At 36.4% G+C, this 288,358-nt stretch overlaps 24 protein-coding genes across 71 annotated transcripts in view; 14 read left to right on the forward strand and 10 right to left on the reverse strand.

Moving 5' to 3' along the window:
• Positions 1 to 4,920: 4,920 nt before the first annotated feature.
• Positions 4,921 to 12,008, forward strand: LOC115449317 (ATP synthase subunit beta, mitochondrial). Of its 2 annotated transcripts, none has more exons than XM_037443345.1 (15): positions 4,921 to 5,154; positions 5,610 to 5,733; positions 5,832 to 6,027; positions 6,109 to 6,301; positions 6,820 to 6,897; positions 7,199 to 7,363; positions 7,732 to 7,869; positions 7,981 to 8,078; positions 8,448 to 8,546; positions 8,900 to 9,058; positions 9,373 to 9,495; positions 10,020 to 10,232; positions 10,678 to 10,797; positions 11,446 to 11,517; positions 11,875 to 12,008. In XM_037443345.1, the coding sequence occupies exons 1-15, from the start codon at positions 5,103 to 5,105 to the stop codon at positions 11,977 to 11,979; spliced, it is 1,935 nt and encodes a 644-aa protein (XP_037299242.1). In that variant the 5' UTR covers positions 4,921 to 5,102; the 3' UTR covers positions 11,980 to 12,008. The 2 variants fall into 2 exon arrangements, with proteins under 2 accessions (XP_037299242.1, XP_037299241.1); XM_037443344.1 differs by having other exon boundaries at positions 4,922 to 5,154; positions 7,181 to 7,363.
• Positions 12,009 to 12,162: 154 nt separating this feature from the next.
• Positions 12,163 to 30,591, reverse strand: LOC115449307 (exportin-7-B). The gene is made up of 24 exons (XM_030177081.2): positions 30,501 to 30,591; positions 27,740 to 27,835; positions 26,922 to 27,025; positions 26,218 to 26,317; positions 25,737 to 25,844; positions 25,482 to 25,606; positions 25,046 to 25,241; positions 24,731 to 24,946; positions 24,442 to 24,588; positions 23,196 to 23,368; positions 22,401 to 22,579; positions 22,028 to 22,176; positions 21,532 to 21,698; positions 20,780 to 20,924; positions 20,251 to 20,401; positions 18,724 to 18,883; positions 18,144 to 18,334; positions 17,743 to 17,872; positions 17,479 to 17,560; positions 16,914 to 17,052; positions 16,656 to 16,733; positions 16,460 to 16,566; positions 15,981 to 16,195; positions 12,163 to 15,699 (listed from the first exon to the last, which is right to left on the reverse strand). The coding sequence occupies exons 1-24, from the start codon at positions 30,513 to 30,515 to the stop codon at positions 15,597 to 15,599; spliced, it is 3,276 nt and encodes a 1,091-aa protein (XP_030032941.1). The 5' UTR covers positions 30,516 to 30,591; the 3' UTR covers positions 12,163 to 15,596.
• A 406-nt stretch (positions 30,592 to 30,997) lies between these two features.
• LOC115449306 lies at positions 30,998 to 34,028 on the forward strand. Its single transcript, XM_030177080.2, has 2 exons — positions 30,998 to 31,113; positions 31,349 to 34,028. Exons 1-2 carry the CDS (start codon positions 31,008 to 31,010, stop codon positions 33,976 to 33,978), a joined length of 2,736 nt encoding a protein of 911 aa, XP_030032940.2. The 5' UTR covers positions 30,998 to 31,007; the 3' UTR covers positions 33,979 to 34,028.
• Positions 34,029 to 42,883: 8,855 nt separating this feature from the next.
• LOC115449303 (hemolin-like) lies at positions 42,884 to 46,060 on the forward strand. Its single transcript, XM_030177074.2, has 6 exons — positions 42,884 to 42,967; positions 43,634 to 43,685; positions 43,777 to 43,897; positions 44,056 to 44,658; positions 45,404 to 45,606; positions 45,721 to 46,060. Exons 2-6 carry the CDS (start codon positions 43,640 to 43,642, stop codon positions 45,987 to 45,989), a joined length of 1,242 nt encoding a protein of 413 aa, XP_030032934.1. The 5' UTR covers positions 42,884 to 42,967; positions 43,634 to 43,639; the 3' UTR covers positions 45,990 to 46,060.
• Positions 46,061 to 47,052: 992 nt separating this feature from the next.
• LOC115449301 (protein TEX261) lies at positions 47,053 to 51,251 on the forward strand. The gene is made up of 5 exons (XM_030177072.2): positions 47,053 to 47,212; positions 47,383 to 47,462; positions 47,955 to 48,176; positions 48,848 to 48,959; positions 49,849 to 51,251. Exons 1-5 carry the CDS (start codon positions 47,143 to 47,145, stop codon positions 49,965 to 49,967), a joined length of 603 nt encoding a protein of 200 aa, XP_030032932.1. The 5' UTR covers positions 47,053 to 47,142; the 3' UTR covers positions 49,968 to 51,251.
• LOC115449300 (oocyte zinc finger protein XlCOF6-like) lies at positions 51,224 to 55,630 on the reverse strand. Its single transcript, XM_030177071.2, has 5 exons — positions 54,759 to 55,630; positions 54,329 to 54,485; positions 53,726 to 53,845; positions 53,091 to 53,240; positions 51,224 to 52,957 (listed from the first exon to the last, which is right to left on the reverse strand). The coding sequence occupies exons 1-5, from the start codon at positions 54,906 to 54,908 to the stop codon at positions 51,828 to 51,830; spliced, it is 1,707 nt and encodes a 568-aa protein (XP_030032931.1). The 5' UTR covers positions 54,909 to 55,630; the 3' UTR covers positions 51,224 to 51,827.
• Positions 55,631 to 55,886: 256 nt separating this feature from the next.
• LOC115449299 (zinc finger protein 429) lies at positions 55,887 to 60,169 on the reverse strand. Its single transcript, XM_030177070.2, has 5 exons — positions 59,748 to 60,169; positions 59,009 to 59,165; positions 58,645 to 58,782; positions 58,066 to 58,203; positions 55,887 to 57,370 (listed from the first exon to the last, which is right to left on the reverse strand). Exons 1-5 carry the CDS (start codon positions 59,910 to 59,912, stop codon positions 56,235 to 56,237), a joined length of 1,734 nt encoding a protein of 577 aa, XP_030032930.1. The 5' UTR covers positions 59,913 to 60,169; the 3' UTR covers positions 55,887 to 56,234.
• A 617-nt stretch (positions 60,170 to 60,786) lies between these two features.
• On the reverse strand, positions 60,787 to 65,476 carry LOC115449326 (zinc finger protein Xfin). Its single transcript, XM_030177101.2, has 5 exons — positions 65,021 to 65,476; positions 64,643 to 64,799; positions 64,454 to 64,570; positions 62,087 to 62,239; positions 60,787 to 61,950 (listed from the first exon to the last, which is right to left on the reverse strand). The coding sequence occupies exons 1-5, from the start codon at positions 65,165 to 65,167 to the stop codon at positions 60,815 to 60,817; spliced, it is 1,710 nt and encodes a 569-aa protein (XP_030032961.2). The 5' UTR covers positions 65,168 to 65,476; the 3' UTR covers positions 60,787 to 60,814.
• A 329-nt stretch (positions 65,477 to 65,805) lies between these two features.
• LOC119190739 (zinc finger protein 287-like) lies at positions 65,806 to 70,026 on the reverse strand. Its single transcript, XM_037443274.1, has 5 exons — positions 69,473 to 70,026; positions 69,228 to 69,384; positions 67,829 to 67,972; positions 67,072 to 67,245; positions 65,806 to 66,964 (listed from the first exon to the last, which is right to left on the reverse strand). Exons 1-5 carry the CDS (start codon positions 69,605 to 69,607, stop codon positions 65,823 to 65,825), a joined length of 1,752 nt encoding a protein of 583 aa, XP_037299171.1. The 5' UTR covers positions 69,608 to 70,026; the 3' UTR covers positions 65,806 to 65,822.
• Positions 70,027 to 77,233: 7,207 nt separating this feature from the next.
• LOC115449327 lies at positions 77,234 to 79,210 on the forward strand. Its single transcript, XM_030177102.2, has 2 exons — positions 77,234 to 77,740; positions 78,522 to 79,210. Exons 1-2 carry the CDS (start codon positions 77,421 to 77,423, stop codon positions 78,727 to 78,729), a joined length of 528 nt encoding a protein of 175 aa, XP_030032962.1. The 5' UTR covers positions 77,234 to 77,420; the 3' UTR covers positions 78,730 to 79,210.
• Positions 79,211 to 80,384: 1,174 nt separating this feature from the next.
• LOC115449311 (gastrula zinc finger protein XlCGF26.1) lies at positions 80,385 to 84,014 on the reverse strand. Its single transcript, XM_030177084.2, has 5 exons — positions 83,570 to 84,014; positions 82,713 to 82,869; positions 82,141 to 82,275; positions 81,806 to 81,961; positions 80,385 to 81,650 (listed from the first exon to the last, which is right to left on the reverse strand). Exons 1-5 carry the CDS (start codon positions 83,714 to 83,716, stop codon positions 80,512 to 80,514), a joined length of 1,734 nt encoding a protein of 577 aa, XP_030032944.2. The 5' UTR covers positions 83,717 to 84,014; the 3' UTR covers positions 80,385 to 80,511.
• A 198-nt stretch (positions 84,015 to 84,212) lies between these two features.
• On the forward strand, positions 84,213 to 92,619 carry LOC115449325 (gastrula zinc finger protein XlCGF57.1). 4 transcript variants are annotated; one of them, XM_030177097.2, is made up of 5 exons: positions 84,213 to 84,681; positions 84,902 to 85,037; positions 86,753 to 86,854; positions 86,976 to 87,215; positions 90,534 to 92,619. In XM_030177097.2, exons 1-5 carry the CDS (start codon positions 84,490 to 84,492, stop codon positions 91,643 to 91,645), a joined length of 1,782 nt encoding a protein of 593 aa, XP_030032957.1. In that variant the 5' UTR covers positions 84,213 to 84,489; the 3' UTR covers positions 91,646 to 92,619. The 4 variants fall into 4 exon arrangements, with proteins under 4 accessions (XP_030032957.1, XP_030032958.1, XP_030032959.1 ...); XM_030177098.2 differs by having other exon boundaries at positions 84,221 to 84,648; XM_030177099.2 differs by lacking the exon at positions 90,534 to 92,619 and adding an exon at positions 88,319 to 89,625 and having other exon boundaries at positions 84,289 to 84,681.
• Positions 92,620 to 97,953: 5,334 nt separating this feature from the next.
• On the forward strand, positions 97,954 to 101,944 carry LOC115450035 (zinc finger protein 135). 5 transcript variants are annotated; one of them, XM_030177947.2, is made up of 6 exons: positions 97,954 to 98,033; positions 98,423 to 98,579; positions 98,835 to 98,958; positions 99,594 to 99,755; positions 99,920 to 100,012; positions 100,655 to 101,944. In XM_030177947.2, exons 2-6 carry the CDS (start codon positions 98,430 to 98,432, stop codon positions 101,797 to 101,799), a joined length of 1,674 nt encoding a protein of 557 aa, XP_030033807.1. In that variant the 5' UTR covers positions 97,954 to 98,033; positions 98,423 to 98,429; the 3' UTR covers positions 101,800 to 101,944. The 5 variants fall into 5 exon arrangements, with proteins under 5 accessions (XP_030033807.1, XP_030033805.1, XP_030033808.1 ...); XM_030177945.2 differs by having other exon boundaries at positions 97,969 to 98,177; XM_030177948.2 differs by having other exon boundaries at positions 98,010 to 98,276; positions 98,423 to 98,640.
• Positions 101,945 to 102,816: 872 nt separating this feature from the next.
• On the reverse strand, positions 102,817 to 106,689 carry LOC115450037 (protein suppressor of hairy wing). 2 transcript variants are annotated; one of them, XM_030177950.2, is made up of 5 exons: positions 106,520 to 106,689; positions 105,691 to 105,844; positions 104,814 to 104,952; positions 104,306 to 104,491; positions 102,817 to 104,079 (listed from the first exon to the last, which is right to left on the reverse strand). In XM_030177950.2, exons 1-5 carry the CDS (start codon positions 106,549 to 106,551, stop codon positions 103,103 to 103,105), a joined length of 1,488 nt encoding a protein of 495 aa, XP_030033810.1. In that variant the 5' UTR covers positions 106,552 to 106,689; the 3' UTR covers positions 102,817 to 103,102. The 2 variants fall into 2 exon arrangements, with proteins under 2 accessions (XP_030033810.1, XP_030033811.1); XM_030177951.2 differs by having other exon boundaries at positions 106,345 to 106,528.
• Positions 106,690 to 106,962: 273 nt separating this feature from the next.
• LOC115450038 (zinc finger protein OZF-like) lies at positions 106,963 to 126,278 on the forward strand. 6 transcript variants are annotated; one of them, XM_037443130.1, is made up of 8 exons: positions 106,966 to 107,317; positions 108,109 to 108,259; positions 108,517 to 108,576; positions 108,995 to 109,081; positions 109,525 to 109,692; positions 110,022 to 110,072; positions 119,234 to 119,816; positions 125,500 to 125,542. In XM_037443130.1, the coding sequence occupies exons 1-7, from the start codon at positions 107,171 to 107,173 to the stop codon at positions 119,806 to 119,808; spliced, it is 1,239 nt and encodes a 412-aa protein (XP_037299027.1). In that variant the 5' UTR covers positions 106,966 to 107,170; the 3' UTR covers positions 119,809 to 119,816; positions 125,500 to 125,542. The 6 variants fall into 6 exon arrangements, with proteins under 6 accessions (XP_037299024.1, XP_037299028.1, XP_030033813.2 ...); XM_037443127.1 differs by lacking the exons at positions 119,234 to 119,816; positions 125,500 to 125,542 and adding an exon at positions 124,315 to 125,090 and having other exon boundaries at positions 106,963 to 107,317; XM_037443131.1 differs by lacking the exons at positions 119,234 to 119,816; positions 125,500 to 125,542 and adding an exon at positions 122,437 to 123,854 and having other exon boundaries at positions 106,964 to 107,317.
• A 678-nt stretch (positions 126,279 to 126,956) lies between these two features.
• Positions 126,957 to 178,993, reverse strand: LOC115450041 (zinc finger protein 675). Of its 10 annotated transcripts, none has more exons than XM_037443125.1 (5): positions 178,580 to 178,993; positions 176,403 to 176,538; positions 176,018 to 176,107; positions 175,230 to 175,358; positions 126,957 to 128,009 (listed from the first exon to the last, which is right to left on the reverse strand). In XM_037443125.1, exons 1-5 carry the CDS (start codon positions 178,715 to 178,717, stop codon positions 127,105 to 127,107), a joined length of 1,398 nt encoding a protein of 465 aa, XP_037299022.1. In that variant the 5' UTR covers positions 178,718 to 178,993; the 3' UTR covers positions 126,957 to 127,104. The 10 variants fall into 10 exon arrangements, with proteins under 10 accessions (XP_037299022.1, XP_037299020.1, XP_037299021.1 ...); XM_037443123.1 differs by lacking the exon at positions 126,957 to 128,009 and adding an exon at positions 129,687 to 132,584; XM_037443124.1 differs by lacking the exon at positions 126,957 to 128,009 and adding an exon at positions 133,762 to 134,977.
• Positions 178,994 to 180,491: 1,498 nt separating this feature from the next.
• Positions 180,492 to 191,270, forward strand: LOC115450050 (zinc finger protein 43). The gene is made up of 5 exons (XM_030178002.2): positions 180,492 to 180,739; positions 186,885 to 187,023; positions 187,667 to 187,735; positions 188,060 to 188,230; positions 189,260 to 191,270. Exons 1-5 carry the CDS (start codon positions 180,608 to 180,610, stop codon positions 190,471 to 190,473), a joined length of 1,725 nt encoding a protein of 574 aa, XP_030033862.1. The 5' UTR covers positions 180,492 to 180,607; the 3' UTR covers positions 190,474 to 191,270.
• Positions 186,607 to 197,251, reverse strand: LOC115450049 (GDNF-inducible zinc finger protein 1). 3 transcript variants are annotated; one of them, XM_030178001.2, is made up of 7 exons: positions 196,960 to 197,230; positions 196,383 to 196,518; positions 195,465 to 195,539; positions 195,192 to 195,272; positions 194,525 to 194,695; positions 193,200 to 194,382; positions 186,607 to 186,983 (listed from the first exon to the last, which is right to left on the reverse strand). In XM_030178001.2, the coding sequence occupies exons 1-6, from the start codon at positions 197,086 to 197,088 to the stop codon at positions 193,208 to 193,210; spliced, it is 1,767 nt and encodes a 588-aa protein (XP_030033861.2). In that variant the 5' UTR covers positions 197,089 to 197,230; the 3' UTR covers positions 186,607 to 186,983; positions 193,200 to 193,207. The 3 variants fall into 3 exon arrangements, with proteins under 3 accessions (XP_030033861.2, XP_037299240.1, XP_030033860.2); XM_037443343.1 differs by lacking the exon at positions 186,607 to 186,983 and having other exon boundaries at positions 192,482 to 194,382; positions 194,525 to 194,692; positions 196,960 to 197,251; XM_030178000.2 differs by lacking the exon at positions 186,607 to 186,983 and having other exon boundaries at positions 192,482 to 194,382; positions 196,960 to 197,227.
• A 420-nt stretch (positions 197,252 to 197,671) lies between these two features.
• LOC115450045 (zinc finger protein 62) lies at positions 197,672 to 212,792 on the forward strand. 3 transcript variants are annotated; one of them, XM_030177969.2, is made up of 5 exons: positions 197,672 to 197,996; positions 199,509 to 199,665; positions 199,791 to 199,889; positions 200,004 to 200,174; positions 205,307 to 207,643. In XM_030177969.2, exons 1-5 carry the CDS (start codon positions 197,844 to 197,846, stop codon positions 207,163 to 207,165), a joined length of 2,439 nt encoding a protein of 812 aa, XP_030033829.2. In that variant the 5' UTR covers positions 197,672 to 197,843; the 3' UTR covers positions 207,166 to 207,643. The 3 variants fall into 3 exon arrangements, with proteins under 3 accessions (XP_030033829.2, XP_030033833.2, XP_030033831.2); XM_030177973.2 differs by lacking the exon at positions 205,307 to 207,643 and adding an exon at positions 207,658 to 209,519 and having other exon boundaries at positions 197,673 to 197,996; XM_030177971.2 differs by lacking the exon at positions 205,307 to 207,643 and adding an exon at positions 209,526 to 212,792 and having other exon boundaries at positions 197,674 to 197,996.
• A 4,246-nt stretch (positions 212,793 to 217,038) lies between these two features.
• On the forward strand, positions 217,039 to 220,794 carry LOC119190785 (zinc finger protein 1 homolog). Its single transcript, XM_037443609.1, has 2 exons — positions 217,039 to 218,213; positions 218,620 to 220,794. Exon 2 carries the CDS (start codon positions 218,640 to 218,642, stop codon positions 219,708 to 219,710), a length of 1,071 nt encoding a protein of 356 aa, XP_037299506.1. The 5' UTR covers positions 217,039 to 218,213; positions 218,620 to 218,639; the 3' UTR covers positions 219,711 to 220,794.
• On the forward strand, positions 220,794 to 222,789 carry LOC115454794 (zinc finger protein 729-like; the record flags this gene model as incomplete). Its single annotated transcript, XM_037443610.1, has 1 exon — positions 220,794 to 222,789. A coding segment is annotated over one exon (1,140 nt), but the record flags the coding sequence as incomplete, so codon positions are not given.
• An 8,277-nt stretch (positions 222,790 to 231,066) lies between these two features.
• Positions 231,067 to 232,143, forward strand: LOC119190691 (zinc finger protein OZF-like). The gene has a single exon (XM_037443079.1). The coding sequence runs from the start codon at positions 231,067 to 231,069 to the stop codon at positions 232,141 to 232,143; it is 1,077 nt and encodes a 358-aa protein (XP_037298976.1).
• A 2,425-nt stretch (positions 232,144 to 234,568) lies between these two features.
• LOC115450052 lies at positions 234,569 to 241,846 on the forward strand. Of its 2 annotated transcripts, none has more exons than XM_030178004.2 (10): positions 234,569 to 234,670; positions 234,817 to 234,882; positions 235,564 to 235,629; positions 236,387 to 236,524; positions 237,794 to 237,856; positions 238,060 to 238,191; positions 238,315 to 238,430; positions 238,681 to 238,862; positions 239,172 to 239,355; positions 241,525 to 241,846. In XM_030178004.2, the coding sequence occupies exons 1-10, from the start codon at positions 234,650 to 234,652 to the stop codon at positions 241,658 to 241,660; spliced, it is 1,104 nt and encodes a 367-aa protein (XP_030033864.2). In that variant the 5' UTR covers positions 234,569 to 234,649; the 3' UTR covers positions 241,661 to 241,846. The 2 variants fall into 2 exon arrangements, with proteins under 2 accessions (XP_030033864.2, XP_030033865.2); XM_030178005.2 differs by having other exon boundaries at positions 237,797 to 237,856.
• A 25-nt stretch (positions 241,847 to 241,871) lies between these two features.
• LOC115450047 (gastrula zinc finger protein XlCGF57.1) overlaps positions 241,872 to 288,358 on the reverse strand; it is a 67,546-nt gene continuing 21,059 nt past the window's right edge. The window contains exons 5-6 of one of the 20 annotated variants that reach the window (XM_030177983.2): positions 268,403 to 269,912; positions 268,071 to 268,303 (exon numbers count right to left, since the gene is read on the reverse strand). In XM_030177983.2, coding sequence (XP_030033843.2) covers positions 268,411 to 269,912 — 1,502 coding nt within the window. In that variant the 3' untranslated portion in view covers positions 268,071 to 268,303; positions 268,403 to 268,410. The other 19 variants (XM_037443608.1, XR_003939243.2, XM_037443605.1 and 16 more) reach the window with 19 other exon arrangements.

The raw sequence follows: 288,358 nt of genomic DNA on the forward strand, positions 1-288,358 counted from the left end.
CTGGCCTAGTGCGGATTGGTAGACTTCACATACCTTCGAAATTCCCATAGAGAACTTCTCAGATGTGCAGGTTTCCTCACGATGTTTTCCTTCACCGTTAAAGCGAACGATAAATTAACAAAGGATACACACATGATTTTAAAAAAATTCAGAGGTGTGTGCCATTGGGATTTGAACCTGCGAGCATTCGCCTTGGCAGTCCGTTCCACACCCAACTAGGCTATCGCCGCTTATATATATACTAATTTACTTTAATACTTCATACGTACTGCATACTTGTACATGTATTTTACCCAAGTAACGAATCAAGTTGTATTTGTTCATAAAAGTAGCTAAATAATATGTCATTACCTATAGTTTACGCCTAGAACAGTACTTCTCTGATGCGAACAGTGATGTGATTAGATGTCTTGTAATTCTAGAGTGGACATACAGGCGGAAAAGGTTCAGAAATTGTAGACATCTTAATATTTTTCTAAAGATTTTGTAAGCAATCTTGGCATCGTTAATCAAGCGTCGTTTAGATAAAGAAGTCATTTTAAATGATGGCTGATAATTGTGATGTAAACTAAAGAAACAACATTCAAACAGCTTCTCCATGTATTTCGTGGTCACTGAAAGCTTTTCTAGTTCAAATTGCCACCTAATAACTACGTGCCCTTCGATACTTCTATATAACGCTACTAGTTATTTCAGCTCACTATTACAGACATTCAATATCGTATACCTCGCAGTAGAAATTAGTGATGTAACGAATATTCGCATTCGCATTCGCGAATATTCGCATATTTTTGGATATTCGCATTCGCATTCGCATTCGCAAAATTTCTGCGAATGTTTTGCGAATGTCAATACCAGAAAAAAAAATTTGAAGATAATAGTAGACTGCCTCGGTGGCATAGTTCTACTGCATGTGCGGTACGGCAGCGCTCTAAGGTCCTGGGTTCGAATCCCGGATCGGGCAAAGTGATTTTTGGGTTTTTCTGCTCAGTATCAGCCCGGAGTGTGAAATTTGTGCCCGACATGGCGATAGGCTCGCCCCTGTCACACTATTAGACGGAACATACTTGGCGAAAAGTGGGTGCCCTGGTTGCGCCTCTGCATACCCCTTCCGAGATAATATTCGTAATACTGTGTGTGTGTAATAGTAGGTTAATAAAATCAAAATCTAAACTAAAACAATATTCTTCTACAATCTATATATATAAAAATGAATTGCTGTTCGTTAGTCTCGCTAAAACTCGAGAACGGCTGAACGGATTTATCTTATCTTGGTCTTGAATTATTCGTGGAGGTCTAGGGAAGGTTTAAAAGGTGAGAAAAATTCGAATAATTGCCGGGAAAATCCTCAAAACAGCATTTTTCTATTTCCCATACAAACGTTTTCTAACTAATACGTAGAGTCAATTTGAGCTTTATTGCTATTGTATAAAGTTCACTGTTGTCTAAGCAATGTAGGTGTGTTCCTAACATCAAAGCAGTGTGCGTTGGAGCACAGAATATAATAATGTAATGTCGCGTTCTGAAACTCAACAAAAGTGATATCGCGGACCCGACTAAATTGAACAGTCACAAAATTTAATATATCATTAGTTATTTGGTTGGCTTCACAATATTATTTCTTTTGTTTTACTTTAAAATGCATGTTTTCGTTATGGACAATTTTGAGCTACTTTTGCATATCTATACTTATAATAAATCTGTAGAGAGGTCAATTCTGTACATGAAATATATTTCCAAAATAACTGGGGGTGATTAGGGATCGATACTGATGCCAAAAATGCAATTAGTAAAATTTTTGTCTGTCTGTCTGTATAACCGTTATAGAAACAAAAACTACTCGACGGATTTTTAACTTAACTTGGTACAATTATTTTTCATACTCCTGAGCTGGTTATAGTATACTTTTCATCACGCTACAATTAATAGGAGCATAGCAGTGATGGAAAATGTTGGGAAAACGGGAGAAGTTACTCCATTTTTTAAGCTTCCGTCATTTCGTGTGCAACCTTAATGGTTAAAAGTTCCTTCGATTTCACCAGGATCCCATCATCAGACCCTGACCGGATAATCGGACCACCTGCATACCACCATAAATTAAAAAAAAAACATCCCGACAAATTGGGCACCTTCTCCATTTTTGAAACCCGAAATCCACGCGGGCGAAGCTGCGGGCGGAAGCTAGTAAACTATAAATATAGTCTAAACAAACAAACAAAAAATTATAGACTCTCAAAGAAAAATACCTCTCTTTCTTAAAACATACCAATTAATTAACTATTTTTACCATGTTTTTAAGTTAGTAATTAAACTTGAGTAGAGGAATATTAAACTTTAAAAATAAACAAAATTATTTCGTTTACTTTAATAAAGCTTAAAAATGTAATTCTCATTAGAACTTGTAACACATTAGCAACTAAGAAATTAAAAGCAATTGAAAGAAACAAAAACAAATTCTTCTATAATTTTTTTATCAGTCTTTGCATAACTTTCTAATGTTTAGATAATTATCATCTTAGATAATAATAAAATTTAGATAATCATCATAGAAAATTGGCGCCAAATTTGAACAAAAACTAAACATTCGCATTCGCATTCGCGAATGTCGGTAGCAGATATTCGCATTCGCATTCGCATTCGCGAATGTTCAAAAAATGACATTCGTTACATCACTAGTAGAAATTGTCTTTTGTCAAACCTCTTATCCTTCCTAAAATCCCACAAGCAGCCGGCGCGATATGCTAGATTACCTAAGGTGGATGGACCAAAAGGGCAACCATACAAATAAACAGTTATAATTCTCTTATTTGCGTGAAAAATGAAACAAAAGGAATATAAACAAACACCTTTGCAATGTTTAAAACATGTTTATCGGTAAGATTAATGATTATCTATAAAATTTATATTTTATAAAACTTTTCTAAACAGCCTTACATGGAACAAGACTTCGTGCCGGGTAGATTTAAGTAATAAATCAATTCTTTGATTCAAAAGTAACATTTTCACAATCTAAATTTCTGGCTCCAAAATTGGTAACCAATATAATATGTATAGATAATGTTAAATTATTATTTGGTTTTAAGTGGAATTGTTTGAGTTTTAAAACAAAACTACTAAACCGATTTTGAAAAAAAATCCTATGGTATTCTAGGTTCAATTTGCAAGCATTTTCTTTCAAATAAAGGAGGAATTTTGGAAATCGGCTAAAATTACTGAGTTCTGAGGTAACAAACATAAAAAACAAGTCCAATTGAGATTTTGTCTCCTCTTTCTTTCTGTCGTTAATTTTGGGCTAGGGTTTCAAGTAAATTAAAATTTGAATAAAATTTCTATGAATTTGATTAGTGGGATAAAATCAGTGTGTACCTTCATTACATTATGGTACCTATCAAAGAAAATGTAATCACTACGTTTTAATAGCTATGATAGATATTATTATTTATTATAATTCTCTTTGTATTAGGTAACTGCGAAAATAATAAAACACCGACTCTACTGACAGAGCCAAGAACAATTTTCCTTTTTTAAAGTCTACGAACACAGAGGCCATTACAAACATGAAAACCTCTATTATACAATTTATTTCTAACAATATAAAACGAGGGATCACATTTTGTTTGTCTCACCGTCTGAGTAAATGGAATTAATTATCACATGGTAATAATTTAACTTTAATTTAACTTTATTGCAACAAAAAGAACACAGAAATAATAACATTACGAAGTACATAAACAGTAATTGGCATATCTGAGTTTAAGCATTTCAATTATTGTCAGGGGTCCCCAAACTAGGCTATGCCTGTATCTTGGGATACCTATAATGAGAGTCAAAAACTCATGAGTAGCCGATAATGCAAATTACAGACAAATAAAAACAGTTATTCTAAAAAAATTATAATAATAATAAACAAACTAAAATCTACAAACTCTTTTATATAACAAAGAAGAAAGAATAAAAAAATATAATAAGTATTTCTATACAAACTTGGCAAACATAGGTACTTGGGGAAATTATACAAATTCGAAATTTAAATGAAAAGAATGCATGAAGTTTCAAATAAGAAAGATAAAAAAAAAAAAAATAATAATAATAACATAATAATAATAACTTTCATTGGTATTTAAATGCCATGCCAGCCATGGTTGCCAAAGAAAAGAAATAACCAAAGGGAAACAAAATTTTTTTAGATAAAATGAGATCAATTTATATAAATTAAGTAAGTAAGTGAGTGGTGCCCCGCATCGGGTGCAGCAGCGGTAAAACAACAAGCGCATAAAAAAAAAAAAAAAAAAAAAAAATAATTACTAAGACATTTCAATTATGTTAATTATAAGAATATATAATATTATTTCAACAATATATTCGACTTATAAGGAGTGTAGCAGTGGCGAAAGGTCTCCATATAAGCCAATACCTGCCAGCTTCCCTTTGTGTAAAATTGATGTAGAATATAATTATCAGTAGAACGGTTTGCAGCGGTTTACATCCTTGTAACGTATTATTCCAAGTAGGTATCCAAATAAGAAACAATAAAATGGTTTGATCACCATCAATGTAGAAATTCTAGGCTCTGTATGAACATACAAGCGTCATAATGTGGAGAAGTCGAGTAATACAGTGGTGGAAATGAGTCGACCGTGGGAAATCGCACCTGCCTTCACAATTAACCCCTTCGACCTTACTTTACATAAACCACGATACACCATCACCTCGCGATAATGTTCCGTTAACACATTCAATATTTTTACAATCTATGCAACTATTGAAATATTATTTGCTTATATAGATAGGTATTATGCATGATTTTATGAAATAATAATTATTAAATCTAATAAGGCACTACCAGTTTATTAGCTAACGTCCAGCGGTAGATATTTTAATATTACTATTTAAAAAAAAAAGGAATCGCAGCGTTTGTAACATCCAAAGAGAGTACAACCACTGCATATTTTTATCTTTGCACTACGTTAATCAGAGCTGTCCGTAATGGTATTTTTGACAAAAGTACATAATTAAAAGTCAATAATTTTAGACATATTTTCAAAGAGCATTACAATATTACGGAAACTTATTTTGTTCGTTACTTCGAAGAGAAAACAAATATGAAAATGTTTATGAAAATAAATAAAGCTTTTAATCGAAGCATTCAAATAGGTTGGTATTTATTTCGTTTACTTTCAATTTAATTCACAATTAGGTAGATACCTATCTGTATAATTAGAGGCAGTCGCGGCAGAGGTCGCGCCACTTCTTAGGATTGGGCTCAGTCTACAAGTTCAAGGATTGTATATCCAGGTCCGAAGTAAAGTAAGATATCTCCAGGTAGACTCGATACCGCGCTGCCTGGAAAATTAATTATATACTTACTTAGGTTGTGAGATTCTAGCTGTCTTTTTTGAACATAATTTGTGTACGTTACGGAATAAATCTGGATTACTTTTTAGGACAATATAGCCTGGGACTTAGTCCAAATCACGTTAGATAAACTTAAGTGCTGCTCGCATTGGGAGTCGAATCAAGGTCTTTCAGTATGCTTTCGTTGAAACGGTGTACTTCTTTTCGAGGCAAAAAACACATAATTTTCTGCTCACTATTTGCACTTTTTTCAGTTAATCCTTTGTATTATACAAAGCAGGGGGTTTCACACGGACAGTCAAACATATTGTTGCAAAGTGACAGATGTAATAAGTCATCGAAAACACCTCCAAAGGCAAAAATTTCACCACTCAAAAGGTAACCTTAGATGTTACTATTATTAAATTATACTGTTGTATTTGTACCTACTTAATATAACCATAAGAAATGTTTAACTCTATCATTTTTTTTTGCAGGGATCAAGAGTCTTCGTCCAGTCTAGTAAAGAAATATAAAGAACAGCATCCAAAGCCGAAGAGCTACGCCAAGATAGTCCCGCTGAAGAGGCCCCCGGCGCAGAAATGCTCGCACCGCGTAGTGCCAGCTCTGGAGAAGAAACCATGGCCAATGGCGACAGCCACATGCGACAATATCACTATACAGAAGTCTACCGTGAGGACTAAGGATTATTACTTATTGTCGTTTGTATTTCCGTGACAATATGGATATAAAAATAATTAACTTAAATTGCAGTTTTGTACATCATCAACGCAAAGCAATAAGAAAGACACATCTTGCCCGATGAAGAAAGGTGGCAAGGAGCCGGCTAAAGAAGGCGGTACAGACGCTAAGAAAGGAGCTGCAAAGGAAAGCGCCGGCGCTGGGAAAGGTCCCCCGGGCAAGGTTGCTAAGCCCACGGCCGGAGTAAAAGGCAGAATTATTGCAGGTTTAATATTTTACAACTACCGGTCTGAAGTCAATCGTGTTCGTATCTCGGATCGTGTAAAGTAACATTGGGCATTACCGCTCAGAATCTGGAATTCATGCCAGGATTGGCAACAGGCTCGCCTACTATCACGCACGTGTGTGTATAATTAGGTAGGTACAATATTTCGAAATTAATACCTATATAATAAAAATTGTTTACATAAAAATCTTCATGAAAAACAGTACATGTGAAGAACCAAATTAATCACGGTATAAGAAAGCCGCTCGCTTGATGTTTTAACCGACGTGAATATTTCTAAACACTGTCAAAACTTTGAATTATATTATTATTACTGTGCTAGTGAGTCGTTATCCTTAGACATTCGGTGATAAGTCTGTGGATGCGCAGCAGCAGCAATCGATAAAGCGATGGTACCTATTCAGATGGACTATCTTGCGGTAGACCGCCCATCATGGATATATTATTGAAAATTATATAATAGTCCTCAAATACTAGGTGTAAAATGTTGTTGACAGTGATCGGAGCTGTGGTGGATGTGCAATTCGACGCACACTTGCCCTCTATACTGAACGCTCTCGTGGTGCCTGGACGCGGTGAGATCCTAATTAAAGCCGTTCTCCTTATTACGTAAGTAGGTACCTTATTTACTCAGTGGCATCGGCTCAATCTGTTTCAATACATGCCGCACTACTTTTACAGGCACATTTTTGAAGGGCCACCATGACTTCCTTTAGTGAAATTTCCTACAAAAATGCATTCAAATAAATTACTTTTAAAAATATTTCACACGTTTCTAGCCTGGCGTTTTCACTATCTGAATCAACTAGGAACCGAATTGGCACGCCGTGTCAAATTTTTAAACGTAAACTCCTTTAGAGCCGAAGTTGATCCTAGAAGTGGCGCAGCACCTGGGCGAGAACACGTGCCGCACCATCGCCATGGACGGCACCGAGGGGCTGGTGCGCGGCCAGCCCGTCGTGGACACGTGCGCGCCCATCACCATCCCCGTGGGCCAGGCCACGCTCGGCCGCATCATCAACGTCATCGGGGAACCCATCGGTGAGCACTCGCGCCAGGTGGAGCGATGGATAGTACGAAGGGACTGGCATATTACTTTTACCAGTAGATTGTGAACAGTTTTAGAAGGCTAACCGCTCGGCTACAATAGGCGGTGCGGGCAGCAGCGCTGGTAGCGGCATGGGTGATGAGAAAACCAATAATATAAAAATTTATAGAAGATGTCATGCTATTGCATACATGTGCTGCGGCGTAAGTAATTGTAATATACGCGAAATTGCATTTTTTTATAACTATCCACCTACTTTAGAAATGACAAGTAGGTACGATGCCACGTCATGAGCCGAGTGTGAATATTGACTCGTGTGCGAAGAGCCCTAATATACTGATCTCCCTGTATCTCATTTAAGATGAACGCGGCCCCATCAAAACAGACACATACGCGGCGATCCACGCGGAAGCGCCCACCTTCGTCGAGATGTCGGTGGACCAGGAGATCCTCGCCACGGGCATTAAAGTCGTCGACCTGCTCGCCCCATACGTCAAAGGTATTCTGGACATACGCGGCACGACGTGGAGGATATTGTATTTTGGAAGTACTTAACCATAGCTAATAAATTTTCTATAAGATGCAGGGTGTGGTATTATATTGATCGCAGGCAGCAAGATCGGCTTGTTCGGCGGCGCTGGGGTGGGCAAGACTGTGCTCATCATGGAGCTCATCAACAACGTCGCGAAGGCGCACGGAGGCTTCTCCGTATGTTATAAATTTCTTGAAAAAATAATTTCCTTTAATTTGCTTTTTGAGCAGTCCATATTTTTATGGCAAAATAAAAGCTCCTTTCGTCTGTAGGTTTGCCATATTATGACAGGATGTTTTAAGGTTTACGGGCGTGGGGCCGACATTAGTCTGAGATAAGTATTTTTCAAACAAATGTCCCCTGAAATACGTCAGTCGTTTTTTTCTTGAATGAAAAAAAAATTGTCATCATAAAGTATTGTTTATTGTCTTTTACCTATCACCTACAGCTTCTTACGTTAGACAAATATTGACCTTGAAAAAACAGGTTTTTCTAGCAGCCTAGACAGGCATTCCCTCATTTATCAATGGTAACCTTATTGCCAGGTGTTCGCCGGCGTCGGCGAGCGCACGCGTGAAGGCAACGACTTGTATTATGAAATGAAAGTGGGCGGCGTCATCACTGACGACCCTAAAACTTCTAAGGTTAGATCTCATCGTATGGACGTATCCATTACATACTTAAGTATTTTGTATGTACTAATTACGTTGAAATATACCTGTATTAAATTTGCCTATACGCTTTTGGAATTCCCCTTCTTCACAATATGTTTAATTTTGTATAACTCTAAAACCAAACCAGTTTCGTCTTCACAATACATATATGCACGCGCGCACGCACTCACACGCACGCACACGCATGCTAATATACTTTGCTAAAACTGAACAGGAAAATCCAATATAATTCTTCCCCCACCGAGATCAAACTCCAGACCTCGGTATAGTAGGTAGTCGCACCACAATACAATAGCATCACAAGGCAGTAAACACCCCGACAGGTGTCGCTGGTGTACGGGCAGATGAACGAGCCGCCCGGCGCGCGCGCCCGCGTAGCGCTCACCGGCCTCACCGTGGCCGAGCACTTCCGCGACCAGGAGGGGCAGGACGTGCTGCTCTTCATCGACAACATCTTCCGCTTCACGCAGGCCGGCTCGGAGGTCACACGCTCACTCGCTTACACTATGGATAAACAACTCTCTTAGAGCAAATTTAGATAATGTAGATGCCGTTACGTGGTTTCATGCAAATGAAATGTAATTATAGCTTTTTATTGTCTTGGTTTTGTTTAGTAGTATTACCCTTTTCCAATTAAACACAACTGTAGTCTTATGAGTGCAGTTTTTTAGACAACTTTTGGCACAAAACCCTACAATCTAATCATAGTAGCTAGTTCTCTTCTCCAACTACGCAGACAAAAGTAAATTGTATGTATTTCCGGATTCCCGCGCTTTATCGGCCGCGTGTCACGCAGGTGTCTGCCCTACTTGGACGCATTCCGTCGGCGGTGGGCTACCAGCCAACGCTGGCTACAGACATGGGCACCATGCAAGAGAGGATCACCACTACCAAAGCCGGCTCCATCACCAGCGTGCAAGTGCGGTGCTTAGATTTACTTTGGCCATAACTTAATCAATGATCATGTATCGATATACAGGGTAGATTTTAGAAATGGGGGCGAAAAGCTCCCCTATAGCTCTAAGAAAACTATTTCACTTTTTTTTGTTGACGGAAATTGCATAAATCTTTTTACATACATCTTTTAGGCAATAATACTTGTAATTTGCTTTTAAACAGGATAAAATTTTTAATTTAGCATTAATTAATTAATCATTTGATACCACAATCTAAGGGAGTTACGGTGAGGCGAATCGGGCAACCGCCTGGGGCCTCGCTCTTATAGGGGCCTAGCGCGTACAGGGACCTCGCGCATACAGGGGCCGCGCGCGGTATCTTGGAGACCTGTGTTTACGATCTTGCCGACGAAACTGTTAAATCCGGGGAAACTTTTTTGCTCCACCCGGGGCCTCGTGTCGTTTTTTTTTGCTTTGCCCTGGAGCCTCAAGTCGTTTAAGGCCGCAAGTGAATAAATCCCGTGTGCCAGCCGACCTATTTTGGCAGGCGGTGTACGTGCCGGCGGACGACCTGACGGACCCGGCGCCGGCGACCACATTCGCTCACCTGGACGCCACCACGGTGCTGTCGCGCGCCATCGCCGAGCTGGGCATCTACCCCGCCGTCGACCCGCTCGACTCCACCTCGCGCGTCATGGACCCCTACATCATCGGCCCCGAGCATTACGACGTGGCACGAGGAGTGCAGAAGATACTACAGGTTGGGTTTTTAATGGAAATCATATGCCTCAAGGCGAAATATAGCTCAACAAGAGAACATTTTGTTTAATTCCCAAGACTCATTTTTTTTTATATGAAATAAAAATAAAATAAAATAAAAATGCTTTATTCATCACGTAGGCGAACATAGTTGCACTTATGATAAGTCAAGGTACATGAGAATATTCAATTATTACTTAATTAGATTAGCTTATATAAACAAAGACAATAAAATAAATGAAAAACATACTTAGTAAACAAAGAAGCCAGCTCGGGCTGGCAGGGAAGAAGAAATAAAATTATGTATGTATGTATTTTTATTTTGTATTTTTATATATGATAGTGTGATACGAGTAATAACCTTCTAGCAATACCTATATTAAATTAATTACATATTCCTTTACTTGATTTGACCATTTGATAAGAATAGTAACTATATTTGCCAGGATTACAAGTCGCTGCAGGACATAATCGCGATCCTGGGCATGGACGAGCTGTCGGAGGACGACAAGCTGACCGTGTCGCGGGCGCGCAAGATACAGCGCTTCCTCTCGCAGCCGTTTCAAGTATGTGGTCATTTTTATCCGGTTCATATATTACCCTATTTTAGTGAGTACATACTGATAAATAATGTTACTTTTTTGACGAGATTAATTACAATTAATTGTCTAATTATCTCTTAAATCTTCAATCTAAATATGACAACGCTTTCCATCAGAGGAACCCCGCAATCGTCCGTAATGCGCCAACCATGGCCACCGCTGAGATTTAGTTGGTATTGGCGTGCATTATGTGTATAGTATAGTGTTAGGGACTCGGTCCGGCAGTCGCCTGACAGCTTCCATCACAACGTCAGGTCTTAACATCGGCGATCCTTAAATAATAATCGCCCATCCCTGTAAGGTCTGGGCTGTAGTGATATATCACTACCTACCCTGAGAAACAAAAAAGGTACACAATGTGATGGTCTACATACCTAATATGGCTTTAAAAGCTTAAACATGAACTCTCCCGTGCTGCTGGAGTTAATAAGCAGGGAGCTGCTCATTCAACTCAACTCATTGATAATTTTTTTTTTTTATTAATCGCGTAGGCGAACATTGTTGCACTTATGATAAGTCATTAGCAGGAGCCCTTGATGATACTGGAGCGGTTCCAGTAAAGGTAAAAACTTCCGGTGCGTGATTGAACTTTTTTACGTGGTGTAATCGCAGGTGGCCGAGGTGTTCACGGGACACGCCGGCAAGCTGGTCAAGTTGGAAGATACTGTTAAGGGATTTAAAAAAGTAAGGGGCATTGTTTTATTCAGTAATCTAAGACTAGTAAAATTACTGATGGTAGGCATCTCATACGAGAGATTTCCCCTGGGTAGGTACCTACTACCGCAATGTTTCTTTCTGCCCCCAAGCAGCAGTGTGTGGTCACTATTGTGTTCCGGTTTGGAGGACATTGTAGCCAATGTAACTACTGGACATAATAAGACACATCTCATGTATCAGGATGGCGAGCGCAGTGGAATACCAAACAATACTTTATAATTCAAGGTGTTGGATGGTGTTTCTACTGTTTATGGGCGGTCGTATTCAGGCGAACGGCAAACTTGTCTCTTCATTCAAAGCTATTAAAAAAAAAACTTCGTACAGATTCTAGCCGGCGAGATGGACAACTACCCGGAGTCTGCGTTCTACATGGTGGGCACCATCGAGGACGTGGTCGCCAAGGCGCAAGACCTCGCGAAGAGCATATAACATATTTATTAAACGTGGATTTATTTTAATCATCTTTGTTTTCCTCCTAGAAATAGTGCCCAATAAAAATACAATATGCCGTATTGATTATGTTTTAAAGTGTGGCCTTGCTGTAATTCATATGGAAACTATACACCAGAAGGGAATATGGCCAAAGACAGGTCGAGAAATGAAACAACCGAAAACGTTTGTACAAATGGCATTATATTTACACTAGGAGCTGTGTGTTCCTGTTCGCGGAGTGGTGTGGGGGGGCGAGCGGCGTCCGTCCGTCACTGCGGCTCTCGTACTGTGCTAGCCAGCCGCAGCCATTGGTGACGCAACTATAAGGGCTCGTGTATACAACACTGTCGCCGCGCCGACGCACGTTGTGTACACAGGGCACAGCGACGCGGCGACGGCATCGTCGTACTAATCCCGAAACGGGACAGTACCCTTCCCTTCCCGTCCCTTAGAATGTGGCATAAAAAACTTAAGAAGGTCCATGTCGTATAATATGATGAATAATTGGCCGAGACTAACGCGAGGGTCACGTGTTGGTCGCGACTACGTTCTAAGGGAGTAAAGCCGTTTAATTCACACTGACTATCAGGGCGGGAGATCTTTACAATTTATTTAAATCTTCATGATTAAACATTCTCATTGGTATATACCTTATTTAAAGCCTAAGATTCCGTTTAAAGGGTGCAGTGATGGCTTGATTAAAAACTGTATTTATTTAGAGCAGGACCTTAACACTAGCTTTATCTGTATGGTATGTTACTGAACAAGTCCAGAGCGTTGTAATGAACCCCACGTTGCTGTAACGACACCGATGGCTGCAACTGGGACGCCTGCAAATGCACTTAATACGCATTACAATAAGGTTGGTTTTACGCGGGCGGGTCCGGTCAGATGAGATCGCGGAGTGGTGAATTGGGGCGAGAGAGGGGTCTCTCGCCGTACGATATCACATTAGAGCCGCGCCGGTCGCCGGTGGCCGACACTCCACATACTTACACAACACATATATTCTATAACAATATGCATACCATAGTTATTTATATACATAAATCAACAAACAGTACATTTTACACATTAAATTTAACAAAAATTATTATCATTAAACAAAATTATTATCTATTACATAAAATGTAAAATCGTTCACATCCGCTGCCATGAATGTAAAATCACAATGTCTTATAATTCAAATACATTACTATTAAAATACTGTCGAATGAGGTGACTCGTGTCACGTGGTCTGTCGGATCAAGTCTCGCTTGAACCCCTAAAGATATTACCGAAATATTAATGTAGTGTTATATTTCATTGTCGACAGCAAGAAACCAACTGCTTCATTAATATAATGGCGGCCTCTTATCCAGATTGTGTTTTTCAAACTATCTAAATCTGAAGAAAAATCAATGGCAATACCTAAAAGTTACAGTCGGCAATAAAAGTCGCTGAACATATTTAAAACTTCAAATCATCTATACGAATATGATATAAATATATATTTTTCTACAGTACAGTAGTTGAATTAGGAAGAAATTATTTCAGGGCATAAAATTATAAAAGCTACCTAAAATTTACAATTTGTTCAATTTTTATGGCCGACTGTACTTCTTGGGTAATTTTTTTTATACACAGTAATTTTATTTATAATCGAAATAAATAAACGATCTTTACCGATATCTCCAGATCGATCGCGGAAATGGTCCAATCGTCGGTTAATGCGCAACGCAGCGATATTATTTAGATTGATTTTCCATATGATATAACTATCTGATTTGTTTATTAATTTGGGACTATAGACAGCCTCACAGGATTATGTCATAGAAGTCAGTGCGGAATGAATCAGTCTCAGAACAATAACAAGCATGGAAGTAATACTATTATATTTGAGTGTAAACCGTTTTTGACAGCAAGAAATTTAATTGTGTTGCGATTCCTTCTAACACAAGTATAACGTAACTAAATTGTGTTTGCGCGTTGACAAGTTGTAACATTTGACATTAATTTGCTTTTTAATTCGGCATCATAATCAATCGTCTCGTTCTTTTGGCCGTTTTTGGCCTATTTGAAAAAATAGTATAATATAATTTAGGCTCCTATGCTTGCTATTGTTCTGAGGGATCAGTCCACGACTAGTGTGACGTCTAAACAGTTGGCCCAAAATATAATATAGTTGCTAACTCCTAGCGCCTGCAACGTTGACACAGCTTCATATAGACTAGTTGTGAACCCACACGTTAATTAAACAATTCACTGTATCTGTTTGATAAGTATAAATATATTTATAAATTCATTGTAATGTACGCGTAATTACGCACATCATGGGCAGGCCGGTTGAACCATAGAGGCAAACAGACAATTTCATTAATATTCACTGCTCTAATAATAATCTTTGAATAAAATGTAACACTAGGAATCTATTCGCGAATTCCTCGGACAAAACCACCAACAAACAAAACTATATGTCACTAACTATGCCATTTGTTTTTAGTTTGAGCGTTCATTCATTAATATTTAATTAATTACACTTAGTGTAATGTACTATATTATACACCCGATCATTTTACCCATATATTTCCGCTTCACAAGGTTTTGTCCGTCGTGGGAAATATCTGTAGGCAGCCCGATCATTGCAAATGAGCCATACCGCTGATCCGCCCACAACCAGCTCCCCGTAGTGTATTGTGTATTGCTTTATTCTCCGTCCCTCTCACACACACAGCTCTCTGTATGTCCGTCCTTTTCTCTCTCCAATGCCTCGCTGAAGTACCGAAGTAACACCGCGATGAAGGGCAGCGCAGTAACCCGACAACGCCAGTGGGAATGATAGTGGTCTAGCCAGAGCTGTATGTATTTATCGTAATTTTGGAATGGTGTCAAGAACAAATTGAGACTGAAATTACTACTGTCAGCTGCAAATTGTTTTCTTGGTATAGCGGTAACACAAATCAGCCTCGTTTTACTTGTCGACACCCAAATTGAAGGAGGGTTCACTACAATATTATGTTGTTGCTACGTGTGCGTTATTATATAACGTTGTCGAGCTACGGCGCCGCGTCGCGTCAGAAACAGTTGTACACACAAAATAGTAGGAATACACCCGAAACTAAAACGCGTTTCGGGATAGACAGAGCCGCGTGGACAGATTAATATTATTTAACTTACATACACTAAAATCATCTACGATCACGTAACATAAAAATGTTCTTCCACACTTTGATCCAACACTGGAACAAATGTTTGTCAGAGATACGGTCCCACTGTCGCGGGCCTAACGTTTGACAGTATTTACATCGCCACGTCCGTCCCGCACGGACCCCTTGCGCACCGGTTCGGGTCGCAGTCCATTACGCTGGATGGCGTACTGACGGCCACCAGTCTACTTCAAAATGTAAAACCGACGCCGTCATGCGTCCAAATACCTTATACTTATGCCAGCGGTTATTACTGGGAATAAATAGGTATACTCGCTTTCCCAATTTTATTTAACCCATACTTGACTGTAAATATCTACCACATTTAAAAGTACATAAATTTGGCAACCATCGCCAGGCAGCTACAAGCCAGCGTAATGGACTGTGGCTGTGCAAGGGGAGTTCCTTTGTAGCTCGCAGAGGCGCACATTACGACGTCATCATGTCGTTGACGGAGGCGCCCGTGTTCACCGCCGCGCCCTTCAGCAGGTCGTTGATGTCCCGCCGGAATATTGACAGGTTCTGCGTGAACCTGTGAGACACATAATGTTTCGGATTATACATTCTTATTAAATATAACCATTAAAACAGATTCGTACGTTTACACAGGACTGTTTCCGACGTTCGACATTCTATAGGAGATAATATTGTTCCAGTCAAGCGTACACGCTCAATTTATACAATAATGTTACCACTCAAATTTGTATCTAAATTGAAACAATCCTAACTAACGCCCACAGCCCAAAATTATACTCCCGGTCTAAAGCGGTAACGGTCTTGTGGTGGGGTATGGTGAGGTGTGGCGGCGCGAACCTGTCGCGGTTCTTGGTGAGCAGGTTGGGCTCGATGCCGGCCATGAGTCCCTGGAACCAGTGCGCGAGCTGCGCCTGCTTGTCGGCGGGCTGGCGCGCGAGCAGCGCCGCGCGGATGCGCGAGAACTGCTCCTCGTTCAGCAGGATCAGCCCCAGCAGCGGCCGCGACATCGACCACTGGTTGCAGCACTCCTCGAACATTATCACGTTCAGAACCTGCAATCACAAGTGTTTACTTCGGTAAAGGCACTTCATGAATACACGCCATGCAGTAGAGGGATATATTAAGGTCTCCATGCCACTTTTAAAAATGTACCTGACATTTTGTTTCAGCATACTGTGTGTGGTTCGACCGACAAGTGGGATCGCTATATTATTACTTGAAATTCATTCAACTGTTAGAGCAAAAACTGAGTGCTGATGTGTTGACCTGCATTCGAAGGCGCAACACAACAGCAGAAGAGCGTAACTCGTACTGACCGTGGCGAGTAACTGCTGCATGATCTCGGGCCGCCGCTGCAGCACCTCGATGAACATGTTGCTCGTCTCGGGCGGCGGCTGGCGCGGGTTCGACACTTTATTACTCGCTGCAACAACAATACACCATAAAATTTACAAATACGAAGGTAGTTATTAACATTTGATTTTGAACCCAAAAAACTAAGGAGTTACTCACTTTTCTGTACTAATTGTTTAAATAAATATGTGACTATGTGGTCGAGTGTCGCGCAGCATCCCGTACACACGCTTGTGTCTGAAAAAAACATTATACAAACAGCTCATGTCTGAGTACTGAGATGTCAAGCTCTATTCCTCAAAAACGCTTACATTCATATTAAAACATATAAGTCATCAAACTTAATCTGATCACATCGATCAAGCAGTTTAGTCGTATGAAGTATCTAGTTCCATATTTCCATGCGCATGCGCTTACCCAATGCCGTGAGTCCCTCTGAAATGGATCCGAGTATGTAGAGCGTGGCGTCGGGCTGCAGCGAGGCGAGGAAGGGCATGTGGTCCTGCGCGAGCCGCTCCAGCAACACGTAGTACGTCTGCGACAGCTTCGGGTAGTCCTGCCGAGAGACCACATCGCCACGCTCAATATGATACTTTCCAGTGTTTCAATTTACATTTCACATAATAGAAAATAGGTAGACTTTATATTTAGTACCTTTAAAAAAAAGCCTTAACACAAAAAAAAACAAGTATTTTCATCTCCCCAATCCAGGGTTCGATCCCCCGAGTCGAGGACGCCTGGGTTTAAATATTACTAGGTACTTATAAAAAATGCATCAGAATCAGTCCATTTGTTTGGAAGCTACGATAACACAGCAGATATATAGATACACAGACACACGGATACCTGAAACTTATAACACCAGATTTTTTCCGTCAAGGGTTAAAAGACGACACTCACAATGAGCCAGTATTATATATCAATTTATAGTGTTATATAGTAGTAATGTGAGCAAGAATTAGTGCTTATGTGAAGTACGCACCAATAAATCACTCTGTGGTATGCTGAGCAGTAACTTCACGAACATATTGAGTGCGTTGTCGAGCGCCTTGTCGCCGTACAGCCTGGGATCAAAATATATTTTCAAGACATATTAATATACTTTCAATTTCTAAGTCATGCTTTGGAAAGTCAAATGGATTGACACATAGAAAATAAATTGATTTTTACGATAATCTTGACCAAATTTTATACTACAATGCAGTAAATAACTTAATGATTACGTATCTCAACGATTGTATTATACCTGAACACGCCAAAATTTGCGTAGTTCCCGCAAAGTGCCGCCTTCAGTATTGAGAAGCAGATGGATATGCCCTTCAACTTCATCGGGTACAGCTGCTTTTTGTCCACATCTATTGACAGTATTCGACTACCTGCAACCAAATATCAACCGAGTATCAATAAAGAGTCCACTACAAATATTCCATTGAAAGGTTCTTAGTATTTACATTATATAAGTAAGGAAATGATTATCGATATCGATCTAAAATTTATCAATGTTCCAGAACGTTCGATAAATGTTCCAAAAATACATAAGGAAGACTATTACGTTAATGTTAAGTATGTGATTGTATATGACGCCCCTCCCTGCGCCACCTGAGTCTTCACTGTACAATAAATCGATATTAAACAGTATGCAGTTACCGTATGCGCAGATGATGTTGGAGAGCTCGCGGAAGAGCAGGATGCCGTTGGGCGAGCTGACGTCGAACTGCAGACGCTGGTTGCGGTTCTGCGCGAGCTCGGCCGTGAGCTTCAGCACCGGCGTCGACAGCGCCGGCTCCGCGAACCACACCTCCACGCCGCGCAGCAACACCTTCAGGTACACCGGGTAACTGCAACACGTACACGCAAACTGTGTTATATGCACTACACCGGGTGGATTCAACAAAACTAGAGCTCGTCCAGTGGCCCAAATACAACTGTCGAATTTAATATATTTGTAAGACATATTATATTTTTTTTTATTATTCTACACTTCTCTATATGAACTTTAATCGTGCCAAATTTCACATTCCTCCGTAAGGACAATGTGCTCAGAAAGGGATACAATGTTTTCTCCACTTTCTTTCTACTTTCTCTCCTTCTTCGTATTTATATATAGATATCTACACCTTCAGGCCAAAGTAATATCGACATACTTAGCGAAAAATAGGTGCCCTGATTGTTGCACCTCTACATACCCCTTAGGGGATAAATGCGTGATGTTGTGTAGGTTACTCACATCCAGTCGAAAAGCATGATGTATGTTGTTTTGGTGTTGAACGCGAACGCCAACCCCCGCAGATCCCTCGCCAGCCCTATGAGTGTCTTCTTGGCGTCCTCCGACGCGAACATCGGACTCTCCGGCGGGCCCAACAACCCGACTATGCTCTCGAATGCCGCTGTCATAAGAAAACAACTTTAGTCGTTCTCGCAATCTCATTTTTTTCCTTCAGGTTTATTTCTATTTATCGAGTTAGTTAAAATCATTATTCTACACGACAGACAAAGCTACAGGTGCTGCACACGATATCGTTGGCATTGTAGGCATGCATAAGACGTAGTAACAATTAATTATCAGGGTCCTACGACCGCACAGTGATAACTTATCGTCGCGCTTTTAATTTCCTTCCTAAACAGCTGATCTGATTTTATAAATTCTTTACCTAATAGAAAACTACATAATCAGTAAGTGCTGTTTTATCCTGGAAACTTATAAAATGATATCTATACTATTATATAAAGCTGAAGAGTTTGTTTGTTTGTTTGTTTGAACGCGCTAATCTCAGGAACTACCGGTCCAAACTGAAAAATTCTTTTTGCGTTGGATAGCCCTTTGTTCGTGGAGTGCTATAGGCTATATATCATCACGCTATACCCAATAGGAGCGGAGCAGTAATGACTAATCTCAGGAACTACCGGTCCGAACTGAAAAATTCTTTTTGCGTTGGATAGCCTTTTGTTCGTGGAGTACTATAGGCTATATATCATCACGCTATACCCAATAGGAGCAGAGCAGTAATGGCTAATCTCAGGAACTACCGGTTCGAACTAAAAAATTCATTTTGTATTGGATAGCCCTTTGTTCGTGAAGTTCTATAGGCTATATATCATCACGCTATGACCAATAGGAGCAGAGCAGTAATGGCTAATCTCAGAAACTAGGAGTTTGAACTGAATAATTATTTTTGTTTTGGATAGGCCTTTGTTCCTGGAATGCTATAGGCTATATATATCATCACGCTATGCCCAATAGGAGCGGAGCAGTAATCGCTAATCTCAGGAACTACCGGTTCGAACTGTAAAAATATTTTTGTGTTGGATAGCCCTTTGTTCCTGGAGTGCTATAGGTTATATATCGTCACGCTATGACCAATAGGAGCGGAGCAGTAATGAAACATGATGCAAAAACGGGGACAATTTATTAGTTTTGAGAGCTTCTGTTGCGTGCGCTGCGTAAACGGTTAAAAGTTATGCAACAATAATGTATGACGGGATTGTTCCTCTTAAAAAGTTCTACAAAAATATATCATAAAAACAAAGTCCCCCGCTGCATCGGTCTGCCCGAACGTGTTAAACTCAAAAACTACCCAACGTATTAGGATAAAATTTGGTATGGAGACAGTTTGAGACCCTGGGAAGAACATAGGCTCCCGGGAAAATATATAGCGTGACCTTTATAACGGAAAACTTTAGCCCGAAAAACTTTATAACGCGGGCGGAGCCGCGGGCAAAAGCTAGTGTATGATAAACAAGTGTCGTGCGGTACCGGTGAGCGGCATCATGAATGCGTGGAAGCGCTCCTCGTCCTCGCCGAGGTCGACCATGAGCAGGCGGCCGAGCGCCGTGTACAGCATGCTGCGGCAGCGCATCTCGGCCGCGCCCACGCCCGAGATGCCCAGGAACGGGAAGTGCTCCGCCTGAAAACACGCGCATCACTCGCACTCGGATCTCATCACGTGTACACACTATACTAACCACTGTCCCAATTTCTTTTGCAATTTAAATTTGAATTAAGCACAGACACCAAAAACGGATAAGTAAGAAGATTACATTATTTGTGGTTTCATCATTTCTTTTTAAACCATATACATATAGTCTTACTAATAAACTTGTTTTAGCGTTTAGAAGTGATTAACAATTGCTTAAATAGCTGTCGAAAACATCATCGGTTTCCCAGTTAAACCTTATTACGAGGCAAGATAGCAAGTTCTGAAGACGGTTTTTGCTTCTATTCTTTGCAGTGGAGTCACGTTACCACCCCCACATAAAAAAGAAGAAAAATCCTGGTGACCTACCGTGTGGTGTGTGAGCATGAACTGCACCTCCTCGAGCTTGACCAGTTTCCGGACGCACGAGTAGCCGCCGCTCAGGTCGCTCAGCAGCCCGAGCGTCTTCACTATGATCTGCTCCGAACCGCCCCAGTATTTCAGATTTGTTATGCTGTAGCATATAAATGCTGTATGTATTTCAGGTAAGCTTCACTTTCCTCAGTATACGAAACGTAAATGTTGTAAAAATTATTTTATACCATCTCTCTTAATTTTTGAACAGGAAAGTTATTGTTAGTTTGCTGAACCTCGCTATCTCTTTCCTCTCCTCTTTTGGTTTTCAATAACCTCTTTACTAACAATACCTGCCGACATCTAAGCCCAGCCTTAATAGGAAAGGAAACATTCATGTCATTGAGGAATCTCTAGAGATCATATGTGTTGTGCACTGACAAAGGATTAAAAAAATCGAAAAGGGAACCCGTCACAACAAATAATTATGTAATGCATTAATGCGGTCTGCAAATCGTTCTAATGATGATTAGATTTTACATAAATTGCGAAGGGTAAGCCGGCAGGGATCGGGTTATATAGACTCATTGCTAGTAGTGTTGTGTGTCTGTGTGTTTAGCTGCGTGTTTGCGTGTGTGTGTGTGTGTGTGTGTGTGTGTGTGTGTGTGTGTGTGTGTGTGTGTGTGTGTGTGTGTGTGTGTGTGTGTGTGTGTGTGTGTGTGTGTGTGTGTGTGTGTGTGTGTGTGTGCGTGTGTGTGTGTACTCACATCTTCCTCATGAGTACGCTGAGCAGCTGGCTCTCGTCGTTGAGGCCGAGCACCTCGCTCAGGCGCCGGTACACCTTGCTGTTCTTCTGCACCTGTTCGCCGAGGTAGATCTTGCGGAACTGCTCGAAGAACGAGATCATCGCCAGCTCCAGCTTTTCACAACCGCCCTGCATGAACGACAAATGTTTGCTTACATGATTAAATCAGTAATTACTTGTTTGAACTACGTGTATAGGTACATTACATAACAACAGCTCCAAAGATTGAAAGTCCAACATTCTGAATATATTTTGATATTAGTCAAGTCATAAAGCGAAGCATAATATTTCTCATATAAAATCATTTTAGTTAATCGAATGCTTCGCGATCTTTAATCCCTTAGATACAGGATCTTCGTCTAACTTCATTAGCGACATCCGCCGCCTACTCGCACGCATGTTCGAGCTCATACGCGCACACAGTACAATGAGGTCTGGTAACAGCCGTGCCCACTGACCCTGGAGAGCCTGGAGTCGGTGAGGTCCATGAGCTGCAGCACGCGGCACACAAGCTCGCCGTCCATCGCGTCATTCTCGTCGCACGTGTTGACGGACGCGCGGCCGCCGATCGCCGCGCCTATTATGTACACCAACCACGTCAGCTGACCTGCAAATGGAAAAATAAAAAAAGTAAAAAAAATACTACCACATGCTTTTTAGTTTTTTAGTAAGGATTTTAAGAACAAAATAATTTATTAGATCGATCAACATGCAATAATCCACAAGTTATTTCTCTGATATTAAATGTAAACTATTTATTGAACAAGTCTCCCATTAGCACAGCTGTGTTGTTACTGCATTACTAGTTGGTTTAGGTCGGCGTGTTGTTACCCTGCAGCACGCGTATCTGCTGCGGCTGCGCCTCGACGCTGTAGGCGGCGGCGGCGCGGTCGAAGTGCGCGACGAGCAGCTGGCACGTCTTGCCGTACTCGCAGCGCCCGATCACCGACAGCTGCTCCAGCTGCTGCTGCACCGTGCCCACGTCGTCCAGAGGATCCTCCAGGCCCTCCCTGCAGAGCAAACGAACTGTTGGCTATACAACTCGGTTCGACCTTAACACCTACCATATACGACGCATATTTGTATAACGAAAAGAATAACTCCGTTATGAACATCTCTGTATTACCTTTTTTAATCTATACAAATATAATAGGGGATCGGCCTATGTTTGACTTTGTTTATTATTCTATATGTAATGGTTAAGAATACGAAAAAGAACTCCTACGAAAACTGCATAAAAATTGGGCTAGTAATTCATATTTCAAATATTGTAACGTGCAGAAGTGGGCACGTTGTGGGAATATCGCTTCATCGCTTTCTTTCGCACGCGTCGCAATTCCCGATGACGTCACATGTGAGTATTTCATCTCTTTTCTGTTTCTTGTTAATTACCCTTTCCACCGACATTCTAAGACTTATAACTTGTTGATTTTTTACCGGATTTTAATAATTCCTTTTCTCTTATAATTTATGTAACGTAAATATTTGATAATAGTAAAGAACAAAAATGAGTCCGGTACCCTATTAATGAACTGACTATCTGTCTTCGTGCACACATCTTGCAGACTATGTATTATTTATGAGGCACAAGTCGGATGTGAGTTGGTGCACATGCTGAAGCCTGACCTGACGACACAGGAGACGGAGTCGAGCCTGGAGCCGATGTAGGCGGCGGCGACACCGGGCGCGTAAGTCTCCAGCAGGTGCGGCTCCGTGGCCTTCACGTACGGCACCGACGCCACCATGCGCTGCCACAGCGACAGCAGGTAGTGCACCGAGTTCGGGGAGAACTGCCAGATCTGGAATACATACATATTAGACCTGAGGCGCCACTGAGACAAGGTAGGGGCGTAAATAAAAACATAATGGACTACATTTTAGTATATCAATCTCACAAGTACTTGTTATCATACGCTATCAAACCGAATAACCCTTTTACGGTGTACATTTACAGTTCACTCCATACGACTTATCAATTTCGAACCTCTTTGTAGCTGTCACCATAAACTATAGAGGTAAATTTTAACTATTCTATTGACTGACCCATTCATGTAGATTAACAAATCACTAAAATAATAATTTAAATATAAAGTTATTATTATTTATATTGAACCTGTGTATAAAGGATGCTTCATAACTCTACACTTCGACTTATAATCTATACTATTATATAAAGCTGAAGAGTTTGTTTGTTTGTTTGTTTGTTTGAACGCGCTAATCTCAGGAACTACCGGTCCAAACCGAAAAATTCTTTTTGTGTTGGATAGCCCTTTGTTCGTGGAGTGCTATAGGCTATATATCATCACGCTATACCCAATAGGAGCGGAGCAGTAATGGCTAATCTCAGGAACTACCGATTCGAACTGAAAAAATATTTTTGTGTTGAATAGTCCTTTGTTTGTGGAATGCTCAAAGTTATATATCATCACGCTATGACCAATAGGAGCGGAGCAGTAATGAAACATGTTGCAAAAACGGGGAAAATTATGAGTTTTGAGGGCTTCCGTTGCCTGCGCTGCGCAAACGGTTAAAGTTATGCAACAATGATGTATGACGGGATTGTTTCACTTAAAAAGTTCTAAAAAATATATTATAAAACAAAGTCCGCTGCATCTGTCTGCCTGAACGTGTTAAACTCAAAAACTAACCAACATATTAAGATGAAATTTAGTATGGAGACAGTTGGAGACCCTGGGAAGAACATAGGCTCCCGGGAAACTACTACTTTTATAACGGAAAACTTTAGTCTGAAAAACTTTATAACGCGGGCGGAGCCGCGGGCAAAAGCTAGTATTAATATAAATTCATACAGAATTCCGCACTAAATCACTCATCCTGGACATGGCTCATTCAACTTGATCTGTCACAGTACCTGCAAGCTCTGCACGGTGAACTTGGCGATGAGTTCGATGAGGCGCGGGTAGTTGTCCACCATCACCAGCTCTCCCAGCTGGTAGTTGGACTTGAGCCGCGCCAGTAGCCGGCAGAACTCGTGGTAGTTCGCCGGGTCCGACAGGCCCTAGGGATTAGATCACATAGTTTAATTTGCTGTAATTGAACGCGTTGCAATATACCTTACAGATTGAAATGACGCGTGCATACATGCTAAACTGTCCCTTCTTTTGTATTGAGATATAACATGGGCATGTCCTGAGATGTACCTGCATGCTCTCTAGTATGCGCAGCACGCCGGCGGCGAGGCGGTTGAGGAACTTGGCGCGCTCGTTGTTGCTGAAGAGGGAGCGGCGCACCGACGCCAGCTGCACGAAGCACGCCAGCGCCAGGCTCGCCAGCGACCCGCCCAGCAGGTGGTACAGCTCGAAGAACAGCTCCAGCGTCGCCGGCTCCAGGAACGTCGGCCGCCACGACGTCGGGATCTGAACACGGTTACAAAACAAAAACACACATTCAGCATAGAACACCTCAATCGGTACGTCCCGAGACCAATAATAATAAAGAAGTAGTGTGACTCAAACCTGCACGGTGCAGAGGTCGTCGGAGGACTCGTCGCTGGTGGTGCCGATGAAGTCGAAGGTGAGGCAGTTGTGCGCCAGCTTGAGCAGCGCCGCCACCAGCGCGTGCTGGCGCTCGTCCGCCAGCTCCAGCGGCTTCCCGCGCATCGCGCCCAGCAGCGAGCACGACAGCCGGAACATCTCGAACAGCTGCGTGTCTCTGCACACACACAGGTGCCAAATAACTAGATTACATGATGGCCAGTAATCACCACTGACTCGAGAATATCAGCAGATTCCTATGTTTTTAACTTATCTAAGAAAAGGAGTGAAGATATTTTAAAATTTACCAAATAACAGCAATCACGTGCGGTAAAACAAGGCATCAATATTTATTTTTTTACCAATTAATTTCAATGTAAGAGAGACATCTATGATAAGCATCCGTTATGACCCGTACCTGAAAGAGGATGCGATCTTCCTGTGTTTGGCGAGCGAGCGGTTAGCGTCCGCCTCCGACACCTGGTTCATCTCCACCACCAGCTGCGACAACAGCTGCACGCCCACCGTGCACAGGTCCTGACCCTATCACACACAAATAATAAATCATTACACTGCATCTACTCAATGTATCAAAATCATTAGACTTTTTTATACACCAATAACAAAAAATATATTATATTTTTAAACAATAAGATTGTAAAAGTAAAATTACCCTGAGGAAACTGGAGATGTCGTTAATAACATTTTGAAATTCAAACTCATCCTTGACGGTGTCGAACCAGCTGAGTTTGGTGATCCTTGCGAACAGAGTGACCAGCGCCTGAAAAACAATTACATTGTGGATATTATTAACACATTATCACCGATGAAAGCGAGCGGTGCTACTGACTGCCGGTTATAGTATTTTAGATGGTCTTTTCGTATGAAACTCTGCTTAGAACATTAAATTATAAAACAGCATGCACTAAAGTATATTTTGAGATCATGAAAAATGAGTAGGCACCGGTAAATGCGGACGTAAGGAGCGACGTAGTGGTTAAACAAGCTCCTTAAATAAAGAATTTAAAAAAAAACACTGTATTTACAAAACTGACCAAAACTGCCGTTCGCTTAAACGCTGTAAAGTCGTTTTACACAATAATAATAATATTAATAAATTGTAGTAAGTAGTCACAATGTATCCGCCGACTTACCTGAACGACAAAATTAGCCAGCTTGGGTCTAGTGGCGAGGTAGTTGAGCACATAGTTCCGTATGTCCAATCGCTGCTGTGTCGACAAACTTGCTGTGGATCTGCAAAACATACCCTTACTAGTGGTATCAAACAAGCATGACGTTGACTGATAATACCCACGATTATAGTTAAAACGTTGTATTCTCAGACATTATTACAGGCAAACTAAAATTAGTGGACAATAGGGACAACATACTTCATTAATACATAAATATTTTTTTAACCCAGTAATTTGCTTCTGTAGGAAAAAAAATAATTTTAATTGAATAAATAGATGCGCAGGCGTCGTACTGATGGTGCAATGTATAGGTACAGTGATTAGGGATTTTCTCAGTGTAAACGGCTTCAGTTGCGAGCTAAGCCGAGAGCAACACAATATTAGTTATACAAATTAAAAACTTAACAAACCCACGACTTTGGTGAAATTTAATTACGTTTACAGAACAATCTGAAATCGCGTGTGTTGTGTGCCAGAGAGACTCACATTCCTTTACTTAATTTGTAGGAAATTTCAAACTGATTTCCTTGATTTCACAATAATTTTGTATAAAAATATTAAGTTATCTACACTAGAGCTTAGTCAACACCCATTTTATTTACTTTAAGTCGTAGCATATGCAACTGGATTTGGTTTCTTCACGCTAGTAAAACATAAGTCATTACTTGCTAATCAGCTTGGCGAGTGTAGTGGCGGCGAGGAGCTGTGAGTAGCTCGAGTCGGCGCGCTCCAGGAGAGCTTGGCATTTGCTCAGCGTGTCCGGTGACTCCTGCAAACAACAACTTGTAATTAACTACTGTAAGGTTCTATGAATGATTTATTCGGGTATGATTATTAGCAATGTCTAACATCTTAATAACATCTACGTGTGATGATTAAACTGCGTTCGTTAAATATGAAAGTCGAAAGGGAAACCTATGCTTGTAATTAATTATTTCGATTCAAGCACGAAAGACGCGACTGGAATTTTGGCCTGGATTTTCTGTACTTATATTCGAAGGAGTTAAAACCATGAAGCCGCGCCAATTATGCGCATGCGTGCTAGTTGCTCAAAGCGAGCATTATCATGAACAGAAACATCAGTTATAGATGTACCCCATCTGACACGGTCAGCTGCCTCTACCCCCTGCCTCCTTCGTTCTCTCTTAAAAGACATCATGTTTCGCTTTACACTGTCTTTAAATGAGTAATTTATAGTCCCCCCCGTGACCATGAAGGCTGCAAAGTCTTCGAAACGTCGGGAGAAAATAAAATACTAACACCGCGATAGAATCCGAAAATTAGTTTAATTTCAATGAGTAATTTATATTTATATTTTCACTTAATTTAAAACCTTCATACTCCAGTTAGCGCATTTTGCAGACGAGATTTTGTTTTTGGGGACCGTTGATTTAGTCATTATAACTTACTATTAATAATCACGATACTTCAAATACTACCGGGCTAGCGTGACAGTATCTGATTACTAAAAATATAAGCTGACCTGAAAAGCGACCACCGCCTTCTCCACCTGGTCCCTGAGCACCGGATCCTGGGACTCATACAGCTGTTTGCACAGCAGCTCTATCTGAATCACCTCCTGTGGGAATAAACACAATATTATCATTTATTTATATATACATCACAAAGATCAAAATGCACCTCACTGTACAAGTGTATGTCAATTAATGCAAAATGTCTATCGCCCATTGCCATAAATATACCAACCTGTTCCAAACTCCAACAGGTGCACAGCACAAGGGTTGGTCTTGGAAAACAACACACTTATGTGTCTTCTTAAAAGAGGTCCGTATGATTGCTTTCTCTTTACAAAGTCTTTGAAACATCGGGAAAAATTAAATACAAAAAAACATGATAAAATCTGTGTACTATTTTTTTTTATGGGTTATTCTTTATGTACAGCTGTCACTATCTAGGATATAAATATCCTCCCAGCAACCAACCAAAATAAAATTAATATATTTTTATCAAACAGCATCTGATTTATAATATTAGTTGACAATCTATGATAAACGTCTAGAAAGAACAATTTTCTATTACAATTATTTATTGTCGATAGTAAATAGTATATGGCACATAGTCAGTAAGCAACTATTTTCATGACTATGTGTTCAAAATAATCTATTATATTGAAAAAGCACAATGTTAGATGCTACTTTCCAATTCTATAAAAAAATAATTGCAGAATAAGAGGCATTAATTTCTATATAAGGACACTTCATAATAATGCTCTTTAGCACTAACTTGGGCCTCAGAATCGCAATATTTTCTTTAAAAATTCACATGTTCACTACATGTCTACTCAACTGTCTGATATTTTACAACATAAAAAGGTTGCACTCATAATAATTCGATAAGTATTACACTTAATTAAATTAGGAAAAGATTTAATTGTATTACATGTTCATGCATGATATTTAACTTGTCATATTAATCAGATGATTACTCATAGTTAATTGCATAATCAGAGATATTCCAGGACAATGACATGCCTAATTGTCAAGTGTATATAATTATAATATACATATTGTTATCTATATGTAGGTTACATATTATTACCATACAGCAAAATGAATAAATTAAATTTTATATTATTAAGGCTGTTGCTAACAAAAAGTGATCTAATAAATCTAATCAATGCTATCTCCCTTTGACTCTTAAGTTTCACATTATTTGATGAAAGAAGAAATGGTAATTTATTAAAACACTCATTAAAGGGTTAACCTTCATTTTCATTTAAATATGGTCAGTAATGAAGAGTTTTTATATTGTTGCATTCAGATACAACCCACTCCTACTTTCACTTTTGTGGACGTACTCAAACATTATATCTGCCTGTGCATATAATTCTACATTTATTGCTTTGTATATTTTTAGGAAACTTTTTAGAAATCACTAGACTGACCGTGACTTAGTTGTCTAACTGATTGTGATGACATTTGTTTCCTCATAGCCTATGTAAGGAACAATTCATAAATGGAGGCGGTTATTTAAATAAATTGCAGTATATAAAATGTAAATGATTGTTATTAGATTTTAATAATTTACACTAAGTTATTGTTCTTATATATGATAGCTTTAGCTCATAGCTTTGTCGCCATAAAAGAGATTTCCAGGATAAAAAGTTGCATAAGTCCTCCACGTGGTGTCTAACTATTTCCATACCATCAAATCCATTGGGCTACTTATTGATTTTATCAGGTTGAAACAGGTAGACAGTCTAGGGACTTTATTTTATAATATATTTTAAGAACTATCTAAGAGAAACAATATTGTCATACATGATATGTATTCAAACAAAATCTTCAGGTTTATATAATAGTATAAAGACTATTAAAAATTTCTACTAATAAGCAAATTTACCTATCATAACTCTTCTTTTTCAAATGCTGTAAGATTTCCAATGAATACCATTTTAGGTCAACTAATAACTAACTGGGTGTCTTAAAATTCATAATGTAACAATATTATAGCCTTGCCACATGGGGCAAGTATATTGTTGGGTAATTACCCAACGACTAAGTAATTAGCCACTATGTTGTTTCCTGAAATTACCAAATTGAGTGTAAGTGGTCAAAACTAAACGGAATTTTATATTTTTTTAAAAAAAAAATACTTATGATTCTGTCATGCTATTTACTGTTTTAGTCACGGTCTATTTATTTATTAGCTTACTTTAACTATATGGAAAATATCGCGAACATTTAATTAAAAATAAACGAACTTTTCGCTTTGTTAATTTTCAGAACATGAAAATACAATCTTCTGATAGGTGTCCTGATCGTTTTATCAATAATAACCACGTATTAATGACGTATCTATCTTAACTGTGTGACACAACGTGCATATCATAAAAATAAGTTCAATAAGACATGAGTACAACAAAACAATTGTAAGAAGAATTCTTATAAAGGCTCAAGGGTAGATTTTGACATCTCCTTCACAACATAATATAACCAAGAAACCGGCTTAACTATTTACAAAGGAGTCATATCATATACCGGAGGTATCATATTCACCATTTCATATAAAATAGCGCGTAAATACTGGAGAAATAACAGAGAAAACTACCACTACGCGACAGCAACACAGAAATCATGAACTCCATATCACAATAATTAGGCCGCGAATGGCAAAAAACTTTAAACACTATGTATCGTTATTGTATTAAAATCACAATTGTTCCACTATACATGATGAATTCATTTAAAATCACACAAAAATCGTAATATTTTGGTGCTCACCTGTTCTTCAGCCATCTTTGTTATTTTCTCACATTTGAAATGACGTTTAGTAACAATATAGGTAACATCTATTGCTTTATTCAAATAGAGACTATAAATTTACTTGACAATAAAAAAAATAATAATTTGTTTCCTCAGTTTTATTAAAATAATTTTTAATATTCTAAATAAAAATATTAATTAATGATAATCTTCTCTTTGTGGTAGATAATAACATAAGTAATTTACTTGGACCTTTACAATGCAAAATAAGCAATAATACGTTTATCCTGTAATAGTAAACAGTTGCGTTCAACTTAATATTTTAGTAAGAAGTTTTGAAGATTTATGATACTTATAAAACACTGGCAGCAAATCAAAGAAGAATCCGTTCGCAATGTAAACCAGTTTTGTAGGTAGCGGGAATGTCAAATTTTTTCGTAGCATTGATAGAATTTTAAGAAAATGCAATTTTATTTTCGCTGATTATCATTTCTAAAGAAAAATTATATATGTAGTTTCACCAAGATGATAAGGGCTACATTCATAAAGATAAAAAGGGCATGTGTTATTGCTTTAGTTCCTAAAATCGTCCGGGGCGATGGCCGGTACACAACTCGAAAATTTGGAAAAGGTATTAAAGCCCATAGCTATTAGCCTTATCAGTAGCCCAATAGATAAAGAATATCTATTTATTTATTACAAAACATTTGGTATACTTACTTATATAATATGTTCCAGACTATATTTTATTATAGTGTACTTTATTTAAATCCTTTCCTTCATTATCCATAGTAACTAAGCAAGTCTAACAGGCTCTAGCCAATAGTTATTATAAGAAATAATACTTTAATTGTTTTATTTTCCAGCCTCAATTAATGTCCTTAGGAAAGCTGGTAAAAGTACTGACTCTGGCTCAAAAGACGGGGAAAGTGAATGTGATAAATGCCGACGTTTTATTGAATTCGTTTTTGGACCTAGCAAACCCAAAACAAGTACACATATTTTTAAAGGAGAAAATAAATCCACTATAGCTAATATCCAAGAAATTCATAAAGAAAACATTGTTACAACCCAAACAAAATCCGACATTGACAAACAAAATAGTCTTTTAAGAGAATTTTTCGGCGCCGACGAAGATGTACTCCGAAAAGATAATTTCAACAAAAACGTAAATCTCCAAGCCACAGCAATAGAGAAACAGCAATTATCACAAAACAGGGACAATTTAAATGATGATACATTAAATACCCCACAAAGTATAAACTTGTCACAGGCAGATAGAGATTACGACCATTCTGAATCTAAATGGAGTTCCGAGACCGGAAAAAACTTCGAAAAAGATTCGACTACAGAGGATTATGGACGCAAAAGATCAAATCCTCGTGAGACGGAAATCCCTGAGTATATTCCAGCTATGAACTATAAATTACAAGCAACAACTACAAAAGAAAATGATGATAAATTATCGCAAAAAATCGAAAATATTGAAGAAACAACCCATAGTGAAGCATCGTCGTCTAAGGTAGAAGGGTTCAACATTGCACAAAACGTTTTAACTGATCGTTATGTTAATTTCTCAAATACCACGAATACGAAATCTACATCAGATATTAATGAATCTATGGATGAAATAGCAAAAAAATGTATGGATAGACCTGCTAACCAAATCGACCACAAATTGATCAAGGAAATAGAAAAATTTGGAATTGCCCACTCAGATGAGCACAAGTCTAAACTAAATGAAGAAGTTGTACAAATGGGCAGTGTAAGAAACCCTGACAAACCGCTTCATGAAGTTGAAATAGATTTTGAGAAAAGGAAAGATAAAAAAGAACCTATACACTGCGCTGAAGAAGATAAATTAGAACACTCCTTCGAAATGGCTCCGCAGTTAGACCAAAATGTGGTCAGCACAGAAGACCAAGCAGATTCGACCTCTTATAACAAAATTCAAATGAGCCAAGAATCTGAAATATTTGAAGAAAACGTACAAGAAAACACTTCAATGATTTTTGATTCAGCAAATTTAAACGAAAAGATTAATCTTTTCGATCCAAAGCTACAGTATGACCTAAACCAACCAATAATAGATCCGTACGACAAAAAGACTTTAGCTTTTGATAATGATGAGGTTGATGAAGCAGTTATGGAATCTAAATTATTAGATGATCAACGAATAGGTAAACCATCGGAAAATGAAGAAGATGAAGCTCTTGCGGAGGCATATGTAGCTAGAAGTAGTGAAGCGATCCCAAAAGAACAGGAATACAGAGAGCCTGTTATGGTCGAAGATAGATCACATATAGATTACGTCCAGTCGGTATATGATTGTGAACCAAAAGAAATAAATTGGAGGCCCTACCCGTCGTTTGAAGCACGAGAGGAAGTTATGGATTTCTACACACAAGAGGACGTGGGATTCGATTCTTTCAAATTGACTCACACTCAAACTATCACTCACAAGCCTTCTGAATCCGAACCAGCTGTTGAAAAATCACATGAACCCCAACCCGAGCACATATATACATCTACTTCAGTATCCTCAGAACCAAGAGAACAGATCTCACACAGTTTCGTGCAACCAGAAGAAATGATCAATCCTCTAATGGAAAAAACCATTGATGAACCTAAAGAAATCGTAGAGCAACCACAGAACATTGAAAAGAGCTTAGCAGATACATTTGAGACTCTACCCAGCCTAAATCCTGACGGTAATGTATCGCTCTCAGAACTTTTAAGGAGGGTTAGAATGCGTAATAGAATGGAGTACTGCAGAGAGTTCGCTGTTCACACTATCAATGCACACGTACCTGAAGCTCTCCCAGCAGAGGGCAAATGTGGAAAAAAAACTCCGCCGTGCCCCCCTCCACCCCCTAAATGTCCCCCTCCCAACCCTTGTCCGCCTCCGCCACCTGCATGTCCACCACCACCACCCCCGTGCCCGAAACCCTGCAAACCAGCAAGTAAGAGACCTTGTCCTCCGCCGAAGAAGAATCCTTGCAAAAGATTCAATGGAAGCTCCGTTAGAGAGGTTTTAACACTTCTTACACAAAACAACCCTCAAGTGAAAATCCCTCAGAAATATTTATTACCTATATTAGCATACAACGCGATCCGCACCCCAGCGCGTACGGAGAGCGAAGAAGATATACTACTACATGAAAATCTTGTATTCAGGCTAAGCGTTTTAGGCAAGATCTTATTGTTCCACTGCACTGAAGCTATTGACGCCAATCTACCGAGGAACAGATCTGAACTTAGTTTTGCAAGAAGTTTTGAACCATGGACACCGATTCCATCCTGGCCCATCACCAAAAAGGAGGAGAAGAAACGCTTCGTGTGTCCGAAAGAAGGTTGCAAAATGCTCCCACCTCCGAAATTGAACGCCCCTTGCAAGGAAAACCCGTGTTTGAACTTTCCAAAACGAAGCAATTTCTCATTGACGGATTTGTTTTCATTTTCTTTAGTAGAAAGCCTCGTGTGCCATACAGTGTAGCTCACACTGAACAGAGTGATAAACAGCGAAAATATATATTTACATAATCATATTTTTCTTTCATTATATCAATAACTAGCTTTTGCCCGCGGCTCCGCCCGCGTTATAAAGTTTTTCAGGCTAAAGTTTTCCGTTATAAAAGTAGTAGTTTCCCGGGAGCCTATGTTCTTTCCAGGGTCTCAAACTGTCTCCATACCAAATTTCATCTTAATACGTTGGGTAGTTTTTTAGTTTAACACGTTCAGGCAGACAGATGCAGCGGGAGACTTTGTTTTATAATATATTTTTTAAAACTTTTTAAGTGGAACAATCCCGTCATACATCATTGTTGCATAACTTTAACCGTTTACGCAGCGCAGGCAACGGAAGCTCTCAAAATTAATAATTTTCCCCGTTTTTGCAACATGTTTCATTACTGCTCCGCTCCTATTGGTCATAGCGTGATGATATATAGCCTATAGCACTCCTGGAACAAAGGGCTATACAACACAAAAAGATTTTTTCAGTTCAAACCGGTAGTTCCTGAGATTAGCCATTACTGCTCCGCTCCTATTGGTCATAGCGTGATGATATATAGCCTATAGCGGTCCACAAATAAAGGGCTATCCAACACAAAACGAATTTTTCAGTTGAAACCGGTAGTTCCTGAGATTAGCCATTACTGCTCCGCTCCTATTGGTCATAGCGTGATGATATACAACTTTGAGCACTCCACAAACAAAGGACTATTCAACACAAAAATATTTTTTCAGTTTGAATCGGTAGTTCCTGAGATTAGCCATTACTGCTCCGCTCCTATTGGGTATAGCGTGACGATATATAGCCTATAGCACTCCACGAACAAAGTGCTATCCAACGCAAAAATATTTTTTCAGTTTGGACCGGTAGTTCCTGAGATTAGCGCGTTCAAACAAACAAACTCTTCAGCTTTATATAATAGTATAGAAGTATAGATAAGGTAAATACAAAAGACAAAACTATAATAATGGTTACGTTCGGTGGTCTCGAAGTCGAGTCCAATATAGCACCCGTCCGTCCTTCCTGTCATCGGTTTTGCCAGCGTGGAAAGGCCATAAACAGGTCCGCGCGAGGCAACCGAGAGGCAGTTCGAAAATATTTTTATTTTAAGTAAATACAGAAAATTACTCCCTTTGTGCTCAAAACCTTGAATGGGCGTAAGTAACTACTCATTTTTATAACTATTAATACCTGCCAGTGGTCTTTCAGTGGTAAAAATGTATATTTTTTTCCCAGGATAGAGTGCCACGTCTGCACGGTGAAACCTAAAGCCGCCAAGACCTTTTTTTTTTTATTTTCGCGGAGAAAGTCCCTTATTACTACCGCCCAGCCTTCGTGGGGGGGCGCCACTGAGCGGTATTCATTTACCCGTAATATTAAGTCGTTATACTAAGTCCGGGATATCTCAGGTCTTGGCGGCTTTCTGCGGTCGTAGACTTAGACACCTCAACGTCCGCAGCCGTCTCTAATGCGCCGAAGAGGGCCATAGCGGAGTTTTAGCTGGTAGGCCGTGCATAGGTTAGCTGTACGTAGATAGGGTAGGGATTCGGCCCGGCGGTCGCCCGAAGGTCACCATCAAACCTGGGCGGCTCAACGGCGGACTGTGTAAGGCACGGTTACCCCAGCATTACCGCTCAATCGCCCCCCATGGGCGGTAGTAATAAGGCCTTTCTCCGCGAAACCAAAAAAAAAAAAAATAAGCGTACCCCCGGTGATAACCACGGCAGTACCAAAAAAAAAAATAAAACAGGATTTTGGTGAAAATATTCGTTAATAATTTTGGCACAATGTCAGCAAAGGTGAAGACGAGTTAATGTATGTGGTTTCATTTAGTAACACAATGTCAAAATGACCGTATAAATCACTCAGGTATATCATATATTATATCACCTCTATACATACCTACTTATGATATATATAAACTTGTATTGATTTTTATTTGTGTGTTTTATTAATTTATATTTGTGATACTAATTAATGGAAATTGGGTTACATACAGTGAATCACGTCGTTTTGGACCTCAGTGGATAGTAAGCTTCCAAGTATTTTTTTACAGGTTGCAATGCAACTTAAAGGCACAAGTTGGACTTGATACCGAAGAAGAAATACGCAATGCCCAAAAGATGATAATCGACGCGATGGTCAAACAATAAGATCGATCCCCGGACAGAGACCCAAGACTATGCACGGCTATACAAACTAATTACAATAAAAAATTTAAACAAAGTTTCATAATTATAACACTACTACTACCTATATAGAGAGAGAATTATATTATTCTTTGCGTATACTGGATTTTATGAGCGGCGATAGCCTAGTTGGGTGTGGATCGGACTGCCAAGATGTATGTCCGCAGGTTCAAATCCCAAAGGCACACACCTCTGACTTTTCTAAAAAATCATGTGTGTATTCTTTGTGAATTTATCGTTCGCTTTAACGGTGAAGGAAAACATCGTGAGGAAACCTGCACATTTGAGAAATTCTCTATAGGAATTTCGAAGGTGTGTGAAGTCTACCAATCCGCACTAGGCCAGCGTGGTGAACTAAGGCCTAATCCCTCTCAGTAGTAGAGGAGGCCCGTGCTCAGCAGTGGGCAAGTATATATAATACAGGGCTGATATTATTACACTGGATAAACGAAGTTTAATTACATTCTAAATATTAATAATTTAAAAAGATCCATTTAATCGACAGTAGCCCAGTCCCTAATTCATTGTGAATCACAAATTCAAAATGTTTGATTTTGAATTTGTAAACAAATCCTGCGCATCAATAAAATATTTAATATAAAAACAACTCAGTTTTAAATTAGTCATATGCATATGATGTTCTAAAGTTTATGAATGACTTGTCACATAAAAAAACTGTAATATGCGTTACGTATTCTCTCACGCTACAACAATTAGGTATGGAAATTTACATTATAAGTAAATGGGTAAGTACTACGTTTTTTCTAAACACAATTTTCCTTACAGGAAAATTTTCCTCGTAAATACCAAAAACATCTCATACTTAATAGGTAGGTATGATATATTTTATTATGTTCCTAAACCTAGTTCAGGATTATACTGTAATCTTTCGAGCCTAAGGTGTTATGATCATCAAATATTGAAGATAAATTGGAATCTCATGCGTAGGTACTTACTTAAGCATTCTAGATACACCTTGTTTAAAATCAATTTTGTCTGAGAAATCAAAACAGTCGCTTTATTAAATACCGCGCCGGTCCATCTCACTAAAGTAACTACTACTAAGACTTCGTAGAAAAGACCGAGCAAACGAAACTAAGTAAATAATTCCAGCTCAAATTTCCTATAAGAACCAATAGAGAAAAATTGCAATCCAATCTTCTATTGTTTTGTAAACATGTTTTATGATAACACATTTGATTCACTTACTATTTCTCAGAAGTAATGTTTACGCACTTACCTCAACAAATACTACTGAGTAATCTAGGTGAAAATACTTCATTATGTGACTGCTTGTTATTCCCCGCTCCGCGCGACCTTGCCAATTACCTTATATTGTCTTGAATAGTCGCATGAGGAATATCGCACGCTTCAATAAACTTTTCCGGTATTCGATCGATTAGTACGGCTATGATCTCGTATTCCCTTTTCAATTAGTAACAATCGATGGTACCTATCTGATCATTGCCTACTTAGTATGAATAATGAGATCGACTTCAACGAAATGAAGCCAAAGAACTGGTTGAAAACGCACTGAAAGTTTTTTAAAATTAATAAATTATAAGCAATATTATGCTTTTTAAATGATTAGGTTAGCGAAAAGGCGTTTTTACCCGCGAAAAGTTAGATATACCCTATACAATAATTTATAATGTCAGCCCTATTATTATATTGTTATAATATTTAAATTATTGTAATTGTCTGCTGGAAAACCTTATAAATAAATACTGTTCCCACCGCTGGGCCCAGGCCTAGGCCTTCTTTTCTACTAAAAGAGTCTAGGTCTTATTTCACCACGTTGCCCTAGTGCGGGTTGGCAGACTTCACATGCCTTCAAAATTCTCAAGTATACAGGTTTCCGCACAATATTTACTAAGCGATAATTCACAAAGAATATACGCGTAATTTTTAGAAAAGTCACAGATTCATGCTCTAGATTTTGACCCTTCGGACTTCCACTCCCAACATGGCAATCCCCGCTTCCTATAATTGTCAGTGAATTACTTAATCGTAGGCAGGCGTTTCTAATGGCAACTCTAGAATTAAGATGGCTTTAAATCAAATTCCATTCATTCATCAATTAGAATTATCAAAGAGCCTGTAGATACCAAAGGTATAAGTAAATGCGGCCCCTGATATGTAGATTGTAGACTAAGTACTGCCTGTTCAGGTAAGTAAATGTAATAAAGCATATTTACAAGCCTTACATATTATAAAACTAAGTCCCCTGCCGCTTGTATCTGAACTCTAAATGCGATAAACTCAAAAATGTTGTTTTTGTGTTTAAACGGATTTCAATGAAATGTGGTATGGAGATACTTTGAAATGCTTTTTGTTATACGTGCACGGTAAAGTGACCCCAATGTAACTGATGGTAAATGGAGCGGGGTCCAATAGAGTGTGGACTGACGAGAGATGAATACCTCTCGACAGTCGACACTATTATGCCGGCCTGTTGGAACTAAATACACTTAGGCTGATTCCGGAACGCGACACGCTTACATGAGCCACTTTGACGGGTTTTAACACCTTATGTACGGTGGCCGTTATCCAGGTGAATATAAGATATACCCTAATACCAGCAGCATCCTAGGGAGGACATAGGCTACTTTTTATCCTGGAATAAAATAGCAAAACTTTTATCCCCGAAATATTCTGTCACGCGGATGAAGCCGAAAGCCAAAGCTAATTTTACATATTAACTAAAAATTGAATTAAGTAATAAAACAAATCACTTTCAAGTTTCCTCATCACAATATTGTTATCTTGACAGTAGATACCTACATGATACTTCAGATAACTATTTCTGCTTAACGTCTGATAAGTGTATAATAATATAAACAAATCAACATACCTATAATATTATCCATACTTTTGTCAATCCCCGTTCCATTCCTAGGTTTCTTCTAGTAGGTAAATACCTAAGTACTTACTGACATTAATCCATAAACCTTTCGAATTTCAGGAACCTTTCTGTGAGTAACTAGGGACTTAAATCGTTTATTTGTGGGTTGGTACTTCCATGAAATTATAGATATTTTTCGCTCCTGCTAAAGAGAGGTGGCAAATGTACAATATAAATACTCGTATCAGCCGTCCCAGGTAGGTAGAACGCGAGAGTTTTCATTGATTTGTCGGTGTAGTAAATTCATTTAGGGTCCTGAATCATAGGCCCTACTAGATGCGGAATAGCGTTGGTTCATCTTATCTGAGGCTAGGAACCTTCCAAATAAGTGCTTGACAAATATGTGACTTCACGTATCGAAAGACATCATTGGTGATTGGTTTGAGGAGTCCAAACCTAATCATGTCATCTTCTCGACTGTTTTGCTGAATGATATAGTTAATTTCGTAAATCACTACTTATTGTCTTCTCTCGTTCGTACACTCCTGTCGGAGTGGTCGTGGCTATGGATAGTCTGAAAAGTTGCTTGCGGCTTTTGCGAGACTTTTCCGTCTCTTTTTCTCTATCTCACTCTGGTTATTATAGTTTTACCATTTTGCAAAAAATATAAGAATTATATCATTAAGTACTTAGGTAGGTACACCTGCCTCCGTTTATCTCTCCACCATCCAAATGTTTGCATTACATTATGCTCTTCTTTTATGGTACCTACATTCGATTGTAATAAGTAAATAAATAAAGCCACAAATCCTAAATAAACCCAAATTTATTTTTATTATCTTTGCTTATCGTAAAAGTAAATCACCAGTACAGAGACGACGTTACCGATATTGGACACCAGGACGCGAAAATATCCGCGCCCCTTGTCTAAAATAAACTAAAAATATTTTTTTTTCTTTAAAGGTTGGCCAATTATTTAAACGCAAAAAATTCCGACGACTTATTTTGGCGGGCGATCGGCTTATACCCCTTGGGCTCTGAGTCCAGGTGCCACGCACCCCTCGTATTTCCGGGGAAAGATGACTACAGCAGCGTATAAAATATAAGTACCAACCTAAGTAATATTCTAATTTCATGAAGGCCCAAGGTAACATTGAAATATAAATTAAGTAAGTATATGCCATAATTATCATTAATGTCCTAAGTAAGTACACAATGTACACGAGAAAAAAATCAATAGTCAACATGTTAAGTAAGTAATAATCGATAGTCAACATATTATTTTAATCAGGTCATCAAAATTACTAGCGTTGTGCTATTAGCCTATTGTTTGAGTCATTCCTTTCATATCACAAGGTGACAATATTACGTAAAATACGACTAGTGTAATCTTTTTACACATTAATAATTATTAGAATTACTTAATATATTATAGACACTTAACATACATACCTTTGTGTTATGATAATCAGAAATTGCCTCAAGCTTTGTATATTTACATACCAGCTTTGTTTGTAAATAAATAATATCGTAAGGTAGAAAACTAAGTACTCCTAAGTTGTATTTGAAATGCCCACAATTGAAGTAAAAGGAAAAATTGTTTTTTAAACAAGAGTTTCCTTGTACGACGCGTGTTTAGCGGCCGTGATTCCCTACTGGAGATGTTTATGTTTGCTGTTTATGAGACCGGACAGGGCCGTACCGCACGGGAGACTCCCAACTACGTTATTACACCCACATAATATAACAATAGTTACACTCATTACCGAATGGCAATGAAAATGCTACAAATCATACACTGGTTATTACCGAGGACGTTTTTACTCTTCGTATTATACCCCTTGGGCTCTGAGTCCTAGATCGTTTTCAATTTCTCGTTTAGGCCAAGATTCAAATAATTTATTATCAGTGAATAAGTTTACAAGCGTGATATAAATGAATGACATTGTAAGTACAAAAACAATTGTCTGCGTGCGCCCCTTTTGGTGTGCAAATTATGTGGGTACGTGTTACTGCACTGAGAATGCAGGGCGGCGCGTTTCAGAGATTGTTTCAGAGCTAGCAACCACCGAGTGAATATTATACCATTCATAATTATACACATCATCGTAAGTTTTGGGAATTGAGCCACGATTAGCGAGTTTTGTTTACATGACAGATGCGACTCATACAGAATGGTTGGTATCTCTTCGTTTTAGAATATAAATTGGAGTGGTGACAGTTCATGCGTTTAGTTCCCTGATATCAATTAAGTACAGTAAGAAAAACTCAATCCTTATTCCTGTTATTTTGAGCCCTTAACCCGGCGAGCATGTGGTGAAAAAATGTAACAAGAAGTATGAGGCAGGGTATGACATACCCCTTAAAAAATTGGCTATAAAACTTGTTTCTGAAGAAGTATTATACTATTTATTTTTTGGTATAATAAGACAATACCATCATAACGCATTGGAAATAAAACAATCGCGCCATTTTAACAATTTTATTTTTTTACCTCGATGGAAATAAGTCACTTTGAATTTCAAACAAACACTTTCAGTCTCTTAAAAACTAAAAGGAACTAAAGTAAAACCAGTTTTATGATAAAAAAAAACTTAATCGTATGATAGAATATGAAATAATTTTCTTTATAAACTAAAAAAAATCACAAAAAAATTTAGGAACATCTTAGGAACTGGACATAAAATCTGTGCAGTTTTTGCAAAAAAACATTGCATGCTCCACACTAATAGCCTTTCCTCAGCTTGTTCATGAGTATTTTGTCTTATGATTATTTTTGTTGGGGTAATCTCTACATCTAATAAAATGACCAGGAACATTTTGAGTCGATGAAAGTGATTCGTTGATCTGGGAAGAAATTCTCTGACGTATATAAATCGAAATATATATTTTTGTCGTTTCACATCTTCAGGTGTTCGTAAACTAAAGCCAAGCCTAAGTTACGGATGAAATCGGTCCATTTAGTGTCTTTGCCCTGATTTTCACGAAACATAGGACCCCTGGGGGCCCGTGGGCCCCTCTCAGGGGATCCGCAAGTAAAATAAAAGTTAAAAGAAAAACTATAAAGTGCACGCTTTTGCACTCTTGTATATCTAAAAAATAAATACAGAAGTAAACTGCTAGTAAAAACAAATTTAAGAATCCAACTGAACAACATCAACCCAAACATTACGACTTTGGTCGCAAAAAGGTCGCATAAGGTGGCATTAGTGGTCCGCACTAAATAAAAGTTTGCGAAACCCTGTTCTAGTAAGTACATCTTCTATCATAGACCGAAGTTGTTTTTTCTATTTTCAACATCAATTTTCTATTAAAATCTACAATTAAACAAAGAAAATAAGTTAAAATAGCAGAAAAAGCAATTTTAGTTTTTGTCACACCAGCTATGAGGCGGGGTATCACGTACCCGAACTCAGTTTGCAAGCGTGTAACTCGAATGCAGGTTGCCGCGACACTGTGATCACCCCACTATTACCTTCCACAACCCTGTAACTCCAGCTACTCAAAGAGACTATAAGTTTGAAAGTCAGGCCCAAAAAATATACGCCAGTAATTAACATGGGGGGTATGACATACCCCGCCACACGCTCGCCGGGTTAAAAGTCTATAATATGGTTCTTTCGCTGTTGTAGTTTCTTGTCGTTTAATTGAACTCAGTAGCCCAATCAGGCAATTATCTAATACAAAATGCTATTTTCGTATTAGATTAAAGTGACTACAATAACCTTGTACGCAGCATTGTGAAGCGTAAGACATTGCTAGCTACGGGACTCGGTTCATTACCTGAAGCCTGTTGACGCGTACAGCGTGGAAGCGCGACGCGGCGCAGCGCATCGCGAGTCGCGACTCACTGTGTTGTCGCAGCGCGTATAAAAAGCCGCGCCTCGGGGACCTACCATGCACTCATCCCATAGTGTGCAATACAGCAACAACACAGGTATGTCACATTACAATATTTTATATTACATTATTAAAAATAATATTGATAATATTTATAAATGTTACATTAATTATAAAAAAAAATACAAAAAAGAAATATATAAGTAAGTACTTAATAATATGGTCTAGTTTATTATAAGTCTTAGAGACTAACGATAAATAATAAATTTCTCATGAACCACCTATTTATTTATTTGAAAAGCATTTTAAATATATTATAGATTTAAACGTAACGAAGTCTTTAAACTCGCGGGTAAAAACGCATACTTACTTGACTCTACATCGGCGACACACGAAAAACTTATTCGTACTGTTTTTTCATTGAATATGTTATGAAAAAGAAAACTATATGTAATCGCAGTCACATATATAAAACTTTATAAAAAAGTTAACAGAGATAAATAACTTGTTTGGTGTTCGTCATAGCAATAGAGTAGCCGGCGGCCGCCCTAAGGCTACGAAATAAGCTCATTGAACTGTAATGGAGTGTGCCTAGTTGTTTCTCTTCTTACCAAAACTCAAGAGGGATTTGGAGCTTCATCTACGATTATTATACCTACCTACGTATAGACTATAATGGATAGTAAAAATAGAAAGTAATTTCTTTTATATCAACTTTTGTATTCATATGTAAGTACTTACTTATAATTATTTATTTTTTTAGGTGAAAATGGTTTCCAAAAGTATCGTCGCTTTGGCTGCGTGCGTCGCAATGTGTAAGTAATTCCATACAAAAACTATGTTTTGAGATATGTTTAAGATATATAACAAAATAGGTAACCATAATATTATTTTATAACGTTATAGGCGTAGCCCAGCCAGTGGAGAAGATGCCTGTGCTGAAGGACCAACCCGCTGAAGTCCTCTTCCGGGAGTCTCAGGCCACCGTTCTCGAATGTGTTACCGAGAATGGCGATAAAGATGTCAAGTATGAATATTTAATAATTATAATTATTTATTTTTTTCATCAACGTCTCTGTTATTTGTTCACAATGATTTGTTTTTTTTTTATTATTTTATATCATCTAACATAAGTGCTAAATAGTTGATTCACATTCATAACAGTGTGATATTATTGTTAATCAGATATTCTTGGCAAAAAGACGGCAAAGAATTCAAATGGCAGGAACACAATATCGCCCAGCGCAAAGACGAAGGCAGCCTGGTCTTCCTCAAGCCCGAGGCTAAAGATGAAGGCCAATACAGATGTTTCGCTGAGTCGGCCGCCGGAGTCGCCACCTCCCACATCATCTCCTTTAGAAGGACCTACATGGTCGTACCTACTACTTTTAAGACTGTAGAAAAGAAACCGGTAGAAGGGTCATGGCTCAAACTTGAGTGCAGCATCCCCGAAGGTTATCCTAAACCTACTATTGTATGGAGAAAGCAGCTTGGTGAAGACGAGAGTATAGCAGATTCTATACTGGCACGTCGTATTACACAATCTCCAGAGGGAGACCTGTACTTCACGAGCGTCGAGAAAGAAGACGTAAGCGAAAGCTATAAATACGTTTGCGCTGCTAAGTCACCGGCTATTGATGGGGATGTCCCTCTTGTTGGATACACTATTAAAAGCTTAGAAAAGAATACAAATCAGAAAAACGGTGAGCTGGTCCCGATGTACGTCAGTAATGATATGATAGCTAAGGCCGGAGACGTTACTATGATCTACTGCATGTATGGTGGAGTGTGAGTATTCTTTAATGATTTTTTTATTATGCTATTATCACTGCAACGAGGCCAACTTGTTTACTTGATTAGGCGATTCTTTTGGGGTCTATTGAGAACTATATAAGATCCAGACTGGATGTTACAAGTCTATAATTTCTTCGTATATTTCCAATACCGACGATATAAAAATCTATTTATATATTAATAGATATGTACCATTGCACCAAACGTATATGCGATGCAATTTACGGTCAATGCTCATTGCTCATTGCTCAGGTAATGGACGTAAACAAGTTTATTGTCATTATGAATTATCACTTACATGTAGACGTTGTGAAACGATAACGAGAAATATTTCTCATTTCAGTGTTTATTGCTTTGGCTGTAAATGGTTATTAACCTTGTTAGCTATTTTTATTGACAAGTAACAAGTATACTGTGATTTGATGTGTTTTTTTTACAACAAAGCAATCATTTCTTAAACGTTTACCATAAATGTGTTACTACGGATAGGCAGTTTAACCCTCAGAAGTTTATTCAACACATACTAAAATATTTATGGTACCTCCTGCAGCGGGCTACCTTAGTTATATATAATCGTATATTAAACACGCACTAATTTAAATAAATAATTAAAATATTATCTGTATAAAATAATGCCCTTTGGCCCCTTAAGCATTAAACTAATGATTTAACGAAACAAGATGGGTCGTCAAACACGAAGAATAGTTATCTAATATTTATTTTTTTGTATTTCTTGCAGCCCAATGGCTTACCCCAACTGGTTCAAAGACGGTAAGGACGTGAACGGCAAACCGAGCGACCGCATCACCCGCCACAACAGAACCTCCGGCAAAAGACTGCTCATCAAGGAGACGCTGCTCGAAGATCAGGGCACTTTTACTTGCGACGTGAACAACGAAGTCGGCAAGCCACAGAAACATTCCGTCAAACTTACCGTAGTCAGTAAGTATCCAAATACAATACATAACCATCAGCTATAACTTCCAGCATTCTCCAATGACTACGTTCATTGCTCATTTTTGTAGAAAAATAAATTAATTAATGTCCTATTTGCAGGTGGACCCAGATTTACGAAGAAACCAGAAAAGCAAGTCATCGCTAAGCAGGGCCAGGACTTTGTAATCCCCTGTGAAGTATCCGCCTTACCGGCCGCCCCTGTCTCCTGGACGTTCAACGCCAAGCCCATCAGCGGCAGCCGCGTGGTAGCCAGCCCGAGCGGACTGACCATCAAGGGCATCCAGAAGTCTGACAAGGGTTATTATGGCTGCCAGGCTCACAACGAGCACGGAGATGCCTATGCTGAGACGCTCGTGATTGTTGCTTAAGTTAACAATAAACAATACTGTTAACCGTACGTAGTGTTAAATAATACAAATATATGTATTTTACAATAAGATTTCCTGTTTTTAAATTATCCTCACGTAACGTATTGGGTATCTAAGCGGTTGAGCGATGAGATAAGTCTACCCCAAAGTAGACCGTTCATCAAACGACATAACCATCTCGTCATTTAGTTAAAACAAAAAAAGAATAATGATAAAAGATATGAAATTCTGTATAAGAACCAATACCTAGCACCTTTCTCACATTGCCAAACATACATTAAAAAACAGTATTATGCTTTTTTCGCTCTTTTATTCTATATTTTATTTTAAAAAATACCTATAGTAAATACTGTTTTCATCGTCGCCGGTATTCATACACGTAGTATACGTACCTAACTCTGAAACTACTGGTTTGAATTGAAAAAATATTTTAGTGTTGGATATCCCATTTATTGAAGCTATAGGCTATATATTATCATCATGCCATGATTAAAAGGAGCAGGGTATCAAAGAAAAATGTTGTAAAGCCGGGGATCAATTATTAATTGTGAGAGCTTCAGTTGCGTGCGCTGCCTAAACGGTTAAAGTTACGCAACAACAATGTAAACCGGAAATGTTCCTCTTAAAAAGTTCTTAAAATATTACTTATGTAAGCTTATATAAAACAAAGTCACCCGCCGCATCTGTCTGCCTGTCGGAACGCGAAGAACTCAAAAACTACCCAACGCATTTCGATGAATTTAGTGTGGAGATAGTTTGAGAACCTGGGTACGACATATGTTACATTCTATACAGGAAAATATGTAGCTGGACTTTTATCCCAAAAAACTATTTCACACGGACGAAGCGGCGAGCAAAAGCTTGTATGGTTCATACTGTAAGAGGAGACCTCTCGCTGTCAGCTGATGATCTACAATCAAGAATTGCGAAAACAAGAACAAAAGGAATACTTGTCCTTCGGACCATCGTAAAATGAGAAAAATAACTGAACAGATTTTTTTATACAAGATACTAAGCTGAATAGCTAAATCCTTTGCTTTTCAAAAGGGCACGTAATAAAAAAACTCATCTTAATTTGACAGATGACTTACAACGCATAATATGATAGATAACCTAAAATTTAAACAATCAAAACAAGTAAATTTAAAGAAAAATGTATTTCCTATATTTATTAAGTATTCTAGCCTTTTTAATACAAAGCGCATTTGCAGTAGCTGCTGTAGGTATGTTACAGGCATGAATATAAAATTCATATAAATGTCACTGAAAAGGTTTTTATGTTCAAGTGGTCAGTTATTTCAAATAGAAATAATAAATTAGTTTTAAATTTCGGAAGATATAATGCTGGCGTTTTTAAGTTACGTTATATTTATAAATTTTTTACACCTTCCAGCGGCTGGGATGTATTACTTAGCAGAATTAGTTGAAGAGTATACAGTGACGGCTAAATATGTTATTTCTTGGATGATATTTGTAAGTATGAATTATCAACAATACGCGTAAGAATAATTTGATAAAAATGTTGTTCAATTGAATATTAGGTTTAATATGGTGTTTGACTACCTGAGTGGTTTACTACTTAATTGCCTAAGCGGTATTACTACCGTGCCTAAGTCTCGGCTTCGATCAAGGGCTTAGGAAGTGTTATTAGGTTTTCCATTTAGTATCACTTCAAAGTCTAGAACTTTGCCTGGTAAATAGCAATATATAGGCTCATTCTCTAATATATAACACCTTCTCCCTGGTGACCCTCCCAAAGACAATATTGTGCGCTCTGCTTTCATACTGAATGCACACCCATGTGGGGACACTTGTCGCAGGTTGAGGCAAATAGAGCCTCACCTCAGAGCGATATCATACTATGCATGCAATAAAACTATGCCACCAATAGAATCCATTATTAGATATTGTGTGTATGTATTGAAATTTGTGTATAATAAGTACTATATTATTATTTCCTTTTAGGGCACTATACTGATCCACATTGGGTTGATATTCCTAGAAGACCTTCCCATACACCTGAACTTGCTAGGGCTGTTCCAGCAAGGGTTACACATACTTCTTATGAGAAACTTCCCAGCAGTGTGTGTCACCAGCGTGCCTTTTATACTTGGAGTGATCACATTCTTGGCACATCACTATGTGGCATTCAAAGTTTTTGAGGTGCTTTACTTTAATTTTTCAGAGGTAAGACCATAATTTACCTTATTCTGTAGATTATAAAAAAATATAATGAGTCTAAGTACATTCAGATTTATAAGTTTAACTTGGGTTAATAAAGAAACAAACTGAGAATGGTGGCTTGTACTTATATTGATGGTTAATAATATTTACAAACAAAAAGGACTGTCTTCTTAAAATTAAAAAAGAATTTTGAGTGTTTGTCTACAAAAATACACTGAATTAAGCTATATAATAATCAATATTTCAAAACTAATCAAATTATTTTGAAGAATCTTAGACCTACCATCTTTGATATTTGATGCCGACTACAAAATATTGAATTTAAAATAAATAAAACAGAATCTCTTTTTATAAACTTCATGTTTCGTTGTATTAAAGTTGTTGGCATAGCATAGTCGTTTATAAATTGTATTTATCCCCATATTTGTTTAAAAAAATCCTTGAGGGTCTTATTTATTTTATCAAAATACATATAGAACTGTATACAATAAATATTTGATACTATAATTCCACAAAACCATAAATATAACGAGGATGTTAAATTTGTAAGCTTTACTTATATACCTACAAACAATTTACTAAAGTAAGTACAACAGTACACAATTGAACTCCACCTACAAGTCATTGTAACTTTATTTAGCAGTTAAGCATTGCATACATACTTTAAATTTCAGATGTTGACATACTTCACATTGTGTACATGGTTGGTGCCCTTCGCCCTATTTGTGTCTCTGTCTGCAAATGACTATGTTCTCCCCACTACTGGAGAGAGGCAGCCCTTGTTAGGTAAGTAACTGATCTATATAAGCTTTTATCTTTATCATCAAATCTACACTATTTATACAGTTTTGTCGAATAGCAGACGAGGCTGGACGGCGACGCTTGGCTGGCGTTCGATATTGTGGTAGTCGGGCGCCGAGTTTGACACATATGACGTCTTCTATACAGTGCTGAATTTATATATTTTATGAGTGTAGGCCACTTTATTTTCGCCGCCCCATGTAGGTAGGTTTATGTATGTATGTAGGTTTCTAAAATACTTAATAAATTTCTATTTGTTTGTATTATGGAAGGCTTAAGTTAAATAAATGGAATGAGCGTCCTCTGAGAACTGCCGCCCATAGGCCGCGGCCTATACGACCTATTAACAAATCCAGGTCTGCTTCTATACTAACTTGTACATTACAACTGTCTAGCGTCCCATCTCTGTCCCCCCTCTTCCCCTGTTTGTCAAAAATATTACTGCACAATGGGGAAATGAGTGAAATGGTCCCGTTGCTTTTACTATGCTAATGGCTTAAACTTAACATCCAGAAGTAGGTACCTCTAACATTGATCGGATGCGCAACATACCACCTAGTGTAGTGTACCAAACGAAACACCGCGGTGACTTTCTTCAAGACCCTGGGATATCCTGTTGCTTTAAGATAGCAGGTATGCGGAACCGTACTTATCTGCTGTAGCTTTTCCACCCGCATCTACTGAAAGTAAGGGTCTACAACAATGCTCTCTTTACAAGATAACACCAACCTTCCGGAATGTCGCCTATCTCTGGTGAGGTCTCTAATAATAATAATAATATCAGCCCTGTATTAAATACTTGCCCACTGCTGAGCACGTGCCTCTACGAGCTATGTATTTTAATAATTTATTAAATGGTGACTTTGGTCCACAGGCGACAACAACGTCCTCACGGATTATTTATCGAGAAAGTCCACGAAATACAGTCTTCTGTCGTTCTTCAGCTTCGCCAAGGACAGCATATTGCCACAACGTAACAAAAAAGCATTTTGAACCTTTATATTATGTTAGATAAAACTCGTGTAAAAAATGCAATATTAATTATAACGGTGCAAGGGCAAGATCGGTTTATTTACTAAACTTGGGTTAATGAGACTGCAATTTGTTAGCTATTTTATATTAAATTAAATTATTGATTTGTGATGTAGTTTTCAAATGACCCTTTCTGCAGAGCTTAAGAGCCATTTTAACAAAGTTTTCCAAATGTGTTGTAACACTCATGCTCAGAGTATCAGACTGCTCTTGCGCCCAAGGCTTCGATTGTAGTACCTACCTGTGTAAAATATTGTGACGTAATTTATAATCCTAGGGAAATTTACGATAGATTGCCATTAATGTAATTTTATGTATGTGTGTTCTGAAATGATTACACGTTAAGACAAAATTGTTCTAAAAAATAGAACATCATTGCGACACTAGTAGTTCCTTATAGTGCTAGATTTCGTGTATACAAGATTTGTCTAAATAGAATAATAGCAAAATATAAATTTCTGTCGTCCTAGCAACAAGGTGAAGTATTGCTCTGATCCAGTGAGGAGGTTTGTCTAACCGCCATTTTCCATTAACAATCGCAATCCCTTTTTTCAATTTATCTCAAACATCGACCAATCAGAACAAAGATTTTTTAATATGCTTCTAAATGAGTTATTTTGATTGGTTCGCTCTCGGAATCGGATTGAAGATTGAGATTTTTTTGAACACGGCTGTAATTGATATAGCTACTGTTTATGGGTACTTGTAACGGGTAATGTTAACAAAAGAACCGTAGGAAAGAAAGAGAAGAAATGTTAATACCCTCAAACCTATAATTTATAAAGCATAGGTAATCAATTCTAATCTCGTACATATCTTGGAAAATATTACGAGCACACACCTACGTAGTATAATTGAAAATATAAATACTTTATAATATTGCCCTTATCTTATAGATGAAATTGGAATAGGGGAAAAACTATAGTATTGTCAATTGCGAACATCAAACCCGCAGAATCTGAAATCTATCGATTTGCTCTGGGATCATTAAATCAATATAATAGGATCTTGTGTTATTGTTATTATTAGTAGCTTTGTCTGACTAAAAACGTACTATATAGCCGAGTTTCGGGTCCAGTCTGCGTTTGATTACCTCCCAACAGAGCGGCACGGCTGCACGAGACTAATCCTTTGCTCCCTTAGTATCTAAACGAAGTGTATGAGTTGCGAATGTACTTTGTATGATATATTTGTGATCTAGTCAATAAAAGACAATCGAGTGTAAATATATTTATTACATTTTTATTTCTGTGATTTTATTTCAATGCTTAATAATCGATCATATTAATCAGCTTTACAAAGCCACAAATACCATTCTTCTTGTCATTTCCAAGTGAGCTGATGAGGTTAATTTAGCCTCTAACAAATACCGCATGAGATTCACGGACTGCTTAATTTTATTACGTTTATAATACTTTAAAAAAAAATTCAATAAGCTGGGTAGGTTCGATAGCCTACAAACCCAAGTTTACTGCAATTTGTCAAAACTCAACGTACCTCCATACTGAGAAAAAAATGTTATGGGAAAACATTAAGACACCCACTATATAGTACTATATACTTGATACTATAATTATCGAGTGGTTTAACGAATTGTCTGAAACCTGTTCTCCACATCATGTGTTACAAATGGTAGCGAAACTCTCAAGCCGAACAAGTGGAGCCCTCACCCTTGAACCATACAACTGCGCCAGTGCCGTTTCTTACATTTGCAGGATAATTAATCGGAATACGAATCATATTCATAAAACTTGCAGGCATCATATTGAATCCGCCCATCAGTATCTTCCAGAATAATTTCAACCAATGGATGTGATTATATTACTTGGAGTGATGCGTCTTTATATGCCCCTTCAAGCTGCATCTCTGCACAAAGGCCTGACCACAATCGGCGCAGGCGAACCTCCTGTCATTATTGTGTATCCGCATGTGCTCCTTCAGAGTCTTCTGTCGCGCGTAGGACTTCTTGCAGACTGCACATTGGTGGCACCTCTCCGCGCCGTGCTTCAACATGTGCGCGCGCAGCTCCGACTTGGTGTAGCACATGTACGCGCACTGTGGACACTGAATGTCCTTCTCTTCTAAATGACATCTCTTCATGTGTCCGGAGAGTGTGAACCGTCTACTGAATGCTCTGTCGCACACCTTGCACTTGTAGAGGATGGGCGTCACGCCGTGCTTTTCCACCAGGTGCCGCTGCCTCGTGAAATAGTCCACGAAACTCTCTGGACATTTGGGACATTTGTTTTTCTTCACCAATTTATGCACCACATCATAGTGTATTTTGTATTTGTTATAACTTGAATAGATTTTCTTGCAAATTTTGCATGGATAAGAACCTTCTTTATGCACTGTGGTGTAATGAATTTTGAGCCTGTGCATCGTGACAAAACCTGCACCGCATTGATCGCAGATATTATTCCTGTAATGAATGTTCATATGCTTCTCTATCGAGCCAAAAGTCTCGAAGTTAAACCCGCATATTTGACACTCAAAATCAGTATGGCCAGTCAATTTGAAAGGTATGACCCTGTCTTCAAAATCAGTGTACATTTTCTTGTTGTGCACACTTATTAAGTGACTCTTTAGATCATTTATACTAGAAATTTCTTTGCAACAGATGCTGCACGCCAGATTGGTGATGTCTGCATATACAACTAGAGTATCCGCCGTATATTTGCTGAGTAGTTTAAACAATAATGATTTTGGATGTTTCTTTTGATGTTCCCGTAATATTTCCATATTATCAAATATGTCTCTGCAGTAGAAACACGGGAAACCCGCCTTCGTCTTGGTTTTGAAAGCTGTGGCTGTGGAACACTCAAATATGGTGCAAGCATTGATAGTGTGCGCCATTTTCTCTCTAATATGCGAAATGTTTTTATGTGGTTTTGATCGTTTTTCCGAGCCTAATATAAGTTTTTCTATTGATTTCGCCGTGATGCTCTTTCCTGTGTAAAAAATATTTCTAAAGGATTATTTTCATTTTTCTCATACCTAAATTCAAAACATCATAAATTATCACAATGGGTATTGTGAATATGGTTTAATAAAATAGACAATTGGATAATGTGTCTAACTTACCTCGTAGTGCGTCTAGATGTTTGACGAACATGGGGCAGTGTCCGCGCAGAGTGGCGCGCGTCGGCAGCGGCCGCAGCGCGCCCGCGAACCTGCGCCGCAGATCTCCCTCGCCCTCCACCTCTCCGTCGCCCTCTTCTGTATTCTCCTCATCTGCAAACATCCCAGTAATTACAACGTGCGTAATTTCCGCCACAACGCAAGCTGCGATCGCTTTACTATTCGGTTTATAGCCTCACCATGCTCTGCGCACATAGCCAATAACTAACTAGTAAGAAATGATGAAAACATAAGTAATGAATCTGTATTGCCATTTATCTTATTATGTTTATCTGCATAATTAGTAGCTTTATGAAGATGCAATGCCTTTTGTTTATGCTCTAAGTTTGCAGCAAAAAATCTCGACCCTTTATCATTTAAAAATACCTAACATTCCCATCCATGACTATCTACAATTCTGCATCGGCAACAACCCTGTTCAGAATCATATTTGTCTTATACTATGCATCACCATTTCCTGATGAGGAAAGTCACATTATACCATTGTATAGAGAAATAATAATAAATAAATTACAACAATTGTCATGGATAAATCAAATCTCGAAAATGCATATTACAATAAATTTAAAACTACAAACCTGTTTCTATTTGGTAGCTGAAATTGTAATTCAACTCAACATTGTCATCTTCCGTCTTCACTTCAACTTGTTGTTCCTCCTTGATGTCATTGTTAACTACTACAGGCTCTACTGTTGGCACTAGAACGGACAAGTACAATACATTCAGAGAAAACTCTTGTAATGAAACTTATGGGACAAAGAATTTTATCATGTAAGGTTTTAATTATATAAGTAATGCAAGAAGATGGGTGCAATACTGCAAGAACAACATTTCCAAAGTTATGTAACCAAAAGCACAGTGTGCTTCAAATTTTTTATAACACACACTAGAAAGTTTACACTGTAATTATTTAAATGTTTGGTTTGCTTTTGTTAACTTGTAAAATAGTTATTTATTTCTAATAAGTTATGCCAATGGTACTACATATTACATCATTGAATGCCGTAAAGGAATAGGGTACAGCATGCGATAGGTGTGCTAACAATGGGTAAACACAGCATTCACCACTAACAACATATTTAATTTAAATCTAAAACATAATAATGAGGAGGCAGAAAATAAAATTATGAAGTACTACAATTATGAAATTAATGAACAACGAGTTAGTTAGTTATAGTTACCATTAATAAATACAGTGTAGTTGTGATCATGGGACGTGAGCGCATCCATCAACTGTCTCTCGGTTCTCAACACCATCATCCTGAAACTGCTCGCATCACGAAGACGCGACACACATGAAGAGCATATCAACATGGTCAGATTCTCATTAGTGGATAACTGAAACAATGCAGACCTTTACACACTCATCACTGAGTGCTAGCTCATTGGCAAGCATCTAGAAATAGGCGCCGATTTTAGTAACATGCAACAATAAGGCATATAATGTCGATGTTTTTATTACAAAAAGTAATGTAACATTTATTTTTAACACATATAATATTAATATACATATTTATATTATTATCTGGTAGCGTAGATGAATAAAATGAAACATTTAACTACAAATTAAAATTCTTATGAACCAAACATATTTTACTCAAGTATACTCACATATAAATTAAAACATTCCATAAATATATCGATAAAAACTTCTCGTATCCCATTGTAATAATATTCTTTGGTTAAATCCCGATGGTTTCCCTTCGTGAGACAACACCGACATTCGCCGTAGTTTGTTATAATTGTTCTTTGATACTCCATTTTTCTTATGATTTTAAATAAAAAATAATTCTCAGTAGTACTTTCCTTTTAATAAGTCATCCGTTCCGTAATATATTTTCTGTTCTTTTTACCTCCATGTGATCAATTTCAAATTATACAATTTCTGCGATGTATATTTCAATTCAATTTGTATTTTTATTTTTGTTTGACAAATGCCAACTGTGACTGACAATTCAAGAGTATGACAGCTCAGCTGACAGTGACAGCAAAAGATAATGGTTACCAAGACTAAAAATACGAAGTCTCGAATGAACTTCCCAAATTCTGATAAAAATTAATTCTTTGTCCAGATTTCTCTAGCGTCATTTTAGGAGCGTTGTTGCAACGCTGTTCTGCATTTTACTGTATGACTGAATTGTGGGGGTACCTATCAAAGATTTATTAAATCTGCCGACAAACAGCATTGTGCTTGCAGTGTTGTGTTCCAGTTCAACGGATATTGTAGTCAGTGTAACTACTTGGAATCAAGAGATCATCTTATGTATCAAGATGTCGTGCACAGTAGGTTGTAATTCAGTTCTGGATCGTGTAGCTACTCCTAATGGGCGGTTTTATCGCTTACCACCCCAGGCGAAGGCCATGCTCGTCTCACAATTAAATGCAATTTAAAAAATGCGCGAGCAGTTCAATCGTCTTCTACGAGAATGTCACGTCAGATCGACTATAAGACTCTAATGTCCCCGTAGACAAAATTGGGCCCCCAGAATATATATTATATTTCCATGTAGAACGCCGCAGCAACGCTGCTCCGCCGCTGCGCCATTCCGCTAAAACGCCGCATTATGTGTACCATTTGTTAACTATAGGTACTTGCATTGCTATACTCCCTAACCTAACACGAAAACTACGGCGGTAAGTGTTTATTGCCATTTATTATTTCCCTTTAGCTTTTAATAATCAGGTTATAGTTTCAAGAATATGTAAGTACTTAATTAATAAAAATAATTGACTACAAAATTTGTAATACATTTTATTACACACTGTAAAAACATTGAAGACATTTAAGGCCTTCCCCCGGGCAATCGGCCTTGAGCATTCGTTCTGTACATTTATGACGTACAACTAATGAGTCACGGCCGGTAATAATTTAAGGGATTAATTCCAACTGTTCAACGTTTTTGCGTTTAGTTTTCATGTCCATTTTGTGATTAACATGATAAAGTATTTCAATTGCTTTTATTCGATGGATTTTGGTATAAAATAAAAAAAAAAACATTGTGGTTGCAACCAAACCTCGAGTATGCAAAAAACTATTTCCGGTTCAACTCTTACCGAGAGGCTCTAATCCCCAGTCAATGAGGATGCCTAATTGACTTTATGCTCTATATTACTGTGATGCGTTTTCATATGACCTTTCAGGCTGCAATTTTGTACAAACGCCTGTCCGCACACCGCACACACGAACCTCCTATCATTGTTGTGGATCTTCATGTGTTCTGTCAATGATTTCTTCCGAGACAAAGCTTTGTTACAAATAGTGCACTCAAACTTTTTCTCACCAGTATGTTTGATCATATGCAATCTCAACTCGCTAACTGTAAAGCACTTGTATGGACAATGTGTGCAATGATGGTCCTTCTCTTCCAAATGATTCCGTTTCAAGTGTCGCGAAAGAGCATAACGTCTGTGGAACAGCTTGCCGCACTCGCTGCACTTGAATTTTACGGAGTCGATGCCGTGCGCTACCGCCATGTGCTTCTGTCTGGGGAAGTATTCCGTGAACCGTTCGTCACACTTGGGGCATTTGAAACGTTTCAGCATGTTATGTCTAATAGCTATGTGCATTTTGAGTTTGTGTTTGGTTTGTAGCACTTTGTTACACTGTTCGCACTGGTACGTTCCTTCTGCGTGGGTGGAATACGCGTGCACTTTAAGTCTGTTCTCTGTGACAAAACCCATTCCGCATTCACTGCATAAATAATTTTTGTAATGCACATTCATATGCCTTTCTACAGTACAAAATGTCTCGAAATTATCTCCGCACACTTGACATTCGTAATAGTTATTCACCGATTTAAAGGGTACGACTCTGTCGGTGAACTCCTTGTGGTATTCCTTCTCGTGCACCTCAATTAAGTGAATTTTCAAAGTTTCCATATTTGTCATAGGCTGGTCACAAAGAGAGCATTTTAAATCCGTGACGTCCACGTTGACGATAAGACGGAATGGTGGGTATGTGCTTAATAGTTTTTTTAATTCAGATTTATCATGCTTAATGCTGTGGTCTCTCAATAAGCTTAAACTGTCAAGCACCGCGGGGCAGTAGAAGCAAGTAAAGCCAACCCACGAGCGACTCTTGAACGGTATTGCGTTGGAAAATTGTAATACTGTGTTTGTGTTGATTATTTGACCCAGTTTCTCTGGTACTGATAATATCTGGTTTGTGCTGTTTTCGCAGTTTATAAGCAATTTCTCTATTGCAGACGGTTTCACGACCATGCCTGCAAGCCGACAAGGCACTCGATAAGTGAGAATATAATATTAACGAGCAAGTCGGATTAAATAACGGACGGAAGCTGCACCATTAATATAAGAAATAGGGTAGCCGGAAAGAAATTAAATAATATCATATTATTCTGGGATATCACCAAGGGTTACTTCGAAATTCAAAAGATCTCAATTAATTCCTAGAAACTGAATAGGAAATATAAATCATTTCATCCACGAAGACGCTACTATCCCTAATCGATTACAGTGTGCGTAAGCAGCATGAGTGCATACGCACACTACGATGCATGGCATCGAAGCAGAAGTTTGGGTCAGTCCCCTTATCCTGCAGCACCCCGCAACACCTTCCCTCTAAAGGTGGTGAGGTCCATCTGCGTGGATGAAGTATATAACGATTAATGAATTTGCCACGCATCATTGAGAGATGCATACCGTTTATTCAAATGGACAATGGGCAATAAAGTAGAAAATTTTAAAATCAGTTTTAGGATATAAAATATAATACACTCACAAGGTAAACAAAGAACAGTATTTAAACGACGACATCTTACGAATAGAAACAGATCATGCGACTTTTAGTCCATAATTTAAACAACTGACTGTATCAAAAGCTTATCTTATTGTCTATCATTTTAGCAAGTACTTGGTGAACTTAAATATCACTAGAGTGTAAGGAAAAACACAATACCTTTTAGATATTTCAATTGTTTGACGTAATTAGGGCAAATGGTATGCAACTGTCGCCTGGTGGGCAATGGTTTGAGATTTTTTTTTTCATATCTGGACAACAATGCTTTCTCTCCTTCTATTACAGCTGTCTCTGCATCTGGAAACAACAGGATAGAACTTTATTTAATAAAACTTCCAAATCAATAAACCAGCTCTACACATCATACATGACGCGTCTTAAAGTTTAATGTAAAGTAAGCTTATCAATAGCATAGCGTACCGCTCACGCGAACATATACATAGCATGAATATTGCTTGAAAGTTGTGTAGCAAACGCATTAGCGCCCAGTTGAAAACAAACTTTTGTGGCTATTTTGAACAGAGGCTGATGTGGTACTAAGGAATTTAATGGAGTATGGTTAAAAACATTTTTTTTTATATCCACTCACAGCCACATGTCAGTTTAGGGCCTCATTAGGCCTCTATAAAAATCTGTATTATGTACCCATTCTGTGTGATGAAATACTAGTTGCACCTAAAAGCATTATTTCGTGTTATAATAATTCCAAAGCATTAATTTAAAACAATTTTGACTTACCATAGCTTACAACAGGGTAGTTGCACTCATAATTCTGTAACTCATAAGTAATAACTTTGTCAGTCTCTGGGGGTTCTTCTTTCACACTTTCTATCTTTATATCACTTTTAAACTCCAATGGTATGCTTGTAGATGCCACTGAAAAAATATAATCATTTGTTTCTCTTATCAAAATAAATTTATTTCATGTTCCAATTTCATGACATTCAAATTTCCATATTTGCATTACAGTGTTTTCTTACCATCAGAAGCAATTTAAAAACCAAGAAAACACCAAAATCCAGACTTCTAATGTAAATAAGTGTTGCTTTTCAAGGTGTTATATATCAGTGAAACATATCAACTTATGCTTTATTCAGTATACCATTAATAAATATTGTGTGTTTATTGTCCGAGTGTGCGAGGGCATCTAGAAGCTGTTTCTCATTCCTCACAACCATCATCCTGAAGTGGCTTGCATCCCGCAACCGCAGCACGCACGACTGGCATATCAACACGCTCAGGTCAGAGTTGGTGGATAACTGGAAATTAATTGCACATTTCCTTGTTAATTTATGTTATCAAGTTACTGATTACATTATAATTACCCAACTGATATGTACTGGGTATTTTAATATTGCGAAGAGCTTTATTAAAGCAAATCAGCGGGATCTTTTAACATCAAATGTTTTAAGACTTCTTTTGATAAATTTGTATACCTATCTACAGTATTTAGATATGGTCTTTTAAACGCTCTAGTCGTGTGGTAGCTGCACACGCGTTACGCCCCATAATAGCACAACTGTTGAGTAAGCCACAGCTGTTGTTTAAACCATGATGCACATTAGTAGCACAGAAAACTAATAAAACGTTGGACATTGTGCGTAGGCGACAGGACTACGGCCGAAAGTTGATGCACCTGTTGGGTCTCTGCCTACCCCTTCGGTAATAAAAGGTTCATGTTTGTACAGAACGTGATTGTTGATTATAGATCTTATTGCAGTTTAACCTACAATAAATCCGCTAGGGTGAACAATTATTATGTTTTTTGTGTAACAGCAACAGTTAAAAGCATAATTAAACGGTGGCGTTAGGTAATATGTATTAAAATGAAATATACATACACATAAATTGAAACATTCTGTAAAAATGTCCACAAATACTTCTCGTATGCCGTTGTAATAATACTCTTCGGTCATATCCTGATGGTTGCCTTTTGCAAGACAACATCGACACTCGCCGTATTTAGTTTTTGTAGAAATTTGTGTTTCTGTATTACACAGATTCATTTTTTAGAAGAAACTGTATACAAATGTAAAATAATTTGCCTTTTTGATTTCTGTCTACGGTCACTTAGAAGGCAATCAATCCAATTTATTGTATAATCCTGTTATTGCACAATTTATTTATTATTGTCCAATTCCAATTTGTTGTAATTTCCGAATCAAGAGACAAATAACCATATATATTATAATTCTCTTTGGACAAATAAACTAGAATTGTTGTCTTCGTGCTTGTCAAATGACAGCTGTCACGCACAATATATATTTTTTTATATATTCATAGCCATGGATACATATCATTCAGGCGTCACGCATGACTAGCGACTCCAGTGTTGCCAATTGGGCACTTTTAAATACACCAAAACTAATTAGGAGACATCGAAATTAGCTTGTTCGTATTATGTTCGCGCATATAAATCACTTTTTGCTCGCATATCACGAAAACAAAGAGCCACTATTATAACTTTCTTCGTCGAGTTTTGGTTAACATTTAAATACAAATGACATCGCGGACGTAGGTCCGTATGTGGATGCCACATATAAAAGAATCATTGTCCCTGTATTATTTTTCTATCGAGAAATTAAAATTGCTATGGAAGTAACAGCTTGAAAAACTCACGAAATATGTTGTGAATAAAAGCTGCAATTTTACTTTATCACTAACTTCCTCGTGAAAACTTTTTGGTATGGGTAAGTCGAAGTAAATACCGGATCATGGGGACAAGACCATTGTTTATTTTTATGTGTAACTATATTGAATATAAAAGGGATGAAAAATAATTAGGGGCTGTGGTTTAGCAATAAGTTTATTAATTTACGAGTTAGCATCCTAGTTCTATCTTACCCGAACTCACCCTTAGGATATTTAAATAATACATACTTAGTACAAAATTAACATTTATTATTTTTTATTGCACATTATATTTCATGTGATGTGTCCGCATGTGGCCCTTCAGGCTACATTTTTGTACGAACGCTTGTCCGCACATTGTGCAGCAGAACCGCCGGTCGTTATTGTGGATCTTCATATGTTCTCTGAGTGTTTTTTTTCTAGCGTAACATTTTTTACAAATGGTACATTCAAACTTTTTCTCCCCACTGTGTTTGACCATATGCAAAGTCAGTTCATTGCTTGTGAAGCATTTATAGGAGCAAAGAGAGCAATGGTGGTCTCTTTCTTCTAAATGGTCTCTTTTCATGTGCCTAGAGAGCGCATAACGCCTTTCAAAAGACTTGTCACACACATTGCATTTATATTGTATAATAGCTATACCATGGACATCAGCCATATGCTTCTGCCGGTGAAAGTACTCTGTGAAACGCTCAGAACATTTTATACACTTGAACCGTTTCAACATCTTATGTATCACATTCACATGAGTTTTATACTTTTGTTTGGTGACAAATACTTTCTTGCACTGATCACATGGAAACTTCCCTTGTACATGAGTGTTATACATGTGAACTTTCAACCGATTTTGAGTCACAAATCCCATACCACATTGACTGCAGACGTAATTCCTATAATGAACATTCATATGTCGCTCTACTGCACCAAATGTCTCGAACTTACAAGCACAAACTTGGCATTCATACATATTATTTGTCAATTTAAATGGTATGACTCTATCGGTGTACTCTTGGTACAATGTTTTGTTATGTACTCCTACCAGGTGCACTTTCAATGTGTTTAAGTTTGATACTGGCTCATCACATATAGAGCATTTTAAATCTGTGACGTCCACATTTACAACAAGGCGGTCAGGGATATATGTCTTCAATATCTTTGTAATTTCAGTCTTATTATGTTCCAAGCTATGTTTCCGTAGCATGCTTAGATTTTCGAACATAGAAGGACAGTAAAAACAAGAAAACCCGGCACACGCTCGACTTTTAAATGGTATAACATTGGAAAATTCCAATATTGTATTTGTGTTGATAACTAATCCCAATTTTTGTGTTATGTATGTTTTTTCTCCATTTAGGCATATTCTTGAGTTTTTTGAAAGTAAATTTTTTATAGCTGATGGTGTGACAACCATACCTGTTTTAAATAAAAATATAATATTATAATCCTTGCATGATAGAATATATTATGAAACCAAATGTAACACATTAAATTACTCAACACACTTCCAGGGTGTTGTCCAGGTGCTACTAATAATAATTTAAAACAATACCTTGTAACAATGACAGCTGTTTCACATAATTTGGGCAGATCTTGTGCAGCTCCTTCCTTGTAGGTAGTGGTTTGAGCTTACCATGAGAGAACCTTGATAAGAATTCTTTTTCCCTTTCAACTACACACACACTTCTATATTTACTCGATGGATCTGGAATTTAACAAGGAAAATATCACAAGCCGACAAAAAAAAAATTTTTTTTTTGGGTTTCTGTTCTAATGCTTGAATTCTGATTCCAAACATCGAAAAACACTCGGATATCCATTTTTAACCCTTAAAGTTTGCTTTTGTCTGATTTATGTTGATAAGTACGTTTTGAAGATTTTAAATGATTCTTATGAGGAATAGGCGGTAGCATTTTGATCATTTTAATTGCAAATTGTGAATTATGTCTGAACGGCAGTAGTGAGTGTTTACTAGTCTATTACTATTTAAAAAAAAGTATATTTGAATTATAATAACCGACTTTTATGTGGTACTTGGTTAGAAAATGGCACCAAGAAAGTGTAAACAGAATGTTGATTAATTCTGTTTTATTTGCGGTGAATTTATTAAAGTAAGAAGTAAGAAATTTGCTTCGGCAACGATTTTGAAGCATTGCGAAGCCTATGACGCTTATTATAATCTTAAAATACGGAATCAAGATAAGAAATGGGTGCCTCACGGTGCTTGTGTTAATTTCAAATTGGAAAATATAATGTGAAAGTGAAACCAATAGTAGAGCCTAAATAAATATTGATGCTACCGTTACATATCAAGTTAGGGCTAATGAAGCAATTTCTGTAAGCTCTAGATCATAATTCTGAAGCTATTGAATATTTAAAGAGATTATTTCCCAAATTATCTGAAGCTAAAGTTAAAACTGGTATTTTCGTTGGACCACGAATAAAATAAATAGTGAGCAGCGATGATTTCACAAAATTCCTTATTGCTCACGAAAAATAATCCTGGAAGCGTCTGAAAGCAGTAGTCAATTGTTTTTTTGGAAATCACAGAGTCGACAATTATGAAAAGTTCATTGAAACTATGCTTGAAAGTTTTAAATTGATGGGATGCAGAATGTCCCATAAACTCCATATGCTACATGCTCACCTGGACAAATTTAAAGATAATATGGGTGCCTATTCAGAGGAGCAGGGAGAACGTTTTTACCAAGATGTAATGGACTTTGAACGATATTACCAAGAGCAGTACAACGAGAGTATGATGGGAGATTACATTTGGGGATTAATACAGCACACGAACATAAAAGATCCATTAAAAAAAAACATTTTTGAACATGATTTTTTGTTATTTTCTATTTGTTTGCTATTATTAGTCATAATTCTTGTATAAAAAAGACTTTGATGTTCTATAAAAACTTTTTTTATCATAATTTTAAATAAAATTACAGAGGAAGTATAAAAATTTGTATGTATTTTTTGAAACTTAGTAAAATTGCTCTAGTTTCTACAAAAGCAAACTTTAATCGGAACAGTTATTTTTTTATTTATTTGTAACATAGGAGAAACCAAAATTTCACATTCAGGAGCCAGACTCAAAAATCGTGTTGACCAGTGTATTTTGTCATAAAACTTTAACAATGTTTTTAAGTACTTAATGGTTTTGTATGTTTTGTTATAAAATTACATTTGTTAAAACACCAGTAGTTAGAATAAAATATCCAGTAAATTGTTATTTATTTACAATAGTTATAGAAATATTTCCATTACATCAGTATCTAACTCCTTAAGGTGTACTCAGGTAATGCAAAAATACTACAAACCTATGCATAGGCATATAAAAAGAATAGTCTATAGTTGAAGCTACACAGGCAGCAACGCCGTTTCTTTATGCCCACCCTATATACCACAGCTCATGCTACGACAAAGAACAAGTGAGCTATGTGCAGTCAAACAAAGAGGTGGATTTTGCTCTTCTTAAACACTTTTCAGGACTTTACTTAATTTCATGGACCTTATCTTACTAGCTTTAGAAGCGTTAATAGAATGTAGTCTGGACTTAACCTGTGAATGTCCATTCCTTTCTAAGAGATTGAATTTTTATACAGATATTATCACTTATTTTTAGGGTTACACAGAGATAATTGAAAGGTGATATAATGATCACTTAGAATAGCTTTTATTACAATCAGTGTGATGTATTAAATAGCAGTATTCTTAAATATTGTATGAGAATAAAATAATTTCAAGAATCTTCTCAATTCATTGAAAAACCACCTTAAAATAGCCAAATGCACCTTAAAGAGGGTTAGTAATTTAATTATCAAAATATTACATACGGATTTATGATATTCATTTTTGATTTTTTGTGTTTTGTGTGAAAGGGTGAAAGCATGAAAATGGTTAAAAAAAAGGATCTCACCACATACAATAGCATCAGACTCATAACTGATTTCATATTCAGAATCCGATGTCTCTGCCTTTACTGTCTCAACCTTCACCAAAGGTTCAAGCTCCACCAACTCTGTTGTATTTTTGGCTGTAAAATTACTAATTTACATTTCTCTTTAGCTTATCAAAGCTATTAATTTCAAATATTAAAATTATGTACCATTGACAATAACAGTATGCTTGTCTTCATTCTTTGAAATTGTTTCCATCAGCTGCTTCTCAGTACTCACCACCATCATCTTGAAGTTGCTTGCATCGCGGAGCCGCGACACACATGTTGAGCAGATCAATGTGCTTAGATGAGAGTTAGTAACCATCTAGAAATTATCAACAATCAACTTATACAATATATCCTTCCTTTAAATTGCTTTAACATGTTTTTACTTAGTCCCAATGATAAGCAAGAAATATTCTAAATTTTAATACATTGCTGATTAGTATATGAAATAGAAGAAAAAGCTATAAATTATATTTTGACCAATAGGTAAGAGTTGTGTTGTATCAGAATACAATATTCTGCAATCAGTATGGTACTCACATGTAAATTGAAACATTCTTCAAATAAATCTTGGAAGACTTCACGAATGCCATTATAATAATATTCTTTTGCGATATCGCGATGGTTGCCTTTTGTCATACAACAACGACACTCGCCGTAGTTTGTTTCAATAGTTTGGCATTCCATGTTTCGTTTTATTTTGAAACAGACATCAGTTTTCCGTTTTAAATAGCTTCAAATATTTTTATTGTATAATAATATTTTTTCAGTAAGAAACCCACGGTGAGACTGGCATCAATTATAAATAGTCCTAAATCAAATTATTATGCCTTAGTATTTGTAGTAAGTTGATTATTGCTGTATGTTTGCACATGTTAAACTAGGATCACGTAAATTGTAGATATCAATCCGAAGCCAATTTATAAACAGAAATACGAACAACTGACTTATATTGATTTATATGATAACAATAATACAAGATATCTGTCAAAGCCAGTGTTGTCAGATGGTTGATGAATGACGTTCCAATTCGCCCAAAATTTGTGACGAAGTAGAGTCACCACAGACAAAACGAACTTACAAAATATCTACTTCTCTAAACCAACCATGTAGTAACAGATGCTAGGTCACCTATGTAGTATATTGCTTTCCGTAAAATCAAAGACAAAAATATTGAAAAGAATTACATAGGTAACCGATATATTTATAAGCGAGTTTCTGAAAACGCTATCCCATCACGATATATACTTTCCTTCGATTTTATACATGCACTGCGTAAGACTCGTCCAGTATGTCATTTTAGTAGGTAACTTAAAATGCCGATATAGTTTTAGAACATTTATTATGACAAACTGTACTCAATGTGATGCGTCTTCATATGTCCTTTCAGGCTACACTTTTGGACGAACGCCTGTCCGCACACGGCGCACGAGAATCTCCTGTCGTTATTGTGGATCTTCATGTGTTCACTCAGGGTTTTTTTCCTCGCGTACGACTTCTTACACACCGAGCATTCAAATATTCTATCCCCATTATGTTTGACCATGTGCATGCTAAGCTGTTTGCTCGAAAAACATGTATATGTACATAAATCACATTGAAAATCTCTCTCTTCTAGATGGTCTCTCTTCATATGTGTAGATAGGTTGTATCGCCTGCTGAATGATTTTTCGCATACATTGCATTTATACGATATGCGAGGAACGCCGTGCACTTCTACCAAATGCCTCTGCCTGTACACGTATTCTGTAAATCGCTCCGGGCATTTGTTGCATTTGAAACGCTTCACCATCTTGTGCACCGAGTCCACATGATTCTTGTGTTTGAGCTGAGTGCCGAACGTTTTGCCGCACATCTCGCACGGGAACGCGCCGCCCACGTGCGAATTATAATAGTGAACTTTAAGCCTTGCTTTCGTCACAAAACCTGTGCCGCAATCTTTACATATATAGTTTCTGAAGTGTACATTCATATGCCTTTCAATACCTCCAAATGTTACGAAGCTACATGCACAAATCTGACATTCGAACTGGTTATTATCTGATAATTTAAACGGAATTGTTCGGTCTGTGAATTCGGTATAGATTTCCTTTTTATGGTGCTTAATCAGATGAGTCCTAAGCTCGCCGAGACTGGGCAGCGCTTCATCGCAGATGGTGCACTTTAAGTTGGTAATATCCGCATTAACTATCAAACTTTCCGTAACATATGTTTTTAAGATTTTCCTGGTTTCAGTTTTGTCGTGTTCTAGTGTGTGTTCTCGAAGTTTACTCCCTTTATCGAATACATTCGGACAGTAAAAGCAAAGAAAACCATTCCGTCCTCTGCTTTTAAAAGGCGTCATGTTGGAGAGCTCTATAAGCGTCGCTGCATTAATAACTTGCGCCACTTTTTCAGTGATGTATACATTCCCAGATAATTCAAGTTTTTTCTTTTCATTTTCCTTTAACAATTTTTTTATCATATTGGGCATCACCATTGTACCTAGAAAGCAGATTTTATAGAAATTAACTACTGTTTTAAATAGGCACAAAGAGCATTTTCTTGGTAAAATATTATTATGTGATAATGGTAACCTCTGAAATACGCACCTTTCAACAGATTCAAGTGTTTGACATAATCCGGGCAAGTGTTTGCCAGCGTGAGCCGTGTCGGCAGCGGCCTCAGTGATTTCGGGTCGAATCTCGCGAGTATTTCTGCTTCACCATCCACCAGAGAGTCTCTGCCATTCCTTTTGTCTCTAGCATGGTCTTTTATATGGTAATCTACAAGAATAAAAAGACTACGCTGAATTTTTTCTTATAAAATTGTTTAAGAACGAAACGAAATTACGAAATATTCGAGAAATTTCCGTTGGCGTAACGCAAACATAATATTATATTATACACTATACTTGACATAATATTCATATTAAATAAATGAACCACATTTCACAATTGAACTAGATTGCCTAATTGTATAATGTATGTATTGCATGTGCCATTCAACTATCACACTGAGGTCTCTCGGTCACTCTGCTTTAATGATAGAGGTACATTAATATATTTTGGTAGTGTTAATGCAATACCATGTAAATAACAAAAAAAAAGTTTTGTGTACTAAAGATCAATCTCCATTCACTGTTTTTTTTTTCGCTTATATTGTATTGCATCATTTCTGGCAATATATATTTCTTTTTCAATTCTTACATTTGTATATTATTTTGTTTACTAAGATGGTTAGAAACTTATTTAATTGTAGATGTAATCATTTACATTTATCCTTGTTTGTTTTGTTTTTTCTTAACAATTCTCCATCTATAGAATATGAAGTGATGTATAATTATGAAGCTAGTAAGTAGTAACTGACCGATACTGTCTGCATCATCAAGCTCCACATCAATATCATAGTATTCATTATCTTGTAACTCTTCCTTTACCTCTTCTACTGGTTCCATTTTTATGTCAACTTCCTCATGAAGATTGTAATCATCTGATGCCAAACCTGCTGCCACTAAAAATAAACAGGGCATAGATTTAAGGAATACAATTTAATCTTAATGTAATTTAGCGCTTAAGTATTCTTTATAATGATTGTGTTCTGTGTTACGCATTTTGTTAAATAATAAAAAAAACAACTGTATTAATTAACCAACTTTAAAGGAGAGATGTCATCTATTTTTTATATTTTCTTTATGTTTATTCAGTAATATTTTTTTATCTTGTGGTCTGATTTAATTGATTCTATTTGGTTGGATTTCATGCAGGTCCAGATATAGGACTTTGGACTTCCAAGATGCAGAGGAAAACTCCTCTAAACCAAATAGCATGAGATTGATTATTTTTATATTGATTTCCTATTAGATGTATTTTATAAAATAACAAATGAACAAACAAAATTGAACTATATATGATTTACTAAAAGGTATCAAAATTCAAGCAATGTAATCTTATTTTTTAATGTAATCTTATTTTTTAATGTAATCTTATATGTAATCTTATTATATAATTTTTCCTATTAAGGTGGTAGCTCAAGGTCCATTTTCATACATTTTGTTTCGGCTTTAATCTGGGTAACTAAACAAGTATTGGCAAGTAAAGAATTTAAATTCACGTTTAGTTAGTGATTAGTTCTCGCAGTTGAAAGAAAAACGTAAAAATAATTAATAATCATGGATATTTCGGCCTTTAAAATTTAATATGACGAAATTTTAAAGGCAGAAATATCCAGGATTATTAATAATTTTTACATTTTTCTTACAACCGCGAGAACTAATCACTAACTAGACGTGAATTTAAATTCTTTACTTGCCAATACTTGTTTAGTTACCCAGATTAAAATGAAAATGGACCCTAACATTCCTAAAATTCAATGATATTTGGTTTGTTGGTGGACTAAGAGTCATTTTTTATTTGTTGTTTTTCATAGAACAATGATGATTATGTTATGTGATTTATAAAACAATGTGAAAATTAAATAACTGATTGACTATGATACTTGGTTTAAATTTAAATATTTTGCTGTTTCAACTTACATTAGAGCTATAAAATCTACAAATTAAATAAAGTGACAATTATTAATATATCTAATCTGATATATTTTTTTCTAATTCTAACTTATTGCAGCTTCACTTGAAATAAAAGCAATTACTAATTATTTCTGTTTAGCAAAATATTGATTCTAATGGGGTTAATACTTATGTTAACTTCCCTGTAAACATTATGTGACAAGTAACTAAAAGTTGAGAGTAATTTTAATAGATATTCACCATTGACAAACACAGTTTGTTTTTGTTCACTATCAGTGAGAGCATCCAGGAGTTTCCGTTCGGTATTCACAACCAGGTTCCTGAAGCTGCATGCATCTCGAAGTCGTAACACGCATGAAGAGCATATCAAAGTGCTCAACTGCACATTTGTTGATAACTAAAACATGTACATTCAGCTTTGGTTTCATATGAATGGTTAACAAAGTAATCTGCACTGTAGATGCTAGTTAATTATCAATACTTACAAATAAATTAAAACACTCCATGAAATTATCTATAATGACTTCACGTATTCCATTAACATAATACTCTTTCGTAATGTCCCGATGTTTTCCTTTAGCCAAACAGCAGCGACACTCGCCATAGGATCTTGTCTCCATGTCGACTGTTCTGGACTATTTTTCCATAAAAGTGATTTTATTTGGTCTCTTCCTAATCTTAAGGTTCGGTTTTTCCTATCAATTACTTTATCTAAGGAGCCCACAATGTATTACCTAGGTAAGTATTTGAAATATTCCTTGTGTTTTGAAATATAAGTAGATGATACTTTATAAACCACAATTAATTCGGATTTAATATTAGTTTTCTATAGAAACTCTTTAAGCCACTTTTTCTTGTCTTGTAATATAGTATTTTACCTGGTATTTTACTCTATGTTATAGTTTTAGTTGAAATACAAACATTACAAACAAATATTTTTTTAATTCACAATTCACCACGGTTATAATCAAAGAGAATACAAATACTACGTGAGTAATAATGGCACAAGGGGTCAGTGTTGCCAGAAGGTTACATTTCTTAAATTTTTCGTTACTTTTGACCCCCTCGCGTAACATGTAAGTAATTTTTACATTTAAGGCAATTTTCGTAACTTTTGACAAGATTTGTAATACTCATTTTTTATTGTAAACAGTTTACGAACGCATTTCAATTCAACGCATCTAAAACTGGCGGGTCTAAAAAGTAATTCACTCCATATCACACTCAGAGATTGTTCGCCATGACAAAATGTAACGTATCTTGGATATATTAAAACTTGATTTTGCTTGAGTGTGTGCGCACACCTTTCCTACTTCCCAGGTTCCCGCGGTTCGCGGTTTCGTAACTACAGAAATGCTTGCCCAAAAACACGTAAATTAAAAGAAAAACAATAACGTAACTTTTGCAGCAAAAATTTAACATTTCAGGAAACGAAACGTAACTTACGACTCAAGGGCCCTGGCAACACTGCAAGGAGTGTCAACTGTCAACCGGTGTTAAGAAAACCCAATGATAAAAGAAGTATATTTAGGTGTTCGAGCCTATGCTTGAACCACATTGAGATTAACGTTCCAATATTCATTGTCAACATCTTCAACATCTTCTATCTCACTCACTCATTAGGTGCATTCGTGAAGTTGTAACCTGCCATAACTATACCTGTCCTTGTCACATACTTGGTGAGCAGCGCGCGGCGGGCTCTTCCTTCAGTACGCTTTCAATATTCGTTGAATCAACACGTGTAAGTATCTTCTTCTTCCGTTCGGCGCTTTTAAGCCCAACGACGATATCTTACCGCTCGGCGCCTCAAGGCCCAGCGATGAATGAGCTATGTAATACTTCATAGAAATACCTTATAGAAAGTATGTTCGTATCGAGACAATGAACAAAACGACAGTTTGAGGCGCCAATCGTTCGGATTGAGACGACCGCCACCTCGAGTGAGTCGACCGTCGTCTCAATTGGGACGACCGTTTCACCCTCAGTTATGACGACGGTCGTTCGATTGAGATGGCGGTCGCCCCGATTTGGACGACCGCCGCCCCGGCCCAGACGCCAGTCGCACTGAGTGTAGTCTCAAGTAAGACAGTATGTCGTCTCATCTGAGTCGTCACACGGGTCGCATCAAATTGAATGTCGCCTCTTTCTAAGCGACAATTGTCGTACCAATTGAGGTGTCCTTTCTTTCTTTCTTTCTAGTACCTATGCATGAAATAGCGCTTTCACTTCCAGAACCATGGCAGAGCTAACGTCAAAGGGTGCTCTTGCCGCCGAACCCTGGGAAAATAATGAAAAGGGTTTATTGGCAGTTATTGCCTCGCTGGATGAAAACTTTCCGGTTAATTGGAGAGATTGGAAGGTTTTTAATTACACTTTTGAGGAACTGTTCGGAGGAAGTCAAGTCCCACCGGCAATAGAAGCAAAACTCAGATTTGCCATCCCCACAGTGGATCTGGCACGGGCTTTCAATCCTTCCGCTACATCACTATCTGAACGATCATACAGAGCGATAAGGGCTTCTTTCTTGAAATGGCCGTTAGGAAGGGCTCTACTCTATGCGCCACACAGTATTATGGAGAAGATTCATTCGCCAGCCTATGAAGTCTTTATGAGCACCGTCAAAGAACTAAAACCAAAACTCGCCAGAAGACGGGAGGCGTCACAGGAATTGGAGCGCCTCAGCCCACTAACTAGTCTGGGGCGTTCTACGGGTACGAAACGCTCAATTGAATCGCCTACAGAAGTGTATCATAGCCAAGCAAAACGTTCCTCTTATACAAATGTCTCAAGTTCACCTATTCCATCAGAATCTCGAGTGCCAGCACAAGGTAGCAGCGACCATCTGCTTGCTACTGTTCTGAACCAACAAATGCTATTATTTAACAAATTGCTCAGCATGCAATCAGAACAAAATGAGAACATTAAAACTATCATTCTCAATCAACAAGTGAGCACCGCGTCGAGCGCACACCAACCCTGTGAAGGCAGCCTTAATAAGTCCTACGACTCTCTTCCAGACAGTACACAATCTGATGAAGAAATGGATGAGCCAGCCCAATATGGTGGAGACAATCCTCATACACCAGATATTCAGGGTTCCAAAGAAGCTGAACTACGGAAAAAGATTGCCGATGCACAGAGAGAACTTGCAGTATTAGCAGAAGATAAAAATTCTAATACAACTGCTTTTGATTTTACGCCAGCCACCACAGAACAAGAACCTAAGGTCGCACGAGCAGACCCAATAGCAGTAAAGCATGGTTTGAATTGCCAGAGGTTAGGCGACAGTAGCTGGTGTAATGTACGATACTCGGAGATTCAAAAGCATTTTCAGGCAACTCCTGTATTTACTTCCTTAAAAACAAACAATCTTTTAGCTGAATTTACTCCGAATTGGAAATCAGTAGAGATTTTAGAGAAATTCGATCTAACTTTAGGGGCTATAACAAACGGACTTATTCAGCAGAGGATTATATTCCAAAACGTTTTGGAGAGCTTACCAACAGAGGTTAAGAATATTGTGGGCCGAGATTTTGTAGCAGCAAATTCTGGATTTAGAAAGAATTCAGATGCTCTTCTGCAGTATGTGTGCGGGCGGCGTGCAGAAGTAATAAAACAAAGAAGGGAGGTCTACAAACCTTCTAGTAAATCTTTCCGAGAAATTCTTCATGACATTCCTCCTTCGGGGACCCACTTATTCGAAGACAAATCTCTTACGGATGTTATAAAAGAATTAGGAGGTGTGCAAAAATTGTTTCCTAGCAAGAAAAAGACATACCCTAACAAAAAACCGATACCTCAAGGGTCTAAACCTAAAAGCTCTCAAAATGTGCCCTTTCGTTTTCGCGACACGCGAAATACCACGAAAAGAAATATACCCTATACCAGAGATACAGAAGGGAAAGGACGTCAACAAAGAACTTTTCCCTCTAAAACACACCAAAGCAAAAAGGATAGAGGCGGTCGAAAGTGACTACTTTTCTGCGGGGCGCCTAGCCAAATTTGTACATCGATGGAAAGGCGCAACCGAAAACCTTTTAAAAATATTAAATGGCTACAGAATCCCATTCAAGAGTGTTCCTCCGATAACAAAATTTTCTCGAGTAAACGCCCAAATATATCGTACCAGAACATCAGCGGCAATGTCGGTAGAGATAAAGAAAATGCTACAATCCGGTGCCCTGCAAATCAGTACACACCAATCGGGATTCCTATCCACTATGTTTCTAAGAAAGAAGACCGATGGAGGGAATCGCCCTATATTCAATCTGAAAAGGCTCAACGATTATGTCCTTACGCCAAAATTTCGCTTACTAAATCACCATCAGATCCCAGAACATTTGAGAGAAAAGGATTACCTGATGAAGATCGACCTTTCACAGGCATATTTTCACGTGCCCATCGACCAGAACCACCGTCGGTATCTGTCACTCTCGCACCAAGGGAAGATATACGAGATGACGTGTCTACCTTTCGGCCTAGCAAGCGCCCCTTCAGCATTTGCAAAAATTACGAACTGGGTAGCACAACAACTTCGTCAGAAAGGCTTTCGAGTGATAGTGTATCTGGACGATTTTCTGCTAATGCACGAAAACCCCGTAATTCTAGAACAGCAAACGACCGTCGCTACGGAATATCTGAAGAACCTGGGCTGGCAGATCAATCAAGCGAAATCATCGACCATCCCTTCAACCACCATAGAATATCTAGGCATCACTTGGAACACAAGTCAGAACACGAAGGGGTTATCAATTCCAAAAATCCAACAGTTGCAGAAATGTATTCAAGACCTACGGAGGAAAGCTCAATGGAGCTGGTACGACGCCAAAGTGATTTTAGGAAGATTGAACTTCGCATCATTCACGGTTCCCTTAGGGCGACTTCATTGCCGACAATTACAGAAGTCTGCTCGTCTCCTGTCACAAACTCGACCCCATCGGAAACATTATATCCCAGATGCGGCCCTAGAGCAGCTCAAATGGTGGATAGAGAATCTGCACAAGAGGTCACCGATCCATTATCCTGGCCCGTCAATCTTTGTCACGACGGATGCAGCAGAAAAAGGTTGGGGTGCCATAGCAAATGGCCGTCATCTACGGGGAAAGTGGACACATTGTCAAAGAAAATGGCACAGCAACCTAAAAGAATTGTGGGCCGTACACGAAGTCCTTCAAAGTTTGGGTTCCGAAATTCGCCACAGGACAATAATGGTACAATCGGACAATCGAACGACTGTGGCTTACATAAACAAACAAGGGGGCACCAGATCAGCAAGATTATTAAAAGCCACGACACAAATCTTAGAATTATGCGATTTGATGGATTGTCATTTAATAGCTCGATACATTCCGGGGATATACAACGGAATAGCGGACAGGCTGTCGAGAGAAAAGGCCTTGCCAGAATGGCACCTCAAGGAAACAATAGTAACCTGGATATTTCAGAAATACGGAATTCCAGATATAGATCTCTTCGCCACGAAGAAGTCAGCAGTCGTTTCGAGTTATGTCAGCGAAGACTCGACAGACACAGGGAGCCAATTCTGCGATGCATTCAGCAGAATTTGGAAATACAATCTGGGGTGGATATTCCCACCGCCAGCCTTAATTCCGCAAATACTTCGCCACCTACAAAAGTCGGAGGGACGATATATTCTAGTAGCGCCCAACTGGAGCAGAGTCTTCTGGAAACCAGAACTGGAGCAAATGAAAGAGAAACCTCCGCTGTTGATTCCGAATCTTCGCGAAAACCTTATAGATCTCCGCACGAATTGTGCTCCTCAAGGTGTAGAACGCTTGGAATTGGCGGTATGGTTGGTACGGGCTGGGCGAAGCAGATTGCAAACTGGTCTGAAAGTGAAATAAAGCTATTGGAATCATCTTGGAGGTCGTCATCCTTAAAAACGTATAGACCAATCTGGTCAAGATGGTGCAGCTGGGCCCAATCAAACAGAATACCTGCAGATGATCCCAGCCCTCAAGATTTAGCTAGATACCTATGCTACCTCTACAGAGTCGTAAAATTAGCGCCTAAGACCATAGCCGTTCACAAGTCAGTTATAGCAAACTTCGGAAATCCCTTAAGATCTGACGAGCTCCGCGCCCATCCTCTAGTAAAGCACGTATTAAAGGGCGTCTTCGCTGAAACCCCTCCGGTTAAAAAGTCAATTTCGTGGACTATAGAAGATCTCCTAGCGTTTTTAAGTACCTACCAATTTGATCACGACAATCTCTTTGCAGTCTCAAGGCACACTTGCGTGCTTCTCCTGCTCGCTACCGGCAGAAGAGTCCATGACCTAACACTTTTATCGATAGGAAATGATCACTTCGAAGATAGGGGAAATGAAATCATACTCTGGCCTAAATTCGGGTCTAAAACTGATTCGGTTTCATATAAACAATCAGGCTGGTTGCTGAAGAAAGGAGAAAATAATTCTGATGGGCCACTTGATATTATCTTCTGGATTAAGAAAACCATTTTAATAACGAATATGCGCCGTAACATGGCGTGTAATGATTCTCTGTTCATTACCACAAGAGGAAAAGTGAAGAATGCTTCCCGAACCGTGATCGCGGGATGGATAAAAACGTTATTTAAAGAAGCAGGAATATCTGCATCTGCAGGTAGCTTTAGAGCAGTTGTTGCAACCAACAACTGGGTCGGTAATTATTGCAATATTGATGAAATTCTACAAAGGGGCAATTGGCGGTCTAAAAATACATTCTTTCGGCATTACTTCAGAGAAATAATACCGCAACCTAATAGGAACCCAAATCCTTTAAGTAATTCCTTTACACCAGTGATGTAGGCTTATTATTAAATATAAGATTTAATTGATTTTACGAAAAGCTTATTTTGAGGTCTTAATTACATATTGATAATATATCATTCTGGTAATTATGTAAGGTATCTTTTTAATTGTTCAAGCAAATTGAGGATATTATCCTTGAATAAATATCTTTCACAATCTCTGTCTTTCTCTTCACACGAAAATAATAATAGTCACAGTACGCTTAGCTCTAGTCCCATATTGAAATCTTACATATTATGGACTAGTCGGACAGCGCGCCGGCAGATAATAAACACGTCTCAATGTGGTTCAAGCATAGGCTCGAACACCTAAATAGAACCGTTTTTCCCCCGAAGGGTAAAAAAACGGATATTTAGGTTTCAGCCGTAGCTTGAACCACACCTAAGGCCTTGCCGGCTCAAGGCACTGAAGGAAGAGCCCGCCGCGCGCTGCTCACCAAGTATGTGACAAGGACAGGTATAGTTATGGCAGGTTACAACTTCACGAATGCACCTAATGAGTGAGTGAGATAGAAGATGTTGAAGATGTTGACAATGAATATTGGAACGTTAATCTCAATGTGGTTCAAGCTACGGCTGAAACCTAAATATCCGTTTTTTTTACCCTTCGGGGGAAAAACGGTTCTATTTAGTCATTGAGAAAACCCGGTAAAGAGACGGTTTTTGACGAAATCGAAAAATAATGGTTTTTGTTAAAAAAAAAGACTTATTTGGCACTTCTGTATTATATACGTTGTTTATTATTTTAATACGAAGACGAATATCTACTATAAATTTTACTTGTTTTGTTACTTTAAAGCAGACACAATAGTACTGGACCATGACTTTACATGACGAACCAAAGAAAGGCCATCGGAAAATCTTTAGTAGATTGACGACGTATCATAAATATGTACATACTTTTGGTGATTAGTATCTAGTTTATTGTTGTCTGATTAGTATGTAGTATGTAACGTGGTTTGAATATTGACAGTATTTTTTTGGATTCAACAACAATGAACAAAGTTACCGTAGAGATTATATTCTTTCTATTTGGAATAAAGTTGTAACCAGTGTTGCCAGGGCCCTTGAGTCGTAGTTACGTTTCATTTCCTGAAATGTTACATTTTTGCTGCAAAAGTTACATTATTGTTTTTTTTTATTTACGCTTTTTGGGCAAGTATTTCTATAGCTACGAAAACGCGGGGACTCGCGAAGTAGGAAATGTGCGCGCGCACACTCAAGCAAAATCAAGTTTTAATATATGCAAGATACGTTTCATGGCGAGCCATCTCAAAGTGAGATATGGAGTGAAATACTTTTTAGACCCGTCAGTTTCAGATGCGTTCAATATGCATGCGTTGAATAGAAATGCGTTCGTAAACTTTTTACAATAAAAATTTTGTGTTACAAATATCGTTGTTCTCAAAAGTTACGAAAATTGCCTTAAATATAAAAATTACTTACATGTTACGCGAGGGGGTCAAAAGTAACGAAAAATGTAAGAAATGTAACCTTCTGGCAACACTGGTTGTAACACTGGTCAGCACGCTTTTCGCGGGTCATTTACAATTTGTTGTATCGTTCCATCGGTTGTTGATAATTGCAAGCTGCATTTTGAAATAGTATATTTTTAACTGAACAATGCGTAACGTAGAAATCAAAGCTGTGATAAAAGATTATTCCAACATTTGCTTGAAAGCGGAAGAACTTAGCGGCAGCCCTGCTACTATAATTAAACAAGATGACACGTTTTATCGGGTAAACGAGGGCCGTCTCAAGATGAGATTCTATGCAGACCACTCAGCTACTTTGATTCGGTATGAGAGAGACGACAAGAACGGTCCGAAGTTGAGTAACTATGAGCTGTTACACTTCTCTGTTGACGAGAGTGAAAAAGCAAAACTTCTTGATGAAATGCTTAAAAACTGCATGGGAGAGACAGGACGTGTGCAGAAGACACGGTAAGGATTACGAAATGTTACTTTAGTAGCTCTAGAGTCTATATGTATAGATGGTATAATATTAGTACTCGGTTTGCATAGCTTTACTACAAAACTACACAATTATTAATTAAAATCAATATGAACCAAAATAGAATATATTTTGTTTATTGCTATTTATTATTATGCTACTGCTCTAGCAGACTCCAGTGTATTATATGCTTTTTACCTTAGGGACATTGTTTTCCTTTATCAATATAAAAGTGGGTACATCAGTGAGCAAGAATGGAACACAGAAATTATGATCCTGTTATAGGATTCTTATTAGTGCGATTTTGTTATTGTGGGTCTCTTTGAGAACTTTATCTTAGTCACAGGTTTTATTTGATGTACATCACAGCAAAGGCACAAAAACAATTATTGAAACTTACTAATGGTTTCAGGGTCTTCAAATTTCACTTTTGAATTTAATGTATTTGTAATATATTTAAGAAATTTCTCACACTCCCCTGTGTTTGCAATGCGCTTTTAAAGTGGTTTCTTTTTATATATACTTAAAACTTTCTTAAACTATTTTTAAATGATTTATAATATATTTTTTTAAACAATATACATAGATGGAAAATGTCCTAAATATTCAGCAAAAGAATAAAACTTGTTGGAATAGATCCCCCATAAAACCCTTTCTGGTTTACTTGTTAATGCATGGGAGCCGTGGATATGCATATAGATATTAATACTGCAACTGAGCTAGTCTGTTTCGCTCTAAATTACTGCAATATAATATTTTTTTTTGTTTTAGAAAGCTGTACATGGTGGATCAGACTCGCATCCACATAGACACAGTGGAGGGTCTTGGCAACTATATGGAATTAGAAACAGTGCTACGTCCAGAACAGACTGTGGAGGAAGGTCAAGCTATAGCAAGAGATTTGCAAAACAAGCTTGGAGTTAAAGATGAACATCTTATTCATTGTGCTTATATTGATTTACTGATTGAAAAGTCATAATTTTAAGTTTAAATTTAAATTCATCAATACTGGTATAAAAGCTTCATTAAATGGGGCTTAAAAATGTTTATATAATGTAATATATTTTTTATTGAAATTAATGTTACTGTCCTAAAAAGGTCCTCAAAGTCCACAAAATGCTCAACATTCAATTTTCAGAAAGTCAGCCTTTTGATTATTTGTGCCACAACCTAGGCTACAGCATAGTGACATTGCCCAGAATAAAAACAGCAGATTGTCTTCAATATAATCTGCCATGGCGATTCATGATCCTCTATTTGTATTTATTTTCTTTTATTGATAATGTAGGTTTTAACAACTTAAGTTTAAAGTCTCTTTGTCTTACGTAAGTACTCAAAATTGGCCTATGTTCCAGTAGATTTTGTCACCTAAGCTACTGTTTGGACCTAATGATGTTTGGACACTTTAATTGTGATTTTTGTAACAGGTATTTGAAGGTAATAAAAGCAGGAATATGACATTCTTGTAAATTTCTATTTTATAGAATACATATTTCCTATATAAGCAAGTATTAAGCTTACTTAATACTTGCTTATATACGATTTATATTGCATATTGGATACGGGCTAAGATCGTATAACGAAAAATTACCACGAATCTGTGGTAATTTTTTAGTTTAAGCTACATAGGCGGATACGCTGTTTCTTTTTGCCCCGCCCTATATACCATAGTTGATGCTATGACCAAGAACAGGTGCGCTGTGTGCAGTTAAACAAAAAAAGGTGGATTTCGTTCTTAACATTATCGAGACTTCTATTTGATTTTGTGGATCTTATCATACTAGATTTAGAAGCGTTATTAGAACAAAGTCCGAACTTACCCCAGAAACGTCCGATCTTTTCTAAGAGTTTTAAATTTCTATACAGATATTATCACCTATTTTTAAGTTTACACAGAGAGAATTGGAAGATGATTAAATTATCACATAAAGTAGCATTAATAATAACCAGTTTCATTCATAAAATAGTGGTACCGCTTAAATATTTTATGAGATAATAAATATTCTAGAGACTCTTCGCAACACGTCGGAAAAACATCCGAAATTAGCCGAATGCACCTTATATTATAAATTTAGACTCACACCTACACGAATGAATCGTGCTCATTGCGGCCAAAACATCGTAATATAATGCGCGGGCACACTACATGCCAGACATACAAACCCGAACGTCATATTGTGGGCGAACATACTACTCGTATCTGACGACTTCAACTTCTCCCAGTGAACATCCTTAATGTTAATGTTAAATGAAAAGTTATTGTGTAAAGTAAAGAAGCCGCTCGCCTGCCTTAGCACGGGCGCAGGTTGTTCGAGAGCCAATGTCGCGAGCGACGCATGTCTCTGAATGTGTCGTGTCTGGCGCCCCCTGACACACTGCGCCCGTGTGCAGTGTGTTAGCGGGCTCACCCTGCACAATAGATAAAGCCGCCTCTGCTTAAGGCCCTCCTTACCCTCAGGTGGGTGACATCCGCGTACTATTATAATAATTAAATATTTTGCTCTCTCAAATTAGATTTTTCAAAATTTTGCATGTGGTAGAATCTTTATATAAAAAAAATCACTTTGGAAATTTCACTTCAAAAGACGTTCTTTAGAAGTGAAGTTCGTTAAGTCTCTTAGCATACAATAAACATATTTAGGTATTTTGTTGTTATATTTTTGTTACAAAATTCTTTAAATGCATACGTAATCGAGAAGATACATTATTGATGTTATTTATTCTGGTAACAATCCAAAATAAATCAACTAAATATATTAGCTCACGGTAAACTGAATTCCAAGTGGTGTGTCTTCAGATGCCCCTTTAGACTACATTTCTGTACAAATGCCTGTCCGCACACAGCGCATGCGAACCTTCTGTCGTTGTTGTGAATCCTCATGTGTTCTTTTAAAGTTTTCTTTCTTGCATAGGATTTCTTACAAACTGAGCACTCGAATATCCTCTCTCCATTGTGTTTGACCATGTGAACTCGTAACTCATTCTTAGTGAAACACTTGTAGGAACACAGCTCACACTGGAAGTCCCTCTCTTCAAGATGGTCTCTTTTCATGTGCCTAGATAATGTATACCGTCTTTCGAAGGTCCTTTCACACACATTGCATTTGTATTGCAGCGGAGCAACACCATGCACCTCAACCATATGTTTTTGCCTTCTAAAGTACTCTGTAAACCTATCTGGGCATTTTGTACACTTGAATCTTTTAACTAATTTGTGAACTGTATCAACATGATTCTTGTGCTTTTGCTGAGATGCAAAAATCTTGCCGCAAATTTCACAGGGAAATGTTCCGCCCATATGACCCTTGGCGTGAACTTTTAGCCTATATTTCGTGACGAATCCAGTTCCACATTCTTTGCAAACGTAGTTTCTAAAGTGCACATTCATATGTCGTTCTATTGCCCCAAAGGTTTCATAGTTACACCCGCATATCTGGCATTCAAATACGTTAGTTTGAGATAGTTTGAAAGGGATCACTCTGTCTGTGAATTCTAGGTGCATCTTCTTCTTGTGAATATTTGTGAGATGAGTTTTCAGCTCATTTATATTAACTAAAGACTGACTGCAAATGTTACATGTTAAATCTGTAATATCAGCATTCACTACAAAACTTTCCGGGCCATATGTCTTGAGAACTCTGTTAATATCGCTCTTCTTGTGCCCGGAGGTATGCTCTCTTAACTTTTCCAAATTCTCGAATATGTTTCTGCAGTAGAAACAAGGGAAGCCGTTGCGAGCCCTGCTTCTAAACGGCGTCATGTTGGAGAATTCTAAGAGTGTGGATGCGTTCACAATATGTGCTATTTTTTCTGTGACATATATGTTTCTAGAATTTGACAGTCTTCTATAAGTATTCTCTTGTAAAAGCTTCTTTATCATTTTTGGCATGATTTCTATTCCTAAAAATTACAGAATGGAAATTATCTTTTTGATTTAAAAATTTGGACACCAGAGAATTTTGCATTTATATTAACATCATAGAAGTAATTGCACTATAAATAATACCATTATTCGTATAGCTTGAACATGAAATCTATACATCAAAAGTTTGTACCTTTTAATAATTCCAAGTGTTTCACATAGTTTGGGCATACAGTTCGCAGTGTATGCCTGGACGGGAGCGGTTTTAAAGTATCCTTACCAAACCGTGCCAGTAACTCGTTCTCTCCTGAGACAACAGAGTCGTCGACTATATCTTTAGCTTCTATTTCTGAAATGATTTAATATTTTATAGTACACAGTTTTAGTACAAAACCGCGGTTTCAATTAATATTAATAAAAAATTATTGTCATACGTGGCAATTGATTGACGGAGCGTCACGTTTTTTTTTGTTAAGCATATAACCGGAGCATCACTTAAAAGCTAGTTATTAGGAATGTGATTCTCACCACAATCGTCATTGTCCAAGAAGTCTGATTCATACGACATATCATAGTGCTGAACTTCAGGTGGTTCCTGCTTCACTTCAGTAGTTCCTTCCGGTTTTATATCTACATCTTCTAGCTTGTTCTCTTCTACTGGGACTACAACAAAATTTGCACTTCCATAACAATATTCACATCATCCACGTTACGTAAATAAAATATACCCTTATGCAAGCTAAGATTAGTATTTATATAGCTAAAGACATAACTTAGGAATAGTTAGATAGATAGGTAGGGGCAGGGGGGAAATTGATTGCGTATATATTATTAGTAGCCTAGAGCAACACTTACAAAATTCAAAATCCAATTTAGCCCTGTAAATAGCATCACCCATGGAACGGTTAATACCAGATTCAGTAAACACATTTTTTTACAGATATCTGGCCATTTTTCTACCCATATATATTTATGATATTTGGAGCGATTGATAGAGCTGAATTTTATTTGTTAGTACTTATTAGTATTATTTTATCGGTCTCTGGATATAATAGACTTAACACATACTGCAAATAATAGATATTAAAGTTGCTTCTCACCACTCACAAACACAGTATGCTTGTCGTCATGGTGTATGAGTGCATCCAACAGCTGCCTCTCAGTGCTCACCACCATCATCTTGAAGCTGATCGCATCTCGTAGACGGGACACACATGATGTACAGATCAAAGTGCTCAACTGCTCACTTGTGGAAAGCTAGAATTTTATTATTCCTTTATTGAGATGTCAGTGGAGCATTAGTTTTAATGGAAAAAACTGTTTTAGGACAACCTAAAATATTATTGTTACTTTTTTTTTAAGAGGTAGTATTTTATCTTTTTTATTTGTAAAGTGGTATACAGCACTTTGCTATTAAAACTTTGGGGGAACTTTGTCTTCAAGCATGAGGTGAAGTATTTGTTTTCATTGGAATTTAATTATATATTAATAAAACAAACAAGTTATGACTCTGAAAAGAATTTGGGGTTATAACAGCCAAACCTAACAAACATCTTACCAGTAATCTAACGAAACATGTTATTTTAGATAGATAATAAAAAAATATTCTCAGTGTGTATAAAAGTAGCTAAACAATTTTAAATTGCCTTAAAACTTTTGTGAATTTTTAAAAAAATGTCTTCTTTATTCATTAAAATAAATTTCAACAGGTTTCATTTTTGGGGTAAATGGGGTAGTCTGAATCCAGTAAAGTTTAACTTGATGAATGAACTTCCTCCAACAGCATGGCCAAAGCGCTGGCTTGTTTCTTCATACAAGATTTAAAGAGATTTTTACAGTAGGTAGTGACTTAGCTGTGCCCATAGCATTGCTTACTTCTGTTATCAGTTGGGTCATCAGCTTGCCTTTGAGGATAATAAAAAAAAACTTTTATGGCTAACTGTACTGAAAAACTCACAAACAAATTGAAACATTCCATGAATGTATCGAAGTACACCTCTCGAATTCCGTTATTGTAATATTCTTTCATTAGATCCTTGTGGTGTCCCATCGCTAGGCAGCACCTACATTTCCCATAGCTAGCTTTTCCCTTTTTGTTCTCCATTGTTATCCTCAGCGTTATTCAATACCTAATCAACTGAGATTTGTGTATAACATTTCATCCGGTTAAATAGGTACGTAACATTACATACAGAACAGCTCTCAATAAAAGCCGACTTCATAGATCAAATTTATATTTGTTCAAAGCTCTTCAAACCTTACAGTCATAATAGTTACTTGTGAATAATCTGAAATTTTACACTAGATAGCCTAATGTACATTTAAACGCAGTAACAATTCAAAACAAATATTAAAACAAGTACCACAATAGGTACTTTCCAAACCCCATTTAACTTTTGACAACAAAGGATTTTTTTTTGACATTTGACAACTTGAAATAGGGATGAACTCGTAAATGAGTTTTTAAACTGGAGTTTTTACAAGCAATCAATGGGACCCACAAGAGTTCTACAAATACGGTCGGTGGTTAGGTTGTATCTTTATAAATTTAATATAGACTTGAAGATAGATAAGAATATCTTATTCGTAAAGTTTAGCTATTAAATTAATTCACATATTGTGATGGTGAACTGAAAATGTTTCACCGATTTCTGACAGAATTGAAAAATTATTGTTGGCAGCACTCTAGATATGGCCGCTGTCACTGTCAACTCAGCTGTAAATAAATGGATTGTTTTGCTAATTGTTGTTTATTTATGCCTGCTGCAAATAAATTGTACTGCAAATATGAAATCACAATGTATAAAATTACAGTAACACTAGACCTACATGAGTTTTATTAAATCTGACATGATGTTTATTTCCAAGTAGTAAAAAATGGATAATGTTAATATGAAGAACTGGGTATCTCATCCAGAAGTATGCAGATGTTGTCTGTCTGCAACTGGAACATGGGATGTGACTGCTTCCTACATATCTGAAAGCGGGATGAAAGAAGTTTATTTTGAAATGTTGCAAGAATGTTATGGGCTTACCGTGAGTTTATTTTCAAAGAAAAAAATGCCAAAGTTAAGTGATATAAAGAAATATTTTACAAAAATGAAAATGTAACAAAATTTTTACGATAAAATCATAGGCTTTCTGGAGATTAACTCAGCAGGCACCTTATCTTTAAGCATTAAATCAGTTTTGATATTAAAAAAAACATTATTGTTTTTATATTTTATTGTACAGTGTGCCACTAGGAATTTACTGCGCTAATATTGACTATATAAAGGTAACATTGTAGCTGTCCCGAGTAATGGAGTGGGGCCCCAGCAGGCTTGTGTGCGGGCAGTGTGTGAGACACTTGAGAGATGCCTGCTCGTTTAAAAAGCAAGTGCTACTAGCGGAATCTCTCTTTACTGACTACTGTGCCAATAAGGGTATGCATTAACAGAGTATTCATATATTTGTGTTAAAATGGCTTTTCTATAAATTATTTATTTAACTTTATATAATTTGTAATTTACTTGTATAGCTGGAAAAATAAAACATATGTATCTCAAGGGGTAATAGCCATAATGGTTTTAGAGGACAATAAAATCAAAAACATAATTATTAATAATCAATAAAGAACAACATAAAATTATCAAATAATAAGAAAATATATATTATTATAGCAGAAAAAGGCTTTGTAATTAAACTTTTTTTAAATCACTACTGGCCGTCTCTCATAGATGTGACAATAAATGCTATTTTAAATTAATTTCATTATGATGCCAAATTTTGTGTTCTTACAATTATGCAAATGCATAATTGTTTAGCATGCTAAGCTGCTAGCTGTTAGCATTACATATGAATTGATATTATGTGTACTTATATCAGTTTGCAAATTAATAATGAACCATTTGTTTGCATAAGATTAACAGGCGATGTCAAGCCTTAAATACTTTTTTTTTAACCCATTACTTCTATACATTTTATTGTAATTCTCGGCATCTGCGTACCGTGAGCGTATGCCTCAACTATTAGTCTTTTATTATGTAAAAAATAATATTCATACTGTGTGCAATGCTATACATTCTAATATTCAGTAATTTTCCAACAATCTAAGTAAACCAATGATCCGTTTCGAGCGGTGCTTCTATCACTCTTTTCTTTCTCCCCTTTACTCCCAAACCAGTCCGTATTAGCATAAATACGGTATTCCTTTAGTATTCCTGTACTTAATCAAATTTCACAACTATATTTCATTTTCAAAGCGTAAATAAGATTTCCAAAGTAATAAATTTAATTTCAATTTGGCAACCATGAAGTATACACACATAACGGTGTGTCTAAGGCCGCGACAAATGTCCCCCTATGCATGGGTGTGCATTCGTTGTTGAGACTGCGCGGACAAGTATAGCCTTGGGAGGGCTGTAGGTATTATATACCTCCACAGGCGAGCACGAGTCTCTTCTACTACTGAGGGGTTTTAGGTCTTAGTCATCACGCTGGCCTAGTGAAAGTTGGAAGTCCGTTGGGAACCGATATACCTCGAAATTATTTTTGGAGAATTGTCTGGTATATCGGTTCCCACACAATGTTTTCCTCCATTCGACCGCGTCAAATGGAGACGGCCTCGTTCAGTTCTAACAGACCCAGAGGACGATATAACTCTGGCTATTCATCGTAGATACATAAACCTACCTACATGGGGCGGCGCAAATAAAGTGGTTTACCTTATAAAAAATATAAATCCGGCACTGCCCCCGACCCTTCTAATAGTTCCGGACCACGTGCCGACGAAAACGATAACAGTCAAGATTGTTAGGTCGCACTACGACTACGCGAATCCATAATCGTTGATGTCTCATCCTCTCCCAGTGACCCTCCTGAGCCGAGGTTTATGACGTGTTAGTGTGTCGCCCTAGCATTGTCATTTAATTTTCAAGGGTTTCGAGTGCTTAAAGCCCTCACCGAAAAGTCCTGTGTGTTTGTATAAGCCGGCCCTGTCAGGCTAACAAATGTAGTAAGGTTCAAAAAATCCTTTTACCAAAGAGAACAATAATTGATAAACAATACACACTGAAAATATATTTAAATAGTTATTATTATAATTGATAGGATTTACAGAAATATATCTTTATCTCTTTTTATGTAACTAACATTTCAGACAATTTACATACACAAAGTGTAAAGATAGAGAAGGAAACAATAGAACTATACAACACTGAACCTGTCAGCTTTACCTGTAATGCAGATGTTATCAATGATGGTAAGTCCTGCTGTATAAAATCAACAAATATGTATTAATAATTAGGGTAGACAAATGTAACTTATGTCATTCATGTATTATTTATTTAGATATGAATACAAGGAAATTATTTTTTTTACAGGTGAAAATAAAGTAAAAGGGAAACCAAATGTTAATTTAGGAAAGACTGGAAAAGATGAAATTATATGCACAAAGAGACAAAGATCACTAATAAAAGAGAAGAGAAAGAGAAAAATCATTGATTCTGATAATGATATCGACTCTGACACACCCATTGCTGCACTGACAAGGAAGAACAATATTGAATCGAATGAAATTGTGGCTAAAGATCTTGGACATAGAACCGAAAATAAAACTGAAGGTAAGTTAATAGGAGTTTTATTCCATTTCTATATAATAACGCTTTATCATAGATTCGTAAACATACAATTCATACAATACTGTTGGATATAAGAAGACGGACCAAAAATTTATGGAGCAATCTGTAGGTAGAGAAAATAGAAGTGTGTAGACGGTGGCCAATACCCAGCTCTGCTATGCCTGCACTCTGTAGTATAGATAGGTTCTATGTTATTACCCACGTGAGCGTTCTACAATCTACTTCATCGGTCTATAGTTAGGTAAGCTTAGTCCATCTTAGATTTAGATATATGTTTAGGGCTTAGTCACGAAACCGAGCTTAGCGCGACACGGCGGCGAGTTTCCGACGCCACGCACGCTCTGTAGCAATGTAAACTGCTGCATCTCGGGGGCCTTCCTATTGCCCATTTTATTTGTCTCACTCAATCGTCGCTGCAACTCGCCGCTTGGCATAAAACCGCTCACGTTACCGCTCGAGCGGCGACTCTTGGCATGATCCATACTGTCCCTACATTCCTTTTTGCCGCTCTCGGCGCCGCCTAACTGCCATGTTCAATAAACAATTATTCCAATAGCCTGGGAAACTTAATTATGTAATTGTCTATACGTTAATATTTATATATAAGACAAAAGATAAAGTATTTTAGACACCTTATACGAATATGTCACAGGACCTAATGCGAATATGTTGTAGGTCCGAACCGAATTGAACTTAGAGGCGATTTATGTAGCTATTAATATTTGCTTTGACATTCTTAACTTCGTTTCGCTCTTGTAAAATATTATGATTAATGTCTAGATTGACGACCTGAATTTGAAACATTACAGTTCAGACGTGACTAGGACCTTGAGTCGTGTTGAAAGTATTCCGGGAACCAGACTATTTTTTATATGTTTATGTCCAATTTGCAGTGTGATACATTATGTGAATTTTAAAATATGTATATAATATGTAGAAATTCTAAAAGTTATTTAATTATATAGATTTTTTTTAGAAAGTGTTGAATGACCATGAAAAATTTAATTACAACGCCGATATGGAAGACGTGAAGAGAAAGTTTCTAGTTTCTGTATAGTTTGACAGACACATTTTATTTATTTTAGGCATACTGCACACGCCGCAAAACGGCGTAAAACAAGTTTCAGAGCGCAGGCGCCTGATGGTGACCTGCGAAGCCGTGTTGCGCGGCTCCACCGCCTGCCCTTTTCGACACCATCGCAGCTGGTTCCAGTGCTTCTACTGCACGCAGGACTTCATGGATATCACCCAGCTGCGCCAACACACCGCGGCCACTCACGCCGACCTCGACGACGAACTCAAAAAGATTAAAAGATTCCCGAGGTCTTTGCAGATTGAGATTACGAATCTTCAGTGTCGCCATTGTGGAATCAATCTCACTGATGTTGAGTCAATGCGCCGCCATTTTGTCGAAGCGCACGAGAAAATCATATATAACGAGTGTATCGCGGATTACAAGGTCGACGTGAGCCCTTACTCTTGCCACCTGTGCGGGCGACAATTTCACGTGTTCAGAACGCTCACGACGCATTTGAACGAACACTACGCGAATTGCATCTGCGACGTGTGCGGCAAATCGTTCCTCAATTCGAAAAGACTGAAGGTGCACAAGAGGACACACGAGCACGGTAACTACCCGTGCGCAGAGTGCGGGAAGGTTCTTAAAACGAAAATCTCGAAAGCGAACCACATGGAGAGCGCGCACTCGAGGCGAGTGATGAAGTGCCAGATCTGTTCGAAGCCGATGAAGCACTACAACGAGCGCGTGAAGCACATGTCGGAGGCGCACGACATCACGCACCGGTTCAAGTGTCCGATGTGCCCGCGCGAGTACAACATCAAGCACTACCTCGCCACGCACATGCGCCAGACGCACGGCCACCGGAACAAGAAGTGCGAGGAGTGCGGCATGGCCTTCATCACCAACCACGGCCTCAAGAAGCACATGCTGCGCCACTCCGGTGCTAAGCCGCACGCCTGCGCCCTCTGCCGCAAGTCGTACGCGCGCAGCCACACGCTGCGAGAACACATGCGCGCGCACCACTCCCACCCCGCCGACCCCACCAACGCACTCTATGATACCCGAGTCACCTAAGCCGTATCGCCACATGTTATGAGAACCGGTCATGGTACTGAAAAATTTGCTCAGTACGAAAGATATATTCACGTAGTACGCGAAGTACGATTCCTATATATATTCCTACATATTATTATTGTATTTGTTGAATGTAAATCATAAGGATAACAATGAATAAATACTTCTATTAGTTACTTGAGATCTTGTTACTGACATCAAATAATTCAATTCATAACATTGCAACCAATACTTAGGTGTTAAAAAGTATTATGCTAAGACTATTAAGCATTACAATAAAATATAAATAATATGTCATCAGTCTCTTATTAAAATATACTGTTCCTTACCCGACAGAAGCTTCCTGTGGCATGATTGTGATAAGTCTTCGTCCACAATAGTTATAATACTTAATTTATTCATAACTAGTTGATCCGACAGATGTCCCGTCTTAACTATGAATTGGCAGCGCGCATTCTGTCGATCGCTGAAATTAACTTTTCTTAAATTTTCTAACGTTCCACTCAACTTTCTTATTTTTTTCCTTCATAAGATCTTTCTCCTGACAATAACAAACATAACAAAAAAAAAAATGTGAAATCGGTCCAGCTGTTCACTCGTGATGGCGTGACCCCGGGAAATAGGGATTCATTTTTATATATATTGATATCAATACACCTACCGAGTATCTACCGTTCCACCTGTCGCTAGTCTATTGATACTATATTTTTAGTATATGACCTAAGCTTCGGCTTCGGCTACCTACCTTCGGCTAATATGGTCCGAAGGTCCGACAAGAGGAAACACCGAAAATGAATGAATTAAATAAATGTTATAATTATAACATTATTCCGAATTTTTGACTAATTGCAAGATAATATTGGTCGTCTCCAGATCAACTGCAGTAGTATAAACGTTAAATTTCAAACTTCTAAAATAATTTAGATGATTAATTGTAGCATATAAGTAGTCAAACTGGAACTAAACTTCTTCTTTTAAGACTTTAGCTTCGGCCGAAGGTTGTGGCTATAGCCGATTAATCGGCTAGAAATCAACCTTCGGTTGGACAATATTTATTTTATTAAGTACATTTATAGGATACAAAAGATAACATTTCTACTTTTTGTCCATTTTATACCACAAACAGTCTGGTTCCCTGGGAAAACCTGAATCTGAAAATGAATTTCAATCAAATAAGTCTTAATGAATATATTACCTACTTGCAGAAATTGCGATACAATTTAAAAGAAAAGCGAAGACAACCGCCGAAAATTACGTCGATAATAGACGTCTGCGATCAAATATAACTCTTCTACTAAAGAACTCTACAATCGTGCCATTTAAACACATAAACAACACTAAGTATATTTGTCTATACTGCGATGCAAATTTCTTATTCTTCAAAGAATTAAGAGATCATGTTGCAAAACAACATTCAGATATAAAAGAGAGTGATTTTAAGCAATGTTTGAAAACACCAAAAGATTTGGTCAAAGCGGATATAAGTGTAATAGCATGTAAATTATGCGGGGACTCATTGAAATGTATTGATAAATTGGTCGAACATCTCATAGAAGCTCATAGAAAAGTATACCACCACACGCCGAGATTCAAGCCGTCGCACGGCCTTTTAGGTTTTGATATGAGATCCGACAATTTGAAATGTCACCAATGCAGTAAAGAATTTAGGTTCTTCAAAAATTTATCTGTGCATATGAACGAACACAGTGATTACTTTATGTGTCACGTGTGTGGCAAAAGATTCGTGTCAGAGCACAGGCTGCAAACCCACGTGGCCACCCATCGCGCCGTCAACGCAAGGTGCAAATACTGCGAGAAAGATTTTAAAAGTTTATCCGCACGTAGCTACCACATACGCAAAATGCACATCAACGCCAAGTTCAAATGCACTGAATGTTCTGAAACGTTTACTCAGTATCAACATAGACTGCGGCATTTAGTGGACACTCATAATTTCAAGAAACCAGCGTTTAAATGCGATGTGTGCGCTAAACATTTTGCGAGCTCTGGGGGGCTGCGCGCGCATGTCCGTTATTCACATTTGAAAAACAAAGAATATTCATGTCAAACCTGCGGCAAAGTATTCGTTTACAAGTGGATATGGAAGCGTCATCTAGACATACACACTGGAGCCAAAAATTTCGAATGTAAACTCTGTAATAAAAGATTCGCGAAACCGTATACACTACGGGTACACATGAAAATACATCTAAATGACAAGAAATTCGTTTGTCCGGTGTGTAAAGTAGCTTTCGTACAGAAAACCAGCCTTGGAAATCATCTAAGGGTACATCATCCAGATTTAAGTATGGTATGAATTAGGTAGGTACGACCAATGACTTTTTATATATAGACGCGTCATAGACTAACAAATTTTCACATAAAAACAACGCACTATTTGCTATAGTCACCTACATAGCCCTAGCAGCTTCAGCCCCGTCGGCGCCACGACAGTCGAATAAAATGCATTTATTTAGTAGTTAAAAATAAGTTAAATAGTGTATACTTACTTATTACTAACATATGAAATGGAACGTGATTTTCATTCACAGTTGGAGTAATTTGTACATCGTCTAAAACACAGGAAGGCATTTTATTTATAAAACTACAAAAAGTTAGTAAGCCGACTTGCGACGACAATGATTGGAGGTGAACTAAGTGAATGTCGGGCAATTACCTTGCTTTACTCTTTCCAGTATTGGCTTGGGAGCTTGGGCAACGTATCTTTGTAATAAAAACATCTTAGGGTACGACAATCAAAGATGCGGAAATGACAATGTTTTATTTAAGGTGGTAGCAAGTCGGTATCCCTCGTCAAACGTAACAATTTTTCATTTTTGTACGGTGTTACATTGCACCATTGACTATCTAGTACTTTTCCCCTTACTTTCGTACCTTCAATTCTGAACATTTTTCTGTGCCCGAATACGATAAGTAGGTAATATGTATAGTATGGTAATATGTATGTATAGGTGGTATGTTAAATTGTTAAGTATTATTATTAATCGAGGTCACTGGGCATTGCTTTAAAAGCCACACAGCCATAACAGATTCATGGAAAATAAAATATGAACATAAATAGGTTCCTGTGAACATGTTACACGAGAAGACTGGAAGAATGGCATAGTAAATGCCAAAAAAAAAAAATGAATATTGTGAGCGTCCACTTTGATAATATATGAAGCGAATTTTCTCAGGGATGTATTACAGATGTGCAGAACATTTCAAACCACTCAGAATTTGATTACAGCGATTGGATCTTTACCCAAATAAATCATCACCACAACCGACCCTTGTTGTTTACTTTCATTAAAATAGTTCAATTAAGTAAGTACCTACCCAAACATATTGTTAATTTTCATTGTTAAATATCGTAATTAGGTATATACAATTTTAAGCATGTTCTCGTATATGTTACTTTGACAACTCATGATAATAATTCAAGCCCTGAACTGTATGCTTAAATACCTATAGTCCACTGCTGCTCTACTAGTAGACTAGTACTAATAAGGACTAGGCATTGGTCCACCACACTGTACTAGTGCGGGTTAGGAAACTTCATATACATTCGAAAATTCTTTTTGGGAAATTTTCAGGTATGTAGCTTTCCACACGATATTTTCCTTCACCGAATGACTAATCTATACTATTATATAAAGCTGAAGAGTTTGTTTGTTTGTTTGTTTGTTTGTTTGAACGCGCTAATCTCAGGAACTACCGGTCTAAACTGAAAAATTCTTTTTGCGTTGGATAGCCCTTTGTTCGTGGAGTGCTATAGGCTATATATCATCACGCTATACCCAATAGGAGCGGGGCAGTAATAGCTAATCTCAGGAACTACCGGTCCAAACTGAAAAATTATTTTTGCGTTGGATAGCCCTTTATTCGTGGAGTGCTATAGGCTATATATCATCACGCTATACCCAATAGGAGCGGGGCAGTAATGGTTAATCTCAGGAACTACCGGTTCAAACTGAAAAATTCTTTTGCGTTGGATAGCTCTTTGTTCGTGGAGAGCTATAGGCTATATATCATCACGCTATATTCAATAGGAGCGGAGCAGTAATGGCTAATCTCAGGAACTACCGATTCGAACTGAAAAAATATTTTTGTGTTGAATAGTCCTTTGTGAAGTGCTCAAAGTTATATATCATCACGCTATGACCAATAGGAGCGGAGCAGTAATGGCTAATCTCAGGAACTACCGGTTTGAACTGAAAAAAATCTTTTTGTGTTGGATAGCCCTTTGTTCCTGGAGTGCTATAGGCATATATCATCATGCTATAACCAATAGGAGCGGAGCAGTAATGAAACATGTTGCAAAAACGGGGAAAATTATGAGTTTTGAGAGCTTGCGTTGCCTGTACTGCGTAAACGGTTAAAGTTATGCAACAATGATGTATGACGGGATTGTTTCACTTAAAAAGTTCTAAATAATATAACAAAGTCCCCCGCTGCATCTGTCTGCCTTAACGTGTTAAACTCAAAAACTACCTAACGTATTAAGATGAAATTTGGTATGGAGACAGTTTGAGACCCTGGGAAGAACATAGGCTCCCGGGAAACTACTATTTTTATAACGGAAAACTTTAGCCTGAAAAACTTTATAACGCGGGCGGAGCCGCGAGCAAAAGCTAGTAATTGATAAACACTGTCTACATTGCATCGTAGACAAAGTAAAGTATATACTCCTGTATAGCTCTTATCCGGTCCTACGGAAAGAGATGGTACTATAAAGGTATGAAAGAAGCTACTAAAATTTTTGTAAAACGCTCTTTTTACAGTAAACATTATATTAGCAAAATAATTACAGAATACAATTTTAAACATTCTTTTGACAACGTCCAGCCAGAGAGAATAATAATAGAATAGTCGCCGCGTGACATATCTTCTCTTCTGCCAGCCTGCCCGCGCAGCCGAATACTTCCGGAAACGCCCGATGTCATCGGCTAGTATAGCGGCGCGTAACATTTTACTATTGGAGATATCACAGTGCGTATGATTAATAAACCGGATATCAGATGGTCGGGTGAAAATAAAAATAACGCACACAAATGTAATAAAAATGCTAAAAAGAAACATTAAATTGGAATAATTTAATAAAAATAAAATAACAATGGTATCAATATTCAGCAATCCTATATAGTCAATCCAGGGGGTGGACACTTAGAACATTTTATGTAATGATGAATGATTATATATCTTAATGCCGTTACATAGAGTTTAGTTTTGGTTGACAAAAGGACGTCTCATCGTAACATCTTGTACCAACATAATAATCCAAAAAAAATTTAAAAGTATGTTGGCTACCATGATAGTTGATAATTTGCCGCCATTATTGACGGTAGATTTGTCATTGTTGAAGTTTATTTGCAAAAAAATTGTATAATTGCGATTATGTTCAATAATAAGTTAAGTTTTATGTCGAATATGTTGAGTTGAGCCAGCTTTTCCGTTTCGTGTATATTTCTTCTTGAAGGAATTTGTGTAGTGTGTGTTACGAGATAGTGATTCTTATTATTCCGAGATATTGACTCTAATTCTGTTTACATTTGTGAAGTTTATTTATTTTGTGTGCGAGAATGGGGAAAAGAATTAATGTGTATAAAAATGTGAGGTTTGTGGCATACAAAAGTACCCAAAGTCAAACATATTTATGGCTAAGTATCCACTTGATCCACACCGGTAACAGAAAATTTATATTATGATTTAAAACATTACATAAAAGTGATGTATGTTTAATTCAAATTTACAAACTCAGGTAGTCGTTGAAGAGAATACTCTAGATTATCGAGTTTCAATTCTATGCTTAGTAACCTAATCAAAAAGGCACGTGCGAAATCTATGAATTTGCCCTTGCAATAATTGTATCATAGTAATTGTTGATTGGACGGAAAAAGATCATATCTGTAAGGTATTGAATTTGACAATTTCCATATAAAATTGGAAATAAATAACGGAAAACTGGAGTGTTATGAATTTCTAAGTAGGAGACCTAAACATTATACAATTTATACATAAGAAATTCACGTGATAATATTGTGTATTTTCTAATTAAATAAAGGGAATTATTAAAAAATGTGGACGTTTTATTTTTAATATTCTAAATTCAATCATAATTTATACCAGTGTAAGATTTATGGTCAGCAATTTTTATCGATATAAAGCTGTTGATACAAAATTATCGATAATATCGATTAAATAAGGAACGTCCCTAGGAACGAGCAGATTTATAGTAAGTTGGCAGCCTTGCGTGTCATTTTTTCTGCGTAATATTGGTACAAAATATAACTCTACTGGGCTCACGTATGTATGCGTGAGCTCAAATTCAATGTACTAAGTGCCGCCTCTTCTTACGTAGTATATTACTTACTCTATGAGTCAATCCCGTTTCCCGAGTCAAGTGTCAATTGTTAGTCTAAATTTTAAACGATAGGAACCATTTGAAGTGTAACTTAAGGTGGTAGCTCAAGGTCCATTTTCATACATTTTGTTTCGGCTTTAATCTGGGTAACTAAACAAGTATTGGCAAGTAAAGAATTTAAATTCACGTCTAGTTAGTGATTAGTTCTCGCAGTTGAAAGAAAAACGTAAAAATAATTAATAATCATGGATATTTCGGCCTTTAAAATTTAATATGACGAAATTTTAAAGGCAGAAATATCCATGATTATTAATTATTTTTACATTTTTCTTTCAACTGCGAGAACTAATCACTAACTAGACGTGAATTTAAATTCTTTACTTGCCAATACTTGTTTAGTTACCCAAATTAAAGCCGAAACAAAATGTATGAAAATGGACCTTGAGCTACCACCTTAATTAATAATATTTCATAGGAATTAACCGCCAGTAATATGTTTTATGTTTTTATATGTTAAAAGGTATTTTATGGCTGTACACATTACATAATTATTTATATTTTATTTTGTTTTTTCTATTTTCGGAACTTGTAATCGATAGTAAGGAGCGTTACTATCCCTGCCGTTGTATCAATAAAGTATAATGTTTTTTTTTTTTTCTCTCTCTCTCTGGCAAGGCGCGGTTTGCGCATCTGCCAAAAGTATAATGTTATTTTGGCGTACGGTTAATAGGTATGTACGATCGGCAACAAAAGTCGATGAACAAATACTAATTTACAAAACACCTGAACATTGAAACGGACCACAAATCACTTACCAAAGACGAGTACAGATTAAGGTTATCATTTCAATGTTACAAAATTCGCTAAACATTTTGTAACTTGACAATGCATTAGTTGATGAATCTCATTATTGAATCTATACTTCTATACTATTATATAAAGCTGAAAAGTTTGTTTGTTTGTTTGACCGCGCTAATCTCAGGAACTACCGGTTCAGACTGAAAAAATATTTTTGTGTTGGATAACCCTTTGTTAGTGGAGTGCTATAGGCTATATATCATTACGCTGTGACCAATAGGTGCGGAGCAGTAATGAAACATGTTGCAAAAACGGGCAAAATTTATTAGTTTTGAGAGCTTCTGTTGCGTGCGCTGCTTAAACGGTTAAAGTTATGCAACAATGATGTATGACGGGATTGTTCCTCTTAAAAAGTTCTAAAAAATATATAATAAAACAAAGTCCCCCACTGCATCTGTCTGCCTGAACGTGTCAAACTCAAAAACTACCCAACGTATTAAGATGAAATTTGGTATGGGGACAGTTTGAGACCCTGGGAAGAACATAGGCTCCCGGGAAAATATATAGCGTGACTTTTATAAGGGAAAACTTTAGCCCGAAAAACTTTATATCGCGGGTGGAGCCGCGGGCAAAAGCTCGTACACCCTTAAAAAATATGAAAAATAAACTGACGTTTACGTTGAAACCTACGAGGAGAATCTCCTGTCAGAATAATTTTGAATTTACACATTTGTTTTTAAGCCGGCCAGTGCTCTATAAAATAGGATGTTTAAAATGTAATTAACCTATTCCTATTAATGTTGTAATATTACTTTCTAATATATTATGATGTTTTGTTCATACTTAAAAATTTATAATTCTGGTTATTAACTTTAATATATACTATTATATAAACCTAAAGGGTTTGTTTCTTTGAATGCGCTAAACTCAGGAACTACTTAACTGATTTTGAAAATATTTCACTAATAGGAAGCTACATTACTCTTAAGCCCTACACGCTACTTTCAATCCAGAGTAAACATAAAGCACGACTTTTATCTTTGAAAAACTTTTTCACGCGGGCAGAGTAGCGAGCCAAAGCTAATATGTTATAAAATAACAATTTAATTAACATCCTGGACTGTTGTATTTATTCGACAATGTTTTGATAGTAAAAAACGCGGTGCGCTGCGCTTCGCGATATTGGTGTCTTGAAGCTTGATGGGTTCAATTTAACGAATAGAAAAAAAATAGCTTGCATATAAAACAAAGAATTTGCTAATTTCAGCCACATTTGTATTTATTACAGATCATAAAAATTGTCGCTAGTAATGTTTAGCAGTTAATGGTTTGACAGCGTTCAGCTACTTTTGTAGTTCAATTATGACAAGTTGTTTTGTTTTTAAATTAATCAGCAACTTATGGTAAATGATAATGATTAGGAAATATTGGAAACAAATTATGTTCAACGACTTCTGTTGCTGACTGTATATTCCAAAAATATTAAACTTTGTAGGCGTGATTTCACTGACAGCTGTCACGGGCTCGTCCTATGTTTTACAAAGTAGATACATACCTTAACCTGTTCCAACTTATTGTTTATTTTGTTTACTTGATTTGTTTATCAGTTTTGTTACCTATTGCTAAGTAATTTTAAATATAAAAAAGATATGGGTAGTATCGAAGTTTCTTGTGCATTTACGGAAAAGTAAAGATCACAATAATTATTCTCACTAATACTAATTGTATAATAATGCATCATAATTATATAAAATAAAAATATATTTACTAATGTTTATATAATCAGGTGCGTTAACTATAATTTAACTAGGGATCATCATTTTACACATAAACATAGGGTCATCAAATAAAGTATTCATAAAAGCAACAGTTCATATTTTAATTTGGCTACATTTTTAAAATATAAAATTTTTGTTTTGTATTATTACCCAGCAATAGCATGTCAACGCAGCTGCCTGATCACAAAGCTCTTAGCGTGTGTTGTTGCTGTTTGGAACTTGCTTGGAAACAGTGTCTGTGGAAGCCACACACATGGATGGACCGGCAAGAAATCTATGGGGAGATGTTGCAAGAATGCTTCGCAATTCTGGTGATTGTCATTCACATACACCAAATTTTTAAGACAAATGGTTTAATATGTGGGATAAATTGTTAGTATGCATAGAATTCTCTTTAATTTCTTTATGTAAAGGAAACTACATTGTTAAGATTTTTATAAAATTGTGTCTTGCATAATGACTGAAGCCATCCTCAGATAAATCCATATCTAAACAATTTTTTACCTTGTACTATAACATTCATGCCAGCAAATTTTTCTTTATAACAAAATTCTACTTTATTGCAGTATCCAAATGTGGAACATAAAAGAGTTCTTATATGTGAGTTGTGCATTACACAGCTGCGCAGTGCCCTAAATTTCAAACGCCAGGTGCTGACTTGCCAGGAGTTATTGTTGAACAATGATGTAGGTCTGTAACCACATTCTAATATTGTATGTATGGATTTTCCATGTTTAACTGAAGTCAGTATTATGACAGCATAATAATAATAATAATAATATCAGCCCTGTATTGTATACTTGCCCACTGCTGAGCACGGGCCTCCTCTACTACTGAGAGGGATTAGGCCTTAGTCCACCACGCTGGCCTAGTGCGGATTGGTAGACTTCACACACCTTCGAAATTCCTACAGAGAACTTCTCAGTTGTGCAGGTTTCCTCACGATGTTTTCCGTCACCGTTAAAGCGAACGATAAATTCACAAAGAATTCACACATGACTAGAAAAGTCAGAGGTGTGTGCCCTTGGGATTTGAACCTGCGGACATTCGTCTCGGCAGTCCGTTCCACACCCAACTAGGCTATCGCCGCTACACTATAACAGCATACTTAGTGTTAAAAATATGTCGAGACCTCATTTGCTTCCCAGGATAAGCTACTTCTATTTTGAAGAGAAAAAGCAATGCATTTCAGGGATCTGGCTCTAAGCCTGGTGTGAACCTCAGCTCCATTGTATGAGATTAAAATGAGTATACAACTGCAGTCAGATAGGGCATTAATATGTGCTCCTTCAGAGATACAAGCAGGAGCTTATGTTATTTTTCAGAACTCCAAAAAATGCCCAATTTAAATAAGAGTTCTATGCCAAAGGGCATGGAAGTGGATGCCGATGATAGCTGTGAATACTATGCTAATGATGATCAATTGAGCAATTTCAGCCATGAAATTGCTTCTCCAGCTGAACCAGGACCACCACATATTGCCAATGGTATGTATTGGCAATCTCATATTAACAATAAAAACTATTAAACAATAAAGTAAACAACCTAGGCAATTTATCTATATTCAAACATCATTTTAACCATTTAATATCTATTAAACTTCTTATGAACAGTTGCTGATATTGAAGATTTTTTTAAATGACATTTTCAGACTTTGCTAAAGAACTAGAATTAATAGGGAACAAAGAACAAATTACAAAACCATATTCATCCAATAAGGAAAATGAGGAAAATAAAAAGAATGGTTAGTATATTTATTGATGTTTCCTGATTGATATTTGGTACTGTTGCTACTATCCACGTGCAGTCATGCAAGAGGGTAAGGAAGGGGGGGGGGGGGGCTGCCACCCACACCGCATAAATTCTAAAACTTGAATGAATTCACCAATTCCATATTCAATATTATGCTCAATTATGCTCTGCTCTATGTTGAATGAATGTATGTTGAAGTGGAAGAAGGGGAGTGGGTGGGAACATGTGTTCTCGACTTCACCTATGTGGCGATACAATTAGTATACATACACCTATAATGCGTAATTTTCTCATTGTCCATATCAACTTGTCCCCCCCCCCCTGGGCCATTGGCCGGGGACGCTCATGCAGTCATGGCAGTCACCAGTGAGCCATAAGCTAGTATTTTAGGATCTATTTAGAAATGAAAGTAAATTAAAAAATAACTGATAATACAATTACCACTGGTCAGTAATCACCGAAAACCATGACCGTAATGATGTATTTTGAATTATATTTCATTCTAGTGATAAATATATTTTAGCTAAAGATTGGGTTCTATAATGGCAATATTTTATTTACATGTTGATATTACAAAGAATTTAAGCCCTGAAATACTAAATATTTTGCCAACAAAATTCTCATTTTTTTTTAGTAAAAAAGAAACCTAAAGAAAAACTCGGCAAACAAGGCGAAAAACGTTATACCAATTATCTGAAACCACGATTGAATGTTGGCTTGCTACTGGAAAATTCTACACTGTTGCCTTTCAAAGCGGACAAGGGGTGTTTCCTTTGTTTCTACTGTGTGAAACAGTTTGCATTATTTGAGGAGTTGAAGCAACACACTATAATGAGTCATTCAGATGTCTCCTCCAAAGACATTATAAAGCGACTCTACAAACCCGAGAGAGTCAGGGCGGAGGCAAGCAATATCAGTTGTAAGATATGCCATCAAAAACTGGATACAGTCAGTTCCCTTGTGGAGCATTTGATTCGAAGACACGACATTAAGTTCAGTGACCACGAGAGGAAGCCCGTTGATTGCATTATTGCGTACGATTTGAGCGACGGTAAAAACAGGTGCATCATCTGCAAGAAAGAATTCTTTTTTTTTAAATCTTTGTCTAAGCACATGAATGAGCATACCACAAACTATGTATGTCCCATATGTGGCAAGTGCTTTTTATTACCAAAAAGATTGCAGACCCACAAAAATGCACATAAAGCAGGACCTTCCGTGGAATGTGGGCAATGCGGAAAGAAGATGAAGAACGAATACTTGCTCAAGGCCCACATTAGAAATGTTCACAACAAGCCAAAGTATGGGTGCACGGTATGCAACTTAAAGTTTTGCACGTTCAGGGACAGACTGGCGCATTTGGATAAAAGCCACGGTATGAAAACAACCAATTTGAAATGTTCGCAATGCGACAAGTCGTTTAAGTTGCCGCAGACACTGAGCGCTCACATGAGACACACACATATGAAGATACGGAACGATGGTCACTACCCATGCAACATGTGCTCCAGAGTGTTTAACAAAAAGAGCGGTCTGAAAACACATTCACTGGTGCACACGAAAGAGAGGAATTTCGAGTGTCGCGTGTGCAATAAGAAGTTCGGGCGAAACTCAACATTGTTGGAGCACCTGCGTATCCACGCGGACGAGAGGCGCTGGGCGTGCGGCGCGTGCGGCGCCGCCTTCGTGCAGAAGTGCAGGCTGCGCGCGCACATCAACGGGCGTCACGCAGGCGCCGACATCAGTGACCTTGTGATTTGTAGAAAACGGCAAGGATAACTATTTTTGGGATATTTGTAAATTTTAGTTGACTATCAACAACTTTGATGGTCCGACACACTTTGAGAAATATAATGGAAATTCGATTTTTTATGAGGCTTAGATGACCTATATTATAACATTAAATAGCATTGTTCAAGTGTTGTTTGAAGGTTTTAACGTGTCTACCACAAACCATTCCTTCTATTTATCAAACAAAATTAAAATGTACCTATTTAAATCGATTCTAGAGGGTAATTACAGTTAGATGATGAATAAAAATCATTTTTTCTGATAAAAATCATCCGAAAAATAGTTTTATATCGATGTCACGTGCAAGTATTGGGACTACTGTTACTCGTGACATATCGGGGTGTGATCGATAACCAAGCCATAAGCTCGAGGTAAAGATTGCGGCAATTCACAGCTCGCCGTAGGTGATACCCGGCTGAGTGAAACAGGTTTTTATTCGTTTTTTATCAGTTTTTAGTGCGTTGAAGCAAAATATCTGAATAATTTTTGATTTGGTATTAAAAATGAAATGAAGAGATCAGGAGAGGAAGTTACAAGTTTTGATTACTTCAATAATTATTAATTACTAGCTTTTTTCGCGGCTACGCCCGCGTGATTAGATTTTTGGGAATAATGTTCCGCTTTATATTTTTCCGGGATAGATAGTAGCCAATAGTAATCTATTTTTTTTTATCGGTTTAGTAGTCCTTAAGATTAGCTTTCAAACAACTGTGAAGAGTCGCAACTCAGGCTCATCATGTCACTAATCCGCGGGGAAGCTCGCTCGTCGGTCACACCCTTTATTCCTATTATCAAATATCAACGGCTTATAACTTATACATTTTTAGCAGATATCAATGATTCCTTCTTTATTAGAATTTATATGACCAGAGAAGAATCAAAAATTAGTCCAATGCCATATTGTATGTAAAGAAAACTAATTTTTACTAAGTACATCCCATCACATCTACTTTCTTATCAGTGTTGTTAGTTTGTAATAGGGTAATTTAAAATCAAACAATGTGGTAAAACTGTTTCATATTTTTTGTTTTTAATTTTAACATTAACACGTAAGTCCTTTCGAAACTCCTTTAGTTTATTGTCCGACGCAACAAGTGTTTTTGCTGGCCGAAACACTTGTAGCACTTTCTTATTGCAAAGCATTCAAAAAACCCAGTAACAAGTATAAATTCTTATAACAATAATGACTGCATCATTGTTATTTTGTGCTTGATCCCGTCTTGCAAGTTATCATGTATTTTGCATATTCAAACCTACGTACGACATTGCCGCGGAAGTTCTGAAGGGTGTATCAATAGTTCATTGTCTGATAACCACTTTTCTCGTCGCCCTTTTTCTTCCTTTTCCTCACATACGGGATATTGTAATGTTCGGTTCTCATGTGGCAGCCAAGATGACTGGTTGTCTTGAACTTCTTCGTACAAATCTTACACGTTAAGTTAAGAGGAGACCGGTTGTGAACATCTTCTAAATGCTGCATCCTCTCTCTAAATGTTGGAAATGATTGATTACAAATTCCACATACATGGGACCTTTTCTTGTGATGGTGCCTTTTGTGGCTGCGCAGTCTGCCAGAAGTGGCGCAACTCTTACCACACATGTCACAGTTTACTGACGCGTTCGAAGCGTGGACCTGCGTGTGCGCCTTCAGACGTTCCGACAACAGGAAGCATTTCCCACACACGTCACAAACATAATTCGTGCTATGTTCATTCATATGCTTTGTCAGTGTCTTAAAGAAGTGGAATTCGGCTTTACAAACTACGCAGCTAAATTTTCCATCGCTTAAATTGTATGTCAACAGACAATCAGTCGGTTTCAACAGTTTATCGTCATAATTAAACCTGATGTCATGTCCCTCCAAATGCTTTATTGCTTCTTCAAGATTGTCACACCTTTTTTGGCATATCTTGCAGCTTAGGTTACTGATGTCAGCTTTGATCCTGTCGTGTGGTCGCACGATGTTTTTGATGATGGCCATGAAGGTGACGTCGTGGTGGCCGGTCGTGACGTGTGCGCGCAGCTCGTCGAACACCACGAACTGCTTGTTGCAGTAGAAGCAGTTAAAGTAGCCCTTGTTGGACTTGAATGGAAGAATGGTGGTGTGCTGCAGGAGGCGGCCGATGTTCTCGCGCGGCTTGATGTGGCCCGCGCGGGGACACGTGCGCCGGTCTTTTATAAAACTAGAACGGCGTGCTAGTTTAAAATCTTTTTTAGCTATTTTCGCAGCAGGCTTGGCGGCTTTAGTTTTTGTTAAATTGGTGTCATCTGAAGGAAAAAGCAATTTGTCACATTTTAATATTCCCATTTATTAGAAGGGTTCAAGAGAACTTCGATATGTTTGACATAACACTAAAGAAATCTTTTCTTTTATGTTGACTAATGGAGACTTGTAACTTACAAATGACTTAATGACATTATCACACACAGATCGTTTTTATAAATAGTTTGTGAAGTCTGACAAAATGAAAAAAATGAACTGATTGAATCTTACCACTATTATTGCCATCAACATCATCATCAGCATCGTTGTCGTGTCCACGCGTGTCCTCATTCAGATCTGTATCCATATTATTTATTGTTTCTGCATTAGTTTTCTCTGATATTTCAATGATGTATTCCTCTCCCAACTTATCCGGTTCCTCCTCATTGAACTCAATTTTGATGGGCTTCAATAAATCTGTGTACATATTATTTCAATAATACATAATGAATCTACAAAGTAAATCCAATCAATTTAAAATAATTTAAAAGCACAGCTTATTACATGACATACATAGTAAACCAAATACAACAAATTGTTTTTTTTTTATATTGTAACAAATAACCAAGCTAACAAATTCATATTTATTAACTTTTTTCTCTTATTGAACAGAAGTTAAAAAAAATATTGGCCAGAATTTTTCAGCCAAGAGAATATTAATTTTGATGGAATCTTAGCACAAATTGCATTGATGTTTTGTTAGAATACTTTATAAGCACACTACATAATATCCACAGACCTGTCGTTAGCATTGTGTTGATTTGCTCGAGGAGCTGCGCGTGGCACAGCGCCACCTGTCGGCGGAAACGCAACGAGTTCCGCAGCCGGGTGATACACACTTCACATATCTGCTCTTTTGACTTGAATTCTTCTGGAAACTGCAGTGATAACATTTATTAAAATTACTTTTTCGGATTTAATAGCGGTTTTTTATATTTTAGTTTTCTCCCGACGTTTCGAAGGCTTTGCAGCCTTCATGGTCACGGGGAGTCCCCCCGTCATTTAAAAACGTAAACATAAGAAATCACGATAACATTTAAGTATATTAGATACTTGATGTTGTTCATAACTTCACCAATTTGATAAGCCTTTCCTAACTCCCTAAATCAATCTAGAGATCTATTGTGCCATCTATGTATATATAAAAAAAAAATGCTTCAGAGACTATTACCAGGATTAGAAATAGCCTATGTTATGTAAATCAAGGGCATGGACTGTTTATATACTAAATTGTATCCAAATCAGTTCAGCAGATTTTGGTTTTAAATCTTACAAACATCCAAATATTTGCATTAAGGGGAATAATTTTTCCCATTTTTGCAACATTTTTCATTGATTCTCCGCTCTCATTAGTCATAGTGTGATTTAGGCTATAGCTTTCTTTGATAAATAAGCTATTCAATTTGAACTAGTAAATCCTGACATAAGTGTGTTCAAACAAACCTCTTCAGGTTTAGTTAATAGTATTGCTTTAAAAGTAGAGTATAGATTCTGTGCTTAAGCTAATTAAACAATAATTTGCACCAACAATAATTTTTAAATGAAATTAAAAAGTCTGATTTTAGGTAAACATAACTAAACGGAATTTGTACAAGTGAAAACATAAAGCAACTTACAGTAATTCCAAAGCACTCTTTTATCATATCTCCATATATCTCAACTTGTCCCATCCAGCTGTGTTCGCTCCACATGTTTTTGGGGCATGGCAGTTCAAGGCAGCAGCAGCACAGGCCAAATGTAGCCGGGAGTGTTATTGGCAAATTGGCTGAACTGGTGGCAAAATGATACTTTATTCATTAGTCAATAGGGGCTTAATTATCTTTGTTACTTTTATTCAGAATCAAATAAATGGATGTGAAGAACTTTTTTTTTCACAGCATATTAATATGGTTGGGTTAACACAATTTAAGATATGAGTTATGATGATTATGTAGTACAATAATATGTGGGTATCACTATTCATTTTGACTACGAAATTTAGTATTGCTAGAGACTGTATTATAGGTAGATTTTGAAATTAAACTAATTTTCGGATTCTATCGCGGTATTGGTTTTATTTTCTCCCGACGTTTCGAAGACTGCAGCCTTCATGGTCACGGGGGGACTGTCCCCCCGTGACCATGAAGTAAGTAGAATCCGAAAATTAGTTTAATTTCAATGTCTAACATTCGCGTAAACATAAGAAATCATTATATAGGTAGATTTGATTTTAAATTTGAAATATGAAAGCAGATTATAGATATAGGATATTCTAAATATTAATTACTTACTCTTCAATACCATAACCATTAGGTATTCATTTAAAAGTCAACTATAAGTTTTTCCTATCGTTAAATTTAATTTATACCGTAGACAACAAAATAAAAATTAGGGGTCTTCATCAATAACAAAAATGATTCTTAAACTAAACCTTTCAGTTGGATTCAGGAATTCTTATTAAATTACCTGTCATTACTGCGTATTTTTCTTGTCTTCATTTTGTAAAAGAATTATAAGTTTTAAATTCTGGATTGAGTAAACATATTGATATGGAACAAAAAGCGTAAATTGACAGCGGCCCACACAAACAAACTAGAACTGGGAACAGAGATGAGCGTTCTGACTTCTGTATCATAGATACGTTATCGGAAGCCGCTATTGTTGCAATAATGAAATAACGGTTTTGAAAACTGACTACTATTGATAAATAGCTATTCTCGAACAACACGAGACCACAGGTCCGATATTTTAATACAATGGAGATAGTATGTAGCACGTAGCGTGATACGAATTTTAGCATTCAATGAGAAGGGATATAGCGCGAGGTATTTGTTCAGTGAACTTTACGCTTTGCTATATTGCTATGCGCTACATTAACCAAAGAGAATATAATCACTACGTTTTAACATTAACTACCAGTCAGTAGTCACCACTTAAAAGAATAGTATATAGTCACCACTATTTAAATGTCAAAAATTGTGAACCATGATGGCGGTATGAATATACTACAGGCTGTAATAATCGTCAAACGTTTATACTTACTCAATTAGTTGTTTATTGTTTTAATCTACTCATATTTTATGGTTTAGCGTAGTGTAATGTTATCAATTTGTAACAATGTCGAGGGATTATTGGAAGCTAGAAGAGGATTTGTGTCGTTGTTGTCATTCAGAAGGAACATTTCAAAATTTAGCCGGGGCTTACAATTTCGATGACGAGGAAGAAATATATTTCAATATGCTACGAGAAACTTTTGATTTAAACGTAAGTTGCGAACGTTAACTGATTTTTTTTTATTTGTATAAAAACGATGTATTTATAAGAGTTTGTTTACGTTGCATTCTTGTCATTTAATTTTTCGTATGATTTTATGTTGCCCAAACACGCAATGTTTATGATATTTAGGTAACTAAGAGGCAGCTATAAAAACAAATATTTAAATTTAATCTAATGTTGATGTGTTAAATGTTGTAACAAGTACAAACAATGTAAGTTCTTATATTTAGTTGTTTATTCTTTAGGGTATTACTTATTATAACTATTTATGACTGTTTATGCATTATGAACTGATTACGCTGTCTTACACTTCCATTAATCCTGACTTACATATACTAGTGTGATAGTGTGATCAATATGATGAAAGCATACTTATTTTTTTGTATAATTTTTATGGCTGAGTATTATGCTCACACATAGAGCATGCTTAATGAAGCCATCACTCTTAATTAGGGCTGCCATCACACGAATTGTCGATGCCGGATAAACACGGCAAAAAACCCTGGACATTTGGGAAAAATATGGGCTTCCTTTGAAAAAGTATTTTTTGCAACAAAAATGAAACATTATTATAATTTTTATTCTTTTATATATATGGGAATTTTTATCGAAGATTTATTTCAATTTAAAAAATTATACCTGTACACTTTTTGAAAACCCTGCCAGATGGCCCCCTGATGCCTTTCAAAAAAGACAAATCAGAAATTCCAGTTAGTTGGCAGGCCTGCTCTTAACCCGTGCGAGCAAAGGAAGCTTATTGTAAATGCATGTGTTATCAGATAACACCAGTGTCGGGCTCATTGTGTGCTGCCACATACACAATATGCGACGCGTGCATCACGCGGCTCCGCGACGCAAGCAGCTTCAAGAGGCAGGTTATACGCTGCGAGCAGAAGTTCCATCAGATGTATGGAGGAGACTTTATCAGAAGTTAGTTATGTTTATGTTATTGTAGAGATAATAATGTAATCAATTTAAATAACTAAGGTTTATCAAGTAAAGGTATATGTGTATGTACTACTTACCTGGTTCTCCAGATACTCAGCATGGATTGCAAATGTTTAGTCTAGTCAGTTTCTGATTACTCTAAGTATTTTAACTTCATTGGATTAGGTTAAAAATATAAAATGTAGCAATATGTGAAATTTTGTCAATAAATTAGTATTAAGTGTAATATAATATTTCAGTTGCAGAGTCAGATTGTAAAGTGGAAGTAAAGGTAGAGGGACCGGAAAGGGATACCGAAAGTAAGTTCCTATATACTGACGCAATTACACAGTGAATTTATATTTTATATTTTCCCGTTTCATATTTTCTCAGGATAAAAACCCTGTGGCACTCAAGAGTAATGTAGCTTCCTATTAGTGAAAGAATTTTCAAAATAGGTCAGTAGTTGTAGAGACAAAAAATGTAGTTCCCTACAAACCTATAAACAAACTAAGAAACTCACAAACTTTTCCTGTTTATATTAGTATAGATTAATTTATTGAATAATAACAACAATTATAGTACAGATAAAAAAATAAACAATGTAATATAATTGCTATTGAAAGTTATGCATGTATTCACCAGTATTGGTAGATCTATGTTTACCTTTGAAAAGGTTGTACAATAGATTTTATTCAAAATTGGCCACTTGTTTAACGCCTTTGGTGGAATGCACAGATGCGGAGGAATTTACGCAAGTGGTGGATGAGTTTGCGGACTCGTTGGACAGCGCGCACGGCGACTACCACGACGACGATGACGGAGGTAAGTTCTTCTACTGCGCTTGGATTGGCTGGGGCTCGGATAGGAACTCTTTAATAAAGTAGGCAGTCCGATTTTGCGTTATTATCATTAATTTGGACGTAGATACGCAATAAAGATCTAACCCACAGTATGGTCGAAAATGAGCTGAGTATGCCAAATTAGTTTTAGCAAAAGGTTATATTTTCAATAAGTAAAAGCATCTTAGTCAAAATATTTGAATGTTTTATTAACAAAATATAAAATGGAATATTAATGAGCAAAAATACGATTTAAACTTCATTCGTCATTATATCAAAAGTGTAATTTTTTGGGTTGGATATTTTTTGCGTATCTTCGTCCATTTTTGGTATGCCGTGAGTGTTGTACAAACGCTCCCATGATAAGATAGGCATTTTAGATCACAACAAAATTATGTTTGATAAACAAAGAATTTTATTTAACAGAAAGCAATACGAAAACTTTAAAACAAGACGGGAAGAAGAAGGTAAAGAAAACACCGCAAAAGGCGAAAACGAAAGCGAAACCAAAAAAACCGCCCAAGAAATGCGGCCGACCGCGCAAGGTGCAGGAGGTCCAGCACGAGGGAGCCGCCGCCGATGACAAGGCTGACGGTATGCTTGTCTATGCACACAGCACTACTGCTGCCACTGTAATGTAAGCTAGGATATTTGGAGTATCCGTGACGCCAAAATATGAAAATCTGGCAAAAAAAAAATATTGCCAGTTTTTTAATACTTTTTTTCAAATAAGTTTATGACAGTTTGAGTCAAAATAATAATTGTTAACACAAATAAATCTAGTCGGATTTATGAAGTTATCTGAAATTTTGTTGTTTATTCTGTACCATTTTAGATACAATTATCGCTTTTGAAACAATGAGCCCATAGTGTGTAAGCTTCGCAAGTATCAGTATTCAAAATATTTCCATATTTACCAACAGATTCCAGCGAGAAGCCGGTCACTTCGAAGCTGGAGCAACTTCTGACGCAAGGTAAGACGTCATTTATTCATATACTCAACACTTTTGACGTCGTAAGTCCATTATAGTTTTTTTTTATTAGAATAATCCGCACATTGCATTGTGTTGAAATGTATGCATAGTATTAAAATGCAAATAAAATTGAACTTAAATACAAACGAATAATGTTCCACCTTTTAGGTATTTTTTATTTATCAAATTTACCAAAATTACAATTTTCCTTATGAACTAAAACAAATAACTCTTAGGTTGTAACATACTAATAATAAAATTTTGATCATAGAACAAAAACTATACCTCGGCCCCTACACTAGGCACAGCCTGTATCGTAGGCGACCCACATCGACACAGATTTGTGTCTCGTATTTTCGGAACAAATGAAAACAATGGATAAATGAATACTTTATCCTGTATATAATAACACTATAGAGTTTCGTGCACGCCGAATGGTTTTTGACCGAAGAATTGGATTCGGCAGGTTCAAATTCAATGAAATTAAAATTAATACTGGACTTACGACGTTAATAGTTAAAAGACGTTTCATAAGTGTAAAGCCTCTACAAACATCATAATAGCGACGCAAATGTCGAATAATCACGACATATTGTTATAACTTCCATATTACAAAAGAGGTTCTTCCCGGATATCCATGCCGTGAAACGCGTGGAGGCTTTACGCTCAACAATCAAACAGTTTTTATTAAATTTTATTATTTATGCGGTAAAATAGATACATGTTTATTGAACTGATACAGTTTTAGTATTTGAGAATTATGTTTTATTTTGTACGTGCACGCATAGTGACCCCAATGCACCTGATGGTAAGTGGATTTGTGTCCAATAGAATGTCCACTGACTAGAGATACTCTACACTATCTACTAACTAAACCCTCAGCAGTCGATATAATTATATCGGCCTGTTAGCCCTCGGCAGTCGATACAATAATGCCGGCCTGTTGGAACCGGATACAGGCTGATCTCGGAACGGCACAAATTTGCGTGGGCCACTATGGCGGGTTTTAACATCTTGTGTACGGTGGTTACTATCCTGGTGGATATGAAATATATCCAACACCAGACCATTTATCTGTAACTACAAGGAAATATGTACCTGTGAAACCTATTTCGTGAATTATTTTACACAAATCTATATCTCGATGCATTTAATTCAGTTGCGTTACACAATAACTTTTAAGTGTCATCTGCGCTAATTATAGTGGAGCGCCTGGGGGTTTTCACCTCGGATTAGAGTTATAGTGAATGAATTAATACGATCGATGTGGGATATTGTTTTTTAAACTATAAATTGCAATGTATACCCAAATTTTTTTGTGCACTCCATTTTTTCATTGATTAAACAAATTATTATAAAAAATTAATGTTTGACCGTATATTTTCACTTTAAACAGTATTTTTTTTTATTTATATGTTAAATCTTACCTGAGTAGACATATAGGAACATTTTTCAAAGATACCTGTGTATAAAAATAGCAGTAGGGATCTCGAACAGGAGCGGAGCGACAGCTGCTATGTACAATGGAATTTCTCGGCCAGTTTAATTATAAATGAAACGTACTCTATTGTGTACATTTAAAAAAATAAGGTAATTAATTACGACTAATGAAAAGAAAAAAAATATTTGTACAAAGTCTGTTTATTTAAATATATTACATTGTTGTCTACACCAAATATTTTCTTCTACTTCATCTATCGGTATAATAGGTGAAGTATTGGAACAAATATTTCCGCTACACTGTAAACATGCTACACTGCAGTATAAACCACTTTTTCTGCATCCACACGCAGCTCCACATCCCTTTTTGCAATTACAAAATAACATTTGCAATAAATTATCCGGAGCAGGTAATTGATTCATTGTTATTGGGATGTACATGTTATTGGAATACTTCTATCCCCAATTTTCAATAACTACGTCATTTCCTAGCCATATCTGAATTTGTAGGTACACTCTTTTAAGGTGTTCAAACGCTGCATCAGTTGTTGGAGGCAGTGATGACAAAAGAACACTCGTATTTTTGGCTGTTGCTTTTATGAAAGAATTGAACCTTAATGTATTTAAATCATGAGTTTTAGACGGAGTGCCATATAAACTCAAAATACATGCTACACCTGCTTGCAATATATTATTGGGGTCTTCATTGATATTTTTAAATACTTTTACTGAGTCGTATAAATCAATCCGTTTCTCAAAATTATTGGCAAACTTAATTTTTCCTTTATTGAAAAACGCAGAAGTAGTATGTTTACGCAGAAGTAGTATTGTTCTTTACAATTTGGTAATGATATTTCTAAACATTTCGATGAAAATATCTTCTGTTGAACTTTGCCTCGGGATGGTTTTAGAAAATATATTTCACAATCTTTATCTACCAATGCCGTTAATATCACTAAGACATCGATATCTTCTGACTTTACGCGACTCAGTAAAAGTATTTAAAAATATCAATGAAGACCCCATCAATATATTGCAAGCAGGTGTAGCATGTATTTTGAGTTTATATGGCGCTCCGTCTAAAACTCATGATTTAAATACATTAAGGTTCAATTCTTTCATAAAATCAACAGCCAAAAACACGAGTGTTCTTTTGTCATCACTGCCTCCAACAACTGATGCAACGTTTGAACACCTTAAAAGAGTGTACCTACAAATTCAGATATGGCTAGGAAATGACGTAGTTATTGAAAATTGGGGATGGAAGTATTCCAATAACATGTACATCCCAATAACAATGAATCAATTACCTGCTCCGGATAATTTATTGCAAATGTTATTTTGTAATTGCAAAAACGGATGTGGAGCATTGGTGGATGCAGAAAAAGTGGTTTATACTGCAGTGTAGCATGTTTACAGTGTAGCGGAAATAGTTGTTCCAATACTTCACCTATTATACCGATAGATGAAGTAGAAGAAAGTATTTGATGTAGACAACAATGTAATATATTTAAATAAACAAATTTTGTACAAATATTTTTTTTCTTTTCATTAGTCGTAATTAATTACCTTATTTTTTTAAATGTACACAATAGAGTACGTTTTATTTATAATTAAACTGGACGAGCAATTCCATTGTACATAGCAGCTGTCGCTCCGCTCCTGTTCGAGATCCCTACTGCTATTTTGATACAGGTATCTTTGAAAAATGTTCCTATATGTCTACTCAGGTAAGATTTAACATATAAATAAAAAAAAATACTGTTTAAAGTGAAAATATATGGTCAAACATTATTTTTTTATAATAATTTGTTTAAACAATGAAAAAATGGAGTGCACAAAAAATTTTTGGGTAAACATTGCAATTTATAGTTTAAAAAACAATATCCCACATCGATCGTATTAATTCGTTCACTATAACTCTAATCCGAGATTTTACGGTTTTGAATGCTCCAGGCACTCCACTATTACTATTTATCGCAAATTACGGTGAAAATATGGGAGACAGTGTCAGTTTTGAAATAAGACTTTTACTACCGCGGTGCATTGATACAGCGATTGTAGTACACGAATGTGGTTCTCCAGTCAATTCTGTTTATGACTGAATAACAAAAGATCTTTATACAGGGTGACTCGCATTGCGTTTATAAATGAAACCACATATACTTCTTTACTTCTACTAACATTGTGCCCAAAATTAACCAAGAATTATTAATATTTTTACCAAAATTCCCAGATTTGATTTTTTTTCTTTTATCTATAATATTATATAAAGCTGAAGAGTTTGTTTGTTTGTTTGTTTGAACGCGCTAATCTCAGGAACTACCGGTCCAAACTGAACTTTTTGCGTTGGATAGCCCTTTGTTCGTGGAGTGCTATAGGCTATACATCATCACGCTATACCCAATAGGAGCAGAGCAGTAATGGCTAATCTCAGGAATTACCGGTCCAAATTGAAAAAATCTTTTTGCGTTGGATAGCCCTTTGTTTGTGGAGTGTTATAGGCTATATATCATCACGCTATACCCAATAGGAGTGGAGCAGTAATGGCTAATCTCAGGAACTACCGATTCGAACTGAAAAATTCGCTTTGTGTTGGATAGCCCTTTATTCCTGGAGTGCTATAGACTATATATCATCACGCTATGATCAATAGGAGCGCAGCAGTAATGGCTAATCTGAGGAACTATCGGCTTGAAATGAAAAAATCTTTTTGTGTTGGATAGCGCTTTATTCCTGGAGTGCTATAGGCTATATATCATCACGCCATGACCAATAGGAGCGGAGCAGTAATGAAACATGTTGCAAAAACGGGGAAAATTTATTAGTTTTGAGAGCTTCCGTTATGTGCGCTGCGTAAGCGGTTAAAGTTATGCAACAATGATGTATGACGGGATTGTTACTCTTAAAAAGTTCTAAAAAATATATTATAAAACAAAGTCCCCCGCTACATCTGTATGCCTGAACGTGTTAAACTCAAAAACTACCTAACGTATTAAGATGAAATTTGGTATGCAGACAGTTTTAGACCCTGGGAAGAACATCAGGCTCCCGGGAAACTACTACTTTTATAACGGAAAACTTTAGCCTGAAAAACTTTAAAACGCGGGCGGAGCCGCGGGCAAAAGCTAGTCATTTTATAATTCAGTACATATGGCGTTTGCGTGAGTTTATTTCTGAGTGACAGGCGCTGTCGCTGCGACGAATTTTCTTAGAGTAATAGAAGCAGCGGCAATAGTGCGTGTAGAATTAAATATATTTTTTATTGATTTTGTTAGAAATATCTATTTTTTATTTTACATCCACAGTTCGGGTAACATTGTAAAGTTTTATTTTCAAGAAGTTAAGCATGTGGTTTCATTAAGTAATGCAATGCCAAAGTGACCTTGTATAGTAAAATGATTATATTTTTAACCTTATATTCAGTAAGAATATCGATAATCTTTAGTCGGCATTATATTATGTGGAAGAGCTGCATGCCCTTTACAACCGCGCAGCTTCCTCATGTGTTTAATTGCCAGCGAGAGTCTCGACTAATAGAATAGTAAACAACCTGGCTCATTTTTAATGGAACATGTATATTGATTTTAGTTTACGTCATATTAAGAAATACCCACAATAGCAGGACAGGCGACCACTAAAATGTATCGTTAAGATTTAATTAGATGATTTTTTACACATGAAACCACAATTATTTGATCCTATTACGTTAAATAGACTCATAAGTCATAATACTGATTAGTTTTTACGATTTTCCATTTAAGTAGTAACCAGAAAGTAGTGCAGCGCGCGGAAGAATTGTTAAAGATATTGCGCGTATACCGCGTGCTCGAGTGCTTTCTGTATCGGGTCGGTAATCCGTAGAATTTAGATTTTTTAGGTCCTGTTTTATCTTTACTAGCCATATAATTAGAGTGAATGTCAATGCGTCGTGTATTTTTGGAAAACAAAAAGAACATAAGAAGAAATTATGCCGCAGTGTTTACTCCCGGCATTTAAACTCCGCGTCCGATATGCGAGTGCAATCGTGAAATATTCGCTCATAATATTAAATGTGCACTGTGTTCGCTACGTCGCGTTTACACCCGAGTGTGTGGAAATGAATTTGTGAATGAAGAAACAGTTTTGTTGAAGCACAACGCGCGCACCGTACGAGAACAGCCCATCAAAATCTATATTGTTTTCTGTCTTCTAGGCGGCAAGGTGCGAAAATTCCGCCTCCGAGAAGACGACTATACCAAAGATGGCGACTCGTACCGGTGCGCGCGCTGTGACAAGCACTACGACAAGCTGTTCTCGCTGAAGTTCCACGTGAAGACGAAGCACTACAAAATCCCGCGGTTCGTGTGTCCGTACTGCCCCGAGGAGTTCATGACGCCGGCCCCGCTCACCGTGCACAAGCTGCAGCAACACTCCGTCGACGACCGGTTCAAGTGCAACGCCTGCAAGGGCACCTTCAACACCAAGGTGCAGCTCCGCAAACACATCAACAACTTCCACATGCTCGGCGAGAAGTACAAGTGTGAGTTCTGCGAGTACGAGTCCTTCTCCTTCGAGGGTATGTACAAACACAAGTTCAAGCACAAGACCGTGAAGGATTACCACTGCCGCTTCTGTCGCAAGTCCTTCCTGAGGAAGACGACGCTGGACCTCCACGAGCGGATCCACACCGGCGACCGCCGCAAGGTGTGCGCCGTCTGCGGGCAGGCCTTCGTGCAGAAAGCCAGTCTCAACTACCACATGAACAAATACCATCCAGAGGTCAACTTCTAACCGTGCCGTCCATCTGGGGCGAGATGGCGCTCATGCTGCCGGGGAATGCTTCTCAAATCTTGGGATCACAAATGTATATAGCTATTTTGTGGGCCGGAGTAGCGATAGCGAGCCACAACAGTTTCGAAAAAAAAAATAACCATGGAGTTTCGTCATACTTGAAATATTATACTCACTAGAAGTTATAACAATAAATAAAAATTCTTATGGACTGAGGAGCAATCGTGTTGACACAAAAATTAAGTACTGTACGCATTGAATTTGAATGTTTTGGTGAAGGCAGTGTGGATGAAAATGGATGACAATTACAGTGTTATGATAATGAGCTACGACAGAAGATTGTTAGTTGTGTTTAAAAAACAACAATTTCAGTTAATGACAACAAATGTTTATTTCATTGTAATTTTGTATACGGGGAGTAGGTTTTATATTTTTTCAAGTGAATAATGTCAAATTTGGAAGATCATGTGAGTGTTGAAAAAAGGAGATTATCAGGTGACACAGATAGTAAATCGCCGGAAATCATGACGTTGACTTATCATGGTGTCCGTTGATGTTTGTCGGTTACTATTATTCCAAATTCCATGCATTTTATTGCTCACTTTGTTACAATATACTCATCTGGGGTGCTGCGTCTTAAAGCGATATGTTACGGTCGTTATAGCAATATATAAATATATTAATTTAAAAATATATGAAGAGAGAAGATTAGATATTTTGTATGTTTGTTTGTAATGGATAATCTCGAAAACTGTTCAACTGATTTGGCTAATTCTTTCACTAATCGAAACTTATTTTACCACTGAGTGCTATATGTTACTTTTCATGCCATAATGGGCGGTAACGCGAGCCGTAAACGAAAACTAATAATTAATAAAATCAAAGTGCATTTTACTTTTTGATGTATTAAATAAATAACACCGATAACAATGATATTAATGCTATCCATTTGTGAGTGATAAGCAAGTTTGTCAATTTGATGAGGAATAAGGATTGGGTTGGATTGTCCCTGTTTCCAACGAGGAGAGTATTTTGGGTGATGTATATATAAACGGCGAATGTGTAATAATATTATTATCATTTTATTTTTCTGTTAGGTGTTATGACATGTAATTTGTAAATTATATTTACCGCTGTACATTTGTAAATGATTATATTTCTATGTGAAAAAAAAACATAATAAATACTACGCTCTGGCCTGTATCACTTTTATGTTGTGTTCCTATCTATTGTTTGTTAGATACAGAATTTAATGAGAAAAAACTATAGAAATATTCCATTTTGTCGGGACAAAAGCGATACCGTCAAACGCCCTAACTTCTTACGAATTTCGATATATTTTTATTTTGTCGTAAAATATAAGTTTTTATATATTTTTTTTACCGGTTCATTGGTGTGTAATCATGACAAAAGTCCCAAATGTTTTTTTTTAGTTAATTTGGATAAAAAACATGAATTAATAAAACTTTTTGTAGCAGTTTAATAAAGCAAAGTTTTGTCTCAAATTCCTAAAATTACCTAACACATTTAGGTACTTCAAATAAATGTATGATGAGAAACTTCGGATGAGTCAAAATGTAACTTATCAACTAATAAATAAGGTACAAATTTATTAAAATTGTAATTTAAACAGCTCCAAGAATAAGATGTGAGGATTCGTTTATTGTAGTATATTTACATAAACTCATTATATATACACATACGTGTATATTATGCATATATATTTCATTTCCGCGGTATTGTACTGACGCTCTCTATCGTAGTGTGCGTGTGCACTCATGCTGCTCATGCGCACTGTAACCAGTTAGTGAAGGTAGTGGGGCGCATCTCCGGGGATGAAATGATACCTTGAGAATAAATATTGCTAACTGGTAATACAGTTTACTTACCTGTCATGACGGTGACCCGTTGTTGTAAAATTTTCAAATGGAATTATTTGACCTATTGGGCTATTCCTCCTTACGAAACTTCACCGAAAGAATGATTTTTTTGTCACTACTTTGTATCCTTTAGGCGTGATGCTATAATTATAGTCATCGATTTAAAATAAAAACACGGTAATTTTATATTCTTTTTATGTTTAAAACATGACGATCAAGAATTTCATCCCCGGGCAATGTGATATTGGGTTTTTCTACTTAGTATCAGTATAAAATTCGTGCCCTATATGGTGATAGTCACGCCCTTATCAAGTTATGGAACGGATACGCATGGCGAATAGTGGGTGCACCGGCTGGACCTGTGCCCATCCCTTCGGGGACAAAGGCGTGAATGTGTGCGTGTACCTACCTACATAAGTGAAAGCTTTACAAATACCACTCTATGTTTACCGACCTTAAGGGAAAGCAATAGAGATAAAATATTGAATGTCTGGAAATCTTACTCGATATGTGAAACTTAATAACACACTGACACTTCACGTAAGATTTTGTGCCACAATGATACTATTCCGGTCAAAGCGAGCTGCTTAAGCATTATCCTAATAATTAAATATTTTAAATTTCATATTACTTTGTTTTGTAGTGCTCATTCTATAAAATCATCTGTCCTTTTCATCCGGAGTAGAGGATATATTTTTTGTAAAAAGTATATACATCCCATGCGCCATATTGAGTATATATTTATGTTCATTGTATATAAACTGTTCAAGGAACTCAATATAAAAGGTACACTTATTTTAACTATGTTCTATATCAAACTATTTAACTAAACGGTCATGAAAACTTTAAGCTTGGTTTTAGCCTCTATACGAAATTGAAAACGCCAGTTTTTTGATTCATAGGGTCTATGATATACTCTAGTAGACGTGGAGTTTCTTAGCCAAATTCACTTCGAAGATAAATGTTTTACCGAACCTTCATAATGGAATTGTGAACACGAAAATCAAAAGTTGAAATCTTACATCGAAGCAGACTACGAGACTTACCTAATGAGAATTTTATTTCTAGGGCGCGCCGACAATAACGACCAATACTATACGCTAGAGATGGTTCAAGGCCTTGAACAGTACTCGTGCAACATTTGCAAGCGGGTTTTCATGAACTTGCGGAGTGTGAAGGACCACCACCGGTACTTCCACCTCAAGCTGCAGCCGAAACTTAGCGCGTGCTCCCGCTGCGGGGAGAAGGTGGCGGGACACCTGCGCGCCGCCCACCTCGAGCAGGCGCACGGCGTGCCCGCGCCCACCTGCGGCGCCTGCGGCAAGAAGTTCAACAAACCCAACCAGGTGCTGCGGCACCAGAAACATTTCCACATGGGCGAGAAATCATTCAAGTGCCACAGCTGTGACATGATGTTCATTTCAAAATCGTATTTGAAACGGCACGCGATTAAACACTCAACGCAAAGGGAACACAAATGTGAATTCTGTGGCAAAGCGTTTAAATGGCGCAAGAATTTGAAAACGCACATAATGATTCACCTGGACAACCGCCGGCACGCGTGCTCCGTGTGTGACGAGCGGTTCGTCCAACAAGCAAGCCTCAAGTACCACATCACTAAGCGTCACCCGGAGATGGTGTGAACTGCGAAGTGAGTTGACGAAATAAAGCAACAGGTGCTGCTAGGATTCGCTATTGTGGCGGTTAGAAACTTTGTACTACTGGACTTTATTCTGCAATTCTTCAATACATTTGAATTCATATGTGTAGGGACAAACAACATAATATCGATATAATCTAAGATTATGGTAATTGAATCCTGTTTATGAACCTATCAGGTTTATCAGTAGTCAAGTATTAAATTGTAAAGATATCCATCACAAATACACGAACTGTACAAAAGTTACCTATCTTATTCATGTTATAGGTAAATGTGAAAAAAATAGATAACGTCCAGATCCTGGATTAGGGAGAATTTGGTTATGAACAGAGTCACGAATAAAAGTTGTACAAATTAATAGAAATATTTTTGTTATATAGTCAGTAAAAATTTGCCAGGGGCATGATCGGAAGCGGGCTATTGCATGGTAACAGTCAAACAAAAAACAAACACATCACGGTTTTATCTCCGAAGAGGTAGGCAGACTTGCAAATAGGGCATCCACTTTTCATTGTGCATCAACCAAGCTGTGTAATTCCCGTTTCATATTCAAGACTAGCTTTTGCTCAAGGCTCCAGTCGCGTGAATGTCTTTATCCAGTGTAAAAGTCCCATTGTGCACTTTTTCGGGATTAGAAGAAGTCTTCGTCATTTCCTATGGTTCAAATTTGTTCCGTACCAAATTTCATCAAAATCAGTTCAGGGTTTACCCGCGAATATAACACTTAACAGTCACTTTCGCACTGATGTTATCAGTGTGGATGTGTTTCTTGCTTTTTATTTGCGCATCGATCGGTTGGCGACATGTAGGAATGCAGAATTAAAAATATTGTGTTTAACAGTTAATTCGTTTTAAGAGATACGATTAACGAAATGCATCAAATATTAATTGAAGTTTGGTCCATTATGACTATGACGAATTGTAATACATTATACTCACACGTAGGATTTAAATGTATTGATGTATTGTCATTTTTAATTTTGACCAGTATAATGCAATTATTGTTATGATGTTAGCTTACTACTCTCTAATTGTGTCTTATATTGTGTAGCCTATGTCGCCACGGTCTCCATTAAAATAAGATACGTTATTGCGAGGTAACCATTAACTTATAAAGCACAACGTAATGGGTTAATTGTACATTATTGATTTATTAATATATGGTTTCATTTCAATACATTTTGTACTTTTAATACCCCTTGAAGGCCGGACGAACAAAATCCACCATGGTACTAATTAACAATTCATATCCATATGTCTACTTCTGCCGCCAAGCAGCAGTGTGTAATCACTGTTCTGTTCCGGTTCGAAGGACATTGTAGCCAGTGTAACTACTGGACATAATAAGACTTAACTTCTCATGTCTCAGGATGGCGAGCGCAGTGGAATACTAAACAATAATTTGTAATTCAAGGTGTTGGATGGTGTTTCTACTGTTTAATGGCGGTCGTATCGCTTACCATCAGGCGGACGGCAACCTCGTCTCGTCATTCAAAGCAATAAAAAAATGGATCCCAGTAATGTTTGCAAATTAGGATACAACTAATATTACTGCAGGTGTGAGGTGCAACGGCACCTAAATAAAATTCACGTATGTCTGAATATACAGGGTCCTATTTTGATTCGTGTTTGCTTCTGCTAACATTTTGCCAAAAATCATTCAGGTAGCAAATTATCGACAGCTTCAAGACTAAAGTTAACTAAATATATGACTATACCTAAGGGTTGATAAAATTCTTCTTGATGTGACGTATTCATAGCTTAAAAGAAATCAACTATGTTATGGAATCATTGTCTTTATTTTAGAAGTTTAAGTCCATCTCAAGTTCCGTATTGGCTATATTACGATAGCAGAATCCCGAGCTATGTATACCATATTATCACGCCAACTCACGGAGTTTGTAGCAAGAAATTTCGGTTTCGTCTCATACCGTGTAACACCGGAAGAAAGTACATATAGCCGAGAAGGGCGTACCCTGCAGTGTGGCCAGAAAAGATTTTTTGATAAGATAAGATTAAGATTGTAGATGGTGAGTGGTGACGCTTTACTCTTTGAGAACATAAATATTAGAAACATGCGGGCGACAGTTTCGTTGAGATAACAGCTTTGAGGACCACCTGAAGATCCACGCCAGAGGCGGTGTGTCAGAAGGATTATATATAGAGGTTGACGATGAAGCAGCACACGTGAGAAACCACCCGGGCGTCATGCTGATCGATCCGCCATGTCACCTCCCAAACGTGAAACCTGCAGCTAATGCTAACTTTGATATCTTCCTCGGCGATTTCGGCCACGGCGACCATAGAAACTATAAAATAATACAAATTTACCTTACCGATTAAACAGACACTGAACTAAAATATGCATTTATTATTCACTTTGAGTGGTTCGTTATCGCAATTCGTAAAAATCTATTTAGCTACATAATATACTATATACAAGTTGTTATATCTATGACGTTTTGTAGTAGATGTGGGGCTTGTTAGGCAAATTTACTTCGGAGACTTTTTTTTTACCGAACCTTCATAATGGAACTGCGATCATGAAAATCAAACGCTGAAACCTTTCATCGAAGCAGACCACGAGACTCATCAAGAATTTTATTTCTAGGGCGCGAAGACAGTAGCGACCAATATTATACGCTAGAGGTGGTTCAAGGCCTTGATCAGTACTCGTGCAACACTTGCAAGCGGGTTTTCAAAAACTTGGCGTGCATGAAGCAGCATCACAGACATGTGCACCTCAAGCTGCGGCCGAAGCTGCGTTCGTGCTGCCACTGCGGCGTGAAGGTGGCGGGACATCTTCGGGCCGCCCACCTCGAGCAGGCACACGGCGTGCCCGCGCCCGCATGTGGCGCCTGCGGCAAGAAGTTTAATTACCCCAACCAGGTGCTGCGGCATCAGAAACATTTCCACATGGGCGAGAAATCTTTCAAGTGCCAAAGCTGTGACATGATGTTCTCTTCACAAGCGAATTTGACACAACACGCGATTAAACATTCGACGCAACGGGAACACAAGTGTGAATACTGTGGCAAAGCGTTCAAATGGCGGAAGAATTTGACGACCCACATAATGATGCATTTGAATAACCGCCGGCACGTGTGCTCCGCGTGCGACGAGCGGTTCGTCCAACAGACCAGCCTCAAGTACCACATCACCAAACGACATCCGGAGATGGTGTGAAGAATATCAACGATTTAAGACAGCAGCAACAGCAACAGGATTTCTTGTTATGACGGTCACAAATTTTGCTCAGCGGTCTTTATTCTGCAACACTAAAATACATTGAGTTTAATAATGTTTAGGTTCTTAATATTTATAATTTATATTGTTATTATAATTAAATTCCGTTTAAGGATCCTATCAGGTTTATCAATAGTTAAGTATTTAATTCTAAAGATGACCATAAATATGCCCACTGTTAAAAAAGTATCAAGACATAGATACTTGCATCTTTTTTTATTTTATAGGTAAAATTGTACAAAGCTAACAGTGTAGGGCATAATCGATTGTAATCATTGCATTAAAATGACTGATTGGGTTTACATGTAAATAGATTAAATGTATTTGTTTTCGATTATATTTATATCAATTCTTAATGTCAACGTATAATTGACATTGCATTGCATTAATTAATAATTTCAATTATATAAATACTCTTGTAAGACTAGCAATATTTGTAAGAAATATAACACATGATTGCTATCGTTTTTACATATGCGGCTGATTAATCACATTATTCCGACAAAAACTTTGAAACTATAGTTGTAGGCCCTATATACTATATGGCAACTGAGGCATATAAAACCCACTTTTTGAAATCGAAATATTATTCAAAGACGATTGAAATCGTAAAAAAATATTTAATGATTATATATATTATTATAATTAAAACATTTTCCTTATGTACGTACATGATACTAAGCAAAAAATTATCAACACTAATAAACGGGATAGGCAGTTACGGTGCAGTATCGTTGCCCCGTATGCGTTATTGGTGAATAAAACAGCATTTTTTATCACATATGATGTAGTTTCATTGCCAATTTAACTAACCTTAACATATTGTTTCATCTTATATTTATTATTTAAAAATTGTAGTGTTTGTAATGAAAGAAAGATATTAATGTGTAACACTATTGACCTAGCTGTCAAACAATACACATTCACTTTACTAAACTTATACTTAAAATATGCGCAATCCGTAATTCGCAAGAAATATCTATGATATTCACGTTCCTTGATGCCACTGGGGACACATCTATCTGCTGGCTACCTATTGATTGATTTGTTTTGATTTTATGAGAGTCCTCGTATTACTATACTAACAAGGCGATAGTTTTCAATGAATTTCTCTACATATGTTAGGTAATAATCGGGGAATCAATACTCGTGGAGCGTCTATATCACAATTCCTATAAGTACAAGGAATTATTGGTTTTATTTGTGCTCTCTGTATTGCACTCAAAAAGTCTTCTTATTATAGGTAAACGTCAGGTGGACGACTACGTGACCGAGATAGCGGGCGCGGACAAAAAGTACGTGTGTAGAGCGTGTGAGATATCTTACAGTCGCATACACGATCTGCGTTACCACGTCATACGCTCTCATCTGAAACAGAAATTCATCAAATGCTCTCTATGTCCCGAGACGTTCATGTACCACAGTCAACGAAAACTTCACATGTACGAAAATCATTTGACGGACAAACCGGACCAGTTTTGTTGCGGACATTGTCAAAGGCAATTCAGACGGAAGAACACACTAGCGGAACATATGATGGACGTTCATATCCAGAAGAAATGCAAATACTGTGATTTGAAATTTCCGAGGAAAAAATACCTTTTCCATATGAATGAGGAGCATGGGGTCCCTATGCCTACTTGTGGTGTCTGCGGTCTCCGAGCTTTGATGGAGAGCGCATTGGTACGACATCAAAGAAACGTTCATTTGAACGAGAAGAATAAAAAGTGCGATATATGTCGAAAGAGGTTTCACACTATATCAAACTTAAAAGATCACATGATAACTCACAACCAAGACAGAATATTTAAATGTGATGTTTGTGAAAAAAGTTTCGCCAGGAAGGAATGTTTTAAAGCTCATTATAGAATACACACAGGAGAAAGACCGTTTTCTTGTAAGATATGCAAAGCCGCATTTATACAACGTGCTAGTCTAAGATTCCATATGAAAAGTCATCCCGAACCAAGATTAGAAATTATAAACATTAGAGAGAAGAAATAAATATGTAGTTGAAAATAATTTTTGTTTCATTATATAAAATGAATAAATTTAGTATCTCCATTTAATAGGCCGATACAGCATGTGCTTCAAAATAAAACTCGTCGTGACACCTCACACCGAGCAGTGAACACCTTATTGTCTTCCTGTCAGACTTTGGTCAACTTCTAAGGAAAAATTTAAATTGAATCTCATTTAATGGGTAGACCCGCGATATACCTATATATCTGCTTTCAATAACAACCACATATTTCTCAACAGAGAAGTTCTAATATTATAATATTAAAATGTACTCCCTACTAGTTACCAATATATAATATTATGACGCTATTTTAAGCATGAATCGTGATCATCAAGTATCTGCCACGAGCGGCAGACGATGCGACATAAGTTTTCACATTTGTATATTTTATGTACTTGTTTTCAGGTCGTATGTGCGAAGACTACCTATCATTCACCGTAACGGAAAATAATGATTCCAAGAAATATGTTTGTCGCTACTGCAACATGAGTTTTGCCGAAGAAATTTCTTTACGACGTCATCTGCAAACAGCCCATCGTAAGTCAAATGAAAAGTATACTATTAAAGTCCGCAACTTTGTCGAAATCCCACCGGACTTCAAAATTCGTTTAGGCGACATGGAGAATTACTTCTGCGACGTGTGTTCGAAAGAATATCCGAACAAAAATTCTTTGAGAGGTCATATTAATCTCCACCATAGACTGAGAAAGTGTCCAGATTGCGATTTGAAGTTCACGGCGCGCAAACTCAGGATGCACCAACACGAAGCTCATGATATGCAGCTCCCGACGTGCGGAATTTGTGGGTACAAGAGTTCGATTCAAGCAAACGTTACTTTGCACCAGAGAAGGGTACATATGAATGAAAAGAACGTGTCGTGCGATCAATGTGATATGAAGTTCTTCGATCGAATGAACTTGGCGAGGCACAAAATTTCCCACGGCACTGACCGGAAATACGAATGTGCATATTGTCATAAGAAGTATCCGCGGCTCAATACTCTAAAGCTGCACGAAAAGATACACACCAAGGTAAAGGATAAAGTGTGCTCTGAGTGTGGTGAAGGGTTCGTTCAGAAAGCAAGCCTCAATTATCACATGAAGAAACATCACCCAGAGGCTCGATAGCACGAATTTGTATATCTACTACATACAGCTTTTAAATACATTTTAAGTGATTATGAATAGGTATTTTTTTTTATAAATTAGCAACCCAAATAATGTTAATGATTAAAGTTTAAAATATTACGTGGTTTATGTTATTTTATTATAGGTCCATTTCGTGCACTTAATCACAAAAATCAATCATGTACTTACTGGTTGAACTGCTTGCCTCTTCGACGAGAGTGATAGATAAAGGTAGGTAAGGTCCTGTGTAGGTACACAGGACCTTAACCAAAGTAGGTACTTTGGTTAGGAGTTGGGCTTCAATGGTCACCATCAATTTTAAGTGGTACTTTATACAGTAGGTAAGTATAATGACTATCTCGAAATAGTACAGTATGGCCACTATGTCTTGGCCAAATCAAAGTTAGTCACAGCACACGCTCTCTGTATCACACAGTTGCGTGTTGGCCTATACAGACTCGAATTAAAAATTTCAATATCCCATTCGCTGCTTTCCGCCAGTGTTTTCAGGGAGGCCTAAAAAATATCGCGCGTTCCTGTTTAAATACAGCCACAAAAAACGTTTTAATTATGTTATACGGCGTTACTTTTAATTGCCTGGGATATGTAGTGTATAGATTGATGGACGCGACGTGACGGCCCTTCGAAGTATTGGGTGAAAACCAGATTCTATCGAGGGCGCATGAGGGTTTTGGAACGTTATGAAAATAGTTAGTAGGGCATTAAGACAAAAAATGCTTTTTAAAAATTTGAATTTATTTACACAGAAAAAATTGTGTAATGCTTTCAATAGATAAAAGGGCAATGAGTTTTTATTTATTTGTTATGTAGTACGGACACTTTGTCCTCTGATTATTATACTTTCACTGCATAACTTAGACTTCTAACTAGTTTTCTTCGACGCTCGCCTCTCCATCATATGATAGCTTTTCGCGTGCACCGTCAGTGCTCGTTGGTTGCCAAAAGTTCTATGACATGCCTGACAATTCAATACTATAGGTTTAGCCCCGTGTACTTTTACTTCGTGATCGTTTTTCTTCGTGTAGTCGGTGAATTTTTCGCCGCAGTACCCACATTTGCTCCTCTTGCTTAAGCACAGGTGTATAGCTCTTTCATGTTCTTTCTGCTTGACCTTTGTATCGAAAATTTTTGAACAAAATGTACACGCGAACTCGCCAGTTTTGTGTCTGTACGTATGTATCCTTAATATTCGTTTGTTAATAAATCCTTTACCGCAAACCTCGCAAATATAATTTCGGTAATGCATGTTCATGTGTTCCAGTAAAACTTTGAAATTGTTAAATTCGTTTTTACAAATAACACATTTTATGAGATTGTAATCGAAGTTAAATGGCACCATGTGATTTTTTATATCGTTGTGAAAGAATTTTTTGTGCACCGATATTAAATGTTCCTTAAGGGTGTCTAAATTTTCAAAATGATTGTTGCACAGAGAGCATAAAAGCGACGTTATGTCCAATTTGACGATAAAGCTCGGCATGGCTCGATTTTCCATGAAATCTATTTTATTGTCATCGTGCGTTTCCAAAGTGTGATTCTTTAGGTTAACAGCTTCTGGAAACTCTTTATTGCAGAAAGCGCATGCATATCCTATGCTTCCGTATCTTTTAATGGGTGTAGCGTTGGAGCAAAGAAGAATCGTTCTAACATTATGTAAATGTTTGTGGACCTCATTAATTTTCTTTAGTTGTATTTGTCGATCTTCTCTTGGTTCGATGATGATTACTTGTTTCCTCAAAGCAGGTTTCTTAGACCATCTGGTTACACCTAAAACAGATGACATTAATTACACTTCTTTTAATTATCCAAACATCTGTGTGGTGACGCTAAGACACAATCAATCAATACATAAGACAATACAACACCAGTTTTCATTCTAATTGGTTGTCGCCACTCTTCGACCCTTCAGCAATGCCTCTACTATATACTCAAATAATATTCAGTGGAAACGGAGTATATTTTTATTTTATCCTTGAGCTTCTGTTATCGCAGACGGTTGTGAGTAAGATGTAAAGCTGAGAGCACGGGTTCGATCTCTCATGGGATCAGGATTATGTATGTATGTTAGACGTGTTTTTGCAAAATAAACTTGTACTTAACAATAGTGTAGGAACTGAAAGCACCTCATCTTATTAAGTGTAAATGTAATTCATGATAACATAAAAATAATAATAATAAAACTGTTCCCGTATCAATGTACCATGGCCAAAGGAAATTAAAAAAAAAACATATGCCGTACCGAAAGGTAAGTAGATTACAGTCCAAACATGATCACTAACCAAAGAGGCTGCTGCTCGCCGTCCGCCAACAGAATACGCCACCTTACTTTACTGTACGTATCTAGTATCTTTGGAATGGTAAATTTATTTTATATGAAGGACATATTAATTGAAGCATTCGTTTAGCACAATAAAAACAAATAAAGCTAAAGTAAATACATCGACCACCATAATGTTAGACCATATGCACAGCCTTTTTATGTTCAATCATTTTACTTCTAATCATGAAGCTGGAGCTGCAAAATTCACATAAAAAGTTTTTGTAATGTTCCTTCATGTGATCTTGAAGGTCCGGAAACTCATTCATGTCAGTAGAACATATCGCACATAGCAGCGTTCCTTCATATTTAAATGGTACTATTTGGTTCTTAATTTGTTTATGAATCAATTCTTCATGCACCGTACGCAAGTGATCCATCAACTCTTGTAAACCATCAATGTTTTCTTTACAAATATTACAGCGTAGTGAGGTTACGTCTAAGTATACTATATGTTTTGATAATGATCTCTGAGAGAAAAATTCAGGTCTGTCTTTAGAATGTGTTGCAAATGTATGATTTTTCAATTCAGTCGGATTTTGGAACTGATCGAGGCAATAGCTGCAAGCGAAGCGGGTGCCAACTCGACAACGCATCGGCGTCGCATTGGAACATTTGAGTACCGTTCTAATGTTGTCAAAATGCCAATCTAACTCTGTAAGGCGTTTCTGGTGAGAAATCCTTTGCTGTCTTTCTCTGATAGATGGTAGAGATTTGCTTCCGACTGGCCGTATAGTGATGACTGAACAAAAGTTAAGTTTTTTGTCAAGAGTCAGTTTCGTTGGGCCATCTACACATACACTCGAGGATTCTCTTCGCTCCTTGCTCCTAGGTGTCACGCCTGACCGATCTGTAAAAATGTGGGACGTTTATTAACTACTCTTTTAGTAAGCAGGTACTTACGAGTTTTTGACTATAAGTATGTTCCATAATTTTGTATTCGAGTGACGAAGTTATGAGAATATTATTATTTATTTTTTTGTAGATGACATTCAGGAAAATAAAAATAAGAAATATATGCATTTAATTACCTATTCATTATTTACTGTGATGGTAAGGGAACATTCGATAGCGCATTTTATTTAAGAATAGAAAAAAGCGTTTCTCGGTCATAAAAAAACCACTGATTAAATTGCAACATATTTAATAGAAGAATTAACAAAGACATGTTTGTTTTTGCATTACAACACAAAAAATAACAAAACATAGATGGTGGGCCATGTTGGGACCGTGGATGCTTAACATGGCCTGCAATATTATATTTCCTAACGTAAGTATGAATGTTATGAACATTTAAGTACGAGTTTCTTAAAACATATTGAAAAATAGTTTTATTTTTAAAAAGTAATAATTACATTTAGACTTAGGCGTGGTCTTTAATCAAAAGTTCCAAAGTTAATGTTGTATCATTAAAAAAATAGGAATACAATTTTAAAGTTTTATTAATGGAAAAATTTACTTAGTTACAGTCGCCATGTATTGCGGAATTAATTATCTTCATAATGGAAATGCCTTTGGAACCAGTGGCACGTTCAGCGTCGTTTCTGGTCGCAGACACATAAATCCATACTTTGAAACGGTTTGGAGTATTTATGGGATTTTGGAAACTGAGCTATTTTAGGATACAGTCTATATTTGGTTACATTATCTTATAATAATCTATTTAACATAATATGTTATACATTTGAGTATAAATTAACCCTATGATGATATTAAGAATTACAATTAACACTAAATTTAGTAGACTTAGGCCCTATTGTGGGCCATAATAATATTTTAATATTACAACAAGTTATAATTTATGAAATAAATATTCTTACAATTATGAAAAAAAAATCAACTACTACAGAATATTATTATTTATTTAGAGTATGTCGTTGGCGGCTGCACTATTATTACCTGTGTCATAGCCGCCAGCGTCCTTCACCCTAAGTAGTTTAATATTATAGTTAAATAATTCATTAAATTTAAAAAGTACATGTAGCTATAATAGCTGTTATATAGAGATCATTTTTAAGTAAAGATAAAACTTTATATTACACTATAACTAGGTTTATGGTACCTTTTATTTACATTTTAATTTGTGTGTGTGTGTGTGCGTGAGCGCACGCGCGCGCAGATTCTTGTGAAGTATAATTGCTACAATGAAGAGCCGAATAAGCGTTAGTACGGAAAAAATTTAATGAAAACAAAATAAGTGTTAGCATAAAAATATTTCTATAAGGGCATTCGGGACGTGACGTAGATTTTATTATATAAACGCAGACCGTGAGGGAGATGGACATCTGACCGATCCAGAGGACGATATCAGTGAACTAGCTTTTCAGAACTGCACAAGACCGTAGTTCTGTCTTCGCTGACTTCGTTGCGTTCTCCTTCCTCTAGACCCTACTAAAAGTTGCGGCCTGAGTGCCGACGAATAACGGTAACATATACTTAAATGGTTCATTTCAACCCATATTAGTTGATATCTCCATCCTCTCCCAGTAACCGTCTCGAGCTGCGGTTAGTAACCCGTTAGTGGGTTGCCGTCAGCATAGTCACTTAGTTTTAAAGGGTGGAGCGTGTCTGAACCTGACACCCAAAAGTCCGAAAGTGTTTGTTTGTATAAGCTGCCCCTTGCCAGCCTAACAAAAGTCATCTCGAATAAAAAAAAGACAACAGATGGGCGTAGTTCCTCATTGAGCCTCATACCGTTGCCTAATTTACTTATTACAATTGTAGGTAAATTTATTCCCTCATTATCGATGATAATGTCTTCATTACTTCAAATGATATTGACAAAAAATGATTTTTTCTAGTGGAAGCTAACTTTACAATGCCAATAGTGCGTGTGTGTGGCATTGTGCCACATAAATTTTATACAATTTTATCATGTTTAGATCTCATGTGACCTCTCCAACTGCATTTCTGTATAAAAGCTTGGCCGCAAACTGAACATGCGTATCTCCTATCGTCCTTATGAATCCTCATATGGAGAGTTAAAGTGGACTTTGTCACATAACTCTTCAGACACACCATGCATTTGTATTTCTTAATCCCGGTGTGCTTCGGCATGTGTTTCTCTAGTGCGCTCTTTCCAAAGAATTCCATGTCGCACTCTGGACACTTATGCGGTCGCTCCAGAAGATGGTATTTCTTTGTATGATTTCTCAATAATCTTTGATTTTTAAAGGTTCGCTCACAAGCCTGGCATTTCAACACAACTGGCGGCATTCCGTGCTTTTCTATCATATGCTCGATCTTCTTCCAGTAGTCCCGGAATCTTTCGTCGCAATACTTACATTTGTTCCGTTTGTCCAATCCCTTATGTACTGAACGAACATGCATCAACTTATTTTGTAAAGTATAGAATATTTTATTGCAAATATTGCATTTGTACTCTCCGTCTCCATGGCGTTTAACGTGGCTCATGTACAGTCGCTTCATGACGAACGCGGCTCCACATAACTTGCAAACGTAATTTTGATAATGAACGTTCATGTGTTCCTGAAGCAGCTTAAACGTTAAGAAGCTCACGTAACAAACTGCACATTGAAATTGTTCCGTGTCAAATCTGAAAGGGAGAAGTTGATTCTTGGCGTCACTGTACACTTCCTTATTATGTACGGTTTTTAGATGAGCTACCATATCCTCCATTTTTGGCACATCCATATCGCAAAGTGCGCAATTCAAGTGAGTGATGTCGAGTTTAACTACATGTTCGATGTATTTTTTGGTAACGGATTTGATAAGATCGTCGCTGTTGTGTTCTATTAAGAAGTGTTTTTTGAGTTCAGCTGACTCTGAAAAATACTTGGGACAAAAAGAGCACCCGTATCCACGACTGTCCTTAAATCTAATGGGATTTGTGTTAGTGTAAAGCAGAAGATTTTGAAGATTCGCTCTGTTTTTCATAGTCTCTGTTGCTGACTCTTCAGACTCCAAACGTTCGATCCTCTTCTTCGAGGTAAATAATATGCTAAGTACTGTCTTCCCAAATGTTTTAGAGTTTTCCAGACACATGGGTGTTTCTCTTGGATCATCTACAAATAGAATTGTTTATATTACTTTATTATTTTTAAATTTTGTTTATATGTTTATTATAACTGATGGCGTTCATGCCAATAAAGCTTGAAATAAGATTTGTAATGTCCATATTAAAAGTAGGAATACACTAAAATTATAACAATCTAACATTAACATATATGTCTCAAGGTGACGTACATTATACTTAGGAGAATGCTACGCAGTGCTTTGTAATTTGAAGTTATAATTAAGATAGAGTTGCTATTGTTTTTGGGCGGTTGTATCGCTTACCGTCAAGAAATGGTTTGAAAATCTCTTGTTTCAGTTGTATAAAAATTTTGAAAATACTTTATCCGGTATAAAAGTTTTATTGTAGTTTATATAAGCTTAGTTTACCGGGAGAAAAAATAACCGATTTGTGAATTTAAGACATAAGGTCGCGTGTACCAAATCCGTTTAACAATATGTGCGTTTACTTCTACCAAACAGCCAAACATTTTAACAAACTATAGCTTATCTTTTTTGTAATAATTAATAAAATATGTACATCAAACATATTTTTGATACATGATCGAGGCATTGTGCGCAATTCTTCTTTGATATGGCTTGTAGCAAGTTTAGAGGCTACTAGGCATAAGCACGCGTTAAAAATTTCTTTGAAGATTTTTTATTAGTAATTGCATCAGCTATTTCTTAGCTAACAGATATCCGGGATATTATTTTAATGTAATCGCAAGCCTAAACCGTGTGGATGCCCTCCTCTTTGGCAAGTAGTATTCTCGACCTATTTGCCATTTTCCCGTGCATATTTAAAAGCACATTGACTGTAAATCAAGGCTCAAACTGAATTGCTTGGTAGCAGTTTTACACCGGGGACTAACTGGGTTTGCAGTTGTATACTTATAATAGCCACTATAAATGTAATTAGGGTCTTCTCAATAACCTTGTAATATGGTTATAACAGTGTGAGGTTACCCTAACCAATTACTTATAGATCATACTTACACCATTAAAAAATATCTAGCTAATATTTGTAAGTAGTCTAAAAATGTAAGCTTCTGTTAAGTGGTATCTTGTCAATTACATTTATTGTTGTTATTGTATCCAGGTGTAGAAATTCATAAACTCACTTTTGAAAGAAAATATTTGGTCATTACCATACTTAACATAACAAGTTTCTAAAGAAACTTGATGTAGAGAAAAAAACTTTAATGTAAGTAATTTATTGCAGTTAAAACAAAAAAATAACACCTATAACTTCACACATCTTCTCCGTGTTTATTCCTGACATGAGCCCTCCAGCTACATTTTTGAACAAACGCTTGTCCACAATGTTCACATTTGAATCTTCTATCGTTATTGTGAATCCTCATGTGTTCTATTAAGGTTTTCCTTCTTCCGTAAGATTTAAGACACACTTGGCATTGAAATTCTCTTTCCCCAGAATGAGTCACCATGTGATTCTTCAATTTGGTCCAAGAGAAAAAGGCTTTATCACATTCGGAACATTCATGTGGCTTATCCATCAGATGATCTTTTCTCATGTGAGTCCCGTAGCGAGTGCTGTCCGTGAATTTTCTGTCGCAAGCATTGCATTTGTATACAGGAAGAGGAATCCCGTGCGCTTTGGCCATGTGTTCATTTTTATATCTGTTATTGCGAAACCTTTCTAAACAGTATGGACATTTGTGCCGCTTCTCGTCATAGTGTGTCATTTCATGCATCTTTCTTTTGTGGTTGCTGTTGAACACCTTAGGGCAAAGTTCACACTTGAACTCGCCCGTTTCGTGTGTTTTTTTATGGTTGGCAAGATTCTTTTCGTTAATGAACCCTGCTCCGCATATGTTACATTCGTAATTTCGAAAATGAGAATTCATATGTAGAAGCAGCGGTTTAAATTTCAAAAATTCAGTTTCACAAATACAACATCGGAATATATTATCACTATAAAATTTAAACGGAATTATATGACCATTCGTGTCACTAACCAAATTCTTCTTATGTTTTTCTTTCAAATGTTTTACTACTTGATCTATTGATTCTATGTCATCGTTGCAAAGTCTACATTGCAATGACGTTATGTCAAGTTTCACTATGAATTCCCGTAAAGATTGTTTCATGAACTTCGCTCGAGTGGTATCTTTGTGAACTGATAGTGTATGTTCCTTCAATAAGGCTGGTTCTTTAAATCCTTCGTCGCAGTAACAGCAACAGTAGCCGATCACATGGAACCGTCCTATTGGAGTCGCATTAGTGCAACTCAATATTTCTCTAATGTTTAGCAAATGTCTGTCTGATTTCTTGTACGTCATAATTTTGGTTTCTCTGTTTGCTGCTTTTGTTTCTAACTTTTTCTTTGTGCAGAATATAATCTTGAATTTTTTTGAGATGTGTTCAACTTTTGGTTTACCTACAAAGAAAAGGAGTATTGAATAATTTTTGTTTCTTTATTTGTTATACAATGATATTGTAATGATTGGTGGTGATGTTGTTCGAAATATAAGAGTTCAAGCGATAATTACAATTTAAGGTATATGATGGATCTGATAAAAACAGAAGATGTCTTTCTGTTTTTCTTGCTATGATGAAATTAATTTTACCATTTATAATATCTACAAATAGAATTGCGTCATATATTGTTCTACGTAATTAGAATAAAATTATGATGCCTTTGACATCAAGAAAGGTAATCCTGATCACGGATTATTGTTTCGAATGCGGAATGTGGATCAAGAAGATTTTAGTAAACTCGTGGCTACTCTTAGTTTTATTACTTGACCAAATCACATGCTTTATAACGTAATGGTTTCATTTAATAGCGCCCGTGAGCCTATTTTGAACCACAATACGACAGTTTGAACATTGCGCGCGTGTAAACATCGAATGGTAAATCTTGTAACCATAGATAAGCATGTATCAAAATCTATGGAAAACGGCAGCACCTGTCTCTAGACGTGGGGTTTTTTTTTATTGCTTTGAATGACATGAAGAGCTTGCTGTTCGCCTGATGGTAAGCGATACGATCGCCCATAACCAGTAGAAACACCATCCAACACCTTGAATTATAAAGTATTGTTTGGTATTCCACTGCGCTCGCCATCCTAAGACATGAGATGTTAAGTGTTATTACGTCCAGTAGATACATTAGCTACAATGTCTTGGAAAACAACAGTGACTACACACAGCTGCTTGGCGGCAGAAATAGACATTGCGGTGGTCACAGACCACCAATGAAAAGTGTATCGTCTAATGAATTATACACAAACGAACACCGTTTACAGATCGAAAATCAATGATTTATTACATTGTTTATGACACATATCGTATATATAATTGAGAATTGCGCGTCTTAACGCGCCGACGCATAAGGTTCTAGGACAGCTGTCAAAACTGACAGCTCCGATGTTGCGATAATTGACGAACCAGGAAGAGTTAAATTACTCTATGCGAATACTATACTATAATGCGAAAATTCGTGGTAGGGATAAAGAAAATAATTTTATACGAACACAACATTCAATTTCTTATTTATCACATCTCGTTTTTTGTAGGGTGCCACATAGAAAACCAAGTTGGTTGCCAACACATACCACGCCGCCACTAGTTTTGCCATTTGAAAATGTTCATAGTGTTAATACCATATTTAATTCCAATAAACTAATAGAAGAGTTTGTTTTTTCATCAATAAATGGCTGAGAAAACGATTTACGTACATAGCTAATCAACGTGGAATGACGATCGCATCTAACTCGCCTAAGATGGTCTTCTGGGTTTGCGATCATCGTGGTAGAAATATTTTATTCTTAAAGCTAACTTTCCGACTTTCGTCACACTACAGCTTAAAGCGGTAGCTCTAACCCCGCATCAATAAAAAATAAAATAAAATAAAAAAAAAAAATAAAAATGCTTTATTCATCACGTAGGCGAACATAGTTGCACTTATGATAAGTCAAGGTACATGAGAATATTCAATTATTACTTAATTAGATTAGCTTATATAAACAAAGACAATAAAATAAATGAAAAATATACTTAGTAACAAAGAAGCCAGCTCGGGCTGGCAGGGAAGAAGAAATAAAATTATGTATGTATGTATTTTTAAATAAGCAATAAGGGAGAAACGCGTCGCGATCCTCACCGGTGAGGACAATAAAAGCCCTAACCTAGCTAACCTACCAGCCTTTCACTAACTACCTAAGCGATGACTACCCGAAGAAGAAAGGCAGAAAGAAACTCCGGGCTTTATTTTTGTCATCAATTGTCTATTCATTTATAATATTGTTATTAAATATATATATATTTTTTAATAAGTCTTTTCTATACAAAGTCTGATTAATTATATAAGCTAATACACGCACATCACCGTAAAATTGCGGAGAAAATCCACATAAAAGTATTTAGCAATAACTAAAAACTAAGGAAAAAACAATAATACTAAAAAATTATAAAAACTATGAAACAGTCAGTGTACAGCGTGCATACGCCTACATTTACAAACATAATATTTTCATTTCATATTTTGTCGCAGATCTTGGTCAATATAATTAAGATTATAAATTTTAAGGCTGGTGCAACAAAATGATCGGTCGGTCGTCTATTATACATTGATAATTCAATGAGTCAATATAAAATAAAATATGTCACATAAATTTAAAACTGTTACCCAGTATAATGTCAAAATTGTAGAAAGGTACACATGAGACGTTTATGTAGTTAATTTATAATATTGGCGTTAACATAGGGTTGGACAGGGTGTGCAGGACTGTTTTTCCAAACCGTCTGATCATCGAGGTAATCCTTTACATTATAATACCCCTTTGACATTAATTCGCGCTTAACATGACACTTAAATTTGTAGCCGGGCAGATTGGTTATTTCAAGAGGGATTTTATTATAGAATTTGATACAATTCGCTAGATAAGATTTATTTGTTTTACAGAGCCGGAAATTTGGAACAACTAGTTTATTCTTATTTCTAGTGTTCAAACAGTGCAAGTCACTGTTTTTCATAAAAGTACCTAGGTTCTTACGGACATACATAATATTTTGAAAAATGTATTCAGCTGGCAAAGTCAGTATATTCACCTCCTTAAACAGTTCTCTAAGGGAATCGCGAGACCGAAGGTTATAAATTGCACGAATCGCTCTTTTCTGTAAAATAAAAATGGTCTGCAGATCTACTGCAGTACCCCACAGAAGAATGCAATAAGACATAATGCTGTGGAAGTAAGCGAAATATACTAACCTTGCCGTAGCCACATCAGTTAAATATCTGATCTTCCTAATAGCAAAGACTGCAGAACTCAATTTACTCGAAATTCTTTGAATGTGGGGTCCCCATTGTAATTTCCTATCGATAGAAACCCCAAGGAAGACTGTAGAGGGTACTAATTCTAGTTTATTCCCGTCTAAATCAATATCAGTTCCATTAATCTTGTTCAGTAACGAGAATCGAACACATTTAGTTTTTGCTGCATTTAATAGAAGATTATTGGCAGAAAACCAGTCAGAAATCAATTTAAATACTTTATTTGGCTCTACAAAATTTCCTTCCCTTCTATTTAGTTTAAATATTAGTGAAGTGTCGTCAGCGAATAATACAACTTCAGCCATTTTGTTAATAATGTACGGTAGATCATTAATATAAACTAAAAACAGAAATGGTCCCAAAATTGAACCCTGGGGACCCCAATCCCAACTGTGGACCCTGCAGAGGAAACGTTGTTGATAAAAACTTTTGTTTCCGACCCGATAAATATGAAGATATTAGTTTAAGCCCCACTCCCTAATGCCGTAATAGTGGAGCTTTAAAATGAGGGTTCCATGATCAACGCAATCGAACGCCTTGGAAAGATCACAAAATACCCCTAAAGCATCCTGCGATCCCTCCCAGGCATCCAACACAGCTTTAACTAATGCACGTCCTGCATCTTGCGTGGACCTACCCTTTGTAAAACCGAATTGCCTGTCATGTAGAATCTCATTTTTATTAAAGAACACCAGCATTTGATTAAGCATTAACTTTTCGAATATTTTACTTAAAGCTGGTAAAATAGAAATAGGCCTATAATTGGAGGGGGTGTTGGAGCAACCAGTTTTAAAAATTGGTACTACTTTACTTATCTTCATAAGATCAGGGAATATGCCGTCTCTTATGCAGCAATTAAAAATATCAGAAAGGATTGGGGCGATGCTAACTATCACTGACTGCAACGCTTTAACAGACAAACCCCAAAGATCTTCAGTACTCTTCATGTTTAAGCTCCTGAATACTTTTATAACATCATAATGAGTAACACATTCAAATTCGAAATTTGGAATTGATAAATCTAAATATTGTTTTAAGAATGACTCAGCTGCCTCTGGTGAGGATGGCAGACATTTTGTCGTCTCAAATGGTATGTTATTGAAAAACTTTTCGAAGTAATTAGCCACAGAATTATTGTCTGAAACTAGTTCGTCATTAATGTTTAATACAATCTTGTCATTACACTTAGTTTTGCCAGTTTCAGTATTAATTATTCTCCAAGTTGTTTTAATTTTATTATCCGATTTTTTTATATTTCTACTAATATAAGCAGCTTTGGCATACCTACATACACTTTTAAAAATTTTAGAGTATGTTCTTACATAATTAGTAAATTTGACATCAGGTGTAAAGGACCTTCTGTCATATAATTCGTATAGAACATCTCTACTACGCCTAATACCTTTGGTTGCCCAAGCACTGAAAGATATTTTATTTTTTAGTGTTACTGATTTTACACTACATGTTTTATTGAATACATTTGTCACACTATTTAATAATGTTTCAAACATATTATTTGGGTTGTCCGAGTCGCAAGTCAGCATAGGCAGCACGGAATTAAGTTTTGTGCTAAATTTCTGCAAATTACGTAGGGATAGTGGTCTAAATTTAATAATGTTTTTACTTCTTTGTTTTACACAATTAAGTTTGACCATTTGACAAGTATGGTCTGAGCGAACACCGGTTAATAATTCTTTATAGTCAATTTTAAAATTTGAGATAACATTATCAATACACGTGGCCGAAGTTGTAGTTAGTCTAGTTGGCTCGAGAAAGTGACAGTTAAGATTAAATGATTGGAGCAAAGTCAAAAATAAACTTTTGTCTGTTGTATCTATCAGTAAATCTATATTAAAGTCTCCGCAGACTAAAATCTTACTATGCATCTTAAGTTTTTTTAGAATATCCTCCATTTTAGAGATAAAAGCTAATATGTTGGATGAAGGAGGCCTATATACACACAATATGATATAATCACTAGTCTCTGCACATGAGACCTCACACACTCGTTCAACAGAAAGTTTTGTTATATCTTGTCTATCCTTGTAAGAGATACCATCCTTGATGAGGATCATGGTGCCTCCACCTTCTGCTGAAATCCTAATAAACGAGCTGGCAACTCTGTAGCCATTGACACTAAACGCCATTCTATCTGGTTTCAACCATGTCTCAGTAAAACATAAAATATCAACATTATACCTTTCCACAAATAACTCAATGTCAAAAGTTTGCCAGAGAAACGATTTATGTTTTGGTGGGTTAACATTAAAAACAAGTCATCTTCCTCTGTTGTCATACTTAAATGTTTAAATTATTGACTACAATAGTATTAGTAGTACTACTAAAACATGTAGTAATTGAGGACTTCGTCCTAGTACTTATGACTGTCTTAATATTATATGCTAACAATGTAGCTATAGAATGTCTACAAGTATTTGTCAGATACACTGTATCCCTAGTCAAACTTAAACTACATTTTTCAATAAAATTACTGACGTCCAAAAATATAAATTTATCACTGTAATGGTTTACTAAAAAGTGCATCTGCTTATTAAGTGTGTGAATATGATTGTTTACTCTATCTGATACATTTGATAAGTAAGGAAATGCACAAAGTATTATTTTTTGACAATTAAGGCTGATCATAGAGCCTATGCTACTCGATATGTCATTTTTAGTTAAATTAAAGCTATTTCCTACTAATATTGCAATACAAGAGTCAGGAGTATATGTCTTGCTAACAACTTGTTTAATAATATTTTTATAGAGCATTCCTGGGAAACAGTAACTCATAGCGGAGTGCTCTAGGCTATTGCTCAGCGATGACCCAAAGCCCCTTCCGAAGTTGTCAGAGAACACAATAGTGGGAGAAACATTACATGAAGCCTTTGTTGTTGAGGCACAGCTCTCATCTGCCTGGGAGTTCCCCGGGCCAGTGCTCTGAGAGACAATAAGGCCAGGCATGTCCGTCTCAACCACAGATTTGGTGTGTACTGACTCAGCACTATTAGTCAAGGAATAATTACTACTATTAGTATTAGAATCATCAATATCTATCTCAATATATATTTTCAGGAGGCAAGGTTGAGTGTGAATAACGCCCTCGTCAGGTTTCATCCTCTCTCCTCTCACCTACACGTGCTCCGCTTGGTACTAGTTTTTCGCCTGGAGTCAAAGTGCGTTTGGCGCAAAGCGACGAAACCGACCACACACTCGCTGTGCACGCGCAGTGTACTATCTCGTCCTGTAGCGATTATAGTCATTTATTTTGGTTTAGTTTTTCATTCAATTCTCTTTTTACATTAAGTTGATATCCACAAAGATGTCATAATTATTGAAAGTATCTCAGGCAGCCATCATAGTAACTTCAATTCAGATCATTTTGTAGTAGATGAAACGGCTAACCGAATAAAACGACAGTGTTGATAGCACTCGCAGAGCCACTGCTTGCCGCGCCGCGTGCGACGACCTCCACAGGCTGCGCTCGTGTGCGATACAGGATTAACGGATGGAATTTTGCACACAACTAATGGGGGATGATTAATGTAAGATGCAGTCCCGGATCTTGAATTTTTTGGAGACGGAGCAAAATCTGGATAATGTCGCCCCCGACCACCTATACTTTTTAACTTTGTCATCATCATCGTCATCATTTCGCGCCTCGCGGGGAATAATTTACGTGTGTAATGTTCTGGATGTCTCAGTAATCAAAGTTGCGTTAATTATGAGTTGTCTATTCGTCTGACAAGTTTGGATTTGCCGCCCTCTGAATTCGCCGCCCGGGTCATGGGCCCCGGCTTGCCCCCCCATAGATCCGGGGCTGGTAAGATGTTATTAATTACAGGTTACCGGATAAAATTGTAGTCCCGGGCTAATAATGAACAGAAAAACCTAATGCCATATTACTCGGCCTGGATCGAAACGAAGATGTTAATGTGACATTTAACCGAAATAACTGGAATAAGTAAGTTGTCCAAGTAAACGAAATTGCAAGTCTTTGTTAGTTGGATCAATTTTTACATATATGTATACACATACTACGATCACATATTTTTCCCTTTTCATAGGGTAGACAGAAGTGTAGAAACTAAGCGCAAAAGTCGTACAGAATGCGCGATGCTACTATGCCATCTAACCTATTTAATACTAACAGAAAAAAAAAATATTAAAAATATATTTAACGCCTTCTAAAACCATAAAAACCATTAAAAATAATACATAAACAAATATACGAAACAATGTATAACTTTAATTAGGCAACTCCGAAATTGGCAACTAATAGACACCAATAGTTTTTATTCCAAAAAAAAAAAGAAATAGTGTATATAGAAAAGTGTCTTTTCTATATAGTACCTGTACCTTTTCTATATACATGCGCAGCTAGAATTTTTGTTTATATAAAAATGAAAAAGCTTTGAAGAGTTAAAATGTTCATTCATCCCGCAGAAACAGAACACATAATAAGTAACAAATACCATTAGAAATTTGGCATTATGTTCATTAATTCACGATTGACTAATGAACACTAGAAAACCGTAATTATGAATCCATGTAACTTGATCAAAATATTCTCTTTTTTTAGGAATAATTTTGTCTTTTATTTGTCTGAAATCAGCTTACAAAGCTGTTTTCTGTTCTTAGTAATAAAAAACAAGTGGTGTATATTGAATATTAAATTACTTTTTGTCTTTTAGTGTTTTCGAAGGCGGTAAACTTTCTCGTTAAAATGTTTTTTTTCAAGTGCAGTCATTAGAGATGGGTAATGGGTATAACCCCTGTTATTTCCAATTGGTTAAAAAGCTTTTGCCGCACGTATTATTATGTATATAGAATTTATTTGAGAAACATAATATCTACATAATCAGAGTACACACACTAATTCTATATGGACATTTATTCTTCTATTTTTATACATAGTATAGGTAGGTAATAATATTATGCATGTACGAGTATAAATATCGAAGGTGCTGATTGTTGACAAATGCATTACTTTAAGAAGACTGAATAAAACTTGACCTAACATTTCCAATCAGATTGTACAACTAGGATAGGAAAATTCGAAAAAAAAAATACAAAGCTCTTATTATCTTATTTTGTGTGAACACGACTATAATTTATGATCGGAACCATGGATTTGCGTAAGTACTTAATTGTTAATTTTTCGTGTCATTAATTTTAATCCTGATTTGTAAGTTAAGACGTAAAGGACAGCTACTTTATTATTTGAAAATTGAAAATAGATGTTAATGAATATTTCAAATTTTTTACACACATAAGTACCACGTATTAAATAAACAAATTATACTATTTCGTCGTGCTTATTCCTCATATGTTTTCGCCAGTTACATTTTTTTTGGAACGGCTCCTCACAATGTTTGCATTTATATTTCTGAACAGCGGTATGGATTTTCTTGTGACAATTCAATGTCTTCTGCCTCCCAAAAGATTTCAAGCATACTTCGCAGCGAAAGGCTCTGGACTTTGTGTGTATCACTACGTGATTCTTCAAGCCAGTGGTGGAGAAGAACTTCTTGTCACATTCTGTGCATTTATGTGGGCGCTCCATTAAGTGATCGCGCCTGGTGTGAATGTTTAGTGATTTACGACTGTTAAACACTTTATCACACGCCTGACATATTGGTGTCAGATTTTTAACACCGTGCACTTCTGTTAAATGAGCCTCCTTTTTCCAGTAATCTTTGAACGGTTCACAGCAGTAGCCACATTTGTAGTACTGTCCACAATGCGTGTGTTGGGTGCGTTCATGAATCTTTTTCTTTATATGAGTGTCGAGTATCTTCGGGCAGTGGGCGCATCTGTAGGAGCCAGTCCTGTGCCTCTCGGAATGTTGCGCTAGACTGTTCCTGTTTACAAATCCAAGGTCACAAGTGGTACATACAAAGTTTCTATAGTGTTTATGCATGTGGCTGACTAACACTCGGAATTTAGTAAAATCGCTTGAACAGATTGAACATTTCAGTATATCTCCTTCCAATTTGAATGGGAAAATGTGGTTTTTTATCTCGGTGAATATATTGATATCATGTTTTTTGTTCAGGTGATTCATAAATTCTTCTAAAGTGTCGATGTCGCTGCTACAAAGCTTGCAACGTAGAGAAGTGATATCAAGTTTCACAAGGTAATCCGACGTATTCATATTCTTCATGAAGTTTGCTTGAGAGACATCTGTGTGTGTTTCCAGGGTATGTTTTTTGAGCTGTGTGGCCTGTTGGTATTGTTCCTCGCAATAACAGCAAGTGTATCCAATTCCACCATATTTTCGTATTGGAGTTGCATTTGAGCATAATAAAATCTGAGTTATATTGTGACGATGTTTCACTATTTCTGCTTTTGGCGCTGTATTTGATTCACCCTCTGTTGAGAGATTGAATTTCACTGCTTCATTATTTTCAGGTACACTTTTTGTAATATCGTTTTGCCGCCCACCTACAAATAAAGGAAAATACCTTATTTACAGACGTATTTTTGAATGTTGGTAAGTAAGAAATAAAAAACTAATTACAAGCAATAAACAACAAAGAAAAGCGACTTTTAGAACCACTACAAAATATTTGACTTCATATATGAGTTAATAAGAAATTATTAAAATTTCAGCCAGGTAATCTTTTTTTCAATTCTAGTTTTAATGATTAAAAGTTATTTTTAATGTTGGTACCTAATTAAGAAGTATAATGCAGAAATATTTATTTAATTCAGACCATGGGTTAAAAAATGATCACAATATAAACTTTTTTACGACAAATAGCACACCTCTCTCCTTTGGAGGTGTTTAAAAAAAAGAAGTATTTTATTTCAATAATTTAATTTAGTCACTATTAATCCTATTTCTCTATACAATTATGAATACTGATATGCTTATGTAAAAGCTTCTGTATTAGTTATATTTGTCGTGCTTCCTCATGTGATGCCTTAGGCTGCCCTTTGCTCCAAATTTTTTAAGACACACGCCGCATTGAAACTCTCTCTGCCCTGTATGCCGCACCATGTGCTCTTTCAATTGTTCTGATCTAAAGAAACTTTTATCACATTGAGTACATTTGTGACTCCTCTCCATCAAATGATCTCTTTTAATATGAACCCTGAACACTTTGCGGATTTTAAATGTTTTATCGCACGCTTGGCATTTGTATATGACTTGCGGTACCCCATGCATTGCCGTTAAATGCATTTCTTTTTTTCTACTAGTCTTAAAAGCTTCGCTGCAGTATCCACATTTATACTGTTTATTATCCACATGTCTGTGTGTTTTTTCGTGGTTCGTTTTCTGCCTCAAATTACTCAGAACCTTAGGACAGTAGGTGCACGTGAACGATCCGGTTTCATGGCTCAATGAGTGCCCTTTTAAAGCGCTATGGTTGACGAATCCAGCATCGCACACTGAACATATAAAATTCCTATAATGTGTGCTGGTGTGTTCCATCAACTTTTTGAAACTATTAAACACGTGTTCGCAAATTGCACAGCGCAATGTTTCACTGTCAAATTTAAACGGAAGGATTCTGTTTTTTATATTTCTGAATATTTTTTTCTCGTGTATATTCTTAAGGTGTTCCATCAACTCATCTAGAGTTTCTATATTGCTGTTGCAAAGTTTACATCGGAGAGAAGTTATGTCTAATTTCACTATATAGTGATGTAAGTTGTCGCTGTTCATAAATTTGGCTTGGCTGACGTCATTGTGTACTTGTGTCGTGTGGGTCCTCAGATCGGCCGGGTTTAGATACTGCTTGTTACAATAGGCACAAGTGTACCCAATTCCGCCGTATCTTTGTATTGGTGTTGCTGTGGAACACACCAATATTTCCTTTATATTATTCCTGTGTAAAGCCAGCTCTACTTTTGGTTGCAATTTATGCCCTCTACCGTTATCCTTTTTAGAATCTCGTGCGGGATTCACTTTAATTTTGTTGCTATCGATAGGTTGCCCACCTACAAAGAAAACGTTTTATGAGTGAACTAGCAAAATAATACTAGAAATGCATCACTAATTTTAAACTAAATCTTTTTAGTTTCCCAACGCTAGGTTATAATAAATAAAGGTTATATTTGGAATTGAGAGCCGTGCGAATAAAACAGCAGTAGTTCAGTTAGCATTTAGTATGTCCACACTCGCGCACTTTCATCAACATGCGACGCCTTCTGACGCCCCTCTAATGCTTTAGCCTGTTTCTGATGAGCACGCTTACGTGTGTGTACACGTAATAAGTGTTTATGCAGTTGTTTAACCGGTCATTCTTCGATAAGGATTCTTTTCAGTCACTTTAAAGACTTACTATATTAAAAGAAATTATGAAACGATAAATCGACTCCTGTATTCCATTGTCCCTTTATGGGACAACGGCTTACTCATCGATTGACAGCCACTGGATACAATAACTATACCCCAACATGCACTCATCAGACGAACTTGAAGTTCAGTTCTGCTGAAGGTACTCGAGTGCGAATAAAACTGGTGGTTGCTACATTTAGAAGTAATACCTGCGTGTGACCTTGCGGCCCACTATAATCGTACACAAAGTGAGAAACTCATAGAAGTATCGTGACCATTTATATATCGATGATGGTGACCCTTGTCAGTGTCACTTTTCAGCATCGTCGTGTACTGTATTATATTATGTATGTGAGTATTACTCTAAATAAAAGTACGCAACGAAGTAGGTAATAAGAAATGTTTTGAATTTTTCTATTCATCTGTTTGGAAGTGAATCTTCTTTAGAATCGTTGTGATATGAAACTAGATGAAACGAAAATGAGTCACGATATTTGAAAAAGGTTATTTGAAACAGTGTTCAACCAGCCTGCATGCTACATTTTGCATCTTTTTATTCTTTTGTTAGTATGTGTTTAATGTCCATGCGCTTGCGAAAACAAAGCTCTAGTATAAAGGAAGCGTGTTATATTAATTGTGTATTTTTATTTATGTGAATTTATCTCACTAATAAATTTATTTTGCAAGTATGTTTAGTTATTACGCGAAACTAACATTAATGTAAATTAATGTTACATTTATTCTAATGCTCCTGATACTTTAAGAGTACCTATATCCGTCTCAGTTACTCGTAGACTATTTTTTAAAAGTTTCACTTCGGCGCTATGAATTGCACACACACTTTTTTATTGATCTTAATACATTTATTTTATATATTATTGATAGAACAAATGTTTTAAGACAAAACAAAACGTAAAAACTATTTCGTTGTGTTAATTTATTTTCAGAGTTACTTACTAGTGTGAGCCGCTTTCGAACAAACTGGCATTTATTATGTCGATTGTCGAAGGATAAAACAAAAATAAATCATTACCATCAGGTAAATGCAGTGTAGCCATTTTCCCGTGCCCGTAGGAAAAATCTATTTATTACTTACCTAGTAGCTCACACACTAACCCCAATAGATTCCTCATAATGTGGATCAATCATCAATGTGGATTAAATACAAATTCCAGCCTTAATAAAATTAAATACAAATATCGGAAACTCTAGACTCCGAGCTGATATTGAGCAGAAAAAACTATATTTGCAGGATTCGGAATTCAAACACAGGTCGTCAAAGCGGCGAAGTACTGCGCACCCAATACAACTACGTCCATACCAAACCAACGTTAATTCCATTGAATTATATATATTTTTAAAGCGGCGATAGCCTAGTTGGGTGTGGAACGGACTGCCGAGACGAATGTCCGCAGGTTCAAATCCCCAAGGGCACACACCTCTGACTTTTCTAAAAAATCATGTGTGTATTCTTGGTGAATTTATCGTTCGCTTTAACGGTGAAGGAAAACATCGTGAGGAAACCTGCACATCTGAGAAGTTCTCTATAGGAATTTCGAAGGTGTGTGAAGTCTACCAATCCGCACTAGGCCAGCGTGGTGAACTAAGGCCTAGTCCCTCTCAGTAGTAGAGGAGGCCCGTGCTTAGCAGTGGGCAAGTATATAATACAGGGCTGATATTATTATTATATATGTCGCCGCAGCACCTCGTTATTCGTTGAATTGGTGAATTTCCGGAGCGATAGTGGCGCCATCTATCATTACATCGAGGAAGTATTAGAAAAGGAGGGAGGTCGACTGCTGTCAATATAAGGACCGGCCGAACAACGACGAAGAAGAATCTTGTAGAAGTTTTTGTACGAGTCTTATTTGGACGCTCGAACTGAGCACATTGTGTATTCCGCTAGTGTCACTATGCAGTAAATTGTTAGTGAAGTAAAGAAGTGTTTCAATAATTGAATAACTGTCTGGAAAATAAATATACACCGGTGATATTTTGCCGGTCATGTAGAAAAATAACCAAGTAAAGAGTTTTCACTACGACATCAGAAGTGGGATAAGTAATCGATGCCCATAAAATTGGATTGTGTTCACTACATACCTACGCTATGTAGCATACCATGCTTTGTGTTAACAACTTTGAATGATAAAATGTCTGCGGGTACCGCGATCCAATTGCTACAGCGTTCCTGTATGGATGCCGCGCATGGTGTGAAAATTCTACGGAGGCGTCTTGGTTAAAGTAACTACGTGAGTGACGAATGGCGGTTGATGCTAACTGGCTTATCGCAGAGTATATTTATCGACGCCTGGAAAGTGTGGTATCGTATGACCCATAACCCTTATTTTATTTAACTACCTTCGTAGCATAATTGTAATGCGTACACAATACGAGTACGACTACTGCGCTGAAGTCCTGGATTCGAATTCCGGGTCGAGCCAATAATAATTGTAACTGGGTTTTTACATTTTGAAAATTACTTTAGTCGCAACTCGGAGTCGGGTAGTTAGTAGTGTAACAACCCCGTGCCCCGGAAAGCACGTGAAGCCTTTGGTACTGGGCTTAATCACTCTTCGGTCATGTCTGATTGCCGTCTCATTAATTAAATACTTATTTGAGGGTAAGTTATTTTCCCGTAATCTCAGGAGAATTAGTTTTACCATGTGTTATTGGAAGTGATATCAGATCTACTTTGTAGGTAGATTTGTTTGTGATGCAATAAAATTGCTGTTGACAAAGAATACTTTGTAATTCAAGGTGCTGGATGGTGTTTTTACTGTTTATGGGCGGTCGTATCGCTTACCATCAGGCAAACGGCAAGCTCGTCTCAGCATACAAAAAAAAAAAAGGGGGAGGGTTTGAAAAGTCCGACATGAATGAGATTGAGGTCGGAATAGGCCAAACGATGATGCTGTCTTGGTTTTTTGTTTTTTATGTGCAGAAATATGTTCGCGACTCAGGGCGTGCGCAGACGCGCCTCATGCGGTGCGGGTACGCGCATCAGGGGGTGCGGATGCAAAACTACGCGCTCCAGGCTGCGCGGGTACAAGCATCAAAATTGGGAAGAACCTGCGAGGACCTCCGAGAACCTACTAACCTTGCAAAATTGATTTTCTTAGCAGTTCTGCTTATGTAACAACTGTGACAAAACAACGCAAGTTGCTTTGAGTTAAAATTCAATTATTCATTTATTATTTTCATAATGCTTACAACTACACTTTTACAATAATCTATGAGAATAAAATATCTGGAGAGTGGTACCTCTGAGCTAAATCATGTGTTACCCTTGTGCTAACCACGGGTCCTTGATGTATCCACATGTGAACCCTGAGATACCGTTGGGACGCCTTGTGGAACTGTGGTTAGACATGTGCTCACCACAGATTCTAAATTGACAAAACCGTGCATTAGGGATGTCTTTGTGTACTGTACTTTACAATAATCTGCGAGAATAAAATATCTGGAGAGTGGTACCTCTGAGCTAAATCATGTGTTACCCTTGAGCTAACCACGGGTCCTTGATGTATCCACAAGTGAACCCTGAGATACCGTTGGGACGCCTTGTGGAACTGTGATTAGACATGTGCTCACCACAGATTCTAAATTAATAAAATGGTGCATTAAAGATGTCTTTGTGTACTGGCTTTACAGCAATAATGCTTTCAAAATAAGCAACATGGGTTGCTCACAGTTGTCTAATAAGAGGAAGTTCTTTCTAATCTTACAGAATCAAAATCTACTTTCGAGAATCAACGAGGTCGGTGCAGAGCATGCTGCACCCCTGTCGGTATGGCCATGCTGGCGCAAATACAACAGTTCATCACATTTTATTTGACCAGTACTCGCGTGGAGTGAGCGGTGTCTTTTATACTCGTGAAACCCATGTTCCATATCCAAAGCTATGTTGCTTACAAGTAAATTGACTGAGGTGTACTGTGGAAGTAAACACCTTGGCTATGAGTTTCTGTTACAGAAAGAGAATGACCCAGCGATGCAGAGCACGCATCGCATTTCAGAATGGCCGTGTCGCCGCAGCACCTCGTTATTCGTTGAATTGGTGAATTTCCGGAGCGATAGTGGCGCCATCTATCATTACATCGAGGAAGTATTAGAAAAGGAGGGAGGTCGACTGCTGTCAATATAAGGACCGGCCGAACAACGACGAAGAAGAATCTTGTAGAAGTTTTTGTACGAGTCTTATTTGGACGCTCGAACTGAGCACATTGTGTATTCCGCTAGTGTCACTATGCAGTAAATTGTTAGTGAAGTAAAGAAGTGTTTCAATAATTGAATAACTGTCTGGAAAATAAATATACACCGGTGATATTTTGCCGGTCATGTAGAAAAATAACCAAGTAAAGAGTTTTCACTACGACATATATATATTTTACTGAGGAGTTATGCTAACGAAGTAAAGTTTCTATCTGAAGTTTATATGAAGACTGATCTGCCTGGAAATGGTATTTAACCAATTTTATATAATTATTTCTGTATATAAGTAATATATTAATAAACATTATAACTATATAGTAATCTATAAAGAATGAAAATATCGACAGTGGTGTTCCATATTAGTTGGATTGCCTTTTAGTAATAATTGTTGATGTACTTGTTTGACAGATTAGTTTGCGTATAACAAAAATTTTAAGTTTTATATAAATTTAAAACCCATCTCAATAATAAACTAATTTTAAAATAAACTTTATTCTGATTAGTTTATTAATGCGATACTGATTCGAGATTGTTTACTGAAATCGGCGGTTAAAATCGACTATTTTACATAGTTGTCGCAATTTTTTCTAAATTAATAAAACCAAAGATAAACAAGTTTAAAGTATATTCATGTTTCATTGTAACTAAGTTTTGTGTAGTTTCTGGTCCAAAGCTATTGTTTGGAACATTTAATATAATATACATATAAAGGTCATAATGAAAGTTTGTAACCTTTACTTGCCACTAAAACTGATAACTGTTTTAAATTAGTATCTAGGTGTCACCCGCGACTTTGCCCTCAAGAAAAGTTTTACAATCCCTAAATCACCGTAGCCATAGCTCAAACTGAAATACGCTAGCGCCTTCTAACTTATCTGAAATAAATTCGAATTTCAATATTTTCTTCGAGAGTAAATAGCCGGGATAAACAGTAGCCTATAAGTGGATCTAGAATATGGTCTATCAGTGGGCCAACTTATGATTCAATTCGGTACTACGTTTACTTCTAACAAACATCCAAACATTTCTACACACATTTGTATTTGTAATATTAGTAAGAGCTGGAGAGAAGAGGCCCATTGTTGGTGCAATAATTGTTTACGTTATGTAGGATTGTGTTTTTAATTTTTCAACTTTGTTCTAACAATAAACTTCTTTATTGTTGACTGCCTCGGTGGCGTAGTTGTATTGCATGTCCGGTACAACAGCGCTCTGAGGTCCTGGGTTCGAATCCCGGGTCGGGCAAAGTGATATTTGGGTTTTTCTGCTCAGTATCAGCCCGGAGTCTGGAATTTGTGCCCGATATGGCGATAGGCTCGCCCCCTATCACATCATGGGACGGAACATACTTGGCGAAAAGTGGGTGCCCTAGTTGCGCCTCTGCATACCCCTTCGGGGATAAAATGCGTGATGTTATGTATGTATAAACTTCTTTCTTTCTTCTTTTAAGATAAGACGACCATTGTAGTTTCAATACACACTACAAACAATCCTCAACATCTCCATGCTTGCTTTTCATATGTGCCCGCCAGCTACATTTCTGTATAAATGCTTGTCCGCAATGTTCGCACTTAAATCTCCTATCATTTTCATGGATCCTCATGTGCATCCTTAAAGTTTTCTTGAGCGTGTACCACTTTTGACATACTCCACATTGGAAGTTTCGCTCACCAGAGTGCTGTACCATGTGGTATTTCAGCATGGTCATTCTGTAGAAAGATTTGTCACACTCGGGACATTTATGGGGTCGGAGCATCAAATGGTCTCTGTTTGTGTGAGTTGTCAAATCCTTCTTTCTGTTGTAGTTCTTATCGCAAGCGAGGCACGGGTAAGTTCTTAGCTTCATACCATGCATCTCCTGTAAGTGTTTTAGTCTTTTGTTGTAGTCATTAAAACTTTCTAGACAATAGCCACATTTATACGGGTTGACTCTCCGTGTGTGGACGCTCGTTTGATGATTCACCTTCTTCGTGTAAGTTTTGAATACTTTCGTACAATGATCGCACTGAAACTCTCCGACTTTGTGTATCGCCGAGTGAAAATGAAGCGCGTTATTTGTCATGAAACCAGCTTCACAGATTGTGCATACATGATTCTTGTAGTGTGTGTGCATATGCGTAAGTAACAACTTCAAGTTGTTAAACTCGCTAAGACATATATCGCATTGTAGCATATCGTTGTTAAATCTAATCGGGACTATACGACTTTTTATGTTGGTGTAAATAGTCTTCTTGTGAATTTTGGTCAAGTGATTAATCAACAGGCTAAATGTATTGATATTCCTGTTGCAAATTGTGCAACAGAGATCCGTGATATCTAATTTAACTACAAATTCGTATAAGCTCATGCTGGTCATGAAATTAGCTCTGAATATATCAGTGTGGGAACTGAGAGTGTGCTGTTTTAAATCGGCTGCCCGCGGATATTGCTCCTCGCAGTAGCAACAAGTGTATCCGATGCCACTATACCGACGAATTGGCGTCGCATTTGAGCACATCAATATTTCTCTCAAATTTTGTCGCTGTAAGTCTAACTCGCCCCTATCAGAATTTTTATTTTTAGTATCTTCATCTCTTTCTGATGTCTTCCTATTTCTGCATCCTCTTTGTTTATGTTGTTTACCTATAAAGAAAATATAAGTGTACTATTAAGAGCTACGCGATCAAATGACGTGATTGGCCTAAGAAATGTATTAATATTTTTAAACCAGCTTGGTATTATGGAAATGTATCGATTTGTTAATCTATGACCTACTACATTACACGGGTGACCACTTCGGCGCACATTTGAAGCGACATCCCATTAGTATTATGAAATAACTACAATAATGGAAAATTGGAATCTTCCATTTGTCTTAATATTTTATTTCAAGGCGCTGCATGTTATGCAACCACTTTAGTCACCAACTAACGAATGTGAGCTTAGGCACTTAGATCGCCCTCACCTAAACCACAGATATTGAAATGGACATGCAGATTATAAATTGAAACAAACGTAATCACATAAAACTTCTCAAACTATACAATAATATTAATTATTTAAAAAAATCTTACTGTAGAGTTAATGTTTATTCTCGTTGTCACCAACATTTTATAAACTACTGATGCACAATGGAAACAAAGTTACGTGTTCTTCAATAGGTGACTTAGCAACAACATATTTGCTATTGTTACAAGTCGATATCAGGAACAAACACCTTTATCCCCCTGTTCGGATATCGTAACTAAGCATGTCTCATTCTTGACCTAATCTTCAATATCCGGGTTTATCAAAAAGGATAGAAAAGTTAACCGAAAGTTGTCACATGATAAAAGATCATTGGCAAAACATGTGCGTACTAGGCACCTGATATTTCAAAAATGGTTCCGTAGTAAAGTAGCATTATTTTTCAAGAGCATCCATGGCCAGTACCACAACTATACGGCATAATTAAATCTATTCAAAGTTATAATCAGCAAGATTACCCAATCTTGCCGATTTATTAATTCAGTATCAATGACAGTAACAAAATGGCAGGGCAAACATTTATGGAGACTGGTTCAAATGCCTCCAGAGCTAACACAGACATGTTGATAAAAACAGAAGATATTTATTTTATACCAAATTTCGCAGAAGTCATATAGCTATTAAGATATTACTGTTACATTTTTTTTTACTCTAATATTAGGTATATATTATAGCTATATATACAAAATATCGAATATTTGTGAAATGTTTAGATGGAAATTCAGAAACAGCAAACGGATTTGGATTTAATGGGAGCTACATTGACCATGTTCTGCATAAAGCGTAGCACACGGTTTCCAATATGGCGGCGCAAGTGGCTGACATCCGAAACGGCTAGTAAATATTCCGAAAGAGCACATCGGATTCTATAAAATCATGCACTTTCTAAACTGCTACAAAACTTTACAATTACGCAACATATTTTTGAACCCCAAATGACATATAGACGTAGATAGTGCACCCAATATTTTCAGATCTTTCGGGCGTACCGTGTTATCATGTTTGAGGACGTTATATCAACATACAAATTTACATTCCCAGACACTGCTAATGTTTTATCAATCTGAAACCGAGATCCACTGTTCAGTGGAGCACAATTGAGTTTTATGTCCCTTGGGGTTAATTTTACATAGATAAGTTTATACAAATAAATATTGATCCGATTTCTGCTGTCTGCCCGCCTAGAAATTTTGGTTTGACTTACCAGAATTTTAAAACACAATCACACATCATGCGTTTAGCCCTGAAGGGTAGGCAGTAGTGCAACCAATGCACCCACTTTTAACAATGCGTGTTCCATCCCATGATGTGATAGCGAGCGAGCCATTGCCATTTCGGGCACAAAACCCAGACTCCAAGCTGATAGTAAGTAAAATAACCCAATATCACTTTGCCCGATCTTGGATTCGAATCCAGGACCTGAGTGGTGTCATCACGCGCACGTAGTACAATTATGCCACCGATGCATACATTCTTACTTTTATCACTCTTTTTTTTTCTTTTACATACTCAATACTCATTTTAAGGGTTTATCATAAATTATCACAATCCTATCAGCGGTTTCATTTCATCCCCCTTAGGGTAATTAAAACGTTTGTATACAATCTAATTTAATTTATTAAATACAGACAGTTGTATAACTTAACAATAATTACAATTAATAATAATACTATTTATTTCAATACATTATATTAATAGACAAACACCAAAAGTTACACCCCTTAATGCATTCATCGTACAAGTAGATAAAAAACATAAATCGAAAGATACCGTACAATTTTTGCCATTAAATAAAGTGTTTGGAGATTAACAAGTTTTTTGACTGTATGATCTTAGCTTTTTCTGCATGAGAAAATATAAAAAAGCTAAACATAGTGTTATAGTATTAGTTTAATTTAATTCGTGATTTCCATATACTTGGACTTTTAAATCTATATAAAAAACGAATTGCTATTCATAAGTCTCGCTTAAACTCATTAACTCACATGATTTGACCGATTTTTTTTGTTTTGTTCGCGTTAATACAAGCGTGGTTTGAAAACAAATGTGTGTGTGGGTCGTGTGAGATGTGTGTGAGTGTATCGAAACACCAACATCTAACTTAGGTCCTAATATCTCTTATTATTATTATAAAACCTCGACAGGATCTTTATTAGTAATTTCGACTAAAGCGCGAGGTTGATTTTCGTGATCTTTATGCTTGAAGCAGTTTCTGTAGAATTGTGTTTTAAACTATTGTACAGCATTGTGTACAGTTTTTGGAATAATTTGAATGTTTATCTATGCTGTGGTATAACTATCCACGCTTAAAGCACATTATGATGATTTCAAACAAAAGTCACTACTTTTATTTTAAGTTATTTTTGTGTAACGTAAATGTGCTTTTATTCAGCTCTTTTATAACGCTAAAGTTATTTGAAGGAGGATAAAAGTTCTTTTATTTATTTTGACGAATAAAGAGTAAGTAGTGTCCTTAATTAGATTATCAGTCAGAAAAACATAAATATAATTCTTCCAAATTAATTGTTTTCATTTAATTATTTAAAGAGAGGCGGCTTTAAATATTTTTTCATTAGTGTGCATATTAATTGATAACGGACGCCATAGCATAAAAACGCTATCTAACAACGACGGTTATAACACTAGAAAAGATGATATAGTTCGAACATTTCTGACCGTCCTTAATCAGTTGTCCGCCACAGTAAATTTAGTTTTTACTCGACACAAAGCCAAATAAGGTAAACATAAAATATATCATAGTTTTAAAAGTGTATAAGTAAGCTCATACAGCCACAAACGAAATTTAATTGTTTGAAAAATTACTAGTCACTGTTTCAAATCGGTATAGTACGTTTCGATTTTAATAAGTTTAATTCCAATTCTTGGGTATACGATGAATACAAATAAGAAGTTGCAAGTTATGGTGGTTGCGTATAGCCCATTCCAATAAAAAAAATAATTTAAAATGCGCCGCTAATCGTGTCCTCTCACTCGCAAAATAACTATTTATACTCACACTCATGTACTCGATACAATAAAATAATCAGTCTCAATTTTTCTCTCCTCAATTGACTTTCAATATAAAGATTCCACCTTTAAAAAAATAGACACACAATAGAATAGGCAGAGGAGCAACTAGTGCACTCACTTTTCGGTGAGCTTATTGCTACCTCGAGCACATATATATCAGACTCAAGGAATAATAAAGTTATTGGCCCATATATCGCGTATTTATTTTTGGACAAGCGTATTTTAGTGTTTTTATTTAAAAAAAATGAAATACGCGTAATATTTCTTTTAGAAACTTTGTCAAAGTAAATACAAGGCTCCATTCTCGAATCATCTCATTATTGTAACGGATAATATCCATATTATGTCATACAATGTTTTGGAATAAATTATTGCGAGGCTCGGACACTGCTCTACAACACAATATACGGCTTCCCATTTTTAAATTTGACAGCGACGCATATTTTCTTACTGGTATCTATGTTTCTGTTGTGGTATTCGTTCAAATGCTTCATCAGGCGGTTGATCGAATTCACCTTTGTCCTACAATGTTTGCAGCGAACGCCCGTCACTCGTACCATTAAAGCTATTTCGTAAAACTGGATGAGGTTTTTGTCTGCTTGATATATATTGGCATGTGATAAGAGGTTATGTTGGTCAAGCTGTTCCTCGAGCTGGTAGTGCTTATCGCAGTGACGGCACGTGTAAACAATATCAAACACTGGCCGGTCCATCCTCAAGTTGGACTTTCGCGAATAATGTTTTTTATTCCAGCGTTTCAGTTTTGAATCGCGTAAAGTCCCCACATCGAGTACAAAATCTGCAATATTCAGTCTTTTCTTAATTTTTTTGTATGGACTTATCTCTGTCTTATCTGTAAAGAAAATATGCTTGCATTTTATGATAGAATCCTTAACAATCAACAGGGCGGAAGAACGAAAAGTTTTTGATAATTTCTGACATCATTATGAATAAAATCACAACATGAAAAAAACTATAAATATAAATATGTATTTTGAAAAATAAAATAATATCTGTATAATAAATATATTTTTTTATTGTGTTGTATAGATATTGATATCTATAAGAAAATTACGAAGTGCTTTTCAATAAAGCTTTCATAAAATATATTACATAAATTATACCAAACGTCCTTCGTAAGATTATGTACATACATACTAGTTATTGCTTGTCCCGCATGCAGCTCATGTATATCTTGGTTTAATAGAGAGCCTAGTTCTTTTACGGAGGAAAAAATGAACGTTCCTATTTACATATAATTAATGTTTTTTTATTAAATTGTTAATTCTTTGCTGTTTTACACCTCAAGGGTGTACGAAAAAAAATACCATTTCCATTTTTAGACTTCTAAACATATCCCATAAAATGACATAAAAATTGGTTTAGCCTTCAGTCATATCTATCAGATGTCGGTTGCGGCTAAGTCCACGTGAAAAGCTTTCCCAATTACAAAAATAATATTTTATAGCGCTATCTAACGCTTTTAACCTCTTAAAGCCATCTATATAAAAATTAGAAAAAAAAACAAATCTTTTGCCACGGGAGCAAATTACTGGCAACAAAAAAATGCCATTATGTTAATCTAGAATATGGCCTATTCGTGTGGCAAATTCCATCAGTTGAGCGGTCACTGCGATAACTTTTAAAAGACATCCAATATTAAAGATTTACTTTCCTTTAAAGGCATTAAGCTTAGTAGAATCCCTACGGCGAGTGCTTGTAGACGAGCGGGCTGTAGCGCAGTCGCATTGTGATGTGTGCTGAAGCTGACGTCACTGTAGCAGTGTGGAGACAAGCCACGCTTGTGTGGGTCGTACGCGCGTAACCCCTAATAACTTGTAGGCGACAGTTAGCTGGGCGCACCGTTAGACAGACTGAAGTGGCGAATGATGGAAGTGATATTCATACAGGGTAGTGTTCATTCACGTGGGTGTCATGAGTGACCACCCCCGGCCCTTCCTATGGTTGATGTTCGTAATTTGTCGAAGCGACGCACAATCTTTGACTTTGTTCAGCATGTGCCATAAGCTGCTAAAATTTCTTGATCAGAATCAAATTCTGTAGTAGAAAAACGTGTATTCTACCTATATACACAGTATGGTACCAAGCAAAATGTAAAAAGGTTTTTTCGTGAGTTCGTTCTTTTACACAATATATCCATGTTTATTTTTATTATGCGCTTTCCAGCTACACTTCTGTACGAATGCCTGTCCACAATGTTCACATTTGAATCTCCTATCATTGTTGTGGATTCTCATGTGTTCAGTTAAAGTAGTTTTTCTGCCAAACCCTTTCGTACAAACTTCGCATTTGAACTCCTTCGACCCCGTATGTTTAATCATATGATTTTTCAGTAGATCATTCTGGAAAAATTTCATATCACACTTCGAGCATTTAAATTTTCGCTCCATCAAATGGTCGCGTTTAGTGTGATTACTTAAACGTCGAGAATTATTGAATATCTTATCACAAGCACCACATTTGAAAGAACGGGGTTTCAACCCGTGAACGTTCACCAAATGTTCATTTTTCCGGTCACTGTGCCTGAACATCTCACCACAGAAACCACATTTCAACCGTAAATGTGATATCAAATGGACACCTTTTTCGTGTGACTTTTTCTTCACGAGCGTATCGAAGATTTTGTCACATTGTTCGCATTTAAATGTGCCAACTTTATGAGTTTCGAGATGTATCGCAAGCCCAGTGCGGTTGATGTACCCGGCACCGCAGACGTCACAAACATAGTTCCTGTAGTGACTATTTAAGTGTTCACGCATGCGTTTAAATGAATGCAAAACTTGGGAACAAAAGACGCATTTAAGTACATTATCTTCGAATCTGAATACCGTTATTTGGTTCTTGATATCCGTATATATTTTTTTATCGTGTTTGTGATTTAAGTGTTCCATGAGAAGTTCTAATGTGCTTGTACGGTGGCCACACAAGTTGCAAGATAAAGATGTAATGTCCAAACAAGCTATGAACTTCATGGTTTTGTTTTCGAGGTAAGACAACTTTACCCCGTCGTCGTGATCCTGTATATGTTTTTTGAGCTCATCTGCTTTTAAATACTGATCCGAACAGAAACTACATTTATATCCAATTGACCCAAATCCATGGATAGGGGTTGCGTTAGAATATTGCAATATAGTTTTGACATTGTGGCGGTGTTTTAAAATTTCCTTTATTTCTTTTGGATCAGATCTATTTTTCTTTTTCAGACATTTATTTTCTAATATGTTTAATGTTTTTACACGTTCTTTATCAGCATTAAGGACTGTGCGGTTTCGTCCTGCACCTGTGAAGAAAATTATACTTCTCAATTTTCGATCTTGAACTGATCAAAGATGAGGTTTTAATTTAAAGTATTGTTTTTTGTTAAGGTTTACAGAAGACTATACTCGTGAATATCTTTTAGAAACTTTGAAATCTATACTATTATATAAAGCTGAAAAAAATTTTTTTTTGGATGAAGTAATCTCAGGTACTACTGGTAAAAATTGAAAAATTCTTGTCGTATGAGTCAAAGAAAACCACCGCGAGTTTTGGGCGGTATTCCGGTGTATGGTGTAAGAATTTTAGGGACTCGACCTAGTGGTCGTTTGGATGATGATATTAGTACCGAGCCTCGACACTTGCTCATTAGACCGCTGAACCTAATATAATCGTTCTAACACCTTCAAAGGTAGCATTAACGCCTTTTCCTTCTAAATTGTCACTTATTATGAAATTTTGTTTAAAAATTGTAATTATAGAACGAGTTTTTATTACAATTGCGACATCGATTAATTATAATGGTAATTCTATAATGTTCTATTTATTAACTATAATCGTTATAAATCTTAATGGATGGCCGGTACACTTCGATTTTCTTTACGAACATTCACTCAGCAGCAACAAAATTACAAATCACAAAGTTGCCATGTCTTAAAATTCCCTTTGAAATACACTCAATTTCAAATCAATCGGATCTGTGAAAGGAGTAAATGAGCTGATGTTCTTCCAACACATCAATAGATATCCGAAATATTAGCTTTGAACCATCTCGATCATACCAGCTAAAACCGCTTCAAAATCGTTTCATTTGTTTGAGTTACTATGCTACAGACAGACATACAGATGCATAAACTCAATGACGTTTTAGAAAAATATACGCGTCATACACTAACAAAATTGCACATAAAAACAGCGCAGTATTTACTATAGTCACAGCCCTAGCGGCTCGCATCGATACGGCCCGAGCGGGCCCGCGTGTGTCCGAATAGGCCCGAGCGTCGACCGCCCTGTCGCCATGACAGTTGAATAAAATGCACTCGTTAGATAAAAATAAGTTAAATAGTGTATACTTATTACTAACGTATGAAATGAAACGTTTTTTTCATTCACAGTTATAGTATAATTTGTGCATCGTCTAAAAACACAGGAAGGCATTTTATTTGTAAAAATACAAAAAGTTAGTAAGCCGAATAGCCGCGACAGCGGTTGGAGGTTGACTAAGTGAATGTCGGGCAATTACCTTGCTTTCGTCTTGCCAGTATTGAGCTCGGACAACATATCTATGTAATAAAAACATCTTAGCATAAACTTACAAGACTCCTCCTTTTCCCTCGGGGGTCAAAGATATTCAAAGACGAAAGTTAAGTCAATTAAAGTTTGAAATATTATATTGTAAGTCTGTCTACAATATTTTTTCGTTTAATGTTTTGTTTTATGATGAGGACTGTCTTCGTGAAAAGTCTTTCGTAGTAGTATAATAAAGTCCAACTGCATATTTTCCCAGGATAAAAATGAGAATGCAACCCATAACATGCTAGCCAAACTAAATCAGTGTAGCGATCCATAGCGCTATGCGAACGACGCAAGCGTAATATGTTTTTAAAAAAATGAAATGTTTTCTACAGGGCAGGATACTAAGATAAAAACAAGATTACTGAGATAAAAAATATCCTATATACTAAGTCAGGATATGTCCTATACGTGTGCTAAGTTATATCCAAATCCATTAATCGCTTTCTGCATTTACCTTTAATAAACATCTAAACATTTTACAAACTATCGCAAAAGTAAAATAAGTAAGATAAAGATTATAATCATTGCCAATGAGCGCAGACCGTCCAATTGTTGAATAAAACCTTGATTCTTCTGTTGTAATAATATTGGTAAATGTGAAGTAAAATATATTCTACTTATTACCGTTCTTACACGAAATAAACACAAAAGTAATTTGAAGAGAAAACCAGTAAATAGGCTGTCATAGAATTAAATTTAAAAATATAATATACTATACAGCGATCTTTTAGCAGCAAGGGTACTTCACATCGATGGATTTACGTTATCTCGCCGTGTTTAGACCGCATATGATTTTTCCAACTACATTTCTGTACAAACGCCTGCTCACAATGTTTGCATTTGAACCTTCTATCATCAGCGTGTATGCGCAAATGTTCTCGCAACGTCTGCTTCCTAGCAAATGCTTTACTGCACACGTCGCAATGATGCTTCCTTGTTCCGGTATGTTTGATCATGTGGTTTAATAAATCTTTCCTACCGAAGAATTTCATCTCGCAATAATCACATTCATGCCTCCTCTCTAATAAGTGATCCTTTTTTGTATGTCTCGTGAGTTGATCACGAGTGTGGAACGTCTTATCGCAGGCCATGCACCGCAGAACACGCGCTTGAACTCCGTGCTGTGTTACCATATGGTCCATTTTCTTTTTGTAGCTTACAAACTTTTCAGAGCAATGCACGCATTTATTTCTTCTGTGGTCACCTATATGTACGAATTTTTCATGGTTAACTCTTTTAGTGTGGGTATCAAATACTTTCCCGCAATATTCGCATCCAAAGTCGCCCTGCTTATGCCTACTACTGTGAGCTCGGAGTGTTCGGCTGTTAACAAATGCGGCATTACAAATACTGCAAGCGAAATTCCTGTAATGATTATTCATATGTTCTTGTAAAAGTTTAAAACTTTCGTAGTTTTTAGAACAGACAGCGCATTCTAACACGTCTCCATAAAATTTGAATGGGAGTATGTGATTCTTAATATCACTATGTAAAAGTTTTTCATGAACAGCTCTCAGATGCTCTATGAATTTCTCTAAGGTGTCGATACTAATCGAACAAAGTTGGCAACTCAGTGAAGTGATGTCTAGTTTGACAACGTACGAGCTTATAGGATACCCTTTCATGAATTCATTTTTAACGTTATCATTATTATGCGCTTTAAGTGTATGTTCTTTAAGATCTGGTGCTCGCAAGTACCGATCAAGGCAAAAACAGCACTCATAGCCGGCACTGCTGCAGCATCGGATTGGTGTCGCATTTGAATGTAGCAAGACAGTTCTTATGTTATGTAAATGCTTTTGGATCTCCCTTTGATTTGATTTCAACGGTTTTATAAATACATTTTTTATTTCAGTATTGTTTCTCTTTATGGTAACGGTCCAATCATTTGATACATCTTTATCATGAATAACCTTACTTTGATTTGATTTACTATTTTTATGCGTATCGCCTTCACCTACAAAGAAAAGTATGCATTAAACATACATACATGTATGAGACGATCTTAACTTTATGGGCTAGATGTGCAAGGATTATTTAAAAGATTATTATTCAATATAACTTAAAAACGCTGCAATCGTCACGATATAAAATCGGTCCTAATAAGTAATATTGAAACCGATAAGTATGTAGATATATTTTCGTATGCAGATATTGCACTCGTGTGGAAAATTAAAATTAAGTTATTACTTTTTTGCGAGCATATTAATGAACTGCTCTAAACAACAAAAAAAAAACAATTTATTCTCTGTATGATATACTGTCGTTTATACCTATTGATTTTAGAAAGAGCAACATCAGAATTTCTAGCCCTTCTCTGGTGAGAACTGCTTTCTGAACTAGTCGTAGAGTTAATATTGACGGAATCTAAGTGATGTAGAACATTTTACGGGTTCAAAATAAATCATTTCATTTTAAGTAAAAAAAGCCAATTACATCGTTTCCGCTTTAAAGTCCACAGGAAATGGAAGGTAGATGCTACTAGTAAAATTAATCAACGTCATAATAGAAATAAAATATAACTTTTTCGTATATTTATAAAAATTATAATAAATAAAGCCTGATACAGACAACACTTCAATACACCACAGCGTACAAGGTACACAAATTATATTATTGCTAACGTTTCCTCTCATCTCATTCATTGACACGGACATTTGTACATATTAATTTAGTCTCATAAAGATATTATAAGCGCAGTTATATAATTACAATATTTTTGATTCGTTTGCGTTGTCATTTTGGGACTGAGTAGCATTATGTTTTCTGTGCATTCGGTAGGTACACCGAACAAACTTATATTAGTTTCGTTTAAACTGTAACATTCGGTCTACATTCGCAACATTTCCCCAAACATAAGCCCGTTATCTGCCAACAACGCTAATCTGTGCTGGATATGTAGACGGTATATACAGGAATAATTATTGCGACATACTGTCACAATGTGACCCATACCAAACTCTCGAAAAAACGGTCAAACATAGAGGTAAAGGCGAAGATGGTTCTGGAAAACAAGTTACAACTTACAAGCGTGAGACAATTTGAATTTCTGTATAAGAATGCTTTAATGATACGTCATGAGCCGATCTATATTTTTTTTTCATGGCATGTTCATTAGGGTTTACTTGTTTGGGACACGTTCATACTAATTGTTTTTATGTTACGCGAACAGTTCGGCTGTCTGCTTATAGCTACCGCATCGAATTGATGGATTGTAAGTGACAAAAATTTGGCGAGATCCCGCCCCTACCGGTCAGTACCGCGCCTGCCGCGTTTTCATGGTAGTTATACATAAACAACATAACTAATATAATTATATAACTACATAATATACTAAATCCCCGAGCAGGTTGCTAATTTACTACACACAATTATATCAACACCACGTTTTACATTACAAGTATATATTTAAATTTAATCTCTTTATTCGTGACTACTCGCGTTACATCTAGCCACGGTTACATATTGTGGATATGTATTGGCCATTATGAAATTAAAATGAATTAGGTGGAAGATTAAACGCTATTCTCGACTCACTAAATTCGAGGTTGTCACCCCTGAAGTACCTCGGTACAGGGGTACAGAAAGATCAATTGCTAGTGGCATTGTATGGGCAAGATACTTCATATTCTTTAAATAATTCAATGTCTTTAACAATGCAAAGAAGTTTATTGAATACAAATAAACGTTGTGCCGAGATGCGAGCTATAAAATTGTTTTCAACTGTCATTAATATAATATTGTGATCTAATAGACTTTAGCCGTTCTTTATTAACGGTTATATTTCGTTAACTCTTTTTTACCGTCGAAATAAGCATACTTTTTAAATAAAATATTACGGTCAATTGCATTCCCTTGTCATTAATTATATTATTTAGATTGTATTTGCCTAACAGTTTATGATACTCATAACGAAAGAAAGCACTCTTCGTGAAGCACGCTTTATTCTTTACTCCTAGGACCATCCACTAGGTACATAGTTACTGATACTTTTTGTTATAAACCAGTAGTTAATAATTTAAGCATAAGCAGTCCGTTGTCTTCAACATGACCCGTAGTTAATTTCCAATAAAGTCTCAAATAGAATGATCACTCATTTCTACAACTCGAAACCATAGCAGTGGCCTTTGATATACCATGACTCTTTTTCATGTGTTTTCTTTTGCTGTTCTGCGTCGCGTAAGCCTTACCGCACACCTCACATTTGAACTTTCGCTCGTTGGTGTGAGTAGCCATGTAATGTCCTAGCATGTGTCTTTTGATAAAGAACCCCATACTGCAGACCGAACACTCGTAAGGTCTTTCCTTCAGGTGCACGCTGCGCATATGAAGCATTAGATTTGATTTCAAGTTGAACCTCTTCTCGCACATATCACACTTGATCCCTTCAGCATTATGCACTTGTATCATATGTCTTGTCTTCTGATAGTAGTTTTTGAACCTGGCTTTGCATATTTGACAAACACTGTCTCCCGCTATTCCCTTGTGCTCAGTGTTAACATGGGCCTTTTTTTTCGATTCCGCCGCAAAAACTTGTCCACAATGTCGACATGGATAACTCGATTTTTTCTTCCCGTGTGTGGTTTCGTGCCGATTCAATCTAAAACTGTTTACGAAGCCAGCTCCGCAAATAGTACAAATGAAGTTCCTGTAATGGACGTTCATATGCTGCATCAGCAATTTCATATTGTGGAATACTTCATTGCAAAGGCAACAGTTTATTTGCTGCTCATTGGTCAGTTTAAAAGGTTGGAAGTAGTCCGTAATCCCGAGATAATATTTCTTGTCATGGTCCGCTACTAGATGCTCAGTCAAAGTTTTGATATCTTCCATAGAGCGCTCACAAATAGTGCATTTTAAATCAACCACATCGAGAAATGCTACAAAGCTCGCCATGCCGGAGCCGGCTTTATAAGTGGGCTTCTCTTTGACGTGATCATTTTGTGTGTGGCTTCTCAGTGCGTCTGGATCTGGATAAGTCTTGTAGCAGTAAGCGCATATATAGCCAGCGTCATTTCGATCCTTGAACGGCGTTGCGTTAGAATATTTAAGCAACGTTGTCAAATTGTGCCATTGCTTCTTCATTTCGGGAACGTGTTTTTCGCGATACAGTAATTTATTGAGAGGCACATTGTCCTCTATTTCCTCCTTTATTCTTCGTTTTCGTTTTTTTGTCGCACCACTCTTGCCTATAAAAGAGAGAATAATTTTCACACCCCGTATTTTCCTTTCACAGTTTAGTTCTATGTATTATAGGTTTCATGCTCTTCAACAGTATATGGTGGCTTTTGATATTTGATAAATTTCACGACACATATGTCCACAGTAACAATACGCATTTATTTAAAAAAATATTGTATAATTCCTTAATGCTTTTCATTATAATAGAGCCAAAATAAGTAATATTTTCTTTATAACATTAGCATAGTTAGTATATTTCATAATAAATTTATAATGAATGTCTATGCATAATGTATATTGTATTTGCAGTTGCATTTACTATGCTGTAATAAACTGCGAATCAATTAGGTATAAACTTGTATAAATATCTCTGCGTACTTTGTGTGTACATAGTATACAGCGTGGATTTTTGAGATGGGGCAGTCCGGGCAGCTACCTTAATGGCTGTAGATATAATACGAAAATTTTCTTAGGAAGCTGGTCAATCATTTTTGAATACATTAAGATCTGCATTCACCGATTTTGAAAAATATATACAGTCAGTAATAAAACATGCAATTTATGCAAAAGCTTCTTTTATGAGAATTGACTTTGTCCCTTACAAGGATAAAAAGACTATGGGACCATTAAGGGTTTGTGTACTTCTAAGGTTAAAAAAATGCAAACATTTACACCGTTTATTTTTTAAGAAATGTGACTCCAATTTTTATTATTATAACACAACTTTTTAAGCAGGATCAATTTATCAACAAAAAATATTATCAACGTAGTGAGGATTAAAAAAAACACATTACAATAAAAGAGTACTTGATTACTTTTTTAAATACATATACCAAAAATGTTTTTTACTCAAAATCTATCGGAAAAATAATTTTTAAAATCCACGCAATAATAAATAAATTATAAAGCTTTAAAATTTGGTGGAAAGGGAAGCTGTCAAATTACAGTAATATTGAAATGTGACGTCACCTAGTGCCAACGGCCATAACGCTGCGTGAGTGAGAAAAGGACAGCGCGTTATCCCCAACACTCCCCACGTTTGCTCACAACAATATTTCAAATATGAATAACTGCTTTATATTTTAATCAAGTTTGATGCTGATTTCACAGAAGAATTTCTTTTTCATATTTTTTTTCTGTTACATATAGAATAATAAACTAAATCAAACATAGGAAACTACTCTATTGTACTCAGTACCGCGGTGTCTCGGTACACCGACGATTAGCAGCTTAGGACCCAAGAGTCATTTTAATATATTCAATAATTGTTTTTAGTGCATTTCAGTTCCGAAATACGTTCCTATTGATTATTTCTGGATTAACCGAAAATAAGCTACAGCGGTTAAGAGACCTTTACTTCCAAGTCTCAAAAATCCACTCAGTAGACTAATTGAATTATACGCCCGAGAATCACACTAACCTTGGTGGAGATGCAGGCTTATCAGCAATAAAAATCAAAAACATCAGAATCTTAATAATATACGTAATATTTATTTTGTTCAATACAGGATTGTCTGTTGCAACAGATTCATGAGGCACGAACTTAAAAATAGCGGAGAACAGCCAAAACTGGACACTACTCCAATATAATTAGAGAACATTTTTGAGAAGACTGCTAAAAAATATAAATCTTGTTGATACCTCTTTTGTAATGTACTAAGCACAGAATTAAACGTTAGATTAAACACATATAACAACATTTTTTTCTGTACATAACATGTTTTCTAGGAAGCAAATAATATTATGTAATTTATAAAACATTAAATTGTCAAAGTATTTAGGCGAGACAAAAAGTTAATATCTTTTTAAATGAAGCATGCTTCGGTGGCTTAGTTGTATTGCGGGCGCGGCATTACATAGGATCTGACGTCACAGGTACAAATCAGAGGTTTGCCAAAGTGATTTTAGGTTGTTCCTTCTCAGAACCAGCTTTGTAGTCTGGAATTTGTGCCCTATTCATAACAAAAACTGGGAACAAGTTGCGGAAGCGCAACTCATGCACGGAGATAAAAGCCGTGTGTAGTGTGTGAGTGAGTAAATTAGGCATCTCATTTATGAAAATTGGCTACTCAGGCTAAAACATGAATGCTTATAATTCATTTAATTTACTTAAAAACATCGTAGCACAATAAAAAAAAGCCAAACTTTTATAAGTATTATATTTTACTTGGGGTTGCTCGCGTCTTCGTCCGTGTAAAATTCCATTTCCCGTTATAAAAATCCCTAAAACACTAGCGATTCAAAGTGCCATGTGTCTATCTATTTACAGCGCTATCTATTTATAAATTATATTAAAAAAATCCATTATTTCAAGCCTATTACTGGGATAAAAAGTAGCATACGTTTTAATCTAGGACATGGTCTATCTTTGTACCAAATATCATCCAAAACCGTTCGGATTTCGGATGTCCGCAGTTGCTTTTAACAAACATTTAACATGTTCACATACTATCGCATTATATTAGTAAGAATATTTTTTACAGTTTTATATAACGCATTAACTATTAAAACCGAACTTTTGCATATGCTCCAAGCTGAATACATCACAAAAAATCATAACAATTGAAATCAGCTGACAACTACCAAGTACGCAGGGAATCCTTTGACCATTTCCTATAATACAGTGCTTTATTTTACTTTATAATTATTAAAAATCAGTCTTCATTTCTATTTACCTAGTAGCAGATCACAAATATTGAGTGAATTGAAACGTAATGGCACCAGTTTTGTCTGTACTCAAAAAGTTAAGTTTACGTTACAAATAAAGGTCGAATTTGAATAAGTTGAATGTACATTTAGGTAAAATATACACCCTTTTACTTTAAATAGTTTATAAACATTTATAAAGTATTTAATTCTTAAATCATTTCACGCAACGGAGGGGTCAAAACTGTTGGATGAAACACTTTAGAAATATTTATAAGTAAGAGGGCTAATCTTTTTAAACGATTGTCATTTTTAAAAGCTCTATAATTATTTTATGAAATTACTATTACATTTGATTGTATAAAAAAATAATGTATCTGAACTTTATAACAAATATATTATACATCCACCAAGACCCAACATAGTGAGACACTAATTTGCCATCAAGCCATCAAGGGCATTAGAAAAACAAACAAAATTTCACAAATATATGGGTCAGTGCGAGGATCGAACCCGCGATCTCTCGTATTGCAAGATATTTTCTGTCCATTTTTTGTACGCAACTATTTTAAACGTTAAGTCTGAATTGATATGATAAATGGGGCGATATTTGGCGCAACATTTCTTCTGCGATTCGTATTTATAATTTATTGTTTTAAAACACATTAATTACAACTAATAATCATTGTCAAGCCATTGTCATTGATTGTCAAAAAAAACATTGTCTACAGTGTAGCCAATGCAGATAATATTATTGTAAATTTGAAACATATTTCATCTTGTCCCTACAAAACTTCTCTTCTCTTAACGTCTTATTCGTTTTGACAAAACTTTACGTTAAAAAAGATACTATTTTTTTTCTTAAATGTCAATATCAATTTCCTGAACTGCAAGAGAACGTACACCCTTTTTACATTTAAATGGCCTATTGATGAATTCATGCAACATTGCAGAGGAAGAGTCCCTCGGTCATTCCTAACTTATATAAATAATAATCGTTCTTTCGAATAACGCATTTACATTGCCACAATGCAGTGTCTTCGCTAGTTATAATCATAATCCGCCACGTAATATACAAACCGCGTCTCTCTGGAGTATAATTGTGGCATTTTACTATCAATCGTACGTTTGTCACAAACTCCTTTATAAAATGTTCATTGGACAGATGTCCTCATAGGGAGCAACAAATAGTTTATCAGCCAATTGTGGCGTTTACAAATTATGTATCTATAATCACGTAAATACTATTTAAAATATGAAAAACCCTGTGATGTGACGCCATACCCACGCACAGCTATCTGGTAGGTTATTTGTTAAGATATTGAAATGTCCACAAGCAACTTAATATACTTATTGTGTTTGCACTTGAGTCTATTGACCTTATACTACGCATACATCGTCTTCTGCTTCTCTGCTTCCTCCTTCTTCTTGTTTTCAGCGGCGATCTGCTTTAATGTCATTTCTCGATTATCTATTAGATGTTTAACATCATCAAACTCTTTGAATATATCCAAGTCGTCCTGGTGCAAACGAACGTGGCTCTTCAAACTACATTTCTGCATGAATGTCTTTTTGCAGACCTCACACTGGTACCCCTTATCGTCTTCGTGCCTCTTCAGGTGCTCTTTCAAAGATCTCAACCGTGAGAACTTCTTTCCACAGATCTGACATGAACACATTTCCACTCCACCGTGTTTTGACAAATGATCAACTAGTCCTCGTTTTGAGAAAAATTTGGCATTACATTTGTCACAGAAGAAACTCTTTTGTTGCAGGTGGTGATGTTTTATATGTCTGTTCAATTCGAATTTCTTTTTATACGTCTTATTACAAGCGTTGCAAGGATAAATTATTGGAGCCTCGTTATGTACCTTCACTAGATGCTCCTTTCTGTCATAGTAGCTGACAAAAACTTCGGGACAATGAGGACATTTGTTTCGCAACCACCCACCCTTATGAACCCCCTTTTCGTGGTTTCTTTTCTTAGTCATCGAAGTGTAAGTTTTCTCGCAGAAATCGCACGGAAATATTCCCTGAGCGTGGGTCTTTCCGTGTTTCCTCAATGCCGCTATAGTGATATAACCAGCACCACACTTCTTACAACAATAGTTTCTATAATGGCTGCTCATGTGATGGTACAGATTCTTGAATGATATGTGTACCACCGAACATAAGACGCAGGTAAAATTATGTCCGTCTTCTAGCCTGAACGGCAGGATGATGTCTTTTATGTGTTTATAGATAGTTTTTTTATGGACCGTCCGAAGATGCTCCTTAAGTTCATTAAGGTCCACCATAGCCAGGTTGCAAACGGTACAGCATAGATTGGTGATATCAAGTTTTATGGGATTGTAACTTAGTTTGTAATCAATAATAGTGTTTATTTTGTCTTTCTCCGATTGTTGGGCTGTGTGATGCCGCAGATCATCAATATTGGGGAATGCCTTCGCGCAGTACAGGCATGAGAATCCGCGTATAGTCTTATCTCTGAACGGACTGGCGTTGGAAAACTGCAATATTGCTGTCAGGTTGACCCTGTGCTCAACTCGTTCCGGAGTGGCGCTTACGTCTGATGCCTTGTGCTTTTTCCTGCGCTTGGGCGTGTCGCCGTCCGTTCCTACAACAGAAACGACATCTCAATTATCTTCGTCTTTTCTACGTCTTCTAGCATTAGTTAGGTCTTCGGACGGAGCGCATTTGGTATCCTTTCAGATTTAAATGGCAACATCACTGGGTTGAAACTTCTTTTTAGGATCCGTCATTGTGTTATGGTAATGAAACTGTTTTGTGTTTTGAATTTGTTTTAGCGCGAAAAGCAAAATTGTTACATAAGGTTAAACTTGTACCGCTTATAAGTGCAGCTGCATTGTTTAGGACCCCGTCACAAAAAACCGTAATAGTCCATCAAGTTATAGTGCGTCAAGAAGTATATTTTAGTCTCCCTTCGTTCGCTGATGTCACCCCATTTATTCTTGATTTACGTTACTAGGCATTTGGATTTGAGTTGCGTATTAGTATGAAGAGAATAGACCTATAATATTTAGATATAAAAAGTATTATCGATATTACAATGTATAAACTTGAATCGTGTTTTACTTATAACGAATGAAGTTCAGTTAAAAATTGTACAGCCCCAATTCACCCCGTACTATATCAAGGCAAAATAGTATGAAGGTTATAATCTTTACAAGTATTTATAATAAAACGATAGCTCTAACTCCATTTCTTTATCCCACACGACTCTGTTTTCTTCATCGTCTCCACCATAAGTTTTGGTTGGTTTCTCAGTTGTACTTTCTTCATCTTCATGGGTCTCATAGTAACTTGTTATTCATATGTTGATTTCCAATTCTTAAACTCCTTGATTTTTAGTACTTATCTGACATAACGATCGTTCATTTTAATATATTAAAACTTTTCAACGTATTTGTTAATCTATTTGCATTTTCCACATCTTAAAGTGCGTTTTGAATAAACTTTCAAATAAATTATTAAAAATTTAATGTCTTAATAAATTATTTTTTTCTTTCTGTACCAGAACCATTTTGCACAAATATTTGTGTTCGAAGATCATTCCATTGTATACTGACCATTAATCGAATATGATATTTGAGCAACGAGGAAATAAATACATGGCTAATTTTTGCACTGTATTTTGCCCCTACATTTAATTTCTTTCTAATATCAAAGCAATTTTAATATACCTTAAAATGTGATTTGGTCAGGAATGAATGCAGAAATGAAAAAATGATTACATCCAGTATTTGACGAGGACTTCGGTTATTATCTTCGATAGGTATAGTTTATAGTTCCAGCAAATGTTTTGCAGTCAAAACTCAATTTGTCTTTTCTAAGTTAGGTACAAATAAAGGGAAGCAACGACTGGCGGTTGTGGTGGCAACATAAAGTCTTAACGACATAATATGGACATAAATTATTGTAAATAAAAAATAATAAAAAAATATTTGATTCCAACAGTAAATAAATTATATTTAACTACAGTGGGTATTGCAAAATTACGACGGAATACTGTATACATTTAATTACTTGCAGTTTGCAAAATTATAAATAATGTTAGGAATATGTACTTTGCATCAATTTGAAACGTTCACTGTAATATCATAGTTACATTTCCATTAATTAAAGTACCGCGAAACCGTTATTATTGGCCGTGAATAGGTGAAGCGGTATGCCTGACACACAAACTATCATCGCGCATCGTAATCGTTATGTATCTTGTATTATAAAATTTCAACAAAGAATGCGAGTTTGATCAATGGAACTTGGTTCCTGGTGCATTACGGGTACAATGTACTTGCGATCGTTAACAAAGTCCTTTTGTCGTAAGTATTCGTTTAATTTAATATTTTATCGTTAACAGTAAATATAAGTCATAGTTGGTATGTTTGGTGATAGAATAAAATATATAAGGTAATTAACTTTAAAAATATATATATAACGATAATATATGAAAAGAAATTTTGACCTTTGTGATTTTGCAATACCGTGAACAAATGACTACACATACAAAACATAAAAAATCACTTTTGGTAGATATTAGAAATGCTCATGTATACTGTACTGTGTTCATCCTTAAGTGAAGGTGCAAAAACGACGGAATCTATATAATATACTTCTATGTAACATTATCATCTAAGAAACGGAGACAATATATAAGTCGATTTTACAATAAACCCTCGTGTGGTTGGTGAATGTAAAAAAGTTTATGACAGCTTTCACGCTAAAATTAAAGTGTAGCTGAGCTATCAAATCTACGTGATTTTTATTAATAAACAGGGCTAATGATGGATCTCTTGAACCACCATACCGCTTAGAAGTAGCCTTAATGAAGTGATAATGGTAATCATCATAAAATGTTTAAATATAGCTACATTAAAGACAAAGAACTTTCTTAATTTAACTCAGTAATAATAAATACACCGGTTTTCCTGAACGTAAAAAAACTAACGGAAGTTCAACATCACCCGAACTTTGTTAGAAAACGCTGCACTGCGCTCGTCACTCTGAGACATAACGTCATGTTAAATCTTATAGTCCAGTGACTACACTGGCTACGACGCCCTTCAAATTGGAACAAAAAAGTTATTGCATAACATTGCTTGACGGCAGAAATAGATCGCGGATGAATAAAAATATGAATTTCAGTATCTACTCAGCTGGGCTCTTGAATAAAAGAGACCTACCATCAAATTCTTATTAACCTGAGGAATCTTGGACTGTCGCGTCGGCAGGTCTAAGCATTTCCAATACCTTCCTTAAACGCGACGGTGACGGAGTGTGCACACAAAATAGTCTGGCGAAAAAAAAAACTAGAAAAACTAGATAGCTCGACTAAATGCTTATTTTTTGTTTTAATATGGTCGTTGAGGAAAAAATTCAATTAGAAAAATCCCAAAAATCATAATTCATAATTTAGTATGGGATTTTCCACTTCAGATTACGTTCAATAGATGGTGTTCGTGGGGGATATATCGTTTGCATAGCAACATTGTATTTTATCAGGCTGAAACGGATCTAGGTCCAAGCATATGCAGTTGCGAACGTAACTAGTTTATTATCAAATTAATATTTATTGGACATCCACAGTTATTAACCCCCGACACTGCATTGTACTAGGTGTTAGCACACATTTCGTCACGTAATTGGTGGTTGAAGCAAATTTTTTTAAGACGCAAAAAGAGGGGTATTGTAAGTTTTAGTGTATATCTGTATGACTATCTGTAGCATCGTAACTCCCAACAAATTCACGGATTTGGATGCTTTTTTTAACTAATATGATCGAGATGCTTCTTAGCTATCATTTATGATACCTTTTGAAGCGTTTGAAGAACATCAGCTCATTTCCTACTTTCACAGAACCGATTGATTTTAAATTTCGATATAGTGACTTTGGTGGTATTTCCAAGACTTGGCAACCTTGAGCCAATTCTGCAACATCAAGTAGTTTGCGGGGTACCCAACTCCTCAGGATCTTATAGCAGATATAGCGTGTTGGTGTCATGAGAATGGCCTCAATGAGTAGATGATAAACAGATTATGTTCGAGGCCCATTAAAATTTTAAATAAAAAATTGTAATATCCCCTGACTCAAAAATGTCCTTTAAAAAGTTATGTGTGGGTGTGTGCCTTTTTTCCCTAATCAGCGAATTCGATCTCTATGGAAATAGTTTTTAAATTTTTCGTTTCAGTTTTAACAAATTCAGCCCGAGACTCTTTGTACCATAATTCGGAATATCCTTTAGTTTCTGAACTTGTTGAATATTGATTTTATGTAAATGTTTGTCATATATCGCATATTTTTAAGAATGACAATATTACCCTTAAGACGACGTCATTAAGATCTAACTTTGCGTGCACACTCCCTCCAGCCGCAGTGTTACAAAACTATGCACTTACTTTTTGCGGGTGTATCTTCTCCATCGCTGGTCTTCTGTTTCTTGGAGCGTGAGGTGCTCGCCTTGGCGGCCGCGCGTTTCTTAGTCTTTGGCTCCTCCACCTTCTCTGTTTTAATGGGTAATTCGTATTCTGTAACAATGTTTTCTTAATATAATTAAAATACTCTAATCAAGTTAAGGCGATACCTCAAGGTCCATTTTCATACATTTTGTTTCACCTTTAATCTCGGTAACTAAACAAGTATTGGCAAGTAAAGAATTTAAATTCACGTCTAGTTAGTGATTAGTTCTCGCAGTTGAAAGAAAAACGTAAAAATAATTAATAATCATGGATATTTCGGCCTTTAAAATTTCGTCATATTAAATTTTAAAGGCCGAAATATCCATGATTATTAATTATTTTTACGTTTTTCTTTCAACTGCGAGAACTAATCACTAGACGAAATCACTAGACGTGAATTTAAATTCTTTACTTGCCAATACTTGTTTAGTTACCCAGATTAAAGGTGAAACAAAATGTATGAAAATGGACCTTGAAGTATCGCCTTAAGTAAATGGATACTGTTTAATTTTTTACATAGTTGAATTACTATTTAAAACATATTGATATTCAGCAAAACACTGGCTTTCTGCACCTTGAACACCTTCAAACATACCTTAAGGGGTCTTCAATAAATAATGTTACCAGAATTTCATGACATTTTGACTTCTCCCCCATCTTCATCATAGGTAGCCATATTTGTGGGTCGAATTCAGATATGGTAGAAATAAGATATTTGATAGCCTCACCTGCTCCCGAGAAAGCATCATCCCCAGACAGGTTGTTGTCATCACCGTCCAGGACATCTTCCACTGGCAATTCCACCTTTACTATGTTGGCTACAACAATGATAAATACTATTAAATCAATAAGAAGTGTTCCTCAATTTGTTATATTTTTCCAGTAAACCCATTAAATATGAAGTAATTTTTTTTTGCTGTCAAACATTGCTAATATTATCACTGAAAATTAATCATTATTTGATGTTAATTTGGTAAATTTTCAAAATGGTCCCTTTTTATTTATAAATCTTAATAGTAAAACAAGTGCTCGTGCTTTATTTGAACCCAAACACTACCAATCCTCAAATCAGTAGCCAAATACAACTAACTATAATATACAGATGATACTTACGCTTGAACAGTTTATTTTGTCCATGTTTTAAAAACTGCTCCTCAGTGTGAAGAACTTGTTTCTTGAAGTTGGCTGCATTCCGTAGCTGTGTGATGCACACTTCACATATGCCACTTTCACTGTCTGAAGCTGACAGCTGAAAATGAGATAAACATCAGAGGGAGGCCATATGAATATGTCATTAGCACTATGCCAAGTTCAGTTTGGCCAATTTCCATCTTATTAATAAGAAGTCACAAAATTACATAATTTCTTTTTTCAAAGCAATTAAGAAATTATTCATCATACATATAAATTATGAAGGAAGCTCATGTTATAAAAGTTATGTTATTTTTCTAATAAAAATCTATGCACTAATGTTAACATGATAAAGTTGGCAAAGTGTTAATTACTGATATGTATGTATAGTCTACAGAATAAAAATATATTCAATTCAAATATATAATTAATGTTTAATAATATATAGTTCAATAAAAGGACATGCCCCCTTTTTGTATGGGTGCTGGCTCTTTATTTTGAAAAAAATCCAATCAACCTCAAACTTATTAGATTACAAAGTGGCAAAAATGTGGAGTTTAGAATCATTAAAAGAATAATTTTAGACCCTTCCATTCATCAGAAAATAAGAAAGAAATGTTTTAGCAGACTCATAAAAATAACTTCATTGATTAGTATAAAAAGAGGTGGAATAGGCAACCACATAGATATTATTATTTTATAAAAGTAGCTGTCAGTTAATATTTGCAGATATAAAGAGAAAATTATAAGAACAAATGAAATAAAATGCTATTCGCAGTTATTCTTGCAGAGAAATATACAAGATTTATGACTATTTTACTTTTTTAGAGACATATTCCAATGTAGACAGATTTTTATTTAGAAAGTGGTAATTAAAGCAAAAATAAATAATTTATTTCAATAAGCTTGTAAGTTCTATTCAAATCTATATATATAAAAATGAATCCCTATTTCCCTTGGTCACGCCATCACGCGTTAATAGCTGGACCGATCACTCTTTTTTTGTTGTTGTGTTTGTTATTGTCAGGAGTAGGTTCTTATGAAAGAAAAATTCAAAAAATTGCGCGGAAAACATTAATTTTATATAACTGTCAATTGTTTGAAATAACTGTCAGCGATTGACAGAATGCGCGCTGCAAATTTATAGTTAAGACGGGACAATGTCTGCTGGGTCAGCTAGAATAATATATAAATTATATTTCATAAAATTTCTGTTGGTAAAACATTGTTTTGGATATGTCCTTTGGCCTTAATTTACACCAGTAATATGGAGGGTAGCACCAACGACAATCTTCTTATGTATGGAAATTTGTTCATCATAGTGCCAAATGATAGTGGCACCATGTCAGCAAGTGGGTAAATTTTTAAGATAGAACCAAAGGTATTAAACTAGAATATTTAATTAAAAAAGAAAAGGAAGGTGTTTGTTTATTTATAGTTTAGGTTTTATATATTACTGCAGTTTCATAAACCTCTATGTTTCAACAACACTAGCAACAAGATATATCAAATTATTCAATTCAGCACACTTCACCACCCTTACAACTGCTAACTTCTCATCATACCCTGTTGCTAAACTAGCACTATTGTGGGTTTTTGAGTTGTAATTATTGATTTCTGTTAAATATTTTTAGGGTTTTTCAACTTGACCCCATATGAGATGGTGGTCCTTGCCTCTACTGTACATAATCGGTATTACTTTCGTGGCTAACGTCGACTAGGCTCGTAAAGTCGAATCAAATCAGGTCCTAATCATTGCCCGCTACAAACATTCACTAACAAACTGTGTTCATTACGAACAGTCCGCGGCATACAGAGACGAGCCACTGCGCATAAGGAATAAGTACTGCGCGATTCGATTCATCGGAGATTCAATTCTTCTTAGTAGACACCAGCCAATATATTATAAAAGCTGCTGAAATTACATAGAATAAAACTGGCTTTCTACTACTATGCGACGATGTACTAAGTATTTCAAAGCATAGCAGAAACTTAAAAGTATTTAGCATTTTTATTCAGTATGCGCGTCCTTTCGGCTTTTTTATACCGGGTCATGTAGTGACGAAAAAGTATTGTTTGCATTAAAATATAAAAACACATATATTACATATTTATGTAAACACATAACATTTTAATAAAATAATAGTAAAACAACTCACAGTTATGTCGAAACAATCTTTTAGCATGTCTCCATACACTTCATCTTCGCCCATCCAACGATAGGTCGTTTTTATGTCTTTAAACGCACCTTCCGATGCGCAGCATCGGCACATATTGTTCATGATGGTTGTTTCCATATTATTTACAAGCGAAAACCATTTGAAAACAATTACAAGTGTTTTTCTTATATTCAATGTAATAATTTATATGCGCTCTAGCAAAGCACAGCCATTTTCTATTTTCTGGGACTGTTCCCCAATATCTGTGTTACTAGATCCTAAAAATATTTACCCCTAAAGCAAAGTCGAAACACAATATAAAAAAAAAATCCTTAAAAAAACGCTAAAAGGTTTTGTTGTTGTGACTTTTCAAACATACATTTGGGTATGAGAAACCGGTGAAATTGTAATTATGGTCCACCATATCAATGGAACTAAACAAGAATAAAAGTATTTCCGATAATCAATATAGACAAAGTAAATAGTCAGCACAGAGTAATAGTAGTAGTGGAGAATTATTGTTTATTTATAAAGTCCGATGTCCAAAGTAAGACCGATAACATTTGATTTTTTATTTGCTTCCTCATTCTTAGTAATGAGAAATTAGATCCCACAATTAACAAGTCAAGAAATAATTATGATTGAAGTAAAAATGAAAAATCAAAAATACAATATTGTACTAATTCTCCCGCTAAAATTAGGTGTAAAACCACTAAGTTGAAACCCCTCCAAAATCTCCAATCATTGTAGTAAATTGCCATCTTTCATCTCAATTATTATGCTTAGGCAGAGCTTATATATCCGGAATCGCATTCTGAATCCAGAAAAATAAAAACTGAAAAGCGGATGCTTGTCTTGCAACTTTTTCAATTGCGGAGAGACGTCACTTTCCAATACGAAAATCTTATTGACGTATAGTGCCATCAGGTCACAAAAATGTAAAGCAGTAAAATATGTCGAAATCAAAACATTTAACTGAGTAATTTCCATAAAATATTTAAACATTGAAGAAAGATGCATCCACGTTTTATTAGCTTTACTTACAAAAAAAATGAGCACGCGTGTGAAATATCGCCGATTTGTATGGGATCCAGTGTTCTGGATTAGATATTGAATGTGGATTGTGGAAATTAAATTAATGGACGTATAAGCCCAGTGACGTCTATTATGATGGGCCCAGGCGGGATAGGCCACAAGGGTGCTGAACGTGTTGTCGCTTGGTGCGTCAACCCGCCCAACTGCAATGCATTTTCAATAGCCACATTTCTATACAATGATTGATTTAAAAAGTGTTTGTAGCTTTTTCAGAATTTTTGAAAATAATATTGCTAAGCGTTCTATACTTAATATTATAAATGAGGCGTATTTTTCGTTGGGAGCCGAAACAATCCGCATAGGCTGAAGGACACGATCCATAATATCAAAGCTTCTATTCAGTCCTACAGGAAAACATTCCTTAAGTATGTATACTTATGCAACTATTGCGAATCGTAGAAAGTAAATTTTAGCACGATGTTTTAAGGAAGTGCAAAGGCAATATCATCAATCAGTAGAGTTAGGGTAATACTACAATTTAAAACTTTCAGCAATAAATTTTTTGTAAAGTTACTTGTTAGCAATTAGTAAGCTATACAGCGGTTTATACATTTTTCTGGTTCTTAATTAATCTTGTTGTAATTGTCATAAATAAACAGTTAAATAAACAATAATAAACAGTTTTCCATAGGCGTTCTAGATTTAAGTATACCGTCTAGTCAGAATTTTTTTTTCAATTCAATTCACAAACGGATGTATCAGCCAAGCCTTAAATATTCACTCACTTTATGCTGAAATGACATGGGTATTGAGAAGTCTAATTTATTTCTCTTTGATTGACGAGCCTTAAGAAAATATCTAAACTCCTGTCAAGTGTCAAATGTCAATGATCATATATATTATGTCACTTTAATCATTGAGACACTGTCAAACAGAGAAATTAGAATTTCTTGAAAAATTGTATGGTTAAATTGGAAAGATTTACATTTTACAATGATGTCAAGTGTTTCTATGTGCCGATGCTGCATGCTGCGCCCACCGGATAAGAACTTAAAAGCGTCATATACATCGTTAGGCAAATCTGAAGTGTACGCTGATATGCTGAAGGACTGTTTTGAAATACATGTAAATATTTAATTTTCATTATTATTGAATTTACGCGAAATATATGTAATATAAAAAAAATATGTAAAGCAATATGACGCTTTCGTAATAAGTATTTATTTTCTTGTAACGGTTTATATTTAATATGTTTATCTTACTTTATGTAATTTTTTTGTTTGTGTACTAATTGAGTAATATTTTTAATGGGTCTATTTCTAGTCACTTACTTCAATCAGTAGGTACTTGCTATATAAAAGTATGCAAAACTGCATTACACTATATTACTCTTCTATTATAAGTATCTAATTGCTCCATCCGACCGCGCTTAATGTAGACTGTCGCGTTCAATTCTGACAGACCCAGAGGAAAATATCACTGGCTATACGTCGTAAAAACGAGTTCTTGAAACTCTTACACTCCACAAGACCGCAGGGCCATCCTCGCTGCCGAGGATCCTTCTAATAGTTTCGGCTTGTGTGCCAACAAATATAGTGATACTGGTTAGAATGTTAGTTCACTATGACTACGCGCATCTATAACCGTCGATATTTCATGCTATACCAGTGACCATTGTGAGCCCAAGTTTCATAACATGTTAGTGGGTTGCCCTCATCATGGTCCCTTAATTTTCAAGGGTTGCGATCGAATGTAGCACTCACCCAAAAGTTTGTTGTGTTTGTATAAGATGGCCCTTGCCAGGCTAACAAATATAGGGTCAGGTTAAAAAAAAGTCTAGTCTAAGGCCCAATACTTTAAACATCCGACCTTTACATCCTTTTAAACCTTTATCTGTGGAAAAGGGGTCTCATAGGTATGTCTAATTGGAATTTAAAAAGAAAATAATTGTGGAGTGCAAACAATATTAATAAATCCAAATTTTCTCATTGCATAAGTATTTGGTTTATTTATTCAAAATTATAAGAAGTGTTAGATATTGCTACTCATACAGAAACTTATACCTTTTTCTAAAATGAATAGAGATAAATACTGCCACATATAATCTTGACCCCACATTAAGATTGATGTATGTGATATTGACTGCCTCGTTGGCGTAGTTGCAAATGTATAGTACAGTATGAGTATGACTACCACACTGAGATCCTGTATTTGAATCCCTAGGGTTGAACGAAATTTGAAAACCTCCTGGGTGTTTGAAAAATTTTATAAGTCTCCAATCTGTGAATATAACCTAGGACATTCTGATCCATGGTCCCTACATGCCTTACCTACTGCTCCAAGAACCCAACTAAAAGCAGCAATAAATTATTTATGCTAATTCATCATAGTTTTCCCTGCAATTATTTATTTATTAAATTAAGATGCAAAATAGATTACAGTTGTAAAGGTTATGCGCTAATCAAACACCACTGCGTGCTCAAGACTAACTTTATTTTTCCGTCTACCTACCCACATTATATTTATATTTTACAAACACAGTTACCTACAATCCCTTTCATAAACAAAATAAATAAAAATTCAACATTTCTTTAGTGATATAAAAACATAATATTACCTACCGCAAACATAATTATATTTATATTTTTTTTTTTCACATTTAGGGTAATTAAATGTTCACAAAACCATTACACATAAAATAATAGTATTAAGTACTATTTAATCTTACACTATATGTACAGATAGCTGTTAATATGTAAACTTGTGACAGTTGTAAAAAAAAAATAGCGGAGATGATTGCCGGCCACACAGGTACACTAGCTTGTCGTTGCGGGGTAACCCCACCGATCAGGCGGTTTCACTGTCCTGCCGGAATGAGTGCGATAATAATAATTACAATTTGATTGACCAAGTTCTCGATTATGTAGCTGTAAGTTGTTACTGGAGCCGAAAACAACAGGGTACGCAGTAGTAGTAATACTGTTTTCTAATTTTATGTCATCATACAAAATTGGTTTGGTTAATTCAACGTTTCGGTATGAATCAACAATTAAATGTTTTCTATTGCGTCGTATTATATTTATTTACCATTATTCATTTTAATCAAATAGGATCGGAGACCTAAAACTCGTTAATCGTTGCTGAAATCCATTTATTGCAAAACCATACCTTAACTTTTTCTCCTATCGACAATGGTTTTAAAGACCTAGATCCTTTATCATAATACCGTTTTTGAATATTTTGTCGGGAAGTTAATTTGCTTCTTGTTTTATTTATTATCTTTGGCATAAGTAATTTCGGCGAGCATGGAACTATACTTCGTAGCTTCCTATTGAATATTAATTCCGCAGGAGATGCTATTTCTTTGCTTAAAGGAGTATTTAAGTATTCTAAAAGCGCTAAATTAATATCACCTTTACTGTATATAGTCTTTCTCATGATGTTTTTTATAGTTTGTATTGCTCGTTCTACTTGACCATTGGATTGGGGATACCTTGGTGATGACGTCACGTGTTTAAAATTCCAATCCCTGGCAAAACAACAAAAATAATTCGATGAAAATTCGGGTCCATTATCCGACATGACAATTTCTGGTATACCTAATCTACTAAATATATTTTTCAATTTATGTACTATGTTTTCTGAGGACAGTGAACTTAATTGAGAAATTTCCACGTACTTACTAAAGTAATCAACAACTATAACATATGATTTTGCCCCCAAATGGAAGATATCAGTTCCTATTTTGCACCAAGGTCGGCTAGGTATTTCATGTGGAATTAAAGGTTCTCTTATGTTTTGCTTTTTATAAGTTAAACAAGCCTGACAACGGGACAAGTAATCCTGTAATTCCGAGTTCATATTCGGCCAAAACATTATTTCTCGAGCCCTCAGCTTACACTTTTCGATGCCCAAATGACTGGCATGAATTCTTTTAAGCATCTCACGTCGCATACACTTCGGAATAACTACCCGAGAGTTCTTCCATATGATCCCAAAATCTACTGTTAATTCATCTCTGCTGTCCCAATAACACCTCAAGATGTTAGATACCTTACACTTTTCACTCGGCCATCCTTGTTTTATAACTTTAATTAGTTCTTGAGATTCTACATCATCTTTGGTACATTTTGTACTTGTAAAAATGCGTGTCAGTCAATGGATTACTCGTCGTTAACGCACATACCTGCGCCTGCGCTTCAAGGTAGTCGCGCGACGAGTGCGCCTCGCTATGTGCCGCCGGTGCGACTGCACGGGATAGTGTGTCAGCAATAAATAGATACTTGCCAGGTTTATATATTAACTTAAATGTATACGGTTGCAAACGTAATAACATTCTTTGCAAACGCGCCGGCGCACTGCTGAGGGGTTTGTTTATTATGCTTACCAAAGGCTTGTGATCCGTTTCAATAATAATATCTGTACGGCCGTATATGTACGTATAGAACTTTTCGCAAGCAAATACGCATGCATACAATTCCTTTTCTATTTGAGCATAAGATTTTTCTGTCTTAGTTAATGATTTAGATGCATAACATACGGGCAAATTATCTTGTAGAAGGCAAGCCCCTAAGCCGTTTTACTGGCGTCTACTGATATAACCACAGGTTTTTCTAAGTTATAATATTGCAATACTGGTGGCCTGACTAGACATTGTTTAAGATTATTGAAACATTTTTCGTGTTCAGCATTCCAATGCCAAGCAATGTCCTTTTTTAATAAGATAAATGTTTTTTCCGAAAAATTTGGAACAAAATTACTTACATACGTTACAAGGCCCAAGAATCTTTCCACATCTTTCGTGTTATTTGGTATCGGCATATTAGTTATAGCATTAACGTGGGAACTAATTTTGTAATTTTATGGCCTAAATATTTTATTTCCGTCAAACCGATTTTGCATTTTTCCTTATTTAGTTTTATATTAATATCTTCGCACCGCTTAAGTACCGCCCGCAGTCGTTGATCATGAATCTCTTTTGTCGGGCCATAAATTAATAAATCATCAACAAATAGACTAACCCCATCTAAATCATCAAAGTGACTGTATAAGCGTTTATGAAAAACTTCTGAAGCGGACGATATTCCGTAAGGCATTCGTAAAATTTAAACCTTCCGAAAACTGTGCTAAAAGTGCAAAGATCTGTACTATTTTTATGTAATTTTAGTTGCCAAAATCCTTGCTTTGCATCAAGAGTGCTAAAATATTTTGCACCGGATAAACAAGTTACAATTTCTTCAAAAGTTGGTAACTTAAAATGCTCGCGTTTGATTGCTTTATTTAAATCACGAGGATCCAGACAGATACGTAAATCACCATTTACCTTTTTAACTACGGTCATACTATTAACCCAATCTGTCGGTCCCTCTACTTTAGCTATAATTCCTTCACTTTGCATTTGTAATAATTTACTTTTTATTTGTTCTTTCAGAGAAACAGGTAATTTTCTAGGTGCATGAACTACCGGCTGAGCATCTTCTCTCAATTGTATTTTGTATTCACCAGGCAAACAACCCATACCTTCAAAAACACTAGGAAACTCATCAAATATGCTTTTACTATCTGTTTTATCTGATGTCCCTATAGCCATAACTCTTTTTATTAATTTCAGTTCCTCGCACGAACTTTTACCTAATATTGGGGATGAATTAACATTTACGACAATAAATTGTAATAAATATGTGGTATTTTTATATATAACTTTTAAATAGCATTTGCCTAAAACGATAATCGGACTACCAGAATAACCCTGCAATTTTATAGATGTTTTAGTTAGCTCACTTTCTTTTATGTGGATTTTACCAAGATATTTGCGCGGCAAAACATTCACATCAGCTCCAGTGTCCAACTTAAAACATATTGTTTGATTGTTAATTTTTAAATCAACTAACCAATCACTGTACCTATAACTATTATTAAATTTTACCTGATCGGTTGAGTCATCCTCCTGCACTTCGTGGACTCTGCCTACCCTACACATCCTAGCGTAGTGGTTCATTTTATAACAATTATTGCACCGTTGTCCGTATGCGAAACACTCATTATGCTTGTGTATGCGACCACAGTTTTTACACAATATGTTCCTGTTAGCTGTGGTTTCTGTCTTTCGTGAACTGTTCCTTGGTACTTGTATATTATTATTTGACTGCCTAAAGATTCGTGCTTGGGCCGGAGGGTAGTTATTTTGATACAGCGGTCGTGACACGAATGAAGTTGACTGCGAGTGCGTGTTTCGAAATCGTTGTGACTGCGGACGCGTATTACCGTACTCATAATCGCGCTTCCGATTTACAGCAAATACTTGAGGACAGCTTGGCTTATTGCTTTCAATATTTGCACCTTGAGAAATTTGATGAACGTGCTGGTCACCATTTTCTTGCTTAATATTCTGTGCGTGAACACGCGACATTTCAGCCAATCTACATATGTCGAGAGCCTTCGGTAGTGTAACATCAGGTTCTCTTAATAATCGCTCCGCCAAAGCCATATCGCTTATACCACAAATTAAACGACTGCATACCAGGTCATCTCGCAGATTTTCAAAATCGCAATTGGCTGCTATTTTGTTCAACTCAAACACATATTGCTCCGTTGACTCCAATTCGTGTTGATCTCGTTTAAAAAATTTATGACGTTCGACCGCCAAATTCTTTTTCGGTATGAAAAATTTATCAAATTGCTCAAGTAATTCGTTAACAGTTTTACATTCCACTTTAAATTGATCGTACACTTCGCGACACTGATCTCCAATTACATGCAATAATATATTAACTTGTACTTTGTTGTCCTTCTTCTTCAACTCGCATGCTTCGAAGTAAGTGTTAAAAGATTTCTTCCATTTGTCCCAGTCTCTGCTTAAATTTCCAGATGTAGTATTTAATAAATTATTTTCGAACTTAAAAGTCTCAGGAGGTCGCAAAACTGACTCCATTTTAAAATTTCAATACCGGCTGCGCCATGTAAAGGTTATGCGCTAATCAAACACCACTGCGTGCTCAAGACTAACTTTATTCTTCCGTCTACCTACCCACATTATATTTATATTTTACAAACACAGTTACCTACAACAGTCAAAAAACTATAACAAATATAAAATATACAAACATAAAACTAGAATGTATTCCTAAACTTAACACCCTTATATAAGTTAATTAAATTAAGATTGCATTGCTTTTTTGTGCATACAATGACAATATAGCCAAGGGAATCTCAGGCTGGTGTAGTATACAATATCAAATAGTCCATGTACAATGAATTGTTTTTATTATAGATGCTAGTGAGTGATGTGGAGGGTGATGGCGGGATCTGCGAGGTGTGTATCACGCGGCTGCGCGACGCGTGCGACTTCAAGCAGCAGGTGCAGCGCTGCCTGAAAAACATACAGCTGCAGGCCACACTAATGCTAAAAGGTCTGTTGGTGAATACAAGGAGGATTTAGGAAGTGGCAACATGTGCAATTCTGTGCCTCTTTAGAGGAAATTATAGATTAATTGCATAAAATAATATAATCTTGTACTAATAGTGTCACATTTTGAAATTCTTGAGCATTTTTCCAATCATAAATGCTCAAGTATTTCATATAACATTTCTGTTACAAAATTTTAAATGCCCTACAACAGAACCTTTTCTTTTATCCTGTTACATATTACTATTTCTTTTATATTTTCTGTCTGATTGATATTACATACTGATAGTTATGTGATTTTCACTACGGCAGCTTCGAATCTTAATTAGTAATGCCAACAATATTTTTATATTCAAAACCTTTGCGCTCGTATTTGGTTCGTATCAACACAAAGTAATCTGAGTACTGAATATTTCAGATTGTCGAATCGTTTTTAGTTCTAGACTGACCACTGATCATGTTCAAATTAATTATTCATCCTCTTCACATAAAGTATCAGTGCCAAATTTCAATCCTTTTCTTTCTCTCAAACATTTAAGTCATTAACCGTGCTGTCATGTTGACCCGTTTATGTATTTGAAATATAAATCAGTCACCAAGAGCATATTCTATCTAACAGCATAGTATATTAAATATTTGAATTTCAGACGAAATAGCGACGAAGGTGAAATTAGAACTTTCGGAAGAAGACGACGACAATGGAATATATTTTTTAGGTAAATATCTAGAAAACAAACGGATTTCGTCCAGCAAACAGCACAAGTTAGCACAGAAGAATAGTGGTGGAGGCGAGCTCGCGTATGTACACGCTAAACGAAAATAGCCGCATGGCACGTGTACGGAAATAGAGTATCAACTAAGGAACTAATTGTACGAAACATCAGTGCATTGGACGTTAAACTAATCCATCACTTTTTCTCACGACTCGTGCCTCTACACGCTCATGACTGGCACAATTACCAGAATTGTAAATAGTTATTTACCAAACAAGCATAGCAAAATCTGCATATTGTTGATTTGTAATTAATTGTATCTTACAGATGTGAAAGAAGAGATGTCTGACTACGAACATTTAAGAGATGATGATGATGAGGAAGAAAAGAATTTGGCCGAGATGCTCGGCTTCAATGACATCACGGTGAAAAGAAAACACGTCGAGCAGAAAAACAGTTCGAGCAAGAAACGCGCCATCATGGCAGACACAAGTATAGGTGAGGGAATATTTAGGGTTCATTGTCATGTTCATTTTAAATCCATGCAATCATATTTTCATCCTACTATCCTACAAGTATTATAAATACGAAAATTTGTAAAGATCTTTGGAGGTTTGCATGCATGTTAGAAGTAAACTCATAGATTACAAAATAATAAAATAAACATTTACACTAGCTCTGGTAAATGGTCAATTCAGTGACATGACGTCACATATCTAGACACTTTCCCGCCCTCACACCCACCACTCCAACTCCTGTAAGCCAGGATCAGCAGTGGCATGCATTTTATGACACCGAGCGGTGAAGCTCGGCGAGTCTCAGGGAAAACTAATTTGTCATTATCCCGCAGCGAAATTAATCAAATAGAAAGATAGCGAGGAGTTGGAAATATTAATTGTCCACTTCCCTCCAGAGCAATGCGGGTGACAAAATCATGATGTAAGGAGGCGATTTAACCTCAAGGATAGGGACGTTTACAACTAGATAAGCTAGTTATAAAGCACCACGGATAAAATTAAATGAAAGGGTCCTACCACATGAGCTGTTAGATTTGATTACAATAGGCATGGCAAAAACGCCGGAAAGCACGGAAATTCCGTCTAGTCTCAACAAGGTTCATGTAGTATACAACCCCAGATGTTATTTGCATACTGTTTAACATGATGTTGCGCTCTTCATGCCAGAGACCACACTCCCAAAGTACGTGATGAGCAGATTGTTCAACCTTGTAACCAGGTGTAGAGCATGGGCAGGCAGGAGAATCAACCAGCCTAAATGAGAACAGTTTACCCTTAAAATGTGACGTGTGACGTCATCGCAAAATTAGCCAGTCTAAAATTAATCAATTCCGAAAAAAAAGAATGTTATTGCAAATAGCTTATAGTTCTATAATCTACGCCGATGGCAATATATCATTGTTTTGCATATTGTCAATAGACTATTCTGCGACTCACTACTGTATTGTAGATAGGTTTCTGTCATTCTTAATAATAAAAAAAAACTTACTATACAACATTTCCTTTACAGAAAAGAAAGCGAAAAAAATCAGCACTGGTCCCTTAAAAATATCAATCAGAGCTCTCTCGGAAATGAACAAGATCATAAAACCTGCGAAGGTTTTGCCTAACATACGATTTATCAATGATAGTATGAAGCACAAATTGAACATAGACAACATTCTCAAATATTCAAACTGTACGCCTTTTTCTAACAAAACACTGGCGGGAATCGTCTGCGCTTATTGTAAAGAAACATTTCAAAAAATTGAAGAACTAAGAAATCATACGAGAGAAAACCACAATGGCGTTGATTTGATCGACAAAAAGAGGATGGACAAAAATAATCTGTCGGTAAAAATGGACATCACTGATTTAAAATGCAGTACTTGCATGGCGAGCTTTGACGTCATAACCAATCTGAAGAAACACTTGAGCAAAGAACACGATGTGAAATTTTATTCCGACGTGCATGACTATATTCTAGAATTTAAGTTGACTGATAGTGAAATGTTGAATTGTGCGCTTTGTAATTCCACATTCGAGACATTTAAAATGCTGTTGCAGCACATGAACGGACATTACCGAAATTATATCTGTGAGGTTTGCGATTTAGGTTTTATAAATAAACATCGTCTTAAAAACCATCAAAGAACACACGAAATCGGCAGTTTCAATTGTACGTTTTGTGACAAAGTGTTCAGCACTCGAGTTAGAAAGATGTGTCACGAGAAGTACACTCACAACTCTGGCGCCCGGTACACGACGAACTGTCCGCATTGCGATCAATCTTTCACGAGTTATTACCAAAGGAATAGGCACATGTTCAAAGAACACAACATGGTTGCGGCCTCTTATAAATGCAATATATGCGACAAGTCATTTATTCTGAAGTCGAAGCTCACGGCTCACATAAAGAAAGTTCATTTGATGGAGCGGAATCACATTTGTGCCGAGTGCGGGCAAGGATTCTTTATCAAGCAATCTCTGGACGAGCATATGATAAAACACAATGGGGAAAGAGTGTTTAAATGTACAGTGTGTCCTAAAGCATATGCCAGGAAGAAAACCTTGAGAGAACATATGAGAATTCACAACAACGACAGGAGATTCAAGTGTGGTATATGCGCTTTGGCATTTGTTCAGAAATGCAGTCTCAAAAGTCACATGTTGTCAAACCATGGCATTACACTGGCTGAGTACGAGACCTCTAGAAGTGATTTATGTAGCCCGGAGAGCCTTTGAGTGTTAAATAAAAGTAGAATGGGAAGGGAAAGAACTGGTTGTATTCCTGAGGGATATACTATAATAATATATAAGTGATATAATCTGTTTATGGATTAAGCCGGTTCTCTTGCGATCATTACAATAGGCCCTGCGTTTAGTCTGTTTTCTAACACAGTGGCGTCGCCTAAATATTTGAACAAGCAACATGCTGGAGCCCAAGATGTAGGAACTATTATTTTGTAATAACGTAACTATTGCTAGTCAACTCGATAACTTAGTATGTGCAAGGGAAGGTGTTGTAAATGGTATTAGGTAAGCCAATGATAGATAAGATCACACTATTTGTGTCGCAATCGATGTCATTTATACCGTCAAAACCAGTAATTGGGCGCTAGCTATGAAACATAGCATGCACGAACAGGCACAATATATCTTTTGGCACCTATTTATTGAAACAACAAACCAAACAGCGCAAGAGACCCGGCAACAGATGTATCATAAAAAATACTTATATGTAAAATAAAAGTGGGTTCATCTTCTAGTTTAATATCATTGTTAGTCGTGTAGAATGACAAACTAATTAAATTGTGAGTTTCAACGTGTATCAATAAAGATAACATTCAGTAGATTCTCCCGATACCTTGTGTCTGACCTGTCACTATAGTCTCGGGATATGGTGTAGCTACAATTTCAAATCTAAGATGAACAAGCTGTGTTAGTAAGACTAGACTGTGTACGTAATGTTGGTAATTTTTAAAACGAAATACATGTCCTTAAGCGGGCTGTAGGTTAGCAAGAAAACTTGCAGAAGTTATTTTTCCGCAACCGATTATTACCGCGTAAAAAGACGCAACTACTTCTGTCTCATTTTAAAGTTGGGAGTTGCAAGTTGTATGTGTATAGAAGTGTTGCAATATAGCCGGTAACGTATGCATCTGGAAGTTGTAGCGCAATGTTGCTGCGAGAACTTCCTAATCTACACTTTAATGATCAGTGTATATGGGTGTATGTATTTGCTAGTGGTATACCCTTGTATACGGTGGTCGCTATCCGGATGGATATAAAAAAACGTTACTAAATGTGGCAAGTGTTTAATGTGCAATATGTGACGGATTAGTCATGGTCGTGCAGCTGCTATGAAGACATACCTCGAGGGGTCCTAAGTAAACTATCGTATCTGAATAAATAGCAATATTCACTTCTCTAACGTTTCATTATCTAGGTGCTGTTTACTAACAAACCCATTAAAAAACATTAGTAAATAGTTTTTAATGGAGTTTTCTTTTCATTTATTAACTTTTGAATTGATCGTACCTAGATAACGAAACGCTAAAAAGTTAATATCGCTATTCTTCCAGATACGATATTTTACTTACGAGCCATCGACCTGTCTCTGGTAAGAATTGAACAATGTTGCAGTGTTCGTTTTTGTTATTTAAAAGTGAGTTTGGGTTACATTATTACTTTTATCACATCTAAATATGAAAATTATATTTATTTTTTGTTACATATTCAATAAAATATAATGGTATTTTATCGTTTTAATTTCTTTTCCTGTGTGTCGACCTTGTAATAAAAAGATTTTTTTTTTACAATGGTATTTAACTCTTTTTTATTTTCTACAGTTATCAAATATTTACTTCGAATAAATAAAATTCAGTAAAATATTAACAAGTTATTTTAAAAAGAATAGGTTCTTAAAAATTCGACAAAAGGAGTGAGTGTCAAGAAAAAGAAGTGATACTTGCATGTGACGTCACTTGTCGATGCTTTGACAAAAAAAAATCGTAAGTTGTCTATATTTAAACTCAAGAAAAACCCATATCACATCAAAATCGTTTCGGTAGTTTAATCTCACCAGTCTGTTTCTTAATTTATTTAAAAATAATTATGATGTATTTCTCTTTTATTATATAAAAGTGCACAACCGGGCTTTTATATCGAGAAAGAACTTTTATTCTTGCAGAGTCATAGCTAAAAACCGATAAGCAATAAGATTGCGATTGATTTGAAATAAAACATGTAACTCAATTAATCGTGTACTATTAACATTTATTTACACATTTTATATTCTAAAGAGAAAAATATTCTTTCGTTTCTACTTTATTTAGGCACCTATTTTACAATAATTTTGAAATCTGTAATAGCGGTTCACAAAGACCCTTGTTTGTTGGGAGATTTGTAACTAATAACACATTACACTTCATTGAAGTTCTACAACTTAACTAATTGTTCTAAAAATAATTTATAGTAAATACTGGCTTTTGCTCGCGGCGCGCGTCATAGAGTTTTTCCAGGATAAAGTCCCCCTTTATATGTTCCCGGGATAAAATGGAGCCTATATTTTATGTTATACCTAGAGGTCTAGAGCAAAATATATGTGAAAACTGCATTCAATACCTTGCAGTAGTTTTGGCGTGATGCGTGTACGAACATAAACGGACAAAAATAAAAAAAAAAATGTTCTGGTTTCTGTTGCTCTAGTATTGACTTACCCACTTTCCGATATTAGTTTGTCTTCAATATCTCAAGACATCGGCCTGTTACAATTTTATTATTACACTTTAAATCACTTCGACGCCTCTAGGTTATACTGGCTTTATACAACCGAGCATATTTTTTTTTAATAATTTTTATTTGGACTTAGTATAATATTGCTAGCCGATCACAAGCCCGGCTGTGGATTTAATCTTTGTACACGGCACATTCCTTTTCTTGCGATAAATTATAGCTCATATACATACATGATAGACTATGAAGACGTTATATCGCTCGCTGCAACACTAATCCCGTGATTCGACAACAGATGGCTCTTCAAGCTGCATTTCTGCACAAAAGTTAAGCCGCAAACGTCACATTTGAACCTCCTGTCGTTATTGTGGATCCTCATGTGCTCCCGCAGTGTGTATTTCCTCGCGTAAGACTTTTTGCACACCTCGCAAGCGTATATTCTCTCACCCGTGTGCTTCACCATGTGTGCCTTTAGGGCTTTCTTACTGAAAAATCTAAATCCACATTCCGTACACTGACAATTGCGTTCCATCAAATGGCTTTTCTTAATGTGATACATGAGTAATGACTTCAGAATATAGGCCTTGTTGCACACGTTGCATTTATATTGCGCTTCGTTGTTGTGGACTTTCACTAAGTGCTGGTTTCTCTGATAATAGCTTCTGAATGGCTCATTGCAGTATGGACAGTTGGATATGTTCCTCGCTCCGAGATGCTTCATTTTCTCGTGGTAGCACTTTTTGGAGCGGGTCGCGAAGACCTTATCACAGTGGTCGCATTTGAAACTGCCTTCTTGGTGCGTCGTTCTGTGTGCGTTTAGAGACCTTTTCGTCGCAAAAGCAGTACCACATTTAGAGCAGATATAGTTGCTGTAGTGCTTGTTCATGTGTTGTTTCAACATTTTAAACGTTTCATACGTAGAACTACACATAGCGCAGTCGAAACAGTCCCCCTTCTTTAACTTGAACTGGAGAATGTGGTCTTTGATATCATTGTGGAACGTCTTGTCATGTATTTTCACTAAATGCTCTTTCAAAGCTCCCAGATTATCCATTTTGGCATCACACAAGGTGCACATTAAATCAGCCACATTCAGCTTGACGCTGTATTCAGTCATGTCAAAAGAAGACTTGAACTCTAAGCGCTCTTTCTTGTGGTCTATTTCAGTGTGAGTTCTTAAATCAGCTGGGTCAGGGTAAGCCGCCTCACAATACCCGCAAATGAAGCCAAGAAGGGATTTATTCTTGAAAGGCGTAGCGTTCGAATACTTAAGAATGGTCTGGAGGTTCTCCTTATGTTTTATTTTGTCATGCGTTGTTCGGGTCCACATGAGGTTGATCTTAGACACTGGTTCGATTGTTATTTTTCGTGTTTTTATTTCTTTTTTCGTTTTCATGTCTGGTGAGTCGCATGAATCTGTAATAGTTTTAAAGTAATTAAAATGCATTACTGGTAACTGGTTACAGTGTTATTGTATCAAATAAATTATAGATTATAGAGCTCTACACCTTATATAAGAAATTTGACATAAACTAACGCAAAAATGGAAAAAACTTACTCATGGAGGTAGTTAATCGGTTAACAATTGTTTTTATTTTGTCAGCTCGCCATGTGTTGTCGGTATTGTGGGACTTCTTAACGACTGGCTTAGTTTTTTTAGCTTCTACCTTCTTTTTCAATGAAGACTGGCTCGTTTTGGACTTCACCAAGTGGATAGGTTCATCTCCTACTGAAATTCGGATATTTTATCAATCAATAGCCACATATAACATCGTCACATTAAATCAGTCATTTCACTTGCCCTCCGTGCTTCTTAACATATGTTAACTCAACAAATGGAACAATGTAAAAGGTACGTGTCTTTAAAACTTATAAAGGTTACGTATACGTAAATCGTCCCCCCTCTCCGCCGGAGGTATTTCTTGTGCGCTTGGTCTCCACACCGAATGCATGCCCATGCACGGGCGACATTTATCGCGGCCCTAGGCACTCAGTTAAGTGTGTATACTTCATGGTTGCCAATTCACATTGAGGCCTTTAAGAGCTCGCGGCAATTACCTGGCCTTCTCCCATCCTCCCGTCCTAAAATGGATCTTTGTCCCTTGCCTACTTTCCTCCAGGGCCCTGCAGTTGCTAAGCGGAGGGATTCCAGTAACATACCATCTTTATAAGAAGAAAAATATGTGTAAATTGATTTAACAAAAAGTGATCTATATTGTAGGTACCTGCATCAATCAAGTAATAGTCATCAGAGTCCGCATCACTGTCATGTTTCAACTCGCGCTTCACTTCAAGATGATTCCCATCTAAAAATTAAATTCTAATTAATTTCTATAATTACCAACATTGTTTGTGTGTTATGCTGAAAAAAAAACTTACAAGCTTGTTATTATCCTTGATTGTCAGTCCATATTTTTCAAATGAAAAATACACAGCTTTGTTATTACTGTTTCTAATACATACTAGTGTAGTTTGTATAAATTATAAATATTTATTACCTGTATCTGTGATGTAATCATTCTCATCGGCACTATCTCGTTTAACTTCCAGTTTAACTTGTAATTGTCTGTCATCTAAAAAAATTGAACTTGTACTTAATTAGCATGCTTTCTTAATGAGAATTTAAAATGGTTAATGTAATATTCGCATAAAACATGGAACAGGAATGCAATAATTTAGTTAATATAATTTTTATATGCAAAAGGATGATGATTTGTCTATTTATTATCAGACAAGCAGTTATAAGAAACTGATAAGCGCCCATATTCTGTTAATCTCAAATTATTTTTTAAACTCGCAATATATCTGTTGCATCTCTTCTTGAGTATATTGGTATTCCAAGCTGACAAAATCTTCACGTAGCTTGTTCCACATTTCAACCACTTTATTACTTAGAAAATGTTTGTGGGGGTTTTTTCGAGATATGGTGGTCAATTTGAGGTGGTGACTGCTGTAGTGGATATTTATATTTTGTTTAAATATTTTATGGAATATGATGGCACATGAAATCTCAGCAGCAAAATGTAATCATTCATAATAACCAAAACGCTAAATTAAATCCATACCAGAACATCATTAAGTGTGTAAATAAGATGAAGCACCCTACAATCCTGCATTCTGCCAGACAGTTCCGTACCACCAGATGAAATCCTGTTTTGTAATATTTAGTAAAATCATTGATGTGTACCACATGTATATTTTACTACTACATTTTGTTCATGAATGCACTATAGACATCTGGGAAACCTCACTGAAGTTCAACACGTTATGTCCTATGCTTAAAGTGCAATTTATAGTTCATACTTCTTATTCTACTATTTTCCTTATCCACAAAATGACATTTAATCTCCATAAAGTTGACCAACATAAACTAAAAATAATGAAATATAATAATCTTTACAGCATATGTGCCATACCATCTTCAACATTGTGTAACCTGCTCCTGAGCTTTTCTTCCACTCTTAGCACTTGTTTCTTGAAAGAAAGTGAACTTTGCACGGCTTGTATGCACACATCACATATTGAGTGAGGATAATATTCTGAGCAGGACAACTGTGGAAGCCAAGATATTTGTACATACTTCATTTACAAAGTTATAGTACTTACATAAAACTGTAATTTTGGTTTTACATTACCAAATATACACAAGTGTTTTAGTAATGCGATTAATATGAATTCAAATATATTGACTAAAATAAAAAAAAAATTGGTTGCCATGAAAATATGAAAGGATTCAGCCTTCTGAAGTCCTACCATATGCTATTGAAAAAGAAATTATTTATATTCATAACTTGCAAATAAGAGTCTAAGCAGTTTACATTATTAATGTATTGAATTTATCTTTGTACATTAATCCAATCGGCATTGGGGCCCATACAACATAAGCATCAAAAGTTGAATTTCGATATGTGCTTGTGAATAATAAAACTATAACTACGTCTAGATAAAGCATTTATTTATTGTAATTAGTATGTAGAAAGATAACGCACGTACCACAATATTAAAACATTCCTGTAACATGTCAGGATAGTATTCTTTTTCATTACAATTCGTGTAAGACGTGTAAAAATCTTTATGAATGCCTTTTGAAAGACAGCACCGGCATTCACTAACCACTTCCATTGTGTTAAATAATGACACTCTTAGGAATATAAACAATTTTATATTTTCCAGTGAAACCTATCGTTAGATATTTGTGATTTCGTGATCATATTTAATATTTTTATAAACATATAATTTTTTAATTTATATACTGTGGCCTGACTGAAATGGAGCATTGCAAAAACAATAAGTGCAAAGAGTTCGAAATAATGTTTATGATAATTATACGATATTAACGCGACATGGGATGAGGGTAAAATAATGATAAAAAAAAATGTCAACTGTCATTTGTCAAGTGTCAATGTCATGCCTCAGGGTGTAAATCTCAGACCAATGATGTACTCACGAAGTTTTATGGGGATCGAAATTTCAAATCGAATCGAATAGAATTATATATACATAGGTACGATTTTATGTGAAACGACATAATATCAAAGCTCGTATTACTATTGCAAGTTGTAAGTTGATATTTCAACTCTTTTCTATTATATAGCTGAAACACCTATCGTTAAACCAAATTATTTATCACGATTTGAAATATTTTTTTTAGTATCGATATTGTGACAACTGTTAATTGTAAATTGTAGTCGAACAATATACCGATGCACACCACTAACGTCGTCTCGTTCGTTCATCCTTGCATCGATCCAAATCAAAACAAGATGGCTGATGTATTGAATTCTTCGTGGTCTTATACCGACGCTGTGTAATTCTTTGTATTTCCTGAGACAAACTGAGTGTTCTAACTTTTGGTATGCCATTTGCGCATTGTGATAATGGAGTTTGACGAGATAGTTGTGAAGGAGAGCCCGGGATTGTGCCGGTGCTGTCTTTCCGAAGGATGCTACAAAGACCTTGGCTCGGAGTACACTTGGATGAACGACAATGAAATATATGCTGATATGTTGTTGGAATGCTTTGATATTAGTGTAAGTAATATTCATTGTACGAAGACCATCGCTAAATTAGAATAACCAATAACATAAAACTCCAATAAAAAGAACAGGAATACGCAATGCATAGACTAGTTGCAGAAGCCGGCTAGGGGAATATTAAATTGTCAAATAATTTAAATCAAGTATTAGAAATTAATTTGCTATTTATATTTTGTTTTTGTCGTGGAGTTTAGAATAAACACATCCACAATGAAAGTTTCTAAACCTTACTAACATAGTGGAGGTATTTATTACTAGAAATCTTCAGGAATTTTTCACATTGCTTTATTGTTTATACGATTCATACAGTATATTGTACTTTGCTTATTATAATGTTTTCATGGTACCTACTGGCATGAAACATATTCCACAGCCCTTCAACACGGGTTGGCAGTACCCAATTAGCATTCTGCCTAGACTAGAGACATTTATGGTTCATAAGAAGATGAGGTTCTTTCTGTGAAGCAATTATTCAGGCTGGCATGACTGTGCTGATCATCCAGAGATGCTTGTATCTTTGGTCCGTTGGCACTTTCTATGGGCTTTCACTTAACATCAGCTGCAGTGAAGCCAATTTGCCAAGCTTTTATATGAAAAAAAAATAAGCTTAGAGCTGGTTCATACTTGATTTAGGAATGAAACTTAAGGCGATACCTCAAGGTCCATTTTCATACATTTTGTTTCGGCTTTAATCTGGGTAACTAAACAAGTATTGTTAAAATTTAATATGACGAAATTTTAAAGGCAGAAATATCCATGATTATTAATTATTTTTACATTTTTCTTTCAACTGCGAGAACTAATCACTAACTAGACGTGAATTTAAATTCTTTACTTGCCAATACTTGTTTAGTTACCCAGATTAAAGCCGAAACAAAATGTATGAAAATGGACCTTGAGGTATCGCCTTAAATTAAGTAGACTGAATTTGGGGATTCTGCTACTGTAGGATAATCAAGGGAGATCGTCCAGTGTCCCATTTTGATTTTGTCTAAAATTCTATTAAACAAATGTTTCAAATTTGTCTCATAGCAGTTGTAAATGCCTGAAACGGTACTTTTGATAATTGTAATTGTTATTTGGTATTTTTTGATAATTTTTTTATGTAGTGCCTGTCTATGGGCAAATCAACACGCTTTTAACCTCCATTAAAATCAAATGAAAAAAACATTATTTCAATTTGACATTACTGTGATAAAAGTATGTTGAATTTCACCACTGGATCTCTCTGGGATAAAAAAATGAGAGTGGGTGGAAATTAAGCTGAATTGGAATTTGATTTGAGATGTATGTTTGAAATTTTCTACATATAAAACTGTCCCCTAGAGTAGCCTGTTGTCATGCACATCAAATAATATTGGGGCTTTGGCCTGAACTGCAAGATTACTCTTCTCTTGTTAATTTATCTCAAAGAATTTATAATAACTTTCTTAAATTATTATTTTATCCTTATTGCACTCAGCTTCCACACTATGTAGATTAGATGTCTATGTTTTTTTTTTACAGATAACACAACACAATGATGGTCCAAATGGTCCTAACCGGCTTATATGTGAGGTGTGCATCACCAGGCTGAGAGATGCGTGCAACTTCAAAAAGCAGGTGCAGGAGTCGGAAAAGAAATTCATTGACATGGTAGCGAGGGGTGACTTTAGGCCCAAAGGTACGTTTATAGTTTCTTGACAGGTGTTTTCTTGAAATGATCTCACATACAAGAGTATATTAGCCATTAATATCTGTGGTACTCATGATAAAAAAATATATTTCATATTCATATTCGGTTTTCAGTACTGATGTATCAGGCACAGATGAAATCAGAAGAAAATGTTGAAGAGGTCATTGTTGAGGAGATAGAATATCTCGACGATGAAACGGATTTTGGAGATGGTAATTTATATTAGTATATTTATTGTAATTTGTGACGGTTAAAGACTATTAGTGCTGCTCTTTAATGGCAATGAGCCACAGATTTTTTTAAGATGTATGTTTTTTTTATTTTAGATGAACCACTGAAACCTGAGGATCCATCTGTGTCTGATATAACAGTGGAGCCTCTACCAGTGAAAGGCAAGCGCGGCAGGCCCCGAAAGAACGCAGACATCAAGACTGAGAAACGGATCAAAGTCGCCAAGACTGAGGAGAAGGCGAAAACGTCAAAGGCTGTCGCGAAAGGTAGGATTTTGTTTTGTTGTTTATTGACTTACTGTCTTTGAAGCATCTGTGTGGAACGGAAGCTATTATGGAGTCATGGCATAGTGTGATGCTCTAGTCAAGTTACTCTACTTCGTATCAATCTATTACTGTCGTCAATATTTGTTAGATATTAGCATTAAAACAAGGAGACACTATATAGTTATTCTGTTTAAAATTGTTACATATATTATTGTATTGTTTCTCAGCTTTGTTTATCTGACAGCTTGTTGTTTGTTCAGCTTTGTTTATCTGACAGCCAACTAGATTAAAGTTGTATCTTATCTTAGATAAATAACGTTTATGAATAAGGGCGTGCATCTTTAACTAACAAAGTCACTCCAGCCTACGTACGAAATTGTTAAAGTCGAGGACCTTTTCATTTGGATCCTCGCGCTGGCCATCGTAGTGACTATCCGAACATGCCATGTCTAAATCTTTAAAGGCTGCTTTAATCCATCCATGTAACCAAAAATCCAAATAATAGGGCAAGTGTACAGAAAAGTTCATAATTACTTGACCAAAGTTTAAAAAAAAACATTTCATTATAGCGGGCAGGCTGAGTGTTCGATAAATCAACATAAAAATTTAAAAACGGTTGGACGAGTTTTAACTCTTAGGTTCATGGGGTGAAACTACTAACAAAAGGAGGGAAGCTGTTTAATTTGACTGGATATTAATAAAATCGATATGATTTATTGACAAAATGCGTGAACATAAAGTCTCGTACTCCTTTATATTCTATCACTTATGTCTTTTACAAGAATACAGTAACCATTTGCTGGGGCAATGCCGTCTTATCCCTACGTAATTTACAGGCGAAAAAATAATTCAAATTCAAAAATAACTAAATGTTTATTTTCATGGAATAATTATTATGACTTCAGATGACACGGATGCTTCAAAGATATTTGATAATTCATCTGCTGTAACAAGTACCTACATATTATATAACACTGTATGCGCGAAATTGCTCCACTGGTATCAAGTCACACTTTTTGCACCATTCTAAAGCTTATGTGCTAAGGGCATTGTTAGCCAACTTATTAGGAAAATAAAAGATACAAAGTACAGCTGGCCCACCAGTGCAATTATTTATTTGAATATAATAAAAACCTATATACCCTGAACCGGCGGGAATGCATGAAAAGATTAGCGAAGGTGGAGGAAACGAAAGAAGTATACCAGAATCGTGCAAGTGGTAGTTTTTGCCTACCCGTGTGGGATAGAGGCGTGATACTATGTATGTGTCTGTAATAAAACGTACAAGACTCTGAAATATTGATATCAGAAATATTTGCATAGATCATTTGAAAGAGTCATAATTTTGCCAATCGCTGATTTGCCTGTCATTAAACGGACGAGTCTAAAGTCTATATAGGCAACGTTTGGAAACTGGAGTAGCCAGACTAAAAAAAAAACCCGCTTTGGGAGCGCCACTTTTTCTTTTTCGTTTTATGAGTTTACAATACAAAAAAATAGACAATTTAATAATCTTTTTTAAATTACTTTGTTACATCCTTGCTACAACAGATGAATGATCAAATCTTATTAATATTATTTTTTTACAACTGTATTGTTATTTATTACCTTGTGTCAGACTAACCTATTTTATAAGTCTCGTAATCGTGTCGATTCTATGTTGGTATCACTGCTATGCTTGCAATGTGAAAACTGATGTTGTTTTCTAATTTTAAAACAACAAGAACTTTGAGCTAAATGTAATTACTCGCCATTTTGAGACAAATTGGGTGACGATGTGCCATGAGTCCGTTGTGATTTGTGGTGTTGCTATTTTTTATGAACAGGCGTTGCGCCTACGATCACGTGAGGGACCTGATAGACTCTTCATTTAGATTAAAAAAAAAACAATAGGTTGCGGTATAATTATTTGCCAACGTTTAATCGTAAATGTGGTAGAATTAGGCAGTTGGTTTTTCGGTTGCAGGCCGAATAAATAAACTTCAAGGATTATAAGCTGCATCTATAATATGGAACATAACACACAGTTTCAGCTGTGTGAGGAATTTTCATAAAGAACGTTTACAAACATTATATTTTGTTGATGTTCAGAATTCTGTTCTGGATAATTTGTTGCGGTAGTGTAGAAACATTATTTCATGAAGACGTAAAATACATGTAACGCATGTAATAAGAAACGAGCCTAATAATCAATTATAATAACTGATTTCCAGCAAATGACATAGTATTTTTCAATCCGATACTTCAAATTATGTGTTAATGGTTGCAGTTCTTAGGGAAAGGGTACTGAATTTCTTTAATATTACAGTATATTATGAATTATAATCAATGAATATCTTCCTATCCCACTTGCTTCCAAGTCACTCGAATGTGGGCTTGGCGCAACACATTTCCAAGCATGTCGCAAAAAGTTTCTTACTTAGTTTATACGATCAGTCACTTGCCTGACACCAACTCTCTTTGAGTGAACCGACACTGTCGGAAAGAATTAAGAAAGACCATGTGTGCTTGAATTCGTAGTAGAACTTGAAGCTACCGATCCGCAACCCATTTACGCTGCCTCCAGTAGTGTTGGTCTTAATTAGCATTAGAATCAACCCATAGCATGAGAAGTCTCACTCAGCAATCCGCAAATTAAATACCATTTGTGAAATTTCGTGATGTGTGAATTAATTCGTGGGTTAGCATGTTTTGCGCAAGCGTCGCTATTATGCTCTTTCTTCTTAGCGCCCGTAGAAATATTAAATAAAAGCCGTGCTATTGCTAATACTGGACTGGTTTGTGTGAAGGAGTGAGCGAGAAATAAGGCATGATAGATGCGTTTTTCGAAGCGCCTCGTTAGATTGCTATGAAAAATTACCGAACTTACATATACTATAATACTTAATATACTTACATTTATGAAAAATTACTGAATATTTTGTCTAATAGTATAGTACACAATATGCATATTATCTGTTATACAAATATTAGCTAATAGATTGGGGGTGCGCTCACGCAATGGAGATGTCGAGAATACCTTTTACGTTACAGTTTATTACGTTTTAGTATTATGATAGTGAAAGTTAAGCTAGTTAATTATATTATTTCATAAAGACTTTTACTTTAAATAATTAAGGTGTTTAAATATTGATAAGTGGTAGTGTATAATAGTTTTGTGAATACATAATACAACAATAATAGATAGTTGAACAAATATGGGCGGTTAAAAGAGAATGGTTGAACTTTTCTTCCAATTTTTGATACCTCAATAAAGTATTAAACATTACAAAGAAATACCAATCTACTTTTATCTGCATCTTAACTGAATATTCCACGAAAACCGTATATTATAAGATTATTTGCACCTACTAAATACTTAGGAATTAAGTGAAGAGCTAATGTATGTAAATAGCTATATATGCAATTTAAAATTATTATGGATTATGAAGAAAGTTGAATAATTACCATCGAGAATTTGAAGATAAATCAGTGGACTACATTTTTTACGAGCCAATTTCACTTTTTAGGTGCAAAACACAGAAGCGGGCCGTATGACGAGGCTGTGAGTAAGTCCTCGATGTCCGCGACCAAACGCAACAGACTGATGAAAAAAAACGCTATCACTCTTCTAGAAACTTCTACAATAATCCCGTTCAAATGGCATAGACAAAACTACCTTTGCTTTTTCTGTCACCACGCTTTTAAGAGTTTCGACGATTTAAAAAACCACACAATGATCGAACACGGTAGTTCTAACGTCAAAACCGCTGTTTTGTATCTAAGAAGAGACGAGAAAGTTAAAGTAGAAGTGTCCAAAATAAACTGTAAACTCTGTGATGTTAAAGCAGATAGCCTAAGTGATATTATTGATCACGTTAAAGTGATACATAAAAAGACATTTATAGAAGAATGTGGTTACGGACTATTGCCGTACAAATTAACTGCGGATATCAGTCAATGCGCGGTCTGCAGCCAACAATTTCAATATTTCGTCAAACTCAATCAACACATGAACGAACACTACGGTAGCTATGTATGCGAGTCGTGTGGGAAATCATTTTTGAGTCGAGACAGACTGAGATGCCATTCTTTAAGTCACGGGTCAGGGTTCAAATGCAACTCTTGTATGGAGATTTTCGACTCGCTGACACAAAGGAATAATCACGAATTGAAAGTTCACAACAGAGGCAAAAGTATAAAATGTTTCTTCTGTGTAGAGACATTTTCCAGTTATGCAAATAGGAAACGACACCACAAAATGAATCACGGTGTAAACATACCAGAGTTTAACTGTCCAGTGTGTGGAAAGTCGTTCGAGATTATGAGCAAAATGAAGGTGCACCTTAAAGAAGTGCACATAAGAGAGAAGAATTTCGCGTGTTCGATGTGCGAACAGAAGTTTTTTTCTAAGACACACGTGCAAAAGCACATGGTGAAGCACTATGGAGAAAGGATCCATCAATGCGAGGTGTGCAAGAAGTCTTATTCGAGGAAACAGACGCTAAGAGACCATATGAGGGTTCACAGCGAGGACAAGCGATTTACGTGTAATTTCTGCAACCAGACGTTCGTGCAAAATAACAGTCTTAAGCTTCATATGAAAGTACATCATCCGGATGGCATTGAATAGACTACTTAAATTTGCTCCTATTGCGTATAAATATCTCAGAGGCTCTTATGAATTTACATTTATTTTTATATTGTACCGTGTAACGGATTACAGTAATTGGTAGTGGAAAAAAAAGTAAGGCACATAATCTAAATATTAGTATAAGTTAAAAAAAATATGTCTTAAGTGTAGTATGTAAGTATACATAAACAGGAGATATTAAATTCGCAAAATTATTATATAATAAGCCAATCGATAATATTCTATATTTTTAGGATCATTTATTTTGACCCGTCCCCCTGCCCCACCCTCTTATGAATATAATTTATAATATCTTTTAATAATACTTATGACGAATACATATATTTTACATAAATTATTTTTTCGTTGTAATTTTTACAAACTTTAAATGTACCCTACACGTTACGAAAATTTTTACTTTTTTGTTTCTTGGTGATACATTAATAATCAATTTAATTTTTTGATTTTTGTTTCAAGAATATCGAGGGTACATTTACAGTCTAGCAACTTTCCATTTCAGATGGTAAACCGAGAAAATACAGGGGGTGTGAATCGTCATCAATGCGCAGGCGAAAAAATCTTCAAATACTTTTCAACAGCACCTCTATCATACCGTTTAAATGGCGCGGCAAGTATTTGTGCTTCTACTGCAGCAAGGATATCTCGGAATACACCGAGCTCAGGAAGCATACCAAATCGCACGGCAGTTGCTCCATTCGAGATCATTCTCTGAAAGTACTCAAAGGAGGGCAGAACATGGAGATCAAGATAGACGTGTCCGATGTAACTTGTGAGATTTGCAGCGAGCCATTCCCTTCGTTCGAAGAGATTTTAAACCATTTGTACGTGAAACACAAACTTGAGTATGACAGAGGAGTGGAAATGGCAATTGAAGAGTACAGGTTGATGGATCTAAGTTGTTTGTTGTGTGGAGAAAAGTTTACGTATTTTGGCTACTTGGTATCTCACGTTAACAGTACGCATCCAAAGAACTGCCTCGTATGTGATAAATGTAATCAAAAGTTTAACAAGAAACGGGACCTCTTCTCGCACATCAAGAATTACCACAGGGAAGGCGGATATAAGTGCGAGATGTGTCCGCAGACTTTTAGTTCATTGAACATATTGAGAAAACACAGAAATAATAGACACTTAACTCGGTGTAATATATGCCAATTGAAACTCCCTTCTGCTGCTTTAAAACAAAAACATATTGAACTAGAACATCCAGATGACGGGTCGTTACAATGTGATAACTGTGACAAAGAGTTTCATACGAAGCAAGGATTGAAAATGCACGCAAGGAAATGTAAAGGCGAGAACGAAATTTTGGAATTTGCCTTCAAGAAAGAAGAGTATGTAGCAATGGATTTGGATCAGAACTACGAAGATCGCTCAAACCGGCCCAGCGTGAAGCAAATTCGGGAAAATATAGTCATTGTGATCAATATGTCAACGGCAATACCATTTAACTTTTACAAGAACAAGTTCAATTGTTTCTACTGTTCGAAAGATTTTCCTGATTCGGATGCTATGCGGGAACATACTGTAATGGAGCATCCAGTGTGTGATGTTAAACAGAAATGTATACGAAAGTGTAGGGAATCAGTAGCGTGCGTTAAAATTGACGTATCCTCTTTAGCTTGTAAAATTTGCTTCGAGTCTATGACTGATTTAGATAATTTGCTCGATCATCTCATTATTAAACATGAAGCTACTTACGACAAATCAATAACGACTTGCTTACAACCCTACCGATTGATTAAAGATCATATGGCTTGTCCCAATTGTCCGGGTGAAGTGTTTCGATTCTTCGGCACTTTACTAAAGCACATGAATAAAAAACACACCAATAACAATATTATTTGCGTGTATTGCGGAGAGACTTTTAGGCGTGATCAGAATTTAAGAGTACACATATGGAGGCATCATAGGGTCGGCCGGTTCAAATGTAACATTTGCGGAGCAGAATGTAATATCCCTTCTAGGCTGTACATGCATATGGCAAAAGCTCATGGTGTGAGAGCGGCCAAATGTCCGAAGTGCCCAGAACGGTTCGCCACTCAGTATTTAAGACAGAAGCACTTAATAGATGTTCACGATTCTGGACACAAATGTACATATTGCGGTAAACTGTTCACTAGGAATTCATTCATGAGAGATCACGTACGACGGACGCATTTGAAGGAGAAGAACGTTGAATGCTCAATATGTCACATGAAGTTTTTTAACAATATCCTTTTGAGGCGGCACATGGTGAAGCACAGTGGTGAAAAGAACTTCCATTGCGATGTTTGCGGCGAGAGATTCTTTTGGCGGAAGAGTCTCAGGGCGCATATGGCTAGGCATAGTAAACATGTTAATCCGCTACAAATATAGACAATTAGATTCAACTTAAAATATTTTGGTTTACATAGACCTCATGATTGCTTTCCTATATATGCCGTTATGGATATGGAAGTATAATAATAATAATTCATATTTATTACATTTAAATAAACTTGTATCACGTAAAATGCCATTTATACACAATTGATAGAAAGCGGTACGTGAACAATAAGGTTTCGATATTTATAATAATATAATTTGACGTGATGATGGGTTGATGTTGGAGTACGGATGTAGTATAAAACAATTGATCAGTTGCCAGATATCAGAACCGGCATGACTTATCGGATAACTGCTTCTATTTAATTTTTTGTAAAACATCCTCCTAAGCCAATGTCGTATTAAATCAAATGCATAACATAGGTAGTTTAGTGGATTATGATTCATCGCAATTACAATTGGCCGCATTCTGTAAAATATATTTTTTCAATGCACTGCCATCCATCTCGAAGAAATTTTACAGATCAGCGAATTTCTTTTCAGATGGACCGGCAATGCACAGTGCAAATTATCACAGAAGGAAGAACCTACAAATATTATTCAACAATACTTCATTGATACCTTTCAAATGGCGCATGAAATATATGTGCTTTTACTGCGGATGTGATGTAGACTCTTATGACGATCTTAAAACGCATACTAAAACTCACGGCTTTTGTTCCGATCGCGATCGTGCCATTCGTTTAGTCAAATCTCCCGACAGCGAAGTCAAAATAGATGTATCCAATGTCTCTTGCTATCTGTGTAACAAATCTTTTCCAAATTTTGAGGAAATCGTATCTCATTTGGTTTACAAGCACAATCTGCCTTACAACAAGGAAGTCGATTTAACCATAGCAACCTATAGTCTGATTAATTTAAAGTGTTTGTCCTGCGAGCAAACCTTTAAATATTTCAGGCAGTTAGTCTCGCATATGAATAGAATGCATCCTAGTAATTGCTTTGCTTGTTCTGAATGTGGTCAAAGTTTTAATAAAAAGAGGGATTTGGACCACCATGCTAGGGTGCAACATAGAAAAAGTTATACTTGTATAAAATGTTCCGAAACTTTCACTACTAATTCAGAATTGCAACACCACAGAAAAAATTCTCATGTGTCTACATGCAACATTTGTTATAAGACATTTTCTTCGGATAGCAAACGGCTCAGTCACATGAAACGAGATCACAAGACCGATGGGGCAGAATGTGGTTTTTGTCATAAGGTCATGACGACTAACCAAGGGTTTCTAAGACACGCAGCGCAATGCACAGCCAGAGACGTTTTAAATAAATGTGACACTATCATAGTCGACGACGATAGAAGGCAATCGGTTAAAGAAATTCGGAATGACATAGCTTGCGTTTTAAATTTTTCAACAGCTTTACCTTTTAAATATTTTATGAATAAGTTTAGGTGTTTCTATTGTTCAAAAGATTTTACGAAATGTGACGAACTGAAGGAACACACCTCTGTCGAACACCCCCACTGTGATATAACTATTAAGTCTATGAAGTTACGCAATAGATACGAAGGAATGCAAATAAAAGTTGACACATCTTCACTGTCTTGCAAAGTTTGTTTAGAAAGTATAAATGATTTAGAAACATTGTTCGAACATTTAATTGCTGAACACAAAACCAGGTTCGATAAATCCGTAGGGGATTACATGCAAGAGTTTAAATTGATCGAGGAAAACTTTGCTTGCCCATATTGCGGGGAAGTTTATCGATATTTTGGTTTGTTGCTTAGACATGTGAGTGGAACGCACACAGACAATAAATTCATATGTACATATTGCGGAAAATCCTTTAGAACCAATCCGAACTTACGGGCTCATGTCTTTAGTTGGCACAATAGTATGGCCAGGCATAAATGCGATTACTGCGGTCTTGTGTTCACAACTAATAACAATCTAAAAGTGCATTTGGGACGTGCGCATGGCAGCAAGGTGGTCCAGTGTACTGAGTGCGAGGAGAAGTTCACTACACATTACTGGATGCGGCGACACATGTTAAACGCACACGGATCTGGTCATAAGTGCTCTTATTGCGATAAATCATACTTGAAAAACTCTGCAATGGTGAACCATGTCAGGCGGTTTCACTTGAAGGAAAAGAACGTTGAGTGTTCAGTTTGCTCCGAAAGGTTCTTCGACGCGCAACGCCTCAAGATCCACATGGTGAAACATGTCGGCGAGAGAAACTTCCACTGCGACGTATGTGGCAAAAAGTTTCTGTGGAAAAAGAATCTTAGAGGACACATGTCTTCACATAATAAAAACGGCCATAGTCAATTATCAACGCATTAGTATTAAATTGAAGTCGATGTTACAAGAGGTACATTTATAGCGCGAACCATTTGTTTTCAGATGAATATCCGCCAGGCCCGTACGAAGGCTGTACGTCTGAGCGGCGGCGGAAAAACTTGAGAATAATCTTCAACCATACGACCGTGATGCCATTCAAATGGCGCGGGAAGTATCTATGTTTTTACTGTGGCAAGAGCTATACGGAATATGACGAGTTCAAAAAGCATACCAAATCCCACGGCGACTGCAATACAAAGGATTACGCTCTCAGGATGATCAAAGGCAGCCATATTGAGATAAAGATAGATGTTTCTGAAATTGTTTGTGACATTTGCAACGAGCCATTTGACAGATTCGACGAAATTGTCGATCATCTCATATGTAAGCACAAATTAGAGTATGATAAAAACGTGGACATACCCTATCAGGAATATAGATTAGCAGATTTTAGGTGTTTGCACTGCGAGCAACAGTTCTCATACTTCGGATATTTGGTGAACCACGTTAATAATGCGCATCCCCAAAACAGCTTTATATGCGACGATTGTGGTGTCAGCTTCAACAAGAAGCGGGATCTGGCTGTACACTTTAGAAATTATCATCGACAAGGCGGATACCCTTGTGATCAGTGCTTACTAAATTTCGAAACATTTCATACTTTACGAAGACATCAGAATAATATCCATTATCGACAGTGTAACAGCTGCGGTTTACGTTTTGCGTCTTTGTCGCTCTTACAAAAACATATTAATATTGACCACCCAGACGACGGTAGCTATAAGTGCAATTACTGTTCCAAGGAACTACATTCAGCTCAAGGTTTAAATCAACACAAAAGTAAATGCAAAGTGAAACTTATTACCCACGTCGAGCCCGGCAATTCTGTTACTCCGGTAGACAGTATTGAAGCAAGAAAGAATTTAAATCTGAAGCAAATGAGGCAGAATATTCAGTGTATTCTCAATATGTCAACGGCAATTCCATTCAAGTTTTTCTCGAAATATACTTGTTTTTATTGCTCCTCAAAATATGTGGAATTTGAGGAGTTAAGAGATCATACTGCGTTGGAGCATCCCGTATGCGATCTGAAGTCAAAATACATGAGTAAGTGTAAAGGGGAAAGAGTCTCTGTTAAGATTGATATATCAGTACTCGCTTGCAAATTGTGCTGTCTTCCAATGCTAGGTTTAACCGAACTCACGGACCATTTGATATCTGAACACAAAGCCAATTACGATAAGTCGATAACTGGTTGTTTGGAGCCATTCAGGATTGTGAAAGATAACATCCCATGTCCATTATGTACGATGGCTTTTCGGTACTTTAGCACCCTCCAGCGACATATGAACGCTGTACATAGCAATAATAATAGAATATGTGATTTCTGTGGAAAAAGTTTTCGTAATGTCACCAATCTTAAAGTCCATATTTCGTACACACATACAGGTACTTGCGAATGCCACATATGCGGAGCTAAGTACAAGAATCAGTGGTGCCTCGCTCGCCACAAGGCGAAGCACCACGATGTCAAGGACTACAAGTGTACAAAATGTGCAGAGCAGTTCCATTCCCAATACCAGAGGCAGAAACATTTGATCAAAGTGCACGATGAAGGTCACAAGTGTACGTATTGCGGGAGAATGTTCACCCGCAATTCTTTCATGAAGGATCACATACGAAGAACACATTTGAAAGAGAAAAATGTTCCATGTTCGGTGTGTAATGAAAAGTTCTTTGACAACTACCTTCTGAGGATGCACATGGTTAAACATGAGGGCGAGAGGAAGTTCACTTGCGAAGTGTGTGGCAAAGCGTTCCTAAGGCGGAGTAATCTTAGTTCTCACAAGGAAATGCATAAAAAGTACGGTCATGTGTAGGCTCAAAGTCAACACAATGGTTACTCTAGGCAAGCAGAGATTGGTAATTGATCGAAAGTAATTAAGCGAAAATGTCCAAGGGCGTGATCTGAAAGAAATGTTTGGTAATTGTGAAGGAGAGAAATGACTACACAAATAACGCTGTCTTTCAGTAGACATGGACAATTTATGTATTTTTATAATCTAATATTTGCGTAAAAATCCATTAGCTTTATTTATTTTAAGGAATGAACCAACTTGGCAGCTTAATAGTATTTTTGTTATTTTTAATATATTTCCATGTTAATTTAAGTATGTTTGATAATGAATATGTTTGGATAACGCCTCTCCCAGTGATTCCACTATAAAAAAAATATATCGACGTACTGGGACTTAGGTCCGATATTGTGCATTACGCTATCTTTAAATGTTTGATGGATACGTAAGTGTGAATGCAAAATATACTTTGGGTAATGTATAGACAACACATATAGAAACTGTGATCATGCATCGGATATTTTAACATTTTATTGTTTGTAATAACGTAAAAAATACGACGGTCATAAGCTACAATGGTTAGCTGCTATTTTTTTTGTCTTACAAACTTGATTTGCTCTCTAATAAATATAAAACTATATTAGTGTCGCATGTAAAGCATTATTTATTCCAAAAATATTATTACCTTTTATACTTATTTATATGTATGATGAAAAAAAAATTAATGATTTTAATTATATTTGGAAATGAAGTTATTTTTCTATGAATTTATTTTATTTAACACAATTACAGCTATCTGTAATGATGCAGTATTATTGAATGTTTGTGAATTACAACCGTAAATTATTTTTCTAAGGGCTGTGTTTTGTTCTTACTACTGTGATGGTATTTTGATGTAGAGGTGTCCTACAAAAGATCAACATATTTTGATTCTAAAACACCTGAAATAAAATTGTATATTAATTAATTTCTTTTTATAATCTCTGTATTAATACGTAAAGCAAACTTGTACCCGATTTTACGGAAATTAGGCGAACGGAGTAGAATGAAATTTGGCGCAGTTAAAGTTCATATGAAGGAGTACATAAAGGGAATCTTTTTCAGTAATGTGTACATATTAGAAATACATAAAATAAATAAAAATACGTCACTACGTACACTAGTTTTTATTAATATTCAATGCTAGTTGTGTGGTCAATAATGTAATTTACTCATTAATTCTGAAAGATGTGCAATGTGCATAGTATTGTATGATCTATACGTACAAATGTGTTTTAGCAGGATTTTGTATGGTTGAATCAATATTTTCACCTGTACCTACTAAAAATAATTGAACTAAAATTAGTACAAAGCAATTATCATAATACTTGTTTACAAAATGAAATCCAATAAAAATAAATAATTCGAACATAAACAGACCCTTAATCGGTAAAAGGCTTCTTGGTGCCTAGAAAACATTTTATTTAAAAAAATACATTAATGCAAGAGCCAACGCTCTATGTATTTTCGAATAATGTGTATAAGGTAGCTGTCCTACAGGACCTGTAAAACTTGCAAAATAATATAAAATGGTGTATAATATAAGATCTCGTAACTTTTTTTTAGTAAGTATATTATTACGCCATAAAGTGTATTTGTAATGTTTTAGGGAGTTGGCAGAAATATACTCAAATAAATTTTAATTCTGTACGAATACTGTGTTTTTTTATATTATATGTATTATTAGAAGTCAATAAATTATATTGATATTTCGTATTGAGTTATTTCTAATATCACGGAGTAAATGCCTCGGTGACGTATTGTATTACGATACGACTACAGTGCTGAGGTCTCGGGTTCGATCTCCGTATCGGGCAGTGATATTGGGTTTATCTCCTCAGTATCAGCCCAGAGCCTCGGTTGTGTGCCCCATATGTCAATAGACTCGTCCCCTATCAAATCATAGGCCGGAACACACGAAAGAAAGCGGCCACACCAGTTGCGCCTCTGCCTTCCCCTTCGGGGAAAACAAACTTAGATGTGTGTGTGCTCGGAGTAAACTTAAGCCGGTCAACTTTAAAAGTTCAACATAATATTATCAAACGATTGGTATTTAATAATTCAGAGATCTGCCATGATTATTATCGTAACCCAGTATGAAATGTATCTATGTAAAATTCTGGAGTGACTACAGTGAACTGGTGGTAAGTACAGACGAGAAAAGTTAGATTCCTTGACGGTCGCCAGTATTATGTCAGGCTTAGGCCCAAGTCACGAAAATGCGTAAGTTCGGCACGCCTAGCGGTACGGCACTGCTATCCGCACTGATTTAAATTAGCATTGGTATTTACCAATCGAAACAAATCCCATAAGATCTGATAAGTGTTCAACCATTGGAGGTCCTGTATGCGTCTAAGATCCTGCCCAGATGTCAAGCTTTAGACGTGCGTTTAATTATACGTGTTTTATACGGCATGTGAACGCGCCGAATAAAATAGATATACGTAGTTGTAAATTCGCGTTTTACTAACTCACGTTTAGCGTTTGTCATCTGAATGGGGTCTTATTTGCAATTAGAATATCTTCAGTACATTGTCGATAACTTTTTTAGTATCTTAAAAATAAGTACGTGGATTTCGATTGTTTTTTTTTTTCGTTTGAATTTTGGATTACGATTTTAGATTAGGACGCGCTTTTCAACAACGTGGTATGTTCCATACTTCCTCCCTGACTGCTGCTGTCATCGGCGTTTGATTTTGCGTTGTCAGCTTTTCCGTGCCAGTCGTGCTTATGTAACGTGTAGTAGTTAATTACAAGTTTAAATTAACTATTCTAATTTTATGTATATAATAATTTATGAAGTCATGTATTCTATTGAGGTTCATTCTTTGGAGTGGTTTAGCTCAAAACAGAGAATGTAATAGGATTCAATGGATCTCAGATTAAATAACATCAAGACACTGCGAAGAGAAAGACTGTAGAATAAGAAAGAAATGTTAAAATGTAAAGCATGACGTTTCTTTGCAGGTATCAAATTGAGTTCAGACGACGACAAAAATAAGAAAATGGAACAGGCGCGTAAGCTCTTGATAAAGCGCAGAAATGTCGAGTATGTATTGCAATATAGCAATGTCACGCCATTTATGTGGCACAAAGGAAAATATAGATGCTTTTTTTGTTCTGAAGCAATTAAGGATCCAGCAGTGTTGAGGGAGCATTCTGCAACTGCACACCAGTTTGAAAATCTTGAGCTTATGGTTTATGATAGAACGAAAAATAACAGGAATAAGGATGCAGCTGTTAAAATAGATGTCACTAATATAGCCTGCAGGCTTTGTCCTCAAGCAATAAATAGTTTAGAACAGCTGATTCATCATTTGATCATTGCCCACGATGCAGAGTACGATATGAGTGTGCCCAATTGTTTATTACCATTCAAACTTGACAAAGACCAACCTACTTGTCCGACGTGCAACATGAAATTTGTTTTCTTCGAATATTTGCTGCGGCACGCAAATAAACATCATTTATCGCATCAATACATCTGTGATGTCTGTGGAACTAGCTTCCAAGGAGAGAATCACTTAAAAATGCACTATAGGTATTATCACAGAGAAGGAGGATACACCTGTGAGTATTGTGGCATTACTTTAGCAACATTGTCGAAGAAGATACTTCATGAGAAAAACGTGCATCTGGTGAACTTATCCACTTGTCCCCATTGCCCAGAAACTTTCAAAAGTCCCTATTTGAAAAAGTTGCATCTGGCTAATGTCCATGGCGTTGAAGAGTTAAAAATCAAATGCCCTTATTGTCCCAAGGTGTATCCTCAAGAGAGCATAATGTCTCGACATATGAGACGAGTACATTTGCGGGAGAAAAATGTGGAATGTGAGGTCTGTGGGGATAAGTTTTTTGGGCCTTATGATGTCAAATTGCACATGGTGAAGCATGATGGGGAAAAGAAATTTGTATGTACCGTTTGTGGAAAAAGGTTTTCTAAGAAAGGCAATTTAAATTCACATTATGTTGTGCACACGGGACAAAAATTGTACTCTTGCACGCTATGCAATAAATCTTTTTCACATCAGGCTAATTTGAGAATGCACACTAAAACTCGTCACGAAAACTGCGAGCTGCAAAATAATGCATTAGTGGAGGACATAGATGACACTGAGATGGTGCAAATGGAAATCATCCAGGATGAGTTGGATGTCAAGGATATTACTGAAGAGTATATTATTTCCTAGCACGATATTAGAGAGCGTTTCGCCTGTGAACTTATAGACTCCAGATACGATGTTGATAGAGTGATAATGCAAAAGCGCAGTGAGAACCTAGACGTTAATAATGTGAAACAAAATGATAACAGCGTGGTAGACAATAGTGGAAACCTTGGGGTTACAGATCTAAGACTTGATGATCATACAGTGATACTGCAACAAGTTGGCAATGATATCAAGTTTACTGATGTAACGCTTAATGTTGACAGCGTAATACAGCAAAGTATTCTGAACGCTAAGGCCAGTGATCTAAAAGTTGGTGTTAACACTGTGAACCACCAACATATCGTTGATACAATGTTACCGCAACAAAACAGTGAAAACCTTGGAAGATATAATCGGATAACTGGAAATAATGTAAATAGTAATACCGGCTTATTCATAATATTGCAATAAATTATATTAATTGTTAAACGTTTTACAAAGTGGCCGATGCATCCATTTAAGACCCCCGAGCAAAAGGACGTGAGCATTCGTTCCATACATTTACAACGCATGAGTTCCTGGCGGGAATGTGCAAAGATTAACGAATAATTTAGATAAAATAAATAAATAAAAATAAAAATGCTTTATTCATCACGTAGGCGAACATAGTTGCACTTATGATAAGTCAAGGTACATGAGAATATTCAATTATTACTTAATTAGATTAGCTTATATAAACAAAGACAATAAAATAAATGAAAAATATACTTAGTAAACAAAGAAGCCAGCTCGGGCTGGCAGGAAGAAGAAATAAAATTATGTATGTATGTATTTTTAAATAAGCAATAAGGGAGAAACGCGTCGCGATCCTCACCGGTGAGGACAATAAAAGCCCTAACCTAGCTAACCTACCAGCCTTTCACTAACTACCTAAGCGATGACTACCCGAAGAAGAAAGGCAGAAAGAAACTCCGGGCTTTATGTTTTGTCATCAATTGTCTAGTCATTTATAATATTGTTATTAAATATATATAATTTTTTAATAAGTCTTTTCTATACAAAGTCTGATTAATTATATAAGCTAATACACGCACATCACCGTAAAAGTGCGGAGAAAATCCACATAAAAGTATTTAGCAATAACTAAAAACTAAGGAAAAAAACAATAATACTAAAAATTATAAAAACTATGAAACAGTCAGTGTACAGCGTGCATACGCCTACATTTACAAACATAATATTTTCATTTCATATTTTGTCGCAGATCTTGGTCAATATAATTAAGATTATAAATTTTAAGGCTGGTGCAACAAAATGATCGGTCGGTCGTCTATTATACATTCGATAATTCAATGAGTCAATATAAAATAAAATATGTCACATAAATTTAAAACTGTTACCCAGTATAATGTCAAAATTGTAGAAAGGTACACATGAGACGTTTATGTAGTTAATTTATAATATTGGCGTTAACATAGGGTTGGACAGGGTGTGCAGGACTGTTTTTCCAAACCGTCTGATCATCGAGGTAATCCTTTACATTATAATACCCCTTTGACATTAATTCGCGCTTAACATGACACTTAAATTTGTAGCCGGGCAGATTGGTTATTTCAAGAGGGATTTTATTATAGAATTTGATACAAGATAAGTAAAGTGCCAGGAATTGAAAATTTTAGTGGCATTATCACTTTGAAATTGATAGATAGCTTCTAAAAATACGGTCAATGCGCCATTTTGCTGGGGGTAGTGTCTCAATGTTATTTTTATGTTTCATTCATTGTGCTGTGCAGACGTTCTCCATTTTTTAATCTTAGCAATGTTGTTAAATGTCTTTGAATTTAATAAAAAAAATTTTTTTTTGTAAATTTCAATAATAGTTTACTACATAAATAATACAGTGCTTAGGTAAATGGTAGTTTTAACTTGTACTCTGTGTAAATGTACAGGAATCATTCTATACAATTTATGTAGTATAATAATAGCTAAGTAAGAAGTATATGTACATATTTTTTTGTATTAAATGTATAATATAAGTTGCATGTTTCGACCAACAGTGCAATGATGGACATTATCGTTTTATGTTGATCGAATGTCTAAAATTTTATGTTATGTGTTTTAAAACCTTATAAACTATTTTGTTATTATTAAAGCTTTATCCAGTTCGCCTTTCTGTAAAATTTAACAACTACTGACAGAATAAGTCAAAATCATTTGCAATTAATAAAAAAAAAAAATCTGTCACACGTGGGATGAGAGGCAAGGGAGAGCATGATTCTTGCAACTAGCCAAATAAATAAACCTAATGAATTTCTTCGGGAACAAAATATCACGTCATGAGACGGAAATGATTTTAGCTAAACGTAAATAAAATTCTTACACTTCTAGCTCACACTATGCAAAGTGTCTAAAACGTTTCATAGACGCTCATTCAGTGGGTGTACTAGCTATTGCTTAAATAAATCTACACTAAACTTATGTCCTAAAACTGCGCCAATACATAGCATATTTTCTAGGATTGATTTATCTAAGCAAAATGTATTTGAACCGGACAGTGTCTAGCCTTCAATTGTTTTTAACTGAAGCGATATTCAATAGCGACGTGGCTAGCGGCAACAGCGTAGGGGGAAGTGCAAGGGATTGCTAAGATGAAAGTCGTTTAGTCGAATTCTGCCCCAAGGCCCGCATCTGTGATTTTGTCAAACGATGTACGTATTTTTAGTTTATTATCACTCGCTTTAATTCTGAAGGAAAACGTTGCAAGGAATCGTTTCCTCGCATACATCGGAATTCCCGCTTAGAATTTCGAAAGAATGTAAAGTCTGCAACCCACCATTTCTTTTCAGTTGTAAAGTACACTCTTGTCAAGTAATGGGACAATATATTATTATAATCCAATGCTAATATTAATATAATATATGCTCTATTTCTTCGACTTTGCCATGACCACATCCGGGAGCCACCATCTTCTGTCTGTTCTGCATCGTGCTGATAAAAAGAAACAAGAATTAGTACATCAATTTGCTAAAAAAAACAAATAGTTTTATTCCAAAACACTTTCAATATACATGCCAAACGTCTAAATAAACGTAAAACCAAGTACTCTCTTTCCAGGATTAAGACTGAAGAGAGAAATGCAGGAGACGTACTTGGAACGGCTTTCGAACACGCGAAGGAACATTCTCATCGTCCTGCGCTATGGCACCGTGATACCTTTCAATTGGAATACGAAAGGGTACAGATGCTTTTACTGTTCGAAGCAGATGAAAGATTGCGAAAACCTTAAAGAGCATACGATGATTAAACACGCTGAGGTCAACTTGGAAGATTTTATTCCAAAGAGAATTATTTCCAAGGATGTTCCAGTCAAAATCGACGTCACTCAGCTCGGTTGCAAATATTGCCCCGATTCACCTTTAAGTACTCTTGAGGATTTGTTTGAACATTTAAAAATTAATCATGGAGAGAGTTTTGAATCTACCGGAGTATGCTTTATCCCTTTCGTACTTAATAAAGATGTGATGCGTTGCGTTATCTGCGAGAGTCAGTTCGATAACTTTTCCAGCATGATCAGTCACATGAACAAGGAACATATAAACCACGCCTGTATATGTCAAATCTGTGGACTTAGTTTTATTGATCAAGTTCGCCTAAAAAGACACATAAGCAACAGTCACATAGGACATAGATGTTCTATCTGCGGCAAGATGTTCGAAGCCACTCATAAATTAGAGAAACACAAGCAAAGGATACATGGATTAATGAAAATTCACGAGTGTAATCTTTGCAGTGCAACATTTGAGAACAAATACAGAGTCAAAGTGCATATGGGAAAAGTGCATAATGTTGAAAAATATAGAATCCAATGCGAGCATTGTCCAAAGATTTGCACCACTAAAGGTGCAATGTTGTTACACGTCCAGTCATTGCATTCTGAACTGAGATATGAATGTGATCTCTGTGATTATAAGACCGGGATTAAATGGATGATCAAACTGCATAAACGCAAGCACTTCGGTGAAAAAGATTACTTCTGTAGTATCTGCGAGAGAAGTTTCGGGCGTTCGAGTAATTTAAGGGCGCATATGAAAGTCCATACTGGAGCAGTAGGACGCGTTTGTCGATTTTGTAGACGTGGTTTTGTCAATTTGGAATGTCTGAACCAGCATGAATATGAGTTTCATTACTTCGATAATTATGAATAGAATTTTTTGGTAGAATTAGGTGCATTAATAATAAACTAAATATCTTTATTTAATAGCTTCGGAATACTTCAATACTGCTCTACCACAAACTGACTTCGTAAACTCTTTGTAAAAAAAAGATCACTTATAATAACACTCATTGATAAAAATAAACAAACCCACTCATACATGCTTAAATACATACAAACACGCACGTGTATTCAAATTTGTGATAGTCATTAGTCATGTTAAAATAAAAATTATTGTGGGTACTTACATAATAGGTACTTCGAATAACAAAATAATCGAATGCAAATATAACTATTCTTGCTTAATCAAATGTCAAGGTGATTACTTAACTTTACTGACAAGACTATGCAATTATCCGAGATAAACTGTATAGTGTAGAATATTGAAAACAAATACGAATTTGACTTCATATTTAATCTTTTATTAATCAAGTAACAGTCGATAAGAACACAATGGCAACTGGCGCTATAACTCCTATCTTACCAAATTAATACTTACCAGTAAATATATAAACAATAATATAATTGATACTCCTAATATACAAACTTAAGGAACTCATATTGGATACTTAATTTTATTAAAAATAAATAAGGAACCTATATCCTTCACCACACTTTAAATTTTCTTCGATCAAATTTCAACCCTTGACGGTGCGCTGAATCAGTTACACTGTCCATTGCTTGATATCTCCCATCTGGTGACAAAAAAAGAACACGTTTAGTTCCTGACATGCCAGGCGACTAGCGAGGGTGCCAGGCGTGCTTTGCAGCCTATTGCAATAATTTTGGAGCGTTTATTTCAACTCTATACGTCAGATGTAGTAAGCCGTCTTTCCGTCCAGATATGGCCCTAGATTGTCTTAAGATACCCCAAGGTGACAATGTAACTTATTCTTGCTACTAAATCACAATATTCCGATTAATATGTTAAATTATTTATATTTGAACCTTGCAATGCGTCATTATTTCTGCACTTTTAAACATGAGATAATCCTCCAGTAACGCAAAATAACCCATTTTAAATTTATGTTAAGTTTTCTGGCTGCCTCTAGAATCCAATAGCACCTCTAAATAAAGCACCGTTTTCCTTCCAGGAGAACCTAGAGGTGGCCAGAAAGCGAGCAAAGAAAATACAGAAACGGTAACTAACGATAGTTATGAAGACGTGATACCTTCCCAAAGCCAAATAACCCACAAGGGACTGACTGCCAAGGAGAGACGACAAATTATGAGGAGCAATGTGATTCAAGTATTAACAAAATCGACAATCATGCCATTTCGTTGGTTGAAGAGCTCATACAGATGCTTTTACTGCTACGATATATTCCAAGAGGCGTCCGAGTTGAAGAATCATCAAATAAATCATCCAGGAGAAGAAATTAAAGAGCAAGCTATGAACAACTTCTGGGAGCCAGTAGTTTATGTGGACATTTCGAATCTATCATGTAAACTATGCCCTGAAACCATAACCGATTTATATGAACTCATCGATCATTTGGTGGCGAAACACGGGGTGATATATAATAAAGATGTGGGAATTTGCATGGTAGCATTCAAGTTGGATAATTTTTCTACTAATTGTTTGGCTTGTGGCGCTAGTTTTTACACTTTCGGACCTCTACTCCATCATACAAACAAAGATCACAAAGGTACCTCAGCTATACTGTGCGACATTTGCGGACAGCACTTCAAAGATGCCAATTTATTAAGGCTGCATGTAAAAACTGTCCACGAAAACACAGGTTTGCTTTGTCCGGAATGTGGTGAAAAGTTTGAGACAAAATCCAAATTGAAAACGCATCAAAAGAACCAACACGATGTGGGCAAGAAGTACAAATGTTTGGTTTGTTCTTTGACATTTCAAAGTCATTACAAAAGGTCTCGGCATATGGCCGTAGAGCATAAGAACAGGCAGGAGATCAAGTGTCTTCACTGCCCGAAGACGTTTGTCTTCCGAAGCATGATGATGACTCATCTCCGTGACACCCATCTCAGGGTACGAAATCATATTTGCGGGGTCTGTGGGTGGAAGGCTTTTAATAAAAATCGTTTAGCTAACCACATGTATAAGCACAGTGGTGAGAAAAACTTTAAATGCGACGCATGTGACAAAGCATTCACCACGAAAAAGATTATGAGAGCGCATTTCGTGCGGATGCACAAAAATATGCAACAACCAGTTTTGCATTACGACAATCCTTACGTAGGGCATTAAGTTTCATTCGTTGGTATTCAGAACTAAATTGTTTCTATGACCTCGTTGTGGTACACAGTCTACACATTTGTAAATCTTTTCGTTAAGATGCATAAGATTTGCTTCACACACCATCTTAGGTTGACACATAAAATGCCATTATTTAAATAATATTAAAGAATTTTATGACTGATATACGTTATTTGAGAACTTTGTTTTTGCTATTTAGATTAAATCACTTTTATGTAAGATTATACTGGGTTCCAGAGCTTAGATACTTGTAGCTGTTAGTAATAGGTTAAGAATTATTTATTATATCAAAATGTCTTTTAATTAAGATCTCATAGGTTTCACCGAACACAGAAACAAAAACTAGCAAAATTGAAATGAATAATATTTATGCAACAAACGGTAAATCATAACAAGTAAAGTACCTGTAGAGTATGCATATCCGGAAGCCACGACACACAAATTCGACGTTGGTAAAATTTTATCATGTAGAATGCTTGTTAACAAAAAGTATAGAACAAATTATCAGTTTTGTAGTAAGTATATCAAAAAAGACTTATAATTAGTAACAATGAATACACATATATGATGTTTTAAAATCAGAAGTTCGTATTTTGGTCGGTCAATAGATGTAGGCTTTGAAAATCCGTTCTGTTCCCACTAAATTATAATAAAATCATAATTATCATATATTATAACGAATAGCTTCATTATAAACTTTTAAAAAGATATTAACGCATAATTTATAGATATTTACTGTAATATGTTAGTTTATTAATTATTAGAATAAGTAGTAATCTATGTTTTAGTATATGAGTGTTGTCTAAGACTTGTATTGCCTGTGGAAATATACTTGTATTTAAAATTATTTTTGAGTTTATTTCACATCGCCCAATTCTTGCCTTATTTCTATGTATGTAATCCCCCACGTCAAGAATAAAGCTTGAGCGTTTTTATTTCAAACATGAGCTACGAAATACTGACACAAATCACAAAGCAATTTATTACCATATTAATAAAATAATACATCGAAATCTTATTAATATCCCTACTAATGTGAAAGTTTGTGAACATATTGGTATGTTTTTAGAAATAAACTAAGAAATCGCTGTATGAAATCTAATGAAATTTGACATACTGATAGATTATGATCCATATTAACGTAAAATCTATTTTATTTATCGAAAAATACAGTGAGACTTATTTCGGGAGATATAATTAACATGGATTAAGTGATACTAACAAATGATGAAACTTAACGTCATAGATTTGTTAATAAAATCAACATTAATGCGTTTACATGTTTGAAAAAAAAATCACCCATATTTTTGTTGCCTTGAAGTGTGCAAAAAGTTGAAGGATCCAAAAATCTAAGAGATAAAACAGCAACAAGATAAAATCCGGTCACTTGCAGTAAAGACTACTTGCATTGTACATTTATAGGATGAGAACATATGTAAACGTTTTCGCAACAAGATATAGTTAATGTTTTGTTTATATAGAAACATCCAAGAGCAACCACAAATGATCACGGAACTAGATGACTGAAGTCCACAAAGAAATTAAGTTTATTTGTTCGTATTTCGTTTTATTAATTACGAAGGTAAGGTACGTAAGAAAAAACGTAGAAGTGGTGTTTCAGAGTTTTAACAAAAGGATATTGCTACATCACACGCAGAAGCACAACAATGAAAGAAACTATCCTCATTCGTCGTGTGGCCAAGATTTTACCACGAAAAATAATATTAACTACTAAAATTCAATAAAACGTCTACGTTTCATAACAAATTAGTACTGTGAACATTGGGTTTATTTTTTTTTGTTATATAATACTTTATACGGTTCTATGATTCCGATTTAGTAGTGATTTACAATAAATAAAACGGTTCCAAAATATGCTTCTGTGTGCTCAATAAAAATGATGTCACTTGCACATTTTTCGAATCAAAATGCCTATTTTACCTGATTAAAACTAAAGACTATATAATACAGTGAATGTTATCGTTTTTTAGAAATGTAATCTTTCGAGTAGCAGCCCGTTTTCCCATTTAGCGATTTTGATTAATAACATGCACATTGGATCTGTTATTGAACTTCGACTAAACTATTTAAGAAGAACGTTTTCCTTTCAGAACCTTACATCGCTGTTGTTAAGAGAGAGTCTGAAGATATATATAAGACGGTGAGAAATAAGGACTCTACCAAACTTGAGAAGCAGAGTAAGGTTATTAAAAACGAAAAACAGACACCTTCACCCAAAAGCAAGTTACAATTACTGAGGGAGAGTGGAGCGCATATATTGAAGAGTTCGACACTAATGCCTTTTCGATGGTTGAAAAGTTCTTACAGATGCTTCTATTGCTACGAGGTATTTAAAGAACCAAAAGACTTGAAATGTCATCAGACAGAGCATCAAGATATCGAAGAAATAACAAGGACTATGAAGAAATATTGGGAACTGTTTATATACGTCGATGTATCTTGTATATCTTGCCGCCTTTGTCCGGAAACCATCAAAGATTTGAATAGTCTAGTCGATCACCTAATTCTGCAACATAAAATACCGTTCAGCACAGAAATTCTTACTTGCATAAGGCCTTTTAAACTTCAAGATATGACAGTTAATTGTGTGATTTGCGACAAACAGTACACAAATTTTGCGTTTCTATTGATTCATACCAATAAAGAACATGCTGGCCTTTCGCCAATACTGTGTGAAATATGTGGTCAGCATTTCAAAACCGAAAGACTATTGCGGGACCACGTGAACCATGAACACGAAAAGAAACCAGTCGAGTGCAATATATGCGGGGAAACTATTATAAGTATGACTAGAATGCGGACACACATGCAGCGAGCTCACAACAAGAGATACAAATGCTTCTTCTGCACGGAAACGTTTGAAAATCACTACAAAAGAACGAGACATATGATAATCGTGCACAAGAAAAAGGAAGAGCATCAATGCCCACATTGCCCATTGACTTTTGTTTATAGGAACAGACTGTTAACACACGTTAGAGAAAAACATTTACGAGAAAAAAATGTTATGTGTAGTATTTGTGGATGGGAAGGTTTTGGAAAGACCAGCTTGGGTTTGCATATGAGAAAACATAGCGACGAGAGGAACTATCCTTGCCCTTCGTGTGACAAAGCATTTAAAACTAGAAAGAATATGAGGCAGCATCACATAAACATACATCAAAAAGGAGTGAAGGGCCGAGCGATGTTGCCCAGTGCTTCATTTGTCATATAAGCGTCTGCAGGAATTTTCACAGCTTATGGAACTAAAATTAAAAATTCTCATATAGTAAATATTATCTTTTTCAGTCAGGTTCGTTCGATTTCGAGCATTTGGGCCTATGTAAGACTTTCCTAGTTATTATGGTATCAAAGTTCTGCTTATTCTTGATCAATATTTATACAATCATTATACTATTATCAGAGTTTTGATCTAAACACAAGATAGCTGTTCTAGGTCTACGGATTCTAGTTAATGATAAATCAGGTTCTGTTATTAGCTACGTATATGCTGATCAAGTAATAAACCAAATTTTTTGTAAAGCAGTTTCAGCCTTTATCAATCGTCATACCATCTGTCCACCACCGCACAAATATACGAAAATTATGTTCTTAGTCTAAGGTTACTATATTGCATATTATGTATATTATTTGCCTCTCCTAAAAGTACTTTTTTAGTTAGGAAAAGTATGCTATGTCCATCCTTAAGATTCAACATTTCTATATATTTTATGCGGCCTAAAGGCGTTTTTTATTATTTTTCTTCCCTTCCTCTTTTCTTCTCCCTCTCCATCTCCGTCCGAACTGTTGCAACTGTCACGCCTAAGACTCGCCAGTGTTGCTTAAGTAGGGAAACTGCAGCGGAATAAAAAATAATTTGATTAATTTGCTTTAGAAAATAGAAAAAAGCAAAAACATTTTGAAAAGACCGAATTTTCCCATTCCAGGAACGCCCAATATTGATTCGTCTTCATCAGTGCCCGATATAGAACTGAGCGAGGCGAAAAAAAATAGTGAGCTACTGGAAATGATTCTGAATAAGTCATCAGCGATTCCTTTTCGAAGGCATGGGAGCATGCACAAATGTTTTTTCTGCGAAAAGTGCTATCTACATGTGGCAGACTTGAGACGACATACCATTAATAAGCATTTAGAAAAGAGACTTTATAACATAGAACATTACATCACAGAACCATTCATTAAATTGGATATAACAGACCTTACGTGTAAACTATGTGCCGAGGGATTAGAAACCCTCAAATGTTTAATCAAACATTTAAACAAGCACCATAACAAAGATTATCCCGAAATTGTGTCTCAAAGCATAATTTGCTTTAAATTGACTGACAAAGATTTCGGCTGTTTAAACTGTGGAAAAAAGTTCAAACTGTTTGGGACGTTACTTCTTCATATACATTGCGAGCATTTAGATCGAAAATACGTTTGTGAAGCGTGCGGTATAGATTTTAGAAACAATAGTGATCTACTGAATCACACTCAAGATGTTCATTCTATTGGAGAATACGAGTGTACATATTGTCTTAAGAAATTCATTAAGGAACGCCGAAGAAATATTCATGTAAAAAACTTTCATGAGTCTAGGCGCAACTGCCTTCTCTGCCAAGAGACTTTCAGAAGTAAGCGAGAGAGGGACCGGCACATGTACGCGACACATTCTCAACAAATGCCGTGGTATAAATGTGACAAATGCGCTATAAAATTCAAAGTTAAACGCTTATTAACGGAACACATTCGAAGAGTGCATCTGAAAGAGAAGAACGTCACCTGCGAGATTTGTGGCATGAGATTTTTCAGTAACACAACCCTGAAACTTCATAAAGTCAGACATAGTGATGCTAAACCTTTCGAATGCAGTACGTGTAATAAGAAGTTTCCTAGAAAGTCAGCTTTGGAGTTACACATGAGAATTCATACGAACGAAAGGCGATATGTGTGCAAGATATGCGGCAAGGCGTTCATCCAGTGGACGAGTCTTCAGTACCACTTGCCTCATCATAGCGATGAAAGGAACTTCAAATGTGTGGTTTGCGAAAAGGCGTTTAAGACGAAGAAGACTATGTTGAGACATTGTACTAATGTGCACCGGAAGGGAAATGTAGACACTGCGGGGGGAACGGTCAGCTCGCAGACACGGCTTCACTGAGGTCTTGGTAGATTAAATTTGGTATAGGCACTTGTTTTTTCTGTTTAACGAAACCCTTGAAATGTTTAACACGATTAAATAATAAAACAATCTATTTAATTAATCTAGATTAAATTTGGACGAAATATATTGAATTCTTAAGTAAACTGTTTATGATAAAATACTTTATAATTGAAAAAGTTACGAACCCAACTCGACTCGTTACTCATTAATTAGATTTTATACGTGTTAAAACTATAAAATTGCTGTTTTGTAATGAATATTTTTTAGTTACGCTCATTTTCTGTAAAGTACCATGTCATCGCGCTGTCTTTAAAACTGAAATAGAATTGGGGATGTCGAAGTAAATCCTATAGAATAGAAATACATTTTTTCAAGAACAAAATATTTTTTACTCGTAGTAAGTGGTAGTCAGTTGAAGCTAGGTCCGGGGAATACGTACAAAGTAAGACTATGACGTATGATTTCTATTAACTGTATATCTTAATATTACGTCAATATGTGTAGTTTATGCGCGTCCGCGCGTGGATCTTGAAATATGTTGCAATTATTATGAAAATTGGTATTGGATCGAGATAGATTCTCTGAAAGTCAGTCATTATATGAAATGTAGTACGAAATATCTAGCGCAATACACGCAACGTAAATGGCATTACAATTATCCCAATCACTACATAGTATAAAACAAAGTCGCTTTCTCTGTCCCTATATCCCTTTGTATGCTTAAATCTTTAAAACTACGCAACCGATTTTGATGCGTTTTTTTTTTAATAGATAGAGTGATTCAAGAGGAAGGTTTATATGTATAATAACATCCATTAAATAGTGGAGAAATACTGTTATTTTGTTATGTTATACCCGTGCGAAGCCAGAGCGGGCCGCTATGTTTTTATATACAACGTTCACAGTTTTTCTGTAGTGTATTTAGTATCAGCATTGCACCCGTGCGAAGCCGGGGCGGGTCGCTAGTAGTGCATAATCCCCTGCCTCCTCCCCCTCTCCCGTCCCTCAAAAGACTCCTACACCAAGAATACATAATATATCTTTTTCTTAGTAACGTATTTGTATCTTCTTCCTATGTAGTATCCACAAGACCGTCATATAATATGAATGTAAAAGCGAGTCTGTTATGTTTTCACATTGACTGCTGTTACATTTTCATTATTTATAGTATTATGTTAAAATTACGGAGGTGGGCTATTGAATATTTATAGTATTATATTGAAATTATGGAGATAGGCGATGGCACAGTGTATTTTGTTTTAAATTATCTATGATGGTATTGTAAATACTTAGTAGTGATAGTTAGTGGAAGTTTCTGTATTAACGGATTTTGATAAAATCTGGTAAAGAAAATTTATTGAATTCCTACACAAATGTTTTAAAAATACAGCCCAGGCTGTGTATTGTGACGCTAATTATATTATTGATATTGTATAATGTGTGGTAAGCATGTAAGTCATTTTATTTATACTTTAATGATTCATGTAAAAATAATTAAGAAAATAAATGTATCCTATAATGAATTGAATTAAATTGCTTTTGAATGTTTTTCTTAATCTCCCTTCAGCCTTGGATGTAAGATACAATTCTTAATATATTCTTACTATATCATTTGTCTCTCGGTTTGATTCCATACATATGGCAGAGAACCATAGAAATTTATTAGAATTTAGATCATTCACGACCGAAAAAATAAAAACGATAGTAATTTCCCCAAACACATTCAGTATCAACTAAAATAGTGAAATGTATATTAATACAATTATTAAATATTCACTAACAATACTATAACACACTGTTTGTGAATACGGGCGTTGAGTATTGAAGTCCGAGATTTAATATGACAGAGCGAACAAGCAATAGTGTCAAATGTTAAACTTGAACTTGAGCTTACATATTATATACGGCGGCTATTATATAAAATTATATCTTAACACATTTTTCCATAAAATTCGTTACATTACCTGCTGTGTGTGTTACTTTAAAGACAATATAAAGCTATACATCTCGCGATTTAATTACATTTATCCACATTATAGCTGCCGTGTGTGGTGGCCATTATTAGTATTAGTTTTAAAATTGACATCACATTGGATGTAAGTAATACAATAAAATTTATCAATATTAAGAATTTCCTACCTCGTTGTTTTCTCTTTCCAGAAATCGAATCTGGAAATGAAGATAAAAATGCTTTACGTTTAATCGGAAAAGAGGCAACAGAGACAGATGAATTGAGGAAATTCTTCACAACAGCGTTGGAGCTATCAACAGTAATGCCTTTTAAGTGGTACTTGAATAGGTACCAATGCTTCTACTGTGATCTTACCTTTCCTGACTGCACCAAACTAAAAAGTCACACGACAAGTCACCAAGATGTACAACTCAAAGCCATCCTTCGAAGCCTCGGAACTCACAGCCGAATCAAATGGGACATATCATCGATTAAATGCAAAAAATGTTGTGAAGAAATGAGAGATATAGAAGACTTCGTAGATCACGCGGCGCGCATGCACGATTTTATATTGGATATGAGCGTTGTATCAAAATATTGTTATGTTTTCAAACTATCTGATGAAGAGATGAGTTGTGTGGAGTGTGGAGAGAAGTTTAAATTTTTCACACCTTTGCTGCGGCACGTCAATAAATATCACAACAAAGCAAAACGGTTTGTTTGTGAAGTGTGTGGGAAGGGATTCGCTTTAAAAGGCATTATAAAAAGTCATATTAAAAATGTTCACTCTTTAGCACCTAACCAGTGCAAAATATGCGGCGTCTCGTTCCCGACACGACACGCGTTGATCAACCACAATGAAATTACCCATCAAGCGGGAAAATTCAAATGCCCGATATGTCTAGAACTGTTGGGCAGTAGGTACCTAAAAAAATCCCACTTGGCCCTAGTGCACGATGTCGAAAGCTGTCAGTTTCGTTGTGATTTGTGCCCGAAGGTCTATGCTTACAAGAGCAAGTTGTTGCGGCATCGGTCGCGAGAGCACCTGAAAGAGAAGACCGCTGTTTGCCACATATGCGGCTACAAGACGTACGATACGCTCACTGTAAAGAGGCACATTCTCAGTCACGAGGAGTCGCGGTCGTTCCGATGTGAATTGTGCGACAAAACATTTAGATGGAAGAAGAATCTAGTGGCTCATAAAAAGAAGCAGCATTAATCTTCTCCGCAATTGCATTGCTATAAGGTTCTTGGTTTTATTCAACATATTGTGGTTTGTGTGTTGCCCTTCGATGGTATACCGGAATGGTTCATTTTCTTAGAAAGTACCTCGATACTCACTGGACATTTAATTATTGTAATCACTATCTTAAGACAATCCTGGCAGCCTATCAATTTATACTATAATGAATAATTATCAATTAACATGGAAAACAATATGTATGGCACATATTGTGGGTTCCAAGTGATTACTTACATAGAGTTATGTGGGCGGCATTTTACACAATGAACTTTCAACGGAATGACACCAGGTGTCTTACACTGTGCGAATAAACCTTAAATCGTTTTATTTTAAAAATCCGCATTTTTTAACTGATCCATAAATTATTCATTTAACATAATATTTTTTTTTAATAATGAATTTGGCATAAAAAATTACGTCACCGATATTACACTCAAAGCAAATAAATACTTTATTATAGATATTTAGTTATTAAAAAACGCGAAACCACTGTCACTAACTACACTTTTTAGATCTCACTCCTGATTCTCTAGTCGCTCGTAGATCATCCAAAACCCTCACACATTAAAATGCGTTATTATACCTTAGTACACATTTAACAAAAACGATAAGTACCTAAATGTTTTACGTATTCCGAAGATGTCCTGAATAACAGCAGTTCTAGTCTACAATTATGAACAACAGTGATAATATAAATGTCTGTATTATTGTTACAGAACGAACACACACGAAGCTCCCGACTAAGCTACCCTTACTCGAGGAGATGTCAGAGACTCGACGCAAATACGAACTTACTAAGCTTCTCGTCATCATTCTAGAAAATTCTACCATAATGCCATTCACCTGGTACTGCAATAAATACACGTGTTTTTATTGTCGTTGTCATTTCGTTGAAAGTGAAAAACTTAAGCAACACATGAGGGAGGAACACGAAGATACCAAAGTGACCCGGATATTTCGTAGTCTCCTCGGCATTTACCGGGTCAAATTGGACATCACTGACATAAGTTGTAAGCTGTGTCCAAAGCCGATGCAAAGTTTTGATGAGTTTTTAGATCACATTTCCGATCAACACGATATGCAGTTCAACAAAGAAATCAGTCGGTGCATCTTTACTTTCAAGCTGAGAGACGACGAAATGTCTTGTTGCGAGTGCGGTGAAAAGTTTCGTTTCTTCAGCTCGCTACTAAAACACGCGCACAAGTACCACAACAAATCCGGTACTTTCGTATGTGAGTTCTGTGGACAAGGATTTGTCAATAAAACTAATGTCGATGGTCACATTAGAAACGTCCATTTATCCAAGGAACTGAACTGTGATAAATGCGGGAAAAACTTTTCTAACATCACCGCGTTAAAGACCCACATTGACCGAGAGCACACACAGCGGATGAAATGTCCCAAATGTCCCGAAGTCTTAGGCAGCAAATATTTAAAACAGCGCCATTTAGCGCTTGTCCATGATGTTAAGTCGTATCAGTTCAGTTGCGATCAGTGCCCTCAAGTGTTTACCAAAAACAGCAGTTTGGTGCAGCACAAATCAAGGGTCCATTTAAAAGAAAAGACGATGACTTGTGAGATATGCGGGTTTAAAGTATTTAATAAGGAGCTATTGAAGCGACACATGGTGAAACATGACGATACTAGGCCTTATGAATGCGAATTTTGTAAGAAAGCGTTCCAAAGAAAAAAGACACTAGAACTTCATATCAGGATACATACGAATGATAAAAGATATGTGTGCAAAGAGTGCGGCAAAGCGTTTGTCCAGGTCACCAGCTTAAAGCTGCATGTTAGAGTACATCACCCTAGTACAAATGAGCATGAATCTTGGAGCTAGACTAAGTTTCCACCTAAAGTCTTTAAATATTGCTTTAAGCAATTAAACATAGCCTGAACAGGAAAATAAAAATCCTAGTTTTGAGGCGTTAGTTTTACTTATCGTTTTCAGTGCAAAATATTTATTCCATATTTTATAACACCATGGCGAGGGTTTAAATTTTCTTGACAGGCTATACCAAAATTACTCATGTAAATAATGTATTTGGTCAAAAGATGTAAGAAGTGGACTTAATCTAAAAAGGTTTATAATGTGGCTTTATAACTTATGAGGCAACTCATGTTTCGTGGTAAACATATTTATTAATGTTACATTTATCGTTACTTTGAAACAAATAATGCCTTTTATTCATTACATTATTGCAAAGTTGAATAAGAGTATAAGTAAATAATTTTTTCACTTTTTTTCTATTTCTGTGAAAAGAAGTCTTTTATGTTATACGTATTGTTAATGTACGTTGATTTGATTTCCAAATGATTGATTAGGTAGCTAATATGCAGTTGATATTTTAATAACAGTGCCTACAGAAATAAATAAATTATTAATCTCTATCTATCTAATTATTTATTTATTACCCTAAATAATTTCGGCTTTTGGAAGTCAATTGGATTGTCTTGATCGCGGCTATAGAGAGACTCACGGGGGCGGCCCGTTTTCTTATACCCGCAACATGCCGCATGTTCCATTGTGAATCATCCAAAATCCGCACACATTAAAATTCGTTATTATCCCTTAGTACATATTTAACAAAAACGAGAAGTACCTGAATGTTTTATATGTTCCGAAGATGTCCTGAATAACAGCAGTTCTAGTCTACAATTATGAACAACAGTGATAATATAATTGACTGTATTATTGTTACAGAACGAACGCACACGAAGCTCCCGACTAAGCTACCCTTACTCGAGGAGATGTCAGAGACTCGACGCAAATACGAACTTACTAAGTTTCTCGTCATCATTCTAGAAAATTCTACCATAATGCCATTCACCTGGTACTGCAATAAATACACGTGTTTTTATTGTCGCTGTCATTTCGTTGAAAGTGAAAAACTTAAGCAACACATAAGGAAGGAACACAAAGATACCAAAGTAACCCGGATACTTCGCAGTCTCCTCGGCATTTACCGGGTCAAATTGGACATCACTGACATAAGTTGTAAGCTGTGTGCAAAGCCGATGCAAAGTTTTGATGAGTTTTTAGATCACATTTCCGATCAACACGATATGCAGTTCAACAAAGAAATCAGTCGGTGCATCTTTACTTTTAAGCTGAGAGACGACGAAATGTCTTGTTGCGAGTGCGGTGAAAAGTTTCGTTTCTTCAGCTCGCTACTAAAACACGCACACAAGTATCACAAGAAATCCGGTACTTTCGTATGTGAGATCTGTGGTCAAGGATTTGTCAATGTCGATCGTCACATCAGAAACGTCCATTTATCTAAGAAACAGAACTGTGATATATGCGGGAAAAACTTTTCTAACATCGCCGCATTGAAGGCCCACATTGTTCGGGAGCACACGCTGGGGATAAAATGTCCCAAATGCCCCGAAGTCTTAGCCAGCATACCTTTGAAAAAGCGCCATTTAGCGCTTGTCCACGATGTTAAATCGTACCAGTTCAGTTGCGATCAGTGCCCTCAAGTCTTTACCAGAAACACCAATTTGGTGCAGCACAAATCAAGAGTCCATTTAAAAGAAAAGACGATGACTTGCGTGATATGTGGGTTCAAAGTATTTAATAAGGAGCTATTGAAGCAACACATGGTGAAACATGACGATACTAGGCCTTATGAATGCGAATTTTGTAAGAAAGCGTTCCAAAGAAAAAAGACACTAGAACTTCATATCAGGATACATACGAATGATAAAAGATATGTGTGCAAAGAGTGCGGCAAAGCGTTTGTCCAGGTCACCAGCCTAAAGCTGCATGTTAGGGTACATCACCCTAGTACAAAATGAGCATGAATCTTGGAGGTAGACTAAGTTTCCACCTAAAGTCTTTAAATATTGCTTTAAGCAATTAAACATAGCCTGAACAAGAAAATAAAAATCCTAGTTTTGAGTGTTAAATAAGAGTATAAGTAAATAATTTTTTAACTTTTTTCTATTTCTGTGAAAATAAGTCTTTTATGTTATACGTATTTTTAATGTACGTTGATTTGATTTCCAAATGATTGATTAGGTAGCTAATATACAGTTGATATTTTATTAACAGTGCTTACAGAAATAAATAAAATATTAATTTCTCTCTATCTTATTATTTATTTATTACCCCTAACAATTTCGGCTACTGGAACTCATTAGAAGTAAACATAATCTTCGGTAAAAATCTTCACAACAAAAATATGAAATATTGGTATGAATTGATGCATTTCAAATCTTTATCACCTTCGTTATTTTTAATGACATACCTGTTAACGGGCAATTTGTAAGGGTATAAGTAAATGGTGTTGTTATTCATTAAATGGCAGTCGTTCATATGACAGGGTAGTGCAACGTGAAAAATGATTTTGCATTGTTTGTTGGTGAGATATTTTAAATTTTACTGTAAATTGCAAATGGATTTCATTGGTATTTAAATATTCTAGATTAAACAATTATTGATGGTAGATACCAGAATATCCGTTCTTAAATGCGCGGTCTTGTTAAATGCCAGTATTTAATATTTCAGGTGTTATTGTTTTCATCTGCATCCACATCTGATTCTTCGGCTGCCTTCAACTTTGATTATCCCAACGTAAGTACTTCGAGGGATATAAACTAGTGATAAAGTTACCACAGTCCATAATTTAAGATATCAGCAACAATCTATAGAATTTTTTTAGGTACTTAGAAATTTATTTATAAGTAGATGTTAATTGGATCAAATTAAGACATTCATGCATTTCAGTCTAAACTTTAAGTCAGGCACAAAGTACAATATTTATTTTATGTTGTTTTTTTTGTTGTTCATATTAACGTCTTATTGGAGAGGTAGCGAAAATATATTTTTCATTCAATAGAAAGATTACTAAATAAGTATGAAACTTGTCTGATGGGTAGCGATACAACTGATTATAAAGAGTAGCAACGCCACCTGAAGTTTGAATTGAAAAGCATCGTGTGGCACTTCACTGTGTTCATTGTACGTTTTAAAGAACATTGTGAAAGTTACCCAATTATTATCACTTTGAGAATACGTAACAATTAATTATTAGGTATTTGTGAAGCGAAAACTCTCTTCAGTCTAATTATTAATACAGATCTCCGTTTTTTAAACTATCAGTTAATATAGTTAATAGTTATCAGGGATCTAATAAAAACGCCATTTTATATAATAGTCGCATAATATTATGGTTCATTTTGCTAAGTAGGGAAACGTACACGTTTTAATTCGCTAAATTTGTAAAGGTTCACAATATTCGTCATTCTTTTCCAGCTTAAAGATGATGTCTATGAGCAACCAGTCAATTTATTAACGCCGAAGAAAACACCTCATGAGAAGGTTAGAGTGATTTAATTTTAAGGCCAGCTTCCAAAAATAATAAATCGTAAATACTCTCATACATACGTACACATACGTATGTGCGTATATGTATGTACATTTTTCAATTTAATATCAGCCCAGAATCGCGACTTTGTACCCGATATAGCGATAAGTTAGCCTCCTATCGAATTTAATGGGACGGAATACGCACGGCGAAAATTGGTTTACTAGTGGGACCTATTCCTGTGGATGAACGGCGTACGTGTTTTTACGGAATTAAAAACGTCGTAGTCTATTTTACTCAAAATGCAACGCTTGCAACGAAAATAATCTTTCATTTATTGTAATAACATGTTTTATATTATTTTTGGTTAAAAGGTTCATATAAAGTTCTTTCGTTAAAATATTTAAATACTGCGCCCCGTACAAATCTCCTGTCCTAAAAAGGAGGTAAATTTCTAGAACCCAAGAACATTGCCAAGTGTGGATCCAGACACCCACCCGAATATTTACATATAATATAAAAAAAATAAAAGCTGTATGCTAAATTCACATTCATCAAACGCGCGAACTATCAAATGCGCAAAGTTAATTAGTCTAAGTTTCTGAAATTATCTGCGCAATTTTCTTAATGTTTCTTTTCGTAAGAACGCTCTACAAGAACACTTAAAAAGGGATGAATAAAATCGGTCAAGTCTTACTCAAGTTATGGTGTGAGCAAGGGATAAAGAGATTAATTGTTATTTATATAAATTGTAGCATTTTATATTTCTAGAGTGTGCCAGTCGACCGCATACAGATCAAGTCGGGTGCAGAGTCCTGGGCACCATATGATTTCTCAAAGTTGGAGTGGTATCTCAACAACGAGGCAGACGATGCGCGACAAAATAACAGGATAAAGAGGAGAGCCAAGGTTAGTGGCCAGTTCAATCCAGCATCTTTAGCTAATCTTTCCAAATGCGTATAAGTTATATATATGTTAACTTATATATATTAGGTTCAAAACAAGTAAGAGTACCTATCCTTCTAAAGTTAAATAAATTATTTTACACATTTTAAATATAAAAGTGTGAAATCCGTTTATATTTCTAGTGTTCGTTTTTCTCAAAACATATTTGATACAATGTAGACCTTTGAATTAGTTTGATATTTAGGACTTATCTAGACCTAATTTGGAACTTTTTAGTAGGTAGCTGCTTCCCTATATCGCAAAGTACGAACAGGCGTTATGTCAGTCAATACCCTCGTGCGGTGCAGTGTTTCCGTAGTATTATAAATGCTCTTTAGTGCAGTGTGTGGGGGTGATCAAATCAAGTAACACATATGTGAAAGTCGAGTTTAGATTAGACTTGAAGTTATAAATCCAAAAAGCGGGAGGCAGGTGTATGAAAGCTAAAGACCAAGAAATTGATGAAAACATTTCTACTGCAGAACACCCGGAGGTTTAACACTCTGAGCGGCCCCAAGATACGTGAGAGGCCGCACCACTATCTCTACCCGGAGCCTGTTAAAGACCGCGTGCTGGAATTCACCACGACGACCAAAAAGCCCGGAATTCTTCCTGACCAAATGAATCCTGGTGTCATTTTCCGTGTGAGGATGTCTGATGCAATATTACGAATCAAACAGCGTATGTATGAAGACCCTGAAAGGCATATTGAAGCGGATATAATTTACACGAACCTCATAAAGAAGGTGGTGATGGACGAGATAACGAAATTCCACAACCTACTTCTCATGTATAAGACGGATAAAAGTATTAAAGAACATTTAGGTGAATGTGGAGGAAGGATATACAAATTCATAAGTTACATGACAATCAAAGTGCACATCTACTGTTTGTTCGACGCGCTGTGGATCGACGGCAACCCGTACGTGATCGGGGACGAGTATTCGGTGACGCCAGTGGAGGTCCCGCCGGCGCTACAGTGCGACGCGGCCGAGTGCAACTCCGTCATGTTTGTGGATTCTATTACCGAACCTAAAGATTTAGACGAGTAATAAACAGTCGCTTGGATGTGTTGTTTTATTTTGATGATCCAGTGTCTCACTAAATACAGTTATTATTTTAAATATTTTCGCGTTTACGGGCTTATCGACAAAAGTATTTAACAAAGAATTAGTATGATTAAGAAGTATAAAAGAACTATGTGAAATTGTTTATTGGTTTTGTCATGTTAAGCAGAGGCGACGTGGCCGAGGTGGCAGGCGTCGGGGGGCACAAACTACCACACCTATATACGAGGTAAGTGCTTAAAAAAACTAATTCGGAACAGACAAGCGCCTCTGAATCCAAGACCCAATTAATGTAATAGGGCTAGCATTTCAGCGTATCGGATACATATTTCTAACTGCCGCTAGATTAATGGGACAATGGAAATTACAACGTAATTTCATTTAATTATATGTACGGATTGATTTCTTGACGTTTTATTTTGTATATTGTAGCCAAAGAACATCAGCACCACAGAAGTGCCGGTGGCGAGGCGTGGAGACTGGGATCTAAGACAGGCTGCGCGTAAACGCAAAAAGAGCAAAAAAGAGAAGCCAAATTACGATACTTACGACCCGCCGATCAGGGTAATACACACTTAGGTCAAAATAAACTTATTTTTATTCAGATTCACTATTCTTGTTGAAACTACAAATATTAAGGCTCGTTCAATGATTTTCAAACCGCATTAAAATTGCATAATATTTGAGGAGTGGGAGAGCGGCTTCGTGGAGATGCCGAAGGACCTATACCAAGCACACTTGAGGCCGGGTGTCATCTTCAGGATACACATGGCAGAAGCTATTCTCAAAATGCAGTACAGAAAGTGAGTATAATTAATCTGAAAATAGATTCTTTGGAATCACTAATCACAATGCATTGCTACATAAAAAATAATAATTCTTTAATCTAATGCCATTCTAAAAATGTTCATGGAACTGTCTTAACCGTTTAATCCGCGAATGCTCAATAACAAAATGTTTAAAAGCATAAACAAACCATCAAGACATTAGAAGATTATTGAACATTTATATCAACATTGCAATTAGCATAAATCGTAATACAAATGTGTTCAGTTACGGTGAAGACAAAGACGAGTCGGTAATCGAAGCGGACGTGGAGTACCTGCGGCTCACGCGGAAGGTGATCAACGACGAGATCACTAAGTTCGAGGACCTCAAGTGGCTTATCGGCTGGTTCAATAACCGCTCCGAGCTCATCCACGAGCACATGTGCAACACCAGATACTTCGCCGTCGGTGAGACAGACATCTTTTACCATGTTTCGCAAATATCTTTACAATGTGTTGTTTGGTATCAATTTTGCTCGCTACTCTGTCTCTATGAAAGCCTCTCTGTAATAAATATTCCATTGTTCATTTTACAATAGCTACGTTTAAATCAAGTACTTGCTTCACCATCGAAACAAAGGCTTCCACATTTATATTAGTATAATAGAACTATGTACCAACTTATTGTTCTGTAGCTCTTGCTTCGTGTCATAAATGCTATTTTAATGTTGAATTTTGATATAATGCTTTTGTGTAAATATCCGGCTGGTGTACCAGGCACCCCGCCCACGATGTTCACGCACTCAGAAGAGTACATGAAGCGCGCGTGCTTGTTCGACAACGTGTACATCGATCACGTGCCGTACGTGGTAGGCGAGGACAGTTCGCTGATGGCTGCCGTGGCGCCACCGGTTCTGCACTGCGACGCCGCCGCCTGCACTTCCGTACCCTTCATAGACAGGTCAGTCATCCACTATCTACTGCTTCCAGTGAACTCATCAATTAATTCAAGTCTACTTTCATACTATGTAAGAGTTTAATAATTACTCCAGTTTGTTTTTATTTCATTGAACTTAAGTACATTCCACAACACACGCGTAATCTCTCACAAAATTAAGCTTGAGAAAGTATGTAGCTCAATGTTCTAATATGTAATGTGACTCCACGGTATATCATATAAATATATAATTTATTCTCAACCGTTCATCAGCGATTTTGGTAAAGAGTGCGTTTCACAACTTTCGTAATTGGCGCAGTATTTTAGAATTTTAAGGTGTATTAAAGGCCGATTCCAATAAAATATACAAACCGCCGATATCGCTTTAATGATAAAAATAAAAATAAATCATCTGTAAGCGTCAAACATAGTTTGTTCTGATTGGTATATTTTCACTGTATATGGTAGCGGTCAAAATCATTTACAGGAACCTGCCATTAGTGTGAAGTATTAATATAAATTTACGTGTCATCGCAAGAGCCGGTAGGGGTCGACCGCACCGAACCTTCGAATGTCAGATATCTGACATTCTCAGTAAAGGCCAGGTCAAAAGTACCCGAAACCGACGGGAATACATGAAAAGATTAATGAAAGTTGCGGAAGCGCGAGAAGTATGTCAGAATCGTGCAAAGTGGCAATCCATAGTCTCTGCCTCCTCCTATGGGATAGAGGCGTGATATTATGTATATATGTATGTATGCACGTGACATCTGTGCTTGTCTAATCTATATACTATTATATAAAGCTGAAGAGTTTGTTTGTTTGTTTGTTTGTTTGTTTGTTTGAACGCGCTAATCTCAGGAACTACTGGTCCAAACTGAAAAATTATTTTTGCGTTGGATAGCCCTATGTTCGTGGAGTGCTATAGGCTATATATCATCACGCTATAACCCAATAGGAGCGGAGCAGTAATGCCTAATCTCAGGAACTATCGATCCGAACTGAAAAATTCTTTTTGCGTTGGATAGCCCTTTGTTCGTGGAGTGCTATAGGCTATATATCATCACGCTATACCCAATAGGAGCGGGGCAGTAATGGCTAATCTCAGGAACTACCGGTCCAAACTGAAAAAATATTTTTGCGTTGGATAGCCCTTTGTTCGTGGAGTGCTATAGGCTATATATCATAACGCTATACCCAATAGGAGCGGGGCAGTAATGGCTAATCTCAGGAACTACCGGTCCAAACTGAAAAAATCTTTTTGCGTTGGATAGCCCTTTGTTCGTGGAGTGCTATAGGCTATATATCATCACGCTATACCCAATAGGAGCGGAGCAGTAATGGCTAATCTCAGGAACTACCGGTTCAAACTGAAAAATTCTTTTTGCGTTGGGTAGCTCTTTATTCGTGAAATGCTATAGAGTATATATCATCACGCTATACCCAATAGGAGCGGAGCAGTAATCGCTAATCTCAGGAACTACCGGTCCAAACTGAAAAATTCTTTTTGCGTTGGATAGCCCTTTGTTCGTGGAGTGCTATAGGCTATATATCATCACGCTATACCCAATAGGAGCGGAGCAGTAATGGATAATCTCAGGAACTACCGGTCCAAACTGAAAAATTATTTTTGCGTTGGATAGCTCTTTGTTCGTGAAGTGTTATAGGGTATATATCATCACGCTATACCCAATAGGAGCGGAGCAGTAATGGCTAATCTCAGGAACTACCGGTCCAAACTGAAAAATTCTTTTTGCGTTGGATAGCCCTTTGTTCGTGGAGTGCTATAGGCTATATATCATCACGCTATGACCAATAGGAGCGGAGCAGTAAAGAAACATGTTGCAAATTATTAGTTTTGAGAGCTTGCGTTGCCTGCGCTGCTTAAACGGTTAAAGTTATGCAACAATGATGTATAACGGGATCGTTCCTCTTAAAAAGTTCTAAAAAATATATTATAAAACAAAGTCCCCCGCTGCATCTGTCTGCCTGAACGTGTTAAACTCAAAAACTACCCAACATATTAAGATGAAATTTGGTATGGAGACAGTTTGAGACCCTGGGAAGAACATAGGCTCCCGGGAAACTATTACTTTTATAACGGAAAACTTTAGCCTGAAAAACTTTATAACGCGGGCGGAGCCGCGGGCAAAAGCTAGTATCTATAATATATGTATTGTCATGTGGCCGCAGCATAATGTTCGAGGAGCGACTGCCGCGCTCGAACGTGCGCACGGTGACGCGCTGCCAGGCGAGCTGCCGCGCGCACTGCCGCAACGACGCCGACTGCCTCAAGCGCTGCGCCGACCGCTGTCTCCGAGCCGACTAGCTATCAACAAACTTTATTTCACTAAAATCATATCAAAATTGTCTGTATATATTATTTTTAGTGACTTGGAAATTATACATCCTAAGACCATCGCATTGACACAATGGAATTACAAATCAAAACACTAAATTACGCTAAATAAAATAGACATAAGTACTTAATTGATTAATACACCTTATTACACAACATTTCGTTTTATTTACCATGTGGCAGTTAGAGTCGTTAATAAAACAACTTTATCAAAATGAAATGAAATTGCATTACAAGCTTAATTCACAGCAAAGTAACTTCTCGGATGCCATTCCGTGACGTGTCTGTTAAAGTCATTTCTATTAGGGAAGCCACTCCCGCAATCTGAACATGAAAATTTGATACATTGTTCTCCATTCACGTGTGTTTTGAGATGTTGTTTTAAACTCTTTTTATGCCTATAAGCTTTTTTACATAGCTCGCATATATGACTTCTCTCCCCAGTGTGGGATATCATATGCTTTTTCAAAGTTGTGACACAACTAAAACTCTTTTGACACACTTGACACTGTGTCTTTATTGTATGGAACTTATTTGTATGCCTCGTCAAAGCTCGCCTGCTGGAAAACGTGGTCTTACAAATATCACATTCATATGTGAACGATATGCCGTGTGCGTCTTTCAAATGCTTTAATTTTCGAAAGTGTTCCGAAAATCTTTCCGTGCAGTGCGGACAGCGAAGCATTCGCGCCTTCAGCATCCCGTCGTGAGCTTTTTCTTTGTGAAACTTGAGATTAGAGTGGGTGGTATATACTTTTGGACACTTATCACAAGGGTAGCCTCCTGGTAAGTGAATTTCTTTGTGTTGCAATAATCGTTGGTGTGTCATGAAGCCGGCACCGCAAGTCTCGCAGACTGCATTACTGAAGTGTACGTTCATATGCCGATTTAAGAGAATGAAGGTTTGAAATATTTTGCTGCAAACATGACATGAGAATTGTCCGTCTACAGATTTCAAATTGTATGCTATCAATCCATGGCCTGATTTGGTAAATTCTTTATCGTGGTCTTTAATTAAATGTTCCCGAATTACATCCAAATCAACAAAATGTTGTTGACAAATCCTGCATTTTAGTTCCGATATGTCTACTTTGACAGTCCTTTTGCCCTTAGGTAATAATTCTTTTAGGATTTTAGTTTTTTCAGGGATTTCGTGTGTGACTGTATGCTGAAGTAGATTTTTGATATCAGAGTACTGTTCTTGACAGAAAAAACATTTGAAGAAGTATCTACAGTAGAGGAATGGGCAGGCGGTAGTGTGTTCTAATAATTCACAAGCGTTCCGCCGCTCAGATAATGTCAGTTCCCATATGCTGGTGAGCGCACCTTGTCGTCGTCGCTCTGCTGTTTTTAAGCCTGAGAAGAAAAATTCGTTGTTTAGATTCCAAGTGATAAGTTTTCATTATGACAAAAAATTCACAAATAAGACACATAAATCACTTATAGAAAAACTAACGGCTACATTATTTAAAAGCGTCTCATATTACGTGCAAAATTAAATACTACTTGCATAATAATATTGAATTTAATTGTTTTTTATCTTAATATAATGAACAAACAAAAACCTACAATTAAATTTACCTGATCATTTCTAAATATCATTCTTCGGTGCTTATTCTATATCAAAGACTGGTTTAAGCCCTTAGGAGTGATGATTGCCTTTTAATTAACTTTGGTAACATAGTATTTCCGAAGCCGTACCATAATGCAGGCGGGACTTCGATGAAGAAAACTCAGTCTTAGCGAAAACAGTTGTATGATTTTTAAACAGTATGGAAATGCATAACAAATACTCATTTTAAAAAATATAGTTATTAATATTATATCCACAACCAGATTAAATAAAAATGCAATTGCTGCGGAAATATAATTATAATTACAAGAATTTAGAAGACCTTCCAGGACACCTACACAAACAAACATACACCCAGTGCATGGACTGTTTTCCTAGACACTAAGGCTTATCGAAAAAAAGCCGTAAGATACCTTTAATACTGATCATCCTTAAAATCTACTAGGGAGTTACAAACTAAATATAAATACTTATTTTAGACAAATGAATAGGCGGAATTCTAAACATAATATAATAAATTAATCATAGTCTGACCAGTGAAATAAAAACCTCTCCGTGCTTTATAAGATATGGAACTTATTTCTTTTACTTACTAACTATAGAAACTATAGAAAGCTAAAGGAAAAGTGGCGCCACGGACGCAGGTGTTTTTAATTTGCTGGTCCAGCTATACACATTATTGTGTTATGCTATTTGTTTCTAATTGAAATGTATAATATTATAGTTGAGTTGAGTGTTCATTGGACAAGTTTATTATATAATCAATTGACTATAAAAGTCAACACTCAGTCAACTCGATCAACTTGACTATAAAAGTTATTACTTAATTGAAGATTTTATTTACTACAACTAATATATTGAATTTTTCGTGATATAAGTAGGTATTTTATCCGATAAGTAACTTTTATCTGATGGTTGAAAAAACTGCTCTAAACAATAACGTAAAACATCTTAGTATAACGTTCTTAACGTTTGTGAGTCTTGCTATGACTTTACGGAAGAATAATATGAAAAAATAATTTGTTATACTTTACATTTTTTTGTAGTAAAATTATATTTTTTGTTCTTATTTACCATGCTATCATTATCTACCATATCATACGTATTATGAGGAGGTACATACGTGGCTAACCAAAACGTAAATGATAGCAATCAATCTGGGGAGACTAACAAAGCTTATCATAACAATATGAGGTAGAAAATTATTATTAAGCAAACACTCATTCTTCCCATTTAATTCTATTTTTCGTGTTGTAACTGGCGTAGATAAAAACTATTACCCAGATTTGATCATTAGGCGACAAGAACAAGCAGTAAGTAAAATATTTTCATTTGAACAATATTTACGACTATAGTCGAGAGCTGCCATTATCGATTCCATTGTTTGCCATGTTCGTTAACTTCCAGGCCGGTCCGTGGACGCGCATGTGTTGTCTCAGGGTCCTCTCATGCATGTATGCTTTCTGGCACACAGCACAGAAGAAGTTCCTCTCACCGCCATGTCCTCGAACATGCATCTTCAGTAAAGATTTAGTTCCAAAACATTTCCCACATACCTTGCACTGAATTTTTTGTGTATGCAATTTGGTGGTGTGTTCTGTCAAAGCCCGTCGTGTGAGATGTACGGTTTTGCAAACCTGACACTCAAAGGTAAACGTAATCCCGTGTACTTCCCGCAAGTGTGTCATCTTCCGGTAATGCTCAGAGAACCTCTCTAAACAATGCGGACATTTTAAAGGTTTTATCTTTTTCGTGTTATTCACTTCGTGTTTCTTGAGCACGTGGTAGCGCAGTTTCAATTTCGTTGAAAACACCTCGTGACATTTCTCACATACGTGGATTCCGTTTTGGTGCACTATTTTGTGGTTGATCAACCTCTGATGTGACATGAACCCCAAGCCGCACACTTCGCATACCACGTTGAAGTGTGCATTCATATGCCTGTTCAGAAGAAAGAATGAGTTAAAACTTTTAGCACATTTATGACAGTACAGGAGGCCATTGCTGAAGCTAAGATTGTACGCCATAAGACCATTTCCAGCAGAATTAAATTCTTTTTTATGAACGATGTTGAGATGCTTCCTTATATCTTCTAAATCTGAATACTTCTGCTCACAAATCCTGCATTGGAGGCAGGATATATCAACTTTAATCACCCTTTTCCCTTTTCTAAGATGTTGTTTTAGTAAACTCGATCTATCAGGCGTAGAATGGAAAAAAGAATGTTCCAATACAGAATGAATTTCAGGGAATACTTCGTTGCAATAAAAACATTTGAAATTCCCTTGCTGGTAATAAAATGGCTTGACTGTAGTATATTCTAGGAACGTCGCCGCATTTTGTCTCTCTGCTATGGTCATTTGCCATATGCTTGTCCTCGGGCCAGGTCGCTCCGGTTCTCCTGAGGAAAATAAATTAATTCAAAATGACTCCTGGGCTTACTTCTTTGCAGTGCAGGTATAATTTTACTTATCGAACATGAGAGCATGATAATTATTTTAACAAAAATGTGCCTATTTTTTTAATGATTTTTGTATGCCTAATGCCCTCTTTAAGGCGAAAATATTCTAAATATTAATACCTATTTATTTTCAACATTGTTTAACCATATTAACACTACTTAAAAATAAATGAATAAAAAAATTGTTCATCAAAAGAATAAGTACAAAAATATTATATTTTATTGACTCCGTCGACTGTTTCAAAATGTACTTTAATACAAATAATTATACCGCATAGGTACATACACATTTACTTAAGATTAGGGTATGTTTTTTCGAAGCCTTTTGAACTTAACGTGCTCGAGAGGCTTGTTATTAATGCTGTACTTTCAATGAAAGAAAAAAAGAACAACAGCAATATTCCGATTAATATATAAAGTATTTTTTAAATATTTTTTGAACATGATGCTATATTGCAAGCTATTGCGATAAGTAATTGAACGCAAATGAATATAAATTCTATTACAATTACTAATACTTAATTCAATTTACAGTACAGCATGAGCGGTAACATGCGACATTAAACTGGTTTGATCGAGAAAGTTCTGCCCGCAGATGCTACACGCATGGCCGGCGTGTGTCCTAGAGTGCTCTCTCAAATTCTTTCTCCTTGTATACGCTTTTCCACAGACGTCGCATTTGAAATTCTTCTCCCCGGTGTGTATGACCATGTGTCGCGATAAACAGTATTTTGAAAAGAATCGTGAATGACATATAGGACACTCCTGATTCCGTTCTTGTAAATGGACCGATCTAATGTGGACTAGCAAGTGATATTTCAGGTCGTATTCTCTCCCACAGGTTTCACAACGGAATAAACCTGTAGTTTGATTGTGTACTATTCGTAAGTGTTTCGTCCTTTGATAGTTGGAGTTGAATCTCTCAGGACAAATAGGACAACGCCGCGGAAATTTCTTCAAGTGCACGCCGCGCATGTGCAGAGTCCGTTTTGCGGAGTTACTGAACACTTTATCGCATTTGTCGCATGGGAAGCTGCCAGTTTCGTGCGTCTGTAAATGCCTTTTTAACAGAGTTAGGGATATGAACACCGATCCGCATATTTCACAACTATAATTGTTAAAATGTTTGCTCATGTGGATTATTAATAATCGCAACTTTAAATAACTTTCGCCACAAACTTGGCATTCGAAACTATTACCACCTAACTTGAAAGGGATGAGATTACCGTGAGACTCGGCGTCGAGTTTTTTTCCATGGTCTTTTAAATGTATTTTTAATGATTTTAGATCTGATAATGACTCTGAGCATATCTTACACTGGGTATAGGTTACATCCACTTTAATATTTTTATCTCTGACTCTATTATTTAATTCTTCTCTTATTTCGTTAATGTTATGGGTGAGTGAATGTTCTTTTAACAAGGGAGCTTCTAGAAACTCTTTCGAGCAAATAAAACACTTGTATTTATTGTTGGCGTGTATGAATGGGTAAACGAAGGAATTTTCAAATATCGTCAATGCGTTTTCTTTCCATGTTTGATCTGTTTTAGTCTTTTTTCTAGTAACTTCTCGAAGACAGGGGCCTTGTATAGTCTTCACATGAAATGTTATAGGTTCATTATCAGCTCCCCAATCAATTTTATCTAACGCTATGGGTTTTTTCAAAAACGCCATATTAGCATTTCGTTTAACTTTCTTAAATTTCATATTCTTGTATTCCTTCTTACAGTTGGTATCATTGTCTTCGTAAATGCATTCTAAATCATCAAGAGATATAGGTTCCTTTAGCAGTTTAAGTTTTATATCATTGCCGTCGTCATCTTTCAGTATTAATGTTGAATTTGTTTCTTGAATGAGTCCTAGAAAAAAAAATACACTATAATTTTTTTGCCTACTTATAATTGAATGAGTATCATTATAGCAAGGATTATTTGTTAACTATATTGTTTTCAATTCCAAAGCGAAACTAAAACGGCGTATACACATTACTACGTAATCTTCACCTACGCCATAGGTCGTAGCTTCACACTTACATAGTTAAGATTTAGCTACGACCTACGATGTAGCGTTGACCTACGGCGTAGACACGTACTACATCATAAATTAAATACAAACACAGTACTTATATCATAATATGTCAATATTCTATTATAAAATTATACTTAAAAAATTCATTGCAGTAGTGAAAGGTGAATTTTTTCGGGTTCTGCTGTTTTATTATGTGTAAGTATAGCTAACCTATATCTTTTGCGGCTTATCACTATCTCAAGCAACCGATATGAAGGTTGAGCGGCGGTTCGTAAACCACTGACATAGCTGGGGAGTCAACGATTCAGGTTCATTATGTCCTGAAACCCCATTCAGATGATAAGTATTAGACGCCCATTTATAGCTAATCGCTTGTTATTTGGACGGGGTCTAATATTGTACATGATTATTGGCGGATGGTAAATAACAAACTTACTTCATTGTGGACCTTGAGTTGTAAAAACAACAAAAAAACCTTTTTGTGTTAAGACTGTAACGGTGTTCTTTTACACATTTTAGTTTTATGTTGGATATATACGTAATTAGAACTGAAACACATTGAAGGTCGGATACAATTTTAATAATTAAATACTTTTATGTAAAAAAAAAATTACATTTAATACTATACTTTTCTTCGTAATACTTATGAGCGTGTGACTCATTACAAGAGGGTGTATGTACAGAGTTAGGTATTTTTGTAAATAATATCTTACTTCTGGGGCATTGGTAATTTATTATTACTTACAGCCATCAAAGATTCATTAAAGAATTTTGTATAAGCTTTGTTTCTTGCGATCTTGATCGCAGCCAATACCCATTTATACAGAAAAAAAATAGCAACAATATTTAAAAAATAACAACATACAAGCACACATTAGGTACTTAAAGAATTTTAACAGTGCTTTCAATATAATGAAATTTATGAAAGTAAGTAATATTATTATGTAAGTAATGAGTTTTCAAAATAATTATTCGAGTTGCTAAGAAAAACCAAATAGTCTAGTTCTTATAAGACCGAATGATTTTTGAATGCAGTTAACCTAAATCGTGTAATCTTAAATGGTCTTTTAAATTCTTTCTTCTCAAAAAAGCCATGCCGCACACGTGGCACTTATGATTTTTCTCCCCCGTGTGAATCACCATATGCCGCTTCAAAGTTTCCTTATTACAAAATCTCTGATGACACACATCACACTGTTGATTTCTCTCTTGCATGTGGACGGAGCGCGTGTGACAAATCAAATGGTATTTTAAGTTGAAACCTCTGCCGCAAGTTTGACATTTGTGTACTCTGGTTGACTGGTTATGGACATCTTGAAGATGTATAGTCCTTTTGTAATTCGAGTTAAATCTCTCGGGGCAAAAAGGACATCGGCGAGGGAATTGTTTTAAATGCACTCCGCGAATATGCAGCGTCCGCTTATATGGAGTACTGAACACTTTTTCGCATGTATCGCAAGGGTAGTTTCCCGTTTCGTGTACTTCCAAGTGCTTTTTGAGAAGACGTAGAGTCATGAATCCTGAGCCGCACACTTCGCAGCTGTAGTTGTTGAAATGCACGCTCATGTGAATCACCAGTATTCTCACTTTAATAAAAGACTCCTGGCAGACCACGCACTCGTAAGGACCATTTGCCGAGTTTAATTTAAATGGTATTAAATTGTCGTGAAGGTCCGGATCTACAGGTTTCTTGTGAACTATTTTCAGATGTTGCTTCAGTTCAACTAAATCATTAGGCTTTGCAGGACACAGTTTGCAGTTCATATCATTCACATCCACCTTTAAGATGTTCTCTCTACGATTGTTAACCAGTCTTTTTAGTGAAGCGAATGTGTGAGTTTCATGCATGTGTTGTTTCAACACTGTCATGTCTAAGTATGGTTGGGAACAAATAAAGCATTTAAATTTATTATTTCCATATACAAATGGATATGCTGTAGAGAATTCGAAAATTATTAATGCATTTTGTCGTATATCCGGTACTTTTTTTAATATTAAAGGGCGATAGATCTGGACTGGTGTGTCTTGCGGCGTCGGTGGTCTGCTCTCCGGCAGCGGAGAGGCGCTGCGTGGCGTTTCTGGTGTCAATGGCCGCTTCGATGGCAAATTTCCAAAATCCGTTATTGTTCCGAGTGGTCTACATAGAGTCCAGTCGTACGCTACTTGAAATAACGGCACGATCTTCTTACACCGTATTAACGATGGTCCTAGAAAACAAAAATAAAAATGTACTCGATGGGTTAGTCTTAGTAAATAGTGCCTGTGACCACAACCAGTTTATAAATATATTAAACAATGGTTTGCCTTAAATATGTTTTAAAATCGTTTAACGAGGTTAGGTGCACTTTTCAAATAAGGTGATATATTGCAACATCCTTGCAGATGTTAATAGTAAAGTAAAAGGTGAAGTAAAACGCATAATAAGTATGCCGGGAATATTGATTTATAAATAACAATGTTGTATTAGCAGTCGATATGTTAAATTGTTAGTATAAATAGGGACCGCGTTATTTCAAATTAATAAATCATATTTTGACAGTCTGTTATTTATTACAAAAAACCTTAACTTATTACAACTTTATGAAATTTCACTTCAAGGTCTTGAAAATTAATTACTAGACGTCTCATCAAAAACCAAATCCAAAGAAAATATTGTTATAAATATCACATACAAGGAAGATCACCGAATTCATGTCAATCAGGAGAAGTACAAGAAATGTAGTTAATGGATGTCAAAGTATTAAAGTTTCATGGTGAAAAGAAGCTTTAGCCATATTCGAAACAAAATATTATACTTTGTATAACCCAAAATTTTGTAGAATCGATGACATTGAGCAAATCGACAGTTTAAAATATCATATATAAATTTTCATTCCTTGACCAACTTGAGGATGATGTATCTTGGTGTGATGCTTTAGACTGCAGTTCTGAACAAAGCTTCGGCCGCACACTGTGCATACAAATCTTCTATCATTGTCATGGATCCTCATGTGTTCCCGTAAAGTGTATTTCCTAGCATATGCTTTCTTGCAGATACTGCACTGATATTTCCTCTCCCCTCCGTGCCTGATCATGTGGTCTTTCAACTCTGATTTGGAATAAAACTTCCAGTCACAAATATCACACGCGTGCCTTTTCAACTTCAAGTGAACTGTACGCACGTGAACTCCAAGCTTCCCGCTTAAATTAAACACCCTCGGACACATGGTGCATTTGAACTCTTTTAATTTCAAACCGTGGATTAATGATATGTGTTTGTTTCTTTGGAAATAGTTTCTGAACGTCTCAGTACAATGCGGACAGCGATGTCGCTTCACCTTCAAATGCACTGTTGCGTAGTGTTCGTTCTTAGCATTAGTAGAGCGAAACACTTTGTTGCATCCATCGCAAGGGAAAGATCCCGTTTCATGTGAAAAACCGTGGGTCCTCAGTCTTTCCGGAGTTATGAAACCAGTGCCGCACTGTTCGCATATGAAATTTTGGAAATGCACGTTCATGTGTTGGTTCAGAGTTTTGAATTCATCGTACTTCTCGTTACAGATTGCGCATCGAAAATCCTTTAATGTCACTTTGAAGGGAAGAACGCCGTCACCAACTTCTAGGTCAATGTTCTTTTTGTGGTTTTTTATCAAATGGACTTTAAGACTATTCAGATCTACGATAGTTTCATTACAAATATTACAATCAACATTAGTGACATCTACTTTTATTAATTCATATTTCTTTAATTTAGATAGTGCGTGTTTTATCTGCAATCCTTTTACCAAACCATGCTGTGATCGGTTGTGTTCTCTAAGACAGGACGGATCGGAGTAACTTTGTTCACAGTAGAAACAAACATACAAGTTTTTAGTCCACCTGAATGGACATATTCTCGAGAATTCCAATAAAATGGCAGCATGCCGTTTTCTAGCCTTTATATCATCGTTTCTCTTCTTGATGTCTTCACCGAGTTTCGAAACCGTTTGAGTGCGCGTGTCATTACATTCTTCTTCTTGACCTAAAATGAAAAAAACTTGGCATAAGAACCGCTGTTCATCCGACAGTTTTACAAAACTAATTATAGTACCTAACGAAGGTGTTTTGTCGTTTGATAATGTTCACAGCGACAGTCACTTAATAGCTAAAAGAGTTTTTCCATGCAGTGAATGTCCTTAAATGTTGTCATATTTCATCAGTGGTATGATCCCAATAACAATAGGAAGCGGTTTGATATTGTCAACACAACTTCGGTGATTAGTAAAATAATGTTGTCAATCAATCCACAATCCACAGGCAGGTTTCTCTCAAATAAAAAAGTTATTTAATTTATATCGGGAATCAACGGATCTTACAATTTCTACACTGCAATCAGAAAGAACGTGGTGAGGACTTGCTAAGAAGTAAAATGTCTTTGATTATATAAGCGGCTTTAATCTATATATATAAAAATGAATTGCTGTTCGTTAGTCTCGCTAAAACTCGAGAACGGCTGAACGGATTTATCTTATCTTGGTCTTGAATTATTCGTGGAGGTCTAGGGAAGGTTTAAAAGGTGAGAAAAATTCGGATAATTGCCGGGAAAATCCTCAAAACAGCATTTTTCTATTTCCCATACAAACGTTTTCTAACTAATACGTAGAGTCAATTTGAGCTTTATTGCTATTGTATAAAAGTTCACTGTTGTCTAAGCAATGTAGGTGTGTTCCTAACATCAAAGCAGTGTGCGTTGGAGCACAGTATATAATAATGTAATGTCGCGTTCTGAAACTCAACAAAAGTGATATCGCGGACCCGACTAAATTGAACAGTCACAAAATTTAATATATCATTAGTTATTTGGTTGGCTTCACGATATTATTTCTTTTGTTTTACTTTAAAATGCATGTTTTCGTTATGGACAATTTTTGAGCTACTTTTGCATATCTATACTTATAATAAATCTGTAGAGAGGTCAATTCTGTACATGAAGTATATTTCCAAAAATAACTGGGGGTGATTAGGGATCGATACTGATGCCAAAAATGCAATTAGTAAAATTTTTGTCTGTCTGTCTGTATAACCGTTACAGAAACAAAAACTACTCGACGGATTTTAACTTAACTTGGTACAATTATTTTTCATACTCCTGAGCTGGTTATAGTATACTTTTCATCACGCTACAATTAATAGGAGCATAGCAGTGATGGAAAATGTTGGGAAAACCGGAGAAGTTACTCCATTTTTAAGCTTCCGTCATTTCGTGTGCAACCTTAATGGTTAAAAGTTCCTTCGATTTCACCAGGATCCCATCATCAGACCCTGACCGGACAATCGGACCACCTGCATACCACCATAAATTAAAAAAACATCCCGACAAATTGAGCACCTTCTCCATTTTTGAAACCCGAAATCCACGCGGGCGAAGCTGCGGGCGGAAGCTAGTTAAGTAATAATTAAATATTCTCATGTACCTTGACTTATCATAAGCGTAACTATGTTTGCCTGCGTGATGAATAAATAATGTTATTTCATTTATTAAAGTAAAATAAGGTACAGAAGGTTAAATAATATGACGTTGATAAAGCGTCAATGTATATTGTACGTTGCGTATGCATGAGGTTATGAGCCTATAATGTTTATGTCATTAGATTGAAAATACATTAAGTTCTTTGTCTCATCATAATTTTGTGTGTAGCAATATATAGGTACCATTATAATATAAATTGAGCAAGGTGACGTGGTCAGTCGTGCAAAAAAAAGAAAGAAAAAGGACGCGTAACTGAACTGGGTGGCCCGCGAACCACTGTGTTGGCGATACATTTTGGCTTGCATTTTGCTTAGGATCGGACGGACGTTCACAATTGTTGCATTTCGCTAGCTTTTTTTATGGTCTTGTTCTTTTGCTTATTTGTTAACTAGATTTGATTCAAATTGTTGTCTGTACGTAAATAAGTAATTTAAGTTTTTGTTATAAGTACTAAATACTATTTTAGTTTTGACTTAATTGCCACACAAATAAATGTTAAAAACGCTAAATATAACCATAATGTATCCACCATGTAAAATCAATGTTTAAAAAAAGAACGTTCCTTTGTTCCTGAACTTTCACCTACTTGAAATATGAGACCAACAATAAAGGAAAATAAAACAGTTATAGTCCTTTTAATTATGTTTTATTTATTATGATATATCATCTACTAAATGTATACATTTTACTTAGTTGGAAGTATTTTATTTTAACCTTATCGAAAAGTAACATTTCAGTATTTAGGCAATTTATTTGATCGCTGGAGTCTAGGTCGCACTTCGTAGTTTGAAGGTTGAAAAATATAATAGACCAAACACACTAAATATCACGTAGCAACCACCAACATTTACAGTCACAGTTTATGTGAAGGAACTTATAGTATCAAACTTATCGGCGATGCAAGTGTTGCTTGGTTCGAGTTGTGTTTTGACACGTTAATTAAAAACCGAACACGAATTAAATAGTTAACAAAATTTAAAGAAGTATTTAAATCCTACTTAGCAGGCGACCGTGGCCTCTGGACTGGCTCTGAGATAAATTTCCACATGCGATTGAAGAGGGCGTGCTATAAACACTTACTAGGAAGCCGAGGAGAGGCATTCCAAGCGTCCATAACCACTATCTCGTCCACAACCTTTGAAATTTGCATTTTGACTTAATTGGTTTAATGCTGATGAGCAGATATTTTATCTATGACATTATATTTACCATGATATATTTAATTCTCCCCTTGTAAAGTGGACTGAGTAATTGAATATTAAATTGGAATATCATTCAGACGTTAGATTGACAGTTATTATATAGATCAATAATAACAAAGTTATTAATATCTGTGCAAAAAAATTAACGATTTTACTATAAGAATACAAGTATCTGTTTAATCTGATTCTAAGAGTAGCACAGTATCAAACGAAACATAACCTTTAAAAAATAGGCAGTTCAACAAAAATGATTTAAAAAACTTTGCGCCCCTTTGAACTCGAGCCACGAAACCCACAATTAAGAGGACCTCATTGTTATATCTTCAGCCATTAGCTTATATATTCGGTCCTGACCGTAGCGGGACCTACGCGGCAGCCATACTTATTACCTTAGTTCATTTACCTATTCATAAAACATCAAATACATTACAACTTTATCATATTTTTATAGTTTCATGTTCTTAGAATAACGATGGAACTGTTTCTATGGGCGCCCTTAAATTAGCAGCGCGGCTTGTAAATCCTAAGTATTGACAAAACGCAAACAACGTTAAAGTAAAAAAACCTTGTGCTTGTTGCTTGTGCGCATGTCTTTATGCATAATATACATATATGGATATACTTTGTCGCGAGACTAATCTGAAAGCGCTCTACAAATTCTTTCTTTTGACTTCAGAGTCGAAGATAGATCAAGTAATTTAATTATGTTGACGTCCCATTTTAAATGCAATTTTTACCAATGTTTAGTTTCAGCAAACGTAGGTTGCATTTAAACATATTTTGTGATCAGTATACATTCCGTAGCAATCGCCTCTCGTACGCGGCTAGAATTTTCTTAAATAGTTTTTTTGTCATCATTTCCTTCAATAAGCAACTCATTGCCACGGTCAAAACTTGTCGTCAGTAACCAGTCAATATACGTAAATCATTATGTCCTTGATTTGAGCTCTTCGAGTTGCTTCAATAGACCAGGATGATGCACCCTTATATGTTGCTTCAAACTGCAATTCTGTATAAACGACTGTTTACACTCGGGACACACGAATCTCCTATCATTATTATGTATCCGCATGTGTTCCCTTAGTGTTTTCAACCTCGCGTACGCTTTCTTACAGACATCACACTGATAGATCCTCTCTCCACCATGCTTGATGCAATGCTCTTGTAGTTCATAGTTAGTGAAGAATTTCATCCCGCAGACGGCACACACGTGTTTTCGTTCTTGCAAGTGTTGGAATCGTATATGCGCCGTCCTTCGACTGCAGAGGTCGAACACTCTGGGACACGACGGACACGGGAATACAGCTGTCTGTTCTCCGTGTATGGTGCTCAAATGTTTCAACCTATGTTTATAAGATGAAAATTTCTCATCACAAATTGGGCATTTATATCTATTGTTTGATCTGTGAACTTTTGCTATGTGAGCGTATCTCGATGAATAAGTCTGAAAATTGAGTCCGCAACGCTTACAAGGGAAATTGCCTGTTTCGTGAGTGCGAGCGTGATTTACCATCCTCTGCGACGTTGCGAAACGTTTCCCACACGTCTCGCATATGAAGTGGTCGTAGTGTTCATTCATATGCTTGTGTAAACTGAGGAACATCTCGTACCGCTTTCCACAAATCTGGCAGCGATGTTCGTTCTTGTTTAATTTATAAGGCAGCACGCTTTCTCCGTGGCTCGAGTCGATTTCTTTACCGTGCTCCACTGTAAGATGAACCTTCAAGGAAGAGTAATCATTAATTTCAACGTCGCAAATTTTGCATCGGGTAAACCCAAAATCCATTTTGATCGGTTCGTATTTCCGAGGTTTCATTTGTTTTAGATCTGAGTGCTGCGACATAGTATGATGCCGCAGCTCTTCCGGTTCTAAGAAATTGCTTTTACAGAAAAAACACATGTATGCACCCTTTCTGTATTTGAAAGGGTATGCTGTACACGATTCTAGTATAGTGGTTATATTATTCCTAAATGCAGCTCTCTTTTCTTCTCCTTCCCGCTGTGTCGTTACGAGGTAGTACGGGAAATCTGGTCTTGCAATGTCCATTTTGCTCTTTATTTTTGCTTCTTCTTTTTTTCCTAAAAAGAGAAAAACATCCGATATAGGGTCTTCAGGACAATTTCCATTTAAATTTATTCTTACAAGTACGTAGTCATGTAATATCTTATAATTAACATTAAGATGAGTTAAAACAAGACTTTTCGAACAGCTATACGAACATCATCATATCCTTAGATACTATTTCTAATTTTGAAGTAAACACCCAAAGTGCTGTGGCAGATGATTTATTTAAAAAATGGACCTTTATATTTATGTTAGGAATCGATAGCTGATGACAGTGTTATAACAAAACTCTTGCTTTCCCGCTGGCACATGAGCAAATGGACGAGAAACCTTCATACATTTGATCTGCGATAGGTACACTACCACAAACGACAAACGCATGTGTGCGTGAACGCTGGTGGCTGGTCATGTATGCAAGAAAAACGACTTATACCGGCTCGGCCAGTGCCCATGCCCAGGGCTGAGTTGGCATTCGTTGTTTTTCGTTATATTTATTTTCGTAGCCCGTTTAAATTAAATAACATCTATGAATTATCAGAAGAGCACAAAGTAATAGTGTTTGCATATAGCTTTAATGTAAAACAAGTGTAAATATGGATTACTGGGTATACACCCAGGGAAATTCACAATTTCTATTATTGTTCATACGTTCAAATTTACCTTCTATGCGAGTGCTTTTCAATAGATTATTAAAAAAACCTTTGTTAAATTTAATATTAACTATTCTATGAAAAGGTACGTCAAATTTCCGAAAAAAAAAACTATAAAAATATTGAGTAAATATTATTTATAAAAAAAAATAGCATAGGTGTTATCTTCCATTCTGTTCTGTTTATCTAACTCCTGAGCAGATACCGTGTAAGAGTTTCATGTATTGTTATACTTACTAAAACAAATGTATTTATACGAATATAAAATACAATTTATGCAAATATGTTTCGGAATAATAAATTAATTACCTTCAGGAACAAATTTTATGTTAGGACGTATGCATAACCACAAATTCAGATGTATGTACCTACAGTTTAAAAATCGGGGGGACTAGAGTTGTGAACAGTACGTATGCCACGGTAAAAACTTTATTAAGAAACAATGTATGCATCAACAAACCTCAAAGCAAAAATCGGTACTTAAAACATAAAGCGAAAACCACTGCGAAACAATTTATTATGTTTTTAAATAATTTGGCATTTTAAGGTACTAGTAACATGATTAAAGGAACGCATGGACATAAAGTTTCATTCGTATTAAACATTTTACATTAAAGTCTACTTTTTCACATCAGGATGCTGACTTTTCAAATGGGATACAAGAGCGATCCTTTGAGAGAAATCTTCATCACAAACTTCGCACACAAACTTGTTACTGTGGATTTTCATGTGATGTTTAAGACTTTCATACTTTTTATAACTCTTGCTACAAGCTTCACAACGGTAGTCTCTTTCTGAGGTATGAGTTTGCAAATGTTTACGCATACTATCTGCTGTTACGAATTTTTGGGAACAATAACTACAGAGGAAGGTCTTCTGTTTAATATGAACGTCACGGACGTGTTTCCTTCTTCGATCGCTCATTGCAAACACTGCAGGGCATAGAGAACAACGGTATTCCACCTTCTTATCATGATTTCTCTCCAAATGCAATCGTCTATGGTTGTAATTTTTAAAGGTTTCGTTACAATATGGACATTTGTATGGATGCGACACGGCATGTTTCGACATGTTATGGGCGTGTTTCAAATCTTTCGTCGCGAAAATTTCGTCACATTTACCACATTTGAGATCCCAATTAACATCGTGCTTCACCACGTGCGATTTTAAATTTTGTAAAGTAGCAAACACTTTGCCACAGGTCGAGCAGATGAAGTTCGGATTGTGCGTGTTCATGTGGACATTTAAAGCGCTGAACACTACGAAACTATCATTACAGTACCCACAAATATACGAGTCGTCCTTAATCACGAATGGTGTGAGACCTAACCCACAATCTTTTTTGATAGGCTTATCATGAAACTCTATCAGGTGATCGCCCAGCGTTTCCAAATTGGACATACTCTGCATACAAAGTTCACATTTTAGGTTCGTGACCTCAACCTTTGTTTTGTAGTAACCCCGAGCATATTTAAGGAACTCTATTTTGTTCGGATGGTCTGACCAGTGTAACCGAACCCCGTGGCAGTCGCCAAAAGTGAGGTCACAATACGCGCATTTGTATTTCCCTGGGGTCCACCTAAAAGGGCATGCGTTTGAATTCTGTATGATAATAGCCGCATTTTGCCTGTGGTCCTTGTATTTTTTCTTGAATCGGCACAATAATGTCGGTTGCACGGAGCCTAAAAAGAAAAAGAACTTTTGAAATTGAACAATAATTTGCGATTTTTTTAGATTCAACTTCTTTCCAGATATTACTATTTGTGGAGTCGGTATACAACATACCTCTAAGACAAAACTACGCTTCAAAATATATTACGCCTGTTTATCCGATTTACGTCTCGACAATATTATTTTATTATGTAAATATTTGGGAATAAACCCTTAACTGAATGAAGCCTGCTAAACATCATTACAATTAATTATGCATAGATCCTCGATTTAATAAAACGCATTAATAAAACTCCTCTTAGTTATTACTTAATCTTATAATTCAAAACATAGGGAGTAATAATACAAACGTAAACAGATGTCTTATAATTAGATACACTTAACACTAATACAATAAGGTATTGTCAGAATAAAAAAACTAGGTAAGTGATAATAACACTGGTTTGACATATGAACAAATACATTAATAATTATTTATTTCGCTGTTTGAAAGAAAAACTCGCTTTAGGAGTTTTAGAATGATGTCTCAAAGGTATGAGGGTATTGTAAAGTACAGCTAGGCTTAATGTTGATAGAAATATCCCGAGAAGCCTTGTAGCCCTAATACTTCTTCAAGAACCTTTTGAAGTTTCTTAATTTTTCTTTTTCTTCTTCATATGAGCAAGTTTTATGTGCGAATATCTTAAGTTAGCTGTACCGAATACCGCCGGACACAAGCTGCATTTGTACTCAGCTTTCTGCCCGTGAATCTTATCTAAATGACTCACTCTAGAGTGGTACGAGTCAAAATACATATCGCATAAAGGGCATCTGTACTTCTCCTTGCGCGCGTGCACCGCCGCCACGTGTCTGTTCTTGGCGGGCCGGCTAGGCAGCACCATGTCGCACCTAGTACACTGGAACTCACCCAACTCGTGACTCTCTCTGTGAGCGCGCAACTTGTGTTTCGCCGAGTACCCTTTCCCGCATATATGACAAATAAAGCTTTGGTAATGGCTGTTCATGTGAATGAACAGTTTCATGAAGCCCTCGAATTGTGCACCGCAGTGCACACATTTAAAATCTTTTTCAGTCAGTACAAATGGTATCACCCCGTCTGTATACTTTGGGTTCACTTTATGCAAATGCGCTTGCGCCAAATGAGTTTTAAAACAATCGATACTCTGTACACCTTGATGGCAAATTTCGCAGGCTAAATTGCTTATGTCAACTCTTAATGGAAATGTATTTCGCACTTCTGGTTTTTCAAATATGTCGAGTTTGTTATTGTGTACCGCTGAATGTGAACGAACTGCAACAACGTTAACGCATATCTGTGGACAATAAGCACACATAAATTTTCCTCTTTGCCATCTGAACGCAACGGCATTAGAATATTGCAGAATCATTGCGGCGTTAGCCTTATCCTCAATCAAAACGCCTTTTTTACGCTTCCATACGACTCTAACAGCGCCTTCTCCTGGTTTCTTCAAATCTTCATTTATTCCTAAAAATAAATAAAACTTATCAATTTACGCTGTGCGACTTCATATGTCTAGCAAGTTTTGATTTGGTTCCGAAGTATGACGAACATTGAAGACATTCATGTCGTTTTTCCGTTGTATGAGCGATACGAAAGTGTCCTGCCCGCTTAGAGCTCGTTTCGAAGGTTTTGCCACAAACATCACAACCATATTCGATCTTCTGTTGGCCGTGAACATCTACCAAGTGTCGTACTCTAGTGTGATACGATGTGAATACTTCTGTGCATCGAGGACACGTGTATCGAATGCCTTTGCGATGCACTCGCATTCTGTGGAACATTCTAGCAGCACGCGTCTCTAGCACTTCGTCACAAGAACCGCAAGGGAAGCTGCCCTTCTCGTGCGATTGTACGTGTTTCCTAAACCGAGACTTAGATATGAACGCTTTGCCGCATGTATCGCAAATGTAATTCTTATAATGACTATTCATGTGTTCGTTGATGCGAGCAAAATTATGAAAGTAAGTGAAACACATCTGGCAATAAAAACCATCATCGTCTAACTTGAAAGGTAGCACTCCGTCGCTATAATCGGTATTAAGTGTCCTGTTATGAATTATTAAATGTTCTTTTAAAGGTCCTATTCCGCTTAAAATGCGATTGCAAAATCTACAACTAAGGTCAGCAACATCTATTTTAACCATGTTATTTTCTGTTAGTTTAGAGAAAACTTTTTTTGTGGGCGGTTGGTTTAAATGATTTAGACGGACGTGTTCACGGAATGGATGTATATCTACGTGTTTAGATTCACAGTAAGAACAGTAAAATGCGCCGTGGAACCATCTAAAGGCCCAGGCCGTAGAGCATTCTAGAATCGTCATAGCGTTGCGACGCATCATTGTTTTGGCAATGCGTTTATCAGATTCTTCAGGCAGCTCGTTGTTCGCACGACGTCGCCTGCGCATCTGCCGCGCTGTCACTACTTCTTTTAACTTCCTACCGCGTTTAATGCCTAACTCCGCCTCGACGGCGGAACCTAAAAAGAAAAAAATATCCTGAGTTACTGTATATTTAAGTCTTGAAAACCTAGACCACACATGCTGTGGTACTCTTGTAAGAGTCAATTAAGTCCTTGTATGCAAGACTCCCCATAGGTAGCACTGTCTTATATATCTGTCGACACTGGGCAAAATGCCGCATAATGTTGGAACTATCGGATTAAGGGGTCGAATTCAGTGCAATATTATGCAGCACTTTGTATTTCTAAAATACAGCAATGCTCCCTATACTCCCTGCAATGCTTTATAATTCAAAATTCTATATAGTTTTAGTATTGTTTCCGGACAGTCACAGAATTTTGTGAAAACTGAATTTCCAAGAGGTTGATGTTCTATAAAAATTCATGGTATTTATATAATTTTTCCGTGGTTGCATAGTCATCACAGTTTAAATGTCAGGTACTATTTTAGATACGTCTAAAATAGACCCTTGAAAAAGTCAAGCGAAGAATTGAAAAAATAGCGTCCAAAAAAGTGAGTATGAGGGATGCTTATATACGAAAAAAAGAAAATATATTTACATTATGACATTTTATTACAAAATATAATACTGTAACATCATACTTCCAACTTAAATTGAGCGAGGAAAAATTGGCCGAGCACCAACCAACATCCAGAATGAGGTCCGAGGTTGATACAACTGCTATTGCACCGCAACTGGTATTAAAGTATTACTCCTCGTGACTCTTAAGATGCGTTACCAACGCTCTTTTTCTACAAAATGCCTTCCTACAAATTTGGCAATGAAAGTTTTTTTCCCCCGAATGCCTTACCATGTGTCTCTTTAGGTCATAGCTTGTCTTAAATAGCCTCTCACAGTATATGCAAACAAAGTCGTATTCTGGAGGAAAATGTACCGATGACACGTGTGCGGCCCGCTTGCCACTCGTCTTAAAAGATAGGTCGCAATGAACACAACGATAAGATACTTCGCTCTGTCTGTGAGCTTCTTTGAGGTGCTCCATTCTGTCGTAATATCCTTTAAAGCGCATACTGCAGTGAGGACATTCGTACCGCGGTCCCTTCGCATGCGCCGTTGCTTTATGTGAATCTCTCGCGACTCTCATAGTAAATATTTTTCCACACTCATTGCAGGGGAAGGAACCGCTTATATGAACTTCAGAGTGCTTCCTTAACCTCGGTGCTGTCATGTAACCTTTGCCACATGTTGCACATATATAATGCTGGTAATGTATATTCATATGCTCATAAAGTTTTAGAAAATTGTTGAACTGCTGTTTACATATGACACATTTCCATTCCTTATCTAAGTAGAAGGGAAGGACGCCATCAGGATGGTTGCTTTCGAAATCAAACCCATGTTGTATAACGTGATCTCGCATTTGCTTTATGTCAGTGTACGGAGCGGAACAGAACACGCAAACACTTCCAACCACGTCTATATTGATTAACGGCATTTCTTTAAATTTGCTGTAAATGTCCTTAATGGTGTGCTGCGTCCCACACAGCTTTACATGTGCCCTAAGTGACTCAGAATCTGTAAAATTTTCCTCGCAATACGCACATTTGAATCGGTTCTTTTTCCATCTGAAAGGACACATCGTCCAACATTCCAATATGGCCGCGGCGTTTTTCTTAGTGATAATCCTAGCTTCCGCACGTGCACTTCTTTTGTATTTTTCTTTTCTCAACGGCACTGTATTTGTCTCGATTTTAATATTCTCATCAGTTGTTAAACGCCGTTCTCCTAAAAATAGAAAAGCATTATCAATTCGCATCTTGCACTTTCTTCCCCAATTTCTCGTTTTACACTGAAAGTCTATGGCTAGACGTTGTTTACTTAGACGCGGGGAGCTATGCGTCGCGCGTAGTATGGAGTCTGGCAGCGCTTCGGACCTTTTTTTCCGTTCATAGAGCGACGGTGCTTGCAGCAGCCCCATAATAGCACGCACCAATACAATCATATGACAATCTATCAATTCGTTTATAAAGACGCGAAGGATGAAGAGAGGCGGTGCCCGCCGCTATGCCAGCGGCGGATCCGTTAGCGTGTAGCGTAGCACGCGACGGACATCGCTGTTGCACACACGGGAAGGGGATACTCAGCCAAACCGACTAGTTTTAGGTTGGCGCGATTGGAGCCTACCTGTCGTAAGTTGCAACATGAATAACAAAAAATTTGAACTTCCTATTTCTGCAATACCAGGGAATTATCGTTGCGTGCACATCCACGATAAACGACCATATCGATACTAGTCACTCCGCCACCAATAACGCAGCATTCAAGCAAACAAGTGTAAAATCCCGTCTCCATAAAGTCAATTATACACCCCCATATATTTGAATTCATGCGGGTCGCGCCGCCTAATACAAAACGTTACGCCCCGCGACTCCGTTAGGAATCGTCGCCCCTAAGTATTTGCCGGTATGTAATACAAATTGAATGTGAAAATCACTCCAATAAAAAGTATATATTTGGAGTAGAGTGCGTTCGGCTAATTTCGGACGGTTTTTCGGTATGTTGCGAGGAGTCTCGGAAACATTTTTTTTCTCATAAAATATTTAAGCGATACCGGCATTTTATACATGAAACTGGTTATTATTAATGCTACTTTATGTAATAATTTAATCATCTTCCAATTCTCTCTAAGCTTAAAAATAGATGATAATATCTGTATAGAAATTTAAAATTCTTAGAAAAGGTCAGACCTTCGCGGGGTAAGTTCGGACTCCGTTCTAATAACGCTTCTAATAGTATGATAAGGTCCACAAAATCAAACAGAAGTCTCAAAAATGTTACGAAGAGCGAAATCCACCTTTTTTGTTTAAATGCACATAGCGCACCCGTTCTTGGTCGTAGCATCAACTGTGGGATGGTGGGGCAAAAAGAGACAGCGTAGCCGCCTACATAATTTAAACTAAAAAATAACCATAGATTCGTGGTATTTTTTCGTTATACGATCTTACCCCGTATCCGATCTTACCCGAACGCACCGTAATCCGTTCGATCTTAGGTTAAAATAGTTTCCTGTATCAGATGCTCATTTAACAACACGATTCTAGGACGTGTTTGAAAGAGCAGTTCTCAACTTTTTTAATAGAATCATATCAAAACCTCTTTAATTCTGGTACGACTAAGTTAAAAACTTTTGACCTGTTTACTATAGAATTTTAGTAAACATCTATTTTAGGAGCAAAATTGCATGTCATATAAATAAGTAGGTATTGTTCACAGCTACGTGTAAGACCTTTCCAAGGGCAAAGTACTTACTTTTTCGGAATAAAAAGTGGCCTATGTATCAATCCAAGAGAAGTCCTATCTATGCATGTGCCGAACTTTGTAGAAATCCATTAAGCATTTTCTGTGATTACTTAATTCTAACAAACATTCTAATCTATGACATTAAATGCTACGTAACCTCTAAATGTGAATAAACCGTTATTATCTCCTCGTAAAATTATCTATGTTCTTTATAAATTAACATTATAATGAAAAATATGTTAAAAGGGGTGATATCTGCTTTAGGTGCGTCTACTTTGTCAATGAAAAAAAAAATATATAAATTTGGGCCTTATATGTAATAGTACTATTTACCTGGGACAGGAATCCTCAGAGAAGGTTGATGTCAGGCATACATACGGTCGGTTGTAAAACTAAGACAGATCGGTGGTGCAACATGTGTATAAAGATTTTGGCCAACCCTATATAGGTGTGGAATAGGAAAATATATAAAAAAAAATAAGAAACTGCATTACTGAATCACGTTTTATTATACAGCTTATTATACAATAAATTAAATAGGTACACGAGCCTACTCATAACAGCACAAACTAATTACTTAACACATCATTTTTTACGTTTGTTCCAACACACATACAGATAATAGCGTTATAATAAATATCAGACCAATAATGTGGCCGACATGAGGACAAGATACCTTGGTACATCATAAAATTAACACACTACATATATCCATTCAACACACATTAAGCGATTAAAATAAATAAACCCTAGTAATGGAGTTACATCGATCACATTAGGTAAATAACGCCAGAATCATCATTTAGTGATGTTTAGATCAGCAAGAAACCTTGCAAAAATAGACTTTTGCATGCAATTTTTACCATATAAAGACCACGGCAAACCGAGTCCTGCAAATTTTGCAAATGCAAATTTGTGGTTGAAGTTTTGAAATATTGCCACAAATGGAAACGCGTCTGCAACTCGCTAGTCTAAACTAAGCATACAGTTTACTTTTGCGTTACAATGAGACTGTGCATGTGGCTGAACTAGTGAATACAAATAAATAGCACTTGTTACAATATAAAAAATAATAAGTTATATTCAAAACTTGTATAAATGCACTGCACTCTTTATACCGCAGCCTCAGTAAATGTATGTACGTAGGTACACAAAATTTACATTGAATTCTAGCGATAAGACCGAAAATCTGTTTCATTTTATAACATCCGACTAAGGCGAAGCAGCGTAGGGTAATGATTAATGAATCATCAGTTCTCAATAAATTTTTACGAAGGCTGAAATGCCAGACATAATTTTCCTATTTTTAAGGGTAGAGCTATTGAAATTTTTACAGCAAGATCAATTCACTCTATCGAGTCTAGGTGGTAAGCTAAATTAGCACTTATCCAGTTGTATTTATGACATCACGTTAATCACATAATTTTTAACGACGAAGAATTTTGTTGTTAATTTAAATGTATTTTTTACTTGGAATGTTTATTTATTATACATAAGTATTTTAATTTCTTTCTCCTTGATCAGCTCTTGTTTCTTTCAATTATGACACTCGTGACTTACTCTAACACACTTAATTTGATTACTAAAATTTTGTTACCCGCCAATCAATCTAATGACATTGTAAAGCTTTCTTGAGACCAGTATTTGATTATATTAAATGTATTACAAAAAAAAGGAAAACAAATGTCTTACAGATGTCTATTTGCTAACTTGTTGCTAAAACACGTTAGGGGCCTGTTTCATTACTTCTGAGTGAACTACTCACCACATATTTTTTAAAATGGCCAAATACAAAATTAACACTCTAATCTAGGCTACCAACTAAATAGTAATAAAGTGGATATTATCTGCATAAGCTGGCTAATACGATAACAGTCAAATAAAATTTACTTGATACTTGTGAAACAGCCCCTATGACTACAATTTTCCAAAAATACGCAAGTACAACCGTGCTGCATTTAATTTATAACTCATTATGAATAATTCAGATGTCCATTACAATTGACATCATTACAAATGTACGTTTCCTGGTCGAAGTTCAAGCCTTTCATTTTCTTTGGCAAATAAATAAACGATAAACCGTTATGTTTGTGAATTTTTAAGAAGTACCAAATTTTAGAACTCACCAAAAGCAAATGTAACACTCCTACTAATTCTAGTAAAGTTTTTTTTAAGCTATCAGTATCTATTTAAGTCAGGAAGCAAACTATAAAAACACTTATTCCTGCTATACATGAAAGTGTTTTTTGGCAATATGCTTATCGAGTGATAATTTCGACGCGAATGCCCTAGAACAACTGCCGCACTGATAACTGTACTCAGACTCTTTTTTTGTGCGATGAGCTTTAACATTGTGGTGGTATTTCTGCGAGCGGGTTTTAAACGTCATATGACACGTGGTACACTCATACATTTCTGCTCCAGGCTTGTAATTATGAAATTCCATCAAATGTCGCTTCCTCAGCTCCCACGTCGCAAAGCGTGGCTTTTCCTTGCAGTAAACACACATGTAAGGCAGAGTTGTGTGTTGAGTTTTTATGTGGATGTTTCTCTCTTCAAGCGTACTGAATGTAGCGACACAGCGGCTGCATGTATACTTGTTATCATGAGGAATCTTGGTATGAGCAATCAGAGCCGACTCAGTAATAAAACCCTCTCCGCAAGTATCACAAACATAATTCTGGAAGTGCTCGGCGGTGTGTTTCTTCAAAGAAATAAAGTCAGTGAATTGTATTTTACAAATGGCGCATTTCCAACTAGATCCGTCATTGAGCTTAAACGGGAGCACACCGGGCTGAACGTCAGCGTTAATTGGCTGTTTGTGATCATTTTTCAGATGTGTTAACAAATCATCTAAAGTATCTATTGGCATAAAACAAAGTTTGCATTGGAGATCGGTGATGTCAACTTTTAAAAATTCTTTTCGTAACTTTCTGCTGAAGACATGTTGTATATTAAAGTTAGCATGCCTCGCTGCCATGTGTGTTCTCAGACCGTTAGGATCATTAGACTGCACTCTACACAATACACAGTTGAAGTTCTGCCCCCAAGTTCTAAACGGACAGGCCGTGGAGCATTGCAAAATGATTTCAGTATTGCTGCGATGTTTTAACGCTTTTCCGTAACGAGGCTTGTATGTGAGTTTGTAACACTTGAAATTCCTTTCGTGTTGTCTCAAGCCATGTTCTGACAGAAAAGTTGCCCCACATTTTTCGCATGTAAAAATTCTAACGTGACTTCGTAAATGTCCATTGATTTGGGAAAACTCTTGAAAGGACTTGTCACACTCAACACACATCCACAATCCAGATGGGCCTTGGCGATACGGCAATACTCCAAAGGGCACTTCAAAGTTCACAGGTACTGCGTGATCCCGTGATATATGTGTCATAAAGGTATCAACGTCAGGGATGACCTCCGAACAAATCGTACACTTCAGGTCAGTTATGTCTATTTTCAATCCATCCACTACTTTATAAAAAGCGCTGTTGAAATCTGCGTTGGGATGTTCCGCCTTCATGTGCTCCCTTAACGAAGCCATAGGTTCGAACTCGTCGTGGCAGTACGAACAAATGATTCTATTAAATCGCGTCTTAAAAGGAAACGCTGTCGAGTGTTTCAATAATAATACGGCGTTTTGCCTTTGAGGATTTTGATTTACGGAACGTTCAAACAGTCTCTTTTTTGGTTTATTTTCTGTCTCGCGTAATACGTCACTTTTCTTTCTGGACCCTAAAAAAAGAAAAGAACTGTCATTATTATCACATATGACTCATATTGACCTTTTTTACGCCAATATATTCACGTTTAGTCTTAGCAAATTTCCTATACCTTAAAATTTAGACATCAAAATGCTTTTTAGCCATATGTTTGTCCAAGAAAAGTTTCGTCGTGAACGCTTTTGGACAACTGGGGCACGGGTAGTTGAGCTCCGTGTCCTTTTTAATTCTGTGCGTCCGTGCCATATGGTTGTATTTCCCAGATCTAGTCTTAAAGGACTTCTGACATGAAGTACATTCGTACTTATCCGCACCCGTCTTATAATTGTGGACTTCCATTAAATGTTTTTTTCTTAATTCCCAATTCGCAAATCGTGGTTTATCTTTACAGTAAACACACATGTACGGCATCGACGTGTGCTGCGTCTTGACATGAATGTTTCTTTCATCCAAAGTGGAGAAAGTTGCGACACATCGACTACAGTTGTATTTGTTTTCATGGGGTACTTTCGTGTGTGCTATCATCGCAGACTCGGTAATGAAGCCCTCCCCGCATGTATCACAAACGTAGTTTTGGAAATGTTCCGCTGTGTGTTTCTTTAGCGACATGAAATCCTTAAATTCATTAGGACATATGGTACATTTCCACATCGAGCCATCGTTCAGTCTAAAAGGTAACACACCTATTTGAGCGTCTAAATTGATCGGCTGTTGGTGGTCATTTTTCAGATGGTAAGTCAACGCGTCAAATTGTTCTACAGGCATAAAACAGAGCTTACATTGGAGATCAGTAATATCAATATTAAGAAAGTCTTTGCCAAGTTTTTTGTAAAATGCCGCCTGTACGTCATAGTTGACGTGACGTGTGGCCATGTGAACTCTAAGAGAATTAGGGTCGCTAGTCTGAAGCCGACAAAAAACACAGTTAAAATTCGTTTTCCAAGTTCTGAATGGACAAGCGGTAGAACATTGAAGAATTATTTCCGCATTGGTGCGTGGCTTCATTACTTTCCCGTTACGAGGTTTATAAGCAGTTCTAAAACATTTGACTTGACGACGGTGATCGCGCAGAGCATGATCTGATACAAACATGGTACCGCATTTATCGCAGGAAAAATTCATAAAATGCGTTCCTATATGACGTTTGAAAGGAACAAATTCAGTGAAAGTTCTAGTACAGTACACACATAACCAATTACCGTCAGAGTTTTGCTTATATGGTAACACGCCATATCTGGCATTAAATTTGACTGGTTTCTCGTGCTCCCTGAATAAATGAGTCATCAATGAATCTACATCTTGAATGTCTTGTGAACAAATTTTACATTTGAGATCAGTTATATCAACTTTGATCAAGTTGTCTTTAATTCTATAGAAAACGTTACGGAAATCCGAATTCACGTGTTCGCCCTTCATGTGGTACCTGAGATCAGAAAGAGCATTAAACTCTCCGTGGCAATACGCGCATAAAATTTGACTAAATCTAGTTTTGAATGGGTAAGCGGTAGAAAATCTCAATATAAGCTCGGCATTTCGCCTCTGTGGCGTCTGGTATACAAGGATAATTTTCTTTTTATGTTCAGTCTCACTGTCACTACGTCCACGTATTCGCAGTGTAGACCCTAAAAACAAAAAAGAAAATGGTCAGTGTCATACCAATAGCCGAATGAGATGAATTCTAATTAGTTTTTACAGGACGTTACTTAATTTATTTGTAGAATAACTATATTTCTAAATTCACTTCTGGATGATGGGATCGCATGTGACATTTAAGGCTGACTTTCTGAGCGAACTGTTTCTCGCACAGGAGGCAGACGAAACGTTTTGTCTCGCTGTGTATCCACATATGTTGGGTTAGACTTTTGTTTCTCATAAATGATTTAGCACAAACAGGACACTTAAAATGCTTTTCCCCCGTGTGCCCAAGCCTATGGTCTTCCAATCGTTTCTTAGATTCGAACTTAAGTCCACAGCACGTGCAAATAAAACTGTCATCCGTATGAGTAAGTTTATAATGATTATAAAATAGCTTCCTCGCAGTAAATATTTTCATGCATTCTGGACAGGTGTAGGTAGTTTCTGGACAATCATGAGTGTCTACCAGATGCTTTCTCTTTTGTTCCCAAGAAAGAAATCTCTCTCCACAGTAAATACAGGCAAATGGCCAACATGGTTTTGACATTTTCGTATGCTCTCGTTTTTTATCGGATGTCGGGAAGTTAGTCCAACATTTCCTACACATATATTGACCCGTGTGACTACACTTAATATGATATTTTAAAGCCTCCATAGTCAAATACCGTCGCCCACAAGCATCGCAAGTATATTCCAGAAAATGCGAGGTCGTGTGCCGACACAATTTATGTAAAGATGGCAGTTTCATGCTACACAAGTAACAATACCACTTGTCCTTTTCCAATCTGTACGGTTGTAAAGCAATGTCGTAGGCCAAATTTAATTGCAAAATATGTGCACTTTTGTGAAAACTCTTAATATGTCGGGCCATATCTTCAATAGTATCGGCGGACTCGGAACAGATCCTACATCTAAGGTCGATACAATCGACCTTTAGGTACTCTTTGCCAGTCCTAACATGAGCAAAAGCTGTAGAAACATTAAAACTAGCATGTTGTTCGTCAACGTGCTGTCGGAACTTGCTCGGATCCTCGTGCTCGTCGCAGCAGTAGACGCAAATCAAAGTCTTCGCTCGCACTCTGAACGGATAGACCGTCGAGTATTTCAACACAACTTCAGCGTTCCGTTTCGCCTTTATATGCGGTTTCGTTTCTAGAAACAGAAAAAAAATCCCGTTGTGACTGACTGTGTTTTTATTGTAGATCGTGGTTAAAGATTAGTTCCCATTAGATTAAAATTGTTTCCTAAATATATAGTTATATTTTGTGTTTATTATGTTTTAATAAGTGATTTAAATAAAAACAAAAAATCTAATAACCAGTCACAGCTAAATAGTATCACGTAAGATGTTTTTGATTGGCTTTGAAACTACAAGTCCGCAAGCGGTACTGGTTCCAAGCAAAATCTATTTTAAATAATGTTCGGCGAACATACTTTAGGCTATAAGTTATAATAAATATTGTGTTATCTGTGTCACACAGAACAAGGTTTGCATGAGTGACTATGAAATGGAGCATAATTTTAAAATACGTTTATGACTCTGGAGTAAAATAACGTAAAATCTAATATTGTGGTGATTAATCAATGGTATGATGGTGGGTGTTACCAAATGTCTTGTGCCGTGTTTATCCAAACCAAATTATAAATGTTACGTTTTTCCCGCCATAAGATTTAGTCAATCCTGAACCGAAACACAGAATGAAAAATGCATGGATAAATTAAAAAGTGCGAGTATCAGGTGAATGCCGAAGTCAGAACGCAATTTATTGAACGAATAAAAATGCATCATATGGAGCTGATGTATAATATTTTTTTATTTTTTTGTAAAAAAATGCTTTATGGATTTTATAGTCTTTTGAGTTAATTCAGTCACAAAGGAGTATCGCTTTAAAAATTAATTAAACTTCGAAGATCCTAATAAATCGGAAAGTAAAATGGTCCCGCCAAATTATTTTCATAATAACCCACCGAATAAATTATCTTGCAACAACAAAGTGCAGCCTCAATATAATATATCACACAAAACCCACAAAATACTGTGGCCATCTATCGGTCTGCTTCTGTTCTTACGACAGTCATGTGCAATCGATTAAGTTTTAATAAAAATATCCAATAATAAGTACTTTTTTTATTATCATGCTGGAATATTACTCTTCACGACAAGTTATAATGGAAGACACACGATAGCTAAGCATACAATTAGCTCAATGATATTACAATTTATGGTTAATCTCTATTACACATGTTGTTAATTTATAAGTTCTTTATACAACTGCAGTGAAATCCATAGAAGTTGCCATAAGACAAATATCGAAATTTAGGCTACACTAACAGTAACTTTGACTATTAGTATAAAGAAACTGGCGTTACTCCATCACACTGGCTTAGTCCGGGCTGGCAGACTTCACATACCTAAGAAATTTTTGTACATATATTTTTTTTAAGGTGAGGTCTTAAGACTTGATCTTGTGGACCTTCCCCAGGCCCTTTCACTTCCAATTTCAATCGACGCTTCGTCTTTCGGCAGTCAACAAAGGAAAAAAAACGACCTTTGACAACAAATCGTTTTATCGACCAAGCGGACAAACAGGTTGTAGTATCGTTATTTTAAAGTATATATGAAAGGAATATTATAGACTTTTTTATAATCAAATAGAAGCCTTTAAATTTTCAAGGACTATTTAATTAATTTCATCTCGTGCCAGATGCGTAAGAAAATACAATGTTATGTTTACAATTTATTAAAATTTTAAAATCATACATTCTTAGTTTACAACTTGTACGTAACATTTTTAAATATTATTAAACCACTTATACAAACTTAAATTGCTATTTTATGTTGCCAACAAATCGATGTAATCTTATATATTATAACAAAAAAGAAAGAATCTCTAAACTTATTATCTAGGCTGTATAAAGAAAAACACTTTACCGCAAAAAGAAACCGCAATCTCTCAGATATAAAATATAACGAACCCGTGCATAATGAGGACTACCAAGGTTATTTTGATAATATGGAAACACAGTCAATACACTGTAACATCAGCAATTATCTATAATTAGAATATTTTAAGCGATATTGATGGCCTATCTATGATCCTGCATAAGTCCCGCGCGAAGCCGCAGAACGACTGCGAAATATTAGGTACTTTAATAACATAGTTTACAACAGGCTCCCGGAAGAATTTGTTTTATTTATATTTGTTTCCCCCTCACTTCAAATCACAACAAATCTTACATTAACGAAATATCATTAAAGACGGAATTTGTTTAACAAGTTCAAATTTAAACAATTTCAGGTTTTAACATAAATTCCACTAAACCGTATTCAAATAAACTAAAGAGAAGATAGAAATCCTACAAAACCAAGTAAATAATTTTTAAAAAATAACAACCTGTTTACAAAGTTGTATTGCAATGGAATGATTGCAATAAAACTTTGTGAACTTATTGCTTGCAATTTCTGGAAGGTTCTATGCTTAATACAATTTACTTGCAATACATGGCGTGCGGGTCGTACCAATAATGTATTTAAAAGAAAATTGAAGTAGTCAAATTTTAGTATGTGATAGAAACAAACGGGATAGTGTGCCAAAGGTGGGAGGGTTATGATGAAATCTAAGTGAGCGCTGATGGAGTTGCAGGCACAACTAGTATATATACTCCTATAAGATTTCTAATTTTACCGTTACTTAACTTTCAATTATAAATCTAGCAATCGGAAGGAATAGAAATACGAACTCCGTAAACACTTGTCAGGGCTTTATAGACTTTCAATTTCTGTTCAGTAATTTAAAATATGGGACTCATAAACCTATTAACTACCGTCTATTTAAAAATCACAAAGTTCCGGATGCCGTGACTTCATGTGAGTCTTCCAGGTAACTTTTTGATTGAAGTATTTATCACACATCTTGCACTCGTGTCTCTTTACTTCACTGTGAATCCACATGTGTTGCGTTAACGTCGACTTTCTAGGAAACGCTTTAGAACATACATCGCAGACAAATGCCTTCTCTCCAGTGTGCACAATCATATGCCTATTCAACGTATACTCTCTATCAAACTTCCTATCACAAACAGAACAAACCCAATGGTCATTAGTGTGATGCATCTGGAAATGATGTCTCAAAAGATTATGTTTTGGAAACACTAATTGACATTCGGGACACGGGTACTTTTTTTTAGGTATGCCATGTGCGTCTTCCATATGCTGTTGCTTTAACCTCCAATAACCGAATCTATCTCCGCAAACGTTACATATATGTTGGCAGCATCTTTTAGACTTTTCAAGATGTTTCTTTTGATCATCTGGTGAATCGAATACTATCTTGCATCGTCTACAGTGCTGTTGCTTTTCTGAGACGGATTTACTGCAAGAGTTCTTAATGTGGTGTTTTAAGGAGGTGGCAGAGGCGTAAGATTTACCACACGATTCACAAGTACATTGGACGAAATGTGTCTGTATATGCCTGCTCAATGTACGAACGTTCGATGATTTCAGCCCACACACGCCACACATAAGCAGGTCAGACTTCACTTTAAACGGCTGCAGTCCAAGTTCATACTCAAAGTTTATGACCTTATTGTGAACGCTGTTGATGTGCTCAGCGGCTTTTTTTAACTCATCGAATGCTTCGTTGCAGATCCTACAGCGAAGATCGGTGCAGTCCACTTTAAGAAATCCTTCGCTAACGTGGGCAAATGCGATTCTCAATTTGACTTCCATATGCATATCAGTCATATGCTCTCTGAACATGTCTGGATTTGAATAGCTTTCGTGACAATACACGCAGACCATGTCACTCTCGGGCAGTCGAAACGGATACGCTGTGGTATGTACCACTATGGTCCGGGCGTTCTGTCTCGCGATGTGCATCGGGCTTTGTTCTAAAACAGAAAAAAATGCCCTTGGTCACTTAACTTGCTTCCTTTAATAGTAGTAGTGTTGTTCTCGAATATTAGTAAACACACACTTCAGGAATATCTATGAATATTCAATTTTTATTTTTTTACAAAACTATTTTATTTGAAGCATAAAATATATTTTACGTATGGTAAAAACGTACAGAACATTATATAATGGACTTTCCCATAACCTATGACTGTTAATTCCTGGTTTAGTCATTTGTCCGCATATTATTTAAAGCAGGACTCAATACCGAAGGCATTTTTACCGGTCAACCTGGAGTGGTTTATAGACAAAAAGATAGTAATAGAACTTAATAGAGCCTCTATAAAAATTAAGTGTTTGTGAATTCTGCCGATCCGCAGTAAGCCAACGTGCTGGACTAAGGAATAATCCCTCTTAGTTCTAAACGAGGCCCGTACCCAGCAGTAGGGCAGTAAATTACACAGGGCTCATATTATTATATAAAGTAGCATTTCAGACCTTGATACAAAGTAAGTACAGACTAACTTCGATGACTTATAAGGGATGATATGTAGAAAATACCGAATATAACTTCGGCTGATGGCTAGCGCGACGATTGTTTATAAAAAATAGCAACAACACCCGGAATTAAATTTGCATAGCTCATGTTTGGTTCTCATAGCGTCCACACTACAATTGCAGCAAGAGATAAGTATCAGAATACCAGGAAAGGCATTCTTGGCGATAAACATACACAATGAAATGATACCTATTCAGTCGGACTGTCCTATATGAGATATAACGAATGCTTAAAAGTCAATCGATTTTTATTGGCATATTTCAATTGCATATCTAATTTAAAGCGTAGTAGTATAAGATGAAGAATGAGGGCTTTTGGTATGTTACAAATCGATGGTTAATTACTAATTCAAACAGAGATGTTACATAAGAGATTTTTATTTTGAACAGCTCATGTTTTAAAAATCCATGAATTAAGTTTATGGATTAAGGATTATGGATTAAGTTGGACAAATTTCAAATACTGACAATAAATTGATTTCTAAACATGAATCAACCATTAATTGATTTCAACTGCTCTTATTTTAAAATTTGAATGTGTACTAACTTTTTCAAACATCTTCTACCTCTTATTATAATTATAACCCAAATTAGTGAGTTTCTTATAGAATTAGGCAGAATGATGGGTCTTCATATGCGATCTAAAACTGACTTTCTGGTTGAATTTCTTCTTGCACGGTACACATTCAAATCTCTTGTATTCAGAATGTATCCACATGTGTTGTCTCAAATTATCTTTCCTCGGAAACATTTTGGAACATACATCACATTCATAAGTCTTGATACCGGTGTGGACGACACTGTGCTGATCTAAGTTCTTTTTTCTGGTGAACTTCCTCCCGCAGTCGGGACATTGAAAGGATGTCCCGGTATGATTAGTGGCAAAATGAACTCTATAAGTAGACCTTGTTGGGAACGTGTCTCCACACTCAGGACAGGAGTGTGTCTTTTTCTTCCTACCGTGGACCTCGACCATGTGCTGCTCTTTAAATTTCCAAGTCATAAATCTTTGCGAGCATCTGTAACAATTATACATCCAGCATTTCGGCGAAGACGCCATATGCTCTTTCTTTGCTTCTAATGAATTGAACGTCTGTTTACACTTTCTGCAAATGCGATCATCTTTAATATGAGAGAATCTCAAATGAGCCTGGAGGGAGTCTTTCGTCGGATATGATTTGCCACAGTCCTCACAAGTAAAATTTCTAAAATGTGACGACATGTGCCGGCTCAGCTGACGTAAGCAGGGGAAGTTTCCGTCACAAACCCCACAAAGGAATTTCTCATTCAAAAACTTGTACGGTTGAATACCCAAATCAATTTCGCAATTCAAATTCATTTTGTGAACATCACTCAAGTGCTTAGCTATCGATGTTAACGTTGGATGGGCTTCCGAACATAATTTACAGCGTATATCAGTGCAGTCAGCTTTGAGGTAACCGGAAGGGCAATGAGCAAAGGCAGTATGTATTTTGAAATCTGAATGCTCGGTCGCCATATGCTGTCTAAATTGCGACGAGTTGGTATAATCCTCGCAGCAGAAGACACACATAACGCGGGCATTCGGTAGCCGAAAGGGATACGCCGTCGAGTTGGCTATTATTAAGGCCGCATTATTACGGGCGGTCGTAATCGGTGTAGTGGTCTCCTTTCTCTGCAAGATGGAGAGCTGCTTGCCCTCTAAAACACACAGAAATGCTTACGGTCATTCTAGTGTTTATTTTTAAATATGCTGCCGCGCTGTAGTGTTGGACTTCTAAATGGAAACTTTGATTGATCCGCGAATCTAAGATTCTATTCGTTTAGGAAATGTGACGTAAAATCAAGATGAGAATGTTTTGGTTGTCTAGATGCAGAAAAGGCCAGAAACACTTAAGTTTAAATAAAAATAGAAGAAAACATTCTTACAGTCTTAGAAGGCAAGCTTAGAATAGATAATAAAAAAAAAAACATTCTGGTGCGTACTTGAATAAAAACGTCTATCATCGACAATAAAATACATTTCTTAAGTATGCGCCGTACTGTTAAATTTATATGTTTATGTAGTATGTAGCGATTGCCAGTGGAAAGTATATAGCAACTTAATTGAGTAAACGCATTATTATTTCTTGTTTGACCGTAGATAACCTTTTATAATTATAAGGAAATTTAAAATTATACTGTTATGAGCAAAAATAATTATGAACCTGTGGAGCATTACGTGTACAAAACTATGTTTTTGAGGAGTTTGCCATATGCTCTTTAAATTAAATTATTATTCCGAAACTTTCACAGAAAATAGCGTCAAACAGAAAGTATTCATAAGGTAGCGTCCCCTATGCTTGTTGGTGGCTGTTCCTAGTATGAAGTCCAAATTCGACGGTCGAATTTAATGTTTCATTAAGAACACATATTATACAAAATAAATATATATTTTCTGCTCTGCTTCGCTATTGGAATTTTAATTTTGCCAAATCTCACACTCCGCAGTGCACGCAATGTAGTTAAAATGGGTACTAAGGTTTTTCTTGATATATATAACTGTAATTTGTTTTTATTATTGTAATACTAAACTTCACCAGTAGTTATTAAACATAAAAAAGAAATTGGTTGACACAAAGAGAAGAAAGTTGTCTTTATTTTTATATTAGGCTTAAATCGCGGCTTCGCCTGAATTTAAAGCCTTTTCCGCTACAAAAGTTCCTGAATCGCTGTACCAATTCATAGCTTTACCTATACGACTCCAGCGCCATAGAAAAACAGATAAAAAATAATTTAAGAAAATCCTACGAGAACATATTATCGATATTAAAAGTAGTCTATGTTTTAATCCAAGATACATTCTATGTGTGTGCCAAACCTCACCTAATTCAACTGTTTTTAAGTTTACTTCAAACTAACATACTAACATTCGTATTTATAATATTAAATATTAGTAAGTTATAAGATACATAGATGATAGAAATTACTGCTGATTTAATACTGACTAGACCATAATAACTGTATCGTATCATAAGCATAGAACAAAAAATTCTTCAGAAGAATGAAGTATACGATACAATATAAATACATTAATCTGCTTCTTCTCCTAAACATAAAACATGTATTTGGATTATATTATACAGCTACATTAGGCACCATGATGATTCTTCATATGCGTTCTATAACTGACTTTCTGGTTGAATTTCTTCTTGCACGGTACACATTCAAATCTCTTGTATTCAGAATGTATCCACATGTGTTGCAGTAAGTTTTTCTTCCTCGCAAACATTTTGGAACAAACATCGCACTTGTAATTCTTGATATGAGTGTGGACCACGCTGTGTTTATCCAGCTCCCTTTGATTGGGGAACTTCTTGCCGCATTCAGAACAACTAATGGAGTCCTTGGCGTGGTTAGTAGCAAAATGAACTCTATAGGTGTATTTAGAGAGGAAAGTGTCCTTGCACTCCGGACACGAGTGAATGGGCTTAGTCTTTTTGTGGACCTCAATCATGTGTCGCTCTCTGTCCTTGTAAGACATGAACCTTTGCAAGCATCTGCTACAATGATATTCCCAGCAATCCGATGTAGATACAACATGTTCCCTTTTTGCTTCTAACGACGAAAAGGTCTGTTTGCACTTTCTGCAAATGCGATCCTCTTTATAATGAGAAAGTCTCAAGTGGCCCTGGAGAATATTTTTCGTCGTAAAACATTTGCCGCACTCCTCACAAGTGAAATTTTTGAAGTGCGACGACATGTGTCTGCTTAGCTGACGAAGGCCGGGAAAATTGCTGTCACAAATGCCACAAAGAAATTTCTCCTCAGAAAACTTGTACGGCTGAATACCCAAATCACCTGCCAAAAACAAATTCTTTTTGTGGACATCACACAAATGATGTGCCATTGCCTTTAACGTTGAATAAGTATCTGAACATAATTTACAACGTAGGTCAGTGCAATCTGCTTTAATATAACCATTAGTGCAATGAAGAAATACGGATTTAACTCTAAAATCCGCGTGGTCTGCCTCCATGTGTTGTCTAAAGTGTGAAGAGTTGGCATATTCCTTGCCACAGAAGATACACATGATGCAAGCATCAGGCAGCCGGAAGGGATACGCGGTCGCGTGGGCCATGATTACGCCCGCGTTTTTCCGAGCGATTGTAAGTGGTGTTGCTTCCCTTTCCTCCACGATGGAGAGCTGCATCTCCTCTAAAACACACAGAAATGGCCTCGTGAATAGCCGATGAATTTTAAAATCTATTGGTATTAAAACTAAGAAATTCAAAATGGCCGTTTATTTCTATTCCGTTCAATATACTTTGGAGACATGCCCAGACATCGATTTTAAATTTTAATGTCAATAGGCTTTTAAGCTAAGAAAATATTTTAAATTTTTTAATTACCTCATTCACTTCAACTGTTAAAGAAAGCACAGAGAAAAAATACAATAAGGTCAACAAAATAAAATTACATTAACGTAGCTTAACTTTCTCTAGCAAGACTAAGTCCTTATCAAGAAAGCCTAAATAATAATTATGGTCTCAGCTATACAATGCATAAATAATCTATTCTATTAAATCACACCGAATGATGATTCTTCATATGCATTCTATAACTAACTTTCTGATTGAATTTCTTCTTGCACGGTACACATTCAAATCTCTTATATTCGGAATGTATCCACATGTGTTGCAGTAAGTTCTTTTTTCTCGCAAACATTTTGGAACATACATCACACTCGTAAACCTTTTTGCCGGTGTGCACCACAGTGTGTTGGTCTAAGTCGTTTTTGTTGGAGAACTTTTTGCCGCATTCGGAACAATCGAAGCAGACCTTGGCGTGATTAGTAGCAAAATGAACTCTATAAGTGTACTTAGAAAAGAAATTCTCCCCGCACTCCGGACACGAATGGATCCTCTTATTTCTTTCGTGAACCTCGACCATGTGTTGCTCTTTACATTTCCAAGTCATGAATCTTTGCACACATCTGTTACAATGGTACTTCCAGCAATCCGGGGTAGACACCACGTGTTCCCTTTTTGCTTCTAACGACGAAAAAGTCAGTTTGCACTTTCTACAAATGCGATCATCTTTAATGTGACAAAACCTCAAATGACCCTGGAGTATATTTTTAGTCGAAAAACATTTACCGCACTCCTCACAAGTGAAGTTTCTGAAGTGCGATGACATGTGTCTGCTTAGCTGACGAAGACCGGGAAAGTTTCCGTCACAAATCCCACATAGGAATTTCTCATCTAAAAACTTATACGGCTGAATACCCAAATCCCCTTCCAAATACAAATTCTTTTTGTGGACATCACACAAGTGCTGCGCAATTGCTTTTAATGTTGGATGAATTTCTGAACACAATTTACAACGTAAATCAGTACAATCTGCTTTAATGTAATCATTACGGCAAAGAACAAACACAGTTTTAACTTTGAAATCTGCGTGCTCTGTCTCCATGTGCTGTCTAAAGTGTGAGGAGTTGGAATATTGCTTGAAACAGAAGATACACATGACGCAAGCATCAGGCAGCCGGAAGGGATACGCGGTCGAGTGGGCCAATATCACGGCCGCGTTTCTCCGAGCGGTCGAAAGCGATGTAGTTGTCTCCTTTTTCCGCACGGTGGAGAGCTGCGTGCCCTCTAAAACACACAGAAATGTCTAAGGTAAATAGCCGATGAAATATAAACAAGATGAATGATACTTAAACACTTGGATTGGATCTCGCACAACATGTCGCCTTATAAAGATAGAACCGTAATTTGTAAAACCGGCTCATCTGCTCGCGATTTGCCGTAAACACTACACAAAGCAAATTTTGTCCTGTTCAGGTATTTTTATTTGTTGCTCCCGCTTTGTAGTTACCTAACATGGAATAAGGAAACTGCCAAAAAAAAACAGAGCTTTTCCTCTACCCTCGATTTTGTTTAATAAAATATTTCTTTAGCCAACTAATACAGCGTGTTTCACTCTTGACCAAACAAATTTTCCTCCCAAAACCCCCCTCAAATATTAATAGTCTCCCAAATTTCACTCATGGCATATAAATTCCCTAGCTTGTGTAGTAACTCTTAAACATTTGCCGAAACATGAAACAAAGAGAGCAGAAAATTGTTTTGTTTAGAGGTTATTCTGAAGCATGTACTTAGGGCAAACTAGCAAATGGCCATAAATAAACCTACAGCAAAATTCTTTAGTTTGATTTATAGCTAATGAGAATTGAAAACGCCAAATCTTTACCTAAATCTACTTTTTAGACATTTGTTTATAGGATAAAAAAATGAACTGCACAGAACTGCTCATAATTTGAACAGATATTTCGATAGCAGGATTTATAGCAGACGGCATTGTGTGAAATATGGGACTGAGTTCCACATTTCCCAACATGGGTAGTAAATATATCAAAAATTTTTTGCACATAAACCAATCAATTACTATAAAATACATAGATTAGAACTTGCTATTATTTCAAGAAATAAAAATATATTTTTTTAAGTAACCAAATATAATTTATTTCCATGCCATAAATATACGAATCTTAAATGGTAGCGAAAGGCATGTGCAAGACAAAAGCTCTGCCATCTGGTGGCGCAATCTGAATCTTTTAACCCTATCAATACTTGGCGCTGTCGTAAAATATTAATATTAAAAACAACATTAAATTTTTTGATAATGATAATATTATACATCTAGAGGCTCCAACACATCAAAATAAACAAGTCAAATGTTGTAAAATTCTATTATGTTTCTGAGTATGGTACCTATTTACACTCCATAGTTATGTAAAGAAGCGAAACAATTAATAAACGATATGAAAAAAAACATATATAAATATGAGCTCCGAAAACATGAAAAGATGTTTTCAATCAATAATATCCAAATAACTGATATAAAAATCAATATCAATTTCAATTTATTGCCCTCCGCAAGTAATTTAAAAATTTTACTTATTTATACCCGTATCATATATTATCATAAATTTCCTAATAAGTGATTTTGCCTACTTTTATGGTTCCCTTATATGTAATCAGTATCAAGTATCAATGATGGTTTAAGTAGTTTTTTTCAAAATCGGTCCAAGTTATTTTTTTTAATGATACAACAATATGCTGTTTTCTTTTAAAAATCCAGTAGGAATCTACGTAATTATATTATTTATGCAGGCTTAACCAACTGTAGAATGAAAGCCGCCATCATAAATATGTTTCTTTTTGTCACATTTGCCCTAAAGTTACGGTTTCGGTACACATAAATGTCTTTACATATGTTTAAAAAGCGTACCTTCGCCATTTTCAAAACTCGTTTCATTATTGTTAGTCAGTGGGATGTGTAAGGATTTTTAATTAGAATGATTATAAGAATTTGTAAGACTTTTGATTTCAAACTTTTGATATTACAACTTACAATTATTATTAAAACAATAAAGTTGTTCAGGAGAAGTATTTCTAATGGTTTCATTTTGTTTTTTTTTACACGCTAATTTCCAAAACCCCACAACCAATTACAATGGAATATTGAGAATATTTGGTACAGCCTAAAAGATTAGGTGGAGGTGTCGAAGTCTTAAATGATTAAAGGTGATGGATGCAAAAAATCGGTGTACTTAGTAGAAGTATTATAATAGGTTTTTTTTTTTAAGAAAATAGTTTCTAGAAGTTTTCGGAATTAATGCTTGATTGTAACTTCTCCCGTATCGTATTATACGTATTATTTTCATGCTGATACCTCCATTGACTTTCTGAGTCCCTAACTCGCTGGCCTACCACGTACTATTTAATAACAGTCATTTAATTATAATTTAGGTCCACTAGTGGATGGCAGTGGGTGAAGTGTAACACAAGTAAAATAAAAGTACAATTACTCATTTCTATATTACCCATCACATTCTTATGTATGTAATTCTTAAAATTAATTACTAACATATTACTTATATGTTTAGTATATATGTTACCAGCAATCTGCATAATCTGGTATTCCATACAATGTCTAGACGATATAAAGGAAGCCCGAAACGTTCAGGTAACGTATGAAAAATTATTCATTTTATACTTAGTCTAGGCATTCTATACAATACCGAATACGCAGTCGGTAAAGTGTGAAAAGAGTTTAGGCTTAAATATATCTATCTGGCGCTTGCTCGTGAATTCAATTCCTTCCTAACCTAACCAATTTGTAGATTTCTATGACATCACTTTTTTAAAGTCCGAATTGTAAGCCGAATACGTTGTAAAACACCATAATAACAATTTTATTAGGAAGTAGATACTTACATAACATCAATTAATACAGACCAAATTATTAAATTTATACTATACATTGCCGGTGAACTAGCAAGTATTCTATACAAACCTAGAGCATTTTATATATTGCCTGAATAAAGTTTGCGTGTATGTATATTGCTTGAAAGTCCGAGGCATTTCAAATACATTGCATTACATGTATAATAAATGACAAACATACACGGTATTAATGTTGACTCGGAAATATTGACATTCCTCCAAAATTTGTAAATGAATGTCTTTAAACTTGAGGACAGAACGATTTTCCGTAACTACATCAGTCTAAGGTACTTGCCCTCGTAGACCTATCTAAAAATGCAATCTGCATACACATATAGCCATGTGTGTGCATATCTGTACTATTCCTCCCATTAGAAAGAGAATACGTTAGAAATCACATTAGAACTATTACGAACATCTAAAATGCAATTATATTTACGAATATTACAAAAAGGTAAAGATTACAAGGTACAGAGTTTATAAGTATCTGGAACTACCTAACCGATTCTATACATTATTTCAATAAACATCGAAAAGCAATATTAGGTCTCAGTAAAATGCCTTGTCTATATTTTGTTGATTAGATTATTTTTATTTCGGAAAACGAATTTCACTCAAACGGAGCAAAAAGTTAAATTATTTAGCAACTAGAAAAATATTTACACCTACCCACATTCATGCCATCTTAACTCGAAGGGGTAGCAGAAGCGCAACGTGTGCAACCAATTTCTGCCGTGTTTATTCCTTCCCATGATGTGATAAGGGGCGAGCCTATCGCCATATCGGGCACAAATTCCAGAATGCGGGCTGATACTGAGTAGAAATCCATATATCAGTTTGCCCGACACGGAGATCGAACTCGAGACCTTAGCACTGCAGTTGTTAATACAACTACGCCGCCAAGGCAGTCGAAAATATCTATTCCTACTAAAGTACAACGCACCTTTCATATTTAATATACTCAATGATTTTTTTTTAAAGCGCACTGGCATAATTTGCGATACAATAAATAGATGTACACAACTAACTAAATTTATCCTGCTACAGCAGTATATATTATATGTCACACAAGACCTAGTGCTGGTGACAAGGTAATAACTTTAATTAACATTACACTATGTTAACAATCATTTTTAATTTGTTTATAGTTTTGACTGAAGCCTAAGGTAGTTTCATTTTTAGCGCAATAGATTAACCGCCGTTTCCAATAAACGACCCGAATAGTTTATCGATCCATTACGAATGTGGACCAATCAAAAATGTTTCAAAATCAAATCAACCAATCAAAATAAGTCATTTGGAGGCAACAATTCCCGGCATCGGCACGAGGATTAAAGTATAGGATCGCTTATTGAAAACGATTATAGTTATAAAGTACCCGTCCGATCTCTCCTATACAATGCGTAACTAGTGTTTTTTCATTAGATTAAGCAGAATGATGGGTCTTCATATGCGTTCTATAACTGACTTTCTGGTTGAATTTCTTCTTGCACGGTGCACATTCAAATCTCTTGTATTCGGAATGTATCCACATGTGTTGGCGCAAGTTACTTTGCCTCGGAAACAATTTAGAACATACATCGCACTTGTAATTCTTAATACCGGTGTGCACCACGCTGTGTTGGTCCAAATTCTTTCGGTTCGAGAAAGTTCTCCCGCAATCTGAACAATCGAAGGAGATCCCGGCGTGATTACTCGCAAAATGTGCTCTATATAAACACCTAGATAGAAAAACATCCCCGCACTCAGGACACGAGTGAGTCTTCTCATCCCTTCCGTGAACTTCGATCATATGCCGCTCTTTGTACTTCCACGTCATGAACCTTTGCGAACAACTGTTACATCGATATATCCAACACTTTGGCGTAGATGCAACATGTTCCTTTTTTGCTTCTAACGACGAAAATGTCTGTTTACACTTTCTACATATGCGATCGTCGTTAATATGTGAAAACCTCAAATGAGCCTGTAGGGCGTCTTTTGTCGGATACGATTTGCCGCATTCCTCACAAGTGTAATTTCTGAAATGCGACGACATGTGTCTGCTTAGCTGTCGTATGCCGGGAAAATTGCTATCACAAATCCCACATAGGAATTTCTCATCTAAAAACTTATACGGCTGGATACCAAAGTCACCTTCGAAGTTCAAATTCTTTTTGTGAACATCACTCAAGTGTTGTGCAATTGCTCTCAGCGATGGATGGGTTTCCAAACATAATTTACAACGAAGGTCAGTGCAATCTGCTTTAATATTACCACTACGATACACAGCAAATATATTTTTCAATTTAAAATCCTCGTGCTCTGTCACCATGTGCTGTCTAAAGTGTGAAGAGTTGGAATATTGCTTGGAACAGAAGATGCACATCACGCAAGAATCCGGCAGCCGGAAGGGATACGCGGTCGCATGGGCCATAATCACGGCTGCGTTTTTCCGAGCGGTCGAAAGCGGCGTTGCTTCCTTTTTCCGCACGGTGGAGAGCTGCGTGCCCTCTAAAACACACAGAAATGCCTAGGGTAAATAGCCGATGACTATATAAATTATAATAATTAAAATGATTCCTGAAGGCAAGAAATATATTATGTGATTATATTAATACTTCTCGTGTCAAGAGCGCAAGGCTGGGCATGTCTTTAATCACAGATTATAGCTGATCTAGCGCGGTAACTGAAGAAAGGGGTCACTCTTTAAGTTTATTGATTTTAAGGTCAAGTGAATTCAAATCCATAACCGAACACGGTAACGCTCTGAGCTCAAAATATAGATTTACCGTAGAACTTATGTGAGAATTAATCAAAGAAAGGATGCCATTTTGGATTTCTACTTTGATGGCTGAAAATATAGTTTTTAAGGACTATAAACCGTCGGTAAAACAAGGAAATTTAAAATATCCACTATGTTAAATTTCAAAATAAAAGCATATTTCGTAACTAAAAGCATCTTCGTTGCTACCACACTTAGGCGTAGCGATGTTTCAAAGCTTCCCACTCGACGTTCTATCTCAATAATGGTTGACCGTATTATGAAATATTGCTAGAAAGTTAACTTGTACATTATTTTATGCATAAATTTCTTAACAAGTTCTAGTGAACTGATAATGAAAATGAACTGAAAATGATAGTTCATTTTGAAGAAAATGAGCATATTTTCAAAAATCCGGTTTTCGATTATTATTACTGTTGTAGTTTAATATCTCATGAAACAAACAGAAGTCTCCATGCGGCTTTCAGCCAACATATCATGAAATGACTAGATAAACGTGTGTACAAGTATATATTATTCCAAAGCGTTTTTTGTTAATATATGACTAGACTGCTAGCACCTTTGCTGCTTGTTACTTGCCAGGACGTTAACTCCACTTCCATAGCAAATAGAAACGTCAGGGTGGGGGCAAACGCTACGTTTGTAAAAATGACCACTACGGGCAAGCATGTAACCAAATAAACCATCACAGCAGTTAGTGTTTTGCTGATGATAGGATATATTGTATATCCGCCCAAATAGCAACCACCGTACACAAGGTGTTAAAACCCGCCATAGGGGCCCACTTAAGTGTGTCGCGTTCCGGGATCACCCTGTGTATATCCAGTATCAACAGGCCGGCATAATTATCTCTGGGTAAACATCTCTCGTCAGTCGACATTTTATTGGACCCCACGCCACATATCATCAGGTGCAGTGGGGTCACTTTGCCGCATAAAAAAAAAACTAATTATGTGTTTTGCAAGACTCGCGTCGTGTAAATTAAACACCCCGTATGTAATGTACTGCATTACTATCGCACTTATTTTAGAAGTCGAAGCTTGTGTGTTCGCATTCTAGTACATTTTTAAAGTATGCCTGGCGTATAATGTTGCCCGCTTAAAGACAACAGGTGCGTCCGTCGCAGAAAACATATGAATTTTTTTTTACCACGGCGACTCCAACTAATGGATGTAAAAAAAATATGATATGTGTGATAAAACATTTAACAAACGTAACATTATAAGCTAGAAAATGTATATTCTAATTTGTTCGTATTATTTGAGAGAAGGTTATGGAGTTATTTACTATAGGAATGTTATGTAAAAGACACACTTAGATGTAAACTCAGCTATATGTGTGCGGCACTTACTCCGGATGCACCTGGAGTGGTTAAAGGTTGCTAACCGAATGGCAGACTAGAGCGAATTTTAGGTGCAGATGAGGCATTCCGCCTTAATATTTGCCATCTAACATAGAATATAATATATCCACTTACATGTATAATATTATATTGACGAAGCTTTTAACTTCATTTATAGCTTTTTGGGTAGTACGCTAAACGATGATTGATAAAATGAAATATACCTTTGCATATCAATGTGTTAACGATGTATATTTTTAACTAAATTAGGCAGAGTGATGAGTCTTCATATGCGTTCTGTAACTGACTTTCTGATTAAATTTCTTCTTGCACGGTACACATTCAAATCTCTTGTATTCAGAATGTATCCACATGTGTTGACGCAAGTTATCTTTCCTCGGAAACATTTTGGAACATACATCACACTTATAATTCTTAATGCCGGTGTGCACTACGCTGTGCTGATCCAAATCCTTTTGATTGGAGAACTTCCTTCCACAATCGGAACAATCGAAGGAGATCCCAGCATGATTAGTCGCAAAATGAACTCTGTATATAGACCTAGAAAGGAAAATCACTCCACACTCAGGACACGAGTGAGTCTTCTCATTCCTTCCGTGAAC

This window comes from Manduca sexta, chromosome 26, assembly GCF_014839805.1.
Source record: "Manduca sexta isolate Smith_Timp_Sample1 chromosome 26, JHU_Msex_v1.0, whole genome shotgun sequence".
Lineage (NCBI taxonomy): Eukaryota > Metazoa > Arthropoda > Insecta > Lepidoptera > Sphingidae > Manduca > Manduca sexta.

What these genes read in the sequence shown, in the direction of transcription:
- LOC115449317 (XM_037443344.1), top strand. Translation starts at nt 5,103, where the DNA reads ATGAAAATGTTTATGAAAATAAATAAAGCTTTTAATCGAAGCATTCAA. An exon ending in GAGTGCAGAAGATACTACAG is followed by an intron (nt 10,233 to 10,677) that starts GTTGGGTTTTTA and finishes TATATTTGCCAG; the next exon opens with GATTACAAGTCGCTGCAGGA. An exon ending in CTGTTAAGGGATTTAAAAAA is followed by an intron (nt 11,518 to 11,874) that starts GTAAGGGGCATT and finishes AACTTCGTACAG; the next exon opens with ATTCTAGCCGGCGAGATGGA.
- LOC115449307 (XM_030177081.2), bottom strand. An exon ending in TCCGTCTCCTGTGTCGTCAG is followed by an intron (nt 22,580 to 23,195) that starts GTCAGGCTTCAG and finishes TTTGCTCTGCAG; the next exon opens with GGAGGGCCTGGAGGATCCTC. An exon ending in TGCAGCAGTTACTCGCCACG is followed by an intron (nt 16,196 to 16,459) that starts GTCAGTACGAGT and finishes TTGTGATTGCAG; the next exon opens with GTTCTGAACGTGATAATGTT.
- LOC115449306 (XM_030177080.2), top strand. Translation starts at nt 31,008, where the DNA reads ATGATAAGGGCTACATTCATAAAGATAAAAAGGGCATGTGTTATTGCT. An exon ending in AACTCGAAAATTTGGAAAAG is followed by an intron (nt 31,114 to 31,348) that starts GTATTAAAGCCC and finishes TTTATTTTCCAG; the next exon opens with CCTCAATTAATGTCCTTAGG.
- LOC115449303 (XM_030177074.2), top strand. Translation starts at nt 43,640, where the DNA reads ATGGTTTCCAAAAGTATCGTCGCTTTGGCTGCGTGCGTCGCAATGT. An exon ending in TACTGCATGTATGGTGGAGT is followed by an intron (nt 44,659 to 45,403) that starts GTGAGTATTCTT and finishes TATTTCTTGCAG; the next exon opens with CCCAATGGCTTACCCCAACT. An exon ending in CGTCAAACTTACCGTAGTCA is followed by an intron (nt 45,607 to 45,720) that starts GTAAGTATCCAA and finishes TCCTATTTGCAG; the next exon opens with GTGGACCCAGATTTACGAAG.
- LOC115449301 (XM_030177072.2), top strand. Translation starts at nt 47,143, where the DNA reads ATGTATTTCCTATATTTATTAAGTATTCTAGCCTTTTTAATACAAAGC. An exon ending in ATTTGCAGTAGCTGCTGTAG is followed by an intron (nt 47,213 to 47,382) that starts GTATGTTACAGG and finishes TACACCTTCCAG; the next exon opens with CGGCTGGGATGTATTACTTA. An exon ending in AGAGAGGCAGCCCTTGTTAG is followed by an intron (nt 48,960 to 49,848) that starts GTAAGTAACTGA and finishes TTTGGTCCACAG; the next exon opens with GCGACAACAACGTCCTCACG.
- LOC115449300 (XM_030177071.2), bottom strand. Translation starts at nt 54,908, where the DNA reads ATGGAGTATCAAAGAACAATTATAACAAACTACGGCGAATGTCGGTGT. An exon ending in TGGAATGTTTTAATTTATAT is followed by an intron (nt 54,486 to 54,758) that starts GTGAGTATACTT and finishes GCATTGTTTCAG; the next exon opens with TTATCCACTAATGAGAATCT. An exon ending in CTACACTGTATTTATTAATG is followed by an intron (nt 53,846 to 54,328) that starts GTAACTATAACT and finishes TGTCCGTTCTAG; the next exon opens with TGCCAACAGTAGAGCCTGTA.
- LOC115449299 (XM_030177070.2), bottom strand. Translation starts at nt 59,912, where the DNA reads ATGAATCTGTGTAATACAGAAACACAAATTTCTACAAAAACTAAATAC. An exon ending in CAGAATGTTTCAATTTATGT is followed by an intron (nt 59,166 to 59,747) that starts GTATGTATATTT and finishes ATTAATTTCCAG; the next exon opens with TTATCCACCAACTCTGACCT. An exon ending in ACACACAATATTTATTAATG is followed by an intron (nt 58,783 to 59,008) that starts GTATACTGAATA and finishes ATATTTTTTCAG; the next exon opens with TGGCATCTACAAGCATACCA.
- LOC115449326 (XM_030177101.2), bottom strand. Translation starts at nt 65,167, where the DNA reads ATGGAATGCCAAACTATTGAAACAAACTACGGCGAGTGTCGTTGTTGT. An exon ending in AAGAATGTTTCAATTTACAT is followed by an intron (nt 64,800 to 65,020) that starts GTGAGTACCATA and finishes GATAATTTCTAG; the next exon opens with ATGGTTACTAACTCTCATCT. An exon ending in GTCTGATGCTATTGTATGTG is followed by an intron (nt 62,240 to 64,453) that starts GTGAGATCCTTT and finishes GTTAAATTCCAG; the next exon opens with ATCCATCGAGTAAATATAGA.
- LOC119190739 (XM_037443274.1), bottom strand. Translation starts at nt 69,607, where the DNA reads ATGGAGACAAGATCCTATGGCGAGTGTCGCTGCTGTTTGGCTAAAGGA. An exon ending in TGGAGTGTTTTAATTTATTT is followed by an intron (nt 69,385 to 69,472) that starts GTAAGTATTGAT and finishes TACATGTTTTAG; the next exon opens with TTATCAACAAATGTGCAGTT. An exon ending in ACAAACTGTGTTTGTCAATG is followed by an intron (nt 67,973 to 69,227) that starts GTGAATATCTAT and finishes GTTTATTTTTAG; the next exon opens with TGGCAGCAGGTTTGGCATCA.
- LOC115449327 (XM_030177102.2), top strand. Translation starts at nt 77,421, where the DNA reads ATGCGTAACGTAGAAATCAAAGCTGTGATAAAAGATTATTCCAACATT. An exon ending in GGACGTGTGCAGAAGACACG is followed by an intron (nt 77,741 to 78,521) that starts GTAAGGATTACG and finishes TTTTTGTTTTAG; the next exon opens with AAAGCTGTACATGGTGGATC.
- LOC115449311 (XM_030177084.2), bottom strand. Translation starts at nt 83,716, where the DNA reads ATGGAGAACAAAAAGGGAAAAGCTAGCTATGGGAAATGTAGGTGCTGC. An exon ending in GCATACTGTGTTTGTGAGTG is followed by an intron (nt 82,276 to 82,712) that starts GTGAGAAGCAAC and finishes ATTTTGTTGTAG; the next exon opens with TCCCAGTAGAAGAGAACAAG. An exon ending in CTTGGACAATGACGATTGTG is followed by an intron (nt 81,962 to 82,140) that starts GTGAGAATCACA and finishes AAATCATTTCAG; the next exon opens with AAATAGAAGCTAAAGATATA.
- LOC115449325 (XM_030177097.2), top strand. Translation starts at nt 84,490, where the DNA reads ATGGATAATGTTAATATGAAGAACTGGGTATCTCATCCAGAAGTATGC. An exon ending in CAAAGAAAAAAATGCCAAAG is followed by an intron (nt 84,682 to 84,901) that starts TTAAGTGATATA and finishes GTAACATTGTAG; the next exon opens with CTGTCCCGAGTAATGGAGTG. An exon ending in TGACTACTGTGCCAATAAGG is followed by an intron (nt 85,038 to 86,752) that starts GTATGCATTAAC and finishes CTAACATTTCAG; the next exon opens with ACAATTTACATACACAAAGT.
- LOC115450035 (XM_030177945.2), top strand. Translation starts at nt 98,140, where the DNA reads ATGGGTAGTATCGAAGTTTCTTGTGCATTTACGGAAAA. An exon ending in AAGAATGCTTCGCAATTCTG is followed by an intron (nt 98,580 to 98,834) that starts GTGATTGTCATT and finishes ACTTTATTGCAG; the next exon opens with TATCCAAATGTGGAACATAA. An exon ending in ATTGTTGAACAATGATGTAG is followed by an intron (nt 98,959 to 99,593) that starts GTCTGTAACCAC and finishes GTTATTTTTCAG; the next exon opens with AACTCCAAAAAATGCCCAAT.
- LOC115450037 (XM_030177950.2), bottom strand. Translation starts at nt 106,551, where the DNA reads ATGAAGACAAGAAAAATACGCAGTAATGACAG. An exon ending in CAACACAATGCTAACGACAG is followed by an intron (nt 104,492 to 104,813) that starts GTCTGTGGATAT and finishes ATATGTACACAG; the next exon opens with ATTTATTGAAGCCCATCAAA. An exon ending in TGTTGATGGCAATAATAGTG is followed by an intron (nt 104,080 to 104,305) that starts GTAAGATTCAAT and finishes TTTTTCCTTCAG; the next exon opens with ATGACACCAATTTAACAAAA.
- LOC115450038 (XM_037443127.1), top strand. Translation starts at nt 107,171, where the DNA reads ATGTCGAGGGATTATTGGAAGCTAGAAGAGGATTTGTGTCGTTGTTGT. An exon ending in TGGAGGAGACTTTATCAGAA is followed by an intron (nt 108,260 to 108,516) that starts GTTAGTTATGTT and finishes ATAATATTTCAG; the next exon opens with TTGCAGAGTCAGATTGTAAA. An exon ending in GGAGCAACTTCTGACGCAAG is followed by an intron (nt 110,073 to 124,314) that starts GTAAGACGTCAT and finishes TTCTTATTATAG; the next exon opens with GTAAACGTCAGGTGGACGAC.
- LOC115450041 (XM_030177956.1), bottom strand. Translation starts at nt 178,717, where the DNA reads ATGGAAACAACCATCATGAACAATATGTGCCGATGCTGCGCATCGGAA. An exon ending in AAGATTGTTTCGACATAACT is followed by an intron (nt 176,539 to 178,579) that starts GTGAGTTGTTTT and finishes TCTCATTTTCAG; the next exon opens with CTGTCAGCTTCAGACAGTGA. An exon ending in TGATGCTTTCTCGGGAGCAG is followed by an intron (nt 175,359 to 176,017) that starts GTGAGGCTATCA and finishes ACATTGTTACAG; the next exon opens with AATACGAATTACCCATTAAA.
- LOC115450050 (XM_030178002.2), top strand. Translation starts at nt 180,608, where the DNA reads ATGATGTCAAGTGTTTCTATGTGCCGATGCTGCATGCTGCGCCCACCG. An exon ending in AGGACTGTTTTGAAATACAT is followed by an intron (nt 180,740 to 186,884) that starts GTAAATATTTAA and finishes TTTTTATTATAG; the next exon opens with ATGCTAGTGAGTGATGTGGA. An exon ending in CATGGCAGACACAAGTATAG is followed by an intron (nt 188,231 to 189,259) that starts GTGAGGGAATAT and finishes TTTCCTTTACAG; the next exon opens with AAAAGAAAGCGAAAAAAATC.
- LOC115450049 (XM_030178001.2), bottom strand. Translation starts at nt 197,088, where the DNA reads ATGGAAGTGGTTAGTGAATGCCGGTGCTGTCTTTCAAAAGGCATTCAT. An exon ending in TGATTACATCACAGATACAG is followed by an intron (nt 195,273 to 195,464) that starts GTAATAAATATT and finishes TTTAATTTTTAG; the next exon opens with ATGGGAATCATCTTGAAGTG. An exon ending in CTATTACTTGATTGATGCAG is followed by an intron (nt 194,696 to 195,191) that starts GTACCTACAATA and finishes TCCGAATTTCAG; the next exon opens with TAGGAGATGAACCTATCCAC.
- LOC115450045 (XM_030177969.2), top strand. Translation starts at nt 197,844, where the DNA reads ATGGAGTTTGACGAGATAGTTGTGAAGGAGAGCCCGGGATTGTGCCGG. An exon ending in TGAAACGGATTTTGGAGATG is followed by an intron (nt 199,890 to 200,003) that starts GTAATTTATATT and finishes TTTTTATTTTAG; the next exon opens with ATGAACCACTGAAACCTGAG. An exon ending in GTCAAAGGCTGTCGCGAAAG is followed by an intron (nt 200,175 to 205,306) that starts GTAGGATTTTGT and finishes TTTCCATTTCAG; the next exon opens with ATGGTAAACCGAGAAAATAC.
- LOC119190785 (XM_037443609.1), top strand. Translation starts at nt 218,640, where the DNA reads ATGCAGGAGACGTACTTGGAACGGCTTTCGAACACGCGAAGGAACATT.
- LOC119190691 (XM_037443079.1), top strand. Translation starts at nt 231,067, where the DNA reads ATGTCAGAGACTCGACGCAAATACGAACTTACTAAGCTTCTCGTCATC.
- LOC115450052 (XM_030178004.2), top strand. Translation starts at nt 234,650, where the DNA reads ATGATTTTGCATTGTTTGTTG. An exon ending in TGATTTTGCATTGTTTGTTG is followed by an intron (nt 234,671 to 234,816) that starts GTGAGATATTTT and finishes TTAATATTTCAG; the next exon opens with GTGTTATTGTTTTCATCTGC. An exon ending in TCCGTACCCTTCATAGACAG is followed by an intron (nt 239,356 to 241,524) that starts GTCAGTCATCCA and finishes ATGTGGCCGCAG; the next exon opens with CATAATGTTCGAGGAGCGAC.